This window comes from Pempheris klunzingeri, chromosome 17 (assembly GCF_042242105.1).
Source record: "Pempheris klunzingeri isolate RE-2024b chromosome 17, fPemKlu1.hap1, whole genome shotgun sequence".
NCBI classification, from domain to species: domain Eukaryota; kingdom Metazoa; phylum Chordata; class Actinopteri; order Acropomatiformes; family Pempheridae; genus Pempheris; species Pempheris klunzingeri.
This window is the reverse complement of record NC_092028.1, coordinates 9,415,951-9,699,892: the sequence shown is the minus strand read 5'-3', so window position 1 is coordinate 9,699,892 and position 283,942 is coordinate 9,415,951. Positions and strand designations below refer to the sequence as shown.

General features: G+C 43.2%; 18 protein-coding genes across 28 annotated transcripts; 6 read left to right on the top strand and 12 right to left on the bottom strand.

Annotated features, from left to right (window-relative positions):
• Positions 1-25,224: 25,224 nt before the first annotated feature.
• Positions 25,225-38,247, top strand: hook2 (hook microtubule-tethering protein 2). 2 transcript variants are annotated; one of them, XM_070847816.1, is made up of 22 exons: positions 25,225-25,360; positions 26,231-26,313; positions 26,869-26,941; positions 27,073-27,123; positions 27,227-27,359; positions 27,704-27,771; positions 28,112-28,177; positions 28,349-28,429; positions 29,934-30,100; positions 30,384-30,524; positions 31,522-31,723; positions 31,888-31,998; positions 32,750-32,837; positions 33,011-33,077; positions 33,448-33,585; positions 34,242-34,329; positions 34,758-34,792; positions 34,876-34,958; positions 35,066-35,169; positions 35,747-35,854; positions 35,943-36,014; positions 36,385-38,247. In XM_070847816.1, the coding sequence occupies exons 1-22, from the start codon at positions 25,316-25,318 to the stop codon at positions 36,511-36,513; spliced, it is 2,133 nt and encodes a 710-aa protein (XP_070703917.1). In that variant the 5' UTR covers positions 25,225-25,315; the 3' UTR covers positions 36,514-38,247. The 2 variants fall into 2 exon arrangements, 1 of the variants encoding a protein (XP_070703917.1); XR_011585574.1 differs by lacking the exons at positions 35,066-35,169; positions 35,747-35,854; positions 35,943-36,014; positions 36,385-38,247 and having other exon boundaries at positions 34,242-34,594; positions 34,876-34,914.
• An 840-nt stretch (positions 38,248-39,087) lies between these two features.
• On the top strand, positions 39,088-132,484 carry trir (telomerase RNA component interacting RNase). 2 transcript variants are annotated; one of them, XR_011585564.1, is made up of 4 exons: positions 39,088-39,930; positions 40,326-40,397; positions 40,511-40,681; positions 132,474-132,484. XR_011585564.1 is itself a non-coding variant. In XM_070847338.1 (3 exons), the coding sequence occupies exons 1-3, from the start codon at positions 39,634-39,636 to the stop codon at positions 40,616-40,618; spliced, it is 477 nt and encodes a 158-aa protein (XP_070703439.1). In that variant the 5' UTR covers positions 39,088-39,633; the 3' UTR covers positions 40,619-40,982. The 2 variants fall into 2 exon arrangements, 1 of the variants encoding a protein (XP_070703439.1); XM_070847338.1 differs by lacking the exon at positions 132,474-132,484 and having other exon boundaries at positions 40,511-40,982.
• ubn2b (ubinuclein 2b) lies at positions 41,096-51,121 on the bottom strand. 3 transcript variants are annotated; one of them, XM_070847334.1, is made up of 17 exons: positions 50,063-51,121; positions 49,107-49,235; positions 48,882-48,983; positions 48,028-48,159; positions 47,769-47,875; positions 47,013-47,511; positions 46,572-46,642; positions 46,362-46,491; positions 45,826-45,932; positions 45,588-45,698; positions 45,322-45,465; positions 45,078-45,128; positions 44,954-44,996; positions 43,390-44,682; positions 42,599-42,806; positions 42,016-42,084; positions 41,096-41,759 (listed from the first exon to the last, which is right to left on the bottom strand). In XM_070847334.1, exons 1-17 carry the CDS (start codon positions 50,378-50,380, stop codon positions 41,713-41,715), a joined length of 3,561 nt encoding a protein of 1,186 aa, XP_070703435.1. In that variant the 5' UTR covers positions 50,381-51,121; the 3' UTR covers positions 41,096-41,712. The 3 variants fall into 3 exon arrangements, with proteins under 3 accessions (XP_070703435.1, XP_070703436.1, XP_070703437.1); XM_070847335.1 differs by having other exon boundaries at positions 47,013-47,508; XM_070847336.1 differs by lacking the exon at positions 42,016-42,084.
• Positions 52,091-54,729, bottom strand: rpsa (ribosomal protein SA). Of its 2 annotated transcripts, none has more exons than XM_070847925.1 (8): positions 54,665-54,729; positions 53,920-54,091; positions 53,695-53,813; positions 53,173-53,418; positions 52,712-52,840; positions 52,458-52,617; positions 52,329-52,352; positions 52,091-52,225 (listed from the first exon to the last, which is right to left on the bottom strand). In XM_070847925.1, the coding sequence occupies exons 2-8, from the start codon at positions 54,050-54,052 to the stop codon at positions 52,134-52,136; spliced, it is 903 nt and encodes a 300-aa protein (XP_070704026.1). In that variant the 5' UTR covers positions 54,053-54,091; positions 54,665-54,729; the 3' UTR covers positions 52,091-52,133. The 2 variants fall into 2 exon arrangements, with proteins under 2 accessions (XP_070704026.1, XP_070704025.1); XM_070847924.1 differs by having other exon boundaries at positions 52,091-52,228; positions 54,665-54,728.
• On the bottom strand, positions 56,653-61,403 carry LOC139216525 (mitochondrial glycine transporter A-like). The gene is made up of 8 exons (XM_070847666.1): positions 61,040-61,403; positions 60,236-60,360; positions 59,303-59,424; positions 58,662-58,746; positions 58,357-58,536; positions 57,796-57,964; positions 57,497-57,657; positions 56,653-57,325 (listed from the first exon to the last, which is right to left on the bottom strand). Exons 2-8 carry the CDS (start codon positions 60,248-60,250, stop codon positions 57,203-57,205), a joined length of 855 nt encoding a protein of 284 aa, XP_070703767.1. The 5' UTR covers positions 60,251-60,360; positions 61,040-61,403; the 3' UTR covers positions 56,653-57,202.
• On the bottom strand, positions 63,772-95,478 carry myh9b (myosin, heavy chain 9b, non-muscle). Of its 2 annotated transcripts, XM_070847611.1 has the most exons (41): positions 95,227-95,478; positions 83,132-83,463; positions 81,399-81,555; positions 80,206-80,233; positions 79,942-80,035; positions 79,213-79,233; positions 77,767-77,859; positions 77,607-77,670; positions 77,345-77,443; positions 77,037-77,180; positions 76,816-76,911; positions 76,420-76,691; positions 76,082-76,255; positions 75,737-75,910; positions 75,472-75,586; positions 74,129-74,316; positions 73,541-73,662; positions 73,378-73,447; positions 73,130-73,290; positions 72,709-72,817; positions 72,439-72,570; positions 72,018-72,224; positions 71,784-71,921; positions 71,457-71,580; positions 71,176-71,347; positions 70,808-71,020; positions 70,557-70,701; positions 70,245-70,451; positions 69,911-70,015; positions 69,279-69,431; positions 68,880-69,128; positions 68,515-68,727; positions 68,213-68,425; positions 67,919-68,080; positions 67,680-67,808; positions 67,505-67,593; positions 67,287-67,410; positions 66,865-67,073; positions 66,118-66,226; positions 65,734-65,906; positions 63,772-65,423 (listed from the first exon to the last, which is right to left on the bottom strand). In XM_070847611.1, exons 2-41 carry the CDS (start codon positions 83,456-83,458, stop codon positions 65,315-65,317), a joined length of 5,883 nt encoding a protein of 1,960 aa, XP_070703712.1. In that variant the 5' UTR covers positions 83,459-83,463; positions 95,227-95,478; the 3' UTR covers positions 63,772-65,314. The 2 variants fall into 2 exon arrangements, with proteins under 2 accessions (XP_070703712.1, XP_070703713.1); XM_070847612.1 differs by lacking the exon at positions 79,213-79,233.
• Positions 101,040-106,287, bottom strand: txn2 (thioredoxin 2). The gene is made up of 4 exons (XM_070848693.1): positions 106,134-106,287; positions 104,291-104,568; positions 102,815-102,938; positions 101,040-102,667 (listed from the first exon to the last, which is right to left on the bottom strand). The coding sequence occupies exons 1-4, from the start codon at positions 106,140-106,142 to the stop codon at positions 102,551-102,553; spliced, it is 528 nt and encodes a 175-aa protein (XP_070704794.1). The 5' UTR covers positions 106,143-106,287; the 3' UTR covers positions 101,040-102,550.
• LOC139216319 (CCN family member 1) lies at positions 116,455-122,664 on the top strand. Its single transcript, XM_070847412.1, has 5 exons — positions 116,455-116,544; positions 116,727-116,940; positions 117,573-118,013; positions 118,474-118,652; positions 120,061-122,664. Exons 1-5 carry the CDS (start codon positions 116,455-116,457, stop codon positions 120,364-120,366), a joined length of 1,230 nt encoding a protein of 409 aa, XP_070703513.1. The 3' UTR covers positions 120,367-122,664.
• On the bottom strand, positions 123,483-127,925 carry ddx39ab (DEAD (Asp-Glu-Ala-Asp) box polypeptide 39Ab). The gene is made up of 10 exons (XM_070848311.1): positions 127,839-127,925; positions 126,698-126,914; positions 126,367-126,494; positions 125,543-125,819; positions 125,297-125,415; positions 125,063-125,194; positions 124,744-124,853; positions 124,447-124,591; positions 124,126-124,273; positions 123,483-123,721 (listed from the first exon to the last, which is right to left on the bottom strand). The coding sequence occupies exons 2-10, from the start codon at positions 126,903-126,905 to the stop codon at positions 123,705-123,707; spliced, it is 1,284 nt and encodes a 427-aa protein (XP_070704412.1). The 5' UTR covers positions 126,906-126,914; positions 127,839-127,925; the 3' UTR covers positions 123,483-123,704.
• On the bottom strand, positions 128,850-133,515 carry LOC139216248 (volume-regulated anion channel subunit LRRC8D). Its single transcript, XM_070847337.1, has 5 exons — positions 133,162-133,515; positions 132,257-132,850; positions 131,794-132,044; positions 130,147-130,524; positions 128,850-129,972 (listed from the first exon to the last, which is right to left on the bottom strand). The coding sequence occupies exons 1-5, from the start codon at positions 133,513-133,515 to the stop codon at positions 128,850-128,852; spliced, it is 2,700 nt and encodes an 899-aa protein (XP_070703438.1).
• Positions 133,516-143,905: 10,390 nt separating this feature from the next.
• Positions 143,906-146,179, top strand: LOC139217323 (zinc finger protein Gfi-1b). 2 transcript variants are annotated; one of them, XM_070848649.1, is made up of 5 exons: positions 143,906-144,093; positions 144,434-144,603; positions 145,394-145,537; positions 145,622-145,802; positions 145,909-146,179. In XM_070848649.1, exons 1-5 carry the CDS (start codon positions 143,955-143,957, stop codon positions 146,103-146,105), a joined length of 831 nt encoding a protein of 276 aa, XP_070704750.1. In that variant the 5' UTR covers positions 143,906-143,954; the 3' UTR covers positions 146,106-146,179. The 2 variants fall into 2 exon arrangements, with proteins under 2 accessions (XP_070704750.1, XP_070704751.1); XM_070848650.1 differs by lacking the exon at positions 144,434-144,603 and having other exon boundaries at positions 144,067-144,093.
• A 1,599-nt stretch (positions 146,180-147,778) lies between these two features.
• Positions 147,779-159,405, bottom strand: engl (endoglin, like). The gene is made up of 16 exons (XM_070848533.1): positions 159,339-159,405; positions 158,723-158,895; positions 158,338-158,475; positions 158,001-158,175; positions 157,252-157,423; positions 157,030-157,174; positions 156,618-156,810; positions 156,203-156,372; positions 154,957-155,112; positions 151,624-151,707; positions 151,282-151,530; positions 150,488-151,000; positions 149,686-149,830; positions 149,505-149,606; positions 149,214-149,328; positions 147,779-148,214 (listed from the first exon to the last, which is right to left on the bottom strand). Exons 1-15 carry the CDS (start codon positions 159,403-159,405, stop codon positions 149,216-149,218), a joined length of 2,595 nt encoding a protein of 864 aa, XP_070704634.1. The 3' UTR covers positions 147,779-148,214; positions 149,214-149,215.
• Positions 159,406-163,522: 4,117 nt separating this feature from the next.
• pkn1b (protein kinase N1b) lies at positions 163,523-197,030 on the bottom strand. Of its 3 annotated transcripts, none has more exons than XM_070847549.1 (22): positions 196,946-197,030; positions 178,584-178,884; positions 177,464-177,609; positions 177,240-177,360; positions 175,805-175,950; positions 173,879-174,092; positions 173,527-173,721; positions 173,104-173,213; positions 172,300-172,443; positions 171,987-172,062; positions 170,907-171,048; positions 170,370-170,460; positions 168,264-168,355; positions 167,739-167,811; positions 166,882-166,973; positions 166,546-166,722; positions 166,303-166,365; positions 165,636-165,712; positions 165,323-165,465; positions 164,452-164,559; positions 164,271-164,351; positions 163,523-164,160 (listed from the first exon to the last, which is right to left on the bottom strand). In XM_070847549.1, exons 1-22 carry the CDS (start codon positions 196,970-196,972, stop codon positions 163,957-163,959), a joined length of 2,823 nt encoding a protein of 940 aa, XP_070703650.1. In that variant the 5' UTR covers positions 196,973-197,030; the 3' UTR covers positions 163,523-163,956. The 3 variants fall into 3 exon arrangements, with proteins under 3 accessions (XP_070703650.1, XP_070703648.1, XP_070703647.1); XM_070847547.1 differs by lacking the exon at positions 196,946-197,030 and adding an exon at positions 182,686-182,756; XM_070847546.1 differs by lacking the exon at positions 196,946-197,030 and adding an exon at positions 181,318-181,638.
• Positions 197,031-204,864: 7,834 nt separating this feature from the next.
• On the bottom strand, positions 204,865-236,058 carry prr36b (proline rich 36b). 2 transcript variants are annotated; one of them, XM_070848663.1, is made up of 5 exons: positions 235,860-236,058; positions 221,066-221,790; positions 220,618-220,696; positions 209,180-209,403; positions 204,865-209,013 (listed from the first exon to the last, which is right to left on the bottom strand). In XM_070848663.1, the coding sequence occupies exons 2-5, from the start codon at positions 221,685-221,687 to the stop codon at positions 205,961-205,963; spliced, it is 3,978 nt and encodes a 1,325-aa protein (XP_070704764.1). In that variant the 5' UTR covers positions 221,688-221,790; positions 235,860-236,058; the 3' UTR covers positions 204,865-205,960. The 2 variants fall into 2 exon arrangements, with proteins under 2 accessions (XP_070704764.1, XP_070704763.1); XM_070848662.1 differs by having other exon boundaries at positions 221,066-221,785.
• Positions 236,059-242,857: 6,799 nt separating this feature from the next.
• mcoln1b (mucolipin TRP cation channel 1b) lies at positions 242,858-249,747 on the bottom strand. The gene is made up of 13 exons (XM_070847781.1): positions 249,656-249,747; positions 248,406-248,662; positions 248,110-248,271; positions 247,445-247,601; positions 246,819-246,900; positions 246,608-246,704; positions 246,353-246,452; positions 246,120-246,226; positions 244,778-244,927; positions 244,556-244,657; positions 244,330-244,452; positions 243,134-243,340; positions 242,858-243,041 (listed from the first exon to the last, which is right to left on the bottom strand). The coding sequence occupies exons 1-13, from the start codon at positions 249,696-249,698 to the stop codon at positions 242,907-242,909; spliced, it is 1,722 nt and encodes a 573-aa protein (XP_070703882.1). The 5' UTR covers positions 249,699-249,747; the 3' UTR covers positions 242,858-242,906.
• A 292-nt stretch (positions 249,748-250,039) lies between these two features.
• On the bottom strand, positions 250,040-253,402 carry LOC139216577 (trafficking protein particle complex subunit 5-like). The gene is made up of 3 exons (XM_070847737.1): positions 253,348-253,402; positions 252,028-252,300; positions 250,040-251,953 (listed from the first exon to the last, which is right to left on the bottom strand). The coding sequence occupies exons 2-3, from the start codon at positions 252,295-252,297 to the stop codon at positions 251,657-251,659; spliced, it is 567 nt and encodes a 188-aa protein (XP_070703838.1). The 5' UTR covers positions 252,298-252,300; positions 253,348-253,402; the 3' UTR covers positions 250,040-251,656.
• A 2,102-nt stretch (positions 253,403-255,504) lies between these two features.
• On the top strand, positions 255,505-259,825 carry pglyrp6 (peptidoglycan recognition protein 6). The gene is made up of 5 exons (XM_070847580.1): positions 255,505-255,620; positions 257,411-258,232; positions 258,345-258,555; positions 258,657-258,951; positions 259,738-259,825. The coding sequence occupies exons 1-5, from the start codon at positions 255,554-255,556 to the stop codon at positions 259,750-259,752; spliced, it is 1,410 nt and encodes a 469-aa protein (XP_070703681.1). The 5' UTR covers positions 255,505-255,553; the 3' UTR covers positions 259,753-259,825.
• A 1,596-nt stretch (positions 259,826-261,421) lies between these two features.
• On the top strand, positions 261,422-283,276 carry wizb (WIZ zinc finger b). The gene is made up of 17 exons (XM_070847581.1): positions 261,422-261,586; positions 262,128-262,298; positions 262,403-262,604; positions 262,877-262,952; positions 263,549-263,697; positions 263,800-265,455; positions 267,680-268,120; positions 268,798-269,205; positions 271,176-271,325; positions 271,783-272,346; positions 272,442-272,897; positions 273,020-273,520; positions 274,800-275,375; positions 275,476-275,687; positions 278,126-278,384; positions 279,814-279,979; positions 280,336-283,276. Exons 2-17 carry the CDS (start codon positions 262,200-262,202, stop codon positions 280,709-280,711), a joined length of 6,291 nt encoding a protein of 2,096 aa, XP_070703682.1. The 5' UTR covers positions 261,422-261,586; positions 262,128-262,199; the 3' UTR covers positions 280,712-283,276.
• Positions 283,277-283,942: the final 666 nt, after the last annotated feature.

Sequence of the window (283,942 nt, the reverse complement as noted above, 5' to 3'; positions counted from 1 at the left end):
GCCTTACACAGTTAGTTTAGACGGTAAGAATTTTTACAACATTCTATGTCTGCTCTCCTTTCTCGTTTGCTTTACTTGTTTTCTTCCTTCCTGAACCTCTCTGTGTGCCTCCCTCTTTCTGCTACCTCTATCCCCATTTCACCCTTGACTATCCTTTTTTACAACATGCACCTGTGCATCAACTCCCTCAAAATAAGAAATAAAAAACAGCCCAAAATCACTGTTCTGCCCTTCAGATAACACAAACCACCTTGCCAATAGCCTTGATCAGAGGCACCATGTGCTTGCAACCACATTTGCTCACAGCAGGGGCAGCGCTTCAGCCTGATGCATGCGTGAGTGCAGCCACTTAAACTGGGTCGTTCAAAGCCATGTGGAACCAGCAGGTGCCCCTTCTCCCCTATTTTCTGCCTACCCCCCCACCCCCTCCACCCACTTTTTTTTTTTTCTTACTCCACTTGCTCTTCTTCCTCCCTCTCTTCTTCCTAGCTAGCCTTAGCCATCCACCCACATCCGTTTATCAATTAGGAAGGATCAGAGAGCAGAACAATGTCCTGAGGCGAATCATCTGCAGCATCAAACGTAATCACATTAGCACTGACTCTTTTATGCAGGTTGGTACACTCGCTCAGCTGGTTGAGTGCCTCATGTGGTAATGAATGGATGTTATCTAACGCCTGTCACACACTTTTCAACTCCCAGCTTGCATATGGCAGTGAGGAGGAAGTCACATTGAACCTAAACTCTATTAGTATTGATTGCAATATTTGCGGCATTTTTTCATTCAAGCTCAGCTCACTGCGGTGTAATTTTGTTGTGTCCCAACTAACCCCTCTGTCCTTCCTCACAGACGTGACTTCCTGTGCTGCTGCGGTAGCAGGGGTTTCACACAGGATGTTGAGGGGGCAGAGAGGATGTTCGAATTCTGAACGCATCCTGTGGTTGTGTGTGTTTGTGTGTATTCCTGTCTGTGTCTGTTATCTAACTCAGTGGAAGACAGAAATGATGAATGACAAATGTCAACTCTAGTGTGTGAGCTGATTGTGTCTGTGATTGACTTCCAGCACTCACCACTGGCATCAAAGGACTCACAGCTGAGATTACAGATTATTAACGTCTCCTTTTCCACAGGTCAGCCTTTCCAACTCAAACTTTATCACAACTAAGGGGTTAGATTTTTGAAGATGTACAGTATTTTATCTATCTATCTACATTTGACATTTTTCTGATGCAGTGGTTTAGATGTTATACCAAATATTAACATTATCTAATGTTAATATTATGAACATCTATTCCTCAGAAAAAAGGCAGAACAGCCTCAGCAGGCTTGCTTTACAGATGTGTGATTTATTCGGTCTTCAGTAGTTTAGACAAACGTCTCATTTACAGGGAAGAAATTTCTTCATAATCACTTACGCAATTTTCACAAAGAATGTGTTGTTAACCAATGTTTTCTTATTTGGAATTCGCTCTTAGGTAAGAACAGAATCTATGCACACTCAAGAGCACACTTGCTGACAAAGAACTGGTTAAGGCATTTTCTTCAATCCTACAGCTGTATGATATCATAGGATTAAATTTACAATAGTCTTTTATCATTTATGATCATTTTGATAACAATCTTATTGTTTTACAAAGCATTATGGTCTTTTGAAATAAACTCTACACTTCAATTCACATCAATAATGATGGCACAAATGAGAGTGCAATCAGAGGCACCATGTCTGTGTTTGAGGTCAAAAGAATTTTTTCAAACTTCATCAGATTTGGGCCCCTCTCCGGATACAGTGATCACTGAATGAGTAATAGAGATTTTCCTGAGATTTTTCCATCTCAGTGTGCTGAGGATGTGCCCTAATAGTCAAAGGAGTGCACAAGAGCTCTGGGTTTAACATATAAATCCATGTAAACCATTAATAAGTATGTTTCTTGAGTTTGTTACACCACAGAAAAATATGTTAATAACTATCCAGACAAATTTGAATCAACAAGTATATGAAGTTACGTTTGAACATCCTGACAAAAAAAGCAGAGTAGATCAGATCGGCACATCCGGGAACTTTGGCCTGCACCAATACTTCAGCCACCAACGCCAATAGGGTGAAACAATGCATGCTAGTTGTAGGGAACTAGTAATAGTTTTAGCCTCTGGCTTATCAGCAGGCTGGCTAGCACCAACGCTAGCGTAGACTCGTTGGCAGCTGATGCAGTCACTCCCTCCCACCCTCCACCCATGTGAGACCATTTTTGTGTCTCACTAGTTCATAATTTTCCAGTCTTTTTCCATGCTTCGTTTTCATTTTCTAACAAGTATAATATGTTTGGAAACAAATTTGTACTAGTTACTAAATATCTGGTCATCACACACCATTCGGAACAATACGTGCATCTCCAAATTTAGAATAGGCACTTTTACTCACACCGCAGTGGTAATGCCATTGATTATCAATAATTGTTAATTATCTCATCGTGGCGTCTGGATCAGTCAGGATCTAATGATAAGTGACACTCTGTGCTTTTCTACACATCAGACATATAAGCTGTAACACACACCTCACGTTTATCCAGTCAAATCTTTTGGATAAACCGCTCGAGTCCTGGGCTCCATCAGATCTGTTGGGACTTTTTTTTTATTTTATTAACTCAGCACGTTGCCAAACTGTTCTACTAATCATTGAAATAAAACATGATGACTATGGCTATTATTTGAATTTACTAAAATGATCAGCAAGATGATCTGCAAGCATGCGCACAACTGGGCTGATTGTTCCAGTCCAATTTAATCTCTGGCTATAACATCACATGCATCTTTTTTTTGTTTTGTTTTATATCCACTACAGACACTACTAAATATGACAGCTTATTTACTGTTCTGCCCTGTGGTGCGCCATCTTTACATTTTTGTTTGGTCTCTCAACTTTTCTTCAATTTCTGTATTTCCTTCCCTGCAGTCTCGTGCCCTACTGTGGGGATTGGCAGGGCGTTAACCTAAGCTAAGTAGGAACAACTGGCTGTCAACTTACAAGGACAATGGGATTCATCATTATAAGAACACGAGTGTGAACAATTCTCCAGTTTAAGAACGTGTCATGAATCCGATGTAGATTTTTCTTTGGACCTTTCTTAAAAATGTATTTAAGAAAAGACTTAAAGATACTGATGAATGAGGCTCATTGGTGATTGAACAAAAACAGTTTCAGTCAGGTCACATGGTGAATACAGTATGTACATGAAGGATGCAGTTCAAAATTAAACTGCTTTTTCTAAGTCAGTTTAAGTGAAATCCATAGATAAAATTATGAGCATTTGTCTATCAAACTGTGTTATCAGCCTGATAGCACAGATTTTTAGCCATGCTAACAGCGTGGATCTAGGGGTGGTTGGTTTGTCAGTCAGTCCACCACTATGGTCCAGACTAAAATATCTGAGCACCTATTGGATAGATTGCCATGAAATTTTAAATAGAAATTCATGATGATCAGAGGATGAATTGTGTTGTTTTTGCTGACTTTATTTTGGTGCCACCAGAGGCTATTACCATGAAATTTTATATATTTATTGTCCCCCTCAGGATTAACCGTAATTTATGATCCCAGACTTCACATGTTGCAGCATCATCAGATCATATTTTTAGTATTTCAGTACTTTAAGATTACAAATGGTAAATGCTAGCGAGTGAGACTAAGCGAGACTAACGTAGGGACATGGTTATTTTTTTAACATTATAGCTGCTAAACATCAACATTAGGATACTAGTACTTTGATCCACGTCACCGGCTTCTTTTGACAGGGACTTGTATGACATGATTTCGTCACTTGTAGGGTAAACACAGTATAAGTTGTTAGTCTTGTTAAAAATCTAAATATACTTTCAAGCTTATTCACAAACACAAAATGAGGCCATAGCTGTGTGGTCACACAGACAGGGTAACATAGATAGGAGAACACCACCATAATCATTGACAGAGAGCAGGAAGAAACAAAGCAAGAAAAACAGAGACAGACACAAATTCTGACAGGTAAGGACAGCAGTAGGTAGACAGACAGGCAGGCTGAGACCCAGTGAGAGGAGGCCAACAGGAAGGATACAGGTCCACAATGGCTTGTCTGCCAGAGTGACAGAATAATGGAGAAATAGGAAGAACACCATGAAAAGAAAGGAAGAGCAGGAGCCACGGGGCCAGACAGCACACAAACCTCAGACTGGAATACTTTACACAGTTTCCATTTAAGTAGCCTGTCTTTTTCCATCAGTGCCATTGTTACTGAGAGAGGCCCGAAACACCAGGTCTGAAAGTCGACAGGCAGCCTCTGTTAAAACAGGAGAAAGGTCGTGTTCATTTCTGACAAAGGACCATTGAGTCAGAGGTGATTGTATAGTTTTGTCTGCAGATGATACAAGAGGGTTTCACAGGAATGTCAAGAATGTCTGTTTTAATGTATCGCTGTTTGTTTGTGCGTTTTTGTGTGTGTGTGTCTTCATATTGCTCGTGTGTGTCATGGGGGAAAACGTGTGTGGGTGTACCCTAAGCCCCAGGAATAGCATTTGCGTCGTAAATGCTCTGTTTAAAACAATCAATATCCACTCTGGTTTATACACAATAAAAGAGCATGAAGTGTGTGATTTGATGTATGTGTGCGTGGCTCTGCACTTCCATGATGGGAGCCCTGATGCGGCAGGGTGAGTATGCGTGAGCGTGTGTGTGGGCTGCAGGGCCACCCTCTGATCGTCTCCTTGGCAGCCGCTGAGCTGAAATGCTCTCTGGGTGCTGAAGAGGCCTCCCAGAACGAGAAGAAACACACACACACACACACACACTCCAAACTCTTTATCAGAGCTGACAGCCTCTTTTTCTTCTCTACACTTAGGTTGGAGCGGCATAGCCTAGATGCATCTCTGCAACTTTGTGCCATGTTATGATGCACACACACACACACACACACACACACGCATGCGCACACTCACACTCACACGCATCCATGTACACGCTCGCACATGAACCCAACCCAGCTCCCTCCCTCCCTCCCTCCCTCCCCCATTCGCCTCCCCCTGTGTTTGATGTGGTCTTTGGAGAACCATGTTTAAAGAAACTCTTCTCAAGCTTTGAAGTTGCTCTGTGTTTCCCACTCTCTTTCTGCCATGTTTCCTCTTTTATCTTCTGACAGTTTGCGAGTTGGGAGGGAAACAGGCCAGCATGGAACAAGATACTTGCCCCACATACACTAGTTACCATGTGTTGTACCTGTGAACTTGAGAAGTTTCTAGAGTAGAAGCTATTGTTTCCCCGTCAGATATGGGTGCACCCCCTACTTCTTGCCAAAACACTGTGGTCTCTTTTGACCAAGAGCTCCTCTTTAAACAGATGCCCCGGCAGCAAAGTTTTGATGTCATTCCAGGCATTCAATCAAACGCCATTTTTGAGGGAAGCGGCACTCAGCTACGTCTGGTATGCTAAAGCAAATTTGCCAGGTGTCATTCTGGCTTCTTGCTCTACAAAGACACGGTTACTTCAAAGTCCTTCTTCAAACATGCAAGAACAAACGATTCACCGATGCTGACGTGCGCTTTTTCAGGGGTGAAAATTGCAACACATGCTCCGCTTGGACGCGTAAATGAGAATTAAATACATCATGTGGTGCAGATGTTGAAACAGTATGACGACTGTGAATTAGGTTGTGTAAAGTCCCAGCCCGCTTAGGAAAACACCGCTGTAATAACTGTTTAAACTGTTAAATCTGGGCCTTTTTTTCTTCTCTCATGGAAGCATGAAAAAAAGTTCTAATAAAAGCCAAGTCTCAGGAGGAGATGAGTTTTATACATCATGCTTCATGGCGAGCCTTTAAAACATAATCCTGCACTCTGGTCTGAAACACTGTAGGCTACTAATTACAGAAATGGCCTGTTCACTTACAGGGTCTAATTTGCTCTAGTTGACTTGCACTGACCCTCTTCACCACAATGACCTGCTTCATCTCATAGGTTGGCGGTGCCCACATCAATGTTTACAGAGCACAGATGCCGCAAATGATTAATTATGGCGACATGAAACAGGACAATGCTTGTACAACTCATTACTTTTTTTTTTACAGCACTGGAAAACAGGCAGTTTTAACAACACAGCACTGCAGTGTCTGTTTTTGTTAATGAAAGGACAAATCTCAAACTACCATCCTGTAATCAGCCATCAGTTGCAGAACAGCGTTTTACAACCTTGGGGCCAGATGGGGTCCTGTGATTTCTAATCTGGTGGATATATTTACAATTATACGCACGTTAAATCATAAATCTAACCACTGTTTCTATCATATGCCAATACTTTTAGTTTTGCTTACTGTTCTGGTAATACTGTTCTATAACTTCTCCATATTTCAGCATCTTCTTCATAGAAGGGGATGAGTATGCTGCCTCAGACTGTAAGCATCATATCATGCAAGTATCCATCAAAAACATCATGAGAAAGAGTTCTGATTTTAAGACGAAACGGCTGAAACATTCAGCTTGAGACCAAGTTTTCAACCAACTCACCGAGTTTCTCCATTAGCATCATTAGCATTAGCATCTTAGCTGCAACTGACAAGCCAACAAGCGGTTGGCTGGTGTTCATTTCGGGGCCACTTTTATCATCATAAGTGAGCCACCGCTGCGGCCGCCATCACCATCACCCCTGCCCATCCTCCATGGCAACACAGACAGACAGACAGGAAGCAGCTGTTGCCAGGGTAACAGCCAGAAGGTCTGCAGAGCTACAGTGTGGCAGAGAGTGTGAGTGAGGTAAGAAAAGAGAGAAAAATGTAGAGGGAAAAGGATTGCTGTGGTGGTGGAATCTAATTAGACTGTGACAGAGGATAAAAAGGGATATTTCCAGCATTGAGCCTGTGTTGCTAGAGTGAGAAAATGTGTTTTGAGTGTGTGTGTGTGTGTATACATAAATATATATATATATATTCTCATTTGCGCAGACACTGTACCTGCGTCTGAGCCTGGGAATAGGCTGACTGACGCACAGAATGACAGACAAGCTTTGGAGTCCTGGCAACCCTGCTATTTCTCTCTCCCATCACCCTCCTCTCCCTCTCTCACACCCCCACACCTCCCTCTCAGCTCTAATCCCTCTGTCTCCTCTCTGCCATCTCTCCTCCACGTCTGTCTTCTCCCTTGGCATAAAGTGATTGCATATGGATCGTCACATAATCCGATTCTGTCACTGAGAATAGCTTTTTCTATTTGGATCACTTATCCATATAAATTAACAGGTTGGACCCAGAATCATTACCTTAGTATCCACATTGCTTCTGCAAAGGCTCACTGTGGGAATTAGTTTCATGGAGGCTGACACGGCTCTCACCTGTGAAATGGTGTTACGAAGTGGATAGTCTGGTTTTTGGATCAACATTAAAGAACTTGCTCGCTCCTCCAGGTCTTTACACAGCGGTGACATACAATGCAAACCCCTACGAGCTAATTTTAAGACCAGCTGACTTTGATCTTGTGCCGACAAAACAAACAGGAATCTATCAAGAGCCACCCCACTTTAAAGCATTTCAGGGTTGAGTACACACACGCACACACACAAATTCAAGGAGAATGAACAATAGATGTGTGGAATTAGATAACACAGTGGAATGTCAAACACAATACATCTTTTTTCATCTGATCTTCATATCACCACATCATGAATGACCTCCTGTCATTTAACTGGATAAAATATCATGTGACTTTTTACAACAGTTACACTTCATTTGTTTTCTTGCCCTCGGGAGGTGAACACAATGCAGTGCCTCCAACAAACTGGGGACACAGCTCCTGGATTTTCTCTTGCTTTGTTTCCCCCCCCCCGTCTTTGAATTTTTCAATCTTTCCCTCTTTCATTCTCTCGTTTTTTTCGCTCTGCCTGTCCTGGTCAGCGCTCCAAAGCTTTCAGGATGGATTTACGAGAAAGGCCTTGAGAAAAGCAGCTCCTGTGGCAGGATGCTGATTGCACCTGCGGCAAAGGAAGTGCGCACAGCCAGTTTTGTATGAATTGCTTTAAATATATAGTATACAAATATAATAATGTGCAGGGGATTGACAAAATAAATGAAACTCCTAACAAGCTATGGCAAGACTAAAGGCGCCACTGTACTCCTTCAGAAGGGATTGTTATCTTCAGAAACTCCCTCCTCCCACACCTTTCCGATGCTGGAATGAGGGGGCTGTGTCCGACAACTGAGCCTTTCTGAAACCGACTATCTGACACCCACTTAACGATATGTCTGGCCAGTTGTGCAGCTCTCTCTTTTTTCATTTGCTGAACTATTTCTGTCACTTTTCATGCGAATGAAACACTATGACGACTTCCAAGAGAGACAGTCTGAAAATGTCTATGACAATGACCACGGCTATGAACACTTTTGTCTTCCAACATGGTGGGACAGTCTGCAGCCACGATAGCGGCTCTGTGAGGCTAACGTTTGCTAACTTGGAATACACACAAAGCAAAAGCTGAGGCCGATGGGCGTGTCATGACCTTCCCAGGTATTAGGTCATAAACAAAAGTATTGAGCAAACTAAAAGTTTGATGATGGACGCTTGATGATGTGTCAAGGGAATCAAAGTTGTCGCAATTCATCGTGTGGGATGACATGACGGCCCCACCCAAAGTTCATTGCAAGGTCAACCTCATGTTGGCACTGCAAGAAAAGTCAGGGGAAGACAAAAGTCGGGGTGGGGGGGGGGATTTATCCTCTGGTGAACATGAATGTTTGTAGAAAATTTCATGGCAATCCATCTGATAGTTGTAGAAATGACTGCTTATTACTGCTAGAGACATGCCACTCTCCGACACTGTCTCAATGAAAAACTTACAACCTTCTTAAAGGCAATAGTTATTACAGTGTGAAGGAATTCAGATTATTTTGTCCACCCCCTTTTTCTTGTAGTTAGCTGTGAATTTATCTGATTGCGGTGTTCAACTGACGCAACAAAGTCTACAGCAGTGTTATGATTATCTGGAGTAATTTTCCTTTCAAAAGACACTGTCCAACTTGTCACATACACCAAGAGGTTTCAGAAGTCGAGTCATCAAGTTTTAGTGGCGTACGTCAATGAGCGATGTTGCTCAATCATTTCACAAACCGCAAATCCAGGAAACTGTGATCTCACCAGTCCAACAGTTGTGCCAATTAGAATCTGAAGAGAGCTGTAAGACACATGGTGCAAAGTTTAGAATAACACAAGGTTTTCGGAAAAAAAAAAAATAGCAGAATAAGAATAGCCTCCAAATGTGAGTCATGATTTCCATTGGAAGAACGTGGTGTTGAACATGTCGTTTATTTGCCCCATTTCTTGACCAGACATTCAGAAAATGTGTTTACCGACACTGAAAACCTGCTCATACCGCCCAGAACGAATTCATCCATTCAAAGTATTTTATACATAAATAACTGTAGTTTGTTTACTACCTGTTACAGTATGTGGATGTGTGAGTTCACACATACGTATCCTGTTTCTAGTTTCTTTTGCACAATCTCAAACTAGTCTCAACTGAAATGATGACCTATAACGATGATAAACCACTCGATCATCTTATCACACCACCTCTCTTCAACACGCACGACATCTCACACCTCCTCAACACGCAAAGATCATGTGTGGATCTGACCATAGCTAAATTATTCTGGGCCAAATTCCATGACCGAATCTGCCAGAAATAATCCCAAAGGGAAGTGATATATTCTGTTTTAAGCTCCAACGTCAATGTCATAACAAGTTCAGCTGTGACATGAGATAGATGTCACGCACTCCCCACCTTCCACATCCTCTTAAGTTATCCTTTTAACTTCACATGCCGACATTTTACTGGACCAACTTTAAGCTGCCAATCTCCTTAGTAGGGATGAAAACAAATAGAAATTCATTATTTAGACAGCATACAGCACATTTCAGCAGTAATGTTTGTGCCTCCCCCCACTAATTGGCAGTTTTGAGTTCTTCATGATCATGATGAGATTAAAGTGCGACAAAAAAACAGGTAAAAACAGGAATATAAGTTATATTACAGATAAAATTTTGATATTTTTGTGACATAAGCAGGCACAAACAATAGCTCTGCATTCCACTCCTTCAAACTCTCTCATACTGATGGTGCTTTTACAGCCAGGACTGCAGCTAACACCCATTTCTTGTGAATCAGCTCCTACACTCAAACCATATAAACATTCAATAAGAACCACACACATTGTGACGAATGCCCTCGCAGCGACCGGCTGCAGTGGATGTTTGCATCTTTGTTGCAGATTTATCATTTTTCTATCTTCACATTTTGAAATGCCTTGGGTTTTGGGGGAACTGTTGTGCTCTTTTGTATCTATACTACCACTACCAGCAACGCTCTTTAAATTATCTTTGTTTTCAATCTGTGAGGGGTCTTACAAGCATGACTATGCTTCTAAGTTACTCATACCAGGTGAAAACCCCTCTCTCTTTCTCTTTGTGTGTGTGTTCTCTGACCCGGATAACGTCTGCGCCCCCTTTGTTGACCTGAAGGACCACACGGGTGTCAGACCACCATCGGAGATGAGTGAACAAGGAGATCAACTGCATGAAGAACAGACATGAGGAGAGGAGCAGAGAGGTGAGAGAGGAGTAGCTCTACGATTAGTGAGTATAACTAAAAATCAGTCATGCAGAAAGTGGTTTCCCCCCTCTGACAGAGGGTAATACTTTTTATATAGTAGAGTGTTCATTTATCATATTTACAATGCGTACGGTGCTCATGGTTTTCAGCAGAAAGTTGAAGTGGTTAACCAAGCTGACAGAACACAGTAGTTGAGTCGAGAAAGTGATGAAGACCTCAAATAAACGCTCATTGTGTGCGAGTGTGTAGTTTATGGTCCTGGCTTGTATGTGTGTGTGGGGATTTATGAGGCCAGGTCTGTGAGAGAGGGAGAACCCCCCCCCCCACGGAGCATCATGGGAAGTATTTTTTTTTTTGGATTCCAAATGCTGCCATCACTCAAAACTAAAACACTGATATTTACATCCATATTGTGTGCGTGTGTTTGTACTGCTCTGTTTGCAGACCTATGTATGACATCCATCAGTACATCACACACATTATTAGCATATGAACACAGTGTGTGTTTGAGTCTCGGATGAGTCGTGCCATGTGTATCCTTGTGATTCGCGTAGATGAGTCACAGGTGAAAACCCAGAGCCCCACTGTGGTCCCCGTCTCATACGAGCGGCCTCTCCCTGGACTTTCTGAACAGGATATGGGAACAGGATAGGAATCACTCTTGTGGAATTTGGCTGCTTTCTGTTTATGGCAAACCTGTCTCACTTCCTCTGCCTGACCCTAACTTGAAAGTCGACTCATGTGGATGCACCGGAAGTTGTTACTGCACCTGTAGACCGATCTCTGTGTAGGATGTGATTATAATCGGAGGGTCTAACTGTGACTGTGGATTTTGTGGGCTGAAATGATGACTCCTGCCAGCAGATTTTATTAGCAGTCATTAGCTTGTGTTAGCTAATGCTGTATATAAAGGAGCTGTGTTGGTCCTGTATTTAAGGGTAGAGCTATGTAGTCCTTGTAAGGATGGCAAATGTAATGCTGTCATGTTTCTCATAATCAAATAGCAAGACAGAGGCTAGGCTACTAGTGTTAACTAGGGTTAAATTCTGATATATTAGCACCCAAATGGCTCCCACACACGTTTCCTGAACAAATATTTTGTAGCCTGTAACTCCACATTATGAAATATTATTGCCACATAATGACACACCCCTCGCTTTTGGCAGCAACACCACGTTGCAAGTGTAGGTAATAAAAGCTTACATTCCCAAAGATAAAAACACTGTTTGATCATTTTATGGAACTTTTTTCATCCTTTCTTTCTGTCAGTTTGTTTCAAATATTTCTATTAAGATGATGCCACCCTCGGATGACGTACAGATACACATGCTTCACTTCCCTATTTGACAGCAGACAAACATACAAGAGCCAGACAACACAGTTTGCAATGTCTGTGAAGTGGACTATTTCACACTCATTAACATATGTACTAGTACACAGTAAACAATTGAACAAGAACCAAGGAAACAACCCCCACCCAAGGGTGCCACCCAATAGATTATGTAGTGTATGTATATGTACAAAACTACAGTTATTTTACCCTCTCAGGTAGGAGATAAACAGAGCAGAAGTTCATTCTTACTCATTTTTTTTTTATCAAAATGATTTATATACAGACTGGGCCTACTGCTCGTACCACAGCCCCATTGACACCAAGTGGAGAAATCCAAAGGCTGACAGAGCTGCTGTGCTTAGTTACGATTGGATAACCGCTGTTAAGGGGAGGGGTTTCGTTAACAGCCAGTTGTACCTATATTTAGACCTGGTTGAATTTCTCTGGGACTATTCTGTAACTAGATTCCGAATGCAAAGATGGGTAGTTGGCAGAGAGGAGAGTGTGTGTGTGTGTGTGTGTGTGTGTGTGTGTGTGTGTGTGTGTGTGTGTGTGTGTGTGTGGTATCGCACACTTGTCAAGAGGAAGGAAGCATGAAAGAAAACAGATAACTGATTAAAAAGACAGATAAACAACCAGCTAAGAGTTTATTATTCTCCTCGGGGAAATGCAGGCAGAGCAGTAGGAGCTGTAACGAGGAACGGCCACGTTTAGAAAATGACTTTTTACATTCTTTATCTTCCCTGCTGCTAAATCACAAGGCTCTGCATTAACGACCTACACATGCACAGATATTAAATTCATTATGGCAGTCATGCGCCGTATCCTCCCTCTCTCTTTCTTCCTCTCCCTCTCCTCCTCTGAATCAGCCACTCCAGGCCACAGCTGCCAGCTTCTAATGGCTTCCAGATCTCCATCTTTTACTCCCTCCGTTCCCCTTCTTGCTGTTTTTCCTGTAGAGTTTCAGATGAGCGGTCCAAAGTGGAAGTGGAAATCCGTTGTACTTCAGCCAGTGAGTCAGCTAGCAAAGAACCCGTTTGAAGGAAAACCACAAGCAGGGGTTTGGAGAAGTAATGGATTTTGTTTTTCATAAATCACAGTAGAGGTTGTTGGGGTTTTTTTTTTTTTTCTATATTTCAAACGGAAGGTCTTTGATGAGTGCATTAGGTAAATATGTGTGTTTATGCACAGGGGAACACATTCAGAGAAACCTGTTGAAGTTATTTACCTTTTACTGGAAACTGAAAGAAGCTTGTGTGTAATTGCCATGGGACAGGATTCATGCTTTTAACTTAATACAGACTTATTAATGTGTGAGTGTGTGTGTGTGTGTTAATGGGAGTGTGGCTTGTGGCTGTGTGTTACACAGATGGAGAAAGAAAGAAAGTTATTTCAAGCATTTTCCATTGAAATGATTTTTTTTTTTTTTCCACTTTCAGAGATGAGAAAAGCGGTTCGTTTTAGATGAGAACTGTGCGTAAAAGGGATTTTTTTTGTGTCGATTTATTGTAAAATCAATGAAGCACATACACAAGGAGGAGAGGGGGGAGGTAAAGCAGGGGCATCGCGCAAGCTGTTGTTATGAATACAATGTGTGTTAATGACTGATGATGGACAAACGCCTCCTGACAACAACTGGCACGTCTACAAATGGAGCCTGACAGGTGACACAAAGCCAATAAGGCCTATATGTCACATTCAGACTAGCCAACATGGAGCACGCAGTCACACATACACTCGCGCATATTTCAAGGCACATATTTGGACTAAGTGCACACACTGCTTTTACATGTGCACAGAAGCAACACAAACAGGCTGACCGTCTACCACTGCTCAGAGGCGAGAGATGCTTGTCCACAAGAGCAAACACCGCCTTATATCAAGTGCTCGATGACATTTTAATGGCAACAGCCATCTTTGTGAAGCAAGGCAGTTCCTGCGACTGTTTTGATTACTCACTCTTAGTCATCATCATTAGCGGCAGCGGCAGCAGCAGCAGCAGCAGCAGCAGCAAAGAGGCCTCATGTGCCACATACCACGACGGCCACACTGGCACAAAGAGCCCAGTAAGGCAGAGGCCTATCAATCAAGTGAGGTCACTGCGGTCAAACTGAGAGGAGTGTGGGCCGGCTGCCCTTTTGTTGTACGTTGTTGTGTTGCAGGCGGTGACATCATCCTTTGTGGAGTCTGTCGTTAAAGAGCGATAAATATCATGTGTGTGTGTACAGGACCAAACAGTGGAGAGAGAGAGAGCGAGGCTCGGACCCTGGGGCTAAATGGCCCCTAATAGAGGGTTTGAGGGTGTTATTGTGCGGCGTGCAGGAGGCTCGCTGGGGAGAGTCCCTAACCACAAAATGATGTCAATGATCAAGTTAGTAGAACAGAGCACTTTCAGGACGGATGAGTGGTCACACAAAAGAGCCGGCATAAAAATAGGAGAAAGAAAGTGGTGCAATAAAATCTGTGGTTCTCTCTATGAGAATTTAAGCACTTTCCATTATGGGGTGTTCCTAAAACTGCTGTAAAAGCTCTTATATTTGAGCCCTGTCATCATTTTACAAGCATTCGTCAGCATGTTATTGTCACACAAGATGAAGTTAGCAAGTAATAAATTCTCAGCATGGTAGCAGCTATCCACTGACTCATCTCACCCACTGTATTTGACCTGATCGCACAAACTGTTTAACACATGCACACTCACAAGAACAAACCTGAGTGACAAACCGAGGGCTTGAGCCAGCAGCGTTTCAAGTCATCGCATGCTTTATTTTTTATTCATGCTGTAAGTCTTAACTTGTTATCTCCTCGGGTTTCAAAGTGAAGGATCCATGCACGCCAACAAAGAAAGCTTATGATGGTGACAGCCGTGCAGACAGCTGCGACTCTGGCAGCAACGCTCAATGCGAGACGCTTGTCAAAACTCAAGAGGGCCCATTGAAAGCATGACGGCGCAATCTGCCGTGGAGGTATTCAAGCTCTGCGTGGCGATGCCAAAATGGGGAGCGCCAGCAGAAAAGAAAAAGTGATGACTCACCAAACTTCCCAAAATCCCCCTCCCTCCCCCTTACTGGTTTACGGGAAGTGGAATGCTGTTTTTTTTCCCCCCTCCAGTCTCAGACGTTCATCTTCTTGACAAGCTGCAGGGTCAGGCCCTGGGTTAATGTTTGTCCGTGGGATTGTTTCATCCCTCTCTGTGGGGACCAATCTGGCAAACGGGCTTAATTATGTTAACTTTCATTTGAAAGTTTGTTAGCAGTGCAGGGGAGGGCATGAATAGATGGAGTACGCGCTTGTGAAACAGATAAGCCTTTGTTCGACATCATAACCAGGCCTTTCATATCAGTGATTTACACTGGTGAGGGTGGGACTTACTAACTGCCAAATGAATTCACCATTAATCGAAAAGGGATTAGGATCAATTCAAATGAGCTGCTTAGTTTTATGTTCCCTAAAGAGATTTTAATAGACCACACTGTTTTAAGCCACTTGAAGAATTTCATAAGCTATTTTGTTTGGTCTCTTTACTGTTTAAAGACATTCCTTTGGGACACAAACAAGCCACTTACAAAGTAGTTAAATGGTGATTTAAAAGCATTTAACCTACATGGATTCATTGAGTATGTTGTGTGCATTAGTGGGACACAACACAACACCTCAGCAATAATAGCACTGTGCAACTCTCAATGTTCATACAGTAGGCTATGTCAGAAAATAGTTCTAAGGTGTCAGATGTGCATGACCAAGATCGTCCTCTGGCCGCCCACTGTCCCCTGATGACCTTTGACCCCTCCACGTCTGATGCTCTAGCCAGATTTAGTTGTTCACAGACAGCTGATGTCTGTTTCTAGTGTTGATTCAGCCTCTGGCCACTGTTTCTCTGAGGTTTTGTTTTCCACAGCTGCTTCATATGAAGTCATAATGATGTCATACCCCAGTCTACCTCTCAGGGTGGGTCCTGCCTCCAGGGTGTAACAGCTGATCTTAAGGTGTTCAATGGTTTGTGATTGCTTGTTTTTTTATGTTGTAATGGCTTTAAAATAAATAAATGAATAAAGATCAATGACCCTTTTATTTTATATCACTTTTTATTTCGTAATGTCGCTCTTCATGACAATGGCAGTGTCAGCTACCGACACGTCCCTCTGACTCTTAAATTAACAAACTCACCAATTGCAACTAGAAATAGCGAGTTAGCATGTGTTACCTAGAGAAACAACAATGTGACAATACTTCTGAAGAAACTTCTTGCGAAACAGTGTAGAGACATACGATAACCTCTCCTTGAATTCACATGGGTTAACAAGTCTGCACATGATACCTACCTAACTGATAACTAGCTAGGTGGGGTTGTGAAGAGAAGAGATGGTAACACTCACACTTCACTTTCATGCCAAGTAATCCAGGCTCATAACCTTGACTCAAGTTAACCAGCTAGGTACTTATCATGTGTAACCTTGTTTACATTGTTAAATAAAATGGGCCATAATGAAGAGAGAAAAGGGGGGAAATGCTATTTTGAATTAAAACCAACTTTTTGTTGGGTTTTGAAAAGAAATGTCTGAGACTAAATTTAAAATATATATATATATATATATTCAGTTATAAAGAATGCTGTAGTACTATTTACTCCTAATATTTTGAGTTAAATCATTTTTAGAATTATTTTGTACTATATACATTATATAATGATTATAGTTTTGATATTTTAATACTTGAAGGGTTCCAAATAAATCAGCATCTATAACCAGAAAGTGACAATGCACATCAACAATTTACTAAAACGCCAGGCCACAATGTAATAAAAATAGTATGCAATATGCTTAACTTTATAACTATGCTGTGCGATAGTGTTTTGATTTTTCCATTTTATGCACAGGAATATTATGGTTTAAGTTATTTGCACGGCAAAAAAAGCAATCGTTGATTCTCGTATTGAACTTTTGAACTTCAAATTTCTCATGTTTGTAGGACTTTAAAATTTCAATGAAGACAATAAAATCCAGGATTGCAACCAAGTTATCCCACAGATAGGAGGAGTGAGATCATCCAGCTCCCTGTGGTGAGGAAGAGCAGCGGAGGAATTCAGGCCGACCCTACAGCAAGAGTTAAAAGGTCATGGGAGTTATCTCTTCAACACGGCTCTAATCCTGCATGACAACTCCCTTTTCAAACTCAACCTTTATTCACTCCCCTGTAATTATCTTCCAAACCACAGGTGCTATCACACCTTTGCGTATATACCTCTTTGTAGGAGCAGTGTCTGACAATACATACCTTTTACCGTGTGTTGACCTTGTGATTGCTATCGCGACTTCAAAGAGGCTTTGAGTTGGTGTTCAGAGTCCAACTCCTCTCGTCAGTCACCGACTGGGTTTTGCTAAACAGATATCAGAGACATGACAAACTCAACACAAGTTTATACTGGATGATGGATGCTTAAGAAATGAGACAGCATGTGGGGTCAGCAGCTTTCGCTCTTTCAGGTCATCCGCCTGCTCTGCTTTATGGCGTGTCAGTCAGCGGAGCTTCTCTTCCATCACTTGTGTTTGTGAGCTGAGGGGACAGAGAGTTCACCTGTGTCCAGATCAGTCGCTATAGGTTGTTGTCTGACTGCATCAATCTCAGTTGGACAGTCCACGCTAGCTTTGTGCTGACTGTGCTAAAGACACATGGGTGATCAACAAGTGGGCCACCAACACAGCGCATGCATATATAAACAGACAGCACAAGACCAAATCAGCAAGGAAGCAGTTTTTCTGAATCAAACACATGAGATATTACGACTCATGCATGGATATTTGTATTTTTGTTCTAAATCATGTGACCACAGTAAAAAAAAAAAGAAAAATGGGTGCTCTGAATTTTGTTTTTCTGTAGGGTTATACTCTGCAGCATAATGAAATATATGCAGGACTAAATATGCTTTCATTTTATCCTCCTGTAACTGGAATATTGAATTTTAATTTGATTTGCTGTGCATTACTGTGCAGACGGTGAAACGAAGTGCAATTCAATTTAACGTTCTCAGCGGGATAATTCATGAAGATGCTTCCACTATGTGTGCCTGTGTGTTTGCATGATGAAGTGTTTGCCTAATTTGTCGCTCCGCACGCCCGACTGGATGCATTCTGACGTGGAAGGACAAAAGAGGGAGATGAGCCGTCCCCTCCCCCACTCTCCCCTTTCTTGGCAGCCATGAGGTTAACAGTGGAATTATAGTCAGGCAAGATGCAGGCATGCTGATTGCAGTGGACAGGTCCAGTAAACAGTGCCTGTGTGCTGCTGAGTCAGGTGGAGTGTCACTCTGGGTGAAGGGCCGCGGCTTCACTCAGGCCACACACTTGTTGACAACCCACTCTCTGCCCTCAAAGGCTGGCTGTGTAATTTAGGCTGTTAGGGAAGGGCATCAATTAAGTTAGGCTGCCTGTGGAGGGCAGAGCAAGGGACTGAAGGGTGAAGATTACTAGGGTGTGTTTGAGAGTGTACAGACCAAAAGAATAGGGAAGTTGTGCAAGGCTGAAGGTGTGGTTTTTTTTTTTTGGCAAGTTCATTAGAATCAGGTCCCACGCCCAGTAACTGTCAAGAATGATGGCATTGGTGAGGGTATTAATGTTATTGGTGGACATTGAAGAATAGGTTCACACTTTTTCATATGCATCATACGTATCATGACCAGTGGTTCCACTACCTTATGTGATATTTGATTGATAGACACAGCGATTTTAATTTATTATTCAGGTGGCCAAACATTTGGTAACTGTGTTTTTGCTGGGGAGACTCAGCAAAGGGGATTAAAGACACACAAGACTGGCCATTATGCCCGTGTTGAGAAAAGAAATCTTAATAGTCACAGTTCAGGGTACAGCATTAATGTTTTTCTATTGGTCTATTGATAGATACCTAAGCAGCTCAAAGCCAAGTCAAACAATGAAGGTGCTCACCTCTTCCTGGTTGTCTCCTCAGCAGGGGGCAGAGGCAAAAGGCTGAGGTGTGTCCATGGGGGGGGGGGGGGGTACAGACAAAATAGGCTGGTCTATGTAGTATTGAGTAGGTATATGAGTGTATGTGTTACTGGTTAATGATAGAGATGTTAATTTATATAAATATCTGCTGTTCATTTTTTATATTCTATTTTTGTATGGTGTTATGCAAACATCTAATATGACATATAGTTTTGCTCCCACCTAAATGGTCTTGCCTGTCTAATTACCTGCAGCTGGGTGGGTATATAAGGCAGCTAGTTGTGTTTAGCAGTGGTTGGTGTTGTTGTCTCTCAGGGAACACAGAGGTCATGTTGGTGTGTTGCATTTTTTTTTTTTACCTCGAGCCTCTCTGAGTGAAACGTAAAGCCGCTGCCGATCAATCCGAAAGTATCATAATACAAAACTCACATGCTCATGTGCATTGATGACTGCTTGATTATACTGGCTGAAAAGAGATCCTTTTCTAACCTGAATCCAGACTGTCAGACTACTGAGGCCTCATTTTCACTATAGTTGAACCTATTCCCTAACCCTTTAAACCTATTCTTTAATACTGATTTTACACAGTACTCACAGTACTGACATTAATGACAAGCTTCACTAGGATGACAGGTCCAGTCTTGCTAACTACAAATCCCGTCAGCCAGCCCCAGCATAACCACGCCACACCAAGTCCTGTCACATATTCAGCATCCCTGTAGGACACAATATTCAAGCCAAAGGTGTGTGCAGAGCTTCTGAAAAGGCAAACAGGGTGGAGTAAAGATACACCTGGCTTGTACCTATGAAGTGGAGGTATTGCGCGCTCCACAACTGTTACAGTTGGGTGTGTTGTGGGTGTATGGGGTGTGTTTGCTGGCTTGTGAACACGTGCTGGGAGGAGCAGGCTTAAGTAGGCTGTGTCACTAGCCTGTTATTACTGCTGCGTGGTAATTATTGCATTCATGACCACTAAATAACACCATATTCAAACTCCCTTAAGCCACACTTCAAGAGGTGATGTTTGCAGATATTATATAGTATGTGCACCTGATGATAGTGGTATTAACTGCTCCTGTTACATGGCAATAGAATAAACAAATATAAATGAACAGACCTTGGAGTGCTTGCACAGTACAAACAATTCCTCATCCAGATTTGTAAGAAATACTTTCACATGTTAATAATTACAAGGATTGGGATTCACAGTAATTTGTAAATGTAATACTTTAAACCAAATTATTCTCAGTGAACCATCTGTGTTGATAGAAATGTTTTTAGTACAATATGTGCCTCAGTGAATAACATTTTTAGCCACGCTAGCTCTGTGGATTGCAATGTTGATGTGTTTTTCAGTCGGTCCACCACCTTGGTCCACTTTGGTTGTCTCAACACCCATTGGATGGATTGTGATGACATCTGGTACAGACAATCATGGTCCCCAGAGGATAAATCCCACTACTGTGATCCCTTGACTTTACTTGTAGCGCCAACAGCAGGTTTACATTTTTGGCTTTTAGCGATTGCACCGAATGCATCACAGTTCCCAGAGGAACTCTGTGATCCCCTGACGTGTTTGTAGCTTTGAGTGAAATATATCAACAGCTATTGGATGGATTGCCATTTAATATGATAGAGGGCAATCATGTTCCCCACAGGATTAACTGTAATCACTGTAATCATTCATTAAAATTAGTCCAATACTTTGCTTTTTGACCAAGTGTATGCAAAACTAATAACATTCCCATCAGCCTCATGGCTCAACGACCCCGGGCAATGTACTGTATGCAGTACAAGTAAGTAATATTGTACAAATCATTATTAATTAATCAATCAATCAATCTGTCTATCTCATCATACTGTAAGCATACAGTGTATAGCTGGCACAGTGCTTGTTGCTTCAGGGTAAGTTGAACCTCTCTGCATGAGCCCATGTCAGCAAGAAATCCAAGTACTTGCATCCTCTAGAGTGCCAATGTCTCCTTGAATACACTTCAATAAAAAACAATAATGAAGCTACTGCTGCTGCTGTTGGTTTTAATAAAGTTTAAGATGCTGAAGCCTTTAATATCTGAAGGCAGCTGTATCATCTTTCAGGTGAATTTGGGCATGAGCTACATTTTATTGTCAGCTTGGAGACAATGAAACCGACGAGTCTCACGTTGCCCAGTGGAGTAGTGCACCTGATACACTCAAGGGGATTGGCCCTAATCACAAGAACACATGGAGGGACTCTCCCCTGAGAAGAGGCACTTGTTACCAGACCACTGTGACTCATTCGCGCTGGCCATGTGCTGCCTGTTTGTGTGTGTGTGAGAGAGAGAGAAAGAGGGTGAGGCACCGAAAACAGAAAGCGAGACTGAGAGAGAGCGAGGCAGAGACTGCTAGAGGGACTTATCAAAAACACAAACAAGAGGTAAATCAAAACTTCATTGTGCACTGAGAGTAAAAGCAAGCAGAGCACACCTTTTCTGCACGTATCATGACACTGATGGATTGTGTTGGGGGTGCCTGCTACCACATCACAGCTGATCCCTCCTCTTCCTCCTCCTCCTCCTCCTCCTCCACCACCTCCTCGTCGGCCTGATGTTACAGTGGGTCAAGCCTGAAAAGAACAGAGTGGGGCTTGACTGCTGCAGTTTCTGCTGTTGCCATGACTCATATTAAGTTGAGTTAGATCAATAAGTATGAGGGTCATTAAACGTCTGTTACATAACGTGAGTAAAACTTGCTGTTTTTAAGTGGCACAGACACAACAATCACTGAGTCACCAGAGAGGAGCTGAACTAACAGGGTTTATGTTCTCTCATGTTGGACAAATGTGCTCAGCATGTGCTACTGTGTACAGCATGTGTACTAGTTTTTGAAGGCAGACACCCTCTCTGTGGGTCAACAACCTGTCTGTATTAGCCTTCCTGTATTACCGAATGAACACTCCCGGCTCCAGAGGTGAGGTTATTATTGACTACCTGCCCTTACCAAAGACATAAATCTGTGGTTTGGGAGCAAGGGACGAGACTGCTGATAAGGCAGAGAGCACCATAAATCTGGTTTTTTTCCCTCCTCTGCATGCCCTGACAGCACATACCCACTATGGGTGACCTCATGTCTACAAAGGGACTTTCTGATCAGACTACTGGGTGTTTTTCACCTTGTCCATCTCTGCCCTGTGGTTTTGTTATTTTCCTTTCCCTGTAACACCTGGGAACGCTGTAGGGGAAACAAACCGCTGCCAGCATTCCAACACATTCCAGCTCCAAATGCCCGGGCACAGCCGCACATTGTTGGCATTCTTTCATTTAAAGGTGCAGCATGTCTTTGTCTTCCCTCACCATGTCATTAATTCAAATGCAGGCATGTGGGAACCTTTTCAGGCACTGGGTTTCCACAAATATTTATTGGTGACTTTCATGGCTGAACTATAACCTGAAAATTAGGACATAGTGGACAAATGTATGGTCCTTGTGACTCATTTTCTTCATCAGCCTCTTACTATAAAGACAGGATCAGACATGAACACACTATTTTCTTCCAAAGTTTGCATTGTTTTAGAGATTCCCTGTATTCCCTGTACTCTAATTCAACATTTGAATTAGATGTTGTCAGTCACATCTGATCAAACCACACCACGCACACACAGTCCTGATGAGGTGGGTGAGCTGAGCTAAAATTCTTAATAGATAATACCTTTGTTTGTAACTTTGATGTAGCTCATTTAGTCATGAATATTTAATGCTCTAGAGAAGTACTAAGATTTTTAAAGTAACATCTAATCCGTCATTGACAAACCTAGAACCCATGAATATGTATCTTTTTTATTTATCTACTGAATCCAAGAAATGTGGAAAAGTCGATTCTCAGTGTATGTGCTCTGGAGGCTTTGAGTTTCTACCTCACACTTGTACAGGTTATAAAGCACAATTCCAAACTACTTGCAGTGCCACAAAGTCAAGCTCATTAGTACGCATCTTAAACTCCCACAGCAGATGAATGTGAAAACAGCCTTCAAGTCTCAAAGTCAGTTCATACATACAAAACTATGTGTCCTTGTAGAGTGTAGAGGGCAGTTTGCTCTTTGCACTTAAAGAATTGTAAAAACAGGAACCATCCCCATTTTTTTTCCAAACAAGAAAACCACAAGCTTCGAAAAAAGGAATAATTACTCAATCTTAGCTGCTGGCCCTCCCACCTCCACCCTTCTAGTTCCCCCCTAAGGGATGCAAGTGCGTCAGTGTGGGGTTGGAAAAGAGGAGAAGTAAAGCCTTTTGACTTTCAGGAAGGAAACACATCTGGGGAATAAGGAAAGAGAGAACGGGTGAAAAGAGGAATTAGCGTGGAGGAAGAGCAGCTGGCCAAAAATAGTCAGCCTCCGCTAGAGCCTTGCCTCGCCAGAGCCCCTACCACACCTCCTTCCACTCAAGCATTAGTCAGCCCTGACCTATCCCTCAGTGGATGACTAACCTCTCTGCTGAGCCCCCCCTAAGTCAAGAACCTCACTTCCTCCCAGGTGTCTTAATCCAGTCCGAGGTTACTCTACATGAGACCCCTGCATCCAGCTTTTTCTCTCCCGAAGTAAACAAAAACAACTTGTGTTGTTGCTGTAGGCCTCAACAGAAGGAGATGTGAGAAATGTGCAAATAGATAAAAACTAAATGGAATCATAGAAACACATAATCAAAGTTCAAATGAGAGATAACAGGAGTAGGTGTGAGTGAGGTATGAGTTATAATAACAGCCAGTGGAGGGGAATGGGCAAACATGTGCATTCGTCTGGCTGGAAAACCATCTAGAAAAACAGGAACTCTGGCCACACAAATATGGTAAAACCAGATGTAAGATGTTGTTGTGACCAAACTGGTTTTTGGATGGGAAGGACCGGAAGAGTAGCAGCTATTTCATCGTATGCAGGTGTTCAACAAACACAGTGGACTTGGTACACAGTCACTGGCTGGGTTTGCCAAAGCAAACAGGAAGCAGTAGGCAGTGTTTTGCTGTGATTGGTCGCTGTAGTTTGATTTGTGACTGCGACAAAGAGCGCAGGAAGGAGACGTGTGGACAGGGAGATATGCTGATTAACAAGGAAAGTGAGTACGTGTGTGACAGCATGGTAATAATATGAGAGGGAGGCTTCTGACAGAAACCTGCTAACATTTTTACTTACGCAGTAAATCATAAACCGGTGTGAACTGGTCAGTATGTTCCCACTCTGGAGGCCTTTTGATTGACAGTCTGGTCGCATATTAAATTGTGTAATGTAACTGTAAATTACAGAACTGATTTATATTAATTCTGCTTCTTTTATAACTCACATATTGGCTACTCAGAGAGAACATGTATTATTAGAAAGATTTTACAAAACACCTGTCATTGGCAGTGTGAGCTCTGCGGCAGCCAGTTGTGCATCAAGCTGTTTTCTACAGCAGTTTGTTAAATAGAGCCATCCAGTGGTGCTTGAAGGAACTTTGAATACAGCAAAAAGAAAGCAATAGGGACCTTTGACAGAGATACTTGCCACCATTCGTTGTTGGGATTTTTTAAGGAAATTAAACAAAATAGCAACCAGAACTACTGTTATTTTTGTCTCTGCTCAGGTGAGAAGGTGGCAGATGTTTTGTAGGACAAAATCACAGTTATTAATCACAACACAAAGCACATTCCTTCCTTTAAAACGTCTCCCATTAGTTTAGATATTTTCAAATTTAATCTTGCCAAAAGTAAAAACAGTGTTTTCTGCTGACTGTCGATGTTTTGGGACTATTTTTGATGTATTTGTCTCGCTAAATAATATTGTTGTGGATGGGTCTTAGTTATCTCCATGGGTTTGGGCTTGTTTTAGGGTTGATTGAGGATGAAATCTTGTACATTATTGTTTTGGAAATTTTCTTCCTGGTTTTATAGCCGCTTTTCTCCTTACCCTTAAGCTTTTCTTATGGTTTCTGTTTTATGTTTGCCTGTTAGTCATTGCTATTGCTGCCTCTCTTGGCCAAAACATGGTTTAAAATAGATTTTTCCTTTTATCTCAGTAATGCTTTCCTGGCTAAATAACGGGTTGGCTGAATAAATGAAAAAGAATAATTGATTTTTTTTCAATTTCTGCTTATGAGAGCTTAAAAAGACAGCAGGCTATTATTATGATCGTCGTCATTATTTACCATGACCAGACAAGCTGACCCACAACATAATCCGTTTCCATGGTAACGCGCTTAATACGGAAGCTCGCTTGGATAATAGGAGCTGAAACGCAAAGGGGGGAGGAGCAGCAGGAGGCCACGGCTGGACAATGACTGACGTGGAAAGTGTCAGGAGTGAGTAAGAAACTTCGGTGGGGGGAAAAAAAAAGTCCTGAGAGAGTGAAACCCATCGTTTCTGTGTGAGCTGCTGCGGGTTTCACCGGTCACAGCAGAATGAGTCTGGACAAAGCAGAGCTATGTGATTCACTGCTAACGTGGGTAAGTTTCATGTCAGCGAGCTTTCCTAGCAAGGCTAACCGCCGGCTAACAGGTGACAGCAGGTGTTGGCAAAGTAAGAGGAAAATAACGTGACTTCTGTAAGCGAAGAACTCACATAATTGATAAATATCTACTGTTGTTGGCCAAGCAGGTTAACGTGGAAGCATTTGGCAGGTGTAAAAGTTGTGTGTTCGCAAGCTAACTGTCGCTAGCTAGCCAAGCTAACTAGCTCCAGGTAAACACAGAGGAAGTTTGCTCCCGGCGGTCTGTTCTACCTTGTTATCTGTAGCAAACTGACTGCTGCGGTGTCAGCAAAACTTGACTGCCAGAAAAACAATCCCAAATAGCTTAGTTTAAGATGGAGATTTATGCGGTAATGTTAAGTTGTCCAGCACAGTAACTTCTCTAGCCCGGAGAAAATCCACCTGTTTGGCTCTTTTCCACACAAGGGCCAATAAACTAAGACACCAATACTCATTAATAGCTCGCTAAGTAGCGCCAGTAATCCCCTATAACTGCGTATGTGTATTTTATGTAATGTTTCCAAAGACTGGAGTTTAGACAAAGTTGTTTACTTTCACTTTATTAGTTAGGAAGAGTCAGGCCACTATAATGTTTTTACAACAACTACTAAAATGGTTTGTAGTAATATTAAAGTTCTTACTTTGCCAAAAAACAAACAAACATATGCACATGTCATTGCTATATTTATTTTTAATATATTAAGAAACATAAGTAAACCATTTATCAGCAGTTATCATTCTGGTTCAGCCTTAGTTTAAAAATTTAATGAAAAGCACAAAATGTATGAGCTTTTTTCAAAGGTTATTTGCTGCTTTAATGACTAAGTCTTAATGTTTTCACTCTCAGTTACAGACATTTCAGGTCCCATCATGCAACAGCAAGCACGACCTGACAAGCGGAGTGGCCATTGCACATGTGCTCCACAGAATGTAAGGGCGCACACATGTAAAAGTACTCATTGTGCTGTCTTGATTGTCAAGAAGTGCACAACATGAACTCAGAGGAAACAGCTGGTAGAAATTCATTCGGAGAATAGATTTGCTTATCTGTATGATTTGCACTAAATTGCCCTTTGAATTGCACATGGCCATTATGTATGCAAAATTTGAACCAGGTAAAGAATAGTCTTGATTTGTGAGGTATTTTATCATGGGTGTGATTTTTGTTCTGGCTTGATGACCTTTGTTATCATTTGGTGTGACATTTGTGTTCAAACCCCAACAGGTAAATGGACAACGTATAACTATTTTTGAATCAAAGCAAATGTTCTTTTTGTTTTAAGGTCACTTTTTAGCTCAGAACCCAGTGAGGAACATAATTCCCATGTGTGGCATGACTTTAATGAACAGTTCTACTCATATCTCATTGTGTTTAGCAGAACAGAGGCACAGGGCATCTTTGCCTTGTGGCCTCCTGTGAATCTTGATGTCCAGAGATGTGTCGTCCTTGTTGTCACTAGAGCTCTCTTGTGCTCTCATTAACAGAGACCCCTCTTGGTTTAATGAGACATGGCTAGGCAGGATCAAGGAGGAGAGCGGGGCCAACTGGCGCCTCAAGGTAATTTGTGAAACAGCAGGATATGACAGAATACCCTTCGGTCACCTAGCATGACCAAGACGTCTTTTTATTTTTTCCCTGATAAAAGGAGGATCAAGATTGTAACTGTGTTTGTTGTGTTTTTTTTTCAGGTCAGCAACTTGAAAAAGATTCTTAAGAGCATGCTGGAATATTATCACGATGTAAGAAGATTTTATTATTTTAACTAACGTTACCACTTCTAGTGCTCTTTTTAAGTTTGCTCAAGGCTCAATCTCAATGTATCGCCTTACTCTTCATGAACAGGTGCTCGGTCACCAGGTATCAGATGAGCATTTGCCAGACGTGAACCTTATAGGAGAGATGGGAGATGTCACTGAACTGGGCAAGCTAGTACAGCTTGTATTGGGCTGTGCTGTCAGTTGTGAGAAGAAACAAGGTAAACTGTGTGCTGTAAAATGGGGGGGGGTGAGAAACAAGTAGATGCAGCCATCTGTGAAAATAACACAGGATTAACTCAAATCCAAATCACATGGTTCTTGCTTTATATCAGTTATGGCCTGATCATCACAGGATGATAAACTGACCGCATGCTTTTTTACACACTTGAGACCCTTTCGCTAGTTAAACCGATCCTTTGCTGTTTAAATTTTAGCATAATGAGCACACGGTCTCTGAAAAAACGGGTAGATGCAGTGCTGTTTTGGTTTTTTGGAAAGTATTTGTGTTAATCTGCATTTGGCTGCACCTTCAGCACTCTCTGTTGTCTTCTCCTAAACACAGAGCAAATCCAGCAGATAATGACACTTGAGGAATCTGTCCAGCACGTTGTGATGACAGCCATTCAGGAGGTGAGTGAGCATCTTGCTTATCCTCCTGGTTCTCTCTACTCTGCATTAATCCCAGCTCTTAGTCATGGTTAATTCACAATCAAAGAAATCCGGATAAGCATAAGACTGAACAGAGTCCCAGAAACCCTACTCTGAGATATTTCAAGAATATGTTTAGTGCTTCATTGGCACTCATACAACTGGAAAAACAGCATTAGCATGGGGAAAAAAACTTGTTCCAGGTTTTACTAAACTAAAGGTTATTCAGAAAACCCAATAAACTTGCTTTTGAGAAGAGGTTATTGTATTTTTCCAGTAATCTGAACCTCTCGTTCTCTTTCTCATGACTGCTTTGTTTTAGCTCTTGTCAAAGGAGCCTTCCTCTGAACCAGGAAGCCCAGAGACCTATGGGGACTTTGACTACCAGGTGAAACTTGCAACACTTTCATTTTCCCCCCCTGTGTACTTGTCACCCAGCAGATCTGTTACATCCTCCTTTTGTGTTTTCCCTCGCTCTTTGATTCAAGTTAACTCCTTCATACCGGGACTAGTATAAAGTCTCCTCTGTCTCAATGTTCTGATGGTTGTGTGCTTGCAGTCCAGGAAGTATTATTTTCTAAGTGAGGAGGCAGATGAGAAGGAGGACCTGAGCCAGCGCTGTCGAGACCTTGAACATCAGGTTGGTACATTAAATGGGGTTTATGTCCTATTTGGCAAACATTTTCTGAGACCTCAATCTTAGAATTGTTAAGACACCCATGGTCAAGTACAGTACAAGGCCGAGACTTCTAGAAGCAGAAAACATTGCTTTAACAGAAATACAGTAGCAGCATCTGTTTGCAGTGCAGCCAAACAAAGTTGCAGGAAGGGCAGACTCCGCCACTAACAATGAAAACTACTATGTAGAAAGTAATTATTGGATATAAATGCATTGAACAGCTATTACTGAACAACTGCTGATGATAGATGATATGAAAAAATGGATGCGATTGCATTATCATCTTCATGATTATAACCATAAGATGGTATACTGGGGCTTGGGTTTGTTTTATCGCAAGTCCAACAGAGCGTTTGGCATTATCTTAAAAGGCAAATTATTTTGTGGTTGTTGAGTATTATAGAACCATTTCACCTTTAATGTACCGGACTTTCAGATACATTTTGGTCTAGTTGTGCTGTACTGTGGTTGCAGCATGTTGTTGAATGTGTGTGCCTGTTGCTTTTCCACTCTGGCCCTTATTGATTAGCCTGCCTGAGACTTTGTTTGTGTTTCCATGGCTTGTTTTTGTACCACTGACTGAGAGGGGACTAATTTAGCATTTCTTAAAGATACATTCTAGTCAATAGTTGCATAACATCAAGATAAAACTGACACGTTGCCTTGGGATGGAGCAGTAGCCAACAATAATTTGCACTGATCTCCTGCCCACCTGTTTGTTTACTTACTTAGCCCACGCATTAGGGATTAGTCATTTGTGTTGTTTTGAAAGCTATTTACTGTTCCTGGTCCTGTGCTAAAGCATGCAATCTGTCCTTAAAGTTCAGTGTAGGGTTTTGCTGTATTCAAACTGGAAAGATGTCCAGCGGGTAAGTATACACTCCCCTCTTTTTTTTATATCGGATTGCCAGCTTGTCTAAATGTAACTTCAGTCCAGCCTGACTCAAACACAAATATTTTGTGAGCATACTGTTGCAGCTCTAAACTGCAGACTCTCCCTTTCTCAATCCAACCAACCTCATTGGCCAGAAGTTAGAACAGTTCTCTCCCCTGAACTACAACAGTGTTACCAATATAAATAATGGTACTCAATTAGATGTGCATATTCATCTATTTTTGTCATGAAAGTCTGGTTTTTACCCTGAGGGTAATGCTAACAACTTCACTATTGAGAAAGTTCCATCTGCCTGCGACCATTGTAAATCAGCTGACTAACTTGCTTTTGACCACTGAGCATGTGAAATGAGAACAAAGCATGTGTTCAAGGTCCTCTAAGCATGAAGAGTGGTGAGTTTGTCGCTGTGTATTTGTCTTGCTCCTGTGAATCTGTCGTAGCACGACTGTGGTATTCACATGACTATTTTCAGAAGGATGTTGATCATGCTGTTCTTGATATATCAGTCTTTTATAATTCTTGATATGTAATTTGTTTTTACAGTGTTTGTTCTCCTTTCGCTTCTCACAGTTATCAGTGGCTCTGGAAGAGAAGTCATCCCTACAGGCAGAGACTCGTTCCCTCAAGGAGAAGCTGAGCCGCTGCGACTCTGTGGACGCCTCCACCACTGCCATCACTGGCAAGAAGCTGCTGCTGCTGCAAAGTCAGATGGAGCAGCTTCAGGAAGAGAACTACAGGTACAAGCAGTACACACACAATGAGTTGGAGTTGCTGAGAAAACAGTCAGACCTTTACATAATAGACATTCTGACATTCATATGGTCTGTTCTGAATGTTTAATTTTTTATGAAATCTTCAATAACAAAGTAAAAGTTGAGCATATTATAAGAGGGTATAAGTTAGCATCATGCAAATCAGATGCTGTTATTGAGTCATGGCACTCCCATTAACATCTCACAATGAGGCCATTCAGTTTACTCAGTTACACAATCCACTGCTCCTGTATCTTGCATATCTCAGGCTGGAGAACAGCAGAGATGACATGCGTGTGCGGGGAGAGCTACTGGAGCGCGAGCTGTCCGAGCTGCAGCAGCGTAATGAAGAGCTGATGAGCCTGGCGCACGAGGCCCAGGCCCTCAAAGATGAAATGGACATTCTGAGGTGAGAAAAGCACTGAATGTATTGTGAAAGCCAAAGCGGTGCGGGCAGAAAGTCGCGCATGGTGGCCGTTAGAGATCACATGGACGCTGAGGGTTGTCTGCTTTGTAGCATTCCAATAGTGCATTGAGATTGTACAATGTCAAACTGGAGTAAACTCAACACATCGAGGGCTTTTTAGAATGCAGTTCATTCAGAATTAATTGTGTCTTACATGCTAACTTTTTCCGAATGTGAAGTTTGTTGAAAATATTGGCTGACTATTATTGTTGAGCCAGCAGTTGGTCAACTTCTAGAGTTGTTGTGAATGACACAACTAAATGCCTAGTCTAATGCTTAAATCTACCAGTCTGTTGTTGAGACGGGTCAGTAAAGCACCATTTTGGTTGATAATATATTACTTGTCTCCTAAAGGATAAGTCTGGTTATGGTCTACATTTTTATTACTATCAACAAATCCCATAAAATGACCAAAAGTAGTTTTATATTTAGTCAATCCCACTTATATTGTTTTGTTGCACTCACTTGCACATATTTTTGTGGCCCAGTGCTGAGTGACGTTTACTAAAACCTTCAGTCGCCCTGCCAGTCAAGGATCTAAAACTGTATTTTCGAACTGCCGTTTTTTTTTTTTAAAGATCTACAGCTTCAGTAGAACCAAATAGCTTGGAGCTGAGACACAGGCAGGGAAACTGAAAGGTATTGAGTGTATCAAAAGTGTAGAATATCACCAGCCTTTTCCTTTAAGCAGTAGTTCATCTATTATCAATTTACACTCACAGAAACAACTCCCACACTGCCCACACACAGACGTCCGTTCAGCTCCTCTCTTCTGACATCTGTGTTGATAATATGAATTTCATGCATTGACAGTGGCTTGCGTCAGAGTTGTTGGTTTTCAGTAGTTAAGAATTTATCCACACAGTTGAATTGTGTAAAAGTCATATTCCTGGACTGGTACTCAACGCCTCCCACACTGTCCTCACCTCCTCCTCCTCAGGCACTCGTCTGACCGGGTGAACCAGCTAGAAGCACTTGTGGAGACGTACAAGAGGAAGCTGGAGGATCTGGGAGACCTGCGTAGACAGGTGCGCCTCCTGGAGGAGCGCAACACCGTGTACATGCAGCGCACCTGCGAGCTGGAGGAGGAGCTCCGCAGGGCCAACACTGTCCGCACTCAGCTGGACACCTACAAGAGACAGGCAAGCTGTGGGCTGAAATGAGGAGGGAGAGCGATACTTGTTCCTGTGTTGACGTCCAAGTGATGTTAAACACAGTCTGGCTTGTGCACGTGTTTGGAAAACCTCGCAGTTTTTATAGAGAGCTCTTGCCAATCCAGACTGTTGCTATGCTCTCCGACTTGCAGGCTCAGGAGCTTCACACCAAGCACTCAGCAGAGGCCATGAAAGCTGAGAAATGGCAGTTTGAGTACAAGAATCTTCACGACAAGTATGACGCACTGCTTAAGGAGAAAGAAGTGAGTTGGTAAACATTGTCAGAAAATAAAAGTTCAACTGTGGTGGGGAAAGAATGAGAACGTGCAACTTATAAAGTGCTTCTATTTTGCTGTTTTATCAGTGTGGATAATCTGTTGGTGATACACAGGCTAAAGCGCTGTCACCGTTAGACAAGATGCAATATAGTTTTTATTTTCAGTGATGGCAATCCTGTGTGGATCAACATTTGTGATTCTTACAGGAGGCACATCCCTGCAGGAGGAATTGTTGCCAGTCCTATATCGTACTATTCTTCAGTGGACTCCCCCATTCCGTGTCAATTCTAGCACCTCCTGCAATCTGACAGGAGTGATTAATGTCCTCGCTTGCTTGTGGGAGTAATTACCAAATACACAATGTACTGACACAAAGTGTACATTTACTCTGCTACTGCTAAGTAGTGTGTGAGTCTTGATGTAAGAAATGTATTGCACCATGGGATTTTAGGGTCAGGTCAGTTTCCATGTGCATATCCAGAGCTAGTCTAAAAAAAAAAAAGCCTAATGACGCATATTGTTTAAATATCAGATTTAAAAAGTCTTTTGGCATTTTAGCCGTTATTTTACAGTCAGTGAAGATAGACCAAGGAAATGTGGGGGGAGAGAGGTTATGTGGTATGCACTTGAACCAGTAGGCAAATTTTTTTTTTTTCTTTGATTTTTAATTTTTCTGTATGTTTTTTTTAAACTAAAGCTGTCTCTGAAGTCTGTCACATTGCTCTTTGTTCTATAGCGTCTGATCTCAGAAAGAGACACACTTCGGGAAACAAATGATGAGCTCAGGTGTGCACAAGTCCAACAGAGGTGTCTCAGTGGAGCTGGTGAGTTATAATTGACCTCAATTTTGAAACAAATAAGTAAACTGTAAGATGGTAAAATAATCAAAGGCAAAATTCCAATGTGGAGCAATCTGTGTTGTTGGATTATTATTAATTAACCATATACACATATATACGCCTCTTTCTTCTCTCCTCTTCTTTTGTCTTCTCTGCAGGAGGCTTGTGTGACAATGGTGTCACAGTAGGAAACCTCGCTGCAGAGATCATGCCTACTGAGCTCAAGTATGTCCGTTATGCTGTATCTGCGTGTGTGTGTGTGTGTGTGTGTAAGCCGTGGTGTGGGGGTTAATGTGTATGTAGTAACTAAATTGAAGCGTAACAGATGAGATTTTCCTCCTAAACCTGTAACAGACATGCATTGGCGTCACCATCAGAAGCCCACTTGTGCCCTATATTAATCTTCCTTAGCGTGAGGCGCAGTCAGTCCCCAAAATAGCAACACATGTCAGCGCTGCACATTTGGCCGGGGCTTGGCCGACTCAGCAGCCACTATCTGACCTATTTCATCAGTCTGCCATTTTCTTTTTACGCTGTTTGCTTCACCTTGTATTTCCCCTCTCTTTTTTTATCTTTTTTTTTTTTCCCTTGACAGGGAGACAGTGGTGCGTCTACAGAGTGAAAACAAGATGTTGTGTGTCCAGGAGGAGACCTACAGACAAAGGCTAGTGGACGTGCAGGCTGAGCTGGAGGAGGCTCAGCGCAGCAAGAACACCCTGGAAACTCAGAACAGGTGGGGGGATGGTTACGTAATCATTCACCTCCTAGGCCACCATATTGTGTGTTCCTGGACATTGAGCTGGTTGTTTGGCTGATGGTGGGAGTGATATCTGCCTAAATGTCAACTCACCCTCTGGACTGTGTGCTCAGCTGAGCTGTGTGGGCTGGACTGGAGGACAGACAGCAGAAAGCCAGATTGTCCCTTGACTGTGTGTATATGTGTGTGTTTACATGCCTGTGGGCATGTGGACATGTGGGTGGACTGTGTGTGTGTGTGTGTGTGTGTGTGTGTGTGTGTGTGTGTGTGTTCCTTGCAACACCAGGCCCAGGGTGTGGGAAGCATCCTCAGCAACAGTAACAGGCCGAGAGGAGCGGAGTGGGCATGCTCAGTAGAGGAGAGCAGTGAATGGCCAGGCAGCACACTCGGTGGAATGGATGCACAGTCCTTATAGCAGATGTACAGAGATCCACATGATACTTTGCAAACATCTTCCACCCACAGTATCAACTTAATAATCTTGTGTTTCATCTTGAATATCTGCCTTCCTTTTCTTTGTTACTCTCTCTCTACAGTGTTCCTTAAACCTTTTTGTTTTTTTGGATCTTGTTTTTGCTCTTTGTGGTCTAATCTTTTGTCTTGTCCCTGCGCTTTCCTTGTCTGCTCCTCAGATTAAACCAGCAGCAGATCTCAGAGCTGCGTTGTCAGGTGGAGGAGCTCCAGAGAGCCCTCCAGGAACAGGACAGTAAGACTGAGGATGTGAGTGGAGAGACCTGCCTATTTCTTCCTCTGCCTACTTTTGTTAGAATTCCCCTCATCACAACCCATAGTGTAAAAACAAAATGTTTGCATGGCCCACTGTGTACATTGAAAAGGACTGCAGTGTTTGCTCTACTACTTTGATACTTGTCGTGTGGGAATTTAACCCATGTTTGCTGTGGTGATTCACTGGTAACGCCTGCCCCTCTCTGTCTGTCTCTCTGTGCCTGCCCCCATCGATCAACTCTGCCAAAATCAGGCCATCGTAAGTACGGCCCACCCTCTGTCCAACTGGCCCATGATTTAACTCTTTGACAGCTTGACTTTCACAGCTTTTATTGTGTGTATGCCTGTTTGTGTGTGTGCCATTTAGAAAGCCTTGTGTTTTAGTTTTGGTTTTTAATGTCTTCTTTTTTTCTTCTTTTAAGTCCTCCTTACTGAAGAAAAAGCTTGAGGAACATTTGTAAGTACTCTGCTGCTTCTTACAGATTATTTATCCATATGGGTTCCAAACACATTCACACTCTTGATTTGCAATTATTGCAGGGAGAAACTCCATGCAGCTCACTCAGATCTCCAAAAGAAAAAAGAGGTCATTGATGACCTAGAGCCCAAAGTGGACAGCAACAGTAAGTAATTTCATGCTCTCTATTTTCTCTATTTTACTCTTTATGCACCTTCCAGTGCCCACTCTTTCTTCTCCTCTCGACACTTGCTTTATTTTTCTTCCTCTCAGTGGCCAAGAAGATAGATGAACTCCAAGAGAGTCTGCGGAAGAAGGATGAGGACATGAAGCAGATGGAGGAGCGATACAAACGCTACGTGGAGAAGGCGAGAACGGTTAGTCCACCCAAATAAAATGTGCTGTCCTCAGCATTTGGCTCTAAAATAGAAATCTGCAGGCTATTTTTTCACAGGTGAACTCCACAGGTTTTACTCATCAACACACATCTGTTTACGGGTCTTGGGGAGTACTACTGCATATGTGAAAAGGTTGTAGAAAGCCTTTTGTGGCTCCAGTTGGTGCTGCACGACATCTGATCATTTGCCTCATGTGATGTCACTTGAGTAAGTGTTGGTTAAGGCTGAAGACCACAACTTTAAGAATAAAAAATAATTGGGTTGAAAAAAAGTGAGTTTACCAGACCTCTGTAGTCCGCTCCTGATATCTGCTTGAAGCTAGCAGCTCAAAACTACATTAGCCGCTATTAGCATAACATACCAGAATCACTGACAGAACTGGCAGTGGATGAGTTGCATTGTGGGTAATGTATGTGCCAGCTTTTACCATACAATAAGAATACAAGGACAATATCTCTGGTTCTGTGGCATCAATTGAAATCTTTTTTTTAACAATCCACTATGAGTCTGACACTGCTATAGGAAGCCTTTTAAGAAAGGTCCTTTGTGTGTGCAGGTGATCAAAACCCTGGATCCCAAGCAGCAGACGGTGACTGCGAGTCCTGACATTCAGGCGCTGAAGAACCAGCTGACAGAGAAGGAGAGGAAAATCCAGCACTTGGAGGCATGAACTTTTGATGTAAAGAGACAAATTGGGTCACTGTAGTTCTTTTAAATCTCACTAATGCGTGATGATCTGTTCTTTTGTGCAGCATGACTTTGAGAAGAGCAGAGCCAGACATGACCAGGAGGAGAAACTCATCATTACTGCATGGTACAACATGGTGAGTGAGTGTGCTAATGCATCAAAACTTGTAGATGGCCTGGCAGCATGTTAAAGTATTATTATTATTCTTTTTGATTTATCAAAAAATTATTTTGAGACCAAACAAGGATGTTTTTTTGATAGATCCTGACAGTGACAGGGGGCAGTGAATGACCTAGACGGACACACACAAACAAAAATACATACATAGGATATACTCTCAACTTATCAATTTGAATGTTGCGTTTTCTATGTTATTGTACATTTATTGCAATGCTAACGATTGAGTGTCTGGGCTGCTTTTGAAAATGCAGGCTTCTGTCTTGCCAGTAAAGCTTGTTTCTTCTCCCATTCTTCTTCATATTTACCCATGTCTGTCTCTTTCTCAGGGGATGGCGTTTCATCAGAAAGTGTCTGGCGAGCGGCTGGGACCCTCTAACCAAGCCATGTCCTTCCTCGCCCAGCAGCGCCAGTCCACCAACGCCAAGAGGGGCCTGACTCGACACTATCCAAGATAAGACATCCAGCCAGTGGAACAAACATGTCGAAGGGAAGCATAGAGAGGATGAGGTGACCTGCAGTAGACTTCATCTGACCTCCCTGTACCTTTTTTGCCTTTACGCCTTCACTGGATTGCTGCACCTCAGAGTATTTCTCATGCTGCTACTGCCCCCTGCTGGCTCTTAATGGTACGAGAATGCTTATTTTCTCTGTGGAGCCCCTGAGGAGAGCGATACTACTCTGTTGAACTCTGCTGAGTTAACGCCGGGAAAAAGAAATGAATGGAGTAGAAGGAATTGTAGGCCCCAATAAGAGGCTGTATCACCTTTTAAGGTGACTTTTATGTCCTCTTTAGCCCCTTGGACTCTGTCCTTTTTCTTTAAGCTCTATTTTAAATCTTTTTTTTTTTTTTTTTTTATCTTTTATGTTGTACAATAGGACAGACTATGAACTAGTTTTCTTGAGGTTACAATTAGAGGTGTTATAAGGGGTCTTTACTTACTATTCTAAGTGCTAAAGAAGCCCTAAAGCTACACAGACAATAGACTGAGAACCGTTAGTACATCTTTGTGGTTTTGTGCATTAGTTTTGAATTTTCTCATAGCTTTCATTTTTGTCCTCTTGATCATGTGTTTTGATGTGAGTTTGAGTTTTTTGTTTTCATTTTGAGAACTCTGGAAAAAATGCAAAGACCATGCGAGTGTGTTAACGGCTTTAGTCCCCCCCCCCCCCCCCTTTGCATTCACTTGAATCATTTTCTCTAAAGTTAATATTCATAATAAGAATTTGTTACGAATTTCACAAAATATACCAAAGCACTTTCTTAGAAGGGTGGGTTTGTTCAGTGCCTCACAGAATACTAAAAATACTCCCTCTATAGATGGGACAGAAGATACTTGCAGCGTCAAACCCGTTCTACGTGTCTCATTTCATGCAAATATTTGATTTAAAGAATATATCACTACGGGTACATTTTCATATGGCTGCTCATAATGTGACTTCTGCATGATTTTTCTTAACAATGTTCTCATTTGTTGCTTATGAATTTGTTTATTACATCAACATTTTTTTTTTCCAATCCCTTCCAAATATTGAAACAGGGTGTTGGTTGTGGGTAAAACCTAATTGCACTCACCACTTTAGACTCCGAACTGATGTGAAAACAGGCAAATGAAGGCCTCCTAATTTATCACAAAGACTGGAAAACCAATACACAATGTGAGTGAGTCCAGAATTATAAAAACACTAGCAATAATGACTCAGCTAATCGCTGTTTACCGCTGCTAGAGCTTATTTACATAGTAAGTGAACTGGAAGGAAATGCATTCATCAATATGCAGGAATTCTGTCGGAGGCAGGTATAACACACTACATCTGCCATTTTTCACTACAGGTTAGTTTTTCTTTTCAACAGATGTAGTCCTTTTAGTCTGTCCCATATCAGAGCTGCTGATTTGTGACTTGTACCTCATCCCTGTGAATGTTCGTGCTACGGTCTACACAGACCAGAATCCTGCTGTTGTGTTTTCTACTGATGTGTCATTATGAGTTGATATTTATGGTGCTAAGTTACCATCTCTGCTGCACATTTGCATGGTGTGAAGGGGTGAGGTATTAGGTTTGTAAGTGTTTGTATCATAAAATGGTCTAGTAGATTATAGCATAGTGTACTTCACATAGGGAACTGAGGCAAGTTAAAGATTTGTAGTCCTGCTCTACTTTTGCACTACAAATAAATGGGATCCTAAGATAAGTGTCGGGTGTTGTCTTTGCCAATACTTTTTTTTAAAGTAAACTGAAACACTCTGCTCTGACTTTACCATTTATAAAAAGTTATCCAGAAGGATCTGAGAAAGAACACTGGCCCAAGTTTTATCGCCTTGGTCCCTCTTGTTAGTAAACTTTAATTCTGTCATGATCTAAAGGCCAAGCTGATTAGTCACACTTCTCACATCCTTTGTTCAAAGGCCTGAGCAGTTGAGGAAAATTGTGAACTCGCTGTTTTTTTCACACCACTTTCAACAAGCATTTCTTAAAGACTTGATAACTGGCATAACTAAATCTGACTAGCCAACAATGTATCACTAAACAAAATGATGTAAAACAGCATATACTGACAGAATGGCATGAAGGAAACAAATAGTGTTTTTCTACAAGTATGACACAGTTCTTCAGTCTAACGCTTCTTAATGACACGTATACTAGATATGGACTAGTTTGACTTTCTCTTGCCTGAAATCTACTCCCACGCACACCTATATATAAGCATGCCAATGTCCTCTCATCCAAAACATGGGGGGGAATGCAGGGACAAATAAAGGGGGGAAAAAATTGTGTTAGAGCCTATTGATTCCCAGGGGAACAGGTATAATACTAAATATAATTAATACTGATTTATGGAATACCAGGACAGAGGTGGTGTATATGTGCACTTATACACATTCAGAAGTTTGTATTCTATTGTGGATGTGCAACATGTTATAACCGCACTCGAATAAATTCACTTGGGATTTTTTTATTTTATTTTGAAATATCAGTGTCACTTCCGGCACAGCAGGGGGCGCAACAATCGCGACGTGACATCATCAAGGGGAGATTGAACATGGCCGACAGCAACTGATGGATGGCGAAAGTTAGCGAAAAGCGTTGCTAGAAATCAGCGAACCTCCTAGTCTGTGCTGCAGGTACGCGAAATCTGCGGTGCCCGTTAATTGTGATGTTACATTTGGATACAACCCGCATGTGAATCGGAGGTTCACGTTGGGTTTGTTCGTCCGTAAAGGCGTTACTGTGCCGGGCATTAGCCCGCAGTGTTAGCCACGTTAGCAGCCGAACCAGCGCCTGCTTTTGTTTTTGTCAGGGACGGCCTACATTGTGGAGCATTTTTTAGCCTTTTTTTATTTGGTACTTATCTCAAAAATACCCAAATTTTCTGAACTGGACTGTGTGTCTGTTTTGTCTGACTCCGGACCTTTTTTTCTATTGTTTTGCGGGCGGGGTCCAGCCCGTCTTGCAGCGCGCTGACAGTGGTGTCCGTTGAAGGCCAACTTCCCAACAAAGCCATACTTTCCAAAACGGACACATCCTCCTGTTGAGCCGCTCGTCTGCGCCCGTTCATAAACACTACGCCCAGGAAAATGGATTCAAAGCGCGCACACGTCAAACCTCAAACAAGCGGAGGCAGCAGCGGGGATTCCAGCTGCGGCAGCCCGGCGTCCCCCTCCAGCAGCCCAGCAGCAAGCAAAGCCTCGGGGCCCGCGGTGCCCGGGGGCAACGTGTTCGCTAACGACGGCAGCTTCATGGAGATGTTCAAGAAGAAGATGGAGGAGGAGAAGAGGAAAAAGACGGAGACGGAGCAAACAGGTGGAGACGCGAGAGCCACCGAGCAAGGACAGACATCAGTGGAAAAGAAGCCCCCTCCTGTGACGAGCTTTGTAAGGGGTTTGGCAGTTGTAAGATGAGATAGCTGTAGTTCAGCACACATCCAGACCGAAGCACCATGCACTGATTGACAGTCTTACTCAAAGTGGCACTTGAGTTATTGTATCCTGAAGTAATGGCCAACGTTTCAGTAACGTCATTGATTGCCAGCAGCATTTCACACACATCCCAGTGCTTAGTAATACTAAAGTATTGTATGATCACGTTGTGATAGAATGTAATATTTGAAGATCAGTCAAGACTAGGGATGCTCCTCACTGATGATGGTTTCGCTGGTGGTGCGGCAAGAGACTAAATGTAGATCTTCTGCTCTGGTGTAGTCTCCTTCATTGGCAGTCCATGTGCAAGGGCTCCTATAACGGTTTCAGTCTTCTATCCCCTAACCCAGGTGGGGAAGCGCAGAGGCGGTGTGTTCCTAAAGACCGGCATGGTTGCGAAGAAGCAGAAACACGACACAGAGGTGAGTGGACTTGGTGGTGGTGGTGGTGGTGGTGGTGGTGGTGTCGAATTGAATGGTGCACTTTTGACCCGGCTGTTAATCACCTTGTGCTTCCTCTCCCTCTCACCCTCCAGGCTGAGCCAGGCAAGAGCGATGCTTGGTCAAAGTACATGGCAGAGGTAAAAAAGTACAAAGCCCACCAGTGTGGCGATGACGATAAAACCAGACCTCTGGTCAAGTAGGTTCGAGAGGTGGACGTGAAGCCACAGTGTTTTGAGGGGGAAAACCATCTGGGAGAAGCTCCGGCCAATCCTGACCTTCTCATACTGCCAGTTCGAGAAACCCTTCATCACATTAAGTCTTTCACAAACTGCTTAGATTTACAGACCATTTTCTCTTTTTTGTATCATTTTTGTCTTGCTTGTTATTTGTTGGACTGGTAACTTGATCTGGTGTCAAAAGGTGTTTCAGAAACATAGTGTACATTGATGATTATTGTTGAATTATTTTTCAAAGTTGTCATGCCTGGGTTAAGTTAGGGTTGATTAATTGAATTTGATTTAAGAGCCAAATTAAGGTGTCAATTAAATCTACACTGCCCATTAATGTGTGGTGTTGTGCCTCAGTTCTGTTAGATTCTGTACCAGCTGCATTTGTATTGCAGGGAGTAAAGTGGAAAATGGTACATTTTAAGCTTGCATAAAATTAGTCCATTGTGAAGGGAAAGATTTTAATTAAAAGTAGGTTTGAGTTCTATACACAAACAAATGCATGTACAATGAAAAGGTGTACAGCTCTCATTGAAAGAAAAAGAAAAAAAAAAGCTCAAATTCAATTTGCAGTTTACATTTCTTACAGGTATCAGTGATAATTACATTATGATAAAAACAGCACCAAATAGACACACTGACCATGCATCAGAGAGGGAGGCATACCAAAGGCACACTTTCAGTCCCACTAACCAGACACATCCAAACCCTCATACACACACACACCTAAAAATCCCATTCATTCCTTCTCCCTGTCCACAGTGATATAGGTCTATCTTGTAAACATTGACAAACTGTATTTGTCATTTCATTTAACAGTTCTATGAAGAATAGTATTTAAAAGTTATCAAATCATTTAAAAAAGTTATAGTCAGCTGTGGCATTCATGAAAAGGTTGAGCTGATCTTCTCAGATCAAGTATCTTAAGTGTAACCCAGTCCTCATCCCAGACCTCTGCTGCGAGTGGTCTGTCCGTCTGCCACCCAAAGTCACGCTCCATCCTGATTTGTCCCAACACTTTGTCATTTCATTAGACAGCATCCGCCGGGTGTTGGAATCCAGCGGTATCATAGAGGCTTCCTCTTAGCGTCCCCTCCCTGGCTTTGACTGACATCTGGACGGGAACAATACAGTTCTTGAAATGTCAGTGTAGAGCAGTGACGGACAAAAACAGGCATTATGGAGGACGGCTACAATGACTACGTAAAAAGGCATGCTGCCACCAACAGACGAGCAGAGAACAGGATGAGACGAGAAAAAGGAGGACAACCTAGGACAGAACACCAGACACTTGAGAAGAGAAAAGGAAGGCAGGGGGAGGGAGTAAATGGAGCAGGCTTTGCGGTTGGAGGGAGGAGGTCAGATTTTACCTGAGAAAGCGAGCTGCAAGTGAGGAGGCAGAGCAACCTGAGACCCTGACTGGAGACTCTTATACAGATCTGAGGAGACAGGACAGGGGAACAAGGAGGGAGGTGACAGAGGAACAGACAAAAAATGGGCAGGGGGGGGGGGGTAATGACAGCCAAACAGAGGAGGGGATACAGATAGAAGAAATATGAAGCAGAGCGAGTGACGGGTGGGGTGGGGGTGGGGGTGGGGGTAATCGAAATCGGGTTGGTAGGATAAACAGGAAAAAGAGAAATTTGGGGAAATGAGGCAAACAAAGTGGAATAATGTCAGACTGGAGAAAAACCACAAGCTTACATTTGACACACAATATGGTGATAAAACAAATGGTGCTATAACATGTAACACAAAACAAAGCCTGTACAGGAACAGACAACAGCAGAGCGACCTACACACAGCGCCTGCCTACTGAATGAAAACACACTCCACATTATTATTAGATTTAACACCTGCCCCCAATTTGAAACATATGTGTGGTGCATCATTTTAGCTTCAGTACAGTATTCAGTACAGTATCCCTGTTTCTGCCCTGTGTGGGTCACTCACTCTGGGTCAGGGTGGAGAACGATGCATTGCTACTGGCTGCAGAGCCGCTGGCTGCCGTGCTGGAGCCTGCCGTACCCAGTGAAGGCAGGTTTAGCAGTGGGGGGAACTGGAAGGGCAGGGATACGGGCACCAGGCCCCCCAGCATCCCAAACCCCAGGGGAAGAGACCCAGGTGAGCTGAGCAGACTGCCGCTACCTGCCGTGGAAACCTGCGCACAAGAGTGAACATCCTTACAAGCCACACATTTGTGTGTGCTGTGTCAAAAAGCACAGTTATTACATTCATAAGGAGAAGTAAAATGAACAACATCTACAATATCTTATTCTGATAACCTTGTTTACTTCTTCCCAAACTTTTCTCATGTGACTTACAGTTCACCCCAGTCACAATAAAATATTTTCCCATGTATGTACTCAGATTAAGTATAAATGACAATGCTGCATTGTACAACAACTCTATCAAAAAATTTAAGCACAAGAATGAGTATTATCGGCACAAAATTACCAAAAGCTGCTGCTTTTTGAAAGATTGATTGATCGAAATAAAACTTAAATGGCTACACACCACTAAGGGCAAGGGCACGTTTGTGATTTGGGTGAACTGACCCTTTAAATGAATTCAACCTCAGTTTTAGTTTGGCAATAAGACTAGTGCTCATTTTAGGTGGTATTTACTGCCACTCACTCTGGTGACTCATCATGCTGCTGCAGTCCAAGTCAATGTGCTGAGTGATGATGCATTTGGACAAAACGACTGACGCGCTACAGGTTACTAATCTGGACAATACAAACCTGTGGCAGCTGAGAGGAGACAGATGACGATGGGACAGACGCGACTGGCTTGGCCCCCTGAGGTGTACCGCCCCCTGGCCTCGGACGCTGGCCTGGGTTGGCAGAGGCTGCTGTGGGGGGGGCACTGGATCCTGAATGCTTGCTTATGGATATGGTGTTAATAAGGCTGGTGTTGGTGGTGCTGTTGTTGTTGGGGGTCTTCTGGCTGCCCGGAGGAGTGTAGCTGCCTTGCCCCGGCTTGGTTGCTCCACCTTGGGCACCTGAGAACGGCGGGCGGAACCCTGCTGGGCTTTTGGAGTACTGGTGTATGGAGGGGGTTGCCTGAGACCTGGGGCTTTGAGAGATGGAGGGCGATGCTGAGGTGGTAGTGGTCACAGCGAGGTTGGGCATGCGTGGAGTGAGTTTGACGATGGGTGGGATGCTGCTGTGGGTGGACTTGGTGAGAGTCGCGTGCATAGGGGTGATGAAGTTAGACTGCGGCTGGGGTTGGACTCCAGAGAGCGTCCCTCCAGAAAGGGAGGGCGAGGATTTACTCTGTGGGGTCTGCAGCAGACGAGGCGTCTGGAAGGTTTTGGGGGTCATGTGTGAGGGAGACGAGAGGGTGTGTAGCCGTGACTGAGGCGATGTGATGATGAGTGTGTCGCCACTGTTGGCTTTATTATTATTGCTGCCTTTCAGGAGGCCAGAAGGGGGAGTGGAGAGCCCCATCTTTGATCCTGGGGCCACAAGCGGAGAAGCAGTGGGTGGTGGACGTGGTTTAGGTGGCGACGCTGAGGCAGGCATGTTGACTTTAGCCACACCCAAACCCAAAGTTCTCTGAGTGTTCAGCACTGAGTGTCTGTGCACCTGCACCGTGCCCTTAACGACCCCCATCCCGTCCACCCTCGCTGAGGGCAGAGGAGAGGATGTGATGGAGGGAGGCCGAGACAGAGGGGTAGTGGAAGACGAAGAGGTAGTGATGTAGTGAGGTGCGTTGGAGCTGGGGGTGCTGACAGAGTTCTTTTTCTGCTGCTGGATGAGTGGCGAGGCATGGAGGGAAGAAGAGGGGTTGGTGGAAGTCTTGGGTCCGTCCGGGGATGGGGGGCTGTCCCCGTGGGCCAGGCCCTTGGCCGCATTGCCAAGGATGGCCAGGGCCTGGGAGATGGAGTCCAGGGAGGGAGCGGTCAGATCCTCATCGAGGGAATCAAGACATATGGGCTCCGGTGGTAACTGAGGTGGTCGCTTGGCAACCTGCCCTGCAGGAGAAGGAGTGGCGCCTGCTGAAGGTGTGGAGCGCTGAACCCACACAGCCTCCTGGAAGTACAGATTACACACAAGCAACATGTACACTAATTATATATATAGCCTTATTTTCATAGTCAGATTAAAGGACAGGTTTACATGTTTTCAGGTTTAAGTAATAACATTTGTCACATGTCCAAATGTAGATTTGAAGATGAATTATTCCTCTTTACTGCACTAAGTTCACACATACAAATGCAATGCAGACATGTAATGAGCAAAATAAAGTACAGTCATCTATTTATGAAACACTAACACCTTTAAACTAAAAGTCAAGTCTAACCTTTGGCTTAGCTTTAGGAGTAGGGACCATCTTTTTCTTTGCCCTGGAGTGAAAAAACAACATATGTGAGTGAGAGCAAGCTGGAAAAGATAGAAACTAATTAATGTTAAGTCACATGACTCACGTGTAGCCTGTGAGGTGACCATGAGCCATGATGCTCTCTTTGAACAGCATCCTGTGGACAGAGATAAACATGTCGGTGGCATCCACACAAGAAATATTGCTGCAGGGGGAAACAGCTAGCAAGTGATCATTAGATGGGCAGCACACACGCACACGCGCGTGCACGCGCGCACACACACACGCACACACACAACAGCTGGTTATTAGAATACTCCAAAATGAAATAGTCTCTGTGGAACACACACCTGGCCTGCATCCAGCCTTTAGGCCAGAGAGGTTTAACTTCGGTCTCCATGAAGGCTTTGAGGTAGTCTTCTAGAGACTGAGAGTTCTTGCCCTCGAGCTCATAGCAGCCCAGCTTCACCCGCACCAGGTTACACAGCAACAACCTGGAAAGCACATACAGTCTGTAGTAAGTACTCCATCACTAGAGGGCAAACTGATTGTGATCAGTATGCACACTTAACGGCCACTTGCATGAGCGGTTAACCTCTTCCTCTGTGAAACTGACCTGAGTTTTTCGTCCCAGACGAACTTCTTTCGAGGGCCCATCACCCTCTTCCCTGGTTTCTCTTCATCGTCGTCCTCTGACCCATTTTTCTCTCCCTCCTCAGACTGCTGCCTGTGAACACAGAAATAAACATCACGTGTCAAAGTACCTGCAGAAACGATGTTGAAAAGACAGAACTGAGTGTGAATATCATTAATGAAACATACGAGCCACAACGGGTCTCACAGCATGTCCTTACTTTGCCACTTTAGCGATACAGTCCATGTTGTATCGAGCAATCTGCTCGGGCATCACGCTGCACACTGCCAGTTTCAGCTTCAGCAGGGGCGTTCGGAGGCGGTCATCCTGGGCGACGGGGGTGAGCACAGTCAGAAATCGCACGCACATATGCTGGGCAGCACATTCATGTGCTAAATATAGACGTGGATAATAGGCCAGAGAGGTAACAAGCAAACCCAGCAGTGATAAAAAAAAAAAAACAATGACTTGCCCCTCACACAGTTACAGTTGGACGCACCTGCTAGCTAACAGGTTCTTACTACTGCTTCTGTCCTGTCAAATACCAGCTCACATAAGCCTCCAGGCTTCGTTAGCTATCAGTTTAATGACACAAACATCCCTGTGACGAATCTAGCAACACCTGGCCGTTCAGTTCTGCAGGAAACTATTTAAAGCATCAAATGTCCTTAAAAAACTGCTATCTAATGAGCACGCTGCAGAAAGTAGTCCTGCTCAGCTGCGCTGTGGTCTTAGAATAATATTACTCACACACACCTGTATGTTGAGGCTGAGCTTCTTAAGGCGTTTGAGCAGAGCTTCTTTATTGCAGGGCACAAAGGCCTCCAGGTGAGAGTAGACGGCTGAACGCACCTCAGAGGGCTGCTCCTGAACCTGCAGCTCAATACTGACACACACACAGAAGTCAGAGGTTTGCATATTGTTTATATACCAATCTGCAAAAGTGGAAATGTGAATGGTACTCACTCCAGCAGGATGTTGTTCATGTCCAGCGTGAAGAATTTCTTCCTGCCCTCTTCATCAAACAGACGGGACGCCTGCGTCAAGACACACTTTGTTAGTCCAGTTCACACTGCTGGCAGAATGTGTCACAGACTTGGAAAAACACAGCTATCAAAAAAATGGTGACGATATTAAATGTTTAACTTCTTTGTTCTAAATCTACCACTATTCTGATAAATCATTAACATGATCTACTTCCAGCTTCACAAATTAGTTTTTTTTTTTGCTTGTCGTTGGTTTTATAACATTATAAATTAATCAATTGTTGGCCTTTTCATTATTTTGTGACATTTTGTAGACAAAACAAATATATCACCTAATCTAAAGCACAGTCTGCAGATTAATCAATAATGAAAAGAATTTCTAGCTTTTCTGCTAATCTTAAATGTGTTCCATTGGGCGTACCGCTCTCAGGTCCTCGATGCGCTTTGTGAGTGGGCCTGGGAGTCCGCTGGGAAGAAGAGGAGGGGTCAGCACATTCCCCTGTGCCGCTCTGCTGCCACCCGTTTTATGTCCCGCCCCAAACGAGCCGTTCTCTCCCTGCAGCGGACTGGAGGGCTGAGGGGAGTCCAGCATCCCAAAGTCCAGGTCACCCATCATGTCCTGCAGGATGTCGTTATTGGCCGAGCCCAGCAGTGACATCACAGCTGGGTCTGCTGACAGGTCGGTCATGTTGCAGTCATTGCCGCCGGCAGCCTTGGTGTGGGTGCTGAGGAGCGCACTATTGGTGCTGGGCACTTTGGTGTTGGGTCGCTGCAGGCCGGCTGTGGACAGGTTCTTCTTGCGCATCTCCTCCTTCTCCCTGGTGAAGCGGCGCAGCATGTTGGCCAGGTGGAGAGAATCCTTCATCAGCTTCTTCCTCTTTTTCTTCTCTGGCCGATGAACATTCAGGGCGGAAACTCTGCTGGGACGGACGGCATAAAAGGAAGACAGACAGATTTAACTGGCTGGTGCAGAGAACATGCAGCGAGTTCAGGGTGCTGATGGGTCACTGTGTTCCAGTATTATTCCAATCAATATACAACTGCACTTAAATTAATCTACATGTTTAACTGCACCACCACACACACACACTTGGGAATAAATTAAATATTCTATGCACGGGAAACATTGGAGAAACAACAGGCCTGAGATGAAACACTGAGGAAATTAAATCCTCACCCGGGCTTTGGTACTTTATTCTTTCTGGGTTTCTTCTCTTCCAGAATACCACCATCTTGCTTTTTCCTGCGTTTTTTAATCACCCGCTCCTCACCATCTTTCACCTTCTACAAACAGATGCAAAATATTCAGGTTATTAATATGGTACAACAGTCATTTTCAGACCAAATGTGACACATCTGACTACTTGTGTACAACCTGCCTGTATGTAAATGTCACTATGCGTTCATAATCAGAGGGCAGAGAATGAAGAACCTACTTTGAAGTGATTATCCTCCGTGCCTGCATTTTCCCCCTCAGAGTCAGACGCTGCTCTGAACTGCAGAGTGCCTGTGTTGATGTAGAAGCCTCCATGTTTTGTGGTGAGAGAGGCCGGTACCAGCTCGTCATACTGAGGCCAGGAGAGAAATATAATTACGGTTAGTTTTCCTCCACTACTGCGCGCTGCTCCAAACCCTCTACCGCTGCTCAGAAAAACAACAAAAATTACACTGCTGTTGTCCCAAATGTATTCCACATGATAATTAACTGTATTCACTTTAAGCTAATCTTTGTGCTACCAGAAAATGATATAAAATGAGCCGACAAACGGCGACTTGAGAGAAGGAATGCTCCGATCAAACTTAACAAAAGAGCAACAGATGTTTTCTCAAGGATTTTAAACTTTAGTTTTTGTTTTCTAAGATTGTTTTAAACCGCAAATCAGTACTTTTTCTCCAAGCAGTATTTTATTTCCTTTGCACACTGTATTTTGGGACAATGCTGTCCACTACTGGTCAGAAAATGTGTAAAATGAATAAAACTGATAACTATGAGTACACTTCATTGTGATACTCCTCCAGTGGGATCAGGTGACACAGTCAAAATGCATTTAAATACATTTAAATTGTATGTAGGAAGTGAAACTGGGATACAATGAAGATCAATGGTGTCATTCGATCCCAGTTCACTATAGAACATTACATATTTCATTAAAAATCAAAAACACCCCCCCAGAACAAAGATTGTAGGGGCACTTGACAATGTTGCTGTTTTTTCTTTTTCATTTTAAAGTGTGGGTGTGTGTCTTAATAGACAAGAAAGTGATGTGTATTCATCAGAAAGGGAACTCACCGCCTCTGAATTGTCTATGAAAGGGTCGGTCTCATCATAGCCATAGCCAATGTCAATGAGATCCTGCATCCTGTCCCTTTTCTTCTTCTTAGTGGCACCACCCTGCAAACAGAGGGGAGGCAAAGGGACAGAAATGTCCATGTTACACATGCTTCTGCATGCGCAGCATCCACACAGCCTGAGCTGCAACAATATCGTCATGTATCTTTAGACTGTAACACTCACATATTTGCTCTCAAATTTCTTGGCCAGCTGCTCTACTTCCCGTCTCTCTCGGTCATCATCAGCAAAGGGGTCATTGGGGTCCAGGGGAGGGGTGAGTCCTTTAGGGACTGTTGAACCTGCAAGCTTTCCCTGAGGAGAACAATGACATTGGGAAAGGAATGAAACGAGAGCGAGGGGTCTGTTCTCACAAATGAATATGAACCTTAGCAATGAGGTCTTCTTTTAACAGGGCGCTCGGGCGATTTTACTCATGAAGTTCAGTTTCAGTTCTGCTATTTAAAATCTGAGAATGTCTGTATTACAAAACGGGGGCATGCAGTTTAAAGGATGTTATATCGGAGTATTGGTAATTAAGAGATTCTGACTTGTAAGGAGTCAACAAAGTTGTAATTACAACTTGCAAATACTTTTCTGACAGCACCTGAGCAAATAGGAACACCTCCCATGAGCCATCTGATGAATGATGTGTTGTGTTTTCACTGCACAGTGTTTGGAACTCTCACTCAACCAACCGTGCAAATACACGTTTGTCTTGAGTTGCTGTTGTGACACGAAGGTGGGAATTCAAATAATCTCTCCCATTCCTCCCACATAACCTGAATGCAGCATCAACCAAGCAGTAAAGCAGGTCTAACAGAAGAGGACGGTCCACACTTTCACTCATACAATGGACTAATAATCAGGAATGTCAATTTTCTGTTACACGGAAGTCCCCAAATATTAAAGAAATACACTACTAAAATCGCCAGATTGCCCCTTTAACGTGTAACTTTGGCCCATGGATATTGTAGGTAAACACTGAGCATAAGAACAGCAGCTGTTCACCGGGTCACAATTTACACTCTTCAGTAAGAACATCTCAAAGTGAGACACCTCGACCTCACAGAGCTCCTGACGTGGTGCCAGCTTAGGCCCCTCATCATGGTGCCCACTGCGCGTCCCTGCTCCCTCCTAACCTGAGAAAGAGTTGAGTTGACCAGCTCGCCGTAGTTGAACTCCGCGGACCCTCGCTCGTTCGGCTCGGTCAGCGGGAGGTTGAGGCGGACGGTGGGTTTCGCCTCCTCGGTCTCGGCATCGCCTCCCGTCGTGTTCCCAAACAGACCTCCGCCACCTCCTGACCCGACATTCGCCGCGGCACTTCCACCTCCATCTCTCCCAAAAGTGATGTCGACGGCCTCATCTTCGCGGCGGCGTTTCTTGGTGGACTCCGGGGTCGGCGGCGAGGTGCTGAAGGATGAGATGGTGACGAACGGCACTTTCCTCGGCTCTGCCATTTGACGCTCTCCGTCCGACGACCGGGGCACGTAAAACGGGGAGCGCCGCACTCCTCTGAGCCGTCGCTGGCTGCAAAGCTAAACCTGGAGACGGCCGACAAGTACAGCTAGCTAGTTGCTCTGCTAGCTCGCTAGCTTCCTCAGAATGAGTGCTGCAAGCAACACTATGACTTTTATCTCCTCTTAGCCCGTATTAATCCATATAGTAGTATCCGTGGCACAGACCCCGTCACCTATGAGGGACTTAAACAGTGAGAAATCGCAGTTTTGAGTGCTTCCATGAAATTGGTGGTTAGCTATCGCAAGGAGGATTCTGTAGTAGCCATCTTGATCATTATTATCATTATTCAGTGGCTGGGCGTGCGTACGAAAAGAAAGCGGAAGCCGGGGAGGAAAGGGAACTCCGTCTGACCAATCACAGAGCTGAAACACGCCCACCTGACACACTAGCGCGAATGTGGAGGAGATGATTGTTCTGCGCGGGCGGGATGTCCGGACCCCTGAATGCCTCCTTACCGTCTACTACAAGGAGAGCTTTTATTTCTCGTGGCTTTTCTGCTCGTGAAATCCAGAAATGAGACACAACCTCCCACAAAGATGAAAGAGGTGTGCTTCAAAATGATTGTTGAACTTGACAACTTTTCATGAGTTCCCAAGACAACTATCATGAAATGTAAAGTTTGCATTGTTTTTTTTAACAGCAGGGGTTTTGCATTTGTCTGACGCAGTTTAATGAATTATTTTGGAAAAAAGCCCCCCCATATTACTCACTGTGATCACACAGTGTGATGTGATTTAACCAGTGGTTTGATTATTTATGATGGTTTGTGTGTCACGTGTTGCTTCCCACCTGCTCAGTGTTCTTTCTGGTGAAGCTGAAAAGTGTCTCCGCCATCATGTCTGGTAAATATCTGATTTCATTTAGGAAGTGAACAGTTTACTACACTGACAGTGCACAGTAAACTGTATACCACAGTAAAGCTCAGGGAAAGTCCCTCTCAAATGAAGTGATTTCATGGCTGTAAGATAATTCAGGATCTCACAGGAGCAAAAGTATAAAACTCTATACAGTGTAAAGTGTTTCCTCGTCAAGGTTTTTACTAGATTGTTAAGGGCTTGATAGGGATAAAGTGCACCACAAAAAGCAATGAGTGTCCTAGATTAGGAATGTTCTGGTAGCCTCGTCCTTCATGCAATCCAAACCATGCATCAAGTATCAACTGTAACATTTTAAGAAAAGGCAGTAATTTAGGCAAACAGCATTTGTTCAAGTTACAGGTAAAGCCCAGATTTATGTACAACATTAAGTCTGTTGGTTATGGTTCCTCTGATCTGCCATGATCTCTAATGAAAATCAGTTGGGCTGTTTTAAAGCCATATGCAACATTCTGGATACTTAAGACATGTCTAGTATGACCAGCCCTCTGGATTTATAGTGCTTGAGAAAGTCCTGGGCTTACTGTCTAAAACACTCATGTTCTCCATTTTGTCTTTAGTGGTCATTATTGCACTGGAACATTATTCTCTTCACATTCCAGCCATACACTAGTGGTATTAAGGGGTTTGCCGTCATACTACGCTGAATGCAGCAACACTGGTGTATTCACAGTATCAGTATTCATTGTTCTCACGCTTTAGCTGTATTTGAAGCTGATAAAAGGAATATTAGACCAACTTCAGTAATTATTAAATGAATCAGCAGAACAAAGGTCAAGTGTAGAAAAACACTTTTATTGTTGCCATTGTCAACGATTTAAGACCAGTCAGAAGTGGCGCCACCCCAGTCAGATGCCTGAGCAGTGGGGGCAGTGGACCAGTCCTCTGTGGCAGGCTGAGTACTCCAGTCTTCTGCGGGAGAAGAGGAACAAACAAAATCAAGTTCAAAGCATTGAGTATAATATTTTAGATGTTTAGATAATTTGAGATTAATGCAAATCAGAAAACTCACCTGTCTTGACAGCTGGAGCCGCCGCTAACAAAGAATCAGAGAGGCAAGTGTCAAATATGATAAACATTAAATTGCAGTTTTGAATATATATCAAGATTAGTTACTCAAAGTGAAATCTAGTCATCTTACCAGCAGGGAACTGCTGGATGGGCACAGATGGCACAGCAACACCCTCAGACCAGTCAGCCACCTCAGGCTGGGTGAACTCAGCAGCAGGAGCGCTCCATTCACCCTGGAACTCCTCCTTTCCAACAGCCTTCTCAGCTGCAGCCTGCTCCTCCTTCTCAATCTGCATTGGAAAAAAAATCAACTCATGTAACCACTGCACACAGTAACCTCAAACCACTGCACCCTTTTCTCAAAGTGCATTGCATTTGTCCTACCTCCTCAGGGTCCCTGTAGAAGTACAGATCTGGCATGACCTCCCATGGGTGCTCCCTGGAGATGGTTCCCCTCATCCTGAGAACCTCCCTGGCCAGCATCCACCACATCAGACCCACAGAGTGGTGACCCTGTAACACAGATTGGTAATGGATAACCGCTGTGTAAAATCCACACCTCCAGTGATTTAATTATACCCAACATTTAATATTTGAAAAAAAAGAGCGACATATGTTCAGCTTTTTGTGGCAAGACCTCCACCTCCACCCCCCTGCGTGGTTCAGAGAGGGGATGTGACAGGCCGAGCATTTTTATTTGGCACACATCCTACACCCAGCACTGCACAGACAGGACAGCGCCGGGCTCTAACAGTGTGCAAAATGGATCAGCACATTCACAGTATAAGTATGAAAACAAACACAAAAATATGTCAATGCAGTTGGTTGTTTTCAGTTCGTCTCACCTTGTTGTTACAGGGAATGGAAATATCCACATATCTCAGTGGGGAGTCAGTGTTGCACAGGGCAATGGTGGGGATGTTGACGTAGGAAGCCTCAGTCAGTGGCTGATGGTCAGCACGAGGGTCTGTAACGATCAGGAGGCGGGGCTCCCTGAAAGCTGCCTGGATCTGATTGGTGAATGTACCAGGGGTGAAGCGACCATGGAAGGTGGTGGCACCGGTGGCAGAGGCAAACTTCAGCACTGCCCTCTAAAGTGGCCAGAAAGAACAAATTAGAAACAAGATCTCAGTTGAATTTTGATGATTACTTTCATTTTGCAAATTTAATTGTGGCTCAGGTCACTATCAAACCCCAGTCATGGGACAGCAGTCCTCATGGTGTTAGCGAAAACCCGGCACACTCACTCTTGCACACTTCCGACACCTGAACACCGACATCAGTGCCCGGCTTTAACCGTGTGCATAACCTAGTTAACCCCAGTATAGCAAGATGATAATTTAGACAGCAAATCTGTCTTATTTTACCTGTCCAGTGTTCCTGGAGGAGATGACGCACACATCAGCTGGGTTTTCAATGGCAACAATGGCCCTGGCAGCCAGCAGCAGCTTTTCCCAGGTCTTCTTCAGGTTAATGATGTACACACCTGGTGATTGAGGGGGAAAAAACCACAGCATCAAGAGAAGTTCTTACATTGGTCAAGAATTATCTGCACGAGTGTAACCACAGCGGAGAGCCTTTCCACCACTCACCGTCGCTTTTTCTCTTGTAGACGTACTGCTCCATCTGGAAGTCCAAGTTGGTGCCTCCCAGGTGGGTTCCTGCTGCCAGGAACTTCAGCACATCCTCCTCCTTCATTTGAAGGACATCCAGACCTCCGGACATCGTGACCGCTTTCCCTGCGTTACGAGTGAGATGGGAGAGCTGGGGAAAGAGACAAAAACAACACTGGTCAGACCATGAAGAGCAGGTTTGTGTCAGTGTTGGCTCAGTGTGAACAAGCAGTTTTGACTAAAAACGTTATTTACATGATGCCTCAGATTAAGTCTTAAGCCTCAGCGTTTCCTGCCTTAAACTCTGAAACTGATGAGATTTCAGCGTCTTAGTCAGAGGGAAACTTAAAGCATCCGGGTTACGGGCGGCCTTAGAGAGCGTAAAACCACGTTGTACTCCAAGTATGCGCTCACTCCGTCTGATTCTTATCCATCTATGGCGCTTTGCAATTATATTTCATTTGGCTAAGCTGCCACAATACAGCCTGATAAGTATTATAAGTCCGGCGCTACAAGATCACTGCGTTATGAGCGCGTGTCGATGGCTAGCACGTTAGCTTTGGACATTAGCATCTTCTACTTAAAGATATTTGAACACGATAAACACTCGACAGACAGGCCTCGTGCTGGCCTACGGCGTGCTTTATGAACAGTCTATCATTAGTTTGTCTTCTTGGCGTCATTTAAACGTTTATTACCAAAAAGCGACAATTTAAAAACTCACCACGAAACAACGCCGTATGGAAATCTGACCACACGGTGAAAAAGAGGGCGCTGGGAGGAAATGACGCAGTATAAATACTACATTTCCAAGCCTGTGATTGGTCGGTTTTTGTGCACGGGGCGGATGTAGTTGCGTAGACTCGCCGGTAGGAGGAGCTGGATGTCATGTGCTGGAGTGATGGGAGCGCAGCTGACCTCAGGTCGGATCACGGAATCCCATATTAAGACAATGGAGATGGAAAGACCATATTAAGACAGTGCTGAGACGCTGACTTCTCGGTGAAAGACTGACCTGTGTGGCAACTATATTTGCTAGAGATAAAAAGTTCCAGGCAAAGGGGACATAATATGTACACAATGACACAGCGCGTTGAGAGATAATTTCAAAGAAACATGTTTCATGTGCAGAGAGTTTATTATACTGTATTATACAGTGACAGACACTGTCAGCGGTGGAAGGTAACCACTCAGTACATTTACTGAGGTAAAGTATAGTTTTCAGGTGCTGCTTCACATTTCTACTCCACATGTTAGAGACAAATACTGCACTTTTTACTCCACAACAAATACATTAAGATGTAATTTTATTGATCAAGATGAATATTTATTTATGCCCCTTGGAGAATTCACCACCTATCCTGCAGTATCTAAAGTAATGAGCTTAATGTGATGTACACATTAATCATTATGTTCCAATAATATAATATACATCATTCTGAAATGGGCCACTCTGCATTGTGAGTATTTTTACTTTGGGCACTTTAAGTATAGTTTGATGGCTTTTAGTTAAGTACAAGCTCTAACTGCTTTTTCTGTCACTTAACACTATGGACTGAACAGACACACAGGAACGTTCACTGGTAATGATGTGTTTAGTCAAAACTTAGGTTTTGGATGCATGTCAAGGACATCAGAGGCAATCTTACAAATAAGGCTGTGAAGGAATGGGGCGATGTGTCACATGGCGCAGCAACATGTTTTCAGGGAAAAATCTGTCGACACATACTGAGTCGTTTTAATCGATGTATTATGCTAATTCAAAGCAAAGACATTAAACCTGCAATTTTGTATTATTTCTATGTCAAGTTATGGTCCATAAACCTGACACAAATTCACACATTGTGTGAAATCCCACATGGAATGTCAAACTTGGGAAAAAAAACTCCCATTATTCACATAATAAAGAGGTTTATGTATCTCATAAACTGCTAAATATATTTGGAGACAAAATCAAATATTATGGGAATAGAGGAAGATGTTTAATGGTTATATTTTCTCTAAGTGGAGCTTTAATGAATAATTAACCTGGCTGCATCAGCAGATAGCTCACCCTAATTAGATTAATGTCTTACTTTAGCGTGACAGTCCTACACTCCTAGTCCTTATTTCCCATTTGTTGTCAAGTCAACACTCCCCCCTCTGCTGCTTATCTCTGTCTCACAGTGCTCTGATAAGTCTTTGGTCTTCATGTTCTGGCAGTCTGCTGCAATATGCTGAGCAATACGTCTCTCTAATCTCTTGGAAATGTCTGTAACAGTTTTACACCACAGCTGAACCACTGAGAAATCCCACTTTGCAGAGTCAGCCATTGTTTTATATCCTGTTTAATTAATGAGAGAATGTTTATTTTTAAGAAAGTGGTTATCCCTTCTGGTCTTGGTCCTTTAGATTTAGAGAGGACTTTAGGTTATTTGTATCTGGTCAAATTTCAGGGGTGGAAATGAACTAAAGTATTAAAAATTAATCGTTAAGTATCAAAATTAGTCATTTCTGGTTCTGCACACATGTGGGACACAAAGGGAAGACTGGGTTGAAATCAGCTTAATATGAAGTGTGTTGTGTCACGTTGACCTCTGCCCAGGCTGGGCCAAGTATTCAGTATGTCATGAGACCACGCTGCCATATCTGCACTACAGCACTTCAGAGGTCAGCCACACTTCAGGCTACAAACACGGGGAAGTTAACATCAAGATTCATGGTCCACGGAGGTGTATTGTACAGTGTTTTATTTTCATAAACATCCTACATTAAAAAAAAAAAAAAGATTCAACACTAACAATTTACATCAAATTGCATGTCAAACAAATATCAAAACAGAAATAATTTTTAAAAGGCAGAAGAATGTATTAGGAGCACATATTTTGTTGTACAAAAATATTATAATATAAATATACATTGTTATTGGAGCAGTATTTAAAGAGTCTGCCCAGGTTTTAAACTGTGCCATGACAGAACTGCTAGGGGTTAAAGTGCATTACAGAAGTCTGAACTGGATCTGGGACATGGTCTTGAGTAACGATGGGTTGGGCGTCACTGCAGTCTTTTTCAAAAACATGGGAAACCTCACTTTCACGACTCCAAGTACTCACGAAAGATCAGAATTTTTTAAAGTCATTCAGACAACGAGTTCGCTCACCAGATTCACATTTTATGTCATTGATGTTCTCATGAGCAAAAAAAACAAAAACGTATTACTGTCCTCACTCTGTGACTTGATATTAATCTTATTTTTTTTCCAAGCTTCTCGTCATGTTACCCCTCAGGACTTCAGTCCGACACGATTCATCATCTGCTCATACACTGTCCATGCCATGGCGGCCATCATGGTCCTCCTCAGAGCCCGTGGGACCGCCCCTCTGAGGAACCCCTGGAATCCGTGTTCCTGAGAGACAGAGGCGTCAGACGTGATCATTAATAGTACGATACAGCCACGGCTGTACAGTTAAAACCAGTAGCCAATTAATGCTGGCCTTGAATCCTGAACGGCAAGACAATAATGCAGACAGCATGTTCTGGCGTAACGATCAAAGCAAAAGAGGAGTGAGATAGTTACCACACAGATGTATCTGATAGCTTCCACTGTCCTCAGCTGTGGATTCACTTGGACGTGTGTCTTCACCACATCAGCAGGCTGAGTGATCAGGGAGGCCAATATACCCGCCAGGATCCCACAGCTGAAGTTAGCCAGGGGGGCAGAAGCAGACGTGCTGATTTCTTGGAGGCAGACAAACAGAAGGTATTTCATTCAGACTGTTTCAACCTCTTTAGGTTTAGAATTTTAAACTTACAACAGGTACTGTGCTTTTAAAAAAATAATTACACGCTGCAGGTTATTGAGCATAATAGACTTACCGTTTGGCAATAAGGCCTTGGACTGGCTGTAGAACATGACGTAGATGGCAGAGAAAGGAACATCTCTGAGGAGAGTGGCCATCAGGCCAGAGAACAGAGCTGCAGGACCTTCAGTCTGACACACACTGCGCAGAGCTCCAGTCACACTCCCATAGCTGTACCTGCCACACTGGAACACACACACACACACACAGCTTAAAAACTCACTTGTCCAAATACAGGAAACACACAAAACTAAAATCTTCTTCTATCTTCACTGCTACAAATAAATTCTTCATATGTAGGAGCGTACTGCATATGGATCAGTTTATTATTTCATAGCTATGAAGTGGGATCGGTAGCAGCTCTGCAAAAAGGTCTAAGTGTCTTATTATGCTTCAAACTGAGACGCACACGCACACGCGCGCACGCGCGCACGCGCGCACGCACGCGCGCACGCACGCACGCACGCACGCACACACACACACACACACACACACACACACACACACACACACACACACACACACACACACACACACACACACACACACACACACACACACACACACACACACTTACTTCATAGCGTGTCTTGATGACCGTGACCGGCAGCATGAAGATCCCTGCCACTGTCCGGGCCCCACCTCCCAGCAGCATGGCCTCAATGGCGCGGGGGCTGCTGTCCTGGAAGAAGTGCTGCTTTAGAGAGTAGTAGGTGCTAAAGTAGATCCCCACTCCTGGGATGGTCCGAGCAAAGGACTAGAGGAGCAGAGGAGAAAAGGCAGTATTAAATGTATTGTACTGATGCTTTTGCAACACTGTTCTCAAAACCTTTGTGCCATTAAAGAATTGGACACTTGGGGGGGGGATTGAGATGTACTGACCGGTGAGATTCCTTTCCACAGTCCCAGCAGCCTCTCTGTCCGCACCACGTTCAGGAGCACATTCACCATCCCCACTCTGCCAGAACTTAAAAGGAGAATAATGATTATTGCTTTCATGTGGGGCCCACGTGCTGCATGCGTGACACCAAGTTTAGCTGAGGTAAAACTTTCTTTTGTGTGCATCCAGTCAATAAAGCAGCTTTTGGAGGTCACAAAGCATGAAAGCATGTGATGCGAGCTAGTGACACCAATTCAGATAACTTTATTAATCCGCAAGGGACAATTCAACTGTAGCTTTCCCAGCACATACACCCATACATAGAACAGAAAACCAATAATACATGAGTAAGTTAAGGAAAGTATGTTAAGGACAAGGAACAGTAGAAGTTACAATAAGAACCCTAAAATAAATCCCCCCCCCCCCCCCCGCACCCCCCAAGTATGAGAACAGCAATAAAAAGCAATAGATAAGAGAAAGATAGCATATCATAAAATTCTATTGTAACAATGTTTAGCAGCTTAATAGCAGAACTGATAAAGGTAAATCTTCAGGAAATTAATGTAAATAGCACAAAAATGATTTACGTTAACGTGTGTGTGTGTGTGTGTGTGTGTGTGTGTGTGTGTGTGCACAGACTCACCCAGTCTTTGCACTCTGCAAAGTCTGCAGGCGAGTCTTGACCAGGTCGAGAGGCTGGAAAAGCAGCGTGGAGCAGGTCCCACTGAAGGAGCCACACATGAAGGCTTTGACAGCCGGGTGAGCCTGATGAGGAGAGGAGAGGAGAGGAGAGGAGATACAGACAGGAGGTAGCGAATAAATATTTGATTTACAGCATTAACATTGTGTGCTTAAAAAAATCTTTTTAGCAGATAACAAAACTTGATTTGGGATACGTTACACAAAATGATTTTCAAATCAAATCAATTTGCTTTATATCCAAATTCCTTACAGAACTTCTTGCTATATTGTTCCAAATAAATGTTTTAATGTCCTAAAATTACATGAATTCCTCAATTGCCAGTTGTCATCCCTCTCATCCTTTTGTAAGTGATATATTTGGTTCTTTACATTCTTGATACTTCAACTTTCTATAACTTATAAATAAATGCATAAAGATTTGATGCGAGTATATTTCTAGAATCTGAAAAATACTGACTGCACAGGTTAAACTAACCATTTTGATTTTTTTTTTTTATATTATTATCATTTTCACAGCGTGTACACACTGTGCTTGACACAGAATGAACTCTACCGTGTCCTTCCTCATTTCAGCTGTGATGTAACGATACAGATTGCCTTCCTAAGCGTAATAATTCAGCGGGCTTTCAATTGCCGTCCTTAACTTTATCTGCGTCTGTATAACCACCTCTGGACTCCCTCCATGTGTGATCAAGAAAGGTAATATAGATCATCAGTGTGCCAGACTGATAACCAGTCTGACAGGATGCCCCGACCTTGAGTTAGTCGCAATGATAAGAGTGACCCTTCTGCTCAAACCTCATCTCTTACGACTAATCTCTGTTTATTATATCTATATAAAAGTGTACATAACTGTTCTGGCTGGAAGACTCACCAGTGACAGCTCCATAGTTCTTCAGGACGATGATGTCTTCTTATTCGGGCACACAAAATCTTTAGTTTTCCCTCCTCTGGTTGATCTTTCACTCGGCGGTAGTCTCCTCTGAAACGCCTGCACACCTGAACAAATGAGAAGTGTCTCGTCAGTAATGGGGTCAGTTGCTTGTGCAACACAGTCAGAGGGGCATCTCCTCCAGGATGATGATGGAGCCTGAGCACAGTCCTGCTGTCTGTCTCAGATTGCAGATGACACACACACACACACACACACACACACACACACAGGCTTAATATACAGGCCAGCTGACCAACACTATGCCTCATATTTGAGACCACCCGACACACAGCTATTCATTAACTAACCAAGGATGGCTGTGCTACAGATTAGGATGCATCTGATGTACTGCACTCAGTTGCACGTGATGATTGAATGCAGTGTGTGGATGCACTGGAGGTATCTGGATAAGGACGGATTCACGGGAGGTCTAAAAAGTCTGGTGAAACCACGTTGGTCAGTGAATGAATGTTTCGGTTGTAATTTAGTAGAGACACGGTGATAGCAACACGTACTCTGCTTCTACCAAACTGGTAACTGCATAAAAAAGAAAATTAAAGTTAAGAAGTGGTCAGCCAAAACCCGGAACCGAACAACCCGATAAAAACAATATAATTTGATCGGAAGCAATCAAAGATTAGGTGTGCGTTTTTATGATGCTACTTGAATGCTACATGTGGGACCAGGGCCATGTGTTTATATTGAACGAACGGCTTCAACATACTTGCCGTGTGTTTGTCTTACCCTCTGTAGCCTGTGATATCTCAAGCCAGGTGTCGATGTTGGGCTACCAGCATAGTCCTTGAATCTTTCAGAAGCCTTACACGTAAAGGACTCGGTGGATAAGACACGATATTCTTGCTCGACAGGCCTCCTGTGTGGTTAAAAAGGTCTTTTCTTCTTCGGACAGGACAGTAACGTTGTCTAATATTGGCTGCGCACCTTACTTTTTTTTTTTTGTCGCAGTTTACTCTCCGTCAAAGGCGCGAAAAATATCACCAACCACGTTAAAAGTCAGCGTAAATCACTCTGAGCGACTATGACAACCAGAGCCCGGACACACCTGAAGCTCACCTGTCCGAGCAGCTCCGCGCGGTCAAGTCAACTGTGAACACTGACGAAGTGAACCGGCCGGTTCCTGTTTCCACTGCGATGAAGCCCCGCCCACGTGGGAGCAGCTGGTTTCTGATTGGTTAACCGCCGGGCCACTATTTGAATATCAAGTCAGCGCCTCTTAATTGAAATACACAATTTAGTTTGTCTATAATAAGACCTGACATTATTCAATTTGAATGCAATAACAGACCTTTGTGCTACACAATGAACCTTATTCTTGTAATTGGTAAGTGTCACATACGTAAGGCATTTTTTTTAAGTGAATTAATTCAACGTGTTCATGGGTACTTACTGCTATATATTAAGGATTTGTATAATGTAGCCCCTATCTAAGATGTCTTAACTTTATTGATGTCATCATTTTATTATTCATATTATTCTCTTATTATATTTTCACATTTTGTTTATTACCTTGTTGTATTTCAGTTCATATTACTTTATTGATTTTTGCTGCACATCCAAAATGTACTAATCATCAGATGATGGTTTATATTTTGTAGTTTTGAATTCTTTAATAAAAAAAAAAGTCCATAAAGTTCTCACTTTCTGTAAAACTCCATTAAGGAGTTCAACATGCTGTAGAAATAAATATCAGACTGCCACACTTGCAACCAATACCAAACCCTGTTCACAATGCAATTAATTCAATCATGAAAAAAGTATTCGAATTCTGCAAAAAGTCTATTATCATTTTAGAATAGATTTAATATATTTTGATCCTGATAAATAACATTCATCAGGTGTCAAATAAATGTAACTGAATATTAAAGCTGCAAGCAGCGTTGAAGGTCTGAGAATAAAACATGCACTTCCTCCCATCACTGTGTACATGTCTTCAGAGCCGGACAGTCATCAAACTTGTAGAGTGGAGTTACTGCACTTTTAATAATAATATCGAAATTTGTCGCACCTCCAAGGCAACGCCTTTTGATGAAAACTCACAGTTTTCACTACGGACCAACACGGTTCAAAGTCGCTAGTCATTCCTGGCAGGGGTATTAATAATAATAATAGTACATTTTATTTATAGGCGCCTTTCAAAGCATTCAAGGACACCGTACAACACACAGATAAAAACAAACAGTTACATTATCTGTCTATTAAAGACTGAACACTAGTTAGCAAGCAAAGAGGTTGAAATGGGCAACTAAAAGTGGCTGAAATAGTCAAATAATGAAATAGCTCAAAGTAGTGGATAAACAGTCTGAAGTCATTTGCATGTGGATATAATCTCACTGTCATTTCTTTTCAAACTGCCAGATTTCTTCACAGAGCCGTGGCTTTCCTGACCAAATTTGAAGTGGATCTGGTCAACTGGCTGGTCTTGAGACATCATAGCGTGAAACATAGCATTTCCACCAGGTGGCGCTACGACTGTGAATGACTATTGACATGTAGACGTCTTCAGAGCGGGACTCTTATCAAACATGACAAGTTTGGTGCTGATTGGATCATGTACACAACACAACTTCCTGTTTCATGGCGAGACACTGAAGTTTGACAGCTTGCCACGCCCACACTGTTAAAGTTTTGTTGAGACTTTTAATAACTTTTCATCGTTAATGTCTTTTCTAGCAGCTGACCAAGTTTGAAGTGTATCGCTTCAACCCCCTTGGACTAGTTTGTTCATTTATGACCCCTGTAAATCGCCAAAAATTTTGTACATGTACATAAAACACAGTTCCGGGGCTTGAAATTAGGGGGCGCTATGGAGCCATTTTGCCATGCCCATTTGCAAGACCCATAAAATATATCATTTTTCACCACGACTGATGCGTGTGCAAAGTTTCATGAGTTTTCGTGAATGTTTAGGCCCTCAAACTTGCAATTTATTTCGGATGCATTACCTTACATTTCAATAGGGTCCTCGCACCGCTTGGTGCTTGGGCCTAATAATAATTCCTTGCATTTCATTTATGTTTTCGAACCCCTTGGTGCTCAGGCCCCATAGGGTCCTCACACCTCTTGGTGTTCGGGCCCTAAATATTTGAATCCCAAATATTCTAGTAACAGAAAACTAATCCTTCTCAGACACATAAATGTTAAAACGTGTTATTTAAGACACCATCATGTGATTAATGTTTTTGAAGACAGAAACATGCAAGAGAACAAAATACTATGAAAAAATTAGTTCTCACCCAAATCTCTTCATCCTTGTTTACTATATTTGACTGTGGTGGAACCGGTTCTGACTTGCTTGTGCTGTTTGTCTTCTAATGAAAACCCTGACTGCCCTCTGTTGGTGGCAATACATCATTTCATGAACAACTTTGGCTTCTGAGTTCTAGACTTTGAACCTGACATCACATCAGTAAACAGCAGGATGAGAGAATTATAAAGACACAGGAAATTAACATGTAGCAGTTTAGAAAGCTTCTTTAATTGCAATAATACCAACGTTTCTCAACATGATTTCCATTCCAGAGGTGCAGACAGACACACATTACGAAAGAATGTTGGAGATGCAGTTATTTCTCTTTTTTGGATTTCCTTCGTTTTTTTTTGTAAGTGCGAAAAAGTGATCCTTTTAATTGTGAGCCATTATTTCTAAGTAACAACACATTCCTCTCACTTCCCAGCAGTGTGAGCCAAAAGCCGCCCCTGAGCACAGCCTGTGAGGGGTTCACCTCATCTTCACACAAACTGTTCATCTGACACATACATGGTCACATTAACTCTTATCGACTCTACATGAAGGATTATCAGCCAGAGGACATTGTACACAGGTTACAGAGGTGCCTGTACCTCCTGAATCTGCCTTTGTAACAACATCCTCCCTCAACAAGCTGTGCTCCGACAATACAGTGTGTGCTGCGAGTAATAAGCTACCCCACCACCCCATTTCAACTTTACCTTCAACATTAACAAAAACACTGATAGTGATACATGTAAAAAAAAAAAAAAAATCAATGCATGTCCAGAGAAAAAAGCCAGCCACCCTGCCCAGTAGAATGCAGATGCATTTAAGGCCTTAGTGTGTGTTGGCAGTCTGTGCACTTACTAAATGAGCATGTGCACGGTCTTTCCAAAACCTCCAAGCTTCTCCGTCAATGTTTCAAAGAAACACCACACAAATGCAGTGGTTTATAATGTCTTGGCTTTTTTTTTTCCATCTCAGTGCAAAATTAAGAAATTTCAGCACAGTCGCAATCAAATTCCTTCAGTATGCGTCAATGATTCTCCAAATGTGTTGAATCTGCCTCCAATTTTATGTTTCCACATGAAATGTGTGTGTGTGTGTGTATGTGTGTATGTGTGTGTGTCACGTTATTAAGCCCAAAAGCGTAGTCACAAGTACTTACTGCAGCTAAATTGATAGAATACATTTCAGCATATAAACCTTCATTATATACTGAGGCAAGAGCGCGAGCGTAATAAACATGAAGCACTTCCATTCCTACCCATTATAAAAACTTCTGCATAAAATACAATTCTATAGATTGAGATATTACTTTGGTCCCCTTCCAGTAATCCGTCTTCATTTATGAATATTTCTTTCTTTGTTTTCTCCTTCTTCAATTAGAAAAATAGATCCTAAATCAGGACTATTATAACTGGAATGTTTCCTTATAAAAATATCATTTTCTCTTTTTCTTTTCCCAGAGAATGAAAAAGGAAGCAAAAGAACTATGTGTGTTTGTCAGCATGGTGATTGTCCGAGTTTTCTGGCTTGTGTGTGTGAAAGTGTGTTAAGAATGCATAGATTGTCAGTGTTGAAAAGATCAGACAGTCGCAGGACTAAACTTGGAGGAATCGGCCCAATCCCTGCCTATAGTTTCAACAACGTTCTTACGTTTTTGTGTTCCTCGCTGTTCAGTAGGTACAGTAATGTGTGCTTGTGTATGAATTTGGGTCTGTCTATTTATGATGCAGTTCTAAGGAGTCAAGTGGCCTAGTGGCTGTTCATTCAGGCTTGGGCTCAGAGGTCTCGCTCTTGGTCTCACTCTCCTCGTCGCTTTCGATGCCAGCGCGGGGAACAGTGCGGCGCACGGTGAAGGGGAGGTCGCCACGCCTAAAGCAGAGAAAATAAATTAATTAATAAGAGTCATGACAAGAATTCTACATTTATCTGCAGCAGGACATCATACCATGTTATCATCATGTTATAAACTGTCCAGATTATTGATTTAAAGCAATTAAAAACACAGAACAGAGCGCTCAAGGTTCCGTTACCACAGTTTACTGCAATGAAAATGAATTTGATTGTTATGCTTGAAATAACGCGATGGCACTTCAAAGTGTAGCATCTCGCACTTAGTTTCTTGTATACATTTTTTCAGTAAATCTATTTTTCAGGGATCCATCTCTGTCCCTTTTCCAACCTGAGCTTGTTCTTGAGAGTGGTGACTTCACGGTTCATGGCGTCTGCTGACTCCGTGGCGTCCTCCAGCTCCCTCTGCAGTTTCCTTCGGTTGGCGTTGGCTCTCTGAGCCTCCTCCTCAGCCTCCTCCAGCTGACGCTTCAGCTGCTTCATGCGAGAGTTCAACTTGTCGACCTATAATTTCACACAAAGATGGAGACGACAATAATCTTCATACCTCATACTTTGACAGTGTTAAATCACCACTTTAAGCTCCAAAGTTTACTTATGGTGGGAAGTACATGAGTTCGTCTGCATTGACATTACATTGATAACATTCAAGAAAGAGCCTGTTAGCTCCTGTGATGATCATCAGCTAGACGGTGGTGATGGGGAAAGCTCTCACCTGGTCCTTGTGCTGCTCTGTGTTGCGCCTCTCGTCTTCCATCTGCAGGATGACTTCCTTCAGCTTCTTCTCTGTGCGCCTCACAAGCTTGGTGGCAGACTGCCTCTCCCTGAGTCAAGAGCACAGCAGTGGTCAGCACTGGTTGACTAAAAACACATCGTCACATACTGCTGGCAGTATTTAGATCCTTCACTCGTGTAAAGGTAGCAGTACTGCAATATAAAAATACTGCATTACAGTGTCACTTTAAGTACATTTTGATAATAATACTTTTGTATTTACGTATCAAAAGTAGAAATACTGATAATGCAGAAAAAGCCTGCTTGCATTTCTGGTATTACTGGCTTATTACTACTGCATTAACATGGAAATAGCATTTTACTGTTGTAGTTGTTTCAGGTGAAGCTAGTTTAATTATTACAGTGTATATTGCTCATTTGTTTTGCTTTTAAAGGATTATTCTGATAATTAACTAAAGCTGCCAAATTAAAGAGTGCTTTCCCTCTGACATGCAGTGAAGTAGAAAGTAGCATAAAATTGAAACACTCAAGTACAAGAATCTGAAAACTGTGATAACTTTCGGAAACCTTCCACTGCTGAGTTGGATATTGCAAGAACTCAAATATCCATGAGACTTGTCCAAGCATTCAGGGAACACCACCTCTATTACTTAAGTGTGTATATAATGTAGAATAAATGTGCAGTTTTTATTCAGTTGTCTCTCATTTCCATGGCTGAGACTTTCACCTGGTCTCCATGTCCAGCTGCTCCTCCAGCTGACCGATCTTGGCCTCCAGGGCGGCCATATTGGCCTTGTACTTGGACTTGACTGTTCCTTCCAGCTCCTGCAGCTTCAGTTTCAGCTCCTTGTTCTGGCGCTCCAGTTGAGAACGAGCCCCTTCCACACGCTGAGAGCTGCTGCGCTCTGCAGCCAGCTCCACATTCATCTGGTCGGACTAACAAAAAAAAAAAAGTTGGACAGGGAGGCGTCACTGTAACTGCATTTGTTCTCAGCAAATATTCAGTCAACCTGCGAAGAATCAATGTTTCTTGAGAAAAAAACGACGTCACTTCATAACCTGTACTGATAAAATCTGTATGAGCTAAAAACTCTGAACGGGCTCATTAACACTATGATCAGCTGGTCTACGTTACTTGTCTCCACAGACCTGCAGCATTGCTTTCTTCAGCCTGTCGTTAGTGAGCTCAGTGTTGCACTGCTCCTCCTCCAGCTCTTCCTCCAGCTGAGCAATACGAGCCTCCAGCCGTCTCCTCTCCTCTGCAGCCTGAGCACTGAGAGACACATACACAATACAAAAGTGCTCAGTAACAGGTGATGCACCCTGGCAAACTCCAGCAAAATGGAGAAAAAAAAAAGATGTCTCACTTCTTGCTAGCCTGGTTATTAATCTCATCCTGCAGTTCATCTCTCTCCTGCTGGGCCTGTCTCTTTACTCGCTCTGCAGCTGCCAACTCCTGCGCAGGGATGAATAAAAGAGTGATAAGTGTCAAACGAAGCCATGGCGATAGGAGAGAGAGTTGAAGAGGTAAGACCTGCTGACCTCCTGCATCTGGAGCATGTCAGCCTCCATGCCCTTAAGCTTCTTCTCCGTCTCCTTGCTCTGAGCCAGGATCTCCTCTCTGGAGATGCGGGTATCCTCCAGCTCTCGGATAAGATCCTTCATCTGCGCCTGTGGAGTCAGAGGAGTCAGTCAGACGGAGTCAGAGGAAACTGGGAACAAGCTACCTTGATACTAATGTCCATATCATCTCATTGAAGACAGTCCGACAATGGACTCACTTGGAGTTTCTTCAGCTGTTTCAGGGCCTCGTCACGGTTCTTGTTGGCCATGTCAATGCCTGCCTCCAGCTCCTTCAGGTCCAGCTCCAGCTTCTTGCGTGCAGCCACAGCTACAGAGCGCTGCTTCCTCTCATCCTCCAGCTCCATCTCCATCTCCCGCACCTGTAGGATGCACATGTAATTTCAGCCATACCCACAACCAACAAACGGCACCCGACTGCTTACACCTTCTAAGCAGTGTTAATGTCCAACATGTGTATAATATTTAGTTCAGTCTATATATGTCATTAGTACCTGTTTGATCAGGGACCTCTTCTTCTCCTCGCCCATCTCGTCACGTCCTGCCAGGTCTCTCTCATACTGGGCCTTCATGGCCTGCATGTTGACCTCCAGACGCAGCTTGGCATCCTCCGTGGCCTGCAGCTCATCCTCCAGCTCCTCCAGCTGAGTCTTCATCTCCTCCAGCTGCTGCTCCATCGTGCGTTTAGATTTCTCTAGCTCGTGGACCTGCAGGGTCAGGGAAGAGGATCAGAACAGAACGGAAAGACCACACAGGCTCAAACACGCCTCTAAAAGAAAACATATTCCAGACGTACATTCTTGCCAACATCATCCTTAGAGGATACAAGGTCCTCCATTTCAGCCCGCAGCAGTTTGTTGTTGCGGTCCAGTTCCTCCTTCATGTCCATCAGAGAGTCCAGCTCACGGGTTAGAGCCAGTGCCCGGGTCTCCTTCTCACGGGCCTCAGCCTCAGCTCGGTCACGCTCCTCTGCATACCTGGCAGAAATGTTCTTCTCCTCTGCCAGCATCTACAAAAAGTCAGGATGACAATGTCAAGTCTTAATCTCATTTTCAAAGTTATAAAAATGTATGAAGTGCTAATCACTTAAAGAAATTCTGGCCTCTGCTTTTGTCTTTGATGCATTTCCATTTCACACACACGCCATACGGCCACTCTCACCTGGTCGAACTTCTTCTGCTTCTTCTCCAGGTTGGAGTTGATCTGCCGGAGGTGGTCCTGGTCTACCAGAAGGTCGTCCAGCTCCTGCTGGAGACGGGTCTTGGTCTTGTCCAACTTCTCATAGGCACAACATTTCTCCTCCAGGCGCTGGTTTGTAGTCTCCAGGTCCCTTTGATACTTTTTCTTTCCCTCCTCAGCAGTCTCCAGACACCCTGCATCCTGCTCAACCTTCTTCTTCATTTCAGCAAGCTGTACAGAGACAGACAGTGTCACTCAAACATTCAATGCAATGATGTAAATGTGTCCTTCATAAAATATCCCAGATGAGGTAGCACTATTTCTAATGATAAGTAACCAATTTGTAAGAGACATATGTTAATTAGACCTGTGTCCTCTTACCTGGGCCTGCACTGTTTGAAGCTGCTTCTCTACATTTCTCTTGGCTTCTTCTTCTTCCTCAAGCTGCTCTCTCAAGTTGTTCTGTTCATCCTCCAGCTGACGCAGGCGACTGCCTTGTGACAGTTTCTGGCGTGTCTCCTCCTGGAGCAGTTCCTGTTGTAAACACAGACATTCAAAGCTGAATTATATGCTGCAGACGAATTCATCATTAGAATTCTAGAAAATCACTTAATTTTTTAGAGATTAAAATCTTTGATAATATCAATTATCTGAAGCATTTTAATAAACAATTGATTAAAGTCCCCCATCACTCAGAAGATCATGTGTCTCTCTGCTCACCTTAAATTTGAGTTAGTACCATGTGTACCTAATGTCAAACTCTGAACAGTGATGGCCAAAACATCCAAATAAAGTAACAACAAGCAGAGATACAGGAAACATTTGATAGAAACAATTCTTGATAATCAGTGATGATTAATACTTAGTGTGTCCAATTCAAATGGAGGCGCTCTGCATGTGCTGAAAGCGTCTCAATAGAGGGAACGTATTATTTGGTTTTAGACAACTGTAGACTGTAGACAACTGAGTTATCTCTCAACATACAGGTCTAAACAGCATGTATGTCTGCATACCTGAGCATCCTGCAGCTGGGACTCCAAAGCAGAGTGGTCTTTAGCTGCCTTGATGGACTTGCCCTCAACATCAGTCAGCACGGTGTTCACACTATCCAATTCAGCCTGTGGGCAAAGGACAACAAATGAACGACTGAACACAAAAAAAAAAATGGAACTGTCATTTGATAAAGACTCAATTTCCCATTTAGCAATGTTATCACATAAATGGCATCATTTACTGACCACAGATTAAGATCACAAACAGAAAGCAGTTATCCTCAGTGTAATAGTTATGCAACCAACAAGAAAACCCTCAGACACATCAATGACAAAGCGTTTCAAAGAGTTGTACCTGCACTTTTGAGAGTTTCTCAGCCAGCTCAGTCCTCTGGCGCTCACTCTCTGAATGTTTCAGCTGCAGCTCCTGGACCTGGGATTCCGCCTTCTTTCTGCGATGTTCAGATTCCCCCTTACCCTGCATCAGAGTCTGCATCTCAATGGCAAGCTCGTTCCTCTCGGACTCCAGAGCCTGCTTGGCCTTCTCCATGGACACTTTGTTCTGCAGGAAAGGACAAGTTTTAATAGTTTCTGCAGTCAAAAACAAAAGGAAAAAAACATAAAACAAGGTAGTTGGATAAAGGCTCTGAAAAAGATTCATGATTACCCTCTTAGCCTGCTCCAGCTGCTCATTGAGCTCGTCGAAGGCCTGGCCGTGTTTCTGTCTCATCTCACTCAGCTGCTGGTCGTGAACTTTGGCGTCATCTTCCAGAGTCTTTTTAAGGTGTGCCACCTCTGTCTCACGTTTAGACCTATGCAGGGAGAGCAGAGGTTAATTTGCTTGTGTCAAAACTCAAAGTAATGCCATGTAACATAATGGCCATAGATTTAATTGTTAATATCTCATAACGGCTTTACCTGAGTTCTTGCTGAGCAGCAGTGGAGTCCAAAGTGTCCTCCAGCTCAGTCTTGAGGGCCTCCAGCTCTTCTCCCAGGTCTCTGCGGTGTTTCTCTGCCTTGGTGCGAGCCTGCCTCTCTAGCTCCAAATCCTCCTGCAGTTCAGAGAGCTGAGCCTCCATCTCACGGATCTTTTTCTGGGCCAGGTTCTTCTGCGCTGCCTCCTCCTCAATTCTTAAGGAAGAAGGTGGTCAGCCAAAATGAGTAAATGAAGCAGGGGGTGGGGAATCTTCAAACTTATCTTTCCGTAACCCATTTGATTAAAATAACCTACAATACCACTAACAAACAGGTACTGAAAACAATCAGCTGTAGTGTTCCATACAGACCTGGCCAAAGCTGCCTGGAGCTCTTCCTCCTTTTTGGCTAGTTGGGCACGGAGCTCAGCTATCTGGGCCTGCAGCTCAGCAATCTGGTCGTGTGTATCAGTGAACTCGCCCTCCAGCTTGCGTCGGTTCTTCTCTAGCTCCTGGCGCAGCTTCTCCTCTCGGCGCAAGCGGTCTGACAGAAAACAGGAACAAATATTATACCCATTTCTGTTTAGGATCAGGAAGATCTTTAATTGCCATCATGAAAGTGACTATATGTCCCCATCATGGTCTCTTCTCACCTTCCAGGTCTGTGATCATGGCTTCATGTTTGGTCTTGAGTTTCTGCAAGCTCTTGGATTTCTCTTCCTCTTCTGCCAGGTTGGTGGTGAACTCAGAGATCCTCTCCTCCATCAACTTCTTCTCCTGTATTGTTAACAGAATAAACAATAAGTATCTCCAGAGACGGCTCACTTTCATTTCTTATTTACATTGAGCACAGTAGTAATCACTGCCTCTATCTTAGTCTTATCAGTGCTCTTACACCAAAAAGATTAAAGAGTAATCACTATTTCAAGTTGACTAATCACAATGTCTGTCCTAATAGTTCTAGATCCTTTCATCCTAACCTTATTTAGTTTGTTGTTCTGGTCATCTAGAACCATAACATCCTCTTCTATCTTCTTCATCTTGGCCTCCAAGGTGACCTTTTCTAGCTGGAGCTTCTGTCTGGCTGCCTCCTCCTCATCCAGCTGCTGCTCCAAGTCCTGTGTGCAGATAAATGGTAAGAAGGTTAGCAAGTGAGCAAGTATACTTCTCTAAGTGTATAAAATTAGTGGGTGTATAGAACTTTTCCTACTTACTCCAATATTTTGCTGCATCTTCTTTTTCTCCGACAGCAGGTGTGAGGCACGCTCTTCCTCCTCCTCCACACGGGCCTCTAGGTCGTGGAGAATCTCCTCCAGCTCCTGCTTCCTGGCAGCCAGACGGGCTCTCATCTCCTCAGCCTCAGCACAGAGTTCTGTCTCTGCCTGAAGCTGCTCCTGCAGGGCCATCTTCTCAGCACTCAGCTGCAAGCAGAGCAAAACGATGACTTTAATTTCTTGCACAGTTAACCTCAAATCAAAGATACACAGACCTGCATTTTGAACAAAGCATTCTCTTTCATCATCCATCAATGAATATAATATGGAGGAGCACTGTATTTACTTTACATTTCACAACTCTACCAGTTTCCTAACATAAAACTCGAAAAGAACTTAATCATGGTTTCTTAAAGAGTACCTGCTGCTGTTTTTCCTCCAAATCCCGGAGCTGCTCCTCAGCATGCAGGTGCTTCTCCTTCACTTTAAGCAGCTCTTCATCCTTAGCAAGCATCTCCTCCTCCTGCCTGCTGACTTGCAGCAGAGGCTTCACCTGAGGACAAAATTGTGGAAATAATGGAAGTTATAAAAGACAAAAGGGCAGCATGGGCAAAAAGGGGAAAGGGCAAGGTTGTGAAAAGTACAAGTAACCAAAATGTTGGTTGAAGTGTCATAGGAGACTGAGGTTCACCTTGGTGAAGAGTCTCCACCACTGCCAGTTTCTGAGTTTAAGATAGGCAGCACAGTTCCTCTGGATCACCTTCATTGCAGTCAGCTGTTGCTGTCTCTTAGCAAAAGCCCTACAAAGTAATAGACAGACTCAGACAATTAAATAAACATATTATCATGCACTTCAAAGTAACAAACTTGAAGACAAATAATACCCTTTTACATTGATAAAGTTATTCCTTTGATTATCAAAAATAAAATAAAAGGTGGAGATGTCAAAAAAGTCCTGTTCATGTCTGGGATTAAAAGTGTGTCGAGTGTGCTTAAATATTGTCACTCAAATTATGCTCCAACGTGTTTTTCCAGCAGCTACTACACCGTTATAACAGTGTAGTAGCTGCTGGTACATAGTGGTGGAAAATATGGTGATTATCCCGTCTTACTTGCGGGCCACGTAGCCTCTGCACCAGGCCTGGAAACTGATGATGATGTCTGTGATCTTCATGTCCCTCTCCTCCTCCAGGTGAGCGAGGACTCCTGCTCTGAAGAACACTTTACTCTGGCCGATTCTGTACAGATTGGGATCCAGCTCCAGGCTTTTGATCTGACAGGACAGAAAACCCACTGATCAATCACACTGCAGAGGGACTAGTTTTTGTGGAGCCTAACTTGTATTTTGTAGACCCCTTACCATGAGAACGCAGGCCTGCTTTCCATCCATGAAGCCCTTGGGGATGGCATTGGGAGTGAGGATTTCATACCTTAAGAGGGGAGGATGATAGGATTTAATTATTTTCTTTCACATACCTACCAGAGAACAAGACATATTAAGAACAGTGTTATTATTCTGTTACCTCTGTCTGAACTCCTGGAAAACGATGCGGTTGGGGAAGCCCTGTCTGCAGATACGGATCCCCTCCAGCACACCATTGCACCTCAGCTGGTCTAGAACCAGGTGGGGGTCCAGTTTACCAGCCTGAAAGAGGGGGGCATTTGCTGATCAGCAGTGTGGAGAAACAAGAGAGATAGCAGCTGTATTCTGCACAGTGGCTTACAGCATTTTTCCACCAGTTTCAGGAACTATGGAACCAGATGAACAAACTCAGTTTTGCACACTCCTGTTTCCACGGCTCGTGAAAATTAGGTAAATTAGATGACAAATTTGTGTTGATATTCCATTTCGAACACTGCCAATGAAACAGAGTGACTCTGTTCCACCCTACATTACAACATTCTTTTGTATATGAGGTGATTAGTGACTAGTTATAGTTGCCATGTTTTTTTGTATTTACACCTGGAACCATCATACAAGAACTACATTTAGTCTCTAGTTCCTTCAGTCCACACAGGTCCAGTTGCTGCATTCCTCAAAAAGTTTTTGGTCCTCTGGTAAAGTTCCTGCAGTGGAAACACCATAATAGATGCCAGTATTTCTTTGATACCTTTTTCTCGTGGTTGGGGATGATGCAGCGAACGAAGTTGGGGTTTGTGTTCCTCAAAGTGGCCATGAGCTTGGACAGCTGCTCTTTGTACAGCTGGCCCACTGTGCGGAACATGCCCTTGCGGGTCTTAAAGGCACCAGGCATCTCGGACATGCCAGACACCTTATCCAGACCCACAATGCGGTCCACTGAAAGAGGAAACAATAGAGAGAGATAGCGAAATGAAGAGAAAAGAGACATGCTGTAAGAAACCAGTGGGTTTGAATTCAAGATTTTTAATATTTTACCAGGCAAACTCAAACCAAATGCATGTCACAAGGAAGAATGAATATGACCGTTGTGTCTCCACTTTATCTGAGAGTGATAGAGGCGGTTCATAATACCAGGACCAGTGAAACAACACACAAACACCAAGTGAATGAGATGGGAAAGAGGAAACAGGAGTAGGATGACAGAGTGGAGTCACAAAAAGACTGTGAAGCGTGGAGAAAGTACACACCATGACGAAATAAAAATTTAGTGCAATGAGTGGAAGGGGCTGGCCAACTGTTAACAGCGCCAGTTTGTAATTCTGAGTGGAAACTATGTGTGATGGTTCAATTAAACGTGTGTCAGGAAGGTGACAAACTTTGAAGGTTGCAGTGGGCATGTATTTTTGTGGTGATAAAAAAAAACAAAAAACAACCAAACCAAACCCATGCAATATATACCCATCTCTGCAGTACCCATGACCAACACCAGGAGTCCCCAAACAACACTATTACACAGAGGGAGAAAAGGAGAGTTCAATGACAGAGCATCAGGTGGTAAGATGACCAGAAGGTTTTGTTACTGCTCACAGCTGGTTAAGGACACAGAAACAACTCGCACATCTTAATCTTTGTAAACTCAAAAGACAGGTTTGAACACTTAGGAGAAATGAAACAGATGGCAGAGAGTATTTATGGTGGAAGCATGAGTATGTTTAAACACACAGCAGGAGTAACAAGGAAAGGCTAAATAAATGAGAAAGAAACCTCATCACCTGAGTCTGAGTGGAGAATAGGAAAACGCTGATAAAAATAGGCTCTCTGACAATTCTGTACCTCTGAGACCCAATAAAAGAAAAAAATGACACACAAAAAATGGGGCCATACAGAGGAGGAAATTGATGGAAACAAGTGGGATTTGAGAAGGTAAAAACAAAGGTCCATACACCAGACAATAAAAGAGAAAGAAAGCACTATGAAATGCAAAACAGGAACAGGAAGCAAACATAAAATATATTCCCACATCAAAAACTGCCCCCAAAGATGCAGTTATTCCTGCGTTATCACAACAAGTTAACATCGGCCTCAACTCACCGTCCTTCCAGAGCTCAGAGACAAACTTGTCAGTGGACTGGTTGAGCAGTGAAGCCACGTTGTCATTCAAGGGGTCCATGTTCTTCATCAGCCACTCGTCCGCCTTGTAGTCCACCTGAGGATTAAATTATAGTAAAGTCTGAGGTCTGGACAAATGCATAACAAAAAACGCAAGTACCTGTCTAAAATGGGTGAATACTTATGACAAATCAGGCCAAAGAAATTTAATAATGAGAGTGCCTCATAATGAACTCTGCACGGTTACCTTGCCAGCATAATGGATGATACAGAAGTCTGCTTCATCCTTCAGTTTCTTGGGCTTAAAGAACTTGGGGTGAGTGCCTTGCTCCTGGAGCACCTTCTCCACAAAGCTCTTGTCAGTGGCTTTGGGAAACCAGCACTCCTCATCCAGCAGAGCGAGGATACCAGGGGGACTGGCCTGTAGACAGAAGGGATAATGTAGGTCTTAATGCATGAAATAGAAAGGCCCTTGAGTATGCAGTGGAAGAACAAAAGATGGCCACGTACAAAAATGGCTAAATCTGATTAGAAATAAACAGGACTTAATAGAAATGAAAACTTGACAGGCGAGTACGGTTTTCAAACTCACAGGTTTCTCAATGAGGTCGATGCAGGGCTGCAGGTCCAGGCCGAAGTCGATGAAGCTCCACTCGATGCCCTCCCTCTGGTACTCCTCCTGCTCCAGGATGAACATGGTGTGGTTGAAGAGCTGCTGGAGCTTCTCATTGGTGTAGTTGATACACAATTGCTCAAAGGAGTTCAGCTGGGGAACACAGGAGAAAAATGCTTAACCACACTGTTGACCAACAGCACAAATAAGAACATGGATGAGATTTAGTTTGGATTTTAAATAGATATTAGTACATACAGATCAACAATTCTATATAATACAGTGTCAAGTCATGTATAGTTTCCTCACTTATTTACCTCAAAGATCTCAAAGCCAGCGATATCTAGGATGCCGATGAAGGAGGCTCCCTGTCTCTTTGTTTTGTCCAGGGCTTTGTTGATCCTCATGACGAGCCAGCGGAACATCCTCTCATATGTGGCCTTGGCCAGGGCCTCAACAGCAAACTCTGCTTGCTCCTGGGTCTGGGCCTTCTGGACGTAGTCTCTGCCTACCTTGATCCTGGGTGACAGGATGGCCCTGGTGAAGTCTGTGACATTCATACCCATGAGGTGGCTCACCTTCTGGGCAGCTGTTGCAGAGGAAATAGGAAGAAAGTGAGCAGTTTGCGAAAAGTTCTCTATAATGTCAATCACTGCACAAGATGGTTTTGAAGCAGGACATAGCCAAAAATGCCACTGTGAGCTCTGACTTACCAGTGTTGTCGGGCATGGAGGCCTGGTCTGTGTGGCGCTCCTTCTTGAAACTCATGTTCCCAAGCTGCAGGACAGAGGCCACCACCTTCAACATGCCTACACAAAGAAGTGCAATAGGAGCATAAACATGGTTTTATATGCATTGAAACCAATAGGTAAACACATGCAAAATCTCCCTTGAAGAAAAAAGTTGCTTTAAAGCAATTTGCTCTCCGTCTTACCTATCTGCTCATCCTCTGGGATACCCATGATCTTCATGGCTTCCAAGGTCTCTGTAAACAAGTCCTTGTCTTGCTGCCCTGGAATTGTAACGTTCCCGTTGGAGAGGAAACGGTAGTTGTTGTAGTTTTCAAGGAGGAGTTCATCTAAGAAAAAAGGATGGTCAGAGAGAGCAGGGCAAAAATTTAAAATCTTTACAAAAGGATCGGTGCAAGTCTTTAGTATAAAACATAAATATCATTACTATTACTAATCCTTGAGAAATCCTCGCTCTGTCATTAAACTCAGAGTCATGTAATATGCTGCTTACTGCGCAATTTATCTCCAGCCCCTGTGAGCAAGTAGTAGAAGACATGAAAGGTCCTCTCATCTTTGGCCTGGCGAATGGCACGGGATTTCTCCAACAGGTCTAGTGGTCAATCTGTCAAGGACAAGTTTTCTGATACTTCCATGACCACATTTCCAAATCAGTTTGTGCCTTGCAGCGAGACATGGTCATTAAACAAGAAGCCAACAACAAGTACTACAGTGTCTTCAAAACAAAAGAGAAGCAATAACAGCATCAAGGATACAGGTTTCAATATTGGCACCAACGATGTAACCATTGACATCAAAGTTGATCCTGATGAATTTTCCCTAAAAGGAGGGAAAAAAAACAATGCACATTTAAGAAAGGTATGTGGGCAGTCCAGTTGGTAAATAGTTGAGACCAGATGTAGCATTAAATCTTACAAATCGGGAAGAGTTGTCATTTTTGACTGTCTTGGCATTTCCAAAGGCCTCTAGAATGGGGTTAGCCTGCAGCAGCTGCTTCTCCAGCTCCCCCTGATGGATATGAAAAGAACAGCAAGGCAAAACATAAAGAATGCTCATTAACCCATTAAAAGTACCATTAAAGGACAGTTCTCAACCATGGATTCAGATCTGACAAGACTCAAATGAGTGATTCTCTATCATGTGTTACTTCATTGTAGCAAACTGATTAGCTTGCTTCCTCTTAAATAAATATACTGACATAATGCTGTGTTCATTTACCCATGATGTACTTACGTCTGAGGAGAATGTGAATGAACAAAACATTTAAACAAAATGTGATATAAGGAGGGATACCATTCACACACACACAAGCAATACACAAACACGCACATCGCACCCAAGCGTTTTCCCCCAAACATAACGTCATGTTAGTGCCCAAATCTGCAAGCACCCAAAGACCCAGTGATCCTTATCATTAACCCATCACCTGTTACCCAGAAGAGATTAACCCAGTGAACCCCGAGCACAACACAAAAGGTTCTTTCAGATGAAATATAACTTTAATCTTCGTCCGTCTTTCTTCCTGATATACTGGCTTTCAGTGAGGTTTCTGCACCTATACAGTGCACGCCATGTGTATTACAAAATTAAAATCAAAAGGTCTACTCTTAAAATCTAGCTGATGATCACATATATCCCTCTAGCAAAAACATGAATGACTATTACTGTGCTAATTCAGGTAAAGCACACATTACATGTTGAGATTAAAGAAGGCAGCTGATTTTCTGAGTGATAGGGCAACGTTAGTGACTGAAGGGCCCTGGATTATCAAATTTATTTGAAACTATACCGATATAACGAAGGTGTATGTGTATGACACAAAAACAGGTCATCACTTGACATGTACGCTACATGAGATAGTGTGTCTTGTCCAAAATATATTCCATATAATGTTGGCAATTAAATTGCATGAACACACACACCGCCCAAGCATTTTTCAAACGCAAAAAGACAAAAGCACAGTCAAAACTTTGGTCTCACACGTACACACACAGTAGCAATACAAATTGTGAAAAATTCAACCAGACAAATACATACATATGTCAATCAGACCAGAAATTGCTGCATTTTTTCAAAGACCCCTCCCTCTTATCCTACTATTGTCTGGTTGAATTTTTCACAGGAACACATACGGCTGCCACTGATCTGCAAACAAACTTCCTCCCTACTTCCTATTGGCTGGCAAGACATGTCACCTCTGCCCTTAACACAAAGTGACTCCCACAACAGTGCGCTCCAGCAAGGGGAAATAGGGGGGGGGATAAGGGGTGAGGGTGGGGGCAGTGGGTGGAGGAGGAAGGTGATGACAGAAGCAGGTGGGGGGTGGGAGGAAGAGTCAATGGAGGGAGAGAGTTAACTCACATGTGACAGGGTCGAGCTGTTCTGTTGATGGAAAGAGAGAAATACAACAACCTCAAAAAGGGATGATAGATGTGGTTTTCATCAAACCCCCAATGTGTGTCATCTATCATAAAGCTGGCAGGCCAGATAACAGTAGTGCAGGTTTTCCAGCAGAGTCTGTTGTAATGACTTGACTGAGTTTTATTTCTGGTGAGGCATTGCAGTAAAATCAGCAAAAACTACATATCATGTGAAGTCCGGGCCTCTGTTCTGTATAAGATGTATATGTAAAAAAGCCTTTAACTCTGCCCTGCTGTTTATCTGTGCCTGCATGGCTATTATCTTGGGGACTGCCACCCCTTTTCTTTTGATGGCAGTTATTTTCTGTGACAGCTGTACCACAAGGGAGCTTGCCTACTGCAAAAAATAAGTTGTTTGAATAAAACAATGTGATGATGGATTAACAACCATGTACACAATCAGATGTGCACAAAACAAACACGCACACGGCAGTCACAATGGAAAAAGTGGTTGATCAAGTCAGCAAAGAGGGATAGGGGAATGTTCCTGTAAGATTAAAAAACACTAAGAAGAATTAGGCATTGTGTGTCACCTGAAAAAAAAAAATCAAAATCAGAGAGTGAAGTGAGAGGTGAAAGTTGAAAGATAAAAGGAATGACTGGAGGATGTAAAAGAGTAATTGGAGGAAGGTTTAAGTGATGATCTGTGGGGATGAGAGGCAGGACTGACCTGATCTTTCTTAGTCTTGTGAGAGGAGGCCACGTGAGCCAGATACTGGATGACCTTCTTGGTGTTCTCGGTCTTACCAGCACCAGACTCTCCTCTGTGAGACAAACAGAGAAAAATATGCAATCAAAGGATTTAGAGAAGCGTGATCTAAAACACAAAAGAGAAGACAGTCAAAAGTTGAAACAAAAAATAATAATGAAGTTAATACAACACTAGTACTGCTACTTATGTTACGTGATATCTGTGTGTAGATTTGCAACTCACGTGCAAAGAATGGACTGGTCTTCGCGATCTGCAGAAAAGAAGAGTAAACATTAACCTCTGCAGAGTGTTGACGCTGCCTATTCTGAGTGAGCATATATTATCACCACAGCGCATACAGTTTTTGTATGTACAACAGGAAGTACATTGGCCACAGACAGGAAATCAATATCCGGCTTCCTGTGACTGGAGAGAGATGCTGTCGGGTCTCTGGCAAACAGGCTAATTACCAACCACCTCAGATTATGTGGTCTCAACACTTTGCTGGAGCCAAACATGGAGAAAAGGAGCACCAATGGGACAGAGGGGAGTTTTTTGGGTGGTGTGCATGACAGACAACACAGGAAAACATGCCTAAAAATGGGCTGCATTGCCAAGCCAAGGGAGTACATACAGGAGGTAGACTGAAGAAACACATTACAATACAATAGGCCTGTAGGAAATACCAATTCGGTCCTTGTAATGTCCAGCTTTTACCGTAATGGTTGATTCATATCACAAAACACTGCATACTTATGTAATGTGGCATGGGTAAAAGCAAGATGACAAACTCAGAACACAGGAAATCTGCATTAGCAAAGTCAGACAAGCTCTGAGAAGGGTATTTATAGTAGTACAAGTATAAGCATATTCTTAAAAACTGCTGAGCTGTAACAGTCTCAAGAACCAACAGAAATATTATAAGTTTAACAAAATTTTTATCTATTGTCAGTTTCTTTTCATCCCCTGTAGCTGCATGAGACATACATACCTCATTATATTTAATTTGAAAAAAAAAATACAACCTGTTCTGGCTGGAATTCAGAGCATCTGGTATTACCTTGGGCCAGTGGGGCAAGTAAGTCATATGAAATACTCTACTAGCATTAAATCCAATATTCCGTGGTCCCCACAGGCTTTCATTTGATGAGCCAAACTCCATATACAAGCTACTCTCATGGACCTCATTTCATTTTTAGAGGTCTCTGATACAAATAACCTGCCAATAATACAGTATGTATGCATAGAACCTTGACTTTTGGGAGCCTCACAGTTTATAGATCTGTGTGGTAGCACATATTACAAGCATGAGAGTGCTAAAACAACTCTGACAAAAGTACATAAATGTAGGCCAGCAGACTGTAAATTCCACTTCATTTTTTTCCTTCTAACGTTCTCAAGCAGTACCCATCATTACAGCTGGGACGGTGACTTACCCTGCATCATGCTTCTGTAAGATGTATCAGTAATGGCGTAGATGTGAGGTGGCATTTCATGCCTCTTCTTGCCCTTGTACATGTCAACAATCTCCTCTGAGTAGATGGGCAGGTTCTTGTAGGGGTTTATGACGACACAGAAGAGACCAGAGTATGTCTGTAGGACAGAGAGGGATGGCATTAAAAACCTACACCTCAACACAGACTAAGGAGTAGTAGTTAAGGTACAGGTGGAGGGGGGATTGTGGTGTTAAATGGGATAGATAAAAACAGACTGACTTGAGAGTGGTCCAGAGCGTGCAGAGCAGAATCAGGATAATGGAATGGGATATTGGCCATTTCATATGCTACCCTTAAAATGTGCTTCTCTAGATAATAAAGAAGTTGCACTCTGCAGTAATTCAACAATAAGGCCTTCCCATCCCCCTCCAACACAGAGCTGAAAGTTTCTCATGAACCTGATTTGTTACCCTCCTCTATTATGTAATCTTGACCCCACCCTGCTGCAAGTTTAAACTGACGATCATCAAACTTCAAGCTACTTGACAGGTTGGCCAAGTTATATCAAGGATCCACATGGTAGAATTATCTTTTCTGCTTTAAAAGGCCAACATTAAAAACCTCCATTAAACATTAAGAACCATTCCTTTATATTAAGTCCACTACATTTTTTGCATATCTGAACTCATTTCTCCTCCTACCAGTGCTTCAGATTTTTCCCCTTATGTGCTGCATTCCTGTGCTGCCCTCCCAACATCTCTGTACCAGGCATCTCTCCCTCTGTTGGACATCAGCTCTCCCTGGAGAGATGGTCAGTCTAACAACTACAGAGCCTGGAGGCACTCTAACCAACCATAGCTGGGATCTCTGGAGGGAGCAAGGGAGTGGACAACAGGCTATGTTGATATGACCGGGTCACACCACAGAGACTACATTCACTCCCAGCCCAGCAAATGGGGATAAATACCATTAATTATGGGGGCAGTAACAGCAGTTACAACACGATTTACATTCCAAGTTCATCTCTGCAAAAGCAGGACCCCAAAGCCACTCCCTGACTTCCCCAATTCTTTCTTCATATATCTCATACTCTGGACCACATTGTTCCCTGCAGCTTCCTGTTTACTAGATAACTCAAAACGCAGAAAAGGGAGAGAGCAAACAAAAAGTATGACAGGGAGAGTAGGAAAAGAACGCTTGCATTCATGAGTATGTCAGCAGATTGGACAGTATCCTTGCAGTGCCAATTTGCACACAATGGGTTGTCTTAAACAATGGGGCTTAATGAGATAATTAGGAGGTTGGAGAGGGAGATAAATTGGTTTGGAGACTGGCCATGGCAGATTGTTTTCCATAAGCCGGGGGGATTTCATAACAATTAAAAAATAAAATGCTTTAAGCCGTGCCAATAGGACCACGTTACCCTGATAATAGTTTGGTTGTCAAGCACATCAAGAAAATAGTAGCAACACAGCAGTAAGGAAAATGTTACACATAACTGTATTTCATACTTTGAAACATAACATATATAGAGAGATAGAGATATATAGATAGATATAGATACAGATATATAGATATAATAGACTCCAAAGAAACATCTTGGGAAAAAAACGGAGCCAGAAATGGTAAAGACGGTACAGTTAAGCCCCATGCATCATTACTGCAATACATTTCAGTAAATTGTGGTACAATGTATGAAGCTGTGCTTGTGTCTATGTCTGCATCATACTCACATATATGAGACCAGAGTAGTATCTCTCCTTCAGGTTGTGCAGCACAGAGGCCTCGTTCAGGCAGGTAAGCTCAGCCATGTCCTCGACCTTGCTGAACTTGGGCGGGTTCATCTTTTGGATGTCATCCTTGTTCACCCTGATCTTCTTCCCAGAGTCTGCCAGCTCGACCACACACTCGTCTCCATGCTCCTCCTTCACGGAGCCGGCCTCGAAGCCCAAGCGCTCTGAGGGCACCCATACTAGCTTCTTGGTGGCCCAGTCAGCCTGTGCCAGTGGGTTGTTGACCAGATTGCGGTCCACGTACAGGAACTTGTCTGCGGCAGACATGGTAGCTGTACCAGAGAGAGAGGAAGAGGAGGTCAGAGACCATGACAAACTTTAAAAAAAATTAAAAATTCATTCTGATTATCAATTATCAATTATCCAACATCATACTAAAATCAACAAAATTGCGACGGGTCTTAAGGTTAGTAATATCTCTCAAAAAAAGCAGGGTGGTTGCATAAAAAAGGCTTTGTTACAGGACCAGACCTTTGCTGCCCTTCCATCTTCACATGCAATCTCTGAGGAATGCAAAGGTCACCACTGATGAAATATACAACAGGAAAAGTCTGCTCAAGTTAGGCCGGGTCGACATAAAACACATCCATGTCAAACAAGGCTCTGTGTTACTTCTTGGCAAACTGCTGAGAATACTTAATCAAATTTCCAGCTGCTGGACCATCTGGGTGACAGAGGAGAAACATTTGCTCAGGATCACAGAGATTTAAGTGCATCTCCCAGCAGAGGACAAACAACTGTGCTTGCTGGTAGGAAGCCTGTGAGGGAGCACGTCTTTGTTGGTGCTCCTACTGGTTGGTCAGAGTATATGTTCAGAGGTGGGAGGAGAGGAGTTGACTGTGGGTGATTTTGGAGAGATAGCGTAAACCACTGCATGAATTAGGGCCCTTATCAAACAAGTAGTTCCAGGGACTAAAACAGGTAACCAAATCAGGAAACAGACGTCCTGTATATCATGTTTTCTGCTTCAGAGGAACTACAAAAACAAAAAAGATGAATAATAAAAGAAAAGCTTTTCTTGAGAGCAATCTATTTACAACCTTAAAGTCATCATCATGTTCTTTGTGATGTACCATTTCTTACATTCTCAGAGTAGTGATGATCTGTTGAGTTTCTCTTGGTCATCTGTCTGATTTAGTACATAACTGCATTGAAACCACCACTTAAGGATCAAGTCTGGTTGTCTTGGTTGCTTTTTCTGCAGCCTACCATCTGTTTTTAGGTATATAGACTTTAATATTGTCTGTATAAACTTGTTTTAATGTCAAGAACATTAGAGTATATTCATGTCACGTCATAATATTGATATTGACAACAATTAATGAGTCGTTGTCGTGGTTTGAATTTGTCTAGTCAGCGAGATTCACAACAACAATCTTGAGGAAACACCTCTGCACAAGCTGATCTTACTTTAACACACCTCTGAAACGTTATAAATATCATCTTGTTGACAAGGAGTGCTGCAGTTTAACCCATATAGAAAGTGGTTACACAAGTATTACCAGTTTTGAGGAAACTGCACTTGAGCCAACTAAGGGTGCAGAGAGACTCTGGAAAATTAACTGAACATGATGTACTTTCACTGATACTGGGGCACCAGACTTTACCATCTCAATTATCATTCCAATACAGCGGGAGCATGACACCGTTTTCCCAGCACCACCAGGGTCGTGAGCCTCCCTTATTGTTCCCTCACCTTCAATGGAAAACTTGGAGGTTTGTTTGCATATGCCGTGTTGCTCATATGCAAACATTGAGAAAATCACAGCAGAGGTCAGGTTCAGTCTAGTCTTACATTTATTATCAAATGTGGAAGTGTTACATACGTCCCTGAGAGTATTTTTGTATCACAATGGTGTCCAGTGGGATGAAGTTCTGGTGACAAAGTGTCATGCTAAACACAATAGTGCAGAAAACACTTTTATTCAATGCAGGAATATTTTTAAAACAGGACTTGTATTTCACCAACTGGGAAAAAAAACAATGATCTTACAAGCCACGTCTAGTTTGATGATAACCTTCACATTAAGAGCGTCATCATAGCTCAATGTAGACTCTCCAAAATTTTCAGGAATTCGTATTTTAAAAGGTTACGATATGTAATGGTGGGTACTTGCATCTATAGCCCAACAGTGACTGGATTTTTGAGGCTGATACTGATATACTACTCGTTTATGTCAAAGAAATTATTGCTCGATAGATTATAAATCAAACTTTTTTCAACTCCACACATAACATTAACAAGTTGAAAATCTTGTTAGTGCTCCGGTGGTCAAAACGCATAATGATGTTTCTAAAATTACCTAGTTTAGCATCTCTGCAATTTTTTGTAAGTGGGCGTCATGTACACCGATAAATCTACAGTAAGTTAATATTAGTTTATGAAAATAGCCCTGGACAATTTCACAGTCTCTGTCTACTTCTTACAACAGTTTATAAAAACAAATGATCAGCTATGCTCTTGACAATACGCAAACTAACTATGCAGCATTCCTCAAGTGCGACAATCCCTTGAGAATCTTTAGACAGAGAGAAAAGTAGAGGCTGCAGCATTTAACAGGGTTATGTCAGTCGTGTTTGTTCCAGCACATTAACCCTGATCTGTGAGAAAGAAAGCAGAGGGAGAGCGAGTCTTCTCATGACCCCCTGCCTCCCTCCATCCTCTATCAACACTCTGTCAGGCTGCGCTACGGCTGACGTCCATCACTGCTCAACCCGCCTCCAAACTCATCTCGTGTACCGACCCCATCCAGTAACCGAGCGTGGGGCAAATTAACCCTGCTATACCTCTCAGCTGGCTCCACGGTCCCTCCTCTGCCTTCAGTCACCCTCCTCTCCCTCTCCAGAATCCTCACCCCCCGCCCCCTTCTGTTTATCCAGTCTTTTCAGGGCTGCATTCCTACCATACTCACCCTTTATCAGGGAGAGACAGCAAGCAAAGGCATTCCACAAATTTCTGTCCTCCATGTCTCCCCCCCTTACATCTCTCTCAGACCTATTCTCTGACTTTCCTGCCTGTTTTTGGCCCTCTTATTCCCATCACACCAGCAGGTCATGTGTGCCTTCAGTGGTTTCATCCACTCAGGGGAGATCAGCATCACCTCTCACTGGCAGCACACCCATAGCTGCGTATATGGAATAGACCTGGGCACTCTCAGTCCCTTTGTGCATGCGTCTGGGTATGTTCCCATGCTCCTTTACAATTGACTTGACTATAACTCACTCCAGTGCATTCAGATCAGCGGGCCCCATGCAGGGCTGAAAATGAACCATGACTGATTATAATCCCTGTAGCTTTGTTGTTTGGCAAAAACAAGAAGTCAAATAGACCAAGTTGAACACACCCAAAGTTCTTTAGCTTGCTATGTGTTACCATTAAACCCAAGGAGCAGGGAGACATGTTGGCCACTGATTCTTATCAATTAATCTGATAATTTTCTAGATTTTGTAAAATGTCAGAAAACTGAAAAATGCCAAAAAGATTACTTTAGTAGGGTTTTTTTGTTTGACTATCACACTAAAATACAAAGATACTAACTTCATCATTTTACTAGCACATGAAACTCAGCATAAAATCTTTCACTTTAGAAGCTGGGGGACGATTTGGCATTTTTGCTTGAAAAATGACTCACGTGATAATCAAAATAGGTGCCCATTAATTTTCTGATGATCATCTAAGCGCTTTAGCTCTAATTTCGGCATTAATTATAGTCAGGTCTGTCTGTTGATATCTTCCTCAGTCCAACTCACAAGCATGCCACAGATAACTCTGTGACACACTTCAAACTACCCCTCCAGAGAGTGCCATGTGGCCTAAAATTACTCCAACTGCTATTCTAGTTTGACAAGCACTGTTCTATATTGAAAGTAGAAAGAAGGGGAGGGATAAAGAATTCTCATCATACGATTTTAGATGTAGGCTTGCAGTTATAGTAAGATATAGATGTTGACTTTGAGATAAAACACTGTACATTAACACTCACACCCCTCCTTCCCCCACCACCTGCCCCCCTGGACTTGAGGTTCATGGCTCAGGTTCCTGCTGCGGTGCTGCCAAGTCCTCCATAATCCTGTAAGAATCAAGGTTTCCCTGATTCCTTGTCACTTTGCAACACTGCTCAGCTGTGAAAGCATTCACTATCTATTCTTTTTACAGTGAGATTAGCTGGGCTAAGTACTCATAACAAAGATTACTAACTAATTGAATACATGGAAATGAGTAGAGCACATAGTCACCCCGAAACCAACCCTTGGCAAAAATCCCTGAACTTAATGAAACCTGACTGAGATACCATTAAAGGATTATATTCTAAAAATGCCCAAATGAAAACAGTGTCCTGTCAAACTGGAGGAGGAAGAGGAACCATAAAATAAATAACAGAAGGAAGAGAACAGAAGCCAGTTTTAGAAACAGGCCTCATCACAGACCAGAATTTGGTTTCACAGAGGAAGTAATGCAGCTTCCAAAACTCAGAAAGAGGTGGAGGAGGGATGAAGAGACTAAAGGAAAAGGCAAGAGCTACAGAGCGTCCTTGTCGGTCCCAGCTGTCCTGTTTAGAAAGCAGGTCAACCTTGGTCTTTATAAAAGTGAGGCCATCCATCCGTCAGTCAGACTCCCTCTCATTCCTTTCCACCTCACTGACTCTCCCTGCGTTACTGTAAAAACCAGGAGTCGTGACAACCCCTACCACATCATGACCATGTAGAGTCAAACCCTCCTGCTCCGGCTAAAGGGAACCCATAAACCAGCTGTGCTGCGCCGACTGCCCCATTGACAGGAATATTAATAGAGCGACGGCAAAGTCAATAACTCTGTTCTTCCACCAACTGCATCCCATCACAACATCACAGCTAATTTAAGCAGAGCGAAATGTGCTCGTCCTCAGCTGTCCTCATGCTGTGTATATTGTTCTGCACTGTTGTCACTCTAGTCTGTTTATATTATCCTTTCCAACAAATACTCCAGTCTCTATTTCTAGTGTCAGTCGCTCCTGCATCTTGGCATTACCACTTTCACCCCCCTCACAGTCCAATGATGTACCGACAGCGCGGTCGCTCTCTCATGAAGATGAGAGCGAGTGCCAGACAGGGACGGGAAAGGTACGGAGTCAGTCAAAATTCATTATGGGCTCACACGTCGACTCTCTCGCTCCCCTTGGCCCCCCTTCTCTGAAAGTGGGAAGGGTGGGGCAAGGAGAAGAGAGGGGAGGAAAGAGGAAATGACAAACTGGGAAAACTATTTTGCCATTTGTGGAACTTGTAGTGTGCGAGTCTTTGAAGGAGGAGGGAAGGTGGCCTTTTCTTGAGCACACGCTGCGCAGCTCTGTGGACTGAGAAGTAAATTAAGCCTTTGCTGGAAAATAACTGCAATGCATGACAGATCTACATCACTTTCCACATTACTTTTCACATTCCTGCCCCAACCAGGATCCAATTTCACTTTCAGCTGTAAGCTGGCCAATGCCATCCAACGTTTATGACAAGAGGCCCCTAGTAAGTCTTATAAAAGCCCTCAGCACATCACTTACACCAGTGGCTCCCAACCTTTCGTCTGATATACCCCCACAGACCCATCAGATGAACCCAAGTGCCCCTTAATCACATCTAACGGTCATGTTTCAAATATAATTGCTTGAACCGATTTTAAACAGGATATTATTTCACTGTTAATGTTATAGTCTTAAATGAACCATTTATCTATTACCTTAGTTGTTTTAAATTAGGCTGTCACTGATTTCCATTTAATGATTATCATGGCCAAAATAATTTGCGACAATGATATTATTACAATGTCCATACAAAATTTAAAATGATAGCAATAATAATAATGATAATAATAACACCATCAGTCAAAGGGATAGAGACTGTGACCATAACTGTTCAAAAACACACAAAAAGAGTGATTACACTACATGGATGGTGGAAAAGCATCCAGACGAATTGATAAACTGTTGCTTTCTTCTCCGCCCACTCAAACAGCCTTAGCTGACCTGACTCCCTGGCTCTCCCTCGCTCCTTTGACAGTGCCTGACAATTAACCAGGAGAAAGAAAATATTGTCCAACAAAAGACTACCGCATGATAACTTAGCTTTAACAACACAACCAAGAACTTGTAACTTGAAACTTGAAATGTAACATTTCCTGTTTCGGTACAAGCAAACTAAGTGCAATTTACTGTATTAACATGATGTAAATATTTCACATATATATCGCAACACCCCTCATTTCAACTATCCATTACTTTAAGCCAACTATTTCGACAATATATGCATTTTAACCATTTATCTATTACTAACTGAGCTATTCCACAGTCTTCCTACATACCACCTGGGGTACAATAAATCCGGTTGTGAACCAGTGACCGAAACAACTGCTTCCACTGATGGTAGACCACACAAGTGCAAGTATCAAGTCAAGTGTTTCTCAGCTATGTTCAGACATTCTGTATTATGTCTGTTCAACCATTTGTCCAATGGGAGTCAGGTGGTAGATCCACTGGACACTTCTGTTAAATGACAGTGAATAGAGATAATTGGACATAGGGTGTTGGTCTGATAAGCACAGCATTTTCAGGGTCATAGAACAAATTCCACATCGTCGTTCAAACTGCTATCTGATTACACCACTGAATGCGCAATTGACTCATTATTTGACAAAACAGAGCAGATACTGCACCAGTATGCCCTTTTTCTAAAACAGACAGTATTGACCATTAGATAAATGGATAGATGGTTACGTAAGCCTTTAACAGTCAGTGAAAGAATGCAGAGGGGAGTAAACATGCACATTTCAATTTGTCAGAAATACTTTTTCCATGGAATGCTGAACTGGTGCAGCTCAGTCTTTTATTTCAAGCGAAGAAAATCTGCTATTATTACTTCTGTTCTGCTTCTATGTTCTCATCATATTGCTCCTATGTTCATCTATCACCAGACAACCCTCCGTACTTCACCCTTTCAGATTATCTTGTGGCCCTTTTTAGCAATATCACTGTTATCTCTGTCTAGGCCACTCCCCTTGACTCACTCAGACAATACAATGCTATCTCGTTTTAACAATCATCTCATCAAACAATGCATTCACAGACCTCCAAAAGCCACATGCTAGTTTGACAACCTGGACATCTGGTGTGCAATACAATTTGGACTAACATAGACACAAAATGTCCAATGGGAGACGGAAGATAGACCCAGCATGTTCCAAAGTTCACAGATCTGAAAGTGAGGTTAAAGCATCTGTGCTTACTGTGTTTCGCAACCTCTAAAGTAATAACCACTTCTCTGTAGAGTCACACGCCAGGTGTGCAGCTCACACACACCCAACCAAAGTCCACTTTCTGACATGTACAGTAATACAACTGTGCTTTACCACATTCTCCACTGATTAGATCTATTTTCTGTTTTAGGGTCATTATGTGGCGTCTCTCAGCTCCTGGGTAGATGCATGGCTTTACGTCACACCACATAAGCTGCATCCACACTAATGAGTCAATGCATAGAAGAATGTTGAGAATGTCACTCAAAGACAGCCAACTTGAATAATGTCAGAAAAACTCCTGCCCAAGGACATTACATAGAGATAACAACAAGCAGGTAGTAACTATCACCTAATAATTAAACTGGCACTCCGGAGCACGTCAGACTGTAGGTCAGTTATCTCTGATCAAGCATTACCTCATTATTTATGCCACAAAACAGAAAGCAGTACACTGACCCACAGACAATCACCACAAGAGGAATGTTCAAGGTCCGTCAATCGAGACCAGAAAATCTTTTCTACACAGTCCAAGTCAAAGCACAACCATTTCCTGGTATTGTTCACTTCTATTGAAACTTACAGGTGCGCGCTGTGAGGGGGAGGATGAGGAAGGGATGGCGGTGGCAACAAAAACACAAGCAGAGGAAAAGAGGCAGGGGAGGGAAAAGAAGGAGAACGTGGACGGGAAACAGAGCAGGGTCTGATGAGAAGACGGAGACAACATGTTAATGTAAGGAATAAATAGCTGGGAGAGGAAATTGGAAACTCACAGAAGACACAACTGCAGATGTATACTTGAGCCCAGTTAGTTCAACCACTCTGACTGAGGCAACTTAATTATGCTGTTCATGTGGACCAGAAGAAATATGTTTGGGCAGAGCGAAAAATAGACAAGACATTCAAGAAAAAGTAGTTGGAAAGAGCTGAATTAAAGGCCACCATTAGTGATATATGGCATAACATACAGACAGCACATACAGTATGTGTGCAAGCTGAAGTTCAATACGGTCTGCATCACAGTCTTGGCGAAATAAATCACACATTATGTCTATTTCTGGATGCGCGAATGCCCTTCAACCAGTGCTGACTATGAGCAACACTATAACTACGTACTAAGAAACGGCATGATCAGCTCTGCCATGGTTAATGGAGAATCTGAACAGCCTCTACTGTGCCTGCCTGCTTGAATGAATGAATCTCAGCTGACTCCGTAGGAAACTAGGATATGCACGACCCTTAACCGTCATACCAATTATAGACAGCATTTATTACTAGTCAAGTTTTTACTAGAAAATGCTAACATATTGTATGTTACTGTTGAAGCATTTGGCTCACATTGGTTATGCAACTAATGATAATTTTCATTGGTGATTAGTCTAATAGGTGTCAAAAAAAGTTGTGGATTGCCTACACCTTACTAATAATAATATTTTAACTACAAATAGTTTTTGTCCAACCAACACTCCCATACCCAAAGATATCAAATTCACAACCATGAAAAGACTAAGAAAACCAGAAATTCACGGTTGACAGGCTGGAGCCAGTGAATTTTAAGGCTATTCTCGTCATCTTAAAAATCTTTTCAGCTTTAGCTCAAATACAGCAGTTTTTTAAATCCTGTGTCTGTGTTATTTGGTTTCTCTCTTCCCTTGGCCTGATAATCTGAGTTTAAGGGATAATTTAGCCTATAAATGTAGTTAGGTCTCTCCCTCTCACACACACACAAGATAAAAGATTAGAAATACCTCACATTTGTTAAAAGGAACCATGGGACATCATAACATAAGACAACTTTGGGTTGCAGTGTGTCAGACTGTGTCACACTGCACTCTCACATGCAACAAGAGCAAGGGGCCTGCAAGTAATCTAGCTCAGCCAAGACGGCCGTCCTTCAATGAAACCCATAGGCATGCTCACTCTGACTGAGAACAGAGAACGGCCTCGCACACCAGCTCCTTGTTCACATTTTAAGATGTCTGTGTGCACTTTTGTGTAGCCAACAGTTCATAACTCTCCCGGGGGGAGTCATGAGTATGGACGTTGCTGACACACGAATGATGGAATGTAACAATCTCTGTGGGGGGCTCCATAACAACACCGAGACTTGCAATAAGTCAGAAGGACTGGCCTCCAGAGAAGCCATTGCACAATACATTGCCGGGCTTCATTCATGACTCAAATGCAATTACAGGATATGACATACTACATGTCACCCTACATGCCCCTTAAAAAGGTTAGGTATTTATCAATATGTCCTCCTCAAGCAACACAGCTCATGATTAGGACTGCTCCATGAAAGAGCACATGTGTGTCATATGGAGAAACATCACAATGAGAGATGACTTTGATAAAGCAAGCGACTTAAGACCACACACGCGCGTTTGTATTTACCAGCTACTGTAATTTTAGCATCATCTGTACATTCATTTCTGCGCCTGACTATCAAAGTTATTCATGAGTTTAACTCACACTGTGGTTCAATAGCTTCTTGGCAGAAAACATCTGCCGAATAGAAGTGTGTGGTTCTGATTACTACAAATGAGAGCACCGAGGTGCTGGCTCTCACTCCCTCTGAGACCACTAACACTTTGTACAATAAGAAGCAGGTTTGGCTGAAGGATCGGGAGCGTTGGGAGGGGCTTTGATGCCTTGTCCGCCTTGGGGTTGAGTTTGTGCTGAATTTTTTGCAAGTATTCAGCCACACAACCTACCATGCTCAAAACCAATAGGGCATGCAAGCATACCAGAGTCTGTTTGCTTCCCAGAGTGCAAACACTATGATGCTCCATATAACAGAGCAAACACAAATTTTACTGACAAAGCACAAGACTCATGTAGGTGCACAATGACATACATAGGCCTGATGAGAACGTGGCATTTTACAGATCTGAGAGAGTCTAAGTGCATTACATGGACTACTATTCATGCACTGTCTGCAAAATAAATATAACTTCGTAAGGGTTGAATATATGGAAGAAAAAAAAACAACAGGATGCACAACAAAGTTGCTTCAAGTCTTTCCTGATTCACATTCTTCATAACACTTAACTTATTAAACTCAATGTTTCCTTAATATTACATTTGTGCTGCATTTACCTGACTTTACATATTGTAATTTTAGAATTGCTCCTTTGGTGTTGTCTGTATATACAGTATTTATGTCCGTCGGTCTACCCCTTCCCTTGTTGAGGTTTCTCCCCAAAGTGAAGTTTTTTTTGTGGAATTATTCTTTATGTGAACCACGGGTCTAAGATTTAAGGGTGTCCTATGTTTTACAGTTTGTGAAGCCCTTTCGGGTGAATGTGTAATTTGTGACTTTGGGCTGTATTATAATATTATTGCCTTGACTTGGCTTTATATTGATATATCCTATAAAATCACCATGGAAAACTCTCATGCTGCCTCGCTGATGTTCATCACAGTGGACCGCATTGTAATTAGGAAACAAATAAGATCATTTTCAGCTGGCATTCTTGTGTTTATCAATAATCATTCTTGCAAAAATCAGGCTAATTGATACAACAACCAATGCCTACCTACTGCATCTGTGCAAAATACTTTCTCCAGTTACATTTATCAGACCAGAGTCAAAAACTAGTCTCATACTATGCACCCTGGCGTTGACTTACACGCCTAACCTTATTTTAAAACAATGCTTTCATAAGTGTTTTATGAGGTATGCAAATATTTCAAACAGTAAAGGTATAATCTTTAATTTCTCTCAGATCCTATATATTGTGCTATATGTAAATGTTGAACACTTGTGTTATTGTGTCATTTAATCTAATATATGCTGTAATTTTGTCCATTAAGAGACCATGAGACAAAAATTTAAAAAAGTTCTATAAATAAATGATACATATACAATACATTTTTCAAATCCCATATGACAGTAATAGACGAACACAGATGGATAAACTAAACTTTCAAAATATTCATAAACAAAAAGGGACATCTATGATGAAGACGATCAACTATGCTAACTTCTAGCGCACTAAATCACAGTCAAATGTATTCCTCCTGTGCCCTGGGAGCCCCTTGAACGCCCCTCAAGGGCCCCGGTGTGCGAGCAGCAGGGGCATAAAGAAAGACAGGGCGCACAGACATGCAGATGACATGGTTCAGTGAGGCTGAGCTGGTCGGCGGCGGCCGAAAAACAGAGCACGTTTTTTTTTTTTTTTTAACTTCACCGGTGGACCAGTGACGTCATGCCGCCAGCCAGACACATTACCGGCCACACACGGCGTCCGTTTCTGACCGTTACACACCGTTAAAAGTCCAAGCCAACCACGCACAGTGATCACGCACTCCCCCCCGGTGTCCCCAGACGGAGCCGGTGTACATGCAGTCTGCGTTAACTTTTTACTTCGTCATTTCCATCCCGTCAAACTCTTCACCGGCCTTTTCTGCAACTCATTCAAGCGAATCACTTCCTGTCTCTACCGTTGTGGCTTTTCCCCCAACTGCCACAATGCTAATGTTGTATCTTAAGACCCTCCGTCTCACATAAGTCGCAGACACGCGTACATGTATTAAACTTTAAGAATATACTGATAATAATATCAGTGCTCGGGTGCCGTGGAGTCAAAAGACAGCTCGGTTTAAATCTGTTCATGAGGTCCCACTCCACCCAGCAGCGCGGTTGCTGAAGTTGCAGCCGTGAACTAGCTAGCCGAGCTTCCTGGTTCACTGCACTTGCTGGGCACATTGAATGAGTTACAGAAAGCGTACAGAGACACAGTACGGCAGACAAAAGTGCTTAAATTGAGATTATTACCTGCTTTCTGAGGGGGGGGGGTTGCAGGACGCCGTTCAGAAGGTGGCTAACGACAACCGGGTGGCTCAGTCAGTGTCGCTGTGAGTCAAACTTCTTTAGCTGTCGACAGCCGCTTCGCAGCGAGTTCTGGCTAAACTACAGTCTTCGCTTCCTCCCTCTCTTTCTCTACTTCACTCACTCTTTCTATCTTTTTTTTTTCTCTCTCTCTCCCTCTTCCTTCTGCCCTCCCTCCTCCACTGACTGCTCACTGGTTCGCGTAATTTCAGTCAGTGCGTAGACAGCGGGAGCCGGGGTGCGGTCCAGGGCGAGGCGGGTCCCGGGCCCGCATGTACCGCCCCTCTGACCAATCACAGCCGCGCTCTGATAATCCAAACATTTTCGACCAATCATGTTATCAGGAAGACGAGCATGACTGGAGGAGTGACAGCCACCGGGTAGGGCAGAAAAAGCGCAGAGAAAACTGAACTTGAAAGAGTCGAGAAGTGGGAGGGGAATGCAGATAAAGCTGTGTTTAATGAGAAAAGTATGTGCATACTAAGGATTTTTATGACCATATAAGTACCAGCCACTCTCAGGATGAACTGCATCATCCAGGTTCTCCCTCATGTGTCAACAGGGTCTAGTCTGATCACTGTCTGCTCTGAAAGTAGCAGTGATGGCTACAACTGATTGATACTAGTTTTACTGTCAAATATAAGGAAAATCCCATGCACAGAGACCTGTTAACTTGCAACTCTAATGTACTTGTCTTACATAACATACTTTCACTTCACAGATAAAAGAGATTTTTTTTAACTTAACAAACACTAGCAACATTTTAATTATGTTGGATCTGGACACTTGCCTGTGTCTGATATAGGAATAAAGATTATGTATTTATAGATGTCATGTTAATACTACAGCACTTTATTAATCTATGTTAGCCGCTTCCTCTGCTTCAAAAGGAGGTCATGGGCCAATAGCATAACAAAGCCAATGGGGCTGATAAGGATTTAGTGTGTGGCCAAGGACACTTTGGCAGGGTGGACAGTGTCCTATAGTGGCCTATATACATAGGGCATTGTAACCTCTCACTGTTGTACAATTGAAAACATTTAGCAATCATGTGACTGTTACAAAAATAAATCATGTCACTCCACTTTCTCCACCAAGGGAGAAAAAACAAATACAAGTTCTCAAATACAAGTGGGGGAAAAACATTTTGGGTGAGATTTTAGCAAACTGTACAAAGATGTTGAAAATCTATTCAACATGCAAACGATTGTCATACATATATACATATACATTCATAATAAATCGTAATCTTTCAACATTCATGTGGAGTGCTGGTTTGATCATGGCAGATTTTTCCACACTCCACCACTCAAATAGAGGAGGTTTAATGATTTCACCCTTAAAAGACTATAACTGCACTTTCCAGCATGTTCTGTTACTACTTTTTTTTTTTTGCACCTGTAAGATTAAGCATTAGATCAAGAGACCCAAGAAAATATAAAATGCAGTACAGTTATGCAATTTACGCACAGGTTCACAGGTTCCCATCACTCAGACAGGTAAGCCTTCACACATGACCAGACATGCTTACGCTGCATGGGAACCGCTGCAAGGGATGATCTAATTAATGTGAGGGAAACACTTGTTCGGTGTGTTTTCATCGGTTCTTTAGAAATGCCTGGCTTGTTTCTGTAAAGTGTAAGCAACGAAGAAGACAAAGAGATACTATAGATAGAGAAAACACGTTTCTATACACGAAATCAAAGAAAAAGACACAGATATGGGGAAAATACTGTAGTTGTTTAGTTTGATGTTGAAAATAATAAGAATGAAAAGGAGAGTAGTGTGTCACTGGTAGGAAGGAGGAGGGTGGTGGCGGGACGGTGCAAAAAAACTGAACAGAAAAGGGATGAGTGAAATGATGAATATTGAGATGAAAGTTCTGCAGCGCCCCTGCCAAAGTCTACACAGAAGAAGGGAACAGTACAATGCGTACCTGTTGACTTCAGATACTCCCCTGGGATTCAGATGGGGTGATCTGAGCCCAGTTAGCCGAGCTGAGCTGAAGGCACAGAGCCAACGCACATGCCACAACCAGCGGGGAGACATTAGCAATGGAAAATAAATATTTTTCACTCTCTCTGTGTGAAACATAGATTGAGTAATGAAATCAGCTTTGATCAGTAGCACAGACTGAGCTGAGAGGGAAAGACTATTTAGGAAGGTGATTCCCAACCAGGGGTACATACACCTCAGTGGGGGAGAAAATTGTGGAGAAAAAGAATAAAAATTATGATTTGATTAAATGATATCCACTTTAACGCCACAGGTGGTGAAGTGCGTGGAAATTATAGTTGGCAAGTGAGAATAGAAGTTTGCCTGAAAGTAATGGAGAAATGGTTAACTCTTCAGAGTCTCGGACCGCCCGTCGGCGTCAAAGACACAAACACAAAGAAAGCAAGCTAAACAGGTTTAATGGGAAACACAAAGGTAAAATGAAAAGTAGTAAAAAAACGGCCATTTTACCCCAAGACTCTGGAGGGTTAAATTGTCAAGCTTCTGCCAAGAGAAATACAAACTTAATCAAGCCAATCTAAATCAATCTTCAACTGTATGTAACAATATCCAGGGTTACTTAGCTAATAGTGCCCAATGACTTCCACTTTATAGTCAATTACAATGAGGACACATGAAACATTTATTTTGGTGAATCAGTACTTTTTAGAGTTTTTACCTGGCAGGGATGTGGGGGTCTGTGTGATGATGCTGCTGCTCTCAGGTCCAGGAATAAACTATCTGCAAGTGGCATCAGCACACACTGCAATCAAACAACATAACTGCACATTCAGCACACCACACAAAGGAAACCCTTATGAAGATTTACTCCCAAAAGTCGCATCATAACAGGGCCCCAGGTATGGCTGACATCCACTGACAAACAGGAAAATCACATTTTCTGTCCAATGTGTGATTTATGTTCGCTGTGTGTCATTATGAAAGGAATGCGTCTGTGTGTTTTCCTATACGCTTGGCAGCTGGGCATCACATGTATGCAGAGCAAAACATTGAACGCTCAGGCATGCTTGCCTGGAAAATTCAATAAATATCACACTCTCGCTCTTGGGGATGGATGGGAAATATCCGACTATTTCAGCGGAGAGGTCGAAGGTCACCTTGTTACCCATTACTTGAGCAGGACCAGATGCCTGGGGGGTGGGGGCTAGAGGAGGAGAATGAGGGGGAGTACAAGCAGAGAGGGACTTCTTACATAAAAGAAATATATTAATAAAGTTGAATGAAGCAACATTACAAAAGGTTTCTTATAATAAAAGCAATATGCTGAAAAACTACATGAGTTACACAACAATGGCATAAAACACAAAACAAACAGAACTGGGCACAGACAGAAGTGTGGGATTAAAGTGCAGGCATGGATTACCAAATATGGACACTTCTGACCTCACTATCTCCCTCCCTCTCGCTGTCTCCCGCTCTCCCTTTCACTGTGACCTAGTCTCTCTCTCCTTTTCCTGCAGTTGGTTGTAATAGCAGCAGCAGGGTGTGTCTGTAATTCAGGGTGTGTAGAGCCATTATATCACCCAGTCAGAAAGAAAGGGACCCATTCAGTGACAGTATGTTGAAAGGGTGGCATGTTAACTCACTGACCACTCTCTGTCTAATTACTTGTGTGAATTCATGTGTTTGTGCGCTTGAGCATCTTGGTGAGAATGTGTGTGTCCGTGCCCTCGTGCATGAGACATACATATATAGATATGTGTGTGTGTGTGTGTGTGTGTGTGTGTATATCCAGTGGCTCAGATCTGTGTCAAATCTTCGAGGAAATAGGTTCATGTCTGACCCAGATGCTCTTAGCTGACATACAGTGGGAGAATAGTCAGCACACAGGCTTGAATGCGAGCCCAGTGTAAACACACTGCCCGTCATTCCAGCAACCAACCCTCAGGTTTTGTTCAACATCATTCCCCAGTAATGAACAAACCGCTGCCAATACTATTTACGCAACTTGCTTCAGTTCACACAGCCTCTTGACATGATAAAGCCAAGTGTTTGCTTGTGTGTACCTAAAAGGCCAGAATCACAAAGATTCACTTAGAGCACCTGCAGCTTTTAGGATAATACAAACAGAGTGGTGGTCATTCATTCTGCCTTCTGTCCTTCAGTCTCGCCGTGTTTCCAGCACCCCCATCCTCCTCCTTTCCTTAGTAATTAGTACACAGGAAGGAGTGATAAGACACATGTTGACTCACAGAAAGCTGGAATGTGGAGTAAAGGCAAAATACGCAAAGCTTTTGTGAGAAGTCTCTTTGCTCATTTCTCACTCGCACTCATTTGGCGACAACTCTAAGTCAATGTGGTATTATAAGCCATGTGTATGTCGCATGGGAAAAAGATGGAGTGATATAAACAGCAACAGTGGTGGCTTTGTCTGTCTCTCGGGTTGGTATTTGTCTGGAACAGAATGGAGACCTAACAAGGTGGAGGGCAGCATGTGTTTCAAATATAAATACAGCTATGTATTTACTACAAACACAGAATGCTCTCAGGCCGTGCCAGATCTGGGTGTTGTTACAGAGTTGCTGGCTCTCCTTCACACACACACACACACACACACACGCACGCACACGTACATAGCAAAAGCATTTGGATCAGTGACAGACAACTTCATTTCAAACAAACACACAGCAAACACTAACAGTTTCAGGCTGAGAGAGGCGGACAAGCTGGGAGAGAGTCACTAGAAGAAATCTGCAGCTCTGCCTCTCGGTCCGTTTGCTCAGCAGCAGCAGCAGCAGCCGCTGGCTTCTCCTGTCTTTTTTTGCCTTATATGGTCACAAGAGTGGTTGAGTAAGAGAGAGAGACAGCGGAGCAAGGATGGAGGTGTGGTCAATTGTTTTTGGCGGAAGAGGTGTAGGGTTACGTGCTGTTCTTGAACCTTTGGAGCTTGTCGTCATCTATTCAGTCACCTCTTTCCTCCGTCTAAAGGCAGACAAAGAGGATGAGCAGGAAGTGTGAGCGTGTGTGTGTGTGTGTGAAGGGGGGCAGCTTAGTTCATGAGTGTGAATCCTGTGAGGCCTCGAGACCAGTCACTGATTATTAAGAGGCAGAGAAACAGACAGAAGAGGCAGAAAGCGGTTAAAATGGCAGGTCATTAACACAAGATGCTGTCACGCAGTCCCAGACATCTCAAAACTATGCAGGAATGCCTTTCATCTGGCACGCAACAACTGCTTTTGTACATCTGGATCACTCGCTTCACTCACACCTGCTTAACATAATGCCAGTGGAATTCCCCAATTCAAAAACCACTTGGTCTCTGGCTGTGGTTGCTACCGAGCAGCTCCGTATTCTGCATGAGCACATCCCTGAGCTTCATCTGCAATGATCTAATCCAAGCCAGGACCACTAAAAGTGCAGATGGAGCATGTCAAATGATGTGCGCTTAATAAGCAGCCTGAAGGCCCCCGCCATGACTCTGTCAGCTGTGGGCTCTGTAATGACATGCCGGGATGGGAGGGCAGGCAGGGAATGTTTTTCGGTTAGCGAGTCGTCAGAGAGGAGGGGATGATGAAATGATGACTGGAGTGACTCTCTGGCTGCAGGTACTCCCCGCTCTCCTTCAGCCCCATTTGACCTCATTTACTCAAGTGGTTTTTTTTTTCCACAGGCAGAAACACTTTAATCCTACTGTCTACACACACACATGGTGTTTCCAGGTAAACCACTGGAAAAGTACTTAACTCTTTTTGTTATAAGCTGTTATGCCAATAAAACTCCCATTAATTAATTGCAACGCCAAGTGATAACACACCGATTTATTACTTTTACAATTGGGAACCATAGCAATTTCCAAACAAGCAGACAGCCCCACAAGTCAGACCTCTACAGCACAGAGGCGCCTGCGTGGGGCCCACTCAGTGTTGGTGTGATGTTTACTTTGTTCAAAGGCTTGACTCACGCATATTTGGACTGTGAGAGGCAGGCAGGTGAAACTGAAAAATGAGAGGTTAAATGGCGGAGAGAAAGGTGGTTCAGCAGATGACGTGCGGCCAGGTGCTAGACTCAAGCCATTACAAAGGCAAGACAGAAAGACGAGAAGGCAGACACTGATGATTTGGGGGGGATGAGAGGTAATTTAAAGGGCAGCAATAAGTGGAGGGTGATGTGTAGGCATTTAGGTGACACTGATGAGACGGTTGTGGCAGCATGAGTAACACCTACATGTTCAGGCAGCAGGTGGAGAGATGGAGGACACAAGAACGCCGACATGCATTAAAACAGGGAATAACTGAGAGCTACCTCAAGTCTGACTCTGAGAAAACCTCCCATCTGTTTCCCTGGTGAGAGAAACTTAAAAGACTCCTCCACCCCATAAGCTCCCATATCCTCCATTGCTGCCAAAACAACAAAGAGAAAGTAAATAACTTAATTATTGCATCAGCGTTTTTAGGCACATTTAAACCAAGATCTACTTTTCAACCATAAACAAGAACACAATCCAAATGCAGAACATCGTTTGACTCCTTTATTACTTCACTTGGTCATGTTTTCGGTACATGGAGTTCATTTCAGTAATAAACTAAATTAAACTCGTATTTGCAATTCCTGCTTGTTTCACAGTCAGGACTCAGAGACACACACACAGAAAAGTGCGCATACAAACACACGCACGCACGCACACACACACACACACACAGTTTCCTCTCTCACATTGTTAGGCATAATGGTGTAAAATGACCCTGCGGCATTGCGATGTTAGGAAACGCCACCATCGTGTGGACAAAAGCAGGAACTACAGGTAACACTGTCACGAACCTCATTCAGTAGTCAGGTTAAGTTACATCCTCTCCGCCACTACAACTATCAATGCTCATCCCTCATGTTATACAGTATAATTGCAGTACAGCGGTGCATTTTTCCGTTCTACAAACGTTAACAGACTGTTACACACCGGCTCAGCTGCTCTAGTAGTATGAACAGGACCTTGAACCCACCACATAATAAAAAAATAAATTGAACTGCGTGAAATGGAGCACGGCATGAACTTAAAGGTTGATGAAGGCACACACCCATCACTAGACAAAGGAAATAAAAGATGGAGACAGAGACAGAAGCGATAATGCAAAGCTGAAGCAGTGGTGTGTCTTGGGATGGGTGTGAGCACTTGAGAGTTTGCCAGCTGGGACTGGTTTGTTTATTTGTTGCCTGTTGCTAAACAGGCTCGAAATGGCGGCTAAGGGCTGCCGGCCGTGCCAGAATCATACAAAGCAGCACCATAACGGTGGTGATAAGAAGGGCGGGGACAGCTGGTTTATTGTCCAATGATCTTGCTGACAAATGAGTCCAGCTCATCATCATCTTTGATCCCCACAAAGTGGTCGACGACGTCGCCCCCTCGCATGGCGATTACTGTTGGAACGGCAGACACCTGAAGACAGACCAAGATACGGGTTATAAGACGAGACAAGTAATAATATAACTTAACAACAAGTAACACATCAAGTACTGCGACTGCAATGTACTGTCCTTTAGCAAATTTCTGTCCAATTTTGTGCCACAAATCTGTAAATCTCACCCCGTATTCGATAGCCAGGTCTGTGTGATCATCTATGTCAACCTTTGCCATGGCAACGCGGCCTTTCTGTTTTGCCACAGCCTTCTCCAACCTTGGCCCAAGGATTTTACAGGGACCACACCACCTGAAAACACACAAACAGAACCAATGTCAAAGTGTTCATTCAGGGAAAGACAGGAGTATAGAGTACGACCAGCACCGGGACTATTTACTGAGGATTTTAAAGCACTGAGCAAATCAGCTCAAAAGCAGGTCACGTCTTTTTTCGCTTAATTTTAAGGGTAGAAATGTTTAAAATGTTACTTTAAGGAGATCTCCATTTAATTCAAGAGTCCCAGGAAGCCAGTGTGCCAGCATGATCAATACCAGTGGTTTAGCTAATTATGTTTCATCCCGCCCTCACTCCTCTGTCCTGTGACGAGGTCCGCCATCATGAAAGATGTTCCAGTCCCTTGAATGTGTAATGGAGGCGTGAGACTACAGTAGGATTGCAATGCTGTAGATTTAGCAAACTATCTGTGGGAACAGCAACAACTCATGTTTATTCATAAAAAAAAAAAAAAAAAAAAGAATATGAGACGTGAGTATAATTGTTTCTGTCCTTTGTGCTGCTTCAGTAATAACCTCATTTTAAATAGTCTATTGGTTGTTTGTATCAGTGCCATGGTGAAGTAGATCTATTATTAGTATTGGACCGTAGGGAGCAAGGATGTTCCATTTGCCAAATACAACTCATTCATTTTGCTGCGACAGGTCAAAACGTTTTCGGTGAAAGAGGCCCAACTCTTAGAATGCATATCAAGCTAAATTTATGTCAACTAATCTACAGCCTAGGAAGAAAGGAACCCCTCTACTGGACACAGGATATCCAGTGGCTGTCTTTCTGTAGCTGTTGTGTAACCTCACATGACTTGAGAGTGGAATCCCAACGCTCAGTTGTGTACATGTTGATTTATTTTTAAATAGCAAGACACACAAGCTGTATTGAACACTTAATATGGTCATTTAAACAAGCAGGGCGCTTGTTAAACAAGGTCTTTTCCAAGGTCAGTGCCTGAACCCCAAAACAACAGTCCCCACATAAATGTTAATTCACATTATCTAATGATCTCTCTGGTTGAACTGCTCCAGCACAGCAGCTGTCAGCCATGGTCACTGAGAATATAGCGACTATTGCTGGTTTACTAGCATTAAAAAAAACTAGCTGAGAGGATGCTTATTTATATTTCTTTGCCTTTTAAGGCAAAATCAGTGTTTCTAACTAAAATCTAAAGACCAGCTCTATATAGGTTTTTATGGTGCCTCATCTTCAGGATTCTAGCTATTCAGTCAACAGGGCATGTATAGATTCTAATCATGTGACCTGCTGCTTTAAGTAAAGTGTGAAACACTATATTGTCATTTGTTCTCGAAGGCAAAGCGTTTCTTGCTTTTCTTCGTCTACACCTCCCCATAGTCTCCCCCTGGGGAACTCACTGTGCATGGAAGTCAATTAGCACGGGCAGTTCGCTATTGACGACCCTCTCTGTGAAGTCCTCGTGGTCCTGAACGTTGAAGGAGACTTCGCGGCGGGAGGTGTGAGGAAGGGAGCGAGGCAGAGTGCGTGAGGGAGAGAGGAAGGAGACCCGGGTTGTGGAGGGCTGCAGGGAGGCTGAGAAAGAAGGGGAGGCGGTGGCGGCGGTTGACGCTGGGAGACGGCGGATATCTTTCACAGAGATTGTCCAAATTCTACGTACTAGCAGCCTGTGAGCCATCTGTGTGAAACAACAAAAGAAAGTTGATTAATAGTAGTCATTGTGATTTGGGGGCAGCGTGACACTGGCTGAGGAAAAAGCTGAAGGACTGTACAATGCTTTTACTGTATCACCATGAGGACACTTATGTAAGAGCAGCATGTTTACAGCCATTCTCTACATGCTGCTGTGGGTGTCTGTGTGCAGGGTGTCGCATGGGTAGGTGTGTGTTCCTGCATGGTTTATGTGTGTTTAGCTGAAGCACAAACAAGTTCAGCTAAAGTCCCCCATGAGTGTAATGTCATGGTAGTCAGCATTATGCAGGCTGGACACTGACATTTCCATGAAAAACTACAACAGGTCTTATCTGATTTAAAGTAAAAGAAGCTTGAATCCACTTTACGTATATCGGCAGCATTACAAGTTGGCACCAGTTACTTGGCAGGATTAGGATTAGAGCTGAAAGAATTAATTAATTAATTGAAGGTCACTGGTTCCAGCTCATCGGATGAGAATATTTGCTGATTTGATTTATTATTATAGCTACCTATAAAAATAAATTGAAAAGCTTGCTGGCTGACATCTAAATAAGTTAACTTAGCAAAGAACCTGCAGAATTAATTGATAACTAAAGTTAGCGCTGCCACTGACTTTACTTTAATTATTGATTAATCTGTTGATTATTTTCTTAGATAACGTATAAACCATTTATCTATAAATGTCAGAAAATGGTGATCAATCAATTTCCCAGAACCCCAGAACTGACCAGCAGTCCAGAACCCAAAAAATATTTACATGCATAATCATAATCATAATTACCAATAAGTAATCAAACTTACTGCAGAGTTATATTCTGTGGGCTGAATCGGCTAATTCAATCACTTCAAATCCAAAGAATATTACATTTAGCTGCAGCTCTTGTTGAGATCTTATCACTGCCTGGCAGTTAAAATCATTCTGCAGCCCTGGGACCCATTAAACTGATTCATAGCTCACCTCACAGGGCTGGCAGACAGCAGATATAATAAAAAAAACACCAGAAATATTTAACCTTTTGCTATCCATACACATTAAACCCTGTTACAGGGGGTTTAAACATCATTTAAACTGTTAACTTGCTCGGTTATTAGATTTGTAGTGTTGATTTAGAGCAGGTGAGCTAGTTTACTTATCAGACACTTTAGCAGTGCTCCTCTATGCTACTATTAGCTAGTGTTTCCATAGCTGTAGTGGTTAATTGAGTTTAACATGATTAACAGTTCCTGTCCTCTCACAGCCATGTTGCTCTGCTGTTAACACACACAGACACACACAGACACACACACACACACACACACAGACACACACAGACACAGACACAGACACAGACACAGACACAGACACACACACACACACACACACACACACACACACACACACACAAACACACACACACACTAAGATAAAGACACAACCGAGCTTAAAACAGACAAATTCCCGTTTATGAATATTTCCTTCCTCACAACCGTCACTAGCAACTTGAAGTGTTTTCAGGGCTTCTTGTGTTTGCTGCGTATCTACCGGCGGCTCCATTAACGTTAACCTACGTTACGCATGACTTTGCCCTCTTCGTCCTCTTCCTCCTCCTCCTCCTCTTCTTCTCCTCCTCCTCCTCCTAACCTTACCCACCGTCTCCTCCTCTCGTCGTGAATCACACAACCCGGAAAGTTTCACAACACATCCCCTAATGTCACACAGAGCACAGACAAATTAAAGCAGTACCGAGCATTTGTCCGTGTTTACCTTGCTGCTTGGCTAGCGCTGATCTTGGCCTCGCGGACCAATGAAGAACTTCCGCTTTGGTGCTTTCTATCACCTCTTATGGCCGCAGCGCTGTGAGTAGCGCCACCTCCTGGTCAGGCCGGGAAGTACACGGGGGTCCAATTAGAAAAAGCAATGCAGATCATATTTTTATTTTCATGTATTTTTATTTTTAAATGCATAAATTCTGTACAACTTACAGTCAGAGGTGAAGAGTACGTTTATACAAGTATTGCATATGTACAATTCTGAGATGCTCTAATTGAGAATTTCCATTTACTTTACACTTTTACTCCAGTGTGATTCAGAGTAAAATATTGTACTTTTGTCAACGTGATAATCTTACGAAATACATTGTATTGTTAAAATGAGACCAGCAGTGGTGGGAGAAGTCCTGCTTTCAAATTTTTACTTATTTGAAAGTAAAACAATATTAGCATCAAAATATGCATAAGACTAATATATATTACATGATGGACAGTGATTATTGGTGGATTCATATGTACATTCATGTGTATATCATTTTAATTGTGGGGCTATTTTAACTTAATTATATAAATTACTTTATATACTGCAATGTGGCTTGTGAATTTCCCCTTGGGCATCAATGAGTCTTATTGATACAACAATATTTTGATTTGTATTATATGATTTATATTTTCTACTAACAATTTGAATCTGCAAAGTAAAAAAAAAGGATATAGATTTGCGTAGCGAAATGTTGATGTTTCTTATTATCATGACCCTTAAATTGGAAACCGCTGGACCAAAATAAATATGCAAATAGGGACCTGTATAAAAAATCTACCTACAAGCAACTCTAAAACTCGCAAATTAATACGTTATATTTTGTTAATGTAATGCCCTTGAACAAGATATAGATGTAGAAATAGCTCACGTGGATTTAAAACACTAGTCATAACATGTGAATAAGTAACAATAAGAGCCAAACTGTTTCTCCTTGTTTCCAGTATTTATGCTAAGCTGGTGGCTGTAGCTTCACATAATACCAAGACCTCTAAACCTTAGTAATAAACATGTCTATTCTATATAATCAGTGCACAAACAGAAATGTAAAAACATTTCAGTAAATGAATAACTCCCCCTGCTCTCTGCTCACAATGAAGCCATGACTTATTGAGAGGGAATAGTCGATGGACTGTACCTTTCATGTCCAAAGAGGGCAACAGGATGAAAGAGAGAGAGGGTGGGTGGGTTCAGTGAAAAAAGTCAGACTCAAACTGACTGAACAACACAGTGGACAGAGAGGAACACAGATAAGCCATCAGGCGAGGAAAATTCTCCATAGAGAGGATCACTGAAGCGTGGAGTCACTGTGGTGAGCATGTCCAGGATCAGATGATACACATAAGGAAGGACAAGCCTTGGTTCTTCGAGTCATTTCCACTGGTCATCTGTCATGGCAACCACAAGCATCCTCATGTATGGGTGAAGAGTCAGACTCCCTCTGTGTTGTATGGCTGATACTTGTATGCTTTACTCTGCTATCACACCTCTGCGTTCCTTCTTCTACCTCCATTACCACTGTTTTGTCGCCTTTGTGCAACACTCTGTACCTGCAAAAGCAAACCTACCTCCATTTGGACATTTTATCTATTTTTTTTGTCAGCTCTGAGAGAAGAGAAGCTGTGAAGAAGATTGCTTTTATAAAATCAGCACAAGGTCTTTTTGATCACCCTTGTGGAAGCGTGTACGGAAAGTGTTTGAACCCTTTTGTACAGGATGCATAAAAGCACTGAGAGCAAAGTTGGAATTTCGAGACCCTCTTCCAGTCTTCGACCTCCTACGCTGTTTCGCAGCATTGGACCGCCTGGGCTCTCCGCCAGCCTGCCCCCACACCGACGACTGCGCTCTATGTTCTACAGGTCCAGAGCTGTGCTGCCTGCACATACACACCCCACTGAGGCTTCAGATGCACACACCTTTACGGATATACAGACAGGCAACCCCGCTCGTACAATCGTGTGTCCGCTGGCGTTCGATGATGCACTCTCAGAGGATATTCAGCCCAGCGCAGTGTTGAATGCAGTGGGCTTCAGGTCAGGGGGAACATGGTCTGCAGCAAGCCCACAGGCACAAAGCAGACAGCAGGACTCGCTGCTGGTTTCTCACCTCTGTCCACCTGTAGGAGCCACTGGCAGGAACAGAGGCAGGCAGGGCAGACTGGTGACTCCACTTCAGACATCAGAGGATGCTGGGATCAAAGACAAGCAGCAGCAAAAGAGGAGAAAGAGGAGCTATAAGGTGGGCTGTGCAGGGAAACAGAAATATGTCGTGCCATCCCTCACTGAGAGGGAGGAAGATGTCAGACTCTGTAAGTGGTTACAAAGTCTGGGCATAGCAGACAGAAATGAGAAGGACTCCATCACTGCAAAGAACCAGCAGCAGCTATTTGTATCCAGATGCAGGGGGGCAACAAGCCACAGAGAGCCCGAGTCAGCGGCAAGCCTCAGGAGAGACAGACGCCCCCATTTCCTCCCTCCCATCTGTCACCCGGACTCCCGCCTGCAAGTGCCCCTCCTGCTCCCTGAAAACTCCCCCCCGCCCTCACCCTGCACTTACCCAGACGCCCCCATCCGTTCCCTACCTGTGCCGCGGCAGCAGCTGCTCTCATTGACGAGGAAGTGAGATGCTGTTGGCCAGCCAAAGAAGGCAGACCACTGACTTCCTCGGGTCTAGAGGCTCTGGCTGTGTGCTAATATGCATTTCTGATTTATGTCTTGTTATGTTCTGACTGGCTCTTGAATGAGTCCTTTGAGCATATGAAAAACATTATGGATACAGTAAAAAAAAAATCTGTGCAGGTCTATTCATCTTGACTGTTCCTCTCTATATGCTGTTCTATATCTATTCTTTAATTAGATGGATCTGTATCTCTGTAATCTTTGATAACAGTCTGGAAAACATCTCTACAACACAATGATGTGTTCGGGTTCTGTTAAGTATAGCAGGAGAAGCTGTTGAACCTGTTTGCATTATTATGTCATGTTTTTTACTCCTAACAAATAACATACAGAGGAACAAACACCTTTCATTAGGGTGTACACCCTACAGGGTGCTGCATCCACCCCCTCTTTGGCTATTGGTGAATAAAATAACTTACCTAGTCCCCCTTGTTAACACAGTGCTGAGATGTTTATTTCAGGTTCTTGATGTGTTTGCTCTTCCCTGTTTTTTTGTGTCGTGTCCTCGTTGCTCCAGCAGAGGCCGCTGTCCATGGAAGAGCCAGGAGGTGGTAGGTTTATTGGACTGTGGCCGTTGGGTCCTGAACAGAGCAGTGCTCTGTGTCCGTGCTGAGGTGGGATCTGTGTGTCAGGACCAGAACACACGAGCCTCAGTCCTTCTTACCGCTCGCCTCGCATACCCCTCCTGCACATGTTTACCCTTCAGCGCAGCCCAAACTGTTTGTGAGTGAGGCTCTTTTTTCAAGGTAGCTCACCCCCCAGCCCTCTTTCCGCCGAATAAACATTGCACCGGAAATTGCAGGGATATCTGGGATTTTTGAGGGGTCCCGGTGGACAGGAGGAGAGGGCTAGAACAAGGGTGCTCTCTGTGACACCTTAGAGGTGAGGGGAGGGCGAAGACGCAAAAGGAGGGGGGGGATCCAGAGGGGATGGCGCGACCTTGCCTTGGGTGGTTGGTGGAGTGGGCAGCATCAGTAAGATGCATATCTATCCACTGACGAACAGGTACAGGTGACCCAGTTTCCTCTGACCCCATCAGGAGCGCCAGGACCCAGAGTGCGTGCTGAGGCTGACCTTGCTCGTCACAGAAGGCGCTGACCCGGGCCAAAGGTCAAGAGGAAATGATACTCTGTGACGCAGAGCCAACTGTACCGGGCGTCTCCTAACAGATAACGACTTCCTGGGATCGTCGTAACTGCTGCACCTGATCGCCCCCCTCTCGTGGCTGTTTATTCCCACTCCCATCCTGGCTGCACAAGCCTGCAGTTGGGAATACAACAGCCATTGACGAGGCTGAGGTTTCATATCGGCCCCTGACAAAGCACGCATGAATGGCAGGGTGTGTGTGTTCTCTGCGTACACAGAACGCTCCCCCTCGCTTTTGTGTGTGAGTTTTGTCCCAGCTCACTCCCCATAAGCCCAGGCGTCTTTATTTGATAATAACAGCCTGGTGGTAACCCCGGTGGAAAAGCACACAGTATAAAGCCTGTTGTTGAGCAGATTGCGCCAAGAGGGATGATTACAGTTGATGACCTTGTATTTATTTCAATTAGTGTGAAACTGTATCCACTGTGATATTTTAGTCTCCTTTTTTGGCCATCTTTTTAAAGTGTTGTGACTTCTCTCTTTCTTTATATGCTTACCACTGGCCTGTAATTGGGATATTCTGAATTTATGTACACCATGTCTTGAGTATAGCCAATTAGGCCCAATGCAATATATATGTATACACTGTGTGTGTATTTATATATATATATATATATATATATATATATATATATGGGATAACAGGGAGTGTAAATGAACGCCTTCCTCATTTAAGCATCTCCAATATACAGAGCTGTGTACTGTATTTACATTACGATGAGAGTGTGAATTTGTGAACCTGTAATATAGAAAATGTTGACAGGAATGTGCTTGGATGTAGACACGTGTATGGGATGACACACCTGACAGCTGTGTGAGTTTTAGTGTGTGTGTGTGTGTGTGTGTACCCTCCCTTTTCCCAGCTCAACTCTTATACTGATCTATGTTGCAGTGTTTGGGAAGTCAACAGTAGAGTTCCTGTTCTTGGTTTAAAAATAACTTTGAGACTTAAATTCCTCGCCCCCCCTTCTCTCATCCTTTCTTACTGGCACTCTCCTAACCTCTCCCTTTGCTTGTTTTTCTTTCCCCTTTCTTCTGTTTTGGAACGGGCTGCGCACTCTTCTTTTTCTTTCAGTCACCTTATATCTGTCCACACACACTCGTACGCGCACAAATACGTACACGGACATTTTCAGTTCGTTTATTATTATTATTTTATTATCATGGTAATAATATATGTGCTTTGATATGGGTGACAGCAGAACAAAATTACTTCACTTGGCTGAGGTGTCTTTCTTTCTCCCTTTCTTTTAAATGTATCGCAATTTTCAGACACAACAGAGGCGTCAAGGCATGAGCACAGACAACATTAAGACATACGAAGGAAAAGAGAATGAAAACCGCAATAATAACAACAACAGTGGTAAAAGAACACAGAATAGGGCCGACAAAGTTAGGGAAAAACAAACATGGCTTTGAGGATGTACGTAGTCTTTGTCAGCACGATAACATGCCCACAGTGCACTGATATGTGAATAAGAGTGCCATATTTCCCGAAACAAATCGAGTATATTCTTTGTGAAACAGCTTATCTGCTCTAATGTAGTACAAGAAGTCCTGTGAACGGCCTTCACATCATTTTGCTTCTAACAGGCACGTATGAATCAACATTTCTTCTTTTTCTTCTTGAGGTCATCAAGGCCGCAAGATAAACACTGGTTGTGGATGAGAAGAACCTTTTTTACCAATCAAATGAGGCCTGCTTCAGTTGAAAGTCACTGGGGTGATGAGGGGGGCTGACCTTTATGTTGTCCTCTGTAAAAAAAAAAAAAAAGACATTGGCCCTTTTATAAATGTTTTATTTTGACCCCTACTGTTGACTCTTTGGGGAAATTATAGCATCTTATTTGGTAGTGTAGCTCAATATAAACCATTATATCTTAATGGAACTCTACATATGTCCTACATATGTATTCATTAATAAGACCCTGATACTGAAATGGAGCTGATATCCTTTACATGTAGTACAATGCGACTTCATGAGGTATACTGCAAATGAAGGCTGCCTTTTCATGTAACTGCATATCTAATTATAATTACATAGTAAAGTGCTATTTACTATGTGCTATTTTCTAGGGTGGACAGATGGTTACTGTTACAGGCTGTTTTATATAATAAAAAAAAAATAAAAGTAAAAAATAAAAAGTGTTGCAGCTAAAGATATTCTAAACAAAATTATTTGCTGGAATACTATGTATAGGCCTTTAATTTCCTAAGATTGCATAAATCCAATCTAATGATAAATCCTGAAATCCTGGAAATCGTGGCAGATAAAGTGCTTGTCTGTGTACACGCCCATATTTAGGCTACGTGTTTGTTTGTACCATCTAAAGAGTTGGAAGAGTGTCACAGCAGGTGTGGCGGGAGCTCTCCTGAACAAACACTCCACACCTGTCTCCCTCCCAGCTTCCATTTCCCTCATGTATAAACACACACACACTCTCTCACAGGCACACAAAGCTTTGCTCACTTTAAAACCACCACTTCTGTGGCAAAGAATCAGACGTGAAAAGCGAGCTGCTTTTGTTCCGCTGACCTCACTCTACTATCCCGTTCTATCTGCTTGGTTTTTTTTTCTCTCTCTCGCTGCCTAATATTTCCCTGGCTCCGTGCATGTGCCTCACACCTCTCCCCCTGCCCCTGCCTGTCTCTCTTTTATTTCCACTGACTTGTTTTTTGAAGGTCTGATCTGTTTTTCACCTGCCGTCGTCCACTTCCCCCCTCCCCTCCTCCCTCTTTACCCTCTCCCTTCTCCTGCGCCTCCGGCCATTCCTTTAACTTTTTAATAGTCGTGACACGGAGGTTTTCCAGTGAACTCTTAAAGCAGACTTGTGTCACATTAACCATTACGAGTTGACGTTCGCTGTCAGCTCAGAATGCAAAGGTCCCCGCGCAGGGCAGGTTCCCAGTAGCAGTGTCTAGTATCCCCAAGAGCTAATGAATGCCTCCACTTTGGTGTGTTGGAAACTCTGTATGCTTGTTTATTATGTCTAGGATGGAAGCCACTGAGACCAAAATGGAAAGGACACATTCTTTGATGAGTCAATGGAACTTACATATGAATACAACAAAAACATATTTCTCTCTCTGTATGGGTTTGTGTTGTGAGGGTGGGTGGGTGCAAACAAACACACACACACACACACTCACACACACAAATTTGGTTTCTCTTGCTTCATTTTCTCTCTATGACTTGTTTACGCAGGCCTGTTACATCACCTCTGTGCACTGACAGAGAGAGACGGACTGTGTGGGATAAGGATGGAAGTTTGGTGAATACAAATTTTTGCCCTCTGTGTAGGCCTCTGTGTGTGTGAGCACATTCTGCATACTGCAGACTGTATGTGTGATGGTGTGCACCAGCCACATTATTACCATCAGTGGCGCCCCCCCGGAAACGCTTCACAGGGGTGGCCAGATGGGGAGAATGAAAATCTTGGGGCGGCGCACCAAACATTGAATGCGATGGTAATGCATGAGAGGCACAAAATGGAGCTGGGTGTCTACGTGCCTTTGTATGTCAGTTGTAAGTGCATTTGGAGTGACCTGCTGATATGCAAAAGTTAAGATGCTTGCAAGACATGTGTATACAAGCATGTTTATGCACCACTCTAAATGTGACCATTTGGTTACATGCAGAGGGTGATTTAAAGAGGATGAAGGGGGACGATATATTCACTGTTGACACAAATAACTTCAAGCATCCCTCTACTTAATGATACATTCTAGGGAAGCTGAGAGAAAACAACAATTTAGCCACCCACAATCCTTCTCACTCGATTTCAACAAGCAGCCCACTGCGTGTGCCACTGGTGAACAGTTTAATGTGATGTTAGCGTGTTTAAGAGTGCATAGATGTGGAAAATGTATTTAACCCTCTCACACAGAGGATCAGTGTGTATGTTAGCCACCACCTCAGGTACTGTAGATGGCTGGTTTCCTGTGTGCGTGTCTGCGGGGATGACAGGAAGATTAGCCAGGCGGTCCTCATGTCCGCTCTGCACTCTTCAATGAAAACCTTAAACCAAACGAACTAAATTCTTGTCTGTTTACATGGGTAGATGTTTGTGCATGTGTGTGTGTGTGTGTGTGTGTGTGTGTGTGTGTGTGTGCAGAGAAAGGTGGCCTGGGAACCTCTGAGTAGGTAAAAGGGATGTGGGGGCTAAAGACAGGATATGGAGGGAGGAAAAGAGTGATGAATTGCGTCGGAGATTATCATAATCATTTTCAACATCACTATCACTCAATCATGTAGTTATACCCAGCTCCAAGGAACACTCCGTTCTCCTTGTGTATGTACTTTATCTGTCCAGCTCTTGTCTAAAAGTATTTTTATAAAGTTGGGGAAGGAAATTCCTCGCTGTTTTCCATGGCTGCCCCTAGTATTAATGTAGCACAGACTAGCAGCTGAGTATATTTATTTTACTTTTCACAAAGCAGCAGCCGGACAGAGGTATGCGTGTGAAAAGAACTTTAAAGCATCAAAAATATTATTTTCGCTCAAACATAAATAAATAAACAGCCAGAAGCCAGGTCCACTTTGGAATGTAGTAATTCTGAATTTTTATGAATGACTGCATTCATGCTTAGCCACGCCCCCCTCTAGACCTCCGCTCTCCGTGTTGGAGCTCCAAGCCCCGCCCCCTCCTACCCTGTTGGGATACCTTGGCCGCGCGCCTGCCTCCTGATTGGTTACGGGCCTGTGGTGGGCGTGGTTGCCATAAAAAGCACGGGGCTGATATAAAAACAAGCCTCAAACTTTGATCGATGAAAATTTACAAGTGATGGAGGACACTGAAGAACCATCGCTCATGTCGGATTTAAACTTTGTGGATAAAAGGTATTGTTTCTGAGCCGGTGGAGGATTTATTTATTTCCTTTTTTTTTTTTTTTAAAGTTATCTCTCCCCCTTATGTGAATCAGCTGACAGCATGGGGGTACTGCTATTATTTGCTGTCCTGCAAGTGGTGACAGTCGGCTTGGTAAGTGTCCTAAGTCTTCTTTTCTGTTACCGCTTCATGTAAACACTGAGGAATAAAGACTCACGTGCATGTGCGCTACAGCTGCCCCTGCGGATTTGAGCTGCGGTCTGGTTACATTATAGCCTAATCTTCCTTGCATCTCCTGGCTTTTATAGCATTGCATGTCCATGATCCAGTGTTTGATTTTGATGTTTGGAGAATCTGTGGTATTGTATGTGCTAGTTTCCAAAGTAGAGGTTCGGGGGCCACCAGAGGCCCTTGAAGGATGTTTCAGGGGGTCCTCAGCAAAATCAGAATCACGATAGATCAGGATAACAGTGCTCACAGCCTCCTTAGGCATTATTCCAAGTACACAAGTCCTTAAGTCAAGCATGAATACTGCAATATGAAAATACTCCGATTATACAATTATTAGCAAAATGCACTTCAAGTATCAAAGGGAAAAGCAGTCTACTCATTATGCATAAAAACAGCCCCTATGAGTATTATACTATGGTATTTTGTATCATTGCAGTGTTATAACTGATGCATTAATGAGCAAGTAGCATTTTACTGTTATTGCTGGTCAAGGTGGAGCCAAATTTAACTAATTTACGTACAGTTGTGTAGTTTAATCTTCAATATGTACGATCATGTCTTGTAAGATCATCTTATCTTTTGTAACTAAAGCTGTTGAATAAATGAAGTGGAGTAAAAAGTGCAGTATTTTCCTCTAAAATGTAGAAACGTAGCATGAATAAATGAGTGAAACAACAAATGTTGCCCTAATGGAACAAACTTCTGTCTATCAGGGGAGTTTGTGAGTATTTTAAAGGGTTTCTAAAGCAATTCACCCGTTTGCAAAGTACATGTACGGAAGCATCTATCTCTCTGTATGTCCAAAATTACACTACAGTAATATTATACAAGAGTAAAAATACTCATAAGGTCAATATGAACTCCCTGCACCCTAAAAATATCTACAGAAATATTATGTGACTTTTGGGCAGGGGATGCTTCAAGTACCAGGCTATGCCTAATGATAATGCTAAAAATGGAAAGCTATTGTCACTGCATTTATCGTAATGTCATACCCAACCTTCAAGCCCACCTGAGACCCACAGGAGTTTAACCGGAGACGGTGCCTGCTGGGAGATGTTGGAGTGACTCTGGTGTGTGTATGTGTGTGAAGGTGCTGAGGAGAGAAAGGGTGAGAAACAAAAGATGTAGGAGCAGGAGGATTGTGGGAGTGAGGGTGGCGGGGTGGGGAGGGGGGGCTGGATGGGTCAGAGAACATGGCTTTCATCCCTGCTCACCTCAGCGGATGCCAAGCGGAAGGCGACAGAGGGTTACAGATATCCCTGTGGGGCTTGGGACAGTGCTGGGTATTCAGCAAATGTTTAAGCCTCACACACTTTGAGGAATTTCTGTGATCTGTGTAACATGAGTCAAACTATTGTCCTGCTTGGTTCCAGCGTGGCTCCTCCTTACACGGAAAATGCACTGCATGAAGTTGGTTCGCCAGAATTCAGGTTAACTGAAGTGCACGCTGTGTCCCCTCCTTTAGGTGACTGCTGATTGTCCGGTGGTGTGTGAGTGTCCAGCAGGGCCTCCATCCTGTCCGCCAGGGGTCAGCTCAGTCCCGGATGGCTGCGGCTGCTGCAAGGTGTGTGCTGCTCAGCTCAACCAGGATTGCCACGAAGGACGGCCCTGTGACCACCATAAAGGCCTGGAGTGCAACTACGGCAATGATGTGGGCCGCACCCATGGCATCTGCAGGGGTACGCACCACGGAGGGGTGGGCAGAGGGGTTTGAGGGTCAGATGCGGGAGGTGGGGGTTTTCGGCACAGGGTTTAGCTTGGGGTTGAGTGAGGGAATGTGTAACTTCAGGGTGGGGTATCTGGCTTCCGAGCCAAGCGGCTGGAGTTTCTCTTTGATAGGGGCTTCGGGTTTGAAGCCCGTGCCACGTTTCAAAAACAGAGCACCTTCATGAGCTGTGACTGAAACCCGGCCAACTCTGGGATTTATATAAGTAGTTCAATGTGTACATAAACAGCCCCATGAAACACACAACCACGCACACATGCACAGTGGTATTTTTATATCTGTGTTTATTTGGGGGTGTTTCTATATAAAGGGGGGTATCCGGGGTGTTGTGTGGGGAGTCCCACTAGGGGACGGAAGGGGAAGGACATTGTAAACAAGTCAAAATTCCTGTCTGGCCTAAGAATAGGTCTTGCTTCATAAATCTGGAGATAGTGTGTCTCTCCCTCTCTCGTTATCGACCTTCCATGTGTATTACAGAGCATTTACGCATAAGTCTCTTTCTGTCTGCTCTTTATTCCTGTTTCATGTGTAAACACCAGTTTTTGCTCTTTTGACCAACCTGTCTGTCTACTTTCTATCTCTCAGCCAAGGCAGAGGGCCGCTCGTGCGAATACAATGGGCGGATTTATCAAAACGGCGAGAATTTCCGTGCCGGTTGCAAGCACCAGTGCACCTGCATTGATGGAGCGGTGGGCTGCGTGCCCCTTTGCCCCAGCCATGTGCCCCTGGCGTCCCCTTCCTGCCCCACTCCGCAGCTGGTGAAGGTGCCAGGCCAGTGCTGCCTCAGCATCGACTGCCACAAGGGAACCACCGCCATGCCTCCGGTGCACCGCCGACCCCAACCTCCGGCTTATCCACCTTACCCCTTCATTCCCTACCCGGCCTACCCTTACACAAAGCCTTATCTGAAACCTTTCCGGAAGTTGTACCCCTACAAACCCAAAAAGGAGAAGGACACCCTGGGCAACGAGCTGGTGGAGGTGGGGCGCAAGTGGGACAAGCAGCGTGGAAACAAGCACCTGGCGGGTAAGAGAGGGTGCTGCCGTGTCGCCTCAGAGTGCCGTCTGTTTCCTCGACGCAGTAAAGCATCATGTTTATGTTTTAGCCATTTTAGCCTCCTGACGCACAAACGGCCTCACTGTGAGCTTTTCCCTCTGCATCTGTGTGTGTGTGTCAGCATTTATGTGAGGCTTGTTTTCCACTGGCTCCTTGCACACCAGAGGTGCTCTCTCTCACACACATACCTCTGTCACCTAGCTTTCCCCTCTCTGTAATCACCCTCTCTATGCGTCAGTGTTGCCTGTTCGCTGAATGAGTCCAGTGTGCTTTGCATCTCTGGACCTCTCCTTCTCCCTCTCTCTCCAATTTGCCCTTTTTCCCCCCCGGCTTTACTTTTGCTGATCTTGCCTCTCATTCTCTGACTCTTCATGTTTTGCATCATCCATTGTCGTTGTCCCTCACACGTCCTCTTTTTCATCTCTCCTAGCCTGGAGGCAGGTGGGAGATCAGTGTGTGGTTCAGACTACTTCCTGGTCCCAGTGTTCTCGGAGCTGTGGGATGGGCATCTCCTCTCGTGTTACCAATGACAATGCCCGGTGTAAGCTGATCAAAGAGACGCGCCTGTGCAACATTAGACCCTGCAGCTCCATGTCTATCCCTGTCAAGGTGAGAAATGGTGCTTTTAAGATTCTCATAAGGGGATGGATTGCAGTCTTTCCTCTAATGACCCACAACCATGCAGACCATGCGCCATGCTAAACAGATTCAGGAAGGGATTGCTGTCAAGGGGTGCGATTGGTATTAATATCATGGCATGTATACTGCCCCTGCCCCTGAATCCCTCTGTCGCTGGAGCCCTTTCTGATCCATTCTGTCTATTCATGGTTCTGTTGCTGTGTGGGAAACATCCCCCACAGGATGACGACAGAGCTGATTTAGACTACGTGTTCCCTGTGAGCTTCATGCTTTGTTCATGGTATATGGGAAATTCAAAGCTTAAACAACTAGTTCAACACTTTGGGAAATACTCTCTTCTCTTGTCAGGCGGATTGTTAGAGTCAGAGAGAGGAGAGAAACAAGACATTGACATGAAACCCCCCATCAGCACCTCTAAAACTCAATAATTAACGTGTAATCTTGTTTGCTCAAAAACTGAAGTGTATAACCATGACATTTGACATGACAGTGCCAGACTATTTCCTGACTGGGAGCAGTAACTTTCTTGAGTCTCCAATGGTTGCTTGGCAACTGCTCAAAGCCAAGAAGCCAAGAAAAAGATTGTTGACTTTATTGTCAACTGTTTTACAAGTTTTCATTTTCAATAGATCAAAGATGCTGCAGCATTTCTTTAGAAATAACATAAAAAATTTGTTTTCACAAAGCTGTAAATCCCAGAACTTTTAAGAGACGTGACAAAAGAAAAACTCTCCCTTTATTAGTCAGTGGGGGTTTGCAGCTCTCCCACGCTGAACCTGCGACACTGTGGCTTTTTGCAATGTGATTTAAAGAGCACTCGATTCGCCCACTCTGTTGCTCTCTCCCATTTCATACACAACGCCCTCAGAAACATTCTGCCTCCCTCCATGAGCCACTCATGAGGCTGATGGGTTGTTGTGCACCTGTTTCTCTGTGCTCTCCCAGTGTTTGCAGAGCTGCCGTGGGTGTTAATGTGCATCAGTGTCAATCCTTAACTATTGTTGGCATGTTCCTCTCTCTGGCACCCATCTGTTGTTCTGACCTTTATTTTGCTTTTCCCTGTCTCTGCATTTAACTGGATTAGTCTCAGTTTGACTGATGAGTTATTTCATTTTGCAGTTCTGATTCCAAGCAAATGGCAATGTGATCCTATGAAGCGTTCACTGGAAAGCAGTGTTAAACCTGCTCTACAGCTACAGCTGCACCAACGAAAAGATTTTTAACCATGCTAGCTGACATTATCAATGATCTCGAAGCACAGCTGTGCTTCAGTGCAACCTCATGGAGTTGTTAACACAGCTTTAGACTTTTAGTCTTGTTTAATTCCTTTCACCAGAAAATTTAATCCATTCTTACCCTTTTGTTTCTCCCCCCACAGAAAGGAAGGAAGTGCTCTCGTACCCACAAGGCCCCTGAGCCGCACCGCCTGTCCTATGCTGGCTGCAGGAGCACTCGCCTGTACAGGCCCAACTACTGTGGTGTATGTAGGGACGGCCGCTGCTGCTCACCCCGTCGTACGCGTACTGCCAGCGTGAGCTTCGCCTGCCCCGATGGCGAACGCTTCAACAGGTCCGTGATGTTCATCCAGTCCTGCAAGTGCAGCGATGAGTGCAATCATCTCAACGAGGCTGCCATGCCTCCACAGCGATGGCTCTATGGAGACACACACAAGTTCATCGACTAGTGGCATCATCCCCCCAACCTACATTCCCTCACAAAAAGAGACATTAACTCCCCCATAGTGATCCCCATAATAGAATAGCTGTCCTTAGTGTATCTATGAGTAGACGCAAGCGAGGTGCACACGACAAACCATCTTTTCTGGAAGATTATTTGGGGAAGAATGGGGAGAAAAAGAATGAATCAGATGGGCGCATCTCCAACTTGGAAAGAGCAAAGTGACCAGCCCCTGCTTTAGTGTAGATTAAAGGTTGTTTCTGGCCAGGCCAGACTTCTACAGATGATGACAAAATCTTTATGGAAAGCATGGACGCAACCGGCCACCATGTTGCTGCCATGCACCAAACGTCCCCTGAACTCTGAGACTTTTGTTGGGGATGCTGGAGCAAGAGCTGCCACACACAAGCATCACTGTTGGCGTTTCTTTTGTTGATGGTGTGGATTCACATCACACTTAGTGAGCAACAGGTCTGACGAGCCAATACAAAGCTGGTCTGACATTGCTTTGGAGCCAAATATGAAAGCACCTGGAATCATGTGTCTGTACACTCCAATAACTTAGTCCTGATAAACCAAATGAAGACTCATGGAGAGGATTGACAGCAAAGACTGTCCACCTGCTGCCAGAGGTCGTGACGGCAGAAGATGGAGGAGCATCTCAGATGTTCTGACAGGAGCGTGGCTTGTGTCTTTTTATGGTATTTATTCACTGGTATTTATTGTTGAGACAGACGTGATGACACAGTGGCCTGCCACCAGGGAAGGCGGTGCTGCTATGTTTGGAGCATCAGCATGGCTGAACGGGTATCTGAGAGGGACAAAACAGCTGAGAGCTGTCAGCCATGAGGAAGAGGAGGACTCCCACAGATCCAGGGCTCGACCCCCGAGGTCGCATCAGGGGTCACAGCAGTCAGAAAGCCATATCTAATGATGGATGGTGAAGGCTACGGGAGAAGAGGAGTTATGTACTAGAAAAAGACAGAGTTGAACCTGATGGGTTTAGGCTTTGCATGCATTCGTAGAGATTATGTCAAAGGTTGTTTACACAGCTGGACTCATCCCCTGCCTTGCCTCCGCAAGAAACTGAGACATTTAGCAAGCACCAGAAGAACAAGCCTGGGATTCTGGCGCCGAGAAGTCGACCGCCTAATTCTGTGCAAATTACAATCCAGACTCTGAGGGACAGTGAGAGATCAGCCACTCTCTTGTTTGCTATAAAAATAAAATTTGAAAACTTTGGGTACTGAGATAAACATGTAATTTGTGACTAACGGGCGGTACCGCTGTGGTGCCCAATCTGGCCTGTAATTAAGCAGCATGCCAGCTCCTTGAAACAACAACTCATGCTTCTTCATGTTTAAGGGGTGTCTGCTTGTTAGAAATGCTAGTGAAGGAAGCGTCGTTACTCGACATCACTGTGAGGGGCAGAGGGGAGCTTTACTGCCCTGCAGAGCGCAGGGCCAAGGCTGCCAGAGGTCAACAAGAACCTATTCCTGAGGATATTCGTGGCCAAATTCTTTTCTATGACTGAGGAACCCAAGCATCCTACTTGACTGGGACTTGGGTTAAAGTTCACGCACCTTACGAAAGCCTTGATTCATGACCTTTTATCTGATGCAAAGGAACTGAGAGGTCATTTTCAAACTGATTTTTATCTCTAATGAATACACATTGAAATGGGTGATTCTAAATTATTTCAAGCACCATACTATTATTCCAAAAATGTGTCTTCTCTCGTGCCATTAGATACCGGCTAAGACATTTTTTCAGCTTTCTGTGAAACTGGAAAATAGGATTTGCATTTTCTACCATTTCTTGGCTGCAGACGGCTTTCTTAGTTACGAGACTCTGCTGCTTCTAAGCCTCTCAACCTCTTGAGGGGGTTTTAAACTTTACAGGTGATTTTTAAATTTGTTTGGCAATTGTTAAACATATTGCCATTGCTATTTGCCTATATAGATGCTGTGGTTTTGGTACTGTATGTCTAGTTTTGTTAAGGACACTATAGAGCAGCTATGTACAGATGCATCATTACCTTCTTTGTAGTTCTGCTGTATAAGGGCCAATCCTTTTGCTGAGTTATACTGAAGTAGTCCATGTGTAGTTTAGCACTGAACGAGGCAAGGTTCAGATCCTTTACAAGCATTAAGTGCCAATTTAGAAGCATAATGATTGTGTCTCCTAGAGTACATTAATGCCATCTGTCATGCTTTTTAAGATTACATATTAAAGAAAGCTTCTTTCCACGTTCCTCACAGCTACTTCTCTTGGAAACCGATTACCAAAACACACTTGAGTTTAGAGTTGGAATGAGTTCATTGTTTTGCATTTTTCAATAAAGAAACTTTCACTCAAACATTTAACAAAGTGATAATTTTCCTATAATGTTAATAAAACTAGCCACTGTCAGGTTTTAAGTAATTCTCAAGAGTCTACAGCCATGCCAACAGATCTGTGCAGCTGTAATTTCATTTAGCTAAATTCTGATGTTAGTAAAATCCTCATTATCACAAATCTAATAGTATTTTAGCATGCTAACATTTGCTAAAAAAAACCATCATTGCCAATCCATTAACAAACTGCTTGTAGTACAATATTTATTGATCTTTGTTAACCCTCAACTTTTGCTTAACAGGCATATATATAGCTCGACATTTTGTGATTGTTTTTCCGTGAAATATTATGAGGACCTTGACACACGATACAAACAGCTATACTGTATATTAAATTTTTAAGCTAATTTATACAATGTAATAATGACAAATTGGCAGATTCACCACCAGGACTCCACTTGGTGACTTCATTTATTGGCATTCAATTGGAAATTCAAAGAAAGAGCTGCCATAAGCCAAATTGTTTTACCCAACGGTCACTACATAACTACTTAATTTCTCTGTAAAGACCGACTCTTGCAGTGGGGCCAGAATAAAAAAAAAAAAACAAACAAAAAAAAACTATACAAACTAGTTTAAACATTTAAAAAAAGAAGAAGCTATAAAACACTTTAAAATGTTCCTCAGAACTACTCTTCTATACGGTTCCCTGAAGCTCTGCTTGGGCCTGAAATCAATGAAAATGGGGTAGAGACAATAGTCTCATGAGAGATCACAATAGTAAAAATGGCATTTTATAAAAAGTTTTAATTTCATTACGCAAAAAACAAACAGTAAAAGACAAATTAAAAATCGACCATACCCCTGCCCCCCAAAACTGACAATAAAAATAAATGTTTGGTGAACACAGGGAACGGAGCAGAGCTTTCAAATCAACAGTGAAATACGTCTACTTCCAAACACAAGACACAAGATCCATGGAGAGGAGGCTTCTGCTTGGCTGGAGGACTCATCTGGACTGCTCGACTAAAGGAGGGACAGAGGAGGAGAGACATGAGTTGAGCATGTGTAAGATCAGCGCGATGAACAGCTGAGCATACCAACTTTTCACCAACAGGTTGAATATGCAAGGTCAGTTTCCATTTGATGAGAGCCACAGTAACATGGCAGCACCAACTGCTGTCTCTGCCCCACAGATAATCAGATGGTGTAAGGAACCTTTTCAATCTTTTTGGCATTCAATCTGTACATGGCAACATCTCACTGGATTAAAATACCCAAACAAACAACAGAACATCACTAATTGGCAGCGATGGTGTGTTTTAATAGTAAAGTGCCATGAACTAAACAATCTACAAATTACAATCATTCCAATGTGGCCAACTGTGCATCACTGCACTCAACAGGCATTCGGAAATGGAAAGACTTACTGTAAGACGAGATGTCGATCTCATCTGGTAGCTCTGCCACGTTGACCTCAAAGCGGTCCTGAACATCGTTCAGAGTCTTGGCATCGGTCTCATCAGACACAAAGGTTATAGCCAGGCCTTTGGTTCCAAACCTACCAGCACGGGCAACCTGACGGGGGAGGGGAATGCCAGAGTGAGTTACATCGCCAGCACACGTACCAAAAATGCAACACATTGAGCAACAGAACCATGCAGAGGCTATGGAACGCTGCGTAGGTATTCCCAGAATGTTGCAGAGAAGAGGGGAAAAACAGGTGGTTATTTGCCCTCTGCAGTTCTCACCCTGTGCAAATAGGTGTCAGAATCTTCTGGCATGTCGTAGTTGAAGACGATGTTGACCCGCTCGATGTCCATCCCTCGGCCAAAGAGATTAGTGGCAACAAGGATCCGCCGTTGGAAGTCCTTGAATTGCTGATAGCGAGACAGCCTGTGGAGTCCGCAAGAGAATTATCAACACAGCTGCTATAGGCATTACTGGGCTGCATCCCTCTTTCATAAAAGCAATGTGTTAACTGATGAGGCCTCATGTTCCGTAAACATACTGAGGAGCTCAGTGGAGCATATGTCTACAAGCCTCACCTCTCCTCCTGAGCCATTCCCCTGTGGATGGCAATGGCAGGGAAATTTTGTTCCACCAGAAGCTGGGACAGGGCGATGCAGCGCTGGACTGACTTGACAAAGATCACCACCTAGAGGCAAAGCAAAGGTACTGAAATATAGACGCTGGGGCAGCACAGGCCAGCAACCTAAAGCACTGGTACAACATCTCATGAGACACCTTCATCCCGAATTAGGGACTCTGAGCTTATCTCAGTGACCAAACAGCTTCAAAAGGAAGACAAATTCGGTATAACTGGACATAATAGTGATGCACTATGCAATATTTCCATCACTTTACCTGGTTGAACTCCAACACGTCAAGCAGGTCAAAGAGCTTGCGGTTCTTCTCACTGTCCTTCAGCTTGGAGTAGTACTGTTGCAGACCATGGAGTGTAAGTTTGGTCTCGTCATCCACAAATACTTCCATAGGCTAAAAGGAGATGAAAGTGGCAAAGTTAGGTTTCTATTTACAGCAGCGATGTGTGAAAAGAATGATTCTGAACTGAAATCTGAAGTAAAACACTTCACTTACATCCTGCATGAATTTGCGGCAGACTGGTCGAATCTCCTTACTCAGTGTTGCACTGAACATCATGACCTGCTTCTCGTGGGGTGTGATCCTGAAGATGTCCTGTACGTCACGCCTCATGTCTGGAACACAAAGAGAGACATGGTACAAGCAAATTAATATGAATAGGATTCTGATTAAACACTGCGTTTTGGAGGGCAGGTGCCCTCACCACAGAGAAGAAGTGTCATTACTCGACAAATTACTCACCTAGCTGCTCCAACATTTTGTCACACTCATCCAGGACGAAATGCTTCACGTTCTTCAGAGTGAGGGTCTTGTTCCGGGTGAGAGCGAGGATGCGACCTGGTGTTCCAACAACGATATGGGGGCAGTTTTTCTTCAAGACCTCCTCGTCCTTCTTGATGGCCATGCCACCAAAGAACACCGCTGCCTTTACTGTGGGCATGTACTTGGAGAAACGCTCATACTCCTTACTGATCTGGAAGGCCAGCTCTCGTGTGTGGCACATGACTAATACAGACACCTGTGGAGGAGACGACCGAAGACACCAACTCAGACACATTGTACCTGGACAATTTAATTCCTCTTGATACTTTAACAGCAAGAATAAAACATTTTCAAACCCCTTCCCAATGCAGCAGGACATGTAGGCTTTCCTTGATGCAAGGTTAAACTTTTAAAGTACTCCACTGAGATGTAATCATCCGTGTGCATGGGACTTGTACTTAAACTTATAAGTGTCATAGTGATACTTAAACGTTCCTGTGATACTTTTAAAATGTGGTAATGTGCAGTTAAAATGTACAACTGACACGACTATTGCTTGTGCAATCTTCATTATGAGCCAACTGCTCAGTATTCTCTATGCCAGGACAATTAGTGAAGCCATGTTCATTACACAACTGTTCTTAAGATTTAGGTGCTTTCGCTGAACAACGAACATCAGCCCAAAAAGGTACCCATGTGCGTATTGTATTATCAAGTTGTCAATAGATTTGAGCTTGTAAACAAATGTGTGGCCCCCTTTACTTTATTCAATACATACACCTCGCATGAACATCCGTACTCACCTGTCCATCAACAGGTTCAATCTGCTGCAGTGTGGCCAGCACAAACACGGCTGTCTTGCCCATACCAGATTTGGCTTGGCACAGAATATCCATACCCAGGATGGCTTGAGGGATGCATTCATGTTGGACTACATAAAAAAAAAAAAAAAAACAACACACACACACAAAAGAGATTAGACAAGTGTGGAGATGTGACATACTTGAATTTTTTGCTAGCCCATGCAACTGAAACTATTTTTAAAAAACGTATTCAGATACAATCAACATTTTCACACCACCACATGGTCATGTATTAACAAAAGGCAGGTGAAGACAGACTAGTGCCCCTCACCTTCAGACGGATGCTCAAAACCACAGTCGATGATGGCGCGGAGCAGCTCTGGTTTGAGCAGAAAATCTCTAAAGCCAGAGCTGTGGATGGAAACGTAGGAACCCTTCACCTCCTTCTTGCCGGCAGGAGCTGCGCTCTCAGGGGCTCCTTGAGGCTCTTCATCCTCTTCGTAGTCGAGCAGCTCGTTATCAACATCATTTTCGGCCATTGTGTCTGTCTAAAAACAGAAAACACAAAGTTTGTTACCTGCGTCTGTCTCAGATCATCATCTACCATGGCTGAACCCACCCTTCACAGGGGGGCTGATAACTAAGCCCAACTGTTGTTGCTATTCTTTGTGTCAGATTTCCCCTCAAAATTTAAATACATCTTACAAACACAGGGGAGGAAGCGTGTTTTTCTCCAAGTCGTTACTTGATGTTTGATTTAGTATAAACATTGATACTTGTACGGATGTAAACCTTACAGTAAACGTTGTGTGAGCCTCACAACCTCTTTATAACATCTTAGGCCGGCAAGTGAGCCATGCTAGCCAATGTATTAGCAAACAATAGAGAGCATATACTAACCAAGTCTAACGGCACATTAAAGGCAGTGCAGCATTTATCTAATTAGCCAAATTTTGCCCTCTTTGAACCCACACAATATTATACAAAACTTAAGTCAAGAGTATTAACCGAAACTGTCGGATTACCAACCCGGTTAGCTTCCGAGCCGTGTACAACACTGGAAAGCTATTGTGTTGCATAACCACTGCTAACGTGGCAAGCTAACCTACTACACGGCAACACGATTTTGCTATTCGCCTAAAAAGACCACAAATAATGTAAACCGATAATATAAAGTTAATCATTAAGTACAACGCATGAGGAAAATAAGAAGGCTGCGTATTTGCTTTAATATTAACAAGTACGTTGTGAGGAGGATTGTTGCGTTGGCTAAGCTATCTGATGCTAAACTACAACACGCTAGCTAACGTTAGCTTAGTATGAACTAAACGCAAACAATGAAATCCGCCATTTCATTCAAGAGTAGCTATTTAGTGATTTCGGCTAAAAAGTCGCATTTGCGCTTTCCTGGTCGTTAGTCAAGGTTTTAAAAACTCTAGCTGTTTCAATGAAACCGACATTTTCATTCTTACCGTTTCGGTGTTAGCTACGCTTCAAACTACAGCTCAAACCGCATGGGGAGGCCTCAGTTGGTTTATACCAGTAACCGGAAGTCCCGCCTCCGCCGAAGCGCGTTGTCGTCTTGGTGGATTTGGACGACCATCCGCAGGAGCAGCCAGCGATTGGTCCAAAAATGTGCCGCAGTCCGCCGCTGTTTAAAAAAGCGGGATAGAGCGATTCAGGACTGTACATACGGCAGCCCATAGAGGACGATCATTGAAAGAAATGAATCAATATTAGGCTGAAAAATAACAGATAACCGAAAACAGTTGTATTAACTTAAAGATCTATTGACTACTCTGATATTTTGTGTTCGTAAATGTAAATGGTTTGCTCTGAATGTATCAAGAATCACGGGGTGTTCAGCGCCCTCCCATGGCCACAGTGAGGGACATAGAACAACAGAAACTCTGAGGAATTCTCATTCATACCATTATGTACAAATTATTACAAGAGTGATTATTGCAAATCAGTCAGTTATTTTGTCAGAATAACGTGACCAAGCAGAAGCAAGTAGAGACAAACACATCAACTGCAATTAGCAAGAAATAATCACTTTTATTGGTCTCAAGTGGTCACAGTTGGATACTACAAGGGAACATTCTTCAGTAGGAATGATAACATTTATACTGATTATTATCAGTCTTTAGAGTTATCAATAATGGTATTCAAAATTCAAAAGTCCAAAGTTTACAAAACACATTGTTTTGTAAATGTGATTATTTTTTTAAGCTTCCTGTAATCCATTGCTTGACCCTCACTTTAGTATGACACAAATATCAATGTGCAGAAAGTGTGGTGAAATATGGGCTAAAACATAAAAGCAACATGATGGCTGTTCAAGCCGAACATTAACAGGAAAACTACATTCTAAAAGAATAGGTAGGTCAGAAAGGAAATCCCATAAAAAGTATAAAAACATGAATCAGTATACAAAATGTCTCTGTGTTAGGATACTGCTAGCAGTCAGATAATGATAAGTCTTATATCTGTGACTCCAGAGCAGAGGAGAAGCTCCACTGTGTCGGAGAGAAGTATGGGAAAGTGTCAGAGAGTGGCCGGGAACGATCCTCTGAGTGAGCTCCAGATGGGAGGGAGGAGCGGCTCAGAATGTCCCTGACATTGGGGGGCAAAGAAAGAAAAAGCCAGTCCTCCACCAGGAGACCACCTCCACGCAGCCCTGAGCAGCAGCCCAATTCAGCAGGCAGCTCCTCCAGACTGTTGCTGCTCAAGTCCAACCTGCACAACTGGCTTAAAGCTGCAATCCCTCGGGGTAATGAACAAAGAGAGTTGTGAGCCACGTTAAGGATGCGCAGCTCCAAACAACTGTTGAATAGCTCACGGGGGAGCCTCTCTATCCTGTTCCCACTCAGGTCCAGCTCTGTGAGCAGCTGCAGTGCCTTTACCTCTGCAGGCAGCACCTCCAGCAGGTTACCGGCCAGCAGGAGCCTGCGAAGGCGGCGAAGAGTGAAGAGTGCTGGAGGAAGGCTCTGGAGCTGGTTGTTTGATAGATCCAGGAGCTCTAGGCCTCGCAACACACTAACACTGGCTGGCAGTGCCAGGATGCGGTTGTAGGCAAGTCTGAGGCAAGAAAGACGTCGCAGATGAGCCATGCTGAGCAGTTCCTCCAGAGTCCTCAAGTTATTGTGCTGCAGGTCGAGTGTACGCAGGTTGGTGAGTGCCAGAAGGGTAGAAGGCAAACGCTCCAGCTGGCAGTCCTGCAGCAGCAGCTCTGTCAGGTCGACCATCCGCTTCAAGCCTGTCAGCACAAGCAGCCTGGTGCCCTCGTTGTAGATCTCCAGCCTTACCAAGCTGCCTGCCACCTCACATAGCTCTCCAGGGATCCGCTGTAACATGCTTCGAATCACCAGCACACGGAGGTGACGTAATTGACGGAGGCTCCCCAAAGCCCAGCTGCGGCCCACCCCAACTTCACTGCTCAGGCGGCCCGAGAGGTGGAGCTCATGCAGGCTGCGGAGGGAGAAGACCCAGCTGGGGATTTCTGATGCCTGAGTAAAGGAGAGGTGGATGACCTCCAGACGTTCCTGGAGGACTCCAATTGCACTGGGATCCACAGCTGCTGTGCAGTGATAGAGGTGGAGCTCCCTGTTGTAGGAACAATCAATTACTTAATTAAATGTGTAGAAAAACAAGAAATAAGTGTATGTGCACTACAGTGTTCAGCATTTCTATCATCAAAATATCTAAATGTCAGGTAAACTAACTTTTGACTTGATGTGCATTGTTTAAAAAGTGTAAGTGTGCCACCATACAACCCACCTGAGTGAAGTCATGTTGGTCACCTGCGCAGTAAACCTTGCATCTGTGATGAGCTCCAGCTTGAGGACCTGAAGCTGGCTAAGGGCGTAGAGTGCCGGAGGGAGGCGAGGCAGGGCCACCAGCTGCAGTCTGGAGCAGCCCTCTGCATCCACGCTTGTCATGGCACGCAGCTTCTCCTCCCCCCAGCGTCTCTCCAGATTTTCCTCCAGCAGCCTGCTCTCGCTGACGGGGGACAAAAAAACGGACAGCCGCTGGGCCAGCAAAGGGTCATACTGGTCTAACATGTGTAAAAGAAAGGCCAGGTCATTTCTCAGGTCAGGGACATCTTTCAGGGAGCACAACTCGTTCAGTGAGTGGAAGGAATACTGCCGTAGAGAGCTAAGTAGGGAACAGACCAAAAAAACAGAGTGAGAGGAATATCACACAGAATATACTGTAGCCCAAAACACAGTGTTACACTCTAATCCTATTATCAGGCCTCTGGTATGCTCAGCCTCACTCTGTTTAACGCCCTTTGAACAATCACAGCCTGTGTAGTTAAAGCTGTCTACTTAAAGTCTCAACTAATTATCAATCAACCATTTTACATGATTTTTTTTGTTCAAACAATGTGACAAATTATATTCTCATAAGCCTCTTTAACCTCACAGTACTGACTTCAGCAAAGTGTGAAAATCAGTGTGTAGGGAGTTGAGACTTTGTTTGACTGATGTAAACAACATCACATGGAATTTCTTTTTGTTGGTGTCGCAAGGCACAGTTGAATTGTGCAAGTCTTAAATGAACGGCGTAAAAAGGTAAAGGTGTAAAGTTAATATGACGAATGCAGATAATTGCATTACATTAAATCCATTAACTTTGTCTGTCTGATGACGCATGCTGGTAAAGTGTTATGGGTAAATCAGAACTTTATTTGCTGAAAATAGCTGCTAGCATTTACACCAGCAGATGCAGGAAGAGGGCCATCTGCATCATGAAGTACTCCACCCGCTCTTTGACCCTCTCCCATTGGGCAGGAGGCTGCGGAGCATCCGGAGCAGGGCCACCAGACAGAGGAACAGCTTCTCTCCAGCAGCTGTTAGGCTGTTGAACTCTGGTGGTGCTCTGTAGCTCCCCCTGATACCTGATACCTGCAACTACAGACTCTTTACACTTCTACAGACCTACCTCACTGCACATGCTTATCTATCACTGTTAAATGCTTGTTTTTAATAGTGTTTTTTTTTTATATATATATATATATAATGCTGTTGTTTATTTTCTAATGCACTTGTTTATAGTTTATTTATAATCGGGACCAGAGTACTTAATTTCATGACATCTCATGTGGAAATGTGTGCTGGTATGACAACAAAAATCCTTGAATCATTGAAGCCGTGAGAGTGAACCAAAACAGTAAAGTTGCAGGCCGTCAAACCAAACAAACAATTCTGAAAGATGCTAAAATAAAACTGAGGGAAACTACAGAGTTGACTGATAATTCTCAATGAGTTTATCACTACAGGTCACATTACACATTTATGGTTTGTTAATGTAAAACTATTGATTAGTGCAGCTTTAAAGTTCATATTAAAATATATTATGTTTATATATATTTTTACACAACCAGCACATCTATCCCCGTGTACGGTACATGAATGCACTGACCTGTGTAAAATCCAGCTGAGGGTGTAAAAGTTTAGCAGGCCGTACAGCCCCAGTAGGGTCAGATAAGCTACCAGCAGTTTGCACATGAAGGAGGAAAGCACATGGATGCACTCAAAGGTAGTGTAGCCCACCAAGGCCTGCTCCTCTGGGTGACAGGTGTGGGTGAAGGAGAAGGAGCTGAGAAGGGGGATGGTGTAACTCACAATCAGCATCACCATCAGTAATTTGAATATCGTCTGAGCCAGGTAGACCTGGAGAGATGTAAAGGAGTGCAATGAATAAACGGACATTGTTGAGATAGAACCACACTCCTGTACAATAGTTTTAAGACACAATACTGTCAAATATAAGGTCCTATAACACCACAGCAAAAGCATTTACTGTTTTGAACAATAACAGCAAGGGCAGGTCACCATGACCTCTAAAGTACAAAGTATATCTTCAAGACAAGAGGATGTCTCACCTTATAGATGACATCTGAGCTTTCACAATGGGACCGGAATTTCCTGAACCTTTCGAACAGCGCCCTGGCCTGTTCCCCATCACTTTTATCCAGACTCATTACTTGCCTGGGACTGTCAACCATGAGTGAGGGCTTAGAAGAGGGAGGGTGCACCTGGGAGCCAAGGGACATAGACGACATGGTGGAGTTACAGGAGAGTGTAGAAGGGCACGGGGAGGGAGGGCCGGCAGACAGAGGCACACTATCTGACCTCCTAAAAAGTGGGCTGTCTGCGCCCGAGTCTATGCTTGATCGTCTTGTGTGGGTCACCGGGGGCGAAGGTGAACTTGAAGAGGGCGGAGGTTGGTGTGGTCGTCTCTCCTCCACCACCTCAGTCTCTTCGATGCTCTCCTGGCGGGCGGCGTGGGACAGGGCCTGAGATGTCCAGGGTGACTCACGGCACTTCACCAAGATGGCCAGGAAGTGCTCTATGCGGGCTGAGGTGTGGGGGAAGTGGAGCCAGAAGGAGCCACTGGCTACCAGCAGTAGAGACTGCAGCAAAGCCATGTAGGGGAAGAAGCGGGAGCACAAAGGCAAAACCTCATGGTAGCACACCTAGACAGACAGATAGACAGACACTTGATAGATGATAATAATAATAATGATGAATAAATAAAATTTAAAAATCCTTTTATCTTTGTTTTGGCCAACTCGGACTGTCTGCTGACTAGTGCGGGGCTGGTAGCATCTATTTGGCTTCCAGAGCTGTTTTTTTTGCTGAAAACAGTCACCTTCTGCGGCCTAAAATGACACTATGAGAGTCATATCAGCTAATAATCAGCTCAAAGTTCACGGAGGTGAGGGGAGGTGTAGTGTTTGTGTATGATTTTCAATGGCAAAGGCAACTAAGTATAGTAGTACAGTACCTGACTTATGTAAACGTACTGCTGGTAGACCAGATGTGTGCGTCGACCGCGGCCTATAGAATGAGGATTTGGGGGGGTATTGTGTGGGACATGGGTTGGGGGCTTTGTAGATGGAGTCATCAGTGCCACATCCCTGTGAGGAGAGGGATTGTGATCACTAGTATTTGCAGTAAAAAGAGGATCCAAGGGAATGCACACCACTCGGTCCCTGGACAGCTGCTCAGTACAAGCCAGGACAGATGCCATCAACATCAGGACCACCAAGTAGTCCATGAAGACCTCCCACCAGGGCTTCAACAGCTTAGAACTGCTCTGATGTTGGTTCAGGGGCACCAGCTCCGACAGGGAAAACATGGCAACCTCTGGGTCCTTTTAGGATGGCTGTGAAAATAATTGTGAAAAGGCCTCTTTAAACATATCGAATTTAAACCTAAAATAAAGTTTGTAACATTTCACGTTACTTAGAAATATGTAAGATTTGAAGTTTTCAGGGGCTTCAAGTGTTGAGTTAATGGTGCTCATGAAAATTCCATAATGGAGGCAATAACATCATGATCATCATGTGTTTTTTTTAGTTTTCATATGAAAGTCATTTGAATTTATAAAAATCTAAACAAGCAGTGGTACATTAAGAGTAAATTCAACATTTCCTTTGTAGGCAACCTCTATAAAGCCTTATTCTCAGCAAAAATTGCTATCACAACTGAGCAATTCATGTTATTTTTACAGGATTAACTTTCACCTACCTGAGTAAATTCTTAATTCTCAGTAAGTTCTCCTGCTTTCTCCCTCTGTTCTGATCAGCTCACAGCCGCCTCACTGAAACTTCAGTCCGGCGCTGTCCGGTTCCGCTGTGAAAAACTACTGAATCTTACAACAAACTCCTCCTTGGCTGGCCGACACACAGCTTTTCAACGGTTGCCATGGCAGCGGAGGATGTGTGGCTAAAAAATCTAATTCAGCACCAGAAGCCCGTGAAGGACCCACCAGGGGCATCCTGCACACTTTAACTCCTTCAGAACTGACTTTGAGGAAAACATTGAAGGAATTTTAAGACAAATATACATAAGAAAATGAAGTATCAGAAAACTGTGTTTCAGTTTTACAGCTGATTGAGACAATGAGCTAATTTGTACTTTCTTTCACTGTTGAGTAGTTTAATCTAACATTTAATCAAGTTTCATATGTAAAATCTTAATATGGATTAAAGTAAATCATACCCACAGTGGTCAGATAAATGAGGTGGAGTAAAAAGTACAATACTGCCATCTGAAATGTTGTCATGTTGAAGAATAAAGTTGCATAAAATGTAAATATTAGTAACATACAGTACCTTAAAGTTGGACAGAACTTGAATAAATGTACATTCCATTAGATGTTGGACGGATTGTCTTAATTATTAATAATTATAATATATAATAATCATAATAATTAGACAGTTTAAGTTACAGATACATTTCCATCAGTTGCATACGTTAAGCCGACTGAAAGATTTTCTGTGTAATAAATGTGATTATATGTTTTTGCCAGTAAAGTTGGGCCACTATTACTCTAACCTCTTATCATGTGCGTGTTGAAAATGGCAACATTACATCCAGCATTATCCAGCAGGGGCTGCTGAAGTCACTGTACTGAGTTACACAGCAACATTTCACTTCATAATTCTAATCCAGCTGATGCTGCAGCTCTCAGTGTCCCTCTGTCCTCTTTACAGATTATGTGTGCTTCTGTAGAGAAACCAGGTTTGTTTCCTGAGAGTTCAAAGGTTACAGAAGGCTGTGGCTAAGGAAAGTTATTAAAGTGACCAAGTTCTTGAGTGGTGTGCGTGTATGTTTCTGTATATGTGTGTGTGTGTGTGTGTGTGTGTGTGTGTGTTTGTGTGCGTGCGTGCACGGGTCGTATGTACCTCAGAGTGCAGAGTGTTGTTTCTTTTCTTTTGTAGCCTATTTGGGCCAAGAAGAATCTGGAGCAAAGACTCAAACTGACAACAAACCACAACGTGATATACTCTACACAGCTGGCGTGTGTGTTTTCTGTGTGTCTGCATTGTATGTACAAGTGTGAAGATTCGTGTTGGGGCAAGATGGGGCTTCAGTATGCAGTATGGGCTTTTAGAGCGCAGAGAGGGAAAAAGTGGTGTCGTAGTTGCAAATGGTATGTGCAAGTGAGAAAAATCGCAAGATAAAGTGTTAAAATGTAACTGTGGGGGACAATTCTTTAGATAATGTGTGATCATCATCTACATTGCATTGCATTGCTAAAAACTCATAATTGGAAACTACCTCGAAACTTGGCAGATGCACTAAGTGCTATTACAGCACATACACAAAGGAGACAAATGCACCAGACATTTATCAAAGCAGACATCGACATCAATGCCATCTTAAATGCAACAAGGAAGATATTTTATTTCTGTGAAGTAATAAAACTCAACCTCAAACCTCCATTAACTGATATAGTCTTAAATTTGCATTGAATCATTTTTTGGCCACTTGGAGGGAGTGTAACAAGCTCTAAACACAAGAGTAACATATCATCAGCTTGAAAAGTTGTTCTAGTTGTGTTAGCAGTGTTAGCAAACACTTGCCTATTTACACATTCAACAGATATGAAGTATATGGACCGTTGTCATCGCTAGAGTTGTGCCAATAGCTTGGCTAAAAATAAGCCTGCTAACAACCATAAAGCTCAGTAATTAAGCCAATATATCAAAATTTTTTTAACTAGTATACTGACATGTAAAAATGTCCAGTAGTGGCTAGTTGTTTGTGGGACTTATTATATAAATATTTTTTGGTTAAAGCTAAGCTAATCAGTTCCTGGCAATATGTCCACACTTGAAATCAACGTGGTCCCATTAACTATTCCAATGCAAAAGAAAAAAAAAAAAAGACTGATCTTCCAGAGGCGTATCTCTCTCAGAGAAACATGGTTCTAAAATTAGAAAGCAGGCCTGTGGTGTGGCAAGCCCAACGTTACAAGGGGGCCAATATCAACACCCTTTAAGAGTTCTGCTCTGAAAAGGACTGTGGCTTCACACCTCTTCATTTGCAATGTATACACACACAGGCAGCCAGTGACACCAACGCGGCCATAGTCAGGCATTTTTGGGTGGGGTTGTGTTATGTGATAGGATTCACACGTCCATGTCATGCAAAAACATCATGTCAAATACAACAAGTTACAGACCTGAGCACATCAAATGTCTAATATCTTCAAGCTTAAACAAACTTACATTTAGAGGTGACATATGCATTATGTCGGTTTATACTAAACAATCTGTAACATTGCTGAACAATGCTGAACACTTTTCTATATACACATTACATCTGAACATATCAGTTAATTGCTGATGTTTACCTTGGTCCGACTGCGTTCTTAGCTGTAGCCTATGTCCACACTTCTGAGCGAGTCTATTGAAAACGATGAAAAACCAGAATAATTGACCTTTAAATCTCAGCCTGCGTTGCCTCTTTTCATCAATGAACTTCTAGATGAAAATGAATGATAGCAGTGTTTTACAAGGTGTTCTACAGTGTGAGGCCCTTATCTGAGAACTGTTAACACTGTAACCAATCCACCAACCAACTCATCAATATGTTTGGTTCTTTCCAAATGAGGTTCGAAAGAGAATCAAAATTCACGGCCTATTAAAACGCAATCTTTATATTTGAAATAATCAAAGTAACCTAAGAGGATGTAGCCTATAGGGCCTAATCAATTAATCAACACTGAATTACTGAATAGTGGTTGGTTTTGACTGGATTTAAAAATCCAACACATCAGACACAATAGACTCAACATTATCGGCAGTGTTCGATAACTGTATTGCCATAATACCTGTCACTGGGGCGGGGGCAAAAAGCCTCATTGTCCAGCCTCTTCTGGTGCCAGTGATACTTGGCCAAAAAAAGCTGCTTCTTCACATTCTGACTGAAACTTTGACTGAAAGACTCAAAAGCGTTATTAGAAGCAAGATATCAAATGATTGGTTTGTTACTATGTCCAGGGATTCTGGAGGGGGAGTTAGATAAGAAATTGGTCTGAAGATGAAGTTGTTTAGAACTAGAATTGTCTGTTTCATATTAAAAACAACAGTACAACATTACAACATGAATTTGAATAGGATGATAACACATATACAATATTGTATGGTATGTATAAAACAAGTGAAACTTACGTGTTAATTAGTGATATTTAAAGGTGCTGGTAGGTGGATTTTGTTGCCTTTGGACATAAAAAAGCTGGCTGTTTCCGGTCTGTGTGCTAACTTAAGCTAATTGGCTGCTGGCAGTAGCTTCATATTTACAGTGCAGACATGAGAGTGGCATCAGTCAGTAGAGCTGTTGCTCTAAATGAGGGCATCTATCTGGACATGACAATCACAGTATTAGTTTTAAAATATCTAATCATATATTCATTTACTACTCATATAGTAGTTATATATTACTAATATTATACTAGTTATATATTTAGGGCCCTTCTCCTTATACCACTACCAATTTTGCAAACGTGGGCAGTTGCCGGCTTGGGTACCATGTCATTTTGGAGTTCTCACACCCCCCTAACCTTTCTGTAACCTCGTGTTGTCAGAGTGATCTCAGATGTCAAAAAGTTGGTTATGTGTGGGAGCAGGGGCGCCAATCTGTTGCCTGAATTTGAAAATATGTCATATGTCATCATCATTGTCACCATCAATATCACCACCCTCACCATCCTTTTCATTCCTAACGCGGTGTTGTGGCAGAAATAATGGAACATACTGTTATACTCAAAATGATTCAACTCCAAAAAATTATTCAAGAATATTAGAGAGCTGGAGGCTATCGCTCATGAAGAATGGGCTAAGATTCATCAGGAACGCTGGCGTTTACAGCAGGTAAGTACTAAAGATGCTTGTCTAGAAGGGGTTGAATAATTTTGAGTTGTTATCTTTTTTCTGGTTGCTCCCTTCCGGGGTCGCCACAGCAGATGATCCGCTTGTAGTTTTTTTACACCGGATGCCCTTCCTGACGCAACCCTCGCCCATTTTTGGTAGCCGGGACTGGGAGGGAGTCAAACCCAGGTTCCCCAGGCTGATGGCATGCGCAATTATCCACTGCGCTACTGGCCGGTATGACTGAACAACTTTGAGTGCACCTATATTTATATTTATAATAATAATTTGCATATTCATAATCACCATTGGGAGGGAACTACATCTGACTACTGCTGTTTGTTATTACTGTTTTGGTGGAAAACACGTGATTTTAATCTCAATGTGTGATGTTTCCAATCTGACAGCAATTGATTGAAAAGAGTAGGAGGAAGTGATAAGCAGTAACACAGACAGAAAAATACCTCAGCAAAACGCTTGTTTCCTGTTCAGTGGGAGGGAGGCACGGGCTGAGTTGATGGTGTTGTGGCTGTACTTTGCACATGACTCTGTAATATGCTGCGGCATTGAGAGTCAGTACAGTCCACAGTTCCCATGGCTATAATAACAACATAGATTTGTTGTTCATACATCATGTACTGCAAAGTAATTCTTCTTTTTTTCTGTCACTACAGAATCTCTTTTATATCATATATCTTCTGTCCAAACCCGAGTAAATACTTTACACACATTTAACATGTTTTTACATTACCAACATCAACAACAAAATCCCACTAGGCTCTCAGACTTTTTTGGGGATTTCCTTTCCCTTACATTACAAGGAGAAGGAAGCCCTGCACTGTCCTTGACCTTCGCTCTTTTGCCAACCAAAGTGAGATAAAGTTGAAAAGCGCCGAGGAAATGAGTGTACAAAGGGTGGGTGGGGGTAAACTGAGACTGAGACGTTGTCGGTCGTGAGAAAGTGGCACAACACTTCACATGTCAAGTCCCCTGACTGAAACCTCAAATGAACCACCAGCCACGGCAGCTACAGAGAAGAGTAGAGACAGTGGCCTGGCCCTGAGACTGCCTGACAATGTGGTGTTTATCTTTCTGTGATCGTTGATGCCAATTCATTTAATAGAATGATGTAATTCAATTTACTACAAAACACCTACGCCTGTCAGCAGTGGCATAATGTGAAAGTACAAGAATGGGCACACAAACAGATATACATATCAGTCACCCAGAGGTGCTTTGTTGCTTACTTTACATCAAGAATATATCTATTTAGATACATCTATTTCGATATATTCTTAATCTGATATTAAAATAAAGAAAACTCACCATGAATTTATCCATTTAATCTCCACTGATTGCACATTTGTGGTATATGTGTGTGCATGTCATTACAGCAAGATACTTGTTAGATGTATTCTTCCATCTTATATTTGTCATAGGACTGTTGGTTAACTGTAAACCCATCTAAATGTAAATACACAATACAACCATTTATCGTGCATTAGACAACTATTATTCATCTATGTTGTGATGGTATCTGGTTACATGTTGTGTTTCATTCAGTTGATATTCCTGTAATTTACTATTTCACTTGATTCTCACTTCACTAGAAAGCTCTCTCCTGAGCCACAGAGGACATTATACAGCTGTTTAGGCGTACTGAATGGAACTGCCCATGATGTGTAAACTTATCCTAAAATGAGACTATGTAACCTTTGTTGTCATTGAGTGAGTCAGTTGAATCAGTAATAAACACATTCATCATCATACATTAGTATCCACTGACAGATTGCTAACCTTAGCCATCATAAGCTACTGGTCATACCAGATTAAGTGAGGATATATTGATCTGAGCAAGGTTGCCTGTTATTGCTGATGAATTAAACTTTAAGTCTTTCAGGGTAAGAATGTTTTCTTTCTTCTTCCAAATCTTAGAAGGTCTCACTTCACTAAGAAAAGTTCTTGGAGAGCCCATTTAAAGAGATAGTGTTTACTGTTTCATTACTAATGTGAAAGCAAAACTTCATAGAATTCACATGCTGGTATTTGTTTTGATGGAATTTTGGACGACAGCTGACAGTTTTCCTCTACGCATGAAAAACATTTTGTGGGAGGATTTCTTAAAAGTTAGAATTTAAAACAAAAAGGAAGTATAGTAAATCATGAGTAGCGTGTATTAATGTATATATTCAACAGTAACTCATGGCACACGTGCCACATTCCTCCTACGTAATTACCATACATAGAACTCATAACATGGTAAGTGAACATCAGAAACAAAACAATAGGAAAATGAACTTTTTACTACACTTGCGCTCCCTTCTTCCCCTCCTCCCCCCGAGTTTCAGGTTCCTAGAAAGGCAGTTTTCTACCACCATCAGGGAACAAGAAGCTCCTGAACCCCCTAAAACAAATGAGGCAGAAACCCACCGAACCCACCAGCCCGTCTCAACTCCCTGCACTCCTCTCGTCTGCTCTACCTGACAGCCCCTTGGAAAGGGTTGCAAGCCCCCCACCACACCAACCACAGTGCTCTAACATGCCTCTCGTCATGCACATCAAGGTTCAACTTTGAACACTTCTCACACTAGGAGCCAAATGAGATGTTTGCAAATATATAGCCACATTGAGAAATGCTATGGTTTCAGTTCATATGCAGCCCATGATGATTTGATTTTAATCTGCGGTCAGATTCAGACACCACTGCTTGACAACAGATGGCATTTACAAAATAATTTTTTCATGAGTAAAGAAAACTGCTTTTTTAGTGATTGTGAAAGCAAGTGTGTTTTGTTATTGTCTTGTCAATAAATGGTAGCTTTCCCCCAAAGGATTGTATTCATCTGTGTGGTTTATTAGTTTGTAGTATGTGTCTAGTACATCTAATTCACCAAAAATACTTACACACTCAAACAGTGACAATCACACAGCTGACACATAGAGACATACAGCCACTCACAATTACATTCACACCTACAGACAATTTAGAGTCACAAATTAACCTGCATGTCTTTGGACTGTCAACCCGGAGAGAACCCACGCAAGAACAGAAAAGCCCCAGGCTCAAAGTACAAACCTCTTTTATGTCAGGATAGTGAGGATTGTATAAAACCTGTCAGATTTCAGTCTTCAGGAGTCTACGTATGAGGACAAGTTGAGAAGTTTGTTGATTTCTGATCCGTCTTGAATTATTTTTCCGGCTGTCTCTTATTGTTTTTTCCTGCTTTGCTGTTTTGGTGGTCCACCACAAAGGGCACCACTCCTTTAAAAAAGCAGTAAAAGATTAATTATTTGAACTGTTTCAGTATCATTTGATAAATAAACTACCAATTTGGAATTATGATTAATAATTAACTACAACCAAAATTACCATATCGATAGCTAGTTCAAGAATTTTGGATGTCTTGGAGTAGAGGTTGGTAGTATTCACTCTTATACAACATCAAAAAGGACATTATACGGATTAAAACATACATTTAAACATAGCAAAAGTCAAGTGTGTGTGTGTGTGTGTGTTTGTACATGTGAATATGCAAAAAAATGGAAGGCGCAGCCATGTGCCAAGGACAACAAAGATGGCGGAATCAAAAGATGTCTTCAGACAAAATGGTTTCCACTCAGACCCCCTGATGTGTGGGTCAAAGGAAGACAAAGACACAGGCCACGTGCAGGCTGAGGCACGTGTGTAGCTGTTAGCTCTGTCTCTTGGTAGAGTTTGAAGACAATTTGTGAAGATGTATAAGTGAGTGAGTAGAATAAAAGTGCCAGATTAAGAAAGGATGGTTAGTTTGCATGCAAGACCCTGTGTCTGTATGAGCAGAACTAACATCAATGTAGCATTTTGGCTACGCAGTAAACTAACCACACTTCACAATAATCAGACTCAATGAATACCATTAAATATATATTAAATATACCATTGTGGTTCTGAAATCAAAGTTGGTCCATGTCCTTGTTGACAGCTGGCAGACTTTGAGTCATACCTGCTGGTGTTAAATAAATGTGGTTCAGGCAGGACTTCGCGTCGCTGCCATGAAAAGGGTTGCTTCATACAGGCTGCACTAAGGCAGAGAGGTGGTGGCTGAGGGCCTCCTCAGTCCAGGGGAAGATCCCAGGAGAGAGAAGACAGCTGCAGAGCTGCTTGTAGCACATACTGTAGGTAGGACTCTGGGAAACTGAGTTCCAAAAGGGAGTCCTTCGTTCAAAAGACAAAGAAACATGTAGTAATTTTAAGTTAATTTTTCTTTTTCACTCTGGCAGGAAAGGTTGTGACTCTTCTATTATGAGATACAAATATATTCTTGATATGCTTGCATATCTTTTAAGGAAGAAGAAAGATGAATTTTGAAAATTGTATTGACAAGCCATATGCAGCACGACTCTATGTCTTTATTGTTTACCCTGAAATGTTGTTTTAAGTAAAATATCTTGAGGACAATTATTTTCAATGTCTTCTGACAAAAAGGTTAAACAGGCTATAGTTTAGGAATTTAAATGAAGAAGGAAAGAAAAAATCTCCCTCTGCTTAGAGATGGAACTGTGTGGGATGGCAGGGTACCACATGAGAGCACACACACGCATGCACACACACACACACACACACACAGGTAAAAAAGTGTATTGTGTAATTGGCACCATGATTTTAAAGGTCCATGTGTTCCCATGAGAACAATGACATATTCAAAGTTTCCAAAGGATGCTCAGTATTTATGAATCCACCCACATGAACAGTGGGTAAATCCAGCCATGACACATATTGATGCATATTGGCCCCACAGACAATACGGTCTCATCTTTGGTATCATAACACATTTATTCACTGTGGGTCCCAAACCTACATTAAATTATAGAGGTATTGTGGTGTTTTTGTAGACTTGCCAAAATAAGAGTAGCAGCAAATTTAAAAAACCCCAAATTGTTTGAAACAAGAAGGATATTTTGAAAGGTATTGTTATTGTTGTTGTTGCTTTGAAATTATTATTTTTAATTATTTTGTAATGTCAAAAACCTTTTGGGCTCTGCTGCCCGTCAAAATCAAATCAAATCTCTTTGAGTCATGCCATTAGTTGATGGGTGTGAGAAAGAGAAAAGAGGATGTTGCCATGAACGAAGACATGAGACACAGTCAACATTCAGCTGCGCAATACAGAGGTAAGATAAACAATTCAGCTGGAATTTCACTATTAGAATAACATGATTATATTCAATTTATACAGTTTTCAACATTTTCTTATGTAACATGACAAATTGAATCCACTGACACACTACAACTTCTTCTGTGCAACTTCAGCTTTTACAATTTTCTTGTATAACTTATGATCAGATATTATGTTAAAATCAATTAATACCAAAACAGATTTAAGAAATGATTTTCAAGATATTTTGTAATAAATCGATGAATTGAACACGTGATAAATTACCTTTATTGATTTGTTAAATTTTGGTAATATGGAAACAAAATTCCCAAGTGTAAAAATGATTCTGCTGTTGCTGTAAATGTCTAAGTGCAGTTCAAATGGAAGCACAAAACGTTTACCACTGTGTCAGTTTAGCCTGACAACGCCCCAGCAGGGTTATCCTCAGTGAAAGCCCTGACACTGTTGTGCAGGTGGCGGGCTGTATTTGTTAAGGAAACCTCAAGCTTTGGCATTTTAACTGAACAAGCACCAACAGGTGTGCGACTTCTGAGTGTGTGAGGCTCTAAAAGTGACATGAAAGAGCTGACTTTAAGACTCCTGCAGGTTTATTCTGCAGGATTTTTACCTTGTCTCCCATCAGCTGCCACAGTCACCACTCCGCCATGCCGCGGTCATTCCTCGTCAAGAGTAAAAGGACTCATTTTCTTGGCCCATCGAAGGACTCCTTCAGACAGCACTCCCGGCCCCAAACAGACATCGAACAGCCTGTGCAGCATGAGATGGGACAGGACGGAAGGTATCCTGAAGATGCTGTTAAGCCTTTCTCTCCCGTTTTAAAGGTAAAAGACCTCCTGGCTGAAGCCTGCTCACCGTGGAATGGGATGACCCATACCCACACAGATGACCCTTGGCCTTCAGGTACCCAACATTATCTGCTGTAGTAAAAATATTTGTGACACTGTGAAATTGTTATACAGTGAATCTGCAGTACTTATACAGTATGTGTTCGGGGAAAGTGTCTGAATAACCTTTTTAACTACTCAGTCATAAAGGGGGGATGTAGGTGCTCTTGAGTTATTTGACTTTAGTGAAAGAAAGTGCAACTCAAATATTAAGGATGCATTTTTGTACACCCGACGCCACAAAATATTTTAAAAAAAAGATCCAACTGAAAGCTACAAATTCTTTTCATTTGCAATCACACTCTGGAAACTGAAGACATTCTCATTATCATCATCCTTTCTTATTCTAACAAAAGCCTCCGTGGAGAGCAGAGACACTCCTTTGCCAGTCTCACTGTGGTCGTCGGACAGAAACCAGGCATCTGAAAGAGAGAGAGAACTGGAGAGACTGGTCTTCATGTTACTCAACCACACATCGCACACTGACCTCAAATCCCCTGTCAGCGAGTGTCCGCTCTGTGAAAAGGTTGGAGATTTGTGGGTTGTGACACGTCCTCACTATCTCTGTCTTCATCAGTTGTTATTATGAAACCAGAGAGAATAACGAATAAAAAGTAACTGGCATGAGAGGTGACGCAGCAGAGTGATTTAAATCAAATCTGAGTTTAGTCTGTGCTGTTCTACAGGAGTACGCTTGCTTTCTTATAATTCTTATTATTCAGGTGAAGTGATAACATCAAAACCACAACTGATCTATTAGCAGTAAATATGACTAATTGCACGCATTTATAAACGTAATTTACTGTACATAACTTGAGAGACAATTGTTTTTGAACAATTATAATGTATCTTTTCCGATTAATCTTTCGAATCTTTTCCCATTGAACCAACTATTGTATCTGTCCTGTAAATATAAAGCTACTGCAAGCAGTTGGTTAGCTCAGTTTAGCGTAATGACTGGAAAAGGGGAAACTGCTATGGTTATGGTATGGCTGTGTCCAATGGTACTAAAGTCTGACTAAGACTACAATTAGCAAATGTACACATCTAGTTTTACAATCTATAAAAAACATTTTTACACAACACTTTTACAGGGGGTTATGTGTCAGACTGACTTTAAGTAGTAATTAGTGATATTTAGAGGAGCTGATAGAGAGACCACTGTTGGACAGAGCCATGCTAGCTGTTTCCCCCCGTTTACAGTCTTAATACTATGCTAAGCTAACCTGCTGTAGTTTCACATCTTGAGGACAGACATGACAGTGGTATCAATCTTCTCATCATTTGCTTTATCACTCTCTCGCTGTCTCCTTCAGTCTCTTTCAGAGGTGCTAATATCAGGAGGTGGCCTGCTGGCTCATCTTAACAACACCCTCCCATTGACAAGATCACCAGCAGCCACAGACATGCCCCACATGCCCTTCAGCGTCAGAGCAATAGGCAGCTATGGCAGAGCCAAGGTACAGTAGCCTGCACAATGAAGATGTTTTTAGAGCTCTGGAAGAAACACTGATTTATCTTATTGTCTATGTGTACTTGTGTAGCCTATGTGTGTCCAGGAGCGGAGCTTTGGCTGCCAGGTGTGCGGAAAGGTGTTCAAGCGCTCGTCCACCCTCTCCACACACCTCCTCATCCACTCAGACACAAGGCCGTATCCCTGCCAGTACTGTGGCAAAAGGTTCCATCAGAAGTCAGACATGAAGAAACACACCTTCATACACACAGGTGAGTGAACACAGCAGTAAATGCATTATACATTCTGTTAAATGCCCAAACTCCTACTTTGAAACCTTTTGCCCTGCCCTACTCTGTCCCTCTGATCCCTCCTCAGGTGAAAAGCCACACGTGTGCAAGGTGTGCGGTAAAGGATTCAGCCAAAGCTCCAACCTCATCACCCACAGCCGAAAGCACAGCAGCTACCGGCCGTTCAGCTGCCCCCAATGTCAGCGCAGCTTCCAGCGCAGGGTTGACCTGCAGCGCCACCAAGAGACGCAGTGTGGCTATGTAGGCATTTACACTCAGAATTGAGTCCATGAAGCAATGAAGTGATGGCAAAACTGCATTCATGAAGGATTTGAAATCATTTCTAATTGTATAATTGCTTAAAAATGGAATGTAAATATCAATAAAACTTGATTCTGTAAAAACTTGATTTCATTCCCTTAGATTACATTTTTGAACTTAAAAGGCTCCATTGTTAGTGTTGCAGATTTGTGTTTTAAGCAGAAATCTAGGAAGCATCCTCTCCTGTACAACATGATGAGGCATCTTTCAGGAAACTTGCTGCCAAAAGTCATTCACAAATGATGATTGGGTTATTTTGTCCAGGATGTGCCAGGCAGCAGTGTTGTTGGAGTAAGATCATCCAATCATGCTGTGTAATTTTCAGGATCCCATTTTCCTCAGAAAGTTGTGTGACTGTGATTGTAGCTTGTGTGCGTGTGTGCAATGGTTCCGTTACTGAATGAAGAAACCATTTTTAATAGACTACAGCTGGGCACCCAACAGAGATGACTGATGAGGAAACATCCATCATTCAGGATGTACTTCAACTACTGCATGTTCAGGAGATCTATTTTGAAATTACTTTCTAAAAATACATAAATATACTTGAGAATTTCCAGTCCCATTTCTGCAGCATGTTCGATAGATGTTACCTTAATAATCATAATAAAAGGTTAACATCATAAAAGGTCACAACATGCTTTACAGTCTTTATAGAATTTTTGGAGTGAGAGCATTTATAGCTTTAAAAGTGATCAGTAGAATGTTAAAATCAAATATAATGTAACAGGTATCACGTATACACTGGCTAGCGCAGGAGTAATGAGTGCTTATCTCTTGGGGCTTGTTGAAATTAGGGCAACAGTGTACTGCGCCAGTTTGAATCATCGAAGCGAGGTCTGACTGATAACGTGCATTTCGGCAATCCATCGAAAGATAAAAGCATGCACGACTTCTTGTCTTGGAGACAAGAAAGATCACATTTTGGCACTGACTGGACAACATTTTTTATTTCAAGATGTGCATCAAAAACTACTCCAAGATTTCTAGCAGACTGCTTAATATTTTCAATCAGTGTACCAAGCTTACTGTGAAACAGGCTGGTAGAATTTGTTGGACCAAGGACTATGACTGTGGATTTATAATTTATTCATTTATCATATTGATTTATCTCCAAAGAGATTGTCTAAACTACTGGAGTGTCTGGATTGGAGAGGAAAATAACTATGTGTCAGTGATGGGAGGCACCATAGGTCTTAATTATATGGCTGGGAAGACGCATTTTTATTTAAACCAGTTGTGGGCCAAGAATGAACCCTTGAGGAATACCACAATTAGAATACATTTGAAATACTCACATTTTGAGCTGCCTTAATCAATATTTTTATATCAACGATGGGTTGAAAGGCTGTAATGTTAAAGGTGTTGCTCATAGTGATGCACCCACAGAGAACAAGCACCCAACTTATTCCCTTAAGCTCTACAGAGCACTTCATATTTAAGTTTACTGTTTTGGTTTTTTGGATGCAACTTGATACTTTAAACAAAAAAAATAAAATAAAATAAAATAAAAAATATTTTACATATTCACACACATAACACATCCAATTCCTCTGTTTTATGTGGGTAGCACATGATTTAAAACAGCATGTCAAAATGGCTCTTGGCTCATTTAATACATTTTATTTGCCACATAAACACAAAAGAATTCACATACAGATAAACGTAGTTTTGATATCCAGCTGATTCACAGTTACAACACAAATAGTGACAATGACTCTGTAAAACACTGACTCTTCAAACAGGCGCACACATCTTTGACCTCTGCTCCATCTCTGATGGCAACGATGATATGGTTTCTTCTTGAGTCACTTCAACCAAGTTTAGATCCTGCTGAATCCAGAGAAGGGTGTTGTGACATTTGGCTGCCAGTTTTGAAATGACTTGATGTAGAATGGTTTGCAGCATCAAACAAACAATGTTTCAATTTGAATCAATGTCTCACAATGCCGCAATGAGTAACTACTGTATTCATATGCATTCAGTCCTCTTGCATTTCTGCTGCACACACACACACACACATTCGTTTTTTTTGCCCCAGTTCTCCTTTCTCAGATTTGCAGGGAGGAAATCCTGAGAAAGAGATAAAAAAATAAAACTGTTCAGACCTATCTGGCATATCAGACTAAAATCTGCAGGTGCCTAACGCTGATATATCATCTGGAACTGTTGTGTTTCTAACCACTATAGTTTATTTTAAATACACCACTTTGACACTACATTCACTGTGTGTCGCCCACCTGTACAGTTTTCCTCTGTATGCTTGTAAAATTATTATGTTTGAGAGTTCAAAGGAGAATGGAGATACACTTCTGACTGACTGGCAATGACAATGCTGATAGTAGCTTTAGATGGTATTTGTCTATGTAATATGATGCCATGTGTTGATGGTATTTGATTTTCATTGTTTAGATGGTACAAAAACTAAACATAGATGAACGCTCAGAACACAAAAGTATATGATAACAATAACAAGAGGAACAAGAAGAAGATTGATATTTAGCGAACTAAAAGTCAGTGTATTTCTTCAATGAGAGTTCAATCAGCTCCCTAAATATCTGTCAGCCCAGTACTTTATTGAACTGAATTGACTTTGCTTTTACAGCTGCTCAGAAATACTACATACTACATAAAAGAGACTTTTACTTTCAGGTAACAATATCATATACACCACATAAAATAGATGATGATTTGAATGATGAATGATTTAAAATTGTCAATAAGAACTACGTAACCCACTGGGTGAGTCCTCCTTACAAGAGTAGCCTACTCTACCTGTTGAACATTGTACTCCCATATATATATTTTTTTTTTTTTTTTGCTGGAGTCAGCCATGGTCAATGTTTTTTGAACAAGTATCAAAAGAGTTATCATCATCATCATTTTCTCCATACATTCTTCTTCAGACCCAACCGACACTCACTCATATCACGTGAGGCAATTTATCAGACTTTCTCTGGAGTCACAACTTTTTTCACTTATGCAGTAGAACTCCCCCTCATCTGTAAACAGGCTTTGATGTGTACAATTGGTGCAATTCCACTTTAAATGACTGTCCTCATCAGATCTTACCTCTACACGGAGGTGGACGACTGATCAGACAGTGACGGTGGATTCCAGATGTTATGGACTCCATGAGTCTGGTCAGTTAAATGACTTTCTCGTCCAAGTAATGCTGGGTGCGCCCCTTGAAAAGTATATTCATATAGTTGCTTTATAATGTCTCCACTCAACCACAGATAGAAAATACCATCAACTGTAAAGAACGGTTTGGAATGCTTGATGTTAGATGTTATAAGGTTTGATGGTATTTATTTTTGGCACCATAACTTTTCAGTGACAGAAGGGAGCTGACTACATTACCTGTATAGTTATAGATGCACCACAGCCCCCCCATCAGACTGACACCCATCACAAAGGCAGCGAAGACGATTCCCATCAGCTGTCCTGTCTGTACCGCAGAGCCTACAGACATAGTGTTCATGAGGGCATCTTAAACAGTCTCACAGTAACATTGAAAAAAGACCAAATAAATGGTTCTCACCGGTATGGCCTGGGTCTGGACTCGCTACTGGAGAGACACTCAGTCTCTTTGTTCTTTGACCAGCAGGGGGCCTCAGCAGTTTGGGTGCCAGTGAACTAATAGACTGGGTGACCACCATAGGCCTGGACAGATTTCTGATCTCACACTGTGAAGAGAATGCAGGAGAAGGCCTGTCAGTACCACCTTGCAGTGCTGTGATACCAGCAGGTGAACATGAGACAGACGGACAAGACAAATAATTATCTTCAGTCCTAGAAACTTTTCATACTGCTGAAAATGAGAAACTTTCTTGAGGTCTGCCACATAGTGCACATTCAGCTATTTGAGTTACACTGGAGCAATGCAGTTCTGGCAAACACACTTACTCGCTTGATTGTTGAGATTGATACTACTCACGTCTCTATGGTAGATATGAAGCTACAGCTATGAGCCAGTTAGCTTTCTCATATCATTGCTCCTGGCCAAGAAATACAAGAAATAGCCAAACAATGTGTCATTTTTACATTTCAGTTTACACAGAAAAGGCACAATGTGTTTATTAGTGACCTTCAGAGGTGCTGCTAGGCAGATTTTGTTACCTTTGGACAGAGCCAAGCAAGCTGTTTCCAGTCTTTGTGCTAAGCTAAGCTAATTGTCTGCTTGCTGTAGCCTTATGTTTAACATTCGCACATGAGATTGGTAATTAACCTTCTCGTCTTACTCTAACAGACGTATTGCAAAACAGTATTTCTTTAATGTTCCATGTTATTGCATTTTACAAGCTTTATTCTAAGTAGCCCTGGTTTGTTCTTTGTTTCTGTACCTGATGTCTGGGTGGTCTAGATATGAGTGGAGGGATACGTATTCCATCCCGACAGTCATTCTCTACTGTTTCCTTAATGGGGTCCCCTCTTGTCGAGTCAGAGACACACAGACGAAGGCTGCAGTGGAGGAACTGCATAGAGTCATTATAAACCGGCCGCAGGATGAAACTAAATCTCAAGGGCCTCATCTCCTCCTCTGCTCCCACATTTGTGCTACTTGTTTCCATCCTTGCTAGTGCTTCTTTGTGTTGGAAGGATACATCTCTATCTCTGTTGTAAGTTCTGCCTTTTTCCAGTTGCTCTATTCCTTCCTTTTCCTCTTCCAGTTCACCATCTCTTGCAGCCTCTTCGTCCTCTTCATCTTTTGCCTTTGCACCAAGGGTCAGTGAGGGATCTGAGGAACAGCCATTGCTCAAGACGGTCCAGAAACGAGGCTTTTTTGGGTCTGACAGAGGAGAGACCACACATGACTTCACCTCCACAACATCTATGAAGGGTCCTTTGGCTGAAATCTGCAGTATGGTAGATAAAGAAAAGGCGATGAAGGAGATACATTGTAATTAAGTGTTTGCAAAAGAAGTATAATATGAACAGGACGAGAGGAATGTAATGATGACATATGAAGTTGTTTTGTTGTGAGTGAGCGCTGAGGATATTTTCACACGTCATCTGCTGTGATCAAGATGTTTACTATAGTCTAGAATAATGAAAAATCTGGTTCTTGTCTTGAATTTGGTGTTGCCAATGTGAGACAAAATGGCAAATGGGTACAGAAAAAATAAGAAACACAGACCTCAACATAGACACGGTGGTCTGCAGTTATGACACAGGGGCCAATCCGTCCCTGCTCGTAGCTGTCAGTGACAAAAAGCTTCAGAAGAAGAACAGGCCCAGATCTGTGTCTGGGTGTCGGTAGGTGGCTCAGTCCTGGATCAGGATCCTCAGGTGCCCAGGGGGCCAGCCCTGCCTGAGGACCCTTTACATCAACATCATCACCGTGGGCAGGGCCGGGGAGGGTGGGGACTGCAGCCAAACAGCTGAACTGAGAAGACAAAACAGGTGATTATACTGAATGAATAATGGAGAACATTTATGAGGGTAGAAGAACATACATGCTCACACACAGATATCTCACATGTATGCCGAGTGGACTTTTGGATTTCTGTTCTGTCTCATTGAGTGCCAGAATGGTCTGAGGGTTGTCTCTCCATAACAACACCTGGCCAGAGAGGAGGGACAAGAAGGAAACAGAATGGTGTACTGTGAAAGGTACACTTGTAAATGGCCAGCAGAAAATTACATGCTAGGAATAGCATTCTCTATTGCTATTGGTAATGATCAATTTCAGATCAACTGCTTTTTTCAGGACATCATTCATTTTCATTTTTACGCCAGTGACACCCCTGCTGTATGTAAGCTGGAAATCATAGCAAATCTTGTCGCTCTCATGAAGTGTCTTGACGATATATGTATATGGGTGTGTGTGTGCGTACATATTTCTATCTATATGTAAATATATACTGTACATATATTTACATACTTACAGTGGTGTGAAAAAGTATTTGCCCCCCTACAGATTTCTTCTGTTTTTGCTTTATTGTCACACTTACATGTTTCAGATCATCAAACCAATTTTAGTATCAGACATAGATGAACTGAGTAAATACAAAAAGCAGTTTTTAAATGATGATTTCATTTATTAAGGGAAAAAAGCTATCCAAACCAACCTGGCCCTATATGAAAAAGTAATTGCCCCCTCCTTGTTAAATCATGAATTGAAAGCTGAGTTCAATTTCACTAGCCACACCCAGGCCTGATTACTGCCAGAGCTGTAGAATCAAGAAATCACTTAAATAGACAACATGAAGTAGGCTGAAAGATCTCAAAATGCAACACATCATGCCCCGATCTAAAGCAATTCAAGAACAGACAAGAAACAAAGTCATTGACATCTATCAGTCTGGAAAGGGTTAGAAAGCCATTTCTAAGGCTTTGGGACTCCAGCGAACAACAGTGAGAGCCATTATCCACGAATGGAGAAAACATGGAACAGTGGTGAACCTTCCCAGGACTACCGGCCGACCAAAATGACTCCAAGAGTGCATCAACGTCTCATGCAGGAGGTCACAGAAGAACCCCAAACAACATCTAAAGCACTGCAGGCCTCACTTGCCTCAGTTAATGTCAGTGTTCATGATTCAACAATAAGAAAGAGACTGGGCAAAAATGGCCTCCATGGGAGAGTTCCAAGGTGAAAACCACTGCTGACCAAAAAGAACACAAAGGCACATCTCACACTTGCTAAAAAACATCTTGATGATCCCCCACACTTTTGGGGAAATATTCTGTGGACTGACGAGACAAAAGTGGAACTTTTTGGAAGGTGTGTGTCCCGTTACATCTGGCGTAAAACTAACACAGCATTTCGGAGAAAGAACATCATACCGACAGTCAAACATGGTGGTGGTAGTGTGATGGTCTGGGGCTGCTTTGCTGCTTCAGGACCTGGACAACTTGCCGTAATTGATGGAACCATGAATTCTGCTCTCTACCAGAAAATCCTGAAGGAGAATGTCCGGCCATCAGTTCGTGACCTTAAGCACAAGCGCACTTGGGTTATGCAGCAGGACAATAATCCAAAGCACACCAGCAAGTCCACCTCTGAATAGCTCAAAAAAAACAAAGTGAAGGTTTTGGAGTGACCCAGTCAAAGTCCGGACTTAAATCCAATTGAGATGCTGTAGCATGAACCTTAAACAGGCCATTCATGCTTGAAAACCCTCCAATGTGGCTGAATTAAGACAATTCTGCAAAGAAGAGTGGGCCAAAATTCCCCCACAGCGATGTGAAAGACTCATCGCCAGTTATTGCAAACGCTTGATTGCAGTTGTTGCCGCCAAGGGTGGCACAATCAGTTATTAGGTTTAGGGGGCAATTACTTTTTCACATAGGGCCAGGTTGGTTTGGATAGCTTTTTTTCCCTTAATAAATAAAATCATCATTTAAAAACTGCTTTTTGTATTTACTCAGGTCATCTTTGTGTGACATTAAAATTGGTTTGATGATCTGAAACATGTAAGTGTGACAAAAAAGCAAAAACAGAAGAAATCTGTAAGGGGGCAAATACTTTTTCACACCACTGTACATATACATTACATATATATTTTTTCACTGCATTCACCATGCCTGTGATGTTTGTCTCTTTTCTGCAATAATCCCTCCTTCCAATTATCCTACCACGGAACCAGGGCTTTCTTCTATTTATCTTCCCTTTGAGCAGCATCCTTTTTTTAGGCTCTGTTCTGGTCATAGTGACCTAGGTCACAATTTTAACCTGGGACAACTTCCACTTAGCACAATTTTGAGTGTCCATTATGCACATTATGCCCAAAGAATCACTACCTCCTGGGTGTGTGGACCCCTGGCATCAGCAGACTAGCTCTATGGATGCAGAATATCACCTCTCTGGCAAGGATGGAGTCTGAACTGGTACAGAACATTGAGTGGTACCAGCTAGATACCGGAACCAAACTCCTGCAGAAGGGCTGGATTCTCTCCTTTTCTGGAGTTGCCCAGGGTGAGAGGCACTGGGCAGGTGTGGGGAAACTCACAAGCCCCAGATGAGTGCCACTGTGTTGGAGCTCTCCCCGGTAAATGGAAGCCATGTGACTACGGGTTGCTACTGGAACACAACTGACTGTTGTGTGTGTGCTTATTCTCTGAACAGCAGTTGGGCTGTCTTGACACGTCTGTTCAGTGTTCGCAGTCAGGGACAGATCCTGTGGAGTGACAGACTGGTGTGGTGGTTTCTGCGAGCCAAAGGGACACTGTATACCCAAAATGAAAACTGTGTCTGCATTCTCAACACAAAGTCTGTTCTCAGTGGGTGAGATGGTCAGCACCAAGACTGTCCCTTGTCACGATTCTATTTGTCTATTTGTTCATGGTCAGGATCTCAAGGCACAGCCGCGGTGATGAGAATGTCCTCAGAATCGAACCTCAGAAATGCATCTCTTCTTTTTGCAAACGATGCAGTCCTGTTGGCTCAGACAGTGACCTCCAGTAAGCAGTCAGGATGAGACTCAGCTCCTCCAAGTCTGCTGCCATGGATGGATGGATGGATGGATGGATGGATGGATGGATGGATGGATGGATGGATGGATGGATGGATGGATGGATTGTGTTTTTGCTTACTGCTCCAAAAGTTTCACTTATTCTGCTTCTGCTGTTGGACTCAAACCCTCTCTCTCATTTTCACTCCCCTATTAGTAAATAATATGTACAAACTAACGTCTATTTCTATTCAAATTAAATGAAAAGAAGATTATATGGATTATTTTATACATTCATATTGATTGTTTATTGAATAAACAAATGAAATAGAATTTGGTAAAATATACTTAACACATGGTTTCATAGACAACACAAACTTAAAGAAATCATTTTCTGTCCAAATTTCTCATCTCACCATGTTTTTGTACTGCACCCTTCTGGGCTGTCTCAGGAGCATACCCTCAGTCCCGCAGGAAATGACTGGGAACACCAACAGGAAATGGCTCCCATTGGACTGAGCCTGGCATGTCGAATCCTGAAGAGTCACTGCAGCCACTGGGACAGACAAGCTCTGAGGGGGAGAAGTGATGTGAGACCACGTAACTTTCAAATAGAATAATTATTCAGCATAAATGGAATAACGTTGCCTAAACAATAACCAGAGCTCGAAACTATAATTCTAACAAGTCTACACCATGCTAGAGGCTCTGTGATACTTAGACACTGTGATGCTTTGAGTGAAATGCACTGCTCAGTGCTCACCATCGGCGATGCTAACATGATGTTTAGCAGATATAATGTTCACCATGTTCATCATTGGAATTTGATTATTAGCACGAAACACAAAGTAAAGCTGAGGTTGATAGAAATGTGCTTGTTTTGGCTTGTTGATGGTGCTAAGGTATTAGAATTCATCCTGAGGGGAAGAACAACATTTAAAACAAATTTTACAGCAATCCAAAGGAAAAGTCAGGGGATAAACAAAGTCCTTAAGAGTCATCCTCTGGGGACCATAAATGTTTGTACAAAACTAACTGCCCACTACTACCATCCATGCAGGCATGCAAACAGAGCCATGCTACTGCTAGCATGATGAGAAACTACCCAGAACCTGAACAGGTGTAGCTTACTATATATCAGAACAGTGCTGTTTAAGCACACACAGTAAATAACATCAGATCCACTTATGGAACATTTCTCAAATCGGACGTCAACAAGCTGTTAATTATCTGTGAGTCTGTCACTCTCATAATACTTACATAGTGATTAGAGCACCTTTAAATATGATGTTCACAAGACATTCCGAAAGCATTAAGGTTAATACTTTTAAGTAATGATTATTGGTAAGTTTTGTTGCAAATTTAAACGAAAAAATTGCATTATTTCCTTAATTTGATGAACAAAATAAATGAAAGAGAGGGACAGGAAACATGGGGGTAGAGAGATGATGTACGATGTTCAACAAAGGCCCACGGTCAGAATCAAACCGTGGATGTCACGGTTGTGTGGTATGAGTCTTAATGTTGACACTACAGAGCTAAAAGCAGCTGCAAGGTATTCTGGTCTATGAATCAACTGGATATATGAAGTTATGGGAGCTAGCTTCTGTCTTTATGAGTTGTTTACATCTAAAACTGTGTCTAATACTGATATATGAAGACCTTCAGAATGTGCTTGTCCATGGTCACGCTGAGGCGTCCGTCCTCACACTGCACTGTGAAACTCTCTCGGCCTCCTCCCGCTCTACCTCCACCGCTCAGCCACTGCCGCAGCTTGCGCTCCTCAGCCCAGGTCGGCCTCACAGCAAGGGGATTCATCACTGCAACAGCTTCTGTGGGACAGACGGGGAGGGGACACAGAGACAGCCATGCAGACACATTAAATACTCACACTTACACTTCAGTGCCCTTCATTCAACATATAGTGCATGCCCCGATGGAAATATTCTGGGACACGGAAGACCAAGACAATAGTTCTTCAGTAATTAAAATATAACTAGGGTGAATGGAGAAATGAAGCTAAAATGTTCAGGTCACTCACACAGTGATGGAAACAAGAGACACACAGGGTCCTGACCTGTCCCGCCCCCAGCCAGCTGGATCACAAAGCGATTGGCCAGGTCAGCCTCTGTGTATGAGGTCACCTTCGTGTAGCCACTCTCACTGGCCCACGCAAGAAGTTCAGGTATGGTGGACAGGTCAGAGTGCAGTGTACTGGACACGGTCAGGTCGGGCTCGGGTGGGTAGGGTGGGGATACACTGTTGGAGGACTACAGAGAGAGAGAAGATAATAATAACATAATCGAAATACAATTAAGTAAAAGTTCCTAATGACCACTTCCAAAAAGACCTCCATGGAACACTTTTTTGTGTTCACTGCCAAAATGAACGAAGCTTTAGTCCTGTCTCTGGCACTATTTGATAACAAATTCAGATATAAATTTTTTTTTAAATGTGTCTGGAAAAGCAAAGAGAGACGGGGGCCTTACATGAATAGAGATATGACCCCGGACACCATGAGCAACAATAGCCCAGTTTACTGGCACCGAGCTGCTGAGAATCAGCACAACCCTCTGGGTCTTTGAGTTGGCCACCAGTGGCACAAGAGAGACAATCACCTCCACTTGGAGAGAGCTGAAGGAGACATAAGGAGAGAGGTTTGTATGACAGGGTGTGCTCTGCTAGGACTTTCCGAGGTTGCATGTTCTCACCCGCAGAGCCCCGAGCCGGCTGAATGGAGCTTGATCACGTGGACTTCATGGCTGCTCCCATCTGCTGGTGTGCCTGTGCAGCCCTGCACTTCCTGTCGCTGCAGGTCAGAGGTCATGTAGTTGTGAGAGAGGAACATGGACTGCAGCTGGCACTCAGCAGGCAGGGTTGGATCTGTAAGATGGAGATAAAGCAAGAGGTCTTTTGGAAAGAAAAGAAGTTTCACAAGATTTTCTCCGCAATCTGTCCAACCTCAATGTCTCTCTATTACATATAAGGCCACAGCCAGCAGTCAATTAACAGTCAAGCTGTTAATTGCCAGCAGTCAAGCTTTGCTTAGCGCAAATACTGTAAATGGGGGAAACTGATAGCCTGGCTCTCAAAACCAGTTTACATTATATTTGTTTAATCTATATAAAGAAACGTGTAAAAATGTTTTGCCCTTCAGATCTTATGCCATGCTAAGATAAGCTAACTGGGCTGTAGCTACAGGCACCATTCATTTCATCAAACTTTTGTAAAAGCAAGCAAAAATATTACGTCTATTCACACTTTTATTTGCAGTTATTTGTTTATAAATATGCAATAAACCTCACAAAATTGAGGGACTTTTAAAATGACACACATCATCTCTTTAACACTGTGAATGAAACATAGAATTGAGTAAAACTTTAACACAAACTACTATGGACAGCATGATGTCTTAATATGATTTGTCATCACTATGATATCTGGCTTCTTGGCGGCTCACCCTCTCCCAGTGAGACGTAGACTCGATTGCCGTGTGTTGTGTGCGTCAGAGAGGACAGGTTGCCGTGGTGCTTCAGAGCCCAGCGGTGTAGCGCATGTGGGCGAAAAGGGAGCGAATGCACCGTCTGGACATGCAGACCCAGGCTGGGGGACTGTACGCTAGAGTTTGAGGACACCTAGCAGATGAGGGCATGGAGGGCATTTTCAGGAGAGAGAAACTGAATATTCATCATACAGCTAATAGTTTAAATGTGCGCTTGGTCACATGAGAATTTGGTCGTGACGTTGAGGATGTCAGAGCACACAGATGTGGCAGATTGCAGCACACAGTGACTGACCTGCACCAGCACTGGGAGGTTGGAGGGAAGTCTCTCGGCCTCCAGCCACCAGAGGACCGGCAGCTTGGAGCTGAGCAGCAGGTGGATGCCTCTGAGAGGTGAGGGGGGCAGGGACAAAGGCTTCAGCAGCACTGTCACCTGTAGGAACGGGGCGCGATGTGGTACAGTTATAAAGCCAAAACATCAATATTATCTAACTTCATGCACGTTCAGTATGTTTAACCGAGGAGAGGATGCATTTTAGATAGTTAGTTACTCTTTTATGGAGCCCTGAAACTGACAAATGTCATAAAAGGTTATGAGACAAGTCAAAAATGTAACAGAAAACATCTGTAAATAATTGTGTTGGGGGTGTTGATCTCATTGGACAGTGGGAGCTCATTACCTTGTTGTTGGGGCTGTTTGTCACTCTCCCCACAGCAATGACATGAGTTTCCTTGTTCCCGCGTTCTCTCCCTGCACAGCCCGGACCAGCCTCAAACCTCTCCAGCAGACCCCGAACGGGGTGTAGCTCCCCCACTGGGCCAGCCACGGAGCAGCCCACCCCCACACTTTGAGCTGAGGAGGAAGACGCATGACTATGAAGTGTGACAGGAATACAACGCTGGCCCATGGATGTATAAAAAGACAACAGCAGTGGCTTGTGCACCAATATTCCTATGTGTCAAATCGCTAATAGAGTTATGAGTGAGACTGATGCTCTGCTTCCTTTACATGCAGACACACTGGTCCAAAACCTACATGTCTGCTGAGGTCTCCTTCTGTGTCCTGCCTCCGATGTGACACAGTAGACAGTGAAATGTGTGCATACTGGAAAATTTCCCCCCCAAAAAACTAAGTAACAATTTTCGCTTTCGCTCCGACGCTTAAAATAAAGACATTTGACTCGTAGCTGCTGAGGAAGTATCACATTTGATGATTCTCGTGTCTTAATCTTCATCATTTCTGTTGGTCTAAAGACAGATGGGTGCAATGTTGACTGGGACAAGTCTTCTTTTTACCTGCTGTTCTCCTCCAGAGCAGAAGGAGACAGAAAACAGTCCATCCAGACCCGGACAGTGAAGGCATCACGAATGTTTCACTAGTAGACTGAGTTAATGTGATGACTTCTTTTGCAACATCCTAGTGAACAGAAACACAGAATGTGCGAGATGAAAAAAAGTAAGTCGATATTATGAGGTAAAAAGTTTTGAGATCGCAAGTCAGGCGTTTTAGATGAAAAGTAACAATGATGAGATTATTACAAAATGATGAAAGAGTAAATCAAAATTAGGAGACAACTTGGCCACAGAAATGGGAAAGGAACAGGAACGCACTTTTTTTTTTGTTTGTACACTATTAGTCTGAAGCCTGTTTGTCCCAAAAGGACAAAAAATCTGCTGAACTGAACAATATAACTGAAATGAATATTTAAAATCTCACTGCACTGAGCTAACTGCACTTTGTATTCTCTGTTATTTCATACTTCTACTCCACTAATATAGTACAATATATTTACTACATTTATGGACAGCATTAGTTATTAGGTACTTTGCAGAGTCGCATAAATAATTCAAATATATTATTATATTTGTTCTATACTATTATAGGTCAAGGTAAGACAATGTGTAAAGTCTTTAAAATAAACTCCACCTTTACCAGCTGCACCATTAAAGTGATGAACACATTAGAAAGGCTGATTATAGCTCATTATTATAACATACATTTTTCTAATTGGACCACACAGCATGATGCGTTCTTTTACTTTAGCTTCTTTAAGTAACACCTATACTTGAAAAGTACTTTTACTTGTTCTCATTTCTACGCTGTGGTATTTCTACTTTTATGTAGGGAGTAGACCTGAGTGCTTCTCCCATCACTGGTGGCACACAGCAGGACTTGTATTACTTGATATCGTCTTGTTTAAAGTCCATCTCAGGATCTCTGAAAAACATTTGCTGAGAGGAAAAGTTGAACTCACCTGCGGCGCAGCTCGGAGGGCGGACTGCTGATCCAGCTGTTGCTTCGGCTCTGTTCACAACCCAACACACGCCCCCCTCATTTCCTAAACACACACACACGCACACACACCCTCCACATCTTCCAACGCGTAAAAACACTCCGCTCTCAGCCGCGTGTCGCCTCAGGCACCATCATCCAGCTGAGGTGCGTCTTGTGAGAAATAAAATCATTTTACGCAACGAGCGGGGCCGAGGAGGGAGGGAGGGAGGGAGGGTGAGGGGAGGAAGTTGTAGGGACACAATTAAAAGGGGCAATGGGAGGGACTGCGGGATGGTGTGACAGAGTGGAGAGAGGGATGGCGAGGAGAGGAATAAAAGGCTCTGGAGACGTCTCCGTGCGTAGAAGGCAACAGGAAGGAGGGCTGGGGGCAGAGGAGGAGGAGAGAGGAGGAGAAGGGTGGACCTCAGGAGTTTGACTGGCTGGTGAAATGTTTGGGAGGGGGGTAGGCAACACAGGCACACACACACACACACACACACACACACACACAGCATATATTCTCTGTGACCTCTGACACTAATGACATGGATCTTTTTCTTTTTCAGCCTTTGAGTTTAGATGTTTTTCAGTTCAACATTCAGCGGCAGACATTCTCCGTTCAGTCAATATCTCCACAGAAAACAGATAAATGAAAGTCACTAGAATCCAAAACCCACTGCAGCCACGCCTCTTTTTGTAACCAGATTCAGATTCACTTCTATTTCATGTCTCTTGTTTTTGTTTCATCCATTCATACTAAAAAAACTGTTTGAGTTCATTTGTAATGCGTTTCAAATCTCGCTGTCAAAAACAACAGCTACTCACAGGTAGTACAGCTCAGGCTGAGGTGAAAACAGTACAGGAGTAGTACAGGAGCTCTCTGCAGGTTGAACAAAACCCTGATGATGTCATGACATGTCTGTCACTATCCACATGTGATCTTTACCACTTAATAGTTTCACTTCTCTCAGCTCTTTCATCTGACTGTGTCTGTAATACTGTATTGTGTAATACTGTGTCATGTACAACACGTCCTCTGACTGGTCCCTCCAAACGCTTGCGCGACTACTGGAAATACAGCACATGAGTAAAAACTTTACCATTCATAAATACTGCAAGTGCAGGTAATGGGACGGACCTTGCAAATGTTTTAACAAACAGCCTGCAGGTGTGGGATTTAAAAGATGGTGGCCTTTACCAGGCAGTAAGGGTCTAAAGCTGATGAGTTGTATTATGGGAACTGTAGGATCCGGTGGTTTTGGAGTTTGGCCAATGCTGAGGCCTGCTGCATTTCTTCTGTGTCCACTTTTCATTCCCTTTAATGATTGAAAGAATGTTTTTAGTGATGACTATTTCAGGACACCATTAACAGTAACAGCTGGGCCCCAGCCTGGCTCTGCTTCAAACTCCATTAAAAAGCATTTCGTGTACATAACGTATCCCCTGTTACTCAGATATGGAAAATATTTGCCAAAGTGATGCAAATTCAGGTAAGCATTTTAGCATTACAATTTTTCCAGTTTATCTAACCCACAAAATTCATCTTAGCATTCATGAATTTGGAGAACTGATGCAGGCAGCCGATGCGGCTTAAGGCCAAGTTCCCCATCCTGGGGTCAGTGTGACCCTTCTGCAAAACGACAAGCACAGCTGTCTGCTCTTCTGCGCCAAACTTGTCCTCAATTAATACATTCAAAGAAACTTAAACATCTGCACAAGCTGTCATCAGATAAAACACTTGTTTTTCTATGTTGGGTAATGCAGTCTGTATTAGATCTGTGTTATTGTGCCTGAAGGAAACGTAGAGTCTGACTACATGTGTAGTATGAGCATGTAAGGAACCGTTCAACATGTTTAACTTTTAGTTCTTAATAACTTTCTGCTCATTTGTCACCATAATCTGAAGGAGGAAATCAGCATCTCTCTGACGGTGTCGGTCCTCCTCCCTGAACATCAAGTTGACTTCTAGGAAACACACCTAGAAAACTGATTTACTCTTTTTTTCAGCTGCTGGGTGAAAAGCTGCTGTTCTCTTGTCCCCCAGCACAGTCATCTTCCTCATCACAGACCCAATCATTTTTCTGTGACTCTCTCTCTCTTAGCCAACGTGCTACTTCAAGAAGCTGCAAATGGCTGCAAATGCAGAGGATCAGAGAGGAAAGGAAATCCTGTCATCTCCAGCTATCTCCATAAATGCAGGGATCTCAAGTGACACAAACAAGATTGTCACAGATACACACAGACTCCATCCTTTTTACAACATGGCTGCTGAATACATATGCTAGTCTACAGCCATGCTAGCAGCTCTGTGATGTTGTCCTTGGACACGGCTGTGATTTGAGCTACATGCTAACATCAGCGTGCTCACAGGATCACAATGACAATGCTAACATGCTGATGTTAGGCAGGCATGTTTACTATATTCAACATTTCAGTTTAGTAATATGAAATTGTACAATATTACAACAATTGTAATATTGTTGGCGATCATTTGATCACCAACAATATTACAATTATATTGACTGTTGTTAGTGTGCATACTAAATAGAATGTTAAAATGAGTGCATGATAACTTCCCCCTTTCCTCAAAAAGTACTGATTAGTTCCCATGACGATAAATGATCAATGCTTCTGTGTTGGGTTCACATCTTTACTGAGTCACAGTTCCAACACATTTCACCAGCAAATGACAGAGGAGGAAACACAGATGGGAAAAAACTATAAATCACAAAAAAAGAACAAAATTTGTAAAAGCTATTTGTCATTGAAAAATGATTGTAGTTAAAAATGTGCTGTACTGAAAGACAGTGGAAAGTGAAGACAATTAGGAGGTGTCCTACATGAGACTGAGCACACTCAAACTTATTCTCTTTCTTTTTTTTTTTGACACAATCGACAGGCAGCAGCTCTGGTCCGACATTAGCAGAATGTTCTCGTTCCTCTGGCTCCCCCATGTGTTAATGTACAGGCGGTGCAGCTGATGTGGATGCACTCGGGACTGAGGCGGGGACACTGACAACAGCGAAACACACACTTAGCAGCGACAAACAGCAGAGATAAAGGGACAAGAGACTAGAGGAAGTGCAGGAGGAAAAGAGGCAAACTGCTTCCTGTCAGAATAATCGCTTTTCACTTTTTCTTTGACTCGTGTGACAGATTTTTAGACTCCGTGAGCATTGCAGCAAGATCTCTGATTCTTTTGTACGCCTCACCGTGTTGCCAGGCAGAAGAAATAGCAGGACGCATCATCTCATCTTCCATTTGTTACATAATCTGGATTATCTTCCGTTATCATCATGACTTCCCCTTCCTCTAAAAGCCACGCAGTGTCACGGATCCGCTGACCTCTAGATGTCAACAGAGCTGCGACACTGCGCATGTGCGCATCAGGCTCCACTGATCCCACTTCACACACACACGGCCCGGCCAGTCCTTCATCCCATAGCAAACACACACACACACACGCACACAGATGGAGAGACAGAGGACAGAGTGAGAGTGATCCTCGCCTCTCATCGCCATGAAGTCCCGTTCTCCATGTTCGGGGCAGAGAGTCAGCCGTCACTTTTCAGTCTCCTTTCAGAGTCTGTGGCTGGCAGTGGGCAGCTAAAAAAACCCTGTGACCTCTGACCCCTGACCCTAGCAGAGGTCAGAGACGTAGTCAAAGTCCTTGAAGTAGTCCTGTTCCTTGCGGCCGAGCGTGCGGCGCTCACGGGGCGGCGTGAGGGCAGGAGGCTCCGCTGTGAACTCCACGTCGAAGTTGCTGACGTCTTCTTTTCCTACGATGGATGGGACGAATGGGGGCGGGACTTTCCTCTGAAGAAGCGCCTCCCAGTCCATGCCCTAAAAGATATTTGAAATTACATTTAATATCTCATTGAGATGCGCTCTCAGTACAGTCTCAGCATGCCCTCCAGCAAAATTAAGATTTAAAAAAAAAATCAAACACTCACCCTAAAGAATGGCTGCTTTTTGACATCTTCAGCATCCTTTTCTCCAGAGCCCAGGCGTCTTTCAGGATTCCTTCTCAACAACTGATGACAAAAAAAGGTCAAATAAAAAAAAGACTTTAAGTTAGTCGGGCGCGGGATGTGACAGGAGTCGTATTTTGAAAGTCAGTGGGCGTAGTCTTACCCGTCTCATGATGCCGATGGCTTCAGTGGAGAGGAAGCGAGGGTAGCGCACCTCATCGTTCACTATACTGTCGAAAACCTCCTCCTCATCGTCACCTGGGAACGGAGACTGAGAGAAACCCATGCAGATTATTATGAAGTATTGACTCCCTCAAAACTTAAAAACCTCTTACTCATCTTCATCTCTCCCTTATGACTGAAATGTAAAGATGAAAAACTATAAAATCATTCTTTTACTGTATAGGCATGTTGAAATATTAAGTGACAAGTAAATACCATTCTAAAATATCACATATCTACTGAATATTAACAAGGATATTCTGGTAGAATTGCTGTAAGCACATGAGAGGATGAGACCGTTTGTTTCGTCTCTCATCAGTTGTTATTAGCGCCAGTGTTTCTGTAACTAAGACTATATTTCCCAAAAGGTCATGCTTCCACTTCAAGAGAGGATGCACTTCCTTGTTTCATTTCTCTCTTTCTTCACAGGGTTTTCTGTCCATCTGCTCCACTTTTCAGTCGAAAGACTTAAGTTCCCGAATCTCTTACCAAAGATAACTAGTTCAGTCCCTGAGCCAGAGAGCAGCTTCCCTTTCTGCCTTAAACAAATAGTCTGACTTTTTGGGAAATACGCTTTTTCACTTTGTCACAGAAGATCAATACCACTCTCATATCTGTGTGGTAAATCTAAAATAACATTAAGCCAGTTAGTTTAGCTTAATCTACCTTAGCATGAAGACTGAAGCGGTTGGTTTGGCGATAATATTATTTACAGTAATTTCTTTACTGCCTGAATACACAGATTAAGATGCACACTTTGATAGATATAATAATGATTTAAAAGCTACTCTCTACAAACTCTGTATTCTTACCTCACCGACCAACATCTCATAGATGAGCACCCCGAGGCCCCACCAGTCGACCGCTCTGGTGTACGATGTGTCTGTCAGCACCTCTGGGGCCAGAAACTCAGGGGTCCCACAGAAAGTACTGGTCCTGTCCCCATAACCCATTCCTCAGTGAGAGAAAGGAGGTAAGAGAAAAGAAAGGGGGTTTGAGGGGTGAAGACAGAGAATTACTGACTAAGGTAGTGATGTTTGTCAAGTTAATTATATAAAGTTAGGAAGTCAGTTTCTTTAGGTACGGATGTTTTCCCGATATGATAAATAAATAATGGACACTCACCTTCTTTACAGAGCCCAAAGTCTGCAATCTTCACAAAACCCTCTTTGTCGAGCAGCAAGTTGTCCAATTTAAGATCCCTGACAGAGAACAGGAAGATGATTCATGCCAAATGTTGACTGCTTTGGAGTGTGTATCCCTCTTGTACAGCACAGTCTGTTTCACACATCCACTACCTACCCTAACCTTATCTAGACATTACCCCGAAGAGCTGTATGTGTGAACACAAATGTCCAAATCAGTTGGACATTTGAAAAGAATGAAAAGGATGAATGGTCTTTGTGTGGAGAAAAATGAAGGAGAATAAGAAAGCTGTATTCTTTTCTCCATTCTTTCATTGATATTGTCCAAATATATGTAGTATGGACATAAAAAAAAAACATAATTAAAAGCACCATTAAAACTCTAAAAATCATGATTAAAAAGCATTAAGGATAAATCTTTTATGTGCTTTAAACAAATGTTTACAGAAATAAACTGTAGTTTTTCGTGTCATGTCCTGCATTATGCATGCTCTACCCTAAAGTGCTACTCCTTGCATAGCCAAACGGAGTGTTTCCAGTTGGTGAGAGCAAGTTTGTTTCTCCAGACACTGTCCATACGAGTTCATATGAGAAAATGGGCGATGATGTGTGTGGAGGACAAAGATGGAGACAATGCAAGCACTCACCGATACACAATCTTGTGGTCATGAAGGAACTGCAGACCTAAGACCACACAAGCTGAGTAGAACCTGTCGGATTAAACAATGAACAGAAAGACAGAGAAAATTGAACATACACGCTACTACATATTGACGCTGCGTACGTTAATGGGTACCTGGACATAAACACGTATACTATGGAGCTTTTCAAGAACACACACATCCTGTCTCTTCCCTTTAACACACACACACACACACACTGGAACTCACACAGCACGTGGCTCAGAAAAGACGTCGGCATGTATGTGCATCATGAGGTCTCCTCCTGCCGTGTACTCCATGACAAAACACACATGTTCTGGCGTCTGGAAACATGCAAACAAGTTGACCAGGAAGGGATGGTGGGAGCCGTTGACGGTTTCAAAAATCCGCTTCTCACACATCAGACTGGAGACAGACGGGAAATAGGGGGGTGGGGGGGGGCGTGTATGAGACAGTAATTACTGTACGAAATGTAATTATGAGGTGAATGAATCTGTCGTGTAGCTCAGACTTTGCTTCAGGTCACTGAGTGCTGAAGTGCAGTAAAAAAAAAAAAAATGTTACCTTTCCACTTCATCCCTCGCAACAATGTCTCCCTTCTTCAGGGCTTTGATGGCGTACAGGCTGCCTGTGCTTTTGTACTCCGACAGCAGCACCTGTGGAGATTTGTATTTGAGTTACTATCTACTACTGAGTTAATCTTACAATTTTGACTTTCATACTCTGTGACCTGTTTTTAAAGATTTACTTTTTCAGCAGGAGCAAATGCACTTGGGGTTGAGTGCCACAGACAAATATATCATTTCATTTTTTAAGAAGGCTCCATATTTTCCTAAAACAACTGGTTACTGTGTATTTTAACACATTCGATGCAGCAGGACGTGTTTGTGGGCTTGACTCAAAATAAACTATGGTGTGTGTGTTCCTCGTCATGAAGGAACATGTTACTCAGGGCAGCGGTGTGGCTCCTTGATTTGTCTTCAACAGTTTTTGGAACACTGGTACAAAGGTATGAAATGATACAGAAGTCATTAATAAAATTAAAATCTGCAGGAAATTATTTTTCAACTTATAACTTATTTATTAGCATTTATTTGGAGTCATATTTCATATTTAGAATCCAATATTCACTCTTTTTTAAGCTGTTTTTCATTTCTAACCAACTCCTGAGGGCTTGTTCGCTGTTAAATCCTCCACTGTTTTCACCAGCTTGTCGCTAACATTGTCTGTTCGCTGTTTAGTGCTGAGCAAGTAGTGTACAGTGAGTTTATCACAGCTGTTTCAATGATAACAGCCGCTTCCTGTTGTTGCTGGACACAACTTTGATGAAAGAGGGGTTTAAAGACTGTAAAACCAAAACAATGAGCTTTAGATTAGCAGCATACATTTTGTTCATCTGATGAAAAATTAAGTTTGTGTACCTTCCCAAAGTGGCCCCTGCCAAGCACAGCCATCAGCTTGAAGTCCTGCAAGCAAAGAGGGTCTCTGCTGGGTCTGAGAGAGAGATTATAGGCAGATTATAGGCGTTGCATGCAACATAACATCTCATATTAAATCTGAATCACATGCTCAACAACACCGGAAAGACCACCACAGATACCAAACTTTCGTAGCATCCATGCTGTGTTTTGTTATGAAAAAAGCTAAAAGGCTGTTCAGTGTGTGACTCTTCAGTCTGTATTTCAGCATGCAGCACAGCCAAGTATTTCTCATTTGGGGCAACATATGCTGTAATCCACATTGATGATGAGTTGGCTTTACTACCAGGTGTTAAAAAAAGAGGTTACAACACAGGAACATATTGTGTGTAGGGGTGTGTTTGTAGTGTCATGCTGCGTTGGCCATACTGCAGAGAGATACGCTCAGGTGTGGTCTCCGTGTGTGTGTGTGTGTGTGTGTGTGTGTGTGTGTGTGTGTGAGAGATGGGTCTCTGTGTGTTCGTGCACCTGCGTAAAGAGTTCTGGGACAGCGATCTGGTTGGCGGCTCGTGAACAGGGACATCAGGCGTGGATGGGGGTTCAATGACTGGCGTCTGTTCCTGTGAAACACCACAGAGATGAAGAAAGGAGGGGAAAAGTAAGAACACCAACAAAATGGAGATATATGAAGTACATAAAAGGGAAAATGAAACGGAATAATAGAAAACCAGGGAGAACTTAGGACAAAATGATTGCTAACAACTGTAATGACCTTCAGTCACAGCAGACAAACTGTCGCGCTGAAGCTCATCATGCCCGCCTGCCAGAACCCCTGCTGGCCTCACTCCTCCCCTCTTCCTGTCCTCTCCACTCCTTCCTCACTACTAATTAGTTCTCTAAAAAACATCAGAGTAATTAATCCCATAATACTTCAACCCCATTGAACACACCATCTGCCACAGGCCCTCTCTGACTCTCTCTATGCTTGTCTAATTCTGTCTGTCTGCCACTCTTGTCTCAAAAACTCAGATATGCTTTATTGACTTGATTATAATTAAGCCGTGTATTGGCAAAGCATGCTGGACGTGGTCCACAATATACAACTATAAAATTCAGAATGTAAGAAGAAATCTTTAATAAAACAAAAGAATGTGTAAGTTAAGATACGCTTTAGGTTATTAGAATATTACTGATATATGTTATTAATTCAAAGTTATTCAAAGGTACTTTTGGGGCTCCTCAAGGCTCTGATTTAGATCCATTACTGTTTATTTTGTACATAAGTTATAAACTGAATGTAAGGTTTTCAGGACTAAAATAGAATTATGGCCTCTGACAATGGCTCAAAGTTTTTGCAATTTAATATCACTGTATTGACACGTATGCTTCTAGTGCACAGTGAAAACGTATAACTTTGTCACAATGGTCACCTGAAGCTAAATATCAGCAAAACCAAAGAGCTTGTGGTGCACTGCAATAGTAGCAGGAGGCTCTCTGTCCTGATTTTCATCCAGGGAGAAGAAGGGACACAGCAGACTCATATCCTTCAGTTTGTGCAACAGGCTTCTGCAGATAGCCAGTGCTACACCTGTAGCTAAGGCTTGGTTGTCAGCAGTCTCAACAAGACAGTGTGGAGGCAGAGGGAGGAGGATGGGGGACAAAAATCAAAGCCATCTTGGATAACCCTTCTCACTCTCAACAACGAGCTGTGGCAGATTGGCAGCTTGGTGCAGAGATAAGCATGAAGGACAAGATCAAAGCCATCTTGCATCAAATGCCTCCATGATAATCATGTAACATAGTAAACTTAGATGAGTGACTTTGAAATATGGAGATAGGAAGATAATTCTAAAAAATCTAAATCTAAATTATGTTAAAGAAAATATCTGTCAAAAAAACAAAATCTGTCATAAAACTATAAAATTACAGATATATTAAATCAAGCTTCATTATACACTGTGTTTACCAAGTCTTCCATATTACTACAGTGTGAGGAAGTGTTTGGGGGTAAAGGGACACACAAAACAAACACAAATTAATTCTAATTATTAAAGAAATGATATAATCATAAAAAAGTATGCACAGAATGGCATGTTGTGTAAACTTATAAACTGTCTGATGTTACTTTTGGCATCAAATAGGTAATGTTTTGTAAAACAAAGTTGGAGGCAATAAGCTGAAGCTTCACCTTACACCTGTCATAGAATAAAAAGCATCTTCGTGTTACCTCTCCATCCCTCTCTCTCTCTCCCACATTATCGCCTCCAGCAGATTGTATTCTTCACACTGAGAAATTGGTGCGGATATAGCCTTGATCAAATTAAAGTGCCCCTCTATCCAATTGTGTCTCATTAAAGCTGTCTCCCTGAGTTTTAAGCTCTCCGTTTCTCTAATTATTCATCCTCTTCTTTCTCCTGCCTGTCAGGCCCCTGCTACGCTTGTCTTCAATTTCACTGCAGCACACAGGGTAGTGGCCTATGACTAGAGCCCTGTTTCAAAGCCAAAGGCTGCAGGTAGGAAGTGAGCAAAATGGTAACATGATAGTGTAAAGATCCCCATCTTTCTCCCATCTGAAAATCCTCTGTTCGCTCCCCCTTCCTCTTTGGCCTCCATCCCTTTTTCCTTCTCACTCACCAAGGGAGCTGGTGCGTCCACTACATCTCTGTTGATCTCAGCTTTGGGAGGAGGGTCGCTCTCCAGATTCAGCTTCTCCACTGAGATTTCTCTGCAGAGCGCGCACACACACACACACACACACACAAAATAAAGACAACAGAGGCACAAATTAAAGCTCTTTGGTGAAACCTCAGCGCTGTGGCGGAAAGTGAAAAAATATGTCATACATGATTTGAAATATTTAAAGGTCCCATATTCTGCAAAACGCACTTCTTAATGTCTCTTCTGAAATGAATGTGTCCCCACTGTGTCTAGTCTCCAAAACTCATCCTCTCTCTGCTCCATCTTTCAGTAAATGTGTGTGAAAACGCTCCATTTAGATTTTATTCTGATCTGTTGATCATGTAACCACTTCCAGCCCTTCAGCATGCCGATTATCCCAACCCGCCGAAAACCTCCTGAAACCTCCAAATACAACTATTAAGTTTAAAGAGAGCAGAATATGGCACCTTTAAAATGTACCTCAGATCTAAAGAGCGCTCACTAGCTACATACCCTGTGCTGTGTGTGAGTGTGTTGCTTGTGAAACTGGGTGTGTAGGCAGGTGCGTTGCTTCCACTGGGGATGGCATTCCTCAGCAGGCGGACCCAAGTAGCAATGTCCACATTCATCTGACGAGCACGCAGGAAGGCTTTGCCTGGAAAACACAGATCGGAATACAACTGGATAAATGAAAGGTAAGACACTAAAATGGCTACTTATGTTACGTCTCCTTACTGTCTGTATTTAGGAAAAGGAGATAAAGCGTATCCATTAACGCTAACTTCTGCATCTGATGGAGTAAGGTCCCCTTTAGCTTTAATGGCATGACCTGCATTTCCTGTAAATGTTTATAATCCTCTTCCAGAAAATACCAGAAGCCACTAACACTTTTACAGCAGCATTTCTCCCTCCACACTTTTAGCTTATATCTCCTTTAAACAAGGCAGACATCATACATGCAGAATGGGTAAACCACTCTGCCAGAGGCAGACAGGCCACATTAATGTGTCTCTTGCTGACGTAGCCAGTAGATGCAGTGGCAGAGCATCCACCTCTATGTGGAACTGCAGTGATTCCCATTTTGTTTTGAAATTGAAACTCTTTAATGCAAATGATTTGATTTAAAATTCCACCATTTTTTTTGAAGACCTCTCACTCACTTTCAGTAGCTTTAAAGGGGCACTCCACTGATTTTACACATGTTCAGTTTGCTCATCACTGTTGGAAATAGCTGCATAATGTCTGTTGTGGCTCTCTGAGTTGGAGACAATAACCTTATTGATGTCACAGTGATGTCAGTTGCATTGTGCTAAATATATGATTGAGAATTTTTGGAGCTTAATTTACTTACTATAGACTAGAGGCCAGGATGTCTCAGCCTCTGCTGCTTCTATTTATCTGTCTCTTGTAAGGTCTATAAGATCTGTAAGATGTAATACTGAATCACTGGAGTGTTTTGTCAAATCCACCGACTCATCTGAATCAGGGCTGTGGGCTCGTCTTTCATTAAGTTGAGTTTTTTTTTTTTATTTATTAGTGACGGCGCAATCTAGGTTTCAGTTCAATGGCTGTGTGTGTACACTTGAAACATACCGTGCTCTTTAGAGAAGACTTTCTTCTGCCTCTGGAGTCTTCGGCCTCTCTCTATTACCGGGTTGAAGAAAGTCACCTTAAACAAAGACAATATGTTAAAGCAGCAAACTACGATAACAGCAAGTGAATGTCTGAAGTCAAAGCGGTACCTGTGTTCGTTAGTGTGTCTAATGCAAATGTGGGCTATACGGAGCTGTGTTGGTAAAACTCAATTTGACTGTCACATGCACTTGTCATGTTTATATGGTGATGAATGGAGCTCATGTTGTGTGTGTGTGTGTTTTTACTGTGTTTGTGTGTGTGTGTCCTGTACCTCAGCCAGCAGCAGCCCCTGTGGCTCCAGCTCCAGCTGGACTCTGTGTCTTTGGTTGTCCAGGAACTCTTCCAGTTTCAGGTACTTCAGAGCGCACAAGGAGCGGTAATCTCTCCAGTACACAGCGATCTCCATCTCCCTGGACTAATCACACAAAAACACCAGGGATGTAACATTTGACCACCGGTCTAACATCATGGTTTCAGACTTTAATAGTCTGTAAGTGTCTTCCAGGATTAGATGTACAGTTCCAGATGCAGCAACTTAAAATACCCTCTACGGTTAGAAATACTGTATATCAAGGGCTTATTATTGTCGGTTTTGACCTTGAACATTTTTGGAATTTGGAAGTTTGTTTTGAGTAACAAAAATAAGAGATAAGAAAGACTTTCAAGTGTTCCACCAACAGAGGAGACAGAAAAGGAGGAGAAACAAAGTGGCAGGAACAGAAGTGGTGCAAAAACAAGGGATATAACAAATATAGAAATAAATACAAGTATGAAAATATGAGAAAAAAATATAAAGTCAGTGGGTGAAAATCTAATTTTAGAAATACAATTTGCAACGAGCAGTGTGTAAATTATAATTTTCAAGAAACCAAACATTTTTTTCAGTTTTCTGCAATAGCCATTCAATGTATTTAGTAATTACCTCTCTAGACAGGACTTTTCATTGTTAGTGGCAGAGTCTGCCATTCTGGCACTGGATTCAAATTGCTGTCACATACTCAAGGGACTCACACAACATAACACCTTTTCTTTAGAGAGCGGTGCAATAATACCAGAGTGAATGTTTGATTCTTACTCTCTCCAGCTCTACAGTGAAGGTCTGGTCCCAGGCCTGCTCTCCAACTGTTCTCCAACCCGTCTGACCCACAACTGTGTTTTCCAGCTTCAGCACTGCGCTCACCTCCGCTGTAAAACATAAACACAGAGGCACTGCTTTTTTTTTTTTTTTTTTTACAGTAAAACGCTGACCACATTAATCAAGAGCTGTGGTCCTTCATTGATTTTAACTGTGGAATTAATCTGAACGCATGTGCTTCCTTTGCGGTTAAATGTTAAGTGAAATCTTTAAATGAGATAAAATAAGATAATATAACATAACGTTTCTGTGTTTGTTAGAAACTTAAACACTGTAGCACATTAGTCCGTAACATACAGTGCATATTATAAGCCGTGAACAACACAAGAAGTACATTTACAGGCTTAGGAATGAAACTCTTACAGGAGAGCTCCTCGTTCTTGCCGGGGATCTTAAGGCTCATGCTGCTGGTGCTGCGGCTGTAGAGGCCACTCAGTTTGAATGAGGAGCGTCCATCTCCCAGAGAGTGAGAGGGAAGAACCACCGGGGTCCCTCTGCTCCGCCCTGGGACGACCTCCAGCAGCCCCACACAGCCTAGAAGACGAACCTGAAGAGTACCTGGTGGGAGGGGGGGGGATAAGAATATTTAATAAAAACTACCTTGAGCAATAAAGATTAGTGCTTGAAAAGAACCACTTCTGCAGGTTAAAATTATTATGTAGCTTCTCCACCTTGAAAAGAAAACAATGAACTAGAAATCTCTGTCCCTGTCTACCTGTGAGTGGTGATGGTTTGCTCAGGGTGCTGTATTGGTTGTGGACATAAGGGGTGCTGTGGCGCGAGCTGAAAGCTGAGGAGGTGGCCAGCACGAGCTCCTCCTTGATGAGGCAGGCCTTGGGATGATCCTCAGGGAGCTCCACCAGCCTCTGCTCCAGGGAGCACCTGAGCAGGTCCAGACGCTGGGACGACTCACTCAGACCGCACTGAGCCTGCAAACACCATTACATTTGTTTAGTTTGCTGCAGCAATATTAGAAATAAAAGCTCACATTTAAAATGTGGTAATATGCAACACAAACTGAGAATATGAGATGGTATAATGTGTGGTATGTAAATGCACATGCAAAATAAGGGTGCTCTGATCAGGATTTTGGGACTGATCACCAATTATGTGATTATGTGTAATTTATTTGTTGTGTAGCATTATTTATTTATAAGAACTTTATATAAAAGTAAGAGATGAGAGAGTATCATGAAATGTTTAGCCTTTCATTTATTGCCAAGCAACATATTCCACTCTCTCTCTCTCTCAGATACACACTTTAACCATAGCAGCCCAGGCTGGGTTATTGGGAGACAAATATAATTTTCAAACAATAAATCATATATACTGAGGCAACAAAAATGAGTTCCAACTTTATGGATGATCTGCTGTGTAACATTTGTTAATGCGTGTGTTCTCTGATTCTCTGCATCACCAACTGAATAAAGCCTATAGGTTTCAGTGACTAACTGCACGGCTTCGTTTGGGGGCATTACCGACAGACGGCTCAATAAGTTTGCTTAGATTGTATTTCCTCAGCTCAGAATCTATAACACTGACACAGAAGAACATCAGAGAAAAGAGGGCAACACTTTTTACAGCCCATTTAAGCCGAAACTGAACATAACCTCCTCTGGACCAGGCTGAGATTGCACTGAAACCCCGGCTTTAGGCCCAAATGCCTCACTATCTCATTCTACATTCCAGCACTCTGCTCATCCATACCTACATCCCCTTTATCCTCTCTTCCCTACTTCCCTCATCCCTTCCTATTCAACCCCGTGCATATTTCTCCCATGTCATTCTAGGTGATACAGGGGGGCCTGAAAGCAGCTCAGGTGGAGAATACGCCTGAGACGGAACTTTTAGTACACCGAGTCTCCCTATCTGATCTCCAGTGCATCCTCTGGGACCAACCTACAATATGACATCCTTCATCTATTTCATTCATCTGTCCTCATCTTTCAAATGTCTCTGCCTGTGGCACTAAAGTGAGTGTGGCCTGTCAATCAAACCGGACCTGTCATGTCCGCATGTCTGTCAAGTGGGCTTGGCGCCCCGTTCATTCTCCCGGCCTCCTGATTGCTGTTTAGCCTACAGAAGAGATAGTAGATCGTACTGCAACCCCACAGATCTCACAGTGGTTTGTCTCAGTCTGTCTTTGCCATTTAAATGCCATATGCATATAAGAAATGATTGCCCTGAAGTTGATATCTAATCCGAATGGCCTTGATGGTTTTTTTAAATTCAACTGGACGGTTCTACTATAACATACAGGTCTGGCTTTTGCTATTATTTCTATGCTTATAAAAAAATATGCTTTTCAAACTTGGATAGCGCTAATGGGTTTTATTTTTTAATGGGTTTTTACTAAAAATCGGTAGAGAATCTGTGTTCAAAGATGCGATTCATTGTGATTGATTACAGCAAATTTTGCAATTAATTTGTTAATTCTTTTATTTGATTGACAGCCCTAATTGGTATAAATATGCTGTATATGAACGGATAAACTTAATACATAATTATATATATATATATATAATTATGTATTACGTTTGAGTTTATGTATCGATTGTCTCAATGTTTACAGGCATTCATCAGAGCATAACTGGCACTACAATGGAGCAGCAGGGTGAACTAATCACGGCAGCTCTCTCACCTCAGCCATAGCCTTCTTGTCTTGGACCTTTCCTGCACCCAGTAGTCGCAGCATGTTCTTGGCTCCCTCGGCCATGGCATGCTCCACACGATAGTGATGCCACAGCTCCTCCACACGCAGCTCCACCCCACAGAGGTCCGCCTTACCTGGGACACAGCGGCAACACCATATGAAAAACATGATGTACATCAACATGACCTGATGATATACAGTAAGTTGAAGGGAATTAACTTTTAAATCGGATTTGGAAATTCTGAGGTGTTTGGCAACAGATGTGGACATACGTCATGGTGCAATATTTGTATAAATTATCTTTTTACTGCAAGAATTTATTGGGTAGAATACATGGAGACTGGTCACTGATTTGGTCAGGGATTCATCCTGACGTTTGTCTGTGTGTGTGTGTGTGTGGGGGGGGTTACCTCTTTATTATAATCTTTTCACATCTTGTTTGGGGGTATTTTTAATTGGCTCAAATATTTACTCTTAAACCTACTAAAATATATATTTTCTTGCCACTTGGGAGCAACAAAAACAAGCTATTATGGAGAAACATTAGCTTTCAGGAGTGTTTCTGACACCCAACACTTTAAACTCTGTTTTGGTCGCTAACTAAAAATATTTGGCTACCAAATAGATGTTGGTAGAATACAGTTGGTTTTTAAGAGGGTTTTTTCTTCAAAACAGCTGCCGGTTGTGGCAGAAAACAAAATTGTTGAGACCAGAGAGAACGAACCTAAACAGTAAAGTAGTGGGCTGGAAAATCAAAACAATAAGCTGACAAACTCAATACAGCTCCATGGAGCTCAGAAGAACTGCAGAGTCTTGTGATTATCATCTGTGGGTTCATCACTACGCACGATCCATTGTTAACATAAAAATATTGATTATAGCGGCGGCTGAAGAGACAGCATATGGGGGAAAATTGAGGAGAATTGAGAGAAAACACACTCTCATTGTGCAGCCTGATGGCCTTTCCAAGATCACGGCTGCTCTTTCTGTTACTCTGAGCTTTGTTTTTCCTTCCCTGCTTATTCTCTCTTTCATCTCTGGCTCCTTCCTTCCTTCCACTTCACTCTGTCGTCATCTCTGACTCAGTCCTTTCAGTCTGACTCCCTTCCTGGCTCCCCGCATCTGTCCTGCCTCCTCTCTAACCTCTGCTAAATGAGGCATGGCTTTTAGTTGTTGGGCAACATCAAGGGGATGCAGGAACATCAATAAGGTTCTAACCTGGGCGAGTGAGAGGGCTGTAATGGACAATATGTGTGTGTGTTTGCCTGGGAGACTGTACACTGTGAAGTTCTGAAGCAAGAATTGATCCATTACCACGCATATCATAAAATATGCAGTGTTTGTAAGCTGAAAGAGTGACAGGTGGGATGAAAGAGGACTTGAAAGCTGGTAGTGAGGATAAAAACAAAAGCATGATAGGTACATTGGTTGTCCTCAGACTGCTCCGTGGCCTGCATGGCCTTTCGGATCTGCATGCGGATGATGTCAATCTTTGTCTTGCTGTCCTGCAGCATCTGCTGAGCCGTCTGGAGAAGTTTCTTGTCCTGTGGAGAGAGGGGAGTACAAGGAGCGCAGACTAAATGTCACAGAATCTGCAGGGGATAATAAAGTAAATGGAGTGAATAAGAGTTATGGCTGACGCCTGACCTTGGTACCTCCATTGGCATAGATTGGAATCATGTTCTCTGCTCCCTGTTTGACCTTCAGCTCAATGTTCAGCTGCCGCTCCAAAGCTGCGATGCGGTGCTGGTTGGCCGACGTCCGGTTGACAGACCCCGGAGACTTAGGGGCATCTGGGCAAGGGGAGCGGTTGGATGGTAAGAGTTTGGGTTACTGTTGGTGCATTTGTTAAAAACACAATTGTTGTCCTCTGGTAGCACTTAAAGTTTAAGTGTGCAAAATAATTCAACAGGTTTTTAAAGTGATTTCCTGCCTCTGAGGAAACCACTTGTTTCAGTTTATGCCGTGTGATATGAAAACCATTTGAGCAATGAACATTTCAACTCTTTTTGTTGTGTCAGATTCTCAAGTGGTAAGTAGGTACAGTTAACAAGCGACAAATTAAATATGAAAATGGGAAACAGAGAGGATAATGTGAGACATGATATTTTTAGCTTCACTAGTGGTGTGGCTCTGCAGATAGCAATGTCAGTCCATTGGTCCATCTCAACAATATTAACTACAATAAACTTTTGCAGACATTCATGCTCCCCAGAGGATGAATCCATCTGATCCCAAGACTTTTTCTCTAGCGGCAGTTTTTTTGCGCCATGTCTCCAAAACTACTGGATGGATTGCCATAAAATTTGATACAAACGTTCATGTACCACAAAGGAAGAACTGTAACGACAGATCAAAATTTCACTTTGACCAACGCTTTGGTTTTTTCACCAAATGCCCGCAAAACTAATGACATTCCCATCAGCCTCAGCTGTTCTTGTTAGCATGCTAACATGCTAAACTAAGGTGGTGAACATGGTAAACATTATACCTGCTAAAGATCAGCATGTTAGCATTGTCATTGTGAGAGACTTCTTCTACAGGAAATCAAATAAACCTCATATCATCACTTATGTGAAAAGTGATGTGTAGTAATAAGTTAATAAGTTAGAATGGCCTTTTGGACTTACCTAAGAATAGATTATTTCACATACTGGAAGTAAGTTATCACAATGGTGCTATAATGAACCGTTTCAAAAAGGACATTTAGCAAATCCAACAGTGGAACATAAGCGTTTAAACCACTTCTCCATGGTGGGTATGGTACCTTTGTTGTCGTCAGGGCCTTTGACAACAATGTGTGCGTCCAGCTCCTGCAGCTGAGCATGGAGGGACTCCAGCTTGCGCTTGGAGCTGCGGAGCTGCGAGTCCACCTGCTGGGCATTCCTCTTGTCAGTGGTGGCCCTGCGCAGATTCTCCGCACCCTCCTTGATCTTCAGCTCCTTGCGGATCTCTCTGCGGATCCGCTCGCGGTGTTCATCCAGGCGCTGCTGCACGCTGGAGTCCGAGAAGTCCGAGTTTTGGTCCAGACCCAGCTGCTGGAGCACCGACAGTCCGCCTGGATCACTCTGAAGTAGGAAACGGTGTTGTGATGTGTTCAGAAAATGGTACAAATATGAAAAAAGAAAGCCTACTGCGTCATGGGGCATTATTCAATTTGAGCTGAAAGAGAAACCAATTCAAAAGGTGACTCTCCAGCTGAGAACAGCTGAGCCGAGGTTGCGACAGACAAAGCTGCTAACAGTTGCTCTGCGCAGATCTGATGAAGTGAAGCACTGTGGGATGAAAGCAACTCACAGTGAATCCTCAACATATAAAACCTGCCAAGCTGAGACCGTGAGGCAGAATCAAAACAGAAGCAGCACTGGAAGAGCCGAGTGTCCAGCTCTTCTGGTGATCGACACTAACCAGATTACAGCAGATTAGAACAGCATTAATAGAATCAATCAGAATCTTGTCTGCTGTGAATGGGTCACAAGTAAACATACACACATATAGTGCATGTAAAAATATTTTTTAAATGAATGTGTAAAGACAGTTATATAAAATTGTGCATGCAGCATTTTGAACCACAAAACATGATTTCTATCACAATATGATCACGTGTAGTTTAAAGTAAACAACAGCTCAGAACTTAACAAGTGAGGAGAAAACCAGAGATCACACAAATATGCTACTGATTATGGAACTATAATGATTATTCAGTATTTGTTTTGACTTGTGTGCCTAAAATAAGAAAATTTTAAATTTTTGGTTTTGACTGACAAAATCGGTAGTTTTTTTTTTTATATCAGTGCGATCGATGTCTGTGTGGGTGAGCGGAAAAATAGTTCATAATATCACTTCAGTTCCAACAGTTAACTAGCTGCAGAGCCAACGCCGTTAGTCGGTGTTTTTACTGCCCCGCCTGTGATTTCAGCACTCTTTAACCTATTTTGCGATTCCACACTTTAGTCCATGTTGTGATTTGAACTAACCAACACAGGGATACGGTTGGGGCACTACCAGCTGGTGTGATTTTTGACCATCTGGTCATTTGCAGTCACCACAACTAGACCCTTAAGACAGAGACAGCTCATGCAAGCTAGACCTTCTCCTTTGTAGAGTGTGGGATAACCGCACCAGTGAGTGTGTGACAGCTGCCTATGACTTCTACAGGTGCTGATATAACGTGAATAAAAAGCAACATGAAGAAGGAATCTGTTCCAGCTTCAGCACACTTGGTTAACAGCACGATGGGTCGTCCCAGATGTTGAGAATGCTGCAAAGGAACAGACGTCTTAAAAAACCAATACATAACCAATGCCGTGTGGGCTTGTTGAAAAAGTGGTGAAAAAAAAAAACACCTTGCATCAGCATTCATAGCTTTTACAGTCTTGTGACATGCTGCAGTCGGTAGCACACCACAGAGGTTGGCAGCAATACTTGCCCTCTGTGAGCTGTTACCATGACAAACACCCACTTAGAGGCCTAAAGTTTCCACAAGTATAACATACGATACAAATATATATCATTGCAGTGTCAGTTTTCATATTTTACAAATACAAATTAGACTTTAAAATCCAATTTTCATCCATATTAAACACGACTATTAAATGAAAACACATAAAAAAAAATCCCCAAATTCAGACCTTGTGATGATATAAAAATATTTTTCAACGTCGGGACGGAGCTCAGCAGAACTCACACACACATACACGGGCGGTGAGGACTGTCCCCTTCCCTCTGCCAGAGTGTGACGATGAGGTATTCGGGGCCTTTCACTGCACCATGCGTCCAGCCGTCCAGCTTAGCAGATCTGATTACAACTTCTTAGGTCTGCGTGTGCATTCAGCCACATGCAGGCTGAGGCTACAGCTCTGCTCTCATTAAAGCCATAATCCATGTGCAATACAATGCAGCACAACAGTCAGACACGGCCCGAGCAGCCAACCAAACTGCATGGCACTGGCCAAGCACTTGTAGGGATTTTAACTGCTGCTTTAATGCAATCTTATGTCATTGCACAACCCTGAAAGTAACTGAGAATGTCTCACAAATCGGTTGTGGGACAAAGGAAAGATTAACATTGCAAAACTGTTTTCATTTTGGTCATGCACATATGTACATCTACTGTGTATATTCTATTTAATATGGCAGGCCTGAGAGACTCTCAGGGCCACAGCAATTCAAGGCACAAGAGAAAGCAGAGGCACTAACACACCATGAACAGCAGGAAGGGAGAGTTTGTGCTGTGACGCACTCTTGTTCAACACAATACAATGTAATCCCTGGTGTTTTACAACAAAGAACCTCTGGAGCGAGGTGTAAGACTGCTCACACAGCGGGGCGAAATCACAGCAGCAGAGAGGAATGAAAACTCACAAGTGATTTGCTGTCAGACATAAGATGTTTTTGCAGGAAATGAACAAGGAAGCTGACAGAAAAGAGAGCAGCCATAGTAATGGAAGGAAAGAAAAACGGCGGCCATGTTGAGGCCCGCTCTGGCCACAGTTGCCTACCGAAGAGTCTGTGTCACTCTGTACTGGGGAGTCAACCGGTTGATCCCCTATCAGGTCCTCCAGTACGTCCTCACTGGCCATGTTTGGCCTCCCTCTGGCTTCGCTCCTGGCCCCCTCCCTCCAGACCCCTGCCACACACACACACACACACTCAGCGCTGACGGCAGCGCCAATCAGGCAACACCATGTGCTATTCCTGCCTCCTCAAAATCCAGGATGTCCTTCCCGCCAGGAATCAAAAGCCAGTCTAAAATCGGAGCGAGAGAACGACAGAGAGGAAGAGAGAACAGCGCAGACCGAGCCCCACCTCACTGCTTCCTGTTCTGCTCTTTGCCAGATAGAGACTGAGGCGTCATGCACTTTGTACACACACACACACACACACACACATTTGGGTGGTTTTGTAAGTGAGAGAGCTCACAGCCACTCAGCTTCCTGCTACTGGGTCGCCAAAGCTGAAAGACAGGCTGTTGTGACACATTGTGGTCATGTTAAATGGACTATCAGAACCAGTGTATCTTTCTGTGTGCGCGTGTGTGAGTACATGAAGGTACAATACCGTCCATGTCTGCAAACATGTACACTACTATTTCTATCATTTACATTCAGGAAAATTAAGAAAATGTCAAAGGACATAACATTCCTACTATGAAGCACTGGATAAACCCTAACCCTAACCCTATAAACAAAAGGGGCTTTCATCATATGTCGTTTTGATATGACATCACATATGGAGATGAACTGCACACATAGAGGAAGAGATGGACAATCGCCTGCTGTATGAAAGTCAACTGAAAGCTGAGCTGACGTTTTGGAAGCTCGCACGCCATATAAATTCACAGGAAAAGCGGGACGACATGCTGAGTCGCCACGTCCGAGGCGTGAACGAGCAGAGATCACACACCGGCTACTGATCGCAGACGCCCGGCCTGTTTCTGACAGCTACGTGATGGTCCCATCGCCGTCTGACTGCTGTCCACCTCCCCGTCAGCAAGAGATAGGGTCACTGGTTTTTCTGACTCAGATGCTCAGCAGTGCAAGGTCGCTGACCCTCTGAGCTCTCACTGTGCGGCAGATGGCCCTCTGGCTCCCCATCTCTACATATTGTACCACACGCTTACACAAAAGGCATTCACAGAGGAAAAAAGATGCACACGCACCCATCCATCCACCCCGTGATATTCAAAGAGGCACCAAACCACATCTAGTTCTTGTTATTCTCCCTCACTGCAATAGGGAAATAGGAAGTGAAATAACATGAAGTTAAGCCAGAATGTGCAAAACAGGGAGTTGCTCTTGCTTTGCATCATTTTGATAAAATACATACATACGTACGTCCCAGATCTATATCTATAAATATTTCCTTACCGAGCAGCTGTTGCTCTCGGTGCTTCCTCTGTGAAGTGGACTGGTGGCTGCACAGATAGCCGCCCCCATACATCCATACTGTCTCACCTTCACAAATATGGTTGAGCTGTCATTACTAACTCCACCGTTACTAACGAAAACTTAAGACTTCAGTCGGATACACGAGCCGCTGTGATGCCTGCACTGCCAAACTGTCTCGCTCATTGTGTCTGTGAAATAGATGCAGTTACCTAAACTGTACTGACCACAATATCAGGAACTAAGATCAGTTTATATTTACACCCCTTAAAGTTACAGCCTCACCCTGTTCACCTGGAACATGTACTGTGTAATTAACTGTGAATATTAACTGTAATTAATATTCTCTTTTCTCCTGTTATTTACCCTCAAGTAGCTTCCGCACTGTCTGACAGTATCGACATCCTGTATCACCTTGTTCCAATAATGTGGTATTTGAGTTTATTCTTTTTTTGATTGGGATTATTTCAGGAAGGATTCATATTTTGGGCAGGGTTGGCTAAAGCAGTATGGTTTAAAACCCTCAGCGGCACCCTCTCCATTTCTTTCAACTTTTTCTATTCTTTGCGCTCACTGTCTGACTGTTGTTTACCTGGAAATATTGCGAGCCGTAACGTTAGATGCTTTACTATGATAATTGGCAGCCACATAATAATACAATAAGTAATAATGATAATTAATAATCTGTATTAATTATGTAATTATCTGCTGCTGAACTTGCTAGCAAACAGGTAAACGTTTACTCATTGAGCAGACACAGAGCCACATTTTTGGACTTTCTGGTCACCTGGTCAATGTAAGTTCAATATTAACTCTCTGAGGTGAGTCCTGTGCTCTTTAGCTGCTAAATGGTCCACTGTGTTCAGCTGCTAATTGTGTCTTCAGTGCTAGGAAGGCAGTGTACATGCGTGTGGTTAAAATAGCTGTCGCTACGGTAAAAAATAACCCTAATGACAGCAGTGACAGTGAACCAGATTGCAGAATCTGGCTGTAAAATATTGATCACAGTCATTTAAATGCCTACCATGAAAAAGGAAATGAACTGTAAAATGTGAAATCTTGGTCCGTCCCTAAAGCAGACCAGGTTGCAGAAACATGCACTTTGCAAACCATTAGTTTATATTTTACAAAGACCAGAGACACGTGTGATTTAGAACAGAAACTGTTAGTCAACTAAAATGCAAAATACTAACTAAATTAAACTAAATTACATTAAATTAAAGCAAAGCAATCATAGCACATATCTCTGGGTTTAAGACCGTTTGTAAGACAAAAGCAGAGAAGTCACCTCTGACTTTAGGAAACTGTGACAGGCACTTTTCACTCTTTCCTGACATTTTATAGGCCAAACTCTTAATCAAGAAAATAATCGACAGATTAATGGACAATGGAAATAATTGTTGCTGCAGCCCTAAATTGATTGCAAAGGACATGAATGATCTGTATTATTGGCACATTCAGTCATGCTAAAAACAATGAAAAGTCATCTGGCAGTCTTGTGTCAAACCAGTTTTCTGACCGTCATGTTGTCTAGATTTTTATGCTTGGAGACTTTCCTCTTTTTCCACCTTTAACCTCCATCATGTTGCTCTCCCTTTCCTATTTTCTCATCTTTATCCATCACGCATTGTCACACATTTTGCTTAGCAGACTTCTGCTGGTGCTGCCGGTGGGTGACAGAGAGCCATCTCTTTGATTAAGTTTTAATGGCCTGTCAGCTCATCTTGGCTCGTGTGCGTCTATAAATAGAGACCGAGTCTATTTTGTTGGGGTAGAGGCAGTGGGGGAATTCTGCAGTTGCCAGCCTTTACTCTGTCATTTTATTACTCATTCATTCACTCACTCACCATCACCTGCAGTTCACACGCAATAATAACAATGATGGGGCTTGGGAGTGGACTTTCAGCTAAATTGTCATTATGGTGTGCTGCCAAAAATAATAATAATTTAATAAATGTTCCTCTAAGCCAGCTATTGCATGGAGAGATGTTTATGTAGGGGAAATGAGGGATTGGGATTTCCAGGAAGGTACTGGTGATGAAAATATGTTTATTATTAGGAAGATGTGGATTAAAGAGCTTAACACAAGGTCATGATGTGAATTTTAGTGTAGGTGGGCCTTTTTTTAAATGTGTGGCCTTGAAGATACTGCAAGTGTTAAAGGTTGCTGGAAGCTGTGGGGACAAAGGCAGAGAAAAGGTAAACGTGACTTTTGGGCTCCAACCTGATTGCTTAATAGAGGGAGAAAAGAAAACCGAAAAGGTACAGTTAAGGGGTCAGTTAAGTTTTCTCTTAATAGTGTCATTCATCACTTTAATGGTGTGTGTGTGTGTGTGTGTGTGTGTGTGTGGCACACTGAAACACTGCATGTGAAAGAGAGTGAGACAGACAGAGAGTTTGGGAGAAGTGCAACTTTAAATTCTCCTCACATCCTGGTGTCTGCACACAGCCTCATTCAGCAGGCAGTGGATGTGATTTGGGTTAAGAGGCGGTGGGTGGGAGGGTGGGGCGGTGGGGGTTGTTTGGAGGGTGAGGTGGAGAGGGGAGGTGGGGGCTGAACAACGAAGTCGAATTAATCTGTCAAAAGACACGCGGACGCACGTCTTCATGCCACTGCACAGCTAAAAAAAAAAAGAAGGCGATGGATATCAAATGAATAATATAAATGATGCACTCTGACGGAGGAAAAGCTCGAGTACAAAGACACATTAACACTCATAAAGTACAGCAACCACACACACACACACTGGACTAATGTACTGTAACTGGTTGGTAATGAATAAAACAGCACAGTAAGGCAAAGTCAGCTGCTGGACGATGAGAGTACCAACAGGAGGAAATATTGCTTCTCTTTATGTCAACACAGCATGTCAGAGGGAAGTCTGCGTACAACAGACTGCAGAGTTAACCTCAGGACACTGTTACACTCAGTGAGTAGACCAAGCTGACTCGTAAGTGGGCCAGTTTGGCTGTAGTGAAGCAGAGTTAAGTATTATGTTCGTCACAACACTCCTTAGAAACACTGACTGACAAAAAGAGATATTAGAACAAATACCACAATAATTCTATTTAATGGAGATTATAACTGTAGAACAGAGTCTGCTGTGATGCCTAGCAATCTTCCAGGAATTGAAGGTCTAATGAAATCAAGTTGCAAATCAAGTATTTGGGCATTGCAGGCAATCCAGCTGCCTGGCAAGGTAATGCATCTGGGCAGACATGGAGGAGGAGAGTGAAACTGTGAACAGGTGGAGGAGGCATCCCAGACCAGCTAGGCTTCTTACTGGTTTTAAACAGCCCAGTCCTGGCTTCTCTCCACAGGCTCCCTGTTCGATTTAGAATTGATTTTGATTTTGATCCTCAGGCGGGGGGGCCCTGCTGGAGGAGAATAAGGCTCGCAGAGTCAGTGACCTCTTTTAAAGCACTTCTTAAAACCCATTTTGTACGGACTCGCTTTTACATGATGTTGTCTTTTTCATGTCCTTTTATAGCTTTTTACTCAGTGCCTAACCTCATATTTAATTATCTATTCATTTATCATTATCTTTATTATTGCTCTTATTTTTATTTGTATATTTATATTTGCTCTAAAGTCTTCAATCTCCTCTCCAGCCTTCTCTCTCCTGCTTTTGTCTTTTTTTTTCTTCTTCTTCTTCTTGTTCTAAATTCATTGTAATCCTTGCTTTTAAGTTATTACCATTATGATCATTATCCCAGGGACTGAGGCCAAGCTGGTATTTATGTACATCTGTTAACCATAAAACCTTAAATCATTGTTCTCATTTGGCACCTTGAAGGCAGGGTCTGTTTGTCTAGTGCGAATACCTAGATTTTGAATGTATCCAACCAAAAATATCCTTCCAAAGTCACTCCCCCAAAAGGACATGGATGTGCACGACCAGACTACTGCTGGAGGACGAGTCCACGATGGTGGCGAGAGTACCAGCATCCGCCGCCACGGGTCCACGGTGAGGTCTGTCCTTGGTTCAGACGCTGACTGACAACCTTTTCAGTTTGACAAATAAACATACACAAACATACAACGCAAGCAAAATAGCTGTCATATACGAAACGTTACCTTTCGCTCATAGTGCCTGATGTGAGATGTTTTTGTTTGTATGGAAGTTCCAAATGCGATTAAGTGTGGTATGGTTATGAAATTATGTATGTTATTGCCCACCCCTGGTGGGAGGTGTAGGATACAGGGATTAAGATTGTGGAATTGCCTGCAGCATTGATTTAGAAGATCACTACAGTTCCTCTTTAAGACCACAAGAACACAAATTAGACAGAATCATTAAATTACCAAAGCCACCTTCACGGCTGATATCTTGGTTGCATATTACGATTTCAACTCTGGCCCTCTATGAATGAGTTAACGGGTTACAGAGTGTACCTTGGACTGAGTGTGTGTTGCCTGTTAATCCCTAAAATCCCTCATATTCCAGGGGTAATTCTGTTGCCAAATCTCCTTTTGCTGTTTTACAGTGCAGCATGGCTGTATGTATATCTGCTGCACCACCAAAGCTTGATGAAGACATCACGTGCATGAGGGGAGAGGATTCTCCCAGTCTGGCTAAACAGGAGAAACACTGTGCAGAAGGATAGGTGAGAAAGTCTGTGTGTGTCAGTGCACATCTGTCTGTGTGCGAGTGTGTGTACTGCAGCAGTGTCCACCCCACAGCTGGGGAGGCGCAGATCTGCATGAATGGCATCTTTGTGGAAGGGTCGATCTTCTCAAGAGACTTCAGCAAACGCTTATGTGTTTGTGTCCCCTGCTTTGTCCATTGTAAACGTAGCAACAAACACCGGCTCTGTTCAGGCCTCTGAGGAATAAGGCAGCATTAACCCCTAGCAAGAAAAGCTCTATAGTCCACATACTTAATCTGCTTCTGTCATACATGTAACAGCAGCTTTAGAAAAGACAGACAGGTGAAGGAGACGGAAACAATTCAAAAGACAATGTTGCAGACTGAGCAAAACACCAAAAGCAGGCACTGGAGCTCGTGTATTCACTCTGAAAAAAGAAAAAGAACCAGCAGTCAGGAGCAGGCACTGACCGGCTCAGAGGTAAAAAGGTCATTGGACTTAAATCTAACAGACATAGCCCACTTTTCTCCGAATGCTCCAGTGAGCACCACCTGCATATAAAAAAGCCTGAAAACAAAGTTGTTGACCTACAACAGTCAACATGGATAAGAGTGTTGCTCAGCAGAGACCTAATGAGGCATTTCATGGCTTTACAGTCACAGCTACCTTAACCAGGAGATGGGTGTTGGAGAGGGAGATTTATAAATAGATTTGATTTAAAGTGCAAGATAAAGGTGAACCGTGAAAATAAGGAAGGTCACAATGGATAATAAAAAAATATCACACGATATTTGGGTAATAATGTAGCCATTTGAGTATTCGTGACTGAAAACTGAACGTAATCAGAACGTAACACTCATTGTCTGAACTGTATAAAGACAGAGCTGAAGGGAGAGGACTGTGATACTAAAAAGTCGTTAAATGTTTTCATATTTGGTTGTTACCGGCTTAAGCCTGGGGGCTTGCACAGCGCTGTGTGACGGGGGCCGTGTCTGTTGAGTGCTGGATAGAGCTGCAGAGGCTGACACTCAGTCTGGTGTGGGGATTTTCTGCAGCTGTCCAGCCGTCTCGGGGCACATATTAACAGAGATGTTAGAGGCAGCATCTGGCCGAGAGCCATATCCCTGCTTGACTTTCTTACTTTTTTACTCTATAGACACACACAAACACGCACATGATGCTAGCAGAACAACAGGTATGGGGGGGGGGGGGGTCATTTTCCTACACAGTAGTCAGAGGAAAAGTGCAGCACCACAATGCACTAAACAGAGATTTGCCAGTGTTGTGTTCAATCATGATGTAACATAATTTAGCATCCTGCAGCCCTGAAATCTCACAGGAATCCGACAGTCCAAAACATGAATGAGATACAACTGCTACTGCTTTGATCCATTAACATATCCCCCACTCCTTGGGACAAATCCAAACTCAGATGTTGCATAAATCATGCACGGATGTCCATGGGAGATTTTACCAGACAACCAAACACATGCTTTAAATCTGTGGTTATTAAACCCCCCCCCCCCCCCCCATGCGCCTATCTATGTCTTACTCCTGAATCTGGCACATAACAGGCCAACTGACATGCTTTATGGCAGATGCTATATCCTACTTGCAATATGCTCTCAAGTCACCTACAGCGGTCAGGATGGGACACAGGGAGCGGAAAGAGCCCCGCTATGTAATGGAGTGGTTGAGCAGGCATGATGATAATGGACATGGAAAGCAGATTAAAAATGATTATGGCAGAAGGGCTGAGGGGGATAAGAGGTCCATTCTATAATGCAGATGATTATCCCTCTTTACTGATGCCGTTGATTACGATAGCATGGCACTCATAAACACTGGGCGAGAGGAGGAGAAACACACAAGCAGCACACATGTTTACAGATCTGTGGTATCTGAATTAAAGTAAAATAGCTAATGAAAACAAGAGGCCGCGGTAGTAAAGGCAAAGCGCTTTATGTTCACAAACAGACCTGGTTCATCTGCACATTCCCTGGAGTTTTTATTTTGTTCAGCTTATCATTTATTTTCTGTATATATCGTACTGTCAACAAATCCAGTTTAAAACCAAACCAACAACCTTATGGCTTGATTCCATAGCGTACAGTTGCGTTGCGCTCTAGCTGCAATGTGGCCAGCAGGACTGAACGCATCCTCTTTATAGCTGATGCACGCGATTCCACCAGAAGTAGCGCGGTGTGTTTCAGAAGCATCCCAGAAACAGCTCTCCGCTCTGCTCTAGTCTATTTTTGACTGTAGCCACTGCATGGGCACGTAAAGCTGCACAGAGCAGATGGGCACCATAGGAAGTCAGACGCCGGAACAGCGTTGAGAATCCTGTCAATTTTCAAAAAAAAAAAGCACCCAAATGCAGACTCCTGATCATGACTACATCAATATTACTTCATAACCGGTGGCACCAGGACAGATGTGGAGGAGTTTTGACAAGTAATTCATCTTGGAAGCGGAAACCACTTTGTCTGAAGGCTACAGCACAATAAAACCAATACAACACAATTAAAACAGCCAGAAAAAGCAACCATTTCACTACGTAGCCTGTTGAATCACTATTGCAAACTATCAACCCACTTCTGAAACACTCCCGGTGGGGTGTGAAGCTGTGATGGATGGAACATAACCGGACCACAGCCTGAACACAACGCAGCTGTGCCAGGTGGAATTTTAGCGATAGGTGTCTCAGCATTCAGTCTGAATCCTTTGTGTCTTTCCAACCCTTTCTGTGGCTCTTAGCCTTACGCTTGAAGACAGAAATCACTTCACCCAGGTCCCAAATATATAGTCTAATCATTTCCTTAAACAGTTGGGCACTATATTTAATGACAAATGTTACAGGTGTAAATAATGCATTTGTTGGGGACTATTCTCAGCCATTCATATACATTTCATGCACAAAAGAATATTTGCAGCAAGACAGTATATATTGGGGATCGACTTAAACGGAGAAATAAGCTACGCAAGGCTTTGGCTAGACAGTCAATACTGTCTATCAGTTCATTGTTAGTTTTGGCCTTTTCATGGGGTTTGTTGTCATTAAGAAAAATACAGAAGCCTTAAGAAAGAAGTTGATACAACAAGCTACATTTCTTTCCATGAGCCCAAAATTAGAAATCACGTGAAAGAAAAGGATCACGACAGTGTACATAACACCTCTACACTGGCCCATGACAAATCACAGTGCAGCAGCTGCAGAGATGACACACTATGCAGTCAGTCACTTGGTCAAGCACCAAAACTATCAGCCACAAATCTCTTCTCTGGACTTCCCCCTGCAGACGCTGCATCCTATTCACTAAAACCCATTTATACTCCTCCAGTTTCAACTCTCATAATCTCCTGAGCATTGTTGACTGTGGGTAAAAAAGCCAAACTCACAATGGCATCTGGCCCACTGTTCCAGCAATTCAGCCTCAGCGACTTTAATAACAACAATGGCTCCAGTTTGGGTTACATTTTGAAGGGTAGGCTTGTTGTTGGGCTACCCTCTGTCTCTCCCTCTCCAGCAGGCAATAATAGCCGGTTTTCTTCCCTGTCTGTCTCACTTTTATGGCCTCTGGGCTGACCGAACAGACAGTCCACTGTTGAGGGCGGCATCACGGCCGACCGCGCCACTGCTCCCATCAAGCCTCAGGTCTGTGCTCCCCTTAAACCCAACACCACTCCCGCAGCGCAACACACAGGCTATCACATGACCCCAGCACGGTGGCGGGATAACTCATCTTATATGCCTCAGGTGTAACCACAATCAGGTCACACAGCACAGGTTCCTCTCGTTCACTCTGCTTTCTACTCAAACAGCATGTGTCGACTCCATCGTTTTTACCATGTGCTTTTGCTACATAATATCTAAAAGTTTGGTATCCAGCTGCCAAGTGCTGTGATCTCCGTCTAGCTGCTTTCTTGAGTTAAAGCATACTGACACACATAAAGTATCACAGCAAAATTAATCTGAAGCTTGCTGACACAGCTGTTTAGTCACTATAGCTCTCCTTGCATTATTCACAATTCATTGTACTTTGCCAATAACTCCCCTCTGGCTAACTGTCAGTTAAAGAGCTTGGTATGTCAGTCGGTATCGTACAATAAGTTCTTACTGTTTATTCTTTACATGCATCTGTCCTATCGACTCCTTTCTCATACCTGTCCGCAAACCATTGCTTTTTTTTTTTCCCCTCACATCATTCTGAATGCATCAGATTATGTGATATGATTAAAAGCTCCAGAATGGACTTTGTGGTGAAATAGTTTTTACAGTTTAAAAAAAAAAAAAAAAGTATAATAGTTCATTATCTAGCCCAGATTTAAGTCTGGGGTTTGAAAACATCAGTATCAAAATATGATCATATTTTCAGTTAAAAGGCACATAATTGCAAACATCCTAGTTGACTCAGTCAGCATCGATCAGCTTTACTTATTCTTCTCAATATAATCTCTTCTTGTTTGTCCCTTTTAACCTGAGTGTTCCTTCAGTGACGAACCCTGGCCAAACAACGCAGCGTGAACGTATTTCGCAAGCACCTCTGAGCCTCAGTGCCCACTGGCATTACAAAACTGCTTCTGCAAATAATTAGTGCTCAGTTCCCAGGGTAACCCCTTCCTCCTAAATGGTTCGGTCCCTTAGTGATCTTCCCATCCCCGAGTCATGCTGAGAAAAGTATAATATCCAGATTGAATTCACGATATGTTGCTCCCACAGCTTAGCACCATTTCTCTAACTTGTCCTCCTTAGCAACACATTCTTCAATCCTGTAATACCACAATCCCTTAAAGCCCCCAAACACTCACACAACCAGCTTAGAAAAGCCAAAATTGACACAAGTAACCAGTATAACTGACAGTTAGTCTATCCTTCACCAGTTTCCACGTTGAATTTCTTTTTTTCCTTCCTTCTCTTGGCTTGGTATCAATGATAACCAATCCCCTGAAAGCCTGGTGGATGACTGGCATATAGCAACAACAGCCGGTGTTCAGACTGCTCAGCTGAATAGAAATGGGCCTGGTGACGGGTCAGTGGGAGCAGCCACCATTAGACTGGCATGGAAACACAGGCAGCCATGAATGCTAGCTTGAAGTAATAGTATGAATCCTTTTCTACACTGACATTTAAGATATCAGCATTCGACTCACACACTAATTGGGACTGTTTGGCTACACCCTAATGAGCGAGCTAAGGGCTTGACGCACCCATTGGGTTTATTGATGAATGCCATTACAATGTTCCATCAATGGATCGAAGTTCAGCAGTTTAAGGCCGTCTACTGGTGTGTCTGGGTTAGAGACAGATTTCTGCAGACACAGTGTAATCCTGGATTCAGGCAGGAGGGACTGGATGTTGGGGGGGCTGTATATGTGTGTGTGTGTGTGTGTGGGGGGGGGGTGACTGAGGGCACTAATGCTCCCCTCCTAGGAGGTCAGAGACACAGTGAACACACACAGTCTCTCTTAAGCCTATTATTCACAGCCGTGGCAGCTGGAGACACACATTATTGTGAGCGTGATGCCAGACATCACTGTGTTTTATGACACATGTGAGACGATCATCAGATCTCGGCCAGTGGAGCTTCTGTACTCGAGTGTGCACAAAAGTCTTCGGATGCCATTAAAGAAATGGGTCGAGTTGCCTCCACCCTTACGGATGATCAATAAAAGAGTGATTTGATCAGGAGCTGAAAGAGTTGTCTTTGCTCCTCACCAGTGAGCGAAGAGGCAGCAGCTCCTCTGACTTGAGGAACTCTTACAGATAATAACTACAGGAAACCAGCAGTATTAAAGAATTCATGAGGGCGGCCGCAGAGTGTATAGCTCCCTCAAAGGGTGTGCTATGTTATCAGCTCAGCGCAGAGCTCACATCCTCAGCAGAAGACTTGATTTACCTTCCTGAAAAGCCATCGGAGGGCGAAGGAGGGCTAACATTAATGCAGGAGTGGCGAACAAGATAGAGGGGGTAGAAAAGCACTAATAGTTAAGCTATACTTAACTCTGATGGCCTCCCTCCGTGCATATATGGATGATATGTTATTAACAGAGGGAGGGGGAGGGAGGAACAGAGCGAAGAAAGTCATTTCAGTTGTTTTCCTCTGTGAGCCCAGCAGTCGGCTACCGTACAGCCTTGATGAGGTATTGAGGAGAAACAAAAGGGGAGCGAGTGATCAAGCGAGCTCAATCACCGCACCGCTGTGCCTCGGTCCACTCTGACAGGTTCAGTATTGCCAGTGTGGCCCCCCTTGATCTCAATCAGCCTCCGCTCACTGCCCGCCTGCTGGCCTGCAGTAACGATGACTGAACCCTCGTCATTGTCACAGAAGGAGGCTGAATTAATCACACAAGGCAGAAACTGCTCAATTGCCGCTCAGGCAATCATCAAGGTGTTATAGAGTCAGTCATAAGGCCATAAAAACATTTGGGCAGGAGAAATCCACAGTTAATTGTGCTGAATATGACTCACTGTAGTACTAGTGATGCTCAATATAATAGTGACCATACAGACAGTACAACAATTAGGCATTGCAGTTGCAATCCATCAGTTCAACAGGATGTCCAGTTTACTTACGGCTAAATCACTGAAGTACCCCTTTATATGCACTGCCCCTATTAACAAAAGGCCTTTCAAGAATTTATCTGCTGTAACAATAATGTAAAAGTGCCCATAATGGTGCACTATGGCCCATATTAGCCATTACCGCCGACCCCGAAGCACACAGAAGCACTGCAGCTTTTCACGAAACACTGCAGGCACTTCTCCTGTTCAGGGAAACCACTCAGTGACAAGGAAGAATCCAGTTTGTGCTCAACAAATGATTTCAGCAGCGTCTGAATGTCAAGACGATTGTGTAAAAGGACAAAGCCGATTTCTGGGGAAATGGGAAATACTTGACAGTTCCTTGTGTTTCATCTGTTTATCTATTTTTACATCTTTGCACTTGCTGGCTGCCGGAATGACGTGCGAAAACAAATCAACACAGATTAACATGTTGGATAGAACATAGGAAATATTAGTGCTTTATGGTTGTATAAACATGCTGTCATACATCCATCAGCATGTCGTTCCAGCTGTGTAGACCTGCACTAAATTCAAAATATTCAAAGTATTTAAAGTAAAACTAAGTAAACTGCACTGTCCATCTGCAGCAGTTTAACCTGACAGAGGTTGCTGACCATAAGTGATGAGCTGGCTCCAGGTACGAGACGAGCTTAACCAGCACTCAGCCTTTAATTTTTAACGTTTCCCTCCACTGAGTCCTGGACTACACCGACTCCAGGGCGACTGAAACCCAACTCCTCTAAATTAGACCTGAGGCTCTGACACCGCAGCGCCTTCCATGACTCACCCCCGACTCCACCTGAGAGCAACTACTGTGTCACAAATGGGAAATCATTGCGTTTGATTTGGGAAAAATCTAATCTGCATCTGTGGTGATGATTTGGGGGGTGGGGGCAGTCACAGCAGCAGTCCTCCTCTTTTTCTGTAGTATTATTCTGCCCTTCACTTTCCAATTCAATACAGTTTTCTCCCACTTCCTGTATTTAATGCCACCACTGTGTCACACAGTCTTAACTTCCTGCTGTCGTTCGTGGTATTTTAGCTTTTCAATAGCGTGTTCAGTAATGGCAAGTAACATTTGCCCCAATTCAGGACTCTTCTTCCTGTCTTCTGTCCCTCCCTGTGTTCTTCAATCTCTATGTTCGATCCATGTTCCCTCTCTGTGCATCACGGCAAACAAACATTTCATAACTGTATGAGCTAACAGTTGTTTTCCGCAAATAATTTTTTTTTTTTTTTTTAAATAGATCAGTGCACCCATAGCCTCACTGCACCTGTGTACCTGTGCATGCGACTTAGTCCGACGGGTTTGTTGTAGGAAGTGAGGCTCTCCCAGTGTATGCCATTAGCGGTAGTCACATTACTTTAGTCATAAGCTCGGGTTGCAGCATGATCGTTTCTGAAAGGCTGTGCATTGTGTTCGCTGCAACATAAGAGAAATGCGTGAAAAGTTAGTTACCAGCTACAGCTCAGGTTAAAAAGTCAATTAAAGTAGCGTCACTGATCTCTATGCACTCACTTTCATTTAGGCTAAATCATTCCATCACTTGATGCTGTGCACATACCTAATAAATATGTGTACATACCGATACACAGTGTAGAGTCTGCTACGTTTACCTGCTGCTTTTCTTTTCTGTGCTAAATATCTTCAATTCATTTTCTTAAATTAGTGTAAAACGGGAGACAGACGACAGCAATTGGGCTTTGTTGGTGAGTCACCAGGGCATTGGATAAGATGATTGATCGTGGAATGTTATTTTCTTTTGTGGCTTTTTTTTTTTCTTGCTGTGATGGGCTGCCAAGGAAAAATGTCACCAGCAGAAACACTGGCTTCTATTAAAACATGATAATCTTTATTATTAAAGATTAAACAACCTCTTTGTTTTGTGACTCTTGAGATTACAGTCCTAAAAAGGAACGCAAACTTCTTTCCTACCCCATGAATCATCTCAGGCCCCCTCACTCTGAGGCCTGAGAACTGGTGGACTAAACTATTAAGTATTTAAGACTCGCTCCATCACAAGCAGGGGCAACAGTGAAATGCTGCTCAGACACTGAAGCATCAGTAATAAGAACCTAATAATGTGATATATACTAATATAACAGTATGACTATATTAAATGATATTGCATGCGCTGGACTGCGTACGTTTTTTTTTTTTGTTTTTTTTTTACCAGATTATGTGCTTTTACCTTTTATACTTTGGGTACACTTCGCTCATGATACTTTTACTTATTTTGAGAGCAAGGTACTTTTACTTTTCACTTTGTCTGATCTAATGTTTAGCGTGGCTCTAGGCTTGTGCTCATCCCCCTGATGTGAAGAAGATGGAGGGTTTGGTGCGTTGGTTCCCTTGAATCCTGTTTTAATTTCACATGTGTGCTGAACAGCAGACTTGCTCTGCTCTATTAATCCCCAATGGGAGGTTACTGAAGGGGCACTCTCCCAACTTTACACTCTGGGATTGAGTTACTCCTCATTAGTGGTAGAGCTGAGAATATCAGTCAATCAACAGCAAATACATCTGCAGCTTTTTTTGGTACAGAATTCGCTTTAAAGTCGGTTTTTAAATCAAAAACTCCAAATGTGAGAATTTGCTGCTGTTCTTTTCTGACTGTTTCTGTTTTGGACATTTGAAGGCATCAAAGTTCTGATGGATATTGTTCACAATTCTCTGAAAATAATTATGCAAGGAAAACAGACTAAGTCATCGGTGAATTTGGCACTGAAAGCTACAATTTAACACATCTATGGTACAAAGATGTTGTGTGTGGAAGGTCTACTTAAAGTTCTCCCAAGTTGCATCATGGGAAGCGTAGGATCTAACACTTTTGAAACTTGACCCCTTGTGCAATGTAAAAGTCAGGCTATCTTGGTCTCTGCAGCTTCAATATCAACTATTCTTATTTTCCCCCTCTTATGTAAATGCCCCCGACCTAATGGATATCTGGAACAGCCTTTCAGAGGAAACGATCCTTGATCAGACATCAGGACAGAGTTGGATTTCCATCACAAGAGTCAGTTAAAAAAGATCTCCACATGTGCGAGAGAGAGAGAGAAGAACATCAGACAAGTTGGGAAACTCACTTGTAGCTCGTTGTTATTCGCCATCATGTGCCGCGCAGACAGCCAATTAGATGGCGACGCCAGGTGACTTCTATTAATGTTTGCCTCACTTTGCAGCCGTCAGATCATTGCAGACGGTCAAGGTGAAGCCCTCCAGCGGTCAAACACAAACAGTCCAGCTTTGGAAGAGAATTTTTAAAAAACAAAAACACTCAGCAGCTCCGACGGAGACGCAGTTTGATGAAAAACGCCTGAATGAGATGTTAACATGGTGATGTGTGAGGAGCAGGTGAGCGGAGCAGGGAGGAGGAGGAGGAGGAGGAGGAGGAGACCATCACCTCCTGGCAGCAGGATGTCAACTCTTGGACTCTGATCTGCATCACGCAGTGCAGCCTGTCCTGAACTAGTCTGGGGGCGACCGCGGCTCCAGGTTTTCTTCTCATCCTCGGGGAGGAAAACACTGCGAGGAAACCCGAGACCCCCCTCCCCACCCACCCTGGATTCACCTCCGCACTCTGCCCCGCTGGTGACAGCAAACTGAGGCCATCTTCCCCTCGGCGATGCACTCCTGTCCGTCTCTACGGAGAGCTGAGAGCCGGCGAGTGATGCTGGGGAGGAAGGAAATAATGTTAAGGCAGTTAGAGAAGAAATACAATGTGACTTCCGGTTACAGCTTTCAAAATAAAACTCGCATTCATGCGTAGACTATAAAAGATAGTCTCTGTTCATGTCAGTTACCTGCGTCAGTGCTGACATTAATAGGGTATTAATTAATTTATTTATTTATTTATTTTTTAAGTACATTAGAAAAAGCAGCTTGTTTGATAGAAAGCTTCTTCGCGGAGAATACTAGCTAAACTAAAGCCAAACTAGCGTTAGCATACTTATAACAATTTACCCACATTTCACAGAAACATTTGCTGTGGAAGCTGAAAGTCAACTTTAACGTACAACAAACATAAAAGTCGTTTTTACCGACAAAAACAAACTCACGGTATTTAGACAAGAGCTTTGGAGCCGCTAGCCTAACAGCAGGACAGTTTGGGGCCTCCTGCTCAAGACATTATATATTATAATATATCACATAATAATGTTAAACATGTTTTACTTAACGGAGAGTTAAATCGGCTAGCTACCGCCACAGGTGCGGCTGTCCGCATGTGGAAGAGTCCTTGTGTGTCTAATCTGTAAAGGTCTTTGGATAAAAGCGCTTTATAGACGCACTGTCAACACCTTTGTTCTGTCTGAAAGCGTGTTCTACCTCTCCAAGAAGTTTTTAAAGGAAATTCCCCTCATTTTGCGCCCTTACAACCAGCCCATTCTTTTATTTAGCAGGAGGCATTCGTGCGCTTTTATTTTGACACCGACACACCTGTTCCTGTGCTGTTATTGTGCCTTCTTGTATCCAGCTTGACGCAGTGTGCGCGGACGCAGATCTCTGCGGCAGCCGAGCGCCCTCCTGCTTCCACCTGAGACCTGTTGATCACATGTGAACATGACGGAGCAGCACACTGGCAAATGTGTTAGCTTCACTGCTACAGTGTACTGAGCACTGAGCAGCATCTCGGTGTGTGTTGTACAAGACATGCATGCTTTGTAGTCCCAGACCTTAAGCTCCAAGCATTCTAGGGTTTTAGATATAATAAGCATGATCAGATTAACTCATTTGGAGGCCCCTGTGCTAAAAAAGAGCCATGCAAGTTTTCATAATGTGAAGTGTTGTCTCTAATGGCAGAGAAATCTTCATCTTCACTCCACCATCGTCATAACGTTTGCATGTCAAACTGTCACATTTGTTCCCCTCTGCCGTGTCAGATGGCTCTCATCTGCTGTCGGCGCAGAGAGGAAACCCAAGCAGCCTGCTGCACGTTACTACAGTAGATGGATGAATGAAAGCCTTATTGCCTCTAAAGGAATTTGCCGTGCGTAAATCAGCCGCAGCAACAATATGACCACTGTATCGCTGGATTCTCTCACAGACGAAAGGAAGCAACGCCCTGAAGCATAAGCGGTGACCTCTGACCCCGTAAGGCAGATAAAACCAGATGCTGTCAAATCTGTCTTCTACCATCTTGGACAAGTGGACCATGATGTTTGATAGTCATAACTGACACCTGCTCTCTCTGTCAGTCATTAGTTTCTGTGACATTGTTAGGTTGTCACTAATTTATCAATTCCTAGTCAGCATTATACTGTTGTAGCTGTTGTTAACTACTTTACATACCAGTTAGGTGGATTAGTCATCGGTTCCCAACCTGGGGGTCAGGCCGCTCCAAAGGGTCGCAAGATAAAACTGAGGGGTCGTGTGATGATTCATTGGAGGAACCGGAAAAACACACAATCTTTGGACTTGTGTGAAATATTTGCTCATTTGGGCCTCAAACAGTTATTTAAAGTGTGACTGTAACTTTTAAAAGAAGGACAAAACACGATCTCGCTCACCTTAACACACTAAGGGGTTTTGAATCGTCACTTGTGGTACAGTGGTGGTTATTCAGGAAGTCTCGCTTTAAATCGAACCAACTAGACAGTAAAGAGCAGAATAAAGTGGAAATACTCAAGTACTGTAAAGTACGAGTACCTCATTTCCAGTCTGAGGAGCTGATTACCATAATTAAAGTCTGTACTGTACTGTGAGGAGATATAAGAAAGTAAAAGCCTCTCAGGCAGCACAGAACATGATCTGAGATGCCGACGTTTGAGACAAATCACTCCAGGAGGACAGTTTCTAGTTTCTGTGTTCATGTTGTGTTCTAACGCTTCCTACAAAACCCTCAAACGACCAACAGGGGGAAACCTTCACTAGTGTTTCCTTTCTTTATGTCGGGTCCTGTGGGGAAAGAAGTACACCTGTTGTTCTGTCTAGATAATTTAATCTTTTCAGTATTATTGTCTGTCTGAATGCCTGTAGTCCTGACAACCACTCGGTCACCACTTTTCCCTTGTTCCTGTCTCTTTTTCTCTTAAGTGCTACATGAATATGATTTACTCTCAGGGGCTCTTTCATTTCTTCTCTCCCTCTCTTACTAACCCATGTATCGTGAGCATTAAGTGTCCCACATAAGCACCGCAACACGAACGTGGACGACAGATTTAAAGCGATTTTATTTCAGATTTTTCCACATTGATTTGGCCACTGGCACAACAACACCACAAAGAGCTTCTGCAATACAAAAGAAGATGATGGTAAACACTGACCAAACGGATATTAAACTATTAAAGTGTAAACATGTAAATCGTATACTTTATCGTAATTTTATGAAAACGTCTTGCAAAGTTACACAAACATATCAATGTAAAGGGACTCGAGGCACTGTAGACACTAATATGAAAACAATATGGGTGTACATATAGATCTACTCTTATAAATACATGCATTATCATCGTTAGCTGTGCTTACTCATATATATGTATATAAGGTTCTAAGTCTATGATATGATCATATATAGCAGCATACAGCAGCAGTGGCTGGATGTAGGACTACTGCTTTTACTCAAGTGGACAAAACATGCGCAATGTAACTGCAGTATAAATTGTTAAATGATTTATAAAAGTATATTCTGTACATGCTGCGTTCAAAGGTCATAAATATTCATGTGAGATCCATAGAACTCCTCGGAATCATATAAAATTGTGCATTTTACCGATAGTAGCATTTGCATAAAAGTGAAAGGTTATTAAGTTACACATCTGGATACAAAACACAGATCTACTGATTTATTGTAAATCGACATCATAGTGATGTAGTACACTGCATACTGGGTTGATGTGAGGGTTGGTGTCTCATTCGTGCAGCCAACAGGTGGCGCTGTTGCTTTTTTAAAATTTTTTTATTTCTGAGGACTCTGGCTGACCTCACCTTCCTTTCACAGACACAAAGAAAGAGACAGGTGGTTTTCCTCTACACGCCAGACATTAGAAATAACAGTTATTGATGAATAAGACCAGATTTTTTTTGTTTTCATTATCAAGCATTTTTCTGATATATTGCACAAAGTCACAAAACAGAGAAAAATCTATGAAGAATGTGTAGAAAAACAGTCTTAGGATATAATAAACACACAATAAGTATTGAGCATGGGCTGAGTGTTGGCACTCGACTCCCCCTCCACCCTCCCCCGCGCACACACACACACACACACACACATACTGCTGGTTGTATTGCCAGAGTGGTGCATTGTCTCATCTCAGACATCCTCCTTTCTCTCCCACCATGACATCATTGGTAACCTCGGAGACTCCCTGAATACAGGCCGACCCAGGAAATGAGGTTACAACTTTGGTATGTGAGAGGGAAGACAACCACTATATACCCCCCACACCCCACCCCCCCCAGCACCAGCACCCTCACCACAGCCAGTCCCAGCACCCTACTAGCCTTCCCTTGTGGCAGAACAAGGAGGGCCTTCTTCTCTCTCACGCCCCGTCTTCCTCCGTGACTGACGACCCTATTAAGTCCATGAAAACCTGGTTGTCCAGTGAAGTCACAGTAACATCTACTGAGCACAGATTGGTGGTTGTGGGTGGGCGAGAGGGTGGTGGTGGTGGTGGTGGTGGGGGTTAAATCACAGCATCATCTACACACAGGCCCATACTACCAAACTACATTGGTAGTTTCAAGTATTTTTTCACATCACTTTGAGGATTTGGGGTTTTGAAGTCCACAAACATGTAAATCTACTAATACTGCCACTTACCTTTATTAATACTTTGGCCTACACAATGAATAGAGGAAGAAACAAGTGCAATTTGTCATAGCTCAGTCTCTCATTTGAGAGGATGACCGACATTTGGTCTCGGTATCTGGTTGTGACACATAAAAAAAAAAGAGAGGCTATTCAGTGGAGTGCTGCATCACACTCCGCATGTCCGCAGTGTTTCTAAAATGGTTACAGTGCATCTCAGCGTGGAACTGCTACTAAGTGCTTCTGGTAAGGAAACATGCTCTAATGCGAGGTTACAGTTTGTGGTATGCATGTCTGGGCAACAGGAATCACAGACATGGTGCATCTACAGTGTAGGTCCTATGGTCATATGATGATCGGGGCTTGTGGTGGGAGTCAAAACTTTATGAAGTGATCATTCCTCTTGTCCTGGAAATATTCAGATATGACTGCATTGTGTGATGTGTTTTTACAAATAATCTTATTTTCTTTTAATATAAATAAAAATCTGTCACTACATTTCAGTCTTTGGGTGAATTGCAAATGCATGATTGATGGAATAGTTTGACATTTTGGGAAATATACTTCTAAGGTGCACTAAGGAGAGTTGATACCCCGAACCCTTTCATTTCTATTTATTAAATATGAACTTATTTTGCCCAAAATGTGGAACTATTTCTTTAACAGATCTATTTGTTGGTTGATGAACTTGCTGATACGTCGTCTTCAGTGCTGGGTCTCCACCTCCACCACAGTCCAGTCTCCAGGCGGGGAGCTGCCCTGGCTGTCCGGGGAGTAGCTGCTGACCGAGGTGACTGTGGCTGCTGGAGGGCTGAACTGGGGCAGCAGACTGGGCCACATGCTGCTCTCCAAGGGGCTCAAGGTGCCCCCTGTCCCCACAGGGAGGAGGAGGAGAGGAGGGCAGCCTCCGTCTCCAGACAGCATCAAGGTTTGGTTGATGAGCTGCTGGACCATGTCCACCTTCTTGTTCCATTCCAGTTCCTGTGGGGGTACGGGACGCAGCTGCTTCTGGAAATCCTGTGTGACGCTCTGGGAGGGCGGCACCCGCTTCCCTACCGCCTGTGTGTTCCTGTTCTGCTCTCCTCTGGCCTCGTCCTCCTCGTCGCTGGTCTCCATGGCTTCATAGATGGTGCAGAGCCCTGAGGATGGGGAGAGCATGACTCCAGTCGGGCTCCTCCTCAGCTGCTGCTGCTGCTGGATGTGTTTCTGCTGCATGCGGTACTGCTGCTCCAGCTCCAGTTGCCACTGCATAACCTGCCTGCGGTGCCGGTGCTCCTGCTGCTGCTGTTGCAGCTGCAGCTGGAGGAGCTCCCTGCGCTGCTTCTCCAGCTGCTTCTGCTGTTCCAACCTCAGTCGCTCCTCCTCCAGCCACTGCCTCTTCTGCCTCTCCTGCTCTTGACGGTGCTGCATCTCTCTCAGCTTCTCCTGGTGCAGCTCCAGCTTCCTTAACTGTTCTCCACCTGTGCGACTGTCAGTGTTGGTCTCAATTAAAGGAGGAGGGGATGTGATCTTGGCGAAATGTGCTGCAAGAGTTGGATCAATGGGCCTCCTGTTGCCTGGGACCAATGCCAAGTAGTGGCCATTGGCTATGGGAACAGCACTGGTGTGGTTCTGGTTCCGGTTGTCTTCCCGTGAGTGCGTTTGCAGCCTGTCATCTTCATCCGCTTCATATGTCTTCTTGTCTCCTGTGAGACAGTCAAGATCACTTGGTGCATCCATTAGAGATGCATGCATCAAACAGAACGGGTAGTACGACAACAAAGACCAAGAGGACGGTTAAGGGGAGATTTGACAAGAGGACGAAGGTGTAACAAAGAAAAAAAAGAAAGGGGCTCTCAAAATAAATCAGGAGTACGATATACTGTATTTACAAAGCAGGAAAAAGGGACAAATCACAAGGCAGTTACTGCAAGATGTTTTCTCTCGGAGTTGCATTTTCTTTAATATGACCATATTGTTTTCTCTATAATAATGGAAGCTACAGTACATGGGTACCATACTCACCCATATGTGCCGCTTGATCCTCTTTGAATATGTTGGTTATCATGCAAGACAGCAGTCATACACAGTGTACACAATACGATACAGACAACAGGTACTTGAAGAGACAAATAAGAACACGGGGGATTAAACTGACAAAAACATCACAAAATTGACCACACTCAAGTAATGTATGGCCTAACGTGTGAAAAATATAATTAATGTACTTCTTTCGTGTCGTGCATATTCACCAAGTCATGAGATGAGTAACTGTGTGCTTTGAAAAGATGTCCCAAAACACACACCCACCTGGAACAAGACTTGTGAATAAGTTAACAATTTAGAAAACTATCAAAGGGAAGTGTGAGGTTTGGATACAGGCGTCTCAAGGGTTTTTCCAGGTCAGGGTTTGGATGAGAAGGAGTGAGCAGGTCAGAGGAAAAATGCATGAAAGGGAGAAGTGTTGGATCTTCTTGAACTTCAGATGCATTTGAGTGGCAAAGAGAGGTTGCTCCAGTATATCTGTGTGTGTGTGTGTGTGTGAGAGTGGAACATTCAGGAAGATGCAGACAGATCTGAGAAGGTATTTAAAGCACTTGTGAGTAAAAACCTTTATATGTTCAAGTTGTAGGCTATTTCTTGCTGCCATTACAGGTACCCTGTGATGTTTTAGACCACTAGTAGTGCTATGGAGCAATGTTTTTAATGTTGGGTTGTGTGGGCTGACCAACAATTTGTGGTGCACACCGATGTAGGAATGCACCAATAAAGGCAAGTAATACTGCAAGCCAGCACACATGGATATGAGCTATGTTTTAAGTATTACACTTTGCATAGTTTTATGAGAAGGGACATGCATTCACTGTTTGTTAGACCTGAAGGATGTGTTCTGGTGACACACACTGACTGTAATCATGTTTAGAAGAAACCTCCACAGGGTACCACAACGTGGCAAGGCAGTGGTCTTAATGTGATGTTGGTCGGCTAGTGTTGAATCTGAATATGTCCTGAGGGCACAAACATGCTGTGGAACAGGGCACTGGGACACCATTTGGGTCACCTCTTTAATTCCACCAAAATTCCATTTCAGATACGACACCATTGTACAGTGTTGCATCACTTCCTGTTTAGGGGTCATTCCCATGGTGAAGAATAGGAGACGCCATGGGAAATGAGTTGTGTAAACATACAAATACACGACTTGAACACAAGGACAGTAAGTTTGGGCATGCTGGATCCATAGGGAAAATAAGAAACAGGAACAAAATGCCTTGCAATGATGTTTTAATGGAATTTTGAAAGATAACCTAGTGTGAACCATTCATTTATGAACATGTCTAGTGTAGAATTGTTTAAAAGGTAGTACACAGTCTTTTTGTTAGTTAAACATGCAATATACTGTTGAAATAGTAAACCAAACGCCCACTATGAAAACGTTTCAGCGAGTGTAAAGCTCAACTGTGATAGCGATGTATGACAATGCAGGGTCTCATCACAAGTATAGGCTAGTTGTTAAGTTTCTTCTGGAACAAAAATGATCAGCTAACTGAGGCTTGAAGCTTAGCCACTTAAACCAAATGCCTGAAACACATACTGTATGTGACTGCACTGTATATATACCTTAACAACCTATGCAAAGAGCGTAGAACCTCTTGAAGCACACATTAAAAACTTCACCAGCTGCAATCTAATACTCCCATACCTACCTCAACAAATCTGCTGCGTTAATATCTAGCCTTTATTTTGACAGCTAAGTCTTGAAACAAGAACACAAACTTTTAAAATGAGCTTTTGACTATCGCTATGGTGCTGTTGAACATGAAGTGTGTGTACACAGGGTAGGGAGGACCAGGTTTCAACAGAAAAAAAACAACAAAAAACAACAAATAAGCAAATACAAAACGAAAAAAAAAAAATCATTGACATTTGTTCGGTAAAAACAGTAGGATAAATACACAATGAGTCCATTTCATTCCATCTGTTTTTTTTTTTTTCTTCCTTTTTCGGTTTAAAAGCTCAGTCACATTGGACCAATCAGTCAATACCCCATCAGGGGCTACAGAATATGCAGTGTTACTTAAAAAGAACATTCTACTAGAAAATGGTAGTAGCTATTGTACATAAAGGAGTTTAAGCCATACACTCATAACCATGACCATAACAGTATGAAAGAGGGAGGCTTCATTTAAAAATTGCTACAGTCATTTTTTTTCCATCCTCCTTGGTTCATTTTTTTAAAATCATCTCCTACAATTTTGCTCTCCTTTTTTTTTCCTTCTAAGCCATCTAACCCAACTGGAGAGAAAACGAACAACAGGTAAAGGGGGAGGGTTACGGGGAAAAGGTGCATTCCAGGGGTAATAGGGGGGACTTATACATTACCTGCCAGAAAACTATCAGTCTTATCACATATGGTAGAGTAGTAGGGGGGCTGGTCGCCGGCGTCTCCAGATTCCTGGGCCCCAAGGTGGTGACTGGGCTCCAAAGGATCGACTTCCTCCAGGTGGTCGGCTGCAATCTTTCCCCCCAGCATGTAGTGGTGCTCATCTAGACTGTGCTGGCTTTCTCCCGGGTGGCCTAGAGGCAGCAGGTCCACGGGTCTGCCCAGTAGGTCCTCTGCCTGGGCAGCAGCTGCAGCCGATGGCAAGGTCAGCTCCTTGATGAGGGAGGGGTCCTTGGCCTCCTCTGGCAGCTGCTCCTCATTTTCCAGGGAGAAGATCCCTGGGCTCTTACCGCAGCTCTCTGCCATGGAGTGGGCATTGGAGTTGGATGTGGTGCAGTCGAAGCCGTATGATGCCACAGAGTTGGCTGACTGAGGGGTGGTCCCACCACCGTCCTCTTCCCCCTCTCCAGCTGCTGTGTCCGCTGCCTCCTCATACTCCTCAAGAGCGGGCAGACTACAGGTGGGAGTAGGGCTTTCAAACCCAGCACTCTCATCCATCATCACTGGTGCATCAGGGTCATTTATTTGCATCTCACCCTCTGTGTCGCTGGCCTCGTCCCCTGATGTTGAGGGAGAGGATGGGGCAGATGCTGGAGCGGTTGGGGGTCCTGTTCCTAGGACCTCGTCGGCAGGGAGCGTCTCAGCCTCCTCCTCTTCCCCATCGCCTTTCTCCAAGTGAATACCGAGGTCCTGCTCCATGTCAGGCTGGACTGAACCAGGAACTGGGGTCTGCTGTTTGTCAGAACGGGACTCCACCCCAGAGCTGCTGTCATAGTCACGGAGTTCCTCTGGTGTACTTGTCTCACTACTGCTATGGGCGGCCAGAGGTGCGCCACTCAAAGCGCTGGGCTGGGACATGCCTACAGCTGGGGCAGCAAGTAGGACCTGATCCTCCTCAGGGTCTGAGCTCTTCATCTCTTCATGGGCTGACTGATACTGCTGGGGTTCTTGCGCTGTATGATGAACAAAGGAAGGGGCACTGCTGTCCAAACACGCCAGGGCAGGAGACAGGGTGGGCGTTTCAGATTCTGCTGCACCATGGTCGGAAACAGGGCTGGGGGAGGAGACAGAGTGCAGTGAGGCTGGTTGAGCCCAGGGATCTGAGAAGGGGTTGGTCTGGCCCCAGGAGGAGGTGGGGGGGGGACATGATGGAGGTCCAGAACGATTGAGGTTGTCTAAACGCTCCTCCTCATTGAAGTCGTCTTCATCTACATTCCCACAGCTCTCTGTCACTCCCTCACTGTGCATCTCTACATCTTCATCCTCCTCCTCGTCATACTGTTCCTGCTGCTGGAACATTTTAGGATGCTCCTCTACTCTCTCTGAACTCAGGTCCATATCATCCACCCGCTCATCCTCTTCATCCTCATCTTCCTCATTGGCCAGGGTTTCTACGTTGGGAGAACCCATGAGATTACCATCTCCCTCAGAGCCTCGGAGACTTGAGTCGACCAGGGCGTCTGAGCTCTGGGTGCCTTCCAGTATTGCGGTGTGCTGGGTGCTGCTGAGGTCAGAAATTCCCTGCTGCCGACTGCTGGTGCAGCTGCTCACATCCTCAGAGTCCATCCCAGACAGCAGGTCGTCACCGTGCCACCCTGCAGAGCCACCAAAGGCTGAGGACCTGACTTGGAACTCCTCGGAGGGCTGAGACGTGCTCATGTCAGTGACCATGGATGAAGGCAGATGGCCTAGTCTTCTCTGTTCCTCATCTTCATCCTCCTCCTCATCATCATCCTCATTTATCTCCTCATCAGCCTTTTCCACTGCCTCCTCCTTTTCATGCGGGGAGATCAGATCCCTGGAGCTAAAGTCATCCATCGGTGAGACACCCAGCAAGTGAGGCTGTGCCATCATACTGAAGGCCTCTGTAGATGGAGCCGTGGTGGAGGGCATAAAGAGGTTCTCCTTCTCCTCTTCATCCTCCTCCATTGTCTCCTGTGCCTCAAAGTCCTCTTCATTCTCCTTTTGCTCTTCTGTCTGGAAGTTCATCGTATTCACTAGGCTCTGGGGAGCAAAGTCAGACTCAGCCAGGGACTGGTTCTTGTCCCAGGGATAAGACTGGACATGCATGTCCAGCAGAGCGGAGGCGCCCTGTGGCTCTCTGACTGGAGAAACAGGGCCAGGTGGGGAACAAGGAGGAGACATGACAGTGGTTCCCAGGGAAGGAACTGAGTCGTTGGCAGAGTCCTCGAATTTGAAATGGTCTAGCTGGGCTGACAGCTGAACATTGGCGGCTGCTTCATGGTCGGGTTCAGCTCCTAGTTCTGGCTCTGCTGTTGGCTGAGACAGTGTTTCTAAGAGGGGCTGTGGAGATGTTTCCCGTACAGGTTCTGGTGTCAGTTCACGTACAGGCTCTGGTGTCAGCTCTCGTATGGGTTCTGGTGTCGGTTCTCGTACAGGTTCTGGTGTCGGTTCACGTACGGGTTCTGGTGTCGGTTCACGTGCGGGTTCTAACACAGGTGCAGAGACTGGCTCTGGTGTGGGCTCTAAAGTTTTTTCTTGTACTGCTTCAGTCTGGCTGGACATCAGTTCTGGAGCAGCAGAGGGCTCCACAGCTGCTTCTGCAGGAGGTTCTGGTTCCTCTGGCCCAGCAATGACAGCTGCTGCAGTAGCAATAGCTGCAGCAGCAGCTACAGCAGAAGCCATTTCCTTTGCAGGTTCTGCAACAGTTACAGCTTTGGGGCCACGTTTTACTGGAGTTGGGGTGCTGCTTCCCACAGTTTTCTTGGGACTGGAGGTCTTGGTTCCAGCAGTTTTGGTGGCAGGGGTCTTGGGAGCATCCTTGGGCTTACTGTCTTGGGTTTTGGCGCGGTTGGGTGTTTTAGTGTCTGCAGCCTTAGTAGTAGTAGGCTTTTTGGCAGTGACATCTGCTTTTGAGGCCGATTTGGGGGTCTCAGGTTTTGCTGACTTTGTTGTAGAATTGCGAGTAAGGGGGGACTCTGCAGGCTTTTTGGCCGCAGGGGTGCTTGGTTTGGTAACATCTGTGGAAAAACACATCACAAGGAAAGATTAAACAGTAACACAATACAGCATATTATAATCCACACAATCCCAAAAGTCAATATAGAAGCTTTCTGCACTTTTACAACACTGTGCTCAAATAAAGGATGTGGAACATGAAGTTTGAATGGATTTGTTTTTTTTAACCTTTTTTCACAGGGGTTGTGTTTCTGGGTGTTTGCGATGCTGAAGGTTTGCCACCAGAGGGGGTTGTGGAGGTTGGTTTGGAGGCAGCAGACTTGGCAGTGGTAGAGGGGGTTTTAGGGGTGGCAGGTTTGGTTGTAGCTTGGGAGCTCTTGGTTGTGCTGGTAGTTGGTGGGCGGGCTGAGCCCGTGGTAGGACGAGATGATGCTGCCGTCCCAGTTGTAGGCCTGAAGAAACAAGACAAAGCAGTGGGTTAACAATTATTAAGAGTTACTCTACAATAGAAATTAAAGAGATTTTTTCGAATCACAATTCTCTTGGCTTGTCTACTCTACGCTTACTTGTACGATCCTTCAACATCGTCATGACAAAGACATGCCCCAGTGAGTTTAAAAAGATGCCGATTTCCCTATCTAAGAAACACAAGCAATCAAGAGTAACTGAATGTGACTCAAGCGTTTCAGTTGTCAAGCCCTTTGCAGCCAGGGGCAAACATCAGGTCTTTTCCTGACCATGTGTTGGTCAGCCTGATGCTAGAAGTGCCACAGAATGGTTGTGACAGGGAGCAAGACATGAACTTCTCACCCATTAGTCACTTCTACTGCCAGAGGATATCCCAAGAACAGCACAAACAAAAGCAAGATTGCTTCCATAGATTGCAAGACCAAAAAACAAAACAATACAATGGCATAAGTTATAAGAGAGAGGTAACCATTATGAGGTAAGACAGACTGTTCTTAATGGGTGCACAAGCAGCCAAGGCCCTGACCTAAATAGCCCTTCACAGATATGGCATCAGACCAAATCCAATGAGTACTTGTAAACAGAACAGAACACATTATACCTATTATTGAGTCCTGACATTGGTAGCCTTTTTACTTGTTTTTAAAACACTTCTTGGTCTTGCGCCTGCCTATTCATCTGACATGCTTGCAATGGATGAACAAGTATGGCCCCTCAGGTCCACTGGGGTGAGTCTTGTAGTTGTTCCAAAGAGCAGAACAAAAACCTTTAGTAAGGCAGCTTTTAGTTTTGGTGATTCGAGCCATTGGAACGGTCTGCCCAAGGATCTGAGAGCAGCTCAAAGGGTTGATATCACACATTTACTTAAAACCTACCTCTTTAGCCTGGCTTTTGATTAGTGTATCATTTACTTATTATTTATCTTATTCAATCATTTCTATTCTATCTATTATCTATCTATTATATTAATATCTTGTAATGTTCTTATTCCTTCTTATCTGCTATATTTATTGGCTTTTATCTAATTTATTGGTTTTATTATGTAAAATTTATTTCTCATGCACGGTCCCAAATAGTTTTTTTTTAAATTATTTTCCTGTCTTAATATCAGCTTTTTCTGGCATCTGTCAAGTATACTGAATTGCACTTACCTGTATGAAAGGCGTTATACAAGCAAATTGACTGATTGATTATAACAGCAAATGAGCAAATAACATGTTATGAGGAATGTGCATTCACTAAATAATAACTCAGTTCTGTCTTTAGCATATCAACCTCTGAAACGCTGGTAACCAGGCCCAGTGCACTCTTCCACAGCCCTATGACAAACTCTCCTGAGGGGCTACGAAGTGATGAGTCTGGAAGGTGAGTCACAATAGACCCCAGAGACGCTTCCTGACCCCAGTCAGCCTTGCCCCTGATTTACTTGCCCACTTCCCACAAGGGAATGACTCCTAGGGCAGTATGCGTCAGCCTGCCTGCTCTGGCGGCCTGCCTGGCGCAGAAGCTGACTTCTGAGCGAAGTAACCTACATCTAGTAGTCCTGACAAGACTGTGGTGTGCTATCTCTTGGGTCCATCCTACACTAACTGCCTGATTCTAAATAAAGAATTGAGCAAGCACTGGCAGAAAGAGAACAGGGAGGTAGCTTGAGAGTGAAGATGGCTGGGACAACGTTAATCTTTAATACTGAAAGGAGAACAAAAATAACTTCTTAAAATCCCCCAGCTGGAACTATGGGCTGTGTTAAAAGCACACTCATTGTGTAAGGGCAATGAAGTAGTGCGTGCTAGCAAATGTAATGGAATACCGTTTGGTAACATGTAATCAGATTAAAGCCAGGGAGCAACGGGTGGCAACACAATAGGGGTGTGGTCACATCAGAAGTTCAAACAAGCTTTTGCAGCGGATCCACAAAAATTGTGGCTTTGAAGGAGTGAAAGGTGTGTTACTGATACTGAGATTGTTGGATCATGTCAATGCAGTTTCACTGATATAAATCCCTTCTGGCTATGCAAAACCACTAATAAACTCATCCGTGACACATTGATTTACTGTATTTGGAGCTGACTGTGTTGAAAAAAATGCTGATGAGGATTTTTGCTAGTGTTACATATTAGTTTTCTTGCAGTAAAACAAAGCCTTCCCATAATTTTGCAATAGAGACAATATTAAAGACACAGAGACAGAGTGAAAATTATTCTCTTATTATGGCTAAACTGCAATGCTGGCTGGGAGAAACCTCTTTTGAAGTTTTTTTGGCATTTGTATTAGACAATTTACAGTGAAGAGTAGATAGGAAATGGAGGAGAGAGAGGGGTATGCCATGCAACTAGGGTCTCTGACTTGAATGAAACAATTTAGTCTTAGCAAATAAATTTCACATAAAATGTCTTCTCTATAATATTCACCACTGCAAAGCACTGTGTTTAAGATAAAATTAGGAGACAATGAGATGTTAAGATTTTAAGCCTAAAATTGGAGCCAATGAACAAGATGTTAAAAGGTGAAATGAGAATAAGCTCTTGAAAAAAAATGTTTGAGTCTGCCTCAATTAGAGAGTAAAAGATAAGAAAAGAATTACAGGGACAGGAGAATGGGGAGAATTAAAAGATTGAGAACCTGGAATTAGAGATGAAGTACGTTGAGAGGACATTCAGAGAGAGCATTCACAATAATCTGTCTGATAAAAGGAAAATGGGTAATCCAAAAAGACAGATCTACTTTATAAAGCTCTGGAAATTAACCAGGCCACTGAGACAGAGAGAGGAAAGAGGGAGATAGAGACTAAGCGAGAGAGATGGGGGAGTTGGAAGAAGACAATATTCATCCGATTACACATTATCTTCTATCAATGTCTTCTTCTGGCTTATAAAAGGAGGAAGTCTGCACAGTTGAAAACCTATTACAGTATTTAAGAGACCAGGCCAGGTTAAATAAGGTCTTGTTTTCTGAGATTCAAAGCTGTTTAATGACACTTGGCCATGGTGACAATGCCTGAACACAGTGATGCATTGTTGCTTGAATTATTTCAAGCTTCCATTCATTATGTAATGAAGCTCACTGTCAGCTGAATCACAGAGAAAACTGTGAGTTATTGTTGTCTTTAAATTACGCTACTTTGTGCCTAAATGTAACTCAATAGGCAGCTTGTAGGAAAACATTCTGTGTTTTATTGATATTTCACCACAGGCCTTGCCGAGAGAAACAACACAATAAATTGGGGTTAAAGTAAATGTTGAACAGAAAGCCCAGAAATGCACTGGAGCTGAAAAATCAGATGACTCTGACGGTTAGTTGCTACAGGCGCACTGTGGCACATAGCAAAACACTGAATGTTCGCCTTAGTCGCCTAAGGATCATTAATAACATTTTAGCTTCATTGCAACTACACATTTCCTCAGTGATTGGAGCTGAGAAAGGCGTGCTGTGCGTAAAAACATGACTGTTTGCCGGTGCTGCTTTGTTACAATGCAAGAGTCAGGCTATGATTTAAATAATGAGATGCACCATGAAAGGGGCAAATGAGTAAGCAGGAGCTGAGCGAGCACGCAGGCGGTCTTCCCTGCAGCAAAGGCAAAAAAAGGCTACAGTGGAAGGACCTCCCTCCTCTCAAGACAGGCAGCAAATTAAAGATGATGCTGTGTTAATTAAGTACCAGAAATATGGAGGCGAATCTTCATCCTGTTTAAAGTGGCCTCAAGCAACTCAGGAAGGATACAGTCACGTGACGAGGTGGGGCGGGGGACTTTACTGTAAAGTGAACCTGATCAGAGTTCTCCGCTCTACATGTGATCATGATTGTTGTTCTAATTGAAGAGGGTTCAGACCACGGAGCTCTATAATGTAGATAAAATGTAGATAATGTAGATAAAATTCCACCTAAAGCTGATGAACAACTCATGTGCTGTACCGTGCAGTTAGTTAAGAATTCAAGTGGCAATGTAAAAGCATGTAGAGTGTATGCTGTTTACTATGTGATATGCTCTGGGTTCATATCTCATTTCTGTCATCCCATTACCAAATTTCTTAACTTATACTTGATACTAAAACAGTAAATAGAACTGTGCCTGGTTGTAATTAAGATGTTCACAGTAGTCTGAACTGTAGCTTTTAGATATTCTCTTTCTTTTTTTTATATTCAAATGCTTTCATTTGGTACAATAAAATAGAAAGGAAAAAGAAGGTCATGGTATCAGCAGCTCTATAGACTGTACAAAATATGTCAGTAGCCAATATTAAAATATTTCATTCAATGTACAGCAATACAGTATATTAAAGAGTAAAAAACGGTGATCTAATGCAATATCAGGAGATTTTTTATTCTTATGTTCAGCTTTAATTTGAAAACAGATTAGCTAATACATGTGGGTGTGGTACAGAGAAAACACTGTTTTCTCCACCATCTATTACACCGGCCGTAAGTCTGCAGCATGAGTGAGCACACCCACAAACACACCCTCAACCACTCAAACCTTTGTCTCACAAACATATACGTCTTCTCTCTCTTTCCCTCCCTCAGACTCATTCCCACTAAATCCATTTGGTAATTGGCTCTGCGGCAGCACCTCTATAAAATCATGGCAGCGGAAGATTGCATCACAGAGTCATCGGCCACACCCGCAGTGGGACGGACGATTTACGGCCTGCGCAACATGTCGTCTATTTCATGCCGGACTGTAGAATAGTGTCTGGGGCAAGGACCCTGACTACTGCTCGCCACACACACACACACACACACCAGTGCTGGACCATTGCATCAGCAGTAATTTGTTAGATCATGAGGAGGGTTGCATTCAATCCACTGCAATAAAAATTCATCATCCCTGAGGGACCATCAATGAGGAAAACAGCATGACTAATGTGGGAACATGAGTGGCTGAGAGGATAGCAGCAAAGCAACGGCAAAAATGAACCACCTCATTGCCCAGTTGCAATCTTGTCCAATTTACTCTTCTGATTTTGTGCAATAAAGGCTGAATACCCTTGCTCTGTCCTCTGCTCTACTAGAGGGCAACATTTCCCTCTGCTTCACACAGAGATACCCTCTGGTCCTCGGCTTCTTCTTTCCACCTCTGCCTCCCTCCCATGTACACACACCAATTCATGCACACAAATTGCACTCTCTGCAAGCGCAGCACTCACACACTCTGTATGTATCTCTGGCAGCAGTGATGGGAGACCAGCAGGGACGCATGACTTATTCAGCCATGTAGCTTCCATACTTCACTGCCACCATTTTTGTTTTACATCACTCTGCTGCAGCCACAGATAGCAGGCGGGCAGGAGGAAGCAGCTCAGCAGCACGTACCACGTGTTCAGCAAGCGAGTGCGTATGCCGCCCTTCCCCCTTTACCTCCATCACACTGAGTAATATACCGGCAAAAGAACACATGCTCTCTGCATTCTAATTACATGCTGCTCCTGTATGTGAACACAGAAGCACCTATATGGCGGACACACAGCATGCTCTACTGTCCTGGTGGCCATTTTGCATGCCGTATACAAGTCCACAATTATCTATGCATAACTGGACACAAATCATCTTTGCCAAAAGCCAAAAACTGATACACATTCATGCTCACAAGCTGGCACAAACTGGTAGCATAAATCAAAGCACACATAGACATGATGTTCAAACAACCCGTAATGATTTCTAACCTCTCCATTTGCACACTAATCAGGCTCAAATGTTTCCTGTCAGAAGCTCTATGTAGTGGGCAATCAGTCACACACACACACACACACACACACACACACACACACACACACACAGCTTTAGTTGATATACACACTTCAGTACATATTGCAGAAACAATATATTACCATTGACGCATTGAAGCTTCAACACACTCACTGACCTGTTGCTGTTTCAGGAGGCAGGTGAAATGCAGTGTGTGAGTGAAATGCGGTGACAGTTACACTCACCTATACAGAAAAGGCTTTCTCACAACAACAAATCTTTTTTTTTAAATATTTATGAACGTTCAAAGTGTGGTGGTTAGCACTGTTGCCTCACAGCAAGAAGGTTACAGGTTCGAATCCACTGGCCAGCAGGTTTGTGGTTTGAGACTTGAACCTTTCTGTGTGGAGTTTACATGTTCTCCCTGTGCTGGCGTGGGTTCTCTCCGGGTACTCCGGCTTCCTCCCACAGTCCAAATACATGCAGGTTAGGTTAATTTGTTACTTTAACCCTCCAGAGTCTTGGGGTAAAATGGCCGTTTTTTACTACTTTTCATCTTACCTTTGTGTTTCCCATTAAAACTGTTTAGCTTGCCTTTCTTTGTGTTTGTGTCTTTGACGCCGACGGGCGGTCCGTGACTCTGAAGAGTTAAACTGCCCACAGATGAGAGTGTGAGCTTGAGTGGTTGTCTGTCTCTATGTGTCAGCCCTGTGATTGACTGGCAACCAGTCCAGGGTGTACCCCACCTCTCGCCCAATGTCAGCTGTGATTGGCTCCAGCCCTCCTGTGACCCTTACGGATAAGTGGTGTAGGCAGTGGATGGATGGATGGATGATTGTTCAAACCAGTCAAAAGTCCATTGCAAAAAAACAGCCTGACAAAAGATGAGCTATGATAAAGAGTCACAAGCAGCAACAATTAAAATAACAAATTTAATTTTGCTAAAACCTCTTGCTGAACCGGAGGGACAAAACACTTGTGTGTGGCCTTAAATTAGATTGATGTCACTTAGTGAGTCTGCATTTGCTCTGCACTTTATTTGTCTGACGACTGGAACCTGCGGCAAATGGAATTAAATCAATTGAGCCTTAGAGTAAATTGAGAGAACCACTGTGGGTGTGTATGTGTGTGCACATGTGCGTAACAGCAACAGGGGAAGCAGGGTGTGTCTGTTGAGCTCTCAGGCCTGAGTTAAGGATTGAGTGAGGTAGCAAAAGGGCAAAATCTAATTAAAGCGAAAATTCATGGCCTTGTCAAAGCACATGGCATATACAAATGTTGACATGCACACACACACATTTATACAGATTTAACAAAGTATGCCTACAAGGGTGCATGGTGCTGTCAGATGAGCCTATCATCAGTAATGGTTATTCCTCTCCCGTGGGGATTCATATGTAGGTCTACTGCAGCTAAATCTTTCTCTGAGCTATACCTCCACTGTGTGAAACACATTTTACTGATTCAATCCTATCTTAACCTGGTTAAAATATTAGCTGTGGCTAGTTTTTAGCTCAGCCTTTTGACAAGCTTAATAGTCTTTTTATTTAAAATCCCATAGAGTCACTTGATGAGTGCTCTATGGGTAAATGTAAGGCTGTATGGGAGCACGAGATAGGCATCAGCTTTACTGATAAGGGGTGGAAAGAGGCTATTGATAGATCCCATACAAACTCTTCTTGTACCCGACTGGAACTCATTCAGTTCAAGGTTTCACACGGTGTTCACTTGTCTGAAGCCCGGCGGCTGTCTGAAATATATCCAGAGGCAGAAAGTAGGTGTCATACATGTCATGTGTCTTCATAACTAAAATTAGGAAGTCCACTTGTATTGCCGCATTTTGTGTCCCTCACCACTTCAAAACAAATATGAAAAACTATACTTACACAGTAAAATATCTGTCAACTTGAAAAACAAGGATCTCTTAATAACATAAAAAAACAAGTACTTTTTATGTTTATTCAAAACTACAGTAGAAGCACTTGTGATTCCTGTAACTACTGTAATGCTGGCAAATGGCTAAAGATGAAAGATGGGCTAGTGACTATCGATTATTTACAGTACATTTACACTGGGCATTAGAAACGCAAACACTAGCAAGTGTTAAGTATAAACTACTCAAAAAGTCAATAATTACTCACTGTTACCAACAGTTGAATTAACAGCAGGCCAGGAATGGATTACACCATGGCCAAACGGCCAGTGTCATGGATGCTCTGGAGTGTGGTCGTAATGCCCGTCTAAAATTAACTACCCACACGGCCAATTAGAGGTGACATAGATAAAGACATAAAAACAAACATTGTGTGTCTCCGTTATCAAGCCTTCTCTGTGATGAGTAGCAAATTTTCTTCCTCTCCAGCCAATATGTGGGTAATGTTAACGATAACATAAATATTTACAGCTAACACACTAGCAAATAAACCACATTTAGTGTGTATCATTGCCATTAAAGGAGGCAGAGGAATAGCTAAACATAAGACACACTAAGCAAGAGAGATCAGAAGAGAGAGAGAGAGGAAGCCATCGCTGATTACTACGCTAAAATAACTACTAGCAGCTCTGAATAGCTGATAAACAACCATGGGATTAGCAAGAAAGTCGCCAGAAGAGGCTAATCAGCCTCTGTGGTTCTACCAGTGACAGAAATGCTGGCAACCAGGAATGAGACAATATGATTAATGCAGCAGGCAGACTGCTGTATTTTATAGATTTTTTAGCCTCTGATTAAATTATATAGAAATTCTATTGATGTTATCGTTTATGTTAAGATACTTAATTTTTTTACATGTAATGTTTTTACCTTTTTCACACATCGCAAATGTCTTCCAAGTGTTTTTTGTATACCTATTTTAACAATGATTTCTTATTGTCCATGTTATACTGTTTTGTCTTGGTACAATGTAACATCACTTATTGTGCTTATGCCATTGGTTTTGGCCTTGGTACCCTACATTTTAGCCATGGTGGCTTGATAAATTTGGCCAGAAAGCCTTGCCCTAAAAATTACTACATTCCATGCCTGTTACACTGTGGTGTGGACCCATGAAGATGCTTGCTGATCTTAACTCCTGTTGATAATGTTCAACAGTGTTTGCTGATTTTGCTGGGTGGTATTTCATATTCAAAGAAGAGCCCCACAGGACCCTGGGTGAACATGATGAAGATAATGAATGAAATCACCATGATAGTTGATAAACACACAATGAGCATTCTGTACTGCAGTGGCGATTATCAACATGCCCTTGTGTAATACTTTTTAATTAGATGTTTGCACATCAACCATTGAATAAAGCTGTAATCTGAGCGTAATCTCCACAACCCAACTGCTACCCGTGGCACGTGGAATGTGGAGGGGGGAGGGGGCCTAAGGGATCTTCATGTGAAACACCTTGGTGTCAGCTGGAAGCAAGTGGCTGAAAACTGAAGTGCGTATGTCATGCTAGTCTATTGGTAATAAATAATAAAATAGGGGAACATGCCAAAAAGAAAACCATATATGAGATGGCATTTTTGGCTTTTTGTACATGTATACTGCGTACATAACACTCAGTAGGGTCAGCTTTCTAAGGTCAAAACCAACTTATATATTTGATATATTTAAACAATATGCTGGTGATATCTTTGGTAATTATTAAATCTTCATATAATACAAAAATATAAACAAATATCCCTGAAATTTGGTTTTGGCTTGTCAGAGGTCTCAGACTGACAATCTATGTAATGGAGACATGACACACAAACTTATTTTTGGCATTTCTGTATTATCATTTATTGTTATTTATATATCTGCCTTAAGCTGAGATCGGCCTCAGCTGTGGAAGGAGTGATGGATTCTGCTCTCCCAGTGTAATTTATAGATTTGGGGAGCACCCTTCAACAGCAGGGTTTCTCACCAAATACAACTGTTTTGTATTTGTACCTGTATGAAGGGTTATCATTTAATATGAAATCTGTATGTAAACCTGTGCAGTATGGAGAGCTTCATTTTCATTGTACTGCTATAGTAGGTCTGTCTTAAAGGAGCTGAACACTTTGGGAAATACACTCATTGGCTTTCTTAGTAAGATCAGAACACAGATATATTCTCATGTCTGTGCGGTAAATGTGAAGCTACAGCCAGCAGCTGGTTAACTTAGCTTAGCATAAAGACTGGAAACAGAGGACAAAGCTAGCCTGGAGCTTTCCAAAGGGAACAAAATCTGTCTGTCAGCAGATCTAAAGCTCATTGAACATGCTGTATTTCGTTTGAACCTCCCAGTAAATTGGCAAATTGTCATTATTACGTTTCCAGTCTCTAAGTTAAGGCAACCAGCTGCAGGCTGTAGCTTCATATTTACCGTACAGACAGAATAGTGATGTCAATCCTCTCATTCTACTGTTATAAAGCAAATAAACTATTAAACTGTCCTGAAGCAGTGTCTTGGGAATGGCTATAGTGTATAAATGTTTTCCCAGTTTCTGTATTTTGTCTTGAAAAGTTTGCTACAAATGGTCCAATATGTTTGACGCAAGTGTTTCTGACTGAACAATGTGTCTACACATACCAACATACCAAAGTGGTGACACATCATACCATGAACTATGGTGACTTAACAGTAAGGAAGAAAGAAGCCATTGCTTGAACAAACAAACAAACAAACAAACAAGTAGAGGCAGTGGGATAAGACCCCGTCGAAAGAACAAGGCTTTCCCAAAGGCTCTGTCTGATCATGATCATCGCCGTCTCAGACAAAGGCCTCCTTCAGCCTCCACTCCTGGTCTATCGCCAAGTCACCTCAGGACCCAACACCACGCACACTGTGTGACTCAGGTGAGTAACACATGTTGATCTGATTGCACACAAACAGACACTCACAACATATGCTAGTATACACAAGGCACAACGCAGACCAGCTCTGTAGGAACAAAAACATTAAGAGCATTCTCTTGTTCTCAGTTAATTCTTCCAACTGGCCCTCCTCCTCCTCTCTAATCCCCTCTCCCTCCCAAAACTTGTTTTATTAATAATGCTGCTGTATAAAGCTTGCTCTGGTGAAACCCTGCAAGGCACTCCTCTAAGGCTTGTTCTGACATTGGCTCATTGCTGGCCTACTTACACCCGGCCCTTCCAAGCCTCTATGTGGGGGATCATTGTCCCTCATTCCTCCAGGGTGTTTTTTCTTAAACAGGGTCTTTCTTTGAACCTGTAGCCAAGTGAAGCCTTTTGAACCAACTGGCTCTCACTTGGCACTGAGGAGCTTTATAATACTCAACTTATTCTCTGCAAATCTTATCTATTTGGCAATTTATTCAGATATGCTGATGTTCTGGAGCAAATTTGCTGATTTTCTAGCAAATCGTTGGAAATGCTTTTAATAAAAGGAGCCCACTTAACCCCAGTTTTGCCTGGAGGATGTCTGAGAGGAGGACCAATTATAGACAGCTGCATGTGCTTTCTACAGACACGTGTGCTCATACATGCACACACTCCAGCAAGGGTGAGGCTTCAGTTCTACACAGATTTCACACCTACCTGGTTGTCTTGGAAACAGGGGGCTTGGGTGAGGCAGCAGAGCTCGGCTTGGTGGGAGTTGCAGAAGCAGGTTTGGGAGCTGGAGGAGAGGAATTGAGAATCATGTTACGACAGTAAGAGCAGTATTATACAGTATAGTGTAATACATGTAGTATAAAGCAGCAGATATCAAGGATATAGGTCAGGCAGATGCATCTTTCATACAGTGTGTCATACGGATCTAGGGCAAATGCATTTCTGGATTAGCAGCAGCCACTCTGGCATGTCTAATATGTGTGCTGAATCCATATCATGTGCGTCCATCTGCATGTCATCACATTACAATGAACACTCCTCATTAGAGCTGGAGCTGTGAAAATATTTCATGCTAGACTTACTGTCTAGCATTCATTGTCTTCAAACATCTTACATTCTGAATTTTTTGTTTTGTGATGACATTTTCACCAACCTGGGGGCTTTTTAGCTGCAGCGGTGGTGTTGGTTTTGACACCGTTAGCAGTTGTAGACAGTGTCTTCTTGGCTGCTGTTGTTCCGGTCATTGGTTTTGCGCCATTGGTGGCAGTACTGGCCCCTGTGGCTTTCTTCTCACCTACTTTGCTCTTGGAGGCCAGGGCTCCGGTCGTGCCCGTTGGTTTTTTCAGGGGAGCTGTGGTCGGAGTGCTCTTTTTGACTGCAGCAGGTGGGGTCTTCTTAGCCACTCCATTGGTCTGGGGCTTAGACTCGCCATTTGAGAGGCGGCTCTGGGATGTGTTGGGCCGTGAGCCAGATGTAGTCTTGGTTGGGTTAGTGGTGCCAGGTTTTGTCTTGGCCGTGGCCTTGTTGGTAGTCTTGGCTTTGGAGTCCTCTGAGGTCTTCTTGCTGGTCTTTGCAGCTGGAGTTTCCTTGGCCTTGTCTGGCTGGGGTTCCACCAGGCCCATCTCTCCTACAGGCTGCTGCAGCATCTCCTCCTCCACTGGACTGGCTCCCTGGTTGGGATCCTGTCCCACAGCTGGTGCTGCCTCATTTACTGGATTGGATTCCAATGTTTCCATTGGCTCCAGCGCTGCCGTGACAACCCCATCCGGCTTCATCTCCCCTTGAGTGGTAGTGGTCCGTCTCGGCTAGGCAGAGTTGACTCAGATCTCACAGGATATCCACAGGTCTACAGGCTTTCTGGAGACAGCAAGGTCTGGTCTGGAGAGAGACAGAATAATACGACACAGTTATTCAACAACAAGACCAGACATGACAAGCAGTTTGCCATCTCTATCAGTAGACAGAGCACCAGGAATGCTGTTAATCTTAAAAAGTCAGATAAAGCGATGTCATATTTTTTGCAAGCATATTGTAGTCAGCAGGCAAACTGACTGTAGGACAGAAATAGGACAGAATGTGCCATAATACTGTATAGAAGATTGAACTGCTACATTAACTGAGGAAAAGCATATCTAGGACAATGTAACTCACGAGCATATGCCAAAATAAGGCATTGCAGCTTCATAAGATGTTTTGAGGGAAACCTCAGGACATGCAGAGCAACACATTCTGTATGTCTGGGACCACAGAAGGAGGGGTAGAGGATATGTCTGCTGCAGAAACAACACAATCTACAAATAGCTTTCATTAATTTCAATGCCAGCTGCAGTGCAGTGGCAAATGTTTCCCTCTGCGATACTAAAAAGCTCAGTGACACACTTGGCCAGCATAGCTGCGACGTGTTGGCTGCTTTTTTCCTTGGTACAAAATGGCATCAGAGTCACTAGTGTGGAAGACTAGTTTTCTAGGATAGTACACTTAAAAGGGAGCACATAAAGCCTTAGCACACAGGTTTCACACAAACACACACACACGTACGCATAGAATATGCCACCTGTAATATTGTTGAGGCGCGCAACGTTTTAACCTGCACATGGATGAGAAAAGCTAAGAAAGCCTGCTTCACATCATTAAGCTAACATAGTTATAAAAAGAAAAGTAGGGTGAGGAGGGAAAAAGGCATGGCTGTATGTGCTAAGTGGGCCAAGGCATATACAAAAAACCCAAAGAGAGGCAGTTTGACTCATGGGTCACACACAGAGCCTACAGACACATCTGTAACTGAGGACAGAAAGTGGGACGTGAAGCATATGAGGCCTGATAAAGGGCAACCATCTGTAATACATGCCAACACACATTGCCTGCATCAATATTAGACAATTGTCTCTTTTTTGTTTCTTCAACTACTTTCAAATGGAAGGATGAGAGGAAGAGGATAGGTTTTTACACGTTTGAATAATGCAGAGAGGAAAACGGGGTTACAGGAAACTGGCTCGTCAAGGTTTACAAACAGGGTGAGGAGCCGGCTGTGCAGGAGGCTAAGTGGGGGGACAAACTCTGAGGCAACACAGAGGCCAGCCCAGAGGAAGAGGCTTGGCCTGTGGAGCATGGGAACAGAGAGAGAAGGTGGGGGAGAGAGAGAGAGAGAGAGAGAGAGAAAGAGAGAGAGAGAAAGAAAATAAGATGTGAGCTCACTATTGGCTGATGTTTGCTGGTCCTACTCTAAAATCCAGACATTACTAGTCATCCTAGTTTCCACTGACCTAAACTTGTATGCACTCACTCACTGTCCTATTTCTAGAAGAGGACAGACATCATCTTTATGCCGCAAGCTTCCTGGAAACAATTCCCGCACACTCTTCCACGTCTTTCTTTCCCTCTTCCGTCATCCTTCCCTCATCCTCTAAATCTCACATGTCAAAAGGCCTTCATTCATTCTTCACTGATCCTCCCTTTCTCCTCACCACTTTCTCCTCCTCGATTCCTTTCCTCCCCAACCACTACCGCTCTCCTTCCATTCCTCTGTTCTCTGTTTGCCTTTGCACAGATGGCCCGAGCAGCTGAGCAGTGCCAGAGGGGGAGAGAGAGAAAGAAAAAAAATATCCATGTATCCCAAACAACATATCAGAAGAGATACATGCAGCTAGTGCAACAGGCCGCCACCCAAAACAACCGAAGAGGCGGAGAGGGAGAGGACGGGTAGCTGTGAGAGGCCATTCCTGCCGCACCCTTGGGTCACAAGGGGTTTTTTAAATGCCAGTGAGGCTGCAAAATGTGGACAGTTGGCTTAATTATGTCACTAACCACAACCAGCTACAGCTTTAGGAGAGGGAGAGTGGGCACTGGTGTGAGTAGGGAAGGGGAGACAGAGACAGTGAGTCTGAGCCACCTGTGGTTCAGACTTTCATTTAGCTCACTTAACTCTCAGGCATCTGAAGAAGCAGAAAATCTGTTTGCTAAGCCCCACTCCTCTTAGTTACTGTGAAGCTTTCTGTTCTATCTGTACTGAAACAATGGAGTCAAAGGCAGGTTCTCCTTACTAACCACCATTGATTTTACCAGCTGAAATAACAACTGTTAGTCAGCTTACAAGCTATGATTGGACAGTTGCTGCTTTAGCATTTTAGCATATTCATTCTTAGTCTCCTGTGCTAGTACCGCCCAGACTGAAGAGAAATATAGCTACCATAACTGTGACCGAATTCACCAAGAGGCTCTTTTTCAGACTTTGGCGTTCCCAGAGTAGTCTAAAGTATCTGGCCAGACTGTTCATTTCAATGCTCTACTCCAAAGTGCATTACACTGCTTGTGTGTGTGTGTGTTTGAGACAGATAAATCCTGGTTGCATGGCCACAGCCAGAGGAACATTTCTCTTTCTCTTGCAAGCTTCTAGACAGTTGTGAGATTGCACTTCTCTCTCTGGTGCTATTGCTCACTCACCCAGCCCTACGTCATTAGGACCATCAGTCAGTGGTAAGCATAAACAGGCTAGAAACCAGAGCAGGAGTACACATTTTATTACATTCTCCACAGAAACTAGAGGCGGGGCGTCTGGGTTAAGACGCATCGCGACACTTTCACTATTTCAGCAGCCAGATAAATAAAAATGACGGTTAAGAATTCATGTTTAGTTACCTGCCAAAGTGGATTTCCCACCCGGCACTTGCCCCTTAACAGTTACCGTTTTATATAGTGTCTTCCTTACCAATTTCATACTGATTAAACTGTTGGGCTTCAGTAGTAGTGGCCACCATGAAGAAATCTGAGCTTTTATATTTTCATATACATACATACATACACATATATATATACACACACACACACACACATATACATACATATATACATACATATATATAATATATATATACACATACATATATATATAATATATATATATATACACACACACACACACACACACATACATATATATACACACACATACACACACATATACATATATATATACACATACATATATATATACACACACACACACACACACACACACACACATACATATCTATATCTATCTATCTATACACACACACACACATACATATACACACACACACACACACATACATATACATATATACATTTAGCCCTAATTACTGCTGCACTCCCTACTGACACATCTTCAGCCCATTAATGCTATTACAGGTTTTCATTAAACCTAATTAGAGTTATTCACTCTCACTCAGTCTGACTGAGTGAGCTCTTGCTACAAAGGAACACATGTGGTGAGAGTTAAACATTACAAGTTGGCCTATTCAGAAGCTGTCAATGCTTAAAATGCTAACGTTACTAAACCCTGTAAAGCAGAACCATAGATTCTAAGAAGTGGTTACAAAAGTTGAATTCATCAGTAATTGTTCTATTTTTTTCTTTTTACTGGGCACTTTTGCTTCATATCCATACAATTAAAGACATTTGAGCCACAGAGCTGTGAAGCACCACTGTAGTTTTCCCCATTATCGCCTAAGCAGCTTCACTAAAGCAACTGGGGATTAAATGTTTTGCTGGTTCATTGGCACCAACTACAGCTGCTGATAGTGGATTTACATTACTCATAGGGGGTTACAATTGGCTTACATTACCATACGTTACATTACATAATGCTACAGTGGGTTTAAATTACTCAAGTCCTCTCTCCAATCATAATATGTAAGACAGACCGGGGGGGACCAATTCAGGCTTAAGTCCATGCCTTTAATCTGTAGTTTATCAATTTGATATGAATACATTTAAAGGGCAGAATAAAGTGTGTCATTTACACCATCGTTTCCAAGGTAAACCAGCTGTCTTAGGCTACTTAGGCTTTCCTCCAAGAACAAAGGGAAAACTCAGATTGGCTCCGGGAAATCCTCTCTAACACCATCTTTGGTCCTGCCAAAGTTACAATCTAGGCTGTAAAACACATGCTGGCATTTTTAACCCATAAGGGACGGAGTGTATTCAATGACCTGATACATAATGGCTTGTTGTTGAATTAGCTCACATTTCCAGCAGCAGATTCCAGACCAATGGTTCCGTCAGCTACATTTGGTCCATTTCAAAACATTTAGGAACAGTGCACCAATGGAAATATTTAGAACATAAAATGGCTTAAACAGAAGTTCTGGCCATGCGACCTAAGACCAAGCAGCCGATCAGCTGTTCTGACCTCCTGTGGCCTGAGTGACATAAAAATGCAAACAAAGGATCTGTAGGAGAATAAGTAGTTCAAAAGGCAGCAAATGAATCCTTGGTTTTCAGCTAAAACAATAGCTGGACCTAGAACAAAGTAGCATGGAGGGTGAGTGGGAGTCTTGTGCTGGTGCCTACACTGTAAAAATCTGAATGTAGTTGACTATGCAAACATGTGTGTGTTGGCCTTCAATGTGTCCAAATCATATGGTTGTAGCATCCAAGCAGCATCCCACTCCAAATTCCCTGCAAGCCTCAATGATGAGCTACACAGTCACTGAGAACAAAGGAAACCCACACAAACACCACAGGCAGTGGTCACAGCACAGGATCAAGAAAGACCTGCAAAGGATTCATCTCTCACACACACACACACACACACACACACACACACACACACACACACACACACACACACACACACACACACACACACACACACACACACACACACACACACACACACACACACACGATCAGCAAGGTCTTGTCCATTCACTTAAATGCACTTTTATAGACTGCCTAATAATAATATAGCTTCTGTTTCTACAAGCTTTTAAGACATTTACATATATACATCCAGTATGTCCATGCAATATATACTCCAATAGTGGATGTTTTATTTGTGTATTGGTGTGTTTGTGTTATTAAAGGGATTTGTATTTTAAGACATTCTGTAGGGTTTGCTTTAAAGCAAATGCTGTCTAGTTTATTACTGCTGTTGTTGTTGTTGTGATTATTCTATCACAATTTGCCTCAAGCAGATGATGGGCAAGGTGAGCTCATCCTCAGAGGCATCATCCCTTCCTAATATCCACACTGGGACAACAAATTGTGTGTGTGTTCACACTTGTGTGGAGGATCCCTGACACACAACAGTGTTTCAGCCTATACTGTCAATAACTGGAAGGCATCCAGCTCCGCTGAGGGACCTAAGCTTTTCTAGCTGTCTAGACACAAACATGCCGTTCTTGAATAATCAGGTCATCAGCATATTTTAACAGAAAACTGGTACTTTGACCCCCTTTTTGCATGAAGTACAATCTACTACTGTGTGTGTGTCTAGGGGGGTACAAATGCATCAAACATGTCTGTTTAGAATACAACAGGAGGTTACACTTAAGGAAATGCTCACAGGAAAATAGCACAATTCTGAACATTTACAAGAAAGACAATCCAAAAGGGTAGCTGTGGTTCATTATGCAGATTAAAATTAAGATGCTGTAGAGTGGGTTATTGAGCTAAATGGTATGTTAATGTCAAATCTGCTCTTGGGCCGTGGTGTGTATTAATGTCTAATCAGAAACAAAAGACCAAATCAAAGTGCCCCCGCTCATTCCCTCAGTTTAGCCAACCAGCCATCCAAGGCCATGTAAGAATCACTGTGGTAGAAAGTGGGGTCTGCTTTCACAATACACAACTGTGTATACACACACACACACACACACACACACACATATGCATTCTGTGAGCCTTCTTCTATCCCCGGGGCCTACTCTAAATAGTAGTCAAAGAGAGGGATTGTGGGGGAAGGAGGCAGTGGTGGTGGGGGTGGGGTGGCGAAGACGGTAGAAAAGATGCAAAAAGAAAGTGAGCTTTTGTGGCCGACGTAACCCTCCAATAATGCTGACATGAACCCGTGTGAGCTTGATAGAATTACCGAAAACATAACTAATACCTCCATAAGAGGATAGAGGGATAGAGCAAAGACGTCAGCAGTGAGGGGAAAGGAAGTAGCTGGTTCAGGTTTGGTTTTTGGAGGCATTTTTAACGAGCATTCAGTGGCTTCTGAACCTGTAATTGACATGCTTTTATCTACACAAGCAGCACACAGAAAACACTGACCTGCTGTGTTTGCTCTTTGACACTGCTAATAAACCGTTCTCTTTCCTCTGACACAGGTAGGGTACGATTTATAAAGCACATCTCATGATGTAAAATCACAAAAGTCACTGGTTTAACAGTCTTTGCTTAATATTGTACATAGATAGCACATCAGTCTAACCTTTCAGTTTTTCCTTCTTTCTTACTTTCCTTTTTTTCCACATAAAATAGCACAACAACTCCAAACTTGTCTCTTCAAGGAGCACAGCTCTGTAAGATTTAAGTAGCACTGCTTCAATAATTTACTGGTTTCTTGCTTACGGCACCACTGCATACGGGCAAGTGGCCTCAGATTTGACGCAGTTTTTCTTGTGTCTGTGACCAAAAAGTAAAATAAAAAATAAGATAGTATGTGAGTATGTTTTTAGTGTTTAATTTAGTTTTGTGTGTATCACTCCTCCTCTTTGCAAGGGGGAGAATGTCAGATTCAAGACGCCACATGCTGGCATGGGGCCCAAGATTGTCCATTCAGCCTACTCTAAATCACAACAGTAGTCTTAGTCAACTCTCCACTCCATTTAGAGCTACTTAGACCCATGGCTTCCTTAGCATAATTGAATCTGTAAAACTGACAATTGTGCCATCAACAGAAAATGCATTCTTTTCCTGTCAAAAATTTATTTTAAGTTTAGTCCTACTCTAGACTAACAACAGGTTGATAAATTGATTAATCAACCAAAAGAAAATTCATCTGCAACTATTCTGATAATGGATTAATCATTCAGTCACTTTTCAGGCAAAATGCCACACAGGTTTGGTTCGAGTTTCTCCGATTTGAGGATTTGATGGTGTTCTCTGTTTTGCTTTATTGTAATGTGACAAAACATGTTCACTATTTTCTGTCATTTCAGAGACAAAACAATTGATCTAATAATTATAAATTTCAGAATAATTTGAATATTAACCAGGTTTGGAAGTGGCTATGTGGCGTAGCTTAAAATTGCACTCTTAGTACTTTGTAAGATTCTTAATACACAAAAACAGCAACTAGAAGGTTTGAAAGCTAAGACCATGATAACACAACTAATGAACAGCGTTGAGGAAGATGGCTAGCACAGAACCATAAGTGCAAATACATTAGTACTACAGTGGACAGGCAGGGAGAGAGATCCATCTTTATGTGAACGATGTGCAGCAAAGATGCCCCACCGCTAATGTTTCATTTACTCTCAGCCAGATCTTGGCAGAACACCAGCGACAGACTAACAGTGGCGAAAGCTACCATCCTTCATAGGAGTGCACTGTCTGAACAGGTAGAGCACAAGAAATACAACTGTTTCCACAGTCAATGAAGCAGTTTGTATTAGACTATAAAAAGTCAAATAAAACTATTCTGCCTATAGCGTAAGCTTTCTCTTTAGGACTCATCATTGTAAAGGAGTTATGTAACAGCAGTTCAGGATCACAGCAAAGCCTTTCAAAGCCAGTTCTACCTACCATCACTGCAAGCACACTCTCTCTCTCTTTCTATCTCTGTCACTTAGTGGGATGGTTTCTCTGCATGTCACTACCTCTTCTTCAGCTTCAACACATATCCTTACGGCTCACTGCTGATCTCCAGAGGACACTGAAGCTTCTAAGGGTCATCCATGAGATGAGAGGCTGATTTTTACCAAACTGATAAGGCAGTGCACAGGGCCGGAGGCAGAGAAATGAGAGGTGTTATGTGGGAGTTGGATGAGGGGCACTGAACGTACATGACACCCTGTTAAATCCAGCTGGGGGTTAGCAGTGCTGCCACTGCCTCCATCGACTTCATGCTAATCACAGCTCGCACATTCCCCAAACACCCCCGACCTGAGGTCAGGAAACCGCCCTCTGTCCTGCACACAAATAAACTCCAAACAAAGGCTGCTGCTCTGCATGGCATTCCCCACAGACTGTGGGAGGGCTGAAAGAGCAGGGGAGAGGGAGTGAGGACGCAACCAAAAGGTGGGGGGGGCAGAATGTAGGTTTCCATCAAAATGTTGTGCAAAGAACAAATGGCAAAAATCTGGCAAATTATGCAACCATGTGTCTTGTCCCACACTGTGACTGTTGCAGGTTTTGTTTTGTTTTAGCTTTTCCGTAACCTCAAGGTAGATTTTTGTAATTATTCTCTGCATGTTTGAGGGAAACAAATTTATAATTTACTCTGCATTTTAACTACAGTTACGTTTAAATCAATCCCGCAAATAAGAAATTATGATCAAAATGATTATCGTGCTGTTAATGGAAGATTAATTTTTAAAAAATCAAAAAGCTCCATAAACCTCTGCTACATTAATTCACTACCAACTTAAAACTATGTTTTGTATGAGGCTGATTTATTACATATAGTGCAGCTTTTGCATCTTCACTATAAAGGGCCCTGTGATTTATTACCTTAGCTTTGTGTTCTACTCTAGCATCTTTTTAGGAAAATATCAACTGTATCAACTCACTGAGATTCAAAGGTTTCTCCCTGCAAAACAAGCAGAAGAGGTGAAATACTTTAGTCCAGCCCTGAGCATAGTCTGCAAGTCTTCCCTTCAGGCTTCACACAGAACCATCAACCTCCACCAATAAGATAAGGGCAACCTCTATGTTGCCTTGGGGGCAAAACCAGGAGAAAAGGCACAATTTGCTGCTGCTCATTGATTGCTGTCAGTACACAATAATATCTTCGAGAAAGAGAACAATGATTTTTAGAGGCAATCAACATAAAACAATAGGAATGAGGGGGACAAAATATATTAATATATAATAATATATAACAATAATATAATAATAATAATAATAATAATATATTTTTTCAAATGCCACGCCTATCCCCAGCAGAAACAACACCCTTGTCATCATTTACCAAACAATGGGTTTTAATCAGACATTTGTGCATTTCCTGTTTGTTCATATGACAAGTTAACATTTTTTATATTTTCATGATATATTATGGTTTTACTGATTTCATCTTTTCAGATGATTCAGAATCAACACACATAAAAACAGGTGGATGTAAATGTACTTTGGGATGAAAAGTTAAAGAAAAGGCAGTGAAGGAAAACAGGGCCACTGATGCCTTAGTTCTCCAAACCTTTTGCACACAAAGGTGCCAATACAAATAAACCAACCACTCTCCCACCCTGCTGATTGTCAGGTAAACTAATGTTGTACAGTACCGTCATTCCAATTGATTTCCAGTGGGTCAATGGGCGGCTGGGATGCTCAATAAGACAACCTGAGCCAGAACAAAGGCCCTCGCTGAGAGGAAGGAACAAGTCTTTTTCTGTCTCCTTGTTTACTTGGCGGCTGGTGTGTGTGAGAAAGAGCAGCAGATTGTGTGACAGACACCTGGATCACAGAAACATGTGATCAGAAAGGCTGGCACTAATCCTAAGGACTCTTTGGACACAAGATTTTACAAAGTCCTCATTCTAAGGCTATTCTATTCTATTCTATATGAACTCAACTCAAATTAAGGGATTACACGCCTATATGAAAACATTTCTGTTAATCACATTTCTCATTGTAACAAAACCATGTAACAAATCAGCAAATAGGCGAGAACGACTGTCGCAAATGATACAGAATGCCCATGCCCATCACAGTTTAGGGCTGTACATTGAATGTGTTCACACCACCCCCCTCCTTCCTACAAACACCAAACAAACTGATGCACACAACGCACACATACAAACACTCAAACCCTGTCATTCCCATGGTGTGTCCGGGCTGAGAGAAACCCGGCCCCCTGGGGACGGGGAGATTAACACATGACAGAGCTTGTTAACCCTGGACAAAGAGAGATGCTAATCTTGTACAGTCGGCCTCGACTGTTCTCGAACAGTACACAGACACAGCTACAGGGACAGAGAGAGAGGGACAGACAGAAGCCCAAGAAAGACAAGAACGAGGGAGGGATATGCAGCAGTATCAGAGGCGTCAGTGTGTCCCAGAAACTAGACAATACTCTAGGGAGGCAGCGCTAGAGGATCCATCAGCCCCAAAACAATAAGGGCAGAGGCAGAGCCCGACTACAAACGAGGCCCCAACGGCGAGGGTCCTACTACAGTCTGGCTGAGCTCCACTGCCTGCAGGGACGACCAGCAGGGCAGCGCAGAGCTCAACTGTGTGGATATTGATCGCACAGGAGGAAGTGGGAGCCAGGCTAGCAGCTCCACAGATGGGAACGACACAGACAGAGACAGGCAGAGGAAGTGCATTAGTAAGGCAGGTTCCTCTGATGCTGTTAGCTCTCTCCCCTGGGAGATAAGAGAGATAGTAGTGACAAGGTTTTAGAGGAGGACACTATACAAAGAGGGGGGAGGGGGCAGAGACAGTGGGCAAGCAAGAGGGAACAGGCTAAACAAGAGAGACAGAGGACCCGAAAGAGAAGCAGCAGAGAAAACTAAGGCTAATTTGTAACTTGAAGAGCTGCTGGATCATCTCCATAATGGGCCGTCTGCCCACATACAAGCTCCTCTCTGGGGGTAAATGAGATCAGGGCAGCCCAGGACCAGCTGGTGGCTTGGATCAATGACGCCAGAGAGAACATATACAGAGATGGAGGAAGAGGGCAGAACTGAGGCATCTGGACAGGATAGCAGAAACACACCCAAGAGGCTTCTGCGTTCTCTCGAGATTTTGCACGGGGACATGGACACATGCACGCAAAGTACAAGTGACTGTGTCCATAAGAGGATTATGCCCTCCTGTTTGAAGTGGAACAAGGCACGTTCCAGATGGAATCTGATCCCTCACAGGACGGCAGGCAGGTTGGGTGGCTGACCAGATCAGCGCCTACTAACTACAGCTTTCTAAGAACATACCACACAACTGGCCTCAAAACACAACAACATCTGCCTACTGACTGCCAGAAACTCAACTGTTACCACATCCACGGCCATACAGATATACATTTAGCACTTCACAGAGAGCTGATGATGAACGTTTGTGGCAGCAAACAAAGACGTTGAGACAGGGCACAGCCAGATTTAAATGTCACCAGCAGAAATTGATATGACAGAGAATTAAATCTGCCCCTACAGCTGCTTATGGTAAAGGAAGTCTATCATTCTGTCAACACCAGTGTCTGGCACAAATGCCTATCATTCCACACGTGGTTATGGTGAGGACAGACTGGGTAGCCTCTGACATAATCTTGACCACATCAGCCACTGGGACAGAGCAAATATGCTTAAAAGTCAATGTAAAATGGGAGCTGTTGACACAAATATCTGAGCCACAGGTGGTAGAGTGAGCTCTCTGACTGACAGAGCAACCAACCTTTTTGGACTCATTTTTAACATCCCCAAGGCAGCATTACACCAAACAACCAGTCACTGCTAACACACTGTGCCATGAAAAAATTGGTCTTGAAGCCTAGCAACAGGGCTGCAAACCATGTCCATTATCCATCCTCCCACCGGAGGAATTCAGAGCGTCCAAACACAGCAAATTACTGCAGCTGCTGGCAAATACAGCCTCAGAACCACGCCACCAGTTGCCTACTGCATGCCCTGACAACTGTGACAACTTAGGCTTCTATCATGACTGGGAGCACAGACGGCAGCAAAGTTTATCTCTGCTTTATCTTCTCTGTAGTGCCCGTGGCGGTTTCCTCAAGTTGTTATCGGAAAGGAAATTCAGCCAAACATACAGTTTCTGTTAGTGTTTTGATAATCTCTAAACAAGAAGCTATTGTGCTGTTGTTGCCATGGATTAAAACAAGGCTACAGATGATGGTGGCAATTCTTAATTGTGCCAATAAGTGCAAGGGTCATGGGTTCTGGCTGAAAAAAGCTGGATGACCAGAGGCACAGGCTTGCCCTTGTGACAATTGAGAAGTTCAGAGCAAGGGGGGTTTCACTCTGAGTCACACACCCACCCACCATTAGTCCTTAGGCTAAGGTCAAGCCGACACAGAAGTCCATTAATGCGACAATCATCTCTCCTCTAAGGATGGTAGCATGTGTCGAGGGGCCAGCTGGGGGCCAAACAGGTTATTAGAATTTAAATTGCTCTAAAGTATAAGGTTATGAAAGACATTCAATGTGAACATTTTCTGTGACCACTTTTAAGCATCTTTGAGATAAAATAATAGAGGCCCATTATTATAGTGGGTCTCATTCTGTAGCTGTTTGAACGAAGATTTGGAATTATCATCAATTAATTACATTTAGGGGCAAACTGACACTTATTGTCATTATCTACTTATCTGCCAGCGATTTTCTCAATTAAATTCTGGCTCGTCTAACAGAGCGTACATGTGCTAGTGAGTGACAGGCGACAGAGTGCTAGAAAATATGCACATACTATATTCCACTCCCCAATGGAAAGCAGATTATTGTACCCACTTTTATAGATTTTTTCACAATTTAGCAGTTCCATTTATTCTAGTATAGTTTTTGAAAAATCTTCCACACACAGAATGCCGCTGGCAGTAATCCACATCCTCCTCCGACTAATCTTTTTAAGACCATCTTAAATAACTTCATAAAAACGGAGTGTGGTTTTTAATGGCAGCTAAATTTAATTTCACATGATTGCATTAGGCTGCCTGTCTGTCCCCCATTCGCCTCATCCACCGACACTGTGAGTCAGCCATTCTATCATCCAAGGCCTGCGGTGAGGGGGGGGGGCGACTAGCTGATGAGCTGATGGCTTAGCCCACCTCTGACTTAAGAGTCCCGGAGTGCCTCCAAGCCCTGTGTGGCCTTAAAAGTGCTCATATTAGTTGCCCTGGGATGCCATTTAGTCAGGATGACATCAATACCTCATGGTCGATCGCCTAACATTATTGACCAACCCATGCCCACTGTGGCCACAAAGACTGAGACAATTCATGTCGCCCTCTGTGGCACCTCAGGGGAGGAGAACAGAGTTGTGGGATCAGGATAAAGATTTTCAATGACTGCATGTTTGCAGTTTATTAAATGCTCTTGGCCAGGCTTTGGGAACTGGCAGCGTTTTCTCCTCCCCATTGTTCTACAGAGGGGAGTGTAATCTGTCTTGTTGCACTCACTCACCAAAAGGAGCCAGTGAAGGAGCAGCTTCTGGGCCCTCCAGCCTCAACTCTCACACCACAATAGCTGATCACTTTTGGGGGGGTGACATTAATCACCTCTGATTACACGCCAGCTCGAGTCTGTGCGACCATCTCCGATATATTTCAGCTTTTACACACTCTCCCTCCAAACTCTGAGGAAATCGTTGCTTTAACATGCCACAAATGCCTTGAAGTTATTCTCTCTGGTTGACATGAAAACGAAGTGGGCATATGCACAATTATAAGTGCTAAATTTCCCCCCCTCCCCTCCTTTCCTGAGGCGGCTGAAACATTTCTCAGCACACCACTTGGCCCATCTCAGAACAATGGGCATCCGCGACGGAGGATGGAGAAGGAGGGGAGATAAAGGGGGGAAAAGTTTAGTTAGATGACGAAAAGGCAGACAAAATGGTCACGCAAAGAGGGAGCATATTCTGAAATTGGGAAAAGGCATGAATTAAAAACAATTGATCTGCTTTAAATCAGCCTTACAGCTCTGTTGAGCACTTCCAGCCACCACGCAGCCTGCCACCGCCCCATCAAGCCCTTTCAACAGGAATCAAACTGACTCCTCGACAAAAAAGATGGAGTGACACTAAAACCAAACCTTTTAGACACGTTTAACTGCGTATTAAACAGAAATGTTAATTCACACAAAGAGCCACCACAATTCCGATACGCCGTTTAGTGTTAAAAATGAGGAAACAGGAGTAATAACATGCTAAGTACAGCCGGGACTATAACGTCTGGAACCGACGACAGACCTAACGTTAAATTTTAAAGAGCCGTTAATTAGCCTAATAGTAGTTAGTAAAAAAAACTAACATTAGCATGCTAGCTAGCGCTAAAACAATCTCGCCCTTACCGGTCGGTGCAGCGGCGAGCTAGCGAAAACCTCTCCAGCTACGCCCTGTGTAAGCAGCACGGCCCCCCGACTGAGTCCTCCAGTCAGAAAGAGAAGAAAGTGAGGATGAGGGTTAAAAAATAGGAGAACGGAGGAATATCGCGGCAGAGCGGAGGGAGCCGAGCCGAGCCGACGGAGGAAACTTGTGGGTCTCGAGCGCCGTTTTTCACAAGTGATGCGCGTTCACTGAAAGGAAGAAAGGAGGAGAATGACGCTCCAGTCCACACACACACACACACACACACTCACACATATATATACACACACACACACACACGATAGTAGACCGGTGAACGGATGGATGGACAGGCGGAGGAGACAGGGCTGCTGCCGCCTTCAGGTGCTGTTGGAATTATGAGACGTATAGCCACATGTGATCATTTTGAGCTCTGGTGGCAGCAAAAACGCAACAAAAAAGTGGAACCAGTCAGGTTCCCTTTCTGTTCTGTTTTTGTGATAAACCTAATATTTAGGATGAAGCTACGCTGGTTAACTTAGTCTAGCATTATGATAGGAAAAGGGGCTCTGTCTGAAAGGTAACATTATCCACCCACCAGCATCGTCACTAATTAAAACTCCAGATTTCCTTTTGTTTTGTGCAGAACTATTAACCAGATAACCAGCAACAGTGTGGTATCTTTTCACTATATCTCTAACATTTTATTGACAGTTAATCTAGTAAATTGTCAACATTATTATTATTAAAGAGTTCTCCAGCAATTTGGTGTTGCATTTCCATAAAGTTGGGGGACATGTGAGAGACAGAGTTTTTTTTTAAAATGAAGGTCAAATCATTAGAGGGGCAGATATGAAATAACCACCATGACATCAGCCTCAACCTCAGAAGTCTCCCCCCAGAGCCACAGAAAACATTTTATAGCTGTTAATAGTACAAGTAAACTGATCATAATGGGATAGTTTGGCAGAGATCCACTTTCATTGCAGATCTGTATAGATTACTTAAGCGCAGTCTGTTTTAAATGTTATGTTTCATGAACAGGAGTAACGTAGCTGGTATCTGGAGCTTTAGAAGATGTATATTTAAGATGCCATGTGCGCACTACATTAACGCACGGACTGGAGGGACAGGGTGGTAATAGAGGACCCTCAGTTCATTGGGAGTCCATAGCAGGTTGATTCCAGCCATGCCCACAGGCACTGGCATCACTAAATGTTAAATAATGTCATCAGTCAGTTACAGCTGTTTGACAAGTCTGATTTTCCACCATTGGAGGTGTCTTTGTGTGGAGTCGGGATCTGTCCTGCCAAGCTGGTCAGTTGTGGGTGTGACAAGATTGAAAATCAAATCAAAACAAATTTCAATAGAAGAACGACTGAGAACAAAACACATTTTGTTAGGCCAGACGAATGGACAAACACTGGCATCATTTGCATAATGTTAATTAAGGTTGTGTGCTACTCCCTTTATCTACACTACCAGCCCGTTCACTGGCAAGTTAATAAATGGATGCTTGTTTGGCTTATTATGTCCTTAATAACGCCTGGCACAACTTCACACTGCATAAAAAGAAGAAAAATATTTGTGGAGAGCACGAAGGCCATGTCAACTGATCACAGTGATCTGTATTTTTATTTGGCTATTTCATTCTGGGAGTCATTGCCTTGTAAAGAATACACGTGGCACAGAACAACTCCACTTGATTGCTAAAATTGCAGCAGTCAAAGTACATTTGTTTCATTTCGGTGTAAGAAAACCTGTTTTTACAAACTCAAACCTCAGAAACAGGAGGTTACTACGAGTCTTTGAAGGCAGCATTCACCACTACAGCGCGCCATGCTGAAATTGAAAGGAGTGAATAGCGAATAGCAGGAGAACCCTGCTTTCTCTAAGCGCAGCCAATCACCTCCCAGGCTGGGGGATTATTCAAATAAAGGATGATGTCACCTATTGCAAGTCACTATACTCTCTTGCCCGAGTTCCTCCCGGTTGTCTGTTGCCCTCCCTTGTAGGCCCCTGCACCCCCTTTCTCTCCTCTTCAAGCCCTTTTCTTTCTTTCTCCATGCCTCACTGCACACACACACACATACACACACTTTAACGGTGCATTACTGCTGCCCCACATGCATCAAGTTGCCTTCATTGTCCGCCCTCAATGTGACTGTTGCATCAAGAGCTTAAAATCTCTCAACACATTTCAGACCTGTTGATTGCAGAATTGTTGTTGACATGACAAATTAATCACACGCAAGTTATTTCCAAAGCAGGATGCGATATTAGAGACCTTACACAAAATGTCTTTATGTTAAAAGTCAAATTTCCTGCAAGCAACAAACCTTTAAGATGGCCAAGAGTGGACGCAGTCTTACTTGTGCACCTACCTGTGAGTGAAATTGGAAGAAACTAATCAAAACGGTGGAGCTCACCAGCAAGACATTAAGGAAGCAGATAGTGTGCCTTTCTTTTGGTTAAGTTGTGTGTTTTCTCTCAGTCACAGTTAGAGATTGAAGGGCGTTGTTTCATGGATTACGAGCTTTTGTTTCTGTGTGCCGTGCTCCTCACTAGAACGGAGCTTTTCATCAGAGACAGTCTGGGTGGGCATGCCGCCTGTCTGCCTGTCTGTCTGTCTGCTGCGCTGCTGCTCAGCTCTCGGCAGCCGCCTGCCCCTGTCTACATGAGCCAGCCTTTTGTGTGCTGCTCTGTTCTGGATGGGCTTCTTTTCATGCCGAGCCCGTGGTGCACTCCTCTCTTTCCAAGTGCTGGAGTGGGGAGATTTGGCCCGGCGTTGCTTGTTTGAGCTCAGGGTGGAGATGTATGGCATAAAGCTGACACCTACGACATACACCTCACATGCACCTGATTGCATTAAAAAAAACATACTTATCTTTCTCTGGCAGATTTCTAGAGGAACTTTAGTTTGTGTTCCTCTGAAGTGGATCATCCTATCAGTCTGGAGGGTTGCACTTCCATCATTTAGCTTCTCCTTATTACTGTTTAGTGTTATTTGCTGTTCAAAAATGCCACTTGTCTAGCTGTTGAATCATACATGACGGTCAAGTCACACCCACAGGAATGTCTGCATAATTAATCAAAATTCAAACACTTGGTCAGGCTAAATGTGGTTGAAAACATATAGTAGCCCTGTGCGTGAAAACATGATCATACAGTGTGCGTGCAGGTGTGTGTGCAAATGTATGGAAGTAGACCAGGAAAAGGGTGGGGACTCTGGGGGGTTCGATGCCTGCTGGCTTGATGCTGATGGACGTATTGGCATGGTCAACCAGGGGCAACAAAGAGAGGAAGGTGTTTTTTTCGCACAGGCGGTGGTGTGCGGCAGCGGAGACAGGAAGGGGCAGGGCTGTGTACCCCGCTGCACAGTTCCCGTGTTATTTATCTCATTGTTTTTTCCCCTCGGCCCGCAGTCCAGCTGGGGCAGCCACAGCACAAAAGGGCTGGCAGTCAGTCAAGCCCCAAAACCTGGGGTCTGCTACCTTTGACAAACTCTTACACAACACATGAGTTATTTAATCAGCAGCAGATACAGACACGCTCTCATTGTGCTTTCATGTATTCCAGCATGCACAGTCAGACTGCACAGTGCTCTGATTCTCCTGCTTGTCTAGCCAAGCCACACAAGAAAGCAGCTGGCACTGAGAGACACACCCATCACATCAGACGCAGTCGCCATCTTTTTACAGAAATATTCACTAATCAAACCACCTCTTATTGCAATTGGCATCAAAATGTATGAGAGGCGCCACCGTGCACAACACTTCACACTCTAATAACCCCCAAATCATTGCCGTTCAAATGGGGTGTGTATGAATGAGTGCCGGAAGGATACAGGTTAGCACATGTGGGTGCAGCTGCTGCTCTCTGTGCACAGCATGGACTCCCTGAAGACCACAACGTGCCAGCACAGCATAATATTAATTTGCAGGATGCTATCACGCTCACTGACAGGCAACACGTGAAGAAGAACAATGCACAGATGCAATGTAGAAGAGCCTGAGTGACCCTCATTATATATAATGATGTACGTTCCTCTGCAGTGTGTGAGCCAGGTACAGTGTACATGTATCTATTCTGCACAGAATAGGACGATGAGCTTAATGCATATGCAGATAAATAACCATGAGATCCAGATTCCTGTTGGTTTTCATGTTTGATCGAGGATTTATTTCTGAGTTGCCATGTGAACGCAGTTATCTAGGAGCAAGCCTCTGTCCTGCTGTATGTCTTCTTGATAGGACTGTTTAATCAGCTTTACCCTGAAACCTGATAATGTACGGAGGAGGCTGGCCAGTTCCTGTCAGTCTGATTCTAAGTGCTTCGTCTCAGCCATGGTAGCATCCTTGAGTAAATAATGCATGCAGGTACTAAGGATATTGGACAGCTATACCACTCCACTAAGACGACTGAGTGTGCACATATCTGCCTTGGTGTTCGTCTGTCCCAAATGCACCCTCATTTTTGTCTTAAGTGCATTTTCTTTAACTGGTGCAGCCTGACCCTGACACTACCTCCATTTACCTTGTGATGAGACGTGCTTTGTGATAATGGTAGACTTGAAGGGTAAGTACCTTACTTAGCATTTTTATCTTTAACAAAGGCACCTGACTGCTGCCTTTCTTAATGTGTCAGCCCTCCTTTCCTACCTGTGCTTTAGCTTCCCCTTTATCTCTGTATTGCTTTGTTAATTGGTTGGTGGCTGCAGACAGAGCCTGCTCTCTCCCTCTAGTGGTGTCAGACTACCACAGCGCACTGGGGCTCATCAGCTTCTAGCACCCACACTGCTGAATACACCCTGTACAGGTGCCAAGCATCACAGTTCATCATAAATGTAAATGTGCAGTCAGTAACTCTCGCAACCCACATGTTATCATATTGATAATATTGTTGATAGCTGATCATGGCACTGCAGATTTTAGCAGCTGACTATTTAAAGTGGACATACAATGTGTCTGCTTTGGAACAGAAAGCATATGAAAACCTTTGATTCCATACCACTGGGCCGTGTCACTTAGCCCAAAGATTTTCCAGTTTATTTTGCCGACATGTACTTTCATTCAGAAGGCAGCATCTTCACAGAAAAGATACAATACAAATGAGGGTAAAAACCTGTACAAATTTCTGCAGCACAGAAACTGAGAAACTCCCTTCTCCCTTCTCAGAACGAGGTAAAAATAATTTAAAAAATATCAGAAAACAAATGTAGTGAGAAATAACACTGTTCCCATTAAATCAAAGTGGCATTAAATAACCTTCCCTTGAGTGTCAGGAGAGCGCCAACAGATGCATTACATGTACAGTACTTTGCTCTATTGTTCTATATAGCTCCCATGTGACACATCTAAATCAAATGAAGCTGTGCGTCGGTTTTCAGTAAGTGCAAATAAGTAAGTGTGCATTAACATTCAGTAAAAGAAAACACATTGTTGCAACTGTAAACAATATTCATTTAAGTTAGCACATGAGTGAGTGATAAAAAAAAATGTACCCTTTAGTCCTGAAACAGATTTGTGTAGTAAACAACACTCTTCTCCCATTTGAACAGTACCCTTCATATGCCTCCATGCAGCATGCCGGAAAGACGCTACCGCTTATAAGTTTCTATAATAACAGTGATATTCCAAATATTATTTTTTCTTAACAAAGAGTCAGCTATGACCCTTTCACACGTGGCTTCGATGTCAGTACACCGACAGTTTAACACATAATATAAAATACAGACAAAACTCTCCGAGCTGCCTACATACTATCCTACAGCACAAAGCCAAAACATACAAACAACATATGTGGTCAAAATGTATTTAAGACAGGCATCTGACTACCTTAGCATAAAAAATATTATCAATGGAAATGTGTAAGTGCATAAAAAAATGAACAAGAACTAAAAAAACAGGTAGACAGCTAGTTATGTCTATCTGGTGGGACAGTCTCAGCTACAGCTAATATACCCACTTTCTCTCTGTTTCCTGGAATTTAAAAATCAATTTTTATACTGGTGATACCAGCCTGTTCTTGCAATGCTGCCGCAGATGCTGACAACTATGTGAATCACATAGTTTGACAGCCGAGACTCCTACAATGTTCTGTGACACAATTCTCTTTTGAACATCACTTGACATTTTTTTGAATCCTGGTTTTCTAAAGTAACGTTATTTTGCGGCCTTGAACAGAGCACTTTAAACCCAACAGTAAAAAGGCTCACAGTCACGTGACTCTTTACCGTAGAAGCAGTTCATACATATTGATGACTAACTGGTTGGCTTGCAGTGCTCGTCCTTCCTCGTGCAGCCATCATCTCCCTCAGAGGAAGACGTGAACAAAGGGGACGGCGAGCGAAGAGAGAAAATGCGATCGGAAGAGGAGCCTTGACTGAAAATGTTACGGAGGCTTATGCGCACATACGGCAGTTAATGATCACTCTTTTTTCAGCTTGCCTAGCTCTCGTGTCTATTGTACCTCTGCTTTGACGTTTCAGAGGACATACACATATGTACATAATCAAGAGGCACAAAACTCCTGTCACCTGGGCAGCCATGTGGACGTTAAAATATGACTAAAAACCCTGTACATGGTGGATCATTCATGTGAAAAATTTCATCCACTTTACTTAGTAGAACAGGGTCCACAAAGTAAAGTGGATGCAAATTTCCAGTCAACTGCAATGAATATGTTTACTGGCGTTATGCATCTAGTCATCAAAGCCCTAACAAAGTGACATTTCAGACAATAAATTATTCATACAGTACAAAAGCTGAAGCAGGTAATTGGGCTTGAGACTGTGCAGTGCAATCTACAGCTCCAGCACAAATTCAAACAGCAAAATTCAGACACGGACAGCAGAGGATGACGTGGTCCAAGGTCAGTCTGTTCGCTCTCAAGGCATTTATCGTCCCTGCTGGTAAAAGGAGTCCATTTGCAGCCGGCTGTCACTGGAGTGGAAATATACTGGTTTGAAAAGAAGAAATTATAACGCCCTTGCCCTTTCACACACACTCTCATTCATTGCTTACTCCCTCTGCGCATCCATTTCCTGCTCCTCACCAGTCACAGCAGCAGAGGAAGGAGCACGAGGACCCTTCGGGCCCACGGAACTTGCCCGAGCTGGGCGTGTCCGTGCACTCTGCGATGAACGCGTGCAGATCAGTGACGCGTACCTGCTCCTGAGTTTGGGCCTGTAGGAAGACGACGTAAAAGCTGAACACTCTCTACACACAACTCCACAGAGAAAAGAGCAGAGAAACAAGAGCGGGACGTGAAACCCTACCATAATGGTGTCGTAGGCGCCGGTGATGAGTGCAATGAAGAGGGACAGCACCATGTAGATGAAGAGGGAGATAAAAGTGTAAAGGTAGATCTGGCTGAAGATCCACACCAGCGTACCGCTCTGCTCCATCTCAGCGAAGGTTACGAACATGTCGTCTCCATTGATCAGAGAAAACAGGCACTCTGACACCATGGACAGGGAGCGAAACTGTATACATGGGGTCAATGCAAAGAAATAACAACACAATATATATTAGTGAGATTAAGGCAATCCATATTAATGCAGGATTTAAATGAGGAAGTGAATGTCAGTGCTTTTTCAACATGTTATAGGAATAGTTCCACACTTTTGGAAATATGGTGGTGGTAATCTTGATTCCAGGTGGAATTGGTGCACATTTATATATACATGAGTAGCACTACCTATCAATAACCTATAATAAAACACCAGGGTGGCAGTAACAGAGACTTAGGTTCTTAGCTAAATTATACTAATATGCATAGTTCTTAAATTGTCAAACTATTCCTTTAAAAGGGGTACTCAAAGTTACAGTGTACTCGTCATTACGTGTCTTCTGTTGCTATGGAAGAATGTTCCAAAATTCAAATGAATGACCCTGAAAATTTTAGCATGGACATAATTTAAGGATTCAGTTTTGACCATTCCTTATTTAAACGTCTCTCGTGAGTCACCCGACTTTATAGAAATGTAATACTAAATCGTAGGACTAGCCCTTTAATTTGTAGCAAGGCTTTAAACTGCCAGTTCTAACATGGTTCTTTATTAAATTGACCTTTTACAAATATTTTAGTGATGTGAATCGGTGTTGCATTGTGCCTTTTCTATTAAATCTTTTCATTGTCTTTATTTTTTTTTAAGTTTCATTACTTGCTAATTGTACAGTTTTTTTCACTGCCCACTTGCCACCAGAGCACAGCCCATTACCACTGCAAGCAAAAACAAGGTATCCACAGAATGTTGTCATGATTCATATTTAATAAATGTCCATTTTCTTCTCTCATTAATTATATATAGCTGCAAAGACGATATGCTTGAAGGCTTTTTATGGTAATTAGGCTGTTCCGACATGTACTTTTGATGCCAATGACTCATGCCTCCTCATCCCTGGTTAGAGGCACTGCAGAGTGTGTGTGTGTGTGTGTGTGTGTGCGTGTGTGTGTGTGTGTGTACAGTACCTTGGCATGATAGGGTCCCAGCACAATCCATCCACAGAAGCAATAACCCATGTAAATAGCAGCTGCACAGCAGCAGAAGCGGATCACATTGGGAAAAGCAGCTCTTAGAGTCACAATCAAGATCTGTGACGTAAAGAGAGAGAGAACGGGCAAAACATATTTACATTAACACAAAGAGGAAAAAAAGATCTCTGCGTGTATGTGCGTGCATTTGTCTTTCACTTACATTGTATTTCTGAAAGAAGCTGAGGTAGCGGATGACTCCCACCCACACCAGCAGAGTTGAGGTTCCCAGCAGGATTCCACATATGTCATAAGATGACAGATTCTGCATCACAACAGCGACATCGTTACTCGCCAGAAACTGAGAATTGTGCTGCAAAGCTGTAAGACAGTTTAGACCTCAGCTGGAGATGATGTGGCAACTTACTAACGGGAGTCATATTACCTTGGACTCGATCCCAATTTTGATGAAGCTGCCGATGATGGTGAACATGTCGCTGATGATGAGTAGGATGTACCAGCCGTTGATGAACTCCATCCTGTCTCCCCAGCTGACACTGCGGCAGAGTTTGTGTTTGAAAAACTGCACGTACTCCTGGTTAGAGAAACAGAAGAGGATCAATGACATGAGAAGATGTGTTTCTGGTTCTGTTTACATTTATGTTAGATCATTCAATGGATACAAAAAACCCAACATATTACTGCTTGATATGTTACACCTCCTTTGTTCACTCCATACAAAAATGACAGTGTAAAAACAAGAAGTTGGTATGTTCTGGTTTTAACGGTGGGGTCCATTTCTTTAACTCTCACCAGAATGTTGATATGCACTTCCTCAAGTGTGTGGCGTGAACTCAGAAACTGAAAGGCAGTCAACATAAAATGTCTCCAGTTCTTTCAAAGATATCAGAGGCGTCTAATCTACTTTACTGTCTGTGGCTCCGTGTGCCTCTGGATTCATTAACAATCCCAGGGATACTACTCATAAAACCTGAAGTCGATTTTTTTTAGTGAAATAAACAAGACAGCCTTGCTAGCAGCAGAACACGTGTGTTTATGCATCGTGTTCAGGCACCTTCAGGTCTGGTCAACGATCTTTCCCCCGGTCATCCATGCCCAACTCAACAATCATTAACTAAGAATGAACTGATCCTACAAACAAGCATTATCTGTAGCCAAAGCCTTATATATTGTTCCACTGTGCCACAGAGCTCCAGTGTTGTCCAACAACTATTAAAAACGTATGAATGAGCCACACTTTTTAAGCCATGTCACTTCTTTTGTGATCAAATATAAACAACTAGCTTTCTTTTTGCAGCCCTGGAAAATGTGATTCCAGAGTCTAAAAAGCTGAATCCTGTATTTTCCAGTCGAGAGAACCCTGTGGAGTGTTTGCACACTGGTAAAGCTGTGGCTAAATACTTTTAAGAGCCTGTCCTTGTGTTGTTTGTTCCCCTGCATACGCACGAGGACACACATCCTCACGAGTGGTGCGATACACATCCCTGCCAATGCTCTCACATTATTCCAATGATGTCCAGGTAGGCAGGGAAGAAGGGGACCGCGCTAGCAAGTAAACATGGATGCAGTTTCGCAAACTTAAAATCTTTTATGAGGAAGGAAAGTTGTTTTTTTTCTTCTCGTATTTGAATAAACAAAATCTATTGAGCCCCATCTGGTTGAATTTAGAGAAGAGGATGGCACGTACAAGATGGACAGATTACTGTCACAGAGGAAAGCGGTATTTCCGCAACATCAGCACATGAATGTTTGGTCTGCTCACTCACGTGCTGCAGCAGGATGCCTCTGAGGATGGAGCGCCCACACAGCAGCAGGGACAGCAGACAGACGAACGCCACCAGCACGTCGAAGAACTCCCGTGCGTAGCTCTCCGCTGACAGAAGAGGGACCAAAGGCATTTGAGAAAACGACTGATAAAGCGTGATAATGAGAGTCGAATGAGTGAATATCAGCACAAAATCACGCGTCCATTGCAGCTCATCCAGCACCACTTACTCACCGTGCCCAGACACGTTGGGGTCTTTACACTCCTTTATAGAGGCCTGGTTCTGCAGACTGATCTTTACTTTGCCGCTGTGCGCTCTGTTATCCATGGCGATCTGACGGCAACAAGAACCCAGGTAAGCACGCAACCTCTGGGTATAAACATCAGTTTATCACAAATCTGATTAAGTGTAGTTGAATGATCCCTGTCTGTACTTTTCTATGATACAGGGGGTTCATTCAAACAGAAACACCAGAAGAGGTAGTTCACCGTGATAGCAAAGGTGTAGCAGTCCGGGATTTCATTGTTTATAATGGTCTGGATGTTGATGGCCTTCAGCTGGAAGTCAATTGTTACATTGATCAGCCTGGAGACAAATAAATATGATAGAGAGACACAGAGGATTCAGAAGGAATAGTTAACGATGCAAAGAAAAGAACACTTTGCTTTAATGTTAAAAAGCAAACAAACATCATCTGACTTGTAAAACTTGAGAGTGAAATTCTTGTAGTCACTGTTTCCAGGAGCAGAGCTGTAAGTCAGTGGATTCAGTCCAATGCAATCTGGAAATAAAATCAAAAAGCTAGCATTAGAGGAACCGAAGAAATATCACATGGGGAAGTTTTAAAACCTTACAAAACACACTTTTTCCACATCATGTGAAGCACTAACAACACTTCCTCAAAGCATCTGAATGCAGCGCTGTCCCCTTGGAGATTTATATTTGTCTTAGTTTATCTTTAGATGGATTTTACATTGCCAAAAGTCATCTCTGCCAAATCAGCAGGTGTGTGCAAATAACTTCTTTTCCCAAAGCTGTGGCATTGTGTGTTGCCAGTAAAGTATATGAAAAATACGCTTTTATACTGTGTTTTTGCTGATAGGAAGTATTTCAGGCCTGTGAAAGTAGGGCACAGTTGCAAGGCACGTCTTGGAATATATGGAGCAGCAACACAATGACTCACTGACACAGTAATTTCCCTAAAGGATGAGAAAATACTGGCACTGAATAAATAACACGGCTGCTGGTTTTTTATGTTAAACACCCCGGGACAAATTCAGTGAACAACCAAGGAGATCAAATCTGAAAGATACAGGTCATCCTACCGGTGACAACATGGGGGTCGATGTCAAAGGTGTCGTTGACCGGGTCGATGGTGCCCCTCTTGTAGTACCTCTGGCAGAGGGAGAGCGCACTTCCATTTACACCGACGCCCAACACGTATGCATACTGACCGAGCGAGATCTGAGGTAGAGCCATGTACTGTAGAGAGAGGTGGAGTTACAACTGGGCTCGAGGTATATTAACAAAAGCACAGAAGAGCACCATAACCCTACATTCTCATTCACACACCGTTCATGCAGTGATGGGACGTTGCCAACCCTGCCGTCAGGAGGGAACTAGTCACTCACAGGCATTCGTACACTGATAGGAACAATGTGGGGTTCCGTGTCTCGCCCAAGGACCTTTTGACTTTGGCAGACTGGAGGAGTGCAGATCGAACCACCGACCTTCCGACTGCTGGACGACCGCCCCAAACCCCAACTATCTCTGAGCCACATCTGCCCCTATGAGGGTGCTCATCTCAGGAATCATATCTTTCTAAAATTCCAACCATGTGACAGTGAATCACAACACAAACACACACACACACACACACTTTCTCCCTCGTCTCTAGTTGTACCTAGACTCTTAGTCTTGTCAAGTCTAGAAGAAAATATCGTTGCTCCCTTTAAGGCAGTGCACTGAATTGCACTTATCATTGGGCTACCTGCTCTATGGCAAAGTGAATGCAGCTGTAGAGTTCCGTCTGCGTGTGGACGGCCTGAGGAACGTTCTCCTCATAGCCCTTCAGGAAAAGGTGTTTGAATGCCGCTGTGTTTTCCTCTTTAAATGTCACCACCATCTGGTTGCTCAGTCCAAACAGCACCAACTAAGAAGCAGAGTGACAAAGGGACAAAACAAATGAGCTTCAACAGGCATCATCGGTCGCAGATTAGCAGTTAGGATGTAATCTACAAGCAATATGGTAGTTTATGTCAAATCCTAACATGAAGCTGTATCCACCTGCACCGTCACAATGATGATTTTGAGCAGCTGCAGGCCCAGCTTGAAAGGCTTGCGCCCCTTGGCGTGATACTTGTCACAAGGGCTCATGAAGAAGTACTTGAGTTTCCTCCTCAGGGCCTCCTCCTCCTCTTCTTCCTCTTCCTCCTGCTTCTGGTGAGGGTCAGAGCCCACCAAAACAGTGGGACGGGGGCTGCCATCCCCAAGAGGGTCCCGGGACCCATAGCTGCTTACGGAGGAGAGGAGCCTGTCCTTCTCTGGGAAACACAAAGAAACCCATGGTTTTAGACCGAAGATGGACCTTAAACACGATCGGCTGTATCGAAATGCTGGAGAGGCACTCAAGAGGCTTTAACATTGCACTTTCATTCCGTGGAGACACAAGTGGTCAAAATCTAAGCAGATGACGGCAAAAAATATCATGACTTTTAGGTCACTAGTATGAGTCAAACCTCCTATAATGTGACTGGACAGCTTCTTTCATTCAGAACTGTGACAATTATTTGAATAATTGATTTTTTCTGCAGAAATATTTTAATAATCAATTATTATTATTACAATAATCAAGTCGTTTTTCAAGGGAAAATTCCAAACATTCAGTGGTTCAAACTGTTGGTCAGTCAGACAAAACTCAACATCTGATGACCTCACCTTAAGTTTTAGGAAATTGTGCTGGAGCAAATTTTCCACTGTTTTCTGATGTTTTAAAGACCAAAACAGCAAATCGAGAAAAATCTAAAACACAATATATACGCAGTGTTTTGTAAGATGACTCCAATATTTTCAGACTCAGCATTTTTAACAACTTTGATTGCTTTTAGGCCAACTAAATGAGATCAAAGTTGCAATCTGCAGCTTGCAGGATAGTCTCCTGTTAAATATGGAGTTTTTTCTCCCCCATCATTGCTAAATTTAATGCGTAAAAGGGGTGACGTGTCCCTTTAAGCTTTGATTCCCTGGACGTGTACAGCAGATCATTCATTGTAAACACGAGGTGAGGCTGTGGATGCTGCTTTAATTGGGAGATGTTCACTAAGCATAAAGAGTTGATGCATCTATGCCGGGCTGATACTGATACTGAGCATCTCCTTTGTTAGACCTGATTTAAATCACATCACGTCATAAGTCGACTCCCCCACATAGAAGAGAACAGATTGCAAACAGCAGCAGTTTGGAGCACAGACACAAACACGCACATTAACCGGCTCCATGAAGCCAGACAGAGGAAGATAAATGGAGCACTGACGAACCTGTGGCGCTGTCCTGGATGCAGGTGTAACTTGAAGATGCCATTTTGGTGCTTAGACGGTCACTCGGGGGGGGACGGAGGAGGAGGCGGACATCATCGGCGGCACGGAGGGCGAGGAGAGACGGAAGTTCATCTTTTTTAAAGCGCGTCGGGTATCATTTTACTTGAAGGATGCGCGGTGTCGCAGTGTTTGGATGACAGGCGAAGGTAAACAGACGGCAGCTTCCTGGTGGACACGTGACTCCATCACGTGACTGCTGTCTGCGAGAAGAGCGCGCTGCACCAGGAAGTGCTCCTCGATCATCCGTTCAAAATGCTACAATCGGCGTGCCACCGTGGGTTTCACACTTGGTGTGGTTGTGACTCGGACTCACGTGGATTTTTTCATTCTGTGTCATAACAGTTTTATTCAAGATTAACAGACAAACAGTAACAGCGGTAACCGGAAGTGCAACAAAGACATAATAACCAGGGTCATAGCCAGGACTGAAATACACTGAGGTCACAAGTACCCCCACTCCCCTCCATCCCAGAGGAATAGTTCAGCATTTTTGAAAACGTGTATTTGCAGCCACTTAGCTTAGCTTAGCACAAACACTTGAAACAAAGGGAAACAGCTAGCCTGGCACATAACCCCCAGTGACAACCAACTGATGTTTCCATACTTCAGCTTTTGAAGACATAACCAAGGTATGATGGTTTAATTAGGGATCTTTAAAGGTGTTAGTAGGTGGATTTTGTTGGCTGGATGTTTCCACATCTCCACTTTTCATGCTAAGCTAAGTGGCTACTGGGTGTAGCTTCATAATTACTGTGCAGATGTGAGAGTGGCTTTAATCTGATCTGATGTGCGTCACATTTGGGAACATAAAATTGAGCATATTATCCAAAATGTTGAACTATTCTGTTAAGATTTTTTTGTTTGGAAAGTACAGACAGACGGGAAATGAGATGGAGAGTATGTCCAGCAACAAAAGCCCCCCGGCAGGAATCAAACCTGACAGAAGGCAGTTACAGGGTAATACATCATCGGATGCCCCCATCTTCACAAGGAACCAAAAAGCCCCCTTAAGGCTGCCAAGAATGACATTAAGGGTGAGAAATTCTAATGCCTTCATTCATTTACTTATTATTCAGTTGGCCTAAAAGTAATCAAAATGGTTAAAAATGCATCTACAAATATTGGAGTCAGCTTATGAAACACTGTGTACATTTTTTTATCCATAGAACATAAACTTTCCTGATACCACACACACACAAAATAAAATAATTAGAAACAGAATAAAATGTAAAAAAAAAGTGAGGATATGATCTCAGTGTTGTGAACTGTAGCTACAACCCTGATTATGAATCTATTTTATAGAGATGAAACATGCAGCTGGAGTTGAACTGGAATGAGAGAACAAAAAAAACATTGAGGAAGTTTCTAATGATTCTGGACCTCTCTCTGTAAAATAAACTTCTTTGTACCATTACAAAGGTATTGTAACACTAACTTATTAACTAACATTATAAAACCCAGCGATGCTCTAATTAGCTGGGATGATTTTGTTCAGTCCCGCTGACTGCAACTCACAGTTACTTTTATTATCACATAATCTGTTCATTATTTAATTTTATCTCTTTAAATTTGATCAATTATGTAGTGGTTTAATGTAGTGACCTGTTGGGCTTGAAAAACAGAGGTAATTACAAGAAAATAATCAATTATGTTCATCTTTTATGAATGGTCTGTGGTTGTAAAGATGAGACATGAAACTACAAATTAAAAGCGACCTTCAGTAAACAATTTTGGTGTCACTTCATGAGGTACAACAGGAGTGAGATGAGCCACAAAAACATGGAAGATTGAATCAACGAGCTGCATGTTTTCCTCTCTCTCTCTGGCTCAGTGTGCTGCAGTCATCCATTCATTCATCCAGAGAGTCTCATTGGTTACCACAAATAAATTCAGTCAGGAATGAACACTAGCCTGGACCTGGATGGTTTCTCCTCCTCCTCTTTATCTGCCATCCAAAGCTTTGTCCCTGGCTATGACCGACTCATTAAACTTTATCATTAACGTGGTGCCTTTGTGCCAGTGCGCGGTGACTTTGGCAGGGAAGCCGCTGTGTGTGAGGATGGCCTCCACGATGCCCGCAGTGAAGGCAGCGCAGTTCAAGCTGCTGTTCTCTTTGGGCACAGAGATGTACGCGTTGATGAGTGGCTCCTTCTCTATGATGTAGTAAGTCTTGTCATCATCGTTGGCCTGCTCCAGCTTGTCAGCCTCCTTCCCAAACAAAGACTTCCAGACATTAACCTATAGGAAAGAAGATGGTTAGTTTAAAAGTTACTGAACTCTCAAACCATCGGCTGCTTTTTACATCTACCAACCTTGATGAAGAGCAGCATGTTTAGCACTTTGGTCTCCCTCTTTCCGTTCTTCTCTCGCAGGACCAGCACGTCCAGCATGCTGGCTCCCACGCTCTGGCCCATGTCTGCCAGGCGTGTCTGCAGCTCGGACACAGAGTACACACGGCTCTGGCAGTACTGGACCATCTCCGAGAACAGCAGGGCAAAAGCACTCACGCTGACTTCAGTCTTGGGTCGCGTCAGGGGTCGATCCAAGATGTTGGATTTCCCTCGAGTGAACCGAGTGTCCATGATCTGTCGGAGAGCAGAGGTTAGCGTCAACTGATACACACAATCAGATCACTGATAGCTAGTTAGTGCCGTTAGGCAGCGAGAGACAACTGAATACATGAGTGTTTCAATTAGTTTCTGTTATAGAGCATTTCTGACAGCGATGTGTAAATATTTTCAGTTACCTGTTCTGACACCATGATCCCTGCGGTTAGAGAATACTATTATATTATGCATGGATTTAACATTGGCATACTAGCCAGCACATAAATAACACTAGTCAGTGGTGAATGAAGCCAGTGGCTCCCACGTGTCACATTTGACACCACATACATCACGATGATTAATTGCTTCAAACAGAAAATCAGGCCTGCAGATAAGATTATGAAGGCTTTTTGCACAAACTAATTTAGGGCTGCAATGTTTTTTTTCCCCCGGATTAATGGCTTAGTCTGTAAAGTAGTACCAAAAAAATCCCATCTCAGTTTACTATTACTTGTTTTGTACAACCTACAGTCCAAAACAAAAATAATCCCTAATCCAAAATAATCCAAACCTTCATGTTTGAGGATCTGAAAGTAAAGACAATGTGGCTTTTTTGGGGTGAATTACTTAAATGAAGTCTCGCAGCGAAATTCTTTTTCATTCACTTGCTGTTCATCAACCAATAGTTTCAGCACTGAACTGATATACAGAGCAAATTATCATATTTGCTTTAACACTTGTTATCGACGGGCTCCATTTAGCTCATTCTCCCTACATTTAATTCACGGGGTTTAATGCATTAACAAACACGAACAACACCTCCTGTAAGCTTGTATCAGCACACAGGCTCCGCTGAACGGCCTTACTATTGTATGAACCTTTCAAACCCAACAAACAGCTGATCTGCCCTGGCTGTTAGCTACCTAGCCGCAAATGCTAACTTAGCAGCTACTTCCGGTTAAGATCCCTGAAAACGAGCCCTTCCTGGAGTGCAACCACGCCTTTTTGAAATCACAAATACAGTGTTGGTAACATGTGAGCAATCGTCCTGGTTTCTGTAAGCGATTTCTTAGTAGATAAACGAACCTTGTTGGGGATAAATCAGCTGCTGGCTACTTCTTCTTCCTCCTCCTCTTTGACGGGTTCATCACTCGCTCAATTGTGACCAGCATTTAATTTACACACCGCCACCTACTGGACCGGAGGCTGCTGAGAGAATATCAATATTTTAAAATCACATTTGTTTTTATTAATTTTGTTTGTTGAATACAGGAAATAGGAAAAGCTTAACGTCTGTAAATGTTATTTTCTTAAATTATTACCAAGCATCCATGACCCACACTTATGATGACCTACTGCACAGTCTTTATCCAACCATACACCTACACTGCATTTATTCTATCTTTATTCATTTATTGTTGTTTATTTACAGTGTGCCCATTGATCATCAGAAGAAAAGAACTGTAGGTTTTAATCTTAGGTTTTATTTTATTGATTGTTGTCAAGCAGGTCATCCTAAAATAGAATTAACTGATATGTTTTATACAGTCAGTATAAAACACATAATAATTATTGACAATAAGTACAGTGCACATTCAGCAGTAAATATAGAAGTTCCTTTTTTCTGAACCAGTATTTTGTAACCAAGAATATATGAATGTAGTAAGTAAATATACTCAAGTACAATATTCAAGTACAAATCAAATTTGAGGTACATCATTATATGTCAGAGGCAAATATTGTACTTTTTACTCCACTACATTTATCTGACAGCTTTAGTTACTTTTTAGAGGGTTTTTTTTCTCTTCTAAACTTCCTGTTCCGTGAAAAGCATGTATCTCCACATTTGAAAAGTTTTTTTTTCAGACTTTTTGGACATTCATGGCTCTCGAGGGACAACAGCATCACTGATTTAACAGAATAGGGTGCATCGCTTTCGGTTAAGCTGCCCAACAATATATAAAGTAGTTGAATGCACTTGAATGCATCAGTATTAAAAACATCAGATGTAAATATATAAACACTGACAGGCACCATTTTACTGTGAATGAGTGCTGTTCCTTTTGATGTGTTTGGTACATTTTGGTGATAGCACTTAAGTAAGATTAAGTTTAAGTAAGCTTTTGAATGCAGGACTCTTACTGTGACGTAGGGAGTGTTTTCACAGTGTGGTATTAGTACTTTTACTTAAGCAAATCATCTGAATAGTTCATCTGCCTTCCCTAGTAGCAAAAGAAGCTACATTGAACAAAACACGTTTCCTAATGAGTTTATCCCAAACGGCTTGAGTCATCACATATAAAACCCCACACCCATGTAAACCTGAGAGCAATGCAATCGTCATTACACTTTAGTTTCGACTGATGTGTCTAATGATGGCTCACTTCTTGTAATTAGTGCGATGCAGCAATCATTAATGTTATAAGTTACATCTGTGCTTCACTCTACAGTTTTCTTGCCCCACCCTCAAAAACAATTGTATGCTTTTATTGTATGCTTAGCTCCCTCCCAAGGTCTTTATTATTATTAATTACAGTAATTACAGATTTATATCTTTGGCATTTGTTTTACATTCCAATGCATTTTCCACTTCACCCACAGAGTACATCCACTTCCTGTTCTTGTCCTCATGTAGCCCCTGCCGGCTCTGATCTGCGACTTTTTATGCTCAACAGTTCTCAGCACTTCTTCACACCGGTAGCTGCATTTTCAGCGATGTCAGCGTGCACGTCAACAATGAATAAATCAGTGTGCAGATATTTTTGTCACTAAGCAGCACACAGCACACACGTGATTCATGGTTCTGGGATTTCCTCAGTTTTGCAGCCCGGTTTTGTGTTTTCTGAACATTTACAAGAACATGCCTATTGCCTCACAGAGGAGTGCCAATAATTTGTAACAGTAGTGAAGAATTTTGCTCCTGGACGATTTTATTCTCAGAGGGTTTCACAAGCACCGGCCACATTAACGACACAGACAAGATGACTGAGATTGTTTTACAGAACTTTTGAATTTCTCGAAAATGCCCGTGTCCGTCACATCGACACTGCGTGTCGTATCCGAGGGGACCTTGAGTTGTAAGGACAAGCAGCTCTGCTCTGCCCACATCACAGGTGCCTGTTTCCCACATTGCTCAGTCGGCCACACCAACACGCTGAGCGCAGGCGTATCTACGGTATGTCTACAACTGTTACATAACCGCCCACTGACTCTGAACTTCTATAAATGACAGAAGCAAAAGGCTAACATTTGGACATTTGAAGCTCGGAGCTGAAGGTGTTCTCGGCTCTGGATGGATCGAGGCTGGTGGAAACAGACCCTGGCCCTTGTGGCGGTCTTGGTCAGCACATATGCAGAAGGTAATGATTTATTCATGTTTTCACCAGTTTTGTGAGACACAATGAATGTAATGGAAACTGTACTGACTTTAGTAACTTTTATGGCACAAAAATCTCCGCTTTTAATACATCCATTTCCATCCCTTAATTAATACCTGAGTTAAGGCCTTAACACATGCATCAGTAGAGGTTATTTAGGTAATCAGTTATGAAGTGTTGACACATGTAACCCGTGCATGGTGTTTGGGTCTGTGGGACCCGTTTTCATTTTTTTATCAAAAGAAAAAATTAAACGATGAATCATTTTTTTCAGCCATGGCTCATATTGATGAGTCTGAGTTTGTAAAAATGATTAATCGTATAATTTTTCTTTTGATAAAGAACATGAAAACGGATGAAATCAGGTCCCCCAAACCCGAACACCATACAAGGGTTAAGGAAGTCTGCACACATGGTTTATAAAGGTGCACACTGTCAGATTTCATGGCACGTGAAGCATTGTTCTACACAAACACGTGATCTAGATTCTAAAGTATTTTTAACATATGGAGAAGTTCACCTACTCTGGTTAGCCGTATATCATGCAGAAGCAACTCTTCCTGTGACCTTGTAATAGCTTTTAACGTTTGGGATTTCTGAAACACCTCACACACCTGTCAGTCCTCTTTTCAACATAATGTAATTATGTTGAAAAGAGTTATCGAGCATTTTTTTCTGTCCTAAATTTCATCATAGCTGAGGCTTTGGAAAAGGTGGACGGTCGTCTTCCTAGACTAACCAGTAAGAGTTCACTGGAATCATGTTTTATTTACTGAACTGAGGTCAGCAGTGGTGTAATGCACTGTACTGTTCATTTAAAATGTGAGGAATATGTATTTTACTTTAGCATTTTGATATCATTGGCACCATATTTCAGAAGGAAATGTCATACTTTTTTACTTCACTATATTTATTTGACTTTAGTTAAATAGTTAGATGGTCAAATTGGTTAGCTAATTTGATGACTTTAGTCATCTTTTCATTTAAAGACATTTCATGGTTGTCAAATGTGAAGACTTGATGCTTTTTGTTGCTTTTATTTGTTTTGTTTTTTGGGGGGGTAACTGTGATTGCATTTCTAATTATTATTAGTTGTAGACAGTGGTATATTAAATAGTTCAAAATGAGCTCTAACTTAACCAGCTACAACTGTAAAATCCTGCTTCTACATTAATGCATGAATAATAATCATCTAATGATATAATAGTATAACAGTCACAGGTACATATTCCTGATTATACATATATACTTTTACATAAGTAACATGTAATGCAGGACTTTTACCTGCAATACAGTATTTCTACTGCGTGGTATTACAGTAGAACTTTTGCTTAACCAAAGGATCTGAGTATTTCCTCCACCACTGGTTTTCAATAAGCGTTACTCCAATCTGTTGCCCCACAGAAGCAGCACAATAGAACTTTAGAAGCTTAAAGGCACGATATGTATACATATGCAGAAATATTAAAACTGAAATCACAGGATTAGAACCTGCTATCATTCTCCAAGAGACAGACTGATCTTAGTGCAGGGAATAAAAATACTGCTTGTACTTTATATTCTCTTCTCTGACAAAAGAAGAGAACAGTCGTAGTGTTTTTGACTGGACAAATAGGGGAAGCAAACTGGACGCAACCTTTTTGTGTGCCCTTCGTCAAACCACATTGTCACAATGTCAACTCAGTTACAGAGTTTAAGGTCAAAGTTGTGAAGTGCTGAAGAAGTGGGGGTCTATATGAATGAAAAGACATTCACGTGTTTTCTGTTTCCAGCTTCATTTTCCTGGCACATGAATGACTTCATCACGGCGGTGAAGCAGGTGGAAGGCGGGGGCCCTGGGTCAGAGCCAGTGGCTGTGCTGAGGAGGCTGCGCAGGGCAGCTGGCCTTAATGATGCATTCATTCAGTACTTTCTTGGTAACGCCACCTCTGGTGATCCTGAAATGGACGCTGGCCTCTCAGTTTACATTAGCAAAGCTGTGCAGCACAGGGTGACTAAAGATGCTAAAGAGGAAGGTGTGGTCCTGACTCCTGATGGCACCACTGTTGCCCTCACGCCGCTCCTCCTGGGCATCGAGGCTGGTTTCCTCTCCAAGTCCAGGGGTCGTGTTCAGGGCCTGTACCAGCTCACTCTAGCCAAAGACTTGCACCTTTCTCTGAAGCACGGCTCTCCTTTCAGCCTGGGACCTGACGGCTGCTGGGACAATCTAACCTCTCCTCAAGTCTTCACCCTCTCACACAGCCCCTCTCTGCTCACCACTGCTCAGCTCAACGGGGGCATGGACGGCGCGGTTCTAGGGATGGAGGTCTCTGCCAAATCCAGCCGTCCTCTCAGGCTCAGCACTCTGCTGACAGAGTACTACTGCCGCCAGCTGGAGAGCAGAGGACTGGACGCCGCCCCGCGCCTCATCAGCCGACGTCGTAGAGAGAACTTCAGACAGCTGGTCCTCCCTCCGGTGCTGAGCAGACAGGTGGTGAAATCAGTAGAGCTGCAGCGGAGACTGAAGGGGCGCTCAAAGATGGTCAAGAAGGAGAGGAAGCAGCTGATGGCTGTGGTGAAAGAGGGAATAAGAGAGTTTGTCAATACGTACATGGGTGAGCAAGAGACTAAACCACAAAGAAAGTAAAAGATTCTAAAAACAGTTGCTGATTAGTTCCAATTACATGAACTAACCAGCTTTGATCATGTATTCCTAATCTGTTTCAGATTGCCCACCCATCATACCTCGCTGTATGTGGGGTGCAGAGGCGTACAGAGGAACCCCCACCAACCTGTCCCTTCCCCTCTCCTTCATGTTCATCCACCACACTCACACACCGAGCCAGCCCTGCCTGACCTTCGAGCAGTGCTCTGCAGACATGCGCTCCATGCAGCGCTTCCACCAACACGACAGAGGCTGGGATGACATAGGATACAGGTAGACCCAGTCAGCTTTTAGGTCTCTTGCACATGTCGGATACACACACGTGAAATCTCACACCCACCTTACAATGTCTAAGAGGCTCTGTGCTCCCAAAGCTTTGTCGCAGGCTCTGACGGGTACATCTACGAGGGCCGAAGCTGGCATAGGCAAGGAGCACACACCCTCGGGCACAACTCCATAGGCTACGGCGTTTCCTTCATTGGAAGCTACTCCACCACTCTGCCCTCTCAGCATTCCATGCGGCTGGTGAGAGATCAGCTGGCGTCATGCGCTGTTGGTGGTGGACGACTGACGGCCAACTTCACCCTGCAGGGCCACAGGCAGGTGGTGAACACTTCCTGTCCCGGAGATGCTCTCTATAATGAGATCACAGGCTGGGAACACTTTGGGGTACGTCCATGGATATGTAGTTATATAGTAGGAAACAGAGCTTCAGAATCTGCAACAGCAGTGGTGTAACCTTAATGCCCTGATCATCCTCGCATACCAGAAAAAAGTAGGTTAAAGGCACACAATCAGGAATGCAAGCCTCTGCGGCCTTTTGTCATTATGGGTGTGGCAGCCCTCTTAGTATGTCTTCCTTTCTTCTTTTTTGGACATGTCAAAACAGTCAGGGCGCGTCTAACAAAAGCAAGAACTCCATGGTATTTGCAGGGACACCATTTTCTGCTTATAGCTTAATAAAATCCAAGTTCTGGACCTGATTTGCTCAAAAAAACGTGTTGCTCCTCAGACTGATTTATTCAAACTGAGAGCAACTGGTCACGACATCACTGAAGTAAAGGAGCAATTCAAAAACTAAAATGTTTTAACTACTGAAACTGCTAAGTTAGTCTTAGTGACTATCAATTACAACATTTTCTAGAACACATAATAATATTACATGATAGCAATTCATGTCAAAATGTTATATATTATATAACAATATATATCTTAGTACTCTTACAGTATTTTGTGTACCAACCAAACTCGCTCCACTTCAAGCTGCCACAACAGTAAAATGCTGCTTACACGTTGATGCATCAGAATGAAGACTCTCATAGTGTAATATAGTAATAGCAGAACATTTGCGTAGATTTTTACTTCTACTTTTGATTGCTTTACTTATGGAAATGCTCTGATTGCTTCCTCCAGCGCCACATACATGTTTCGCATATTTCATTTCCTTTCTTACAGGAGGTCAAGAAATGAAAATGATCTGCTTGACAACACGAAGAGCTTTGGATGAACCGAAAGTTAACACAATAAACATTTCTTACTTTCATCTTCTGATTGTTGCCACTTTCTTTTGAACACTGTGACCTGTGTTGCATGGAATCTTGTGTGATTGCTGAAAAACAGTGGGAAGTACTACACTTACTCAAATGCAAATACAAAAGCACATGTGAAATAATGAAACTGATGATTCACTAGATATTAGATAAGTCACAATGTGATCCTACAGACGGTTCTCACTAAGCCCTTCTCAAAGCAAATAATATATCAGTAATAATGTGATATAATAATTGATAGCAGATTATGTAAATTACAGTAAACACACATACCACTCTAAAATAGGCCCTTCAGCAGAAACAGCAGTTTTACTTTATGTTCACTTTGCTGATAGAATATCTGTAGTTTTACTGAAGTAAAACTGTGAATTTGCAGGAATCTTATTTGTCAAAAGACTTTATAATGAGATATTAGTACTAGTATTACTTAAGTAAAGGGTATGAATCCTTTTTCCCAGTGGAGGAAAGTAACTAAGTCCCAGTACTGTGCTTAAGTACGGTTTTCAGGTACTGGTACTTATTAGTTAGTTTGCTTAATATTCCCATTTTCTGCTCATTCATACTCCAACACATCTCAGAGGCTAATATACTTTCACTCCACTACATTTGTTTGATAAGTTACATTTCAGATTAGCATTATTAATGCAGTAACAATCAGATCACATCTAATCAACAAATATTTTAGGATCTATACTATACATGTGTACACATCTTATAGGTCATTTTGAGTATTGCTACTCAGCAGTATAATTAAAATGAGCTCCGTTTTACCAGTTGAAACATTGAAGTGATGAGCACATTATTAAGGCATCAATAATTAAAATCCAGTAACAGACTTTACTCTGAAATGGGCCGTGCTGCATAATTAGTCCATTTACTTTTGGCACTTAATACTTTAGTACTTTTACTGACGTCATCAGTGTGAAAGCAGGACTTGCAGTATTTGTACACAGTTTTCTCTTCTGTAAAAGACCTGAGCACAAACACACAGTCCCTTCTCCGGCCGGCAGAGGGCGCCACGTGACCGCGTACTGACCAGTAGGAAGGCGTTTATTGATTTCCAGCATTTAAGAAATCTCACACAAACTAATGACCACCTGAGTGCAGCTGTATTTGTCTTAAAGGAATAAATCTATCACGTTATTTAAAAAAAAAAAAAAACAACGTTATTTGCTACAGCTGTGGTTCTGTGAGCCCACCAGATGCTACCAAGTGAGACGAAACTGACACAACAGATAAATAAGACTTCACCTGATTATATAAAATAGTGCAGACATAACTAAAGGTGCATCAGTGTGACATGTTAGCGCCGATCAGCCGGATTCATTCAAAGAGGAAAAGTGTCACCACGATTAAAACACGTCAACAAGATAAAGACTTTCACATTCATGTGCGCAACCACGCAGAGATCAGAATAAAAGCGAAGCACTCGTGTAAAAGTTGAACTTATTCAACTCGGCTCTGGTGTTTTTACTCGAAACTCTTCTCGTCGCCCTCCCCGTCGACGTTACGTACGCTGCCGTGGCGTGCCTGCGAGCCAAATAACATGGAGTCCTCTGCCTGGCATCTTCCAGGGATCCATGCACGGACCTGAGCGGCGATCAAAAGAGCAACTTAGTCCCGGGGAGCCGTCCGAGCCTCTGGCGAGCACCGTCTCCGGGCGGAAAGGCTTCAGCTCCGTCCTCAAACTATGACGAACGGCGCTTAAAACAGCCTGCCTTCCACTGCGATCCGCAAAAACCAGGCCGATTTCAGTGAGTATTTGCACTGAAAAAAACTGCAGATTACGGGCGTTTTGGGGTTTAAAGGCATCGAGCGTTGATGCATTGTTTCTCTAGTCACCTGACGGCGACTGGATCGATATCAGCCGAGTCCTCTGGAGCAGCAGAGGCCAACCCGTGGGACACCTTCATGATACCCGGGCATTTTGCTGCTTTTTAGAGGGGCAGCAGGAGAGGACATGGGCCTGAATATAAAGGCCACTTATTTATGTAACCATTTGGGCGCCCTATTTCATTCTTTAAGACCAGTCATATTGTGAAAATGGGTCAGACAGTCCGAAAGCTACATCTGGCAAAATAAATACTGAGGACAGCCAAAACATAATAGATTCTGCAGATTCCACACTTTCTCTTGTCTGATATTCTTCCTCACGGGCTGGCTGGTTTAAAAGAAACATTTTGCATGCATGTCAGCACAGTAAGAAGTAGCTGAGGTGTCTGTGTGGGTGTAAAGGGTGAAACTTTTAAGCCACGAGGAACTTTAAGTTTGTAAAGTGTGTGTTCGTGTTTGCAGAGGAAGAGGAGGCTGCACAATGTAGGCAGGCTGGTGGACCAGAGGGACTCCATACTGTTCTCTGGGGGGACCATGGAGCCAGAAGGGCGACCCCTAACCCCAGGGACCAGCTATGGGCCCCCAGCCTTCAACTCAGCACAGAACACCACCTTCCTCAACTGCACCTTACAGGTATAGACACCACCGAACTCCTCGTCATCATCGCTGCCGGTTCCATCATCTGACGGTGAGATTTGTAAACGTCTTGTATGTTTTTTTTCTATCATCGCCTCCAGTCCTCATGTTCTCCAGATGTGAGAGACGGCCTGATGTCCGCCAAATGCTCGTGGGGCCACGCTGGAGATGAGGGCCCCAAGCAGAGTGAGGGTGCTCAGCCTAGTGCTGACCCAGGGAGGAGCGCACAGAGGAAATTCAGGTCCTCAGCCTTTCCTTCCTCCCTAAGCTGGGACTCTGACTCTGAGAAAGAAACACTAGATGGTAACACATGGCTTAATATCTATTGGAAACCTGTTGCACAGTAGCGCTAACAGTCCAAGCTAGAAGTAGCTCTGAGTTTAGCTGACGTGTTTTATATCATTGTTGTCCCCTTATTGTTTTAAATGTTACAGTCTGCATGTAGTCAGAAGTCTCTCATCTTTCTCTCTCTATGTAATTTGAGTATGCACTGTATCTTTGACTGTGGATTGTAACTGTTAAGCTGTGAAGTGATGTTCCTGTGGTTGTGTGTTTTGTGTGCTGTTATGTGTCAGAGGAGGAGCTACAGCACTTTTCTAACCCTCATGGTCTGGCTGCTCACAGCCCAGGATCTCCTTCTTCTGGACTCAGGTGAGGAGGAGGTGCAGGAGGAAGAGTAGCGAGGGGTTTGCCGGGTAGTTCAGTAAAAAAGATACAGACGGAGACATATCAGAAAGGCTTTTTTTTTTCGCGCAAAGTTTAAAAAACAATCATAGCTGCAGTCAGGATTTTAGAAACACTGGCGTCATGAGTTGTTGAGGACCCCACAGAAAACAAAAGGAAAGTCAGATTTTTTTTAAATTTATTTGGTAAGTTTTATTTAAATGTAGCACTTGTTTCAAAGAAATTCTACAGAAAAAAACAAAAAAAAACTGCATATAAACTGAAAGCAAGAGTTCAACATTTTGGGAAATACACTTATTTGCTTCCATGCTAGGTGAAAAGATTGATACCACTCCTGTATCATCTTAGATTAGCTCAGTATAAAGACTGGAAACAAGGAAAACAGCATTATCAGATATAAATATACAGATTCCACAAATACTGAAATCGGCATGAAAAATGTTCATCGCATTTAATTACTTCCACAAATATTTGAGACAAAAATAGACATGACCTCAGCAGAGAGGCTGCTTTCACTTTACAGAAATGTCATGTAACGTTTTTCCTATTCTGATGTTGTCCAGACTTGACAGTGAAGACGACCAAGAACCTGAAAAATTGCAGGACTTGCATAGCAACACTGACTCGCCCACCCCCGCGGAGGGGCACAACAACAACAACGAGAGCACAAAGACAGAAGAGCCAAATACATCTCAGCTCAGCCCAACAGAATGTAAGTACCATAAGGAAGAAAAGAAATCTGTTCCCCGCGCACTTGATATCTTTCTTTTCATCGTAAGGCTCCGTTCATGATTCCTCAGTTTTCTCTTCACAGTGGCAGACAACAAGGTCTGGAATGTATCTGAGGCAGCTGAGTTGTTTCTGTCCAAAGTAATACCAAAGGAAGGTTGCCAAATGGAGGAGGAGGAGGAGGCACACAATAGTGAGGGAGAGAAGAGGGCTAAGAGAAAAGAAACCAAGGAGCCTGAGAGAGATGTGTACAGCTTCCCTGGAGACTCAGACCCCGAGAGCCCCCCTCCTGCCCCCTGGGCTCATTGCACATTCATTCAGCGGTGCAGAAAGAAGAGGGTGCTGCTCAGGCCCTTCTCCGGACTTGGCCCCTTGAAGCGCACATTGCCTGAGACTGGCAAGCAGACAAGAGTGAGTCCTCAAAAATCAAAACCTGCCGAGACGGCGCAGCTGAATCGAGGTGGAGGGGTGTATGATTTTGAGGAAGTCAACTTCGGAGAAGAAGCAGAGGCAGAGCCAATAAAGTTCAGAGACAAAGGTGGGCAAAGAGACAAAGAGGAAGGAAGTGAGGTAGCGCCAGGTAAAGAAATCTTCACCTGTGTGGAATGTAGCATTTACTTCAAGAAGCAGGTCCACCTGCAGGAGCACATCGTCGAGCACTGTCAGAGTGGTGCGGGGGGTGGCAGGCGGGTAGGAAAAGGTGGCCGTTTTCGGTGCATCGAGTGCGGATGGAACCTGCCAAATCGTCTTGCGCTGGCAGACCACCACAGAAGGCACCAGGATTCCCGTCTGAAGATCTTGGAGGAGATTGAGAAACTGAATGAAAATGGGAAAGCGACAGAGATTCAGAAGCTGGACAGCAAGGTAGTGAAGCATGCAAGCCCAGACCCAGCTGTTACGCAAGATGCAAGCTCTGCCTCGACTCCAGGCAAAATGTCAGACCCAGAAATAGTCACTTGTCCACCTCTTTCCCCAGCCTCAATTTCAACACCAGAAGCAGACCCAGCGGTTTTCAACTCAAAAGCAACTCCTCCTACCACAATTCGAACTCCTGCTCATGCCCGAGGTGTTTCCGCCTACCGCCGCCGCTTCGTCTGCACCAAGTGTAACTTCAGCACAAGAACCTCCCAGGCACTGGCTAATCACACCAAGACCCACAACAGAAAAAAAACTGCTCTCCAGACTGACTCCCCATCCCCTTGTTCACCATCACATTTGGCATCCACTTCCCTGGCCTGTGGTCATTGTGCCTTCCTGACCTCAAGTCAAACTGTAATGAGGGAACACCAGAAACTCGTTCACCCAGGGCAGGGCTCCACGAGTGGAGTGCATGCTGATGGGACTGGCCAGCATTCAAGGTCTAATGTGGGCGCTCAAATGTCAAAACCCAGTGTTGATTCTGATCGTCTCTCTGGGTCTGGATCCACGCCCGATGCAACTCAAGGCAAAAGCCAACAAGGAGTCACTGCCACCGAGGACGGTACAATACCAGAAGGCGCCGAGGCTCTGCCCACAAGCCACGTGGTCTTCAAGAGTGTTGGGAACAGGAGATTCAGCCGAAGAGGGAAGACTTGGACTGATCTGGCCAAGTTTCATCCCAGAGTGGGTGATGACAAGCTGCTCGGGAGTGAAGAAGAGCAGGACAAAGATCAGTGCACAGAGCTTGACACTGAGTGTTCCCAGCGAGACGCCAGCTCACCCGTTGGAGTGAAGCCACACACCAGAGCACGATCAAACACAGGTGAGACATATCAGACTGAAGACTTTAATGCTAAGGTAAGGCCAGGGCAATACCTGTCCGGGAGGGCCGCAGCCATGCAGTTATTTGTTCCTCCTTGGTAGCTAATGAGCCACACCTATACAGCCTGGAACCAGGAATGCATTTCATAAGCCATTCAGCATGCCCTTGTGGGATTCCCCTCAGCACTTGCCCTGAGGGAAACCCCCCCCCACCCTCATAAGTGTTGTTCCATGTGTCTGAAAAACTGAAGTGAACTTGATGATAATGCCCCATGATTCCTTGAGGAAGGCTGAGGGGTGCGGGTGAAAAACAACGGTCACTCCAGAGGTGTATATTACCCATAGGGAATTGCAGTTATGCATTTGGTGCATCCTTATTAGATAGTTTGGGCTGAAAGTGTACAAGGGCGGGTGTGTTCCATTTCAGTCCCCTAGCTCCTCCCCTGTTTACTTTGCCTCTGCTTTCCAAGCGGTGTCCGTGTGACGTATTATGTTATGTCCAAGGGTGGAGTGTTAGTCTAAGTAAGTGAATGAAGAGAAGTGGAAGTGATGTGAAATGCAATTCAGGTACAGGAACAAAAGCTCCAGGCATGGATTTGAACAGCCCTAAGTTAGACTAAGTCATCTTTACTATTTCTATGCAAGCTGTTACAGTATGTCGCCAAAGAATGAGATATAAAGAGATATGAGTGGTTACATGTACATGCTCACACACCAAATTACTGCGAGCACTAAGATTTGAGCGTCTGGATTAGAAATAAATCTGATTTCTTTAAAGCCACTGTTCACATGCTGCTTGCTTAAAGCTTTGCGTTGTGATTGAAGATAGAACCTGATCATATAGAGACGATTAATGCTGCACTAATCAATATTTTTTATAGGATCAAATGACTGTGTAATGTGAAAGGTCTTTCTTGTTGTGACAAAGAGAATTATCTTTGCGGTTCCCCTCAGCTCTAATGAGCATTTCAGCTAATTGTTTTGTGTTTACAACCAACAACTTTTAGCATCTACAGAACCAGATATTTCCTTCACAAGTTTGTTGAAAACAAAGCTAAATGTAGAGTGAATACTGGACTTACATTCACCAGGTGGACAGAACACAACTACAAATCAATGCTATTGCCATCAATGCCATTATCAGCTTTATTAACGTGATAGCATGCCAGTATAATGCATTCCTCCAGTAACATTACTGTCCAATGTGACAACACTTTGCTTCTTCAGGGTTTTCACGTATACAAATACTTTAAGAAAGCTGATGAAAGGTTTGTATAAACTCTCAACTCTCTGTTGAGAGTTTATACCGAAATGTTATTATATTTTGAATCCCTTTACTTGAAAGTGTAATTCAATTAATGTAAAAACTGGATAATAATCAGATTCCTACACTGCATGTAAAAGAATTGGTAGTATTTCATGTCCTATTGCAGTCGTTTGTAGATATTTTGTTTTCTAAGATTTCAACAGTTAACTGACATAACATAATATGATTATAATAAATACAAATGTTTGGATTAATGGGCCACAATTATCCTACAAAGTGTTGAGAAATAGTTGAGGTCATATTATACTAAACATAACCGCACCATTCTTGTGAATGTGATATTTCAGGAGCTTCGTGAAGGGATTTTTTTTCACATTTGGCATAAAAGTCCACTTGGACTCAAGGATGAAGAGATTAGATTTCCTTGTTAGAAGTTCAAAGTGACTGAGCACATGAAAACACTGAAAACACATTTTTGGCCATAACTTGATCATTCAAATGCTAAATATGACAAAATTTCAATTACGTTTCTAATAGCTTAATTCTGACGTGATGACATTTTAAATCCACAAAATCAAAAGGCAACTTCACAGGGACGTCATAATGTTCTACAAAAACACTTTTCTGGTTATTATTCAACGCCATAACTGAGAACAGAAGGAGAGATTGGGACCATGTTTCTCTTTTAGTCAGATACTGATTTGGGTCTGGACAGACATGGATGCAAACTGCGACTTGACTGGTTGGTGGAGGTGTACAACCGTGAGGCAGTAAGTCTGGCTGACACATTTTAAGAAGTGGCGAAGGTCAGACAGACTTTAAGAGCTTCTCAGATGAACCCAACAGGAAGTGTCACCCAAAACCAACATGGACACCTAGTATTAAGATATCCCTTTACTGTTTCAGTTTGAGTAGAATTTGTCTGTTTATTCAGCATTGTTTTTTTTCTCCTTTGTAGACAACTGTTCAGCACAGCAGAGCATGACGTCATCCCTCCCTCCTAAGAAGAGCGTGAGGGACGAAGACAAGCTGGAAGTGGAGAAAGATGGAAAGGTTTTCTTTTTGAGGAGGAGCAACCGGGTTACGGCTGCTCCCGCAGAAACTGACAGTGACGATGATGACGATGACATTGACGAGGAACGTGTGCGACGGTTCCTGTCAGAGGGCATCTTGGATGAAGACGACGACGAGATTGATGAGGACGCAGAGGCGCTCAAGAGCGTGGAGAGGAAATGCCCCTACTGCCCCGATCGATTTCACAACGGCATCGGGCTTGCCAATCACGTGAGAGGCCACCTGAACCGAGTGGGTGTCAGCTACAATGTACGTCACTTCATATCCCCCGAGGAAGTCAATGCGATTGAGAGGAAGTTCTCCTATCAGAAGAAGAAAAAAAAAGGTCAATGGCTTGTTGAACATATTTCTTTAGGCTGTGTAGATGTTGTCAAACCAGTCGATGCCTTTTTTGTGCTTGACATGATGACCCTGACAGAGGCCATAGTGCGCATTAGCTACACTTTCTCCTAAATGACTGTTTCAGCCACATTAGAACAAACAATGTAAATATATTTGCTTTTTTTGGAGCTTCCTTCTCTCTGACTTTAGTGTTTGATGGCCACTTGGGAAAACTTTATGTGGACTGCTTTTTTAAAAGTGTTAATTACAGAGCAGTGGTTCCAAAGTAGCGGAAGAGAGGCTCACAACATGAATCACAGGGGTCACAAGGTGATTTGCAGAATAAGAAAACTGGAGAAAGTGATTACAGTTCATCCTGAGGGGAACTTGAGTGTCTGTACCAAATTTAAATGATGATCCTTCCAATATCTGTCAAGCCATTATTGGAAAAAGTTAGTGGATCGACATCGCCATCCTTAAGCCATGTTAGGGATGGCTTAAAATCACTCTTTAGTTGAACATGTCACAAGCAATCAAAGATATTTCTTTGATTCAAGTGCTCACAAACCACAAAGGTTGGGAAGAGAGCACAGCTGTCAGTCAGTCAGCAGCTGTGAAGTATCATCCTGCACATTCAGCCACATGTCTAAACTCCGCTTGTATTGCCTGTCCTCTCCACAGTTGCCAACTTTGACCCGGGCACATTCAGTGTGATGCACTGTGAGTTCTGTAGCGCTGGTTTCGACACCCGGGCCGGCCTGTCCAGCCACGCGCGGGCCCACCTCCGCGACTTTGGCATCACCAACTGGGACGTCACCATCTCGCCGATTCACATCCTGAGGGAGCTGTTCTCCAGCAGGCCAGACCTTGTAATCCCCACAGCTCCCCCTCGGAGCCCCGGCTCTTCGCAGGAGGAGGGCGAGGAGGAGGAAGAGGAGAACGAAGTAGAGGAAGAAGGCGGGGGGATCATTGAGGTAAAGCTAGAGGGGGAGACAAGCGAAAGGACGCCGAACGCTGCCGTTTCTGATGCACTGCCTTCAGCATCTCCTCAACACTGCAAGCAGGAGGACGGTGGAGAAGAGTGTGATGGTAAGTTGTCATTACTGATCCAACCTTAAAAGTAGTAAAGTGCCAAATGCACTGCTCCTCTGGTTGTGTGGTTACTCTGTTGGTTTGATACTTATTACGTGGTGACCCTGTCAGTGTCTGCACTTTGAACTTGACACAGGGTATATAGACCTCAGTAATGATACCTGGAGGGATGAAGAAGACAAATGCATAAAGCAGTGAGAAATGTGAGTCCTTGTGCTGTTACTGTTGTTTTAAATACATCTGCCTGTTTGCTCTTTACTTGCTTTTTGTGCACCGTGTGAAGTGTTTGAGTCAGGATGGTGGCTGTCGAGAATACCAGCCCTAACAGAGAGAAAGAGAGAGAGAGAGTGTGTGTGTAAGTGTGTGTGTGTGTGTGAGAGAGAGAGAGAGAGAGAGAGAGACAGACAGAGAGAGAGCCCCTGATGCCCGTGGTTGATGTGGCACTCGGTGCATTTATCCCAACCTCCGCCTCCACTCGATTGGTCACGCCTTAGCTTAGCGGTGCATATGGGGGCAAAATGGCTGCTTCCACCTCCCCGTAGACCCAAACAATAGCGGAAAAACTGTCTGGCCTCAGCTGCCGGGAGTCCGATGCACTGCGGTTGCGGACCGGTGAGTACCGCGCGCTGTAGTCCCCGTGCACCGCGTGCCCCCGGATCACACGGCGGCGGTGCACCGCGCGTCTGGAGCCGCATCTTCTGTCACATTGTAGCCAGACTACAGCTATTCTGAAAAAGTCTTTAGCATGTGAGAGCACGTAAAGAAAAATCAATGTCTGGCACAGCCATGCAGGTAGCCCATGACATGCATGTCAAAAGCTAATAAAGCGGGTCATTGGCATTGTTTCGGGTGTTTCCGTTGTGCACGCGCGGTTAAATTGTGCTGATTGTGTCGCTGTTGTGATGTTGTTATACTTTGTGTTTTCTGAATGTCTGTGAGGTTTTTTTTCTCTCTCTTCTTTTCTTTATTGTGCACGTCTGGGATGACGTCCAGTATTTTCAATGCTGCAGGATCTCTAAAATTACCTACAGTTGCCCAATCCTCGCCATTTTACTTTGCTTTGATTTTTGATAGAGGACACGCTGTGCTTTCAAGTGCATGCGTTTGTGCATGTTTTATCAGAATAAACTAAGAGCCAGATGGCTCAGGAGACGTGGTAACTTTGTGGAGCGAAAGCGGTCAGAGACAGTAATGTTATAACAACTTATCCGGATCAACCAAGTATAATCGAAGTATCACTTTTACTTGAAGTGTCGGGTTGCACTGTGTTACTCTGCCTGGAGAAATACAAAGTCAAGTTAGCGACGCGCTACTTTGTTGCCTTTTCCCCCAAAATACTCGGCTGATTATGTGCTGTTGTCTTCATTATAATAGATGGTGTTATAACGCTGCGCTCCGAGGTGTCACATCGCCGCTCTTTTACAGTCAGGAGATGAACTGACAAGCGCAGAGCCGCCCACCAGACAAAAAGCATTGTCTGTCTCCACGTCTCTTTTGATTTACCGATTTGTCGCAGAAAATGGCACTTTTGTCCCAGGAATGTCTGACTGCGGGGAACCAAGACTGCCATGTTTGTTTCACACAGTAGTGCACTGATCACTTTTATGACAGGGATTCATTATTTGAATTATTTTCATGTGGATTTTCTTCCAGAAGACATTATAATGCGCTGCTGTTACATGCACTGGTAAATTATTGGCAGTGAGCTCAAAAGACTGAGTTGATTTTTTTTTTTCCCTCATCTCTGCCTGCGTCTTTTATTTATTCTCAAGGCTGTCAAACATACATTTATGTGCATTTATGTGCAAAGACATAAAAATCAGTCGTGAGATTTTCTCTCTTTTTTTTTTTTTGTTGTTGTCAGACATCATTGTTAATTTTAAGGTGATTTATCGTCCCAGTCTCTTAATTGGCCTAATTAACGTGGCATTGCTACACTTAAATGGATATTGTCTGTAATGTTCCAGGTGAGGAGGAGGAGGAAGCAGCTGGAGAAGAGGATGAGGAGGAGCTGCAGCTTCCAGCTCTGGATGGTCTGAACTCAAGTCCCGGGAAAACAGGGCTGTGCGACGCGGACACTGGCAGCCTCTCTCCGGGGGAGGATGCAGACTCCAAGGGTGAGAGAGAATTATGGGAATGCTGACCCTAGAATGTTGACAAGGGATTGGATTTGCTACAGCAAAGCCTTATCATAGCTGTCGGGGGGGGGGAAATTGTAAGCCTGACCTCAGGTCAGCGTTGAAGCAGAGCGACACTACATCACTGAGGGTTGTCCTTAGGGAAATCCTGAGAGGTAGACAAATGTATTTAGGAGCTAATAAGAGCACCTCTAACACTTGGCTAGAGTCGCTGCAGGCTGGGTGAAGATGTAGACAGGGAGGGTAAGTGAACTGACAAGTCCTCTGGGATATCTGTGGCCTCTAAAAGAACCTCAGCCACCTGCTGTTGCTCTGCAAACGTTGTGTTAATGCTGCTGAAAAATGAAAGAATATATTAACAGAATGTCAGCTTTGAAATTTATAAGACAGGGGTTATTTAATAATGTCAAATCAGCTGCTCTTGCCTCTTTTGCAGGCCACAACTTGACGTGTGAGGTGTGTGGAGCTCAGTTTGAGACCAGGCGGGGACTGTCCAGCCACGCCCGCTCTCACTTGCGCCAGCTGGGCATCAGTGTTTCAGAGAGCAGCGGGGCACCCATTGACCTCCTCTACCAAATTGCCAAGGAGCGTAACACAGACAGCCAAATAAGCTCACCTCTTCTGGAGCCCCTCTCGGCCAAGAACTCCTCGCCGTCTGTTCCTCAGAAAGATGAGGATTTAGAAGACATGGACTTAGACGAGAAGCCCATCCCTCTCTCCATCCTGGCCAAAGCAGCGAAAGCAGCCCCACCCTCTTCTTCTTCCACGCCTACACCTTCTCCTGGCGCTTCTCCGGCTCCGCCTCATTCTGGCTCCCCTTCGTCAGTAGTGAGGAAAGCCCCCATTTCCTCTCTGCTGCCTGTGTCTTCACCCTTGCGCTCCCCGGAGCACAAGGCTGGGGGAATGAAAAGTTTGAGCTCTAACCTCTCTGCCCCAGCCACCATCACAACGTCTAAACCCCTCTGGGCACCGCAGGAGAATGACGCCCCTCTCAACCTCAGTAAGTGTCACTGAAGGCTGTCTTTGATAGCACTGTCAGAAGTTACATTGTCCATGCTTCTCGAAAGTCTTAATTTATTTCTTCTCCATGTGCAGCACTGGAGGTAGACCCCAACAAGGACATCGTTTGTCAGCTGTGCGGCGCCTGGTTTGAGACTCGGAAAGGCTTATCCAGCCATGCACGAGCCCACCTGCGGCACTTTGGGGTAGAGTACTCTGAATCCAAGGGCTCTCCCATCGACCTCCTGAACCAGCTCATCGATACCGACGACTTCAAGCACAAAGCCAGTGCGTTGCAGCTAGACAGCCACACACAACCGCAAGGCCTCACGACCACGCTGTCCTCCCCGAAGCAGTCCTCCCTGCTGAGCCTCTCCTCCTCCTCATCTTCATCCCTCCTCTATAAGGTGACCACATCTGGGGGTGGGTCGACATCCAAAGCTACCTCTTCCTCTGCCTCATCTGTACTTGGCCCACCCGCCAAGCGTCTCAAGTCTTCTTCCATGCGGGTCTTCCGCTTGAGTAGTGGGGAGCTCATGGCCCTTCCACACAGTAAGTGTTGTTTCACAGGACTGATGGTACACTCCATTCACATAATGTGGGATTTATAATCAGTTCTGTTTCAATGAGGTATGTTTTATGTCTTTCTGTTTAACACTCCTCTAATCTCCTAGGTGAACCTCCAAAGGAAATAGGCTGTGAATTTTGCGGGGAATATTTTGAAAACCGTAAAGGCCTCTCCAGCCACGCCCGCTCCCACCTGCGCCAGATGGGCATTACTGAGTGGTCTGTCAACGGCTCACCAATCGACACACTGAGGGAAATCATCACAAGACGGGGCCTGCCTTGCGCTCTTCCTCTAAAACCTCGCAAAACTCCACCTCCGTCCTCTCCAGGACCCCCTCGCTCGCCTCTGCCAACCTCCTCATCTCCTTCAGCGACCCTCCTCAGTCGCCTGCCCTTCGCCTTTGCCCGCCCCTCCAGTCCTACTCAGCCAGCTGCATCGAAATCAAGCTCAGCTCTGCCAGCGTCTTCAGGTGGGCTGATCCTAAAGCTGAAGCCTGAGCCGGTGCAGCTGGACGTCACCACGCCCGGAGCTGGTGGGAGATCTGCGGGCTTCTCTGGTGACACTCACAACTGGAGCAACTCTGACAGTGTGTTCCCCCTCAACTTGGGTAGGTTGGAAGTTTTGTCTCCAGGTCTTATTTAGCAATTTAATGGAATAGTTTGACATTTTTGGAAATGCACTTATTTACTTTCCCCTGGGGTGTTAGAGGAGAAGATTAACTCCATGCACATGTTTGTATGGTAAATATGAAGCTACAGCAGCAGGCTAACTAACACATGCAGTCTGTCCCTGAAATGTTCAGGAACATTTCCTGTATGGGGTCGTTTGTGAATAGTAGATATTCAGGGATTCCTTACCGCCAATTTCTTACCTCAAGAATTAGTTACATTTTAGGGAAAATGCCAGTATAGCTTTGTTGTGAATGAAAGCGATAACACTGCCGGGACAAGCACGTAAAGGGTTACATCCGTCTGTCAAAAGATGCTCTCAGGTGGACGAACCAAACAATCACAAGATTCGATAACGTATTTGACTTCACTTCACTCGCTTATGGTTGCCATGTCAATGCTGTTGTGGGTGATTTAATAACGAACAAGCAATACAAGTTCTTTTGCAAACAAGCACATTTTTCAAGAAATTACTGAAAATAATCCTGTTCTTCTGTTGAGTTTTATGGCAGTTGGCATAATTAAGTGTTACATTACTGCCACCTGCTGGACTGTTTCCTGCCACACCTTTTCCGGCGTTGCCATGCCGTGTGTGAAAAGGCGCGAGATGGAAATGTTCCTGAATTTAGCTGCATGTATGAATACTGAAAATCACTTGCATTGCCTGAAAGGTCATCCATGTAATTTCCCAGGAACTGTGTGCGAGAACTGTCTCTGCCTGATGGTAATGAAATCGCTACCCGTTACCAGCACCTTTTAAAGCTCACCAATTAACATGTTTGTTCTCATTTGTTTAATTAACCAAACTGACCGCGGTGTAAAAATGACGACTGTGCTGTTTTAAGGGGCTGAGCCATTTCCCGGCCAGGACCAGTTGTCAGGTAATCAGTGGAGACCCCAGGAAATTACCTAGAAATAATCAGTACATCACCCCCTGCTAAACAGCAACTTGTCATTACGCTTGGATTAATTACACATGAGATACAAAGTGTTAATTAATGAGCTTTGGACGTGTTGGTAGGTGGTTTTTCTCACCTTTGGAGAGAGCCAGGCTAGCATTCTATTACTATATTCTTTGTAAGTCATAATAAAAATAATATTTAGTGGTTAATTATCTTATGATACAATGCATATTTTCATTAATCTAGCAATGTGTGTAGTGTTTGTCCTCTCGTACTCTTTCTTGTCATGAACTTTCTGCCTCTGGTCTTTCCACAGCCATGGCCCATGAAGTGGAGCCCACAAGAGATATACGGTGTGAGTTCTGTGGGGAATATTTTGAGAACCGTAAAGGTCTCTCCAGCCACGCCCGCTCCCACCTGCGCCAGATGGGCATTACTGAGTGGTCCGTCAACGGCTCGCCAATCGACACCCTGAGGGAGGTTATGCATAAGAGAGGGGTTGGCGCCTCTTCTCAGTCAGACCAGGCAGTGAAAAAGGAGCTGAGCCAGGGAGCCAACAGTCCCCCTTGGGAGAACACAGGAGGCAGTAGCAGTTCAGAAAGTTTAGCTGTTTCAGGCTACCAGTCCTCCAAATTCCGTAAATCTCCCCTCAGTTTGCTGCAGTCAGGGTCGAGGCTTCACAAGCAGGGCCTGGGGCCTGCGGGCACATCTGCTACACCACCTGCAGGGAGGTTTTTCAGGATTTCCCCACTGGGAAAAAGGCCTTTGTCTGAGGAGGCCCAATCAGTGGAGCCTGGCCACTCACCATCACATCAGCTTAAGACTTTCTCACCTCTGCCACATGATTTCTCCTTCAAAAGAAAACCCTCCCCAGACAAACACGGACACCAAGGTAAATCATTATTAGGTTATTGGTTTTCTATTAATCCATCATTGCTCTTTAAAAAGGGACCTCCAGCCACTCTACTCCTTTCCTGTTTTTTTTTTTTCAGATCCCAGTTGTGAACTGTGTGGCTTCTACTTTGAGAACCGCAAGGCTCTGGCCAGCCATGCGCGAGCCCACCTGAGGCAGTTTGGTGTGACTGAGTGGTGTGTAAATGGATCCCCCATCGAGACGCTTAGCGCCTGGATGCGCAGCAGGCCGCAGAAGGTGTTGGAGATGCATCGTAGCTACATGCAGGGGAGCCGCTCTGCCCTCAAGAAGGTGAGGAGAGGCCGTCAGTAATTCTTTTTAATGCAATAACTGAGGTTAATGCAGGTGCTCTTGTTAAGAGAGCAAACTCTCAGACTTCACATAGTGTTATCTTTGGCCTCTTTACACTTCAGCAAAGTCTATTGTTGAAAGTGTGAATGTTTTTTTGTTCTCAGAGAAAAAATGTATAGTATCAGTGGAAGAACTCCTGTAAAGCTAAGCAGTTCCACAGTACAAGATCATAACCCACTATGTTACTTTTCTGACACACTCACTTTCGTCCCAGTATCTCAGACTAGGCGTCATGCTTGGAGATCTAACATGCCTCAGCTGGTGGCTCGACAGACATTTTGTGTCTTGGAAAGCTTCAGACGTGTTGTCTAACAGCTTTGAGCCTTACTGTAGATCCTGTGTCTTTACACCCAGCAAAAATCACTGTGGGGACAGATGCCAGAACAACTCAGCTATTGACTTGATAGTTGCCATAGTAACTAGGGTGCCTGGCAGCTTATGTTTCATCCTCAGATAAATTATGGCATGCTGTTGATAGAAGAAAACGTACGTTTTTTTTTTTTTCTTATTCTCCCTCCTGAATTAGTTTCTGGTGCATTTGCGTCACTGTCACACCTTTTCCCTGAGCTGTGATGTGACACACATACAGAATGGATTACCATTTTAAATGTCCTTGTAATCACATAAGTCATATGTGGTTTTTCAAACTGGAGAAATGAATTCACCTAAACTGCATGTATTGTACTGTTGAGCCTGTATCTAAGGACCAAATCGTGACTGATGACATGATTTGAAATAGACTTACCATGTAGACCATAAATCAATAGAAAATGAATCAGCAGCTATTTTAATTAATTGATTAATCATTAAGTTGTTTTTTTCAAGCAAAAATGCTTGCTGTTTGGCAGAAAGGATATGCCGCTTTGTCTGATGCGATGTAAACTTAATAATTTGGGGTTTGGACTGAACAGTTAATATGAAGACATCACATTGAGCATTAGGAAATTATAATCATCAGCATTTTACATTATTTTCTGACATTCTTCTGACCAAACCATTCATTGAAAAAACAATCTGGAGATGCATCGATAATTGAAATAATCATTAGTTGGAAGGCTGCAACGAAATGTCAGAAAATAGCAAAAAATGTCTCAAATCACAATTTCATTAGTGAAATATATATTTCTGACGAACAGTTCAAAACCCCATATTCAGCTTGCAGAGAAAAACAGAAATTATTCCCATTTCATTCACTGAACCATCAGAATGTTTGCATTGTAAAAGATTATGTATCAGTTATTAAGCTAGTTGAACTGACTAATTGTCAAAGCTTTAGTGAGCTATAACAGCACCTTAACACACAGCCAGTGAATAGCACTGAGTATAATTTAGTATTCAGTCACATTATAGGCAACATGCATGTGTATTAACGCCTGAAATGAGAAAATTATAATAAGAAATGATGAATAAGATTACCAAAGGTTACCATTGATGATGAGTTGCAGTTAAAAGCTCCAGAAAAAGGTAGCAAGTGGCCTTTAAGCCTTATCCATTTGTTTTCTGAAGAACCAGCACACAAAGATCTCTTAATTGCCAAGCTCTCAGATCTGACTTAGCTACCTAATTAGTGCTTCAATAACAACAGGTGCACGTGAAAGGTCTCAGACATTTGTCGACTCACATACTTATTTCTATATATATTTCAAAATAAAGAAAGGATACAATACATAAAGAAAACAAATGGTTACGCAATGCAATGGAAAATTTAGATAATAATTTTAGATAGTAAAATACTTAATGGAAAGTCAAAACATTCGCTACAGTAAATTGAAGGTATATTTTGACAGGAGTTAGATCAGAGGATTGATTCTACCTTCATGTCAGTACGATAAATATGAAGCTACATGGAGCAGCTGGCTAGCTTAGTTAGCTTAGCTTAGCAAAGAAACAGTCTGGCACGTGAACCTCTGTGAAACCACAACGTCGAAATCTTAAACTTCTGTGTTTGTTTGGATGAAACGAGAAATAAGTAATGTGTAAATGAGCTTAGGTTTACCTTTTAGGGTTTTGTTATCTTTCGGCAAAGTCAGGCTAGCTGTTTATGCCGTATATTAGCCTTTATGCTAAGCTAAGCTGGCTGACATCAGCGTAAACTCAACGTATCCTCTGTTCTTTAAGATGAAGACGATAATTAATGCTATCACTGTTAAAGTACAATAAGAGAAATTGCTATCTTATATATTATTTGGCCCTAAAATGACCTTGTAGTCAACTAGTTATGTTTCATGATGTAAAATGGTAATCCCACCAGGACATGACAGGGTCTCTTGGTGATATAGTGCTGATTTGAAAACTCATCTCTGTCCCTCTTCCAGAAGAGCAGCTCACCTCTCACTGCGTCAATGGATTCTGATCATATCCTCCCCATCTCATCGCAGAAGGCCTCCTCTTCCTCCTCCTCCTCGTCCTCCTCCTCCTCCCAGTGGTCTTCGTCTTTGGCCGTGAGCCTGGTGCGGCCACAGAGCCGTGAGGTCAGCCAGGGCTTGTCCAAGACCGCCGCGGGTGAAGCTGGTACCAACGTACACGTCGCTCCTATCAGGCCTGGCCGCAGCAGTCCCAGTCTCACGCGGCTCGCTGGCGGCCTCCCGCTTCAAGCACAGGTGGCACGCAGTGAGCTTAATGTCCGCCTGCCCAGAGGTACGTGAGGATACAGCATATGTTGTTGCTTTCATGCACTCAGTCAGATACGTATGCCTGCATGTGTCATGTGGCTCTGGGGATGGCTATGTCAGGTGACTCTTCCACCACTTTGCTTGAGACTAAAACGCTTCTCAGCACCTACTGCACTACTGGTTTGGTGATCACATGACTTTTCCTCTAGAGCCATCAGCAAATTGATATTTGCAGCTTTGAGTGAAATGAGAACATTTGGATAGATTGCTGTGAAATTTGGCACAAATATTCATGTCCCTCTCAGGATGAGATGCAATTATTGGTTAATGACTAAATACCTACAAAACTAATGACATTCCCATCACCCTCAGCTGTACTATGTGTTTAGTGCTAATTAGCAAATGTAGCTAAACTCAGATGGTGACCATGGTAACCATTTTACCTGCTAAACAGCAGCATATTACCATTGTCACTATGAGCATCATACACTGCATATATAAAAAACACGTCGCCACTTGCTCCCGCTGTACAAAAATCCCAGTAGAAGACTAAATATATCAGATTTGGGCACTTCCATGTTGCGGTGGTGATGTCATGTGGAGCCAGAGTCTGCGCAGCAGTAATCAGGGCAGGAGCCGCTGTATCCTGGTCTCACCCATACACCCACCCGACTCAAATGCAGGTTAGAATTAGCTGTCAATCATAATGTCACACCCCCTTCTTATAGTGTCAAATAACTAATTAGAACCAAATATATCAGAAAAATGAACTCTTGAACATACACCAGCGCACTAGGAACTACGTAAAACAGAAACCATCTTTGGTAGAAATATATTTGATGTGCGTATTGATTTTTTTAGTTGGCCCATGTCCTATCCACTAACAGAGAGGGGGTGGCGTTTATGACCCATACTGCAGCCAGCCACCAGGGGGTGATTGACACAGGGGAACTTTTCATGTCATCCAACTTTTATGTAGTCTATGGCGAGCATGTTAACACACTGCCGTTTCGATCGAGCACGCTGTGCCTAAGCACAGTCTCACAGAGCCCCTAGCATGACTGCAGGCTTTGAAAAAAAGGTGAGTGACCGCAGCCACACACTAGCAGGGTTAACTGTAGGATGCCTTAGATCTAAATGAAAAGAGTCTGTTTTGCTGAAAGAAAAACAAGAACGGTGAATGTGAGGTGTTTCACCAAGGGAAATAAAAGCCTTTTGTTTTCAGTGACAGCGAGTGTCCTTTCATCTTTAGTTTTTGACACTGAATTTGGTTGCATCACGTGTTTGACAAGTAGTGAAAAGGCCACTCTTTTACATCATCTATCAATGAATATTTGTACAAAATTAACCTTGCAAGTAGAAAATTAACTGCACCTCATTGGCTTTCAACAAAAATTACTATGATAACATGATAAATAATACTGGACTATTTGTGTCCGTCTGTCCTTGTTAAGGTTTTGAGCGTCGGCCCTTGAAGCACCCGTCTTGCCCAGAGGGAACAGAGAGGGACAGCGGCCCTCCTAAGCCCCCCCGCACAGGCACCGTCCCTGCCCTGGTGCCCAAACCACCCTCCTACCCATTGGTCAAACTGGTGGGGAAGTTCTACACCCTGAAGTGCCGGTGAGTGAAACCTGTGCGTTAGAGCAGGGCTTCCCAGGGCCCAAGAGAAAACATTCAGGGCCCTTAACGTTGGATATTTTGAGACAGCACCATTAATAGTCCTGTCTGGCTAAATTTTAAATAGTCCTTTAATCCCCAAGCAGCAAACCCCACTATTACCCCACCCCCTGCCATGCAGTACTCCACTTTCAGTTGCTAATGCACTATATTGAGAATCGTGAATCATTTGGGATTTTCAGGCTGCATGAATGAGTGCTTAAGTTCCGACATAAAACTTTGCTGGAGTCACATTAGATGTAGACTACTGGTCGCGTTGCACTACTCCCATCTTGAATGTGTGTTTCTGTGCCCATCAGGTTCTGCGAGGTGGAGTTTCACGGTCCGCTGTCGGTACAGGAGGACTGGATCAGACACCTCCAGCAGCACATCCTCAAGATGAACTACAATAAGCCTGCTGCACCCAAAGCAGCCTCCGCTGGACCCCCTGTCCCAGCTGATGACCCATTCCCGATCCAGGCCTCTGCCCCAGCCTCCACCTCTACCTCCAGTACCACCTCCACCACACCTGCCCTGACCTCCACCCCGACCCGCACCACAGCTCCAAACAGCCGCTCCCCTACTCCTCCGGCCGACTGTGCTCCGCCTGTCACTGCCACAGAGATAGTAAAGGTCTCAGAGGAGCAGCCAACCCCATCTCCAACCTCTCTCCCCCGCCCCACCCAGACAGTGTAAACCCAAATTCATCACTGTCGTTTGACCCCTTTTTTTTTTCTCCCTTTTACTATTTCTTTTTGCCCATCCGTTTCTTTCCTTTGGCCTTCACAAAGTGTTGTTGAGGAGGAGTGTTTCCCCTCCGAAGAGCCCTCTGAGCACCTTTGAAGCAGCTTTCTAGACTGTTACTAAGCCCTGTAACCATGGGAACGAAGCTCTCCTGGCTTATCTGTGCATCGGGGATGGATGATTGTGGGAAGTGTCCAAGGTTAGGAAGAGAGATGAACCTATGTTTTGTGTTTGCCTTGTTGAAAACGAATGTCCAGCTGGTGACATGGACAGTTGCTGTACCTCTACTCCCATTCACTGGGCAATTTAGGGGTTAATGTAGCCCTTTATCAAACGTCGCCCTCTTTCCCCTTATGAACAGTGCGTTAATAAGACCTGTGAGACTTTGACCATTTCTATCAGCGCACTGGTAGCACTTGGCCTCAGCCTCTCACCTAAAGGTCTTGACTGAGATTTCTAATCATGCTAGTCTTGTGTTTGAGACTTGGAATATGTGGTAACACTTAGTGTTAAAGCAGGCACTTTTAATGTTGACATTGTCACTGAGCACTTACTGAAAAGCCCATCAAAATGGGTGAAATTTGACTAAGACTAATCTGATTGGTTAAAGGAGCAAGAAGTGGAAGCACACCCAAAAAGGGAAGATCCCCCTAGTTAACTTTATAATGTGATACTAACCCCAAAATATACATTTGTTTGAATGTAGCTGAAAGCACCTATTAATACCTTACATGCACACACTCATACACGATCAAACATGTGCCCCATGTTACTATACCATTGATAGACTTACCTTTCGTGATGTTTCTACTCCACAGACTGCTGTTCTCAGCAGATAGGGCTGCTGTTGTTTTCAAGGCACAGTTGCGTTTTTAATCTCCCTTTCTTGATCTGAGAAGCAGGGCCATAGAAATCCTTCAAAGTTCCAAGTTTTTCCATTCACAGTGTTGCCATTTTCTTCCTGCCTTTTTCAATTTAACCCAAATTATTATTTATTTATTATTATGCATCTGAATGTGGTAAGCTAGGTCATTCTAAAGCTAAAGTAGAAATTTGGAATGTTGCACTTTGACACTGGTGCACAACGTGTGTGTGTGTGTGTGTGTGTGTGTGTGTGTACGTACGTGTGTTAGCTTGTATGTTTGTGTACATACATAGCAAATGTGCATTTGCTTCCCATTTTAAAGAGACAGACGGAAGTAAAACCGCTTGACAGGAAGACACCTCCTTAGCTCAAAGTGAGCTAACTGTACGAGCTTGTCTACATGTAGTCTGATCAGGACTTTTATGCATCCGTCGTCGTGTTCGGATGTGCCAAAGAGTCTGTTTACTTCCTTGTCTTGCCTCCGTAAAAGCTGTTTACATTGGACCTGATGGTGGAGGAAACTCTGCACAGCTATCGAGTTCCCCGAGGCTCCGCGCTGAACAATGGACTGAACCAGCGGCGATCTGCATCCACTACCTGCACTGCAGAGTTCCTCCAGTTCGAAAGACTCGGGCTCCTGGAGCGGCTTCACGGGACTCATGTTGTTACTGTAGGTTAGATTATTCCAATTCAACACGAACACAAACCAAACTTGATTACAAGCAGGGCTCTCGAGAGCTGTCAGCCCTCAGTCCAGACACAGAGACACCCCGGGCTCCCGAGGCTGAAGTCTGCCGTCTGTTTGTATCTACGTTGCTTCAGAGTGTGTTCATATCAACCCAGATCTGAGGCAATAACTAAAGGGTCCATGTAGGCTGACGACCTTTTAAAACTTTGTTCCAGTGTTGCCCATGTTTGAAACATGACTGTTCGATCCAAACAATACCCAAACCCTTTTATGGAGTCTAGATACATCCTATATAACTACATGTACTTAAGAAACTGTTGATGCTAGTAGAGCTATCAGCAGTTCTATTAGCAAGGTAGTTAAAAAAAATAAGTGATCTTAATTCCTCTATCGTGATTTGATTTAAACCTTTGATGCTATGTATTTTTTATTGCTCTGTGCATTTCTGTATTTGCAGTCCTGCAAGGTGAATCTTAGAGTATTTTTTATTTTTATCTGTTAGTCTCTCCAAGCTGAAACTTTTGGTGCTGGTGAGAATGTTGCAGGTCGGGAGCTGGCGCGTGACTGAACCTGAGGAAAACATTTTAGCGTGATTGTCATGTCCTGGTATCAAAGGACTCTAATAAGCAGGTCTTAAAGGGGACTTTGCACGACGAGACGTGATCCTCTGTCTGCATTCACAGAGTAATAGACGGCGTAGCCTCTCGCAGGTGTATGGCTGCATTGCTGTGTGAGATGCGAATGAAGGGTCGGTGCATTAGAGTTCCCTTTTAAGATCACCCGAATAAGCCTCAGCTGGTGTAACTGGCTGTTTTGTGTGTGTGTATGTATGTATGTGTGTGTTTGTGTGTGTGAATGAATGTGTAAAAAGACCGTGAGATGACAATGATGATCAAGAAGAAAAAGATGCAGTTGTGGCAAGAATTATACTGTACACAAAGGGTTAAGTTTAAGTGAATCAACTCCAGAACAAACAATAAATGTGATTTCAATTTCAAACACTGAGTTGTTGCCTTTATTGTGACATCACAGCACATCGCCCATCTTTGCACTCTTGTCTGGTGAAGATTGTGTCCAGCGTTGCATTCAAACAGTTTGGTTCTAGTGGTTTTTGGCCAGTAGGGGGGGGTACAATGTTAGCTTTATGTTGCATGCTAATTTTCAAGCAGACTAGACTTGAATGGATCCTGAGATGGCAGAGAAAAGGATGGTGATTTGGAACAAAAATCATTTTCACACTGCATGACTTAAAAAAAATAGATAATAGAGTTTAAAACAATCTCATCACAACTAATTAGTTAGTTAGTTAGAGCAAAAAAAATGTAATTTAAACATCTACATCTCTGTGACAGCTAAAATCAACTCACTGGTGACGATCAGGTGACGTGTCTGAAAGCTCCAGAACAGCAAATAAATGGACGTTGTGGTGAGGTTGTTTCCATAGATGTAGTAAGAAACTGTTAAAGGATTACAAATAAGGGCTGAGTACAAATCTAAGTTAGTGAAAGACATTTTTTTGTACCTCTAATTTGTAACAGAGGGTCACTTATAGTGTGAAAAGCTTTGTTCTTTGGTTTTGATATTTCTCATGTAGTTGAACTTGTGGCATTCTTACTCACTATATTAACTA

What these genes read in the sequence shown, in the direction of transcription:
- mcoln1b (XM_070847781.1), bottom strand. Translation starts at nt 249,698, where the DNA reads ATGGCATCTTCAAGTTACACCTGCATCCAGGACAGCGCCACAG. An exon ending in TTCACTTTGCCATAGAGCAG is followed by an intron (nt 247,602 to 248,109) that starts GTAGCCCAATGA and finishes CTCTCTCTACAG; the next exon opens with TACATGGCTCTACCTCAGAT. An exon ending in TGGGACCCTATCATGCCAAG is followed by an intron (nt 243,341 to 244,329) that starts GTACTGTACACA and finishes CCATGTATACAG; the next exon opens with TTTCGCTCCCTGTCCATGGT.
- LOC139216248 (XM_070847337.1), bottom strand. Translation starts at nt 133,515, where the DNA reads ATGTTTTCCCTGTCGGAGCTGGTGCCCCTGAACCAACATCAGAGCAGT. An exon ending in CTCAGCTGGATTTTACACAG is followed by an intron (nt 130,525 to 131,793) that starts GTCAGTGCATTC and finishes TTCCCTACTTAG; the next exon opens with CTCTCTACGGCAGTATTCCT. An exon ending in ACCAACATGACTTCACTCAG is followed by an intron (nt 129,973 to 130,146) that starts GTGGGTTGTATG and finishes TTCCTACAACAG; the next exon opens with GGAGCTCCACCTCTATCACT.
- pglyrp6 (XM_070847580.1), top strand. Translation starts at nt 255,554, where the DNA reads ATGGATCGAGGCTGGTGGAAACAGACCCTGGCCCTTGTGGCGGTCTTG. An exon ending in GGTCAGCACATATGCAGAAG is followed by an intron (nt 255,621 to 257,410) that starts GTAATGATTTAT and finishes TTCTGTTTCCAG; the next exon opens with CTTCATTTTCCTGGCACATG. An exon ending in TGGGATGACATAGGATACAG is followed by an intron (nt 258,556 to 258,656) that starts GTAGACCCAGTC and finishes GTGCTCCCAAAG; the next exon opens with CTTTGTCGCAGGCTCTGACG.
- LOC139217323 (XM_070848649.1), top strand. Translation starts at nt 143,955, where the DNA reads ATGGGACAGGACGGAAGGTATCCTGAAGATGCTGTTAAGCCTTTCTCT. An exon ending in AGATGACCCTTGGCCTTCAG is followed by an intron (nt 144,094 to 144,433) that starts GTACCCAACATT and finishes TTCTAACAAAAG; the next exon opens with CCTCCGTGGAGAGCAGAGAC. An exon ending in AGTGTCCGCTCTGTGAAAAG is followed by an intron (nt 144,604 to 145,393) that starts GTTGGAGATTTG and finishes TGTCTCCTTCAG; the next exon opens with TCTCTTTCAGAGGTGCTAAT.
- trir (XM_070847338.1), top strand. Translation starts at nt 39,634, where the DNA reads ATGGATTCAAAGCGCGCACACGTCAAACCTCAAACAAGCGGAGGCAGC. An exon ending in CCCCTCCTGTGACGAGCTTT is followed by an intron (nt 39,931 to 40,325) that starts GTAAGGGGTTTG and finishes CCCCTAACCCAG; the next exon opens with GTGGGGAAGCGCAGAGGCGG. An exon ending in AGCAGAAACACGACACAGAG is followed by an intron (nt 40,398 to 40,510) that starts GTGAGTGGACTT and finishes CTCACCCTCCAG; the next exon opens with GCTGAGCCAGGCAAGAGCGA.
- ubn2b (XM_070847334.1), bottom strand. Translation starts at nt 50,380, where the DNA reads ATGGCAGAGCCGAGGAAAGTGCCGTTCGTCACCATCTCATCCTTCAGC. An exon ending in AATAAAGTACCAAAGCCCGG is followed by an intron (nt 47,512 to 47,768) that starts GTGAGGATTTAA and finishes CGTCCGTCCCAG; the next exon opens with CAGAGTTTCCGCCCTGAATG. An exon ending in ATGAACAACATCCTGCTGGA is followed by an intron (nt 46,492 to 46,571) that starts GTGAGTACCATT and finishes TGTGTGTGTCAG; the next exon opens with TATTGAGCTGCAGGTTCAGG.
- hook2 (XM_070847816.1), top strand. Translation starts at nt 25,316, where the DNA reads ATGAGTCTGGACAAAGCAGAGCTATGTGATTCACTGCTAACGTGG. An exon ending in GAGGTGTCTCAGTGGAGCTG is followed by an intron (nt 32,838 to 33,010) that starts GTGAGTTATAAT and finishes TCTTCTCTGCAG; the next exon opens with GAGGCTTGTGTGACAATGGT. An exon ending in GCCCAAAGTGGACAGCAACA is followed by an intron (nt 34,959 to 35,065) that starts GTAAGTAATTTC and finishes TCTTCCTCTCAG; the next exon opens with TGGCCAAGAAGATAGATGAA.
- engl (XM_070848533.1), bottom strand. Translation starts at nt 159,405, where the DNA reads ATGCCTTCACTGTCCGGGTCTGGATGGACTGTTTTCTGTCTCCTTCTG. An exon ending in TGGACAAGCACATTCTGAAG is followed by an intron (nt 155,113 to 156,202) that starts GTCTTCATATAT and finishes TCTCCCCCTCAG; the next exon opens with AGCTTGTCTGTCCCAGTGGC. An exon ending in ACCACCGTGTCTATGTTGAG is followed by an intron (nt 151,001 to 151,281) that starts GTCTGTGTTTCT and finishes ACCATACTGCAG; the next exon opens with ATTTCAGCCAAAGGACCCTT.
- myh9b (XM_070847611.1), bottom strand. Translation starts at nt 83,458, where the DNA reads ATGTCTGCCGCAGACAAGTTCCTGTACGTGGACCGCAATCTGGTCAAC. An exon ending in GACCAGTCCATTCTTTGCAC is followed by an intron (nt 80,036 to 80,205) that starts GTGAGTTGCAAA and finishes TTTGTCTCACAG; the next exon opens with AGGAGAGTCTGGTGCTGGTA. An exon ending in AGCAGAAGAAGTTCGACCAG is followed by an intron (nt 68,728 to 68,879) that starts GTGAGAGTGGCC and finishes GACTTTTTGTAG; the next exon opens with ATGCTGGCAGAGGAGAAGAA.
- prr36b (XM_070848663.1), bottom strand. Translation starts at nt 221,687, where the DNA reads ATGAAGCCGGATGGGGTTGTCACGGCAGCGCTGGAGCCAATGGAAACA. An exon ending in TGCAGCTAAAAAGCCCCCAG is followed by an intron (nt 220,697 to 221,065) that starts GTTGGTGAAAAT and finishes CCTCTCCTCCAG; the next exon opens with CTCCCAAACCTGCTTCTGCA. An exon ending in CACAACCCCTGTGAAAAAAG is followed by an intron (nt 209,014 to 209,179) that starts GTTAAAAAAAAC and finishes GTTTTTCCACAG; the next exon opens with ATGTTACCAAACCAAGCACC.
- txn2 (XM_070848693.1), bottom strand. An exon ending in CTAATTGACTTCCATGCACA is followed by an intron (nt 102,939 to 104,290) that starts GTGAGTTCCCCA and finishes GTGTGTTTTCAG; the next exon opens with GTGGTGTGGTCCCTGTAAAA. An exon ending in ACCTGGCTATCGAATACGGG is followed by an intron (nt 102,668 to 102,814) that starts GTGAGATTTACA and finishes GTCTGTCTTCAG; the next exon opens with GTGTCTGCCGTTCCAACAGT.
- LOC139216525 (XM_070847666.1), bottom strand. An exon ending in TCATCAAGACACGCTATGAA is followed by an intron (nt 57,965 to 58,356) that starts GTAAGTGTGTGT and finishes TGTGTGTTCCAG; the next exon opens with TGTGGCAGGTACAGCTATGG. An exon ending in CAAGGCCTTATTGCCAAACG is followed by an intron (nt 57,658 to 57,795) that starts GTAAGTCTATTA and finishes TCTGCCTCCAAG; the next exon opens with AAATCAGCACGTCTGCTTCT.
- wizb (XM_070847581.1), top strand. Translation starts at nt 262,200, where the DNA reads ATGGAGCCAGAAGGGCGACCCCTAACCCCAGGGACCAGCTATGGGCCC. An exon ending in GCCGCTCTGCCCTCAAGAAG is followed by an intron (nt 275,688 to 278,125) that starts GTGAGGAGAGGC and finishes ATCTCATCGCAG; the next exon opens with AAGGCCTCCTCTTCCTCCTC. An exon ending in TTCTACACCCTGAAGTGCCG is followed by an intron (nt 279,980 to 280,335) that starts GTGAGTGAAACC and finishes TGTGCCCATCAG; the next exon opens with GTTCTGCGAGGTGGAGTTTC.
- LOC139216319 (XM_070847412.1), top strand. Translation starts at nt 116,455, where the DNA reads ATGGCTTTCATCCCTGCTCACCTCAGCGGATGCCAAGCGGAAGGCGAC. An exon ending in GGGGCTTGGGACAGTGCTGG is followed by an intron (nt 116,545 to 116,726) that starts GTATTCAGCAAA and finishes CCCCTCCTTTAG; the next exon opens with GTGACTGCTGATTGTCCGGT. An exon ending in TGGAAACAAGCACCTGGCGG is followed by an intron (nt 118,014 to 118,473) that starts GTAAGAGAGGGT and finishes CATCTCTCCTAG; the next exon opens with CCTGGAGGCAGGTGGGAGAT.
- LOC139216577 (XM_070847737.1), bottom strand. Translation starts at nt 252,297, where the DNA reads ATGGACACTCGGTTCACTCGAGGGAAATCCAACATCTTGGATCGACCC. An exon ending in ACATGCTGCTCTTCATCAAG is followed by an intron (nt 251,954 to 252,027) that starts GTTGGTAGATGT and finishes TCTTTCCTATAG; the next exon opens with GTTAATGTCTGGAAGTCTTT.
- ddx39ab (XM_070848311.1), bottom strand. Translation starts at nt 126,905, where the DNA reads ATGGCCGAAAATGATGTTGATAACGAGCTGCTCGACTACGAAGAGGAT. An exon ending in TTTTGAGCATCCGTCTGAAG is followed by an intron (nt 126,495 to 126,697) that starts GTGAGGGGCACT and finishes TTTTTTATGTAG; the next exon opens with TCCAACATGAATGCATCCCT. An exon ending in CAAAATGTTGGAGCAGCTAG is followed by an intron (nt 125,416 to 125,542) that starts GTGAGTAATTTG and finishes TTTGTGTTCCAG; the next exon opens with ACATGAGGCGTGACGTACAG.
- rpsa (XM_070847924.1), bottom strand. Translation starts at nt 54,052, where the DNA reads ATGTCCGGAGGTCTGGATGTCCTTCAAATGAAGGAGGAGGATGTGCTG. An exon ending in TCTACAGGGACCCTGAGGAG is followed by an intron (nt 52,618 to 52,711) that starts GTAGGACAAATG and finishes TTTCCAATGCAG; the next exon opens with ATTGAGAAGGAGGAGCAGGC. An exon ending in CATCCAGCAGTTCCCTGCTG is followed by an intron (nt 52,353 to 52,457) that starts GTAAGATGACTA and finishes ATTCTTTGTTAG; the next exon opens with CGGCGGCTCCAGCTGTCAAG.
- pkn1b (XM_070847546.1), bottom strand. Translation starts at nt 181,398, where the DNA reads ATGGCCAGTGAGGACGTACTGGAGGACCTGATAGGGGATCAACCGGTT. An exon ending in GCAGTCTGAGGACAACCAAT is followed by an intron (nt 175,951 to 177,239) that starts GTACCTATCATG and finishes GCTGTGTCCCAG; the next exon opens with GTAAGGCGGACCTCTGTGGG. An exon ending in GACCACAAGATTGTGTATCG is followed by an intron (nt 165,713 to 166,302) that starts GTGAGTGCTTGC and finishes GTTCTCTGTCAG; the next exon opens with GGATCTTAAATTGGACAACT.